General features: G+C 32.2%; 2 protein-coding genes across 3 annotated transcripts; one reads left to right on the top strand and one right to left on the bottom strand.

Annotated features, from left to right (window-relative positions):
- Window positions 1-98,175: 98,175 nt before the first annotated feature.
- Window positions 98,176-220,827, top strand: Fur2 (furin-like protease 2). Its single transcript, XM_085945763.1, has 16 exons — window positions 98,176-98,277; window positions 130,225-130,434; window positions 151,386-151,520; window positions 185,535-185,694; window positions 189,446-189,749; window positions 189,941-191,113; window positions 192,278-192,465; window positions 192,569-192,725; window positions 195,173-195,328; window positions 196,524-196,639; window positions 202,574-202,907; window positions 203,997-204,139; window positions 204,486-204,681; window positions 208,070-208,203; window positions 210,350-210,582; window positions 219,668-220,827. The coding sequence occupies exons 1-16, from the start codon at window positions 98,200-98,202 to the stop codon at window positions 219,869-219,871; spliced, it is 3,921 nt and encodes a 1,306-aa protein (XP_085801889.1). The 5' UTR covers window positions 98,176-98,199; the 3' UTR covers window positions 219,872-220,827.
- On the bottom strand, window positions 165,802-233,118 carry LOC147072847 (chymotrypsin-2-like). Of its 2 annotated transcripts, XM_085945764.1 has the most exons (9): window positions 232,911-233,118; window positions 180,022-180,202; window positions 178,727-178,967; window positions 176,993-177,139; window positions 176,052-176,187; window positions 170,815-171,043; window positions 169,262-169,508; window positions 166,954-167,100; window positions 165,802-166,024 (listed from the first exon to the last, which is right to left on the bottom strand). In XM_085945764.1, the coding sequence occupies exons 1-9, from the start codon at window positions 233,056-233,058 to the stop codon at window positions 165,878-165,880; spliced, it is 1,623 nt and encodes a 540-aa protein (XP_085801890.1). In that variant the 5' UTR covers window positions 233,059-233,118; the 3' UTR covers window positions 165,802-165,877. The 2 variants fall into 2 exon arrangements, with proteins under 2 accessions (XP_085801890.1, XP_085801891.1); XM_085945765.1 differs by lacking the exons at window positions 165,802-166,024; window positions 166,954-167,100; window positions 169,262-169,508; window positions 170,815-171,043 and adding an exon at window positions 175,486-175,570 and having other exon boundaries at window positions 175,627-176,187.
- Between the last annotated feature and the right edge of the window lie 55,240 nt (window positions 233,119-288,358).

The raw sequence follows: 288,358 nt of genomic DNA, 5'->3' as shown, positions 1-288,358 counted from the left end.
GAATTTACAATTTCAGAATTAGTATTTTAAACTCTGATTTCGGTCTCGGGACCCTGGTATAGACGAGGGCTTTTGCCGGGATAAAACGTTATACAGCCGAAGCATTGGACGTTTTTCCGTAATATTTTTCAAAACGTAATCGACGACGCTTGGGAGTAAAAGAGTTAGGCCATTCTAAAAAATAAATTCCGATAATATTAGGCAGTATGACCCGGCTTATTTAAGCTGATGGCGATTTTATGGACTAAAAAGTTTACTAGAAGGGTAAGCCGGATCCCACCCACATCTCTTATCTGTTCCAACTCTACCGATAGATTCTGATCGAAGTAACGAGCTTAGGGTTTATAGGGACGTATGAAAGGTTTCCACAAAGCCCTTCGTCTCACGGAAAGATTCCGGTAGATGTTTATCTCCATAAATTTTGTACATATTAAAAAATATTTTACCATTATGAAACATTAGATACATCACAGGTAGGGATTCCAATCCCGGGATCCAGAGCTATTTTAGATACCTATGAATCCCGGGATTGATAAACATAATCCCGGGATTTCGGGATTGAATTTTTTATCAATTTTTATGGAAAATAAAATAAAAGCGAAAATATAGAAATAATAAAATAGAGTTTGAATGAAGTTTGATTTATACCCATGTGTAGGTTGTCGATTCATTTTATTTTTTCACATAAATTATTAAAAATGAGAAAGATTGGAAAAAAACAATGCTTCACAGTTTTAACAAAGTAATTCCACCATGATATCATACGTTTTACGGCAGTTTCATATTTGGCTGACTAATTAGATTTATGAAGCAGAAAGGCCATAAGTACGCCATGATTATTTGCTTTACTATTTTAAATCTCGCTAATCCATGCATTATGTCTTTACTATCAGAAACAGCAATCTAATATTAAATTCACATTATTATTTATATTAGAATATTATTTACTCCATTAAACTTGTGTATTTCCAAGATTTAAGGTAAACGATATTAACAATAAATGTCTTAAATAGTATAAATTATACCAGATTTATTTTTCACCAATTTTATCAATGTTATTTGAAAATATAAAATTTTTATATTAACAATAGAAAAAAATGCCAATCCCGGGATTGTCAAAATGTAATCCCGAAAACCCGGGATCAGAATTTTGGCTCGGGATTGGATTCCCTAATCACAGGTATGCTATCTTAAAATATGTTAATTTTTATAATTATATATATGGTTGGACCAATTTATAGCAGCCCTAATACAATATAAATGTCTTACTCACCTCACATCACTATCCTTGCCAGGCCTACTATTAACAGGCAGTCATTTCTCAACCGTGTGTCTGTAAACACATAACCTGTAAAATATTAAGGCTATACCTCAATTGAGGCATGGTCTAAAAAGATCGTGACTAGGCGATGCGCGGATTGTGCAAATGACCCGAACCGAACGAAATATAATTTGTCATAAAAATTTAACGTGCGTCCTTTTAATGTTCTGTTAATTGTTCTATTAGTAACAATAATAATATATTCATTGACATGTTTTCTTTTTATAGTAAATGGGTAACGTTTTTTAGTCATCTTTACACGATATAAGAATTAATACCCCCGTCGCCAACACGAAACAAATTGATGTGTTCACAGCTCGACTTTCGATCTCCGATTGCCAGCGAGTCCAAAATTTCGTCGCACCTATAGTTGAAAATTATTTGCCGTTTCATTGAAGTATGCTCTTAAAGCGCCGGCTAGAAGGCAGCGACTTGCCTGCGCGGTATAGACTTTTACAGCGCTTTTCGGCTTGCGAGCGCTTCCGTTTTCCCGTTCATACACACGGGCTTCCCGATACAGACCAGTTTGCGCTATATAACTACTGAGGTAGCTGGTAGATAACTGTGAGGCGTGGAAGGTCTTGGTCGTGTAGAAGATGGCTTCATTTCGAAATGTCACAAATACTCAGTTATAAGAGAATGACTACAAAAACATATTTTATTTACATTTAAATTATTAAAATCGGTCAGTTAGATTACATTTAACGGTTTAGTCTACACGCATACGGAACCATTTATGGTTGCGGCAGGTCGTAATTACCTGCAGGTGAGCATGTTCACGTGTGATTGAGACTGTCAATTATTCACTGCTAGAATCTAAGTGCGGAATATCTGAACATAAGTGGTAGAAGCGACGAGGCGCTGTAAGTGTGCGTGGTAAGAGCGGGGGTCAATCGCATCGACTAGCTGGGGATTTTTGGACTTCCAATGTCGCATACGTTCGACTCGGACCACGTACTGTGTGCGAAAATTCTATAATCTATACTAACAGTAGGTATTTGAAATTAAGTTCGCAGCATCTGCCTATCAACAATAGCTATGGTTAGTGGCTATGTCTGCGCGTGGCCTTAATAATATTTTGATTTGAAAACAAAAGCTTTGGTTTATTACCGAGTTAGATGGATTAACATAGATGACAGGTAAAGAGAAACATTATGACACAGGAATTCTTGCATGCAACGATCTATACGCGTCGACTCCGCTCGATAAAATCTAAAGCACACTTTTTAAACGTGAAACGGCTGGCAGGCGAATTCTATGGCGTTTCGTTTTGAAGTGGAACAGCGTAATAGAATAAATTGATATTTTTTTAGTTATTGAACGAAATATCTAAATCGAATGCCCATATGGAAGTACCTGTGTCCCTTATGTATTCGTTCGCAATTTCACGTTTATGTATACAACCTTGTAGCGATATTCTTTGCAGCGTTTCACTTTCTATAAAATATCAATATGTATTATAATATTATTAACCTTACCTCTACTGTGATGTCAAGTAATATTACACACATTCTTCAATATTTTGTATTAATTTCATGTTATAATATACACTCCATCTTAGTAGTTTATATTTTAGTTATTCTTAGAATAATTAACAAAACATATAGACAAAAACGATGAAAAAATTTCAATAAGCGTAAGTATATATTAATTTATTTATATTTTTAAATTCTCTAATATTGTGAATATAATAGAAAACTAAATGTTACGGGACACGATTAGTAGTCAGAATTTGTGAGCGCAGTAAGAGAGAGGTTTTTTTAGGGGAATTTTATGTCGTAGCAAAAACGTATTTTATACCAACATTAATAAAACGAACGTTATATTAGTTTCTTTATTTATTAAATATCGTATTCATATAGGCTCAGTTTTAAAAATGCAATATTATTGTTTAAATATTTTATTTATCATATTTCATTCATTACATCCTCTTAAACGTATACTTTCTCTTAGATTTTAAAAGTTTTTATGGCTTAATGAAAGTTTGGACTAAATCTGAAAACACCTCTCTTATTGTTGGCCGCATATATTTTTTTAAATTTATTTACCTCAACCAACAGGATCCACCACAGAGAATAAGTATGTTTATAATATATAATAAATTAATATGTGATGGTCCCAATAACAGGCGGACACAAAAAGCATAACAAATCAAAATAAATTACATCAAATATAAGGTACAGCTGTAAATTATATAATGTAAAAAATGGTTATAAAAGAAAAATACATTAGTAGTCATCATAAGGAAAATAGAAAAAAAAACATAGAAAACATAAATAAATATACCTATATAGAGAAGATAGGCAATACAAGAAAAGAAAAATACAATAGAAAAAGCAATCGTCCAGATACAATTAGTCGTAGATTTTGAATAGTCACATATAGTAGGTACATATGAGTTGCATTAAAAAACTATAATTTCACTAGTACGGTGGCATTTATTTATTTCGACAGGATTTGAATACCATACGAGCCCGTGTGGAAGTTACCTGACTATTGTAGTATTTTAAAAAAATCTTTAAAAAAATATGGTGCTGTTAAATAATAAAAATAGTTTTTAAAAGTTTTTAATTGCATAATTTATTTGATATTAAAAATACATGAAAAGAAAAATCAGTCGAATTAATGCATCTAAATTAAATACTTAACACTAATAGGTACTTCACAACAATATTCCCATGCAAAATTGTCCAAAAGTTGATCTTATTTTGGCTTTGATATTATATTGTAGTAATTTTAGACTTATCTCTCTTTTCCTTTCATAATACCTGCAAGGGATATTAAGGTATCTCATAAACTCTAATAAATTAGACAATACTAAAATACACCATGATATTTATCAAAATTCATATATCCTAATATGTATCTATAGAATTCGTAGAAGGTTGTCACTGTTTGAAGTCAAAGACTATTTTGTGTCCTTAAGAAGTTCGCATTTTGAGAATATTCTAAGAAATAAACCATCATTAAAATGTTATATGCACAATACGATGAATATCAAACGAATATAACTTGTCTACAATTCGATAAAATGACGTCGTTCAAAGTAATATTTTGAGGATTCACCGGCGGGTCGCAGGTGACCCTGGTTTAACTTTGTGGACTCTTAAAAGAATCCCCCCGTAAGCAGTTACAGTTGTAACGTTTTTAATGCAGCTGTGCCGGTAAGGGTTCGCATTCCCGGTTTCGGTATTACCGGTTAAGCGTTTAGATTTATGTTTGTTTAGATAAATATTTTATTTTCATAATAAACATGTTTAACTACATAACTATTGACTTTGCTGATAGATCATGATGCAGTGTATCGTGCAATTAGCTTATTTGATGGCACCATAAAGGTTGATTTGTTTTTTTATTAACAGAACTATGTAATGTTTGTGGACGTATTAAATAGGCTAAATTTATAATTGTATAAATTATCATATCTCAATAATATTTACACATGCTGTCTTTTTATTGTTATTTGTAATTAAGATATTCTTATACATTTGTATTTATTATGTATTATGGCGCATTGGCCAATAGCTGTAATGCCGTAATACTCTTTTTATAAATAAATAAATAAAATAAATAAATAAAAATCAGTAAAGATACGTTATATATACATAGTGTAAATACATTTTTTTCTAATTTTGTTCTGATTTATGAGTTTTTAATAAAGATTAATATATTTTTAAATCATGCGTATTCTCCAATATACTTTTTGATTAAATTATTAATAACAATACTAATAAACTATGTCAAAGCAAATAATATTCTAATTGTTATCCTTAATATAACAGTAGTTTTTTTTATAATTATCTCGGAATAAAAAATATGGAGTAAACTTACTTTGTGACTGCTACCCTTTATAATTGTGAATTTACCGACAGTCGCATATTAAGTACCCATTAGGTAGTAATTAAAGATATTGACCGATAAAAATAACGACAAATTATATCTCTCGTGTTATCCCCTATCGGATGTCAGCTACACTTAGCGATAGTGCTCATAGAACGCGTCGAGCGGGCGAAGTCGGCGAATGCAGTGTTTATTCATAACCATAATCACACGTCTCTTCCCGCGCATTACCCTTCACCTATGTAATAAGCGGCCCAAGCAGCACAAAATAATTATTTTTACACCGTCTCTCATAACAAAGCAATAAAAATATTATATTATTTCGGGGCTTGTAATTAATATTTACGACGACATTGTTCAACCAGCGAAATATAGGATACGGAACAAAGAGATCCCTGTTTTTAAATAATTGCTTTTCGCTCGTCGATCGACGACGCCTCAAGCAGCGTAATTTTGGTAGCCGTGTTTAATGAATGGACTTCTTTGTATTTTCATTAAATCGTATCGCCGAGAAGCGAAAAACGGTGACTCATGCGGCAAGCGGGGCGCAAGGCATCGTCAAGTCCAGTGGGCGCTGGCGTATTTGATAACGTTGTATTTTTGATAATTTACGCGCCACTTGTAGAAATTTTGCGCGAGCGCCGCACTCGCTGCGTCAATGGGCTTTATGCCTTAGGGTCATCTTTATTTTATCGGCTGCCAACTGGAGTTAAACTCATATCATAAAAGAGGTTTTTAACCCATGAAATGCAGCGTCTTACTGCACTACATTTACCGTTGATATTTCCATGGATAAATACTATACTTTTTTTCTCTCATAATGACGCTGGGGTAATGTGTTTCTCTGGTTTGTATACTGCGCACCCTTTGCCGTTCGTTTGAGGACAGCAACATTTATAAATCTGTCAGTTTAAGGAATTTAAGACATTAGAAACACTGCTCTAACGCCATTACAATAAAGGTCATATTGCTATAAATTCCCGATGCGTGATATCGCATAATGGAAATTGCGTGACGACTACCTATACATGCGAATGCGCGAATTTACTTGCTAGCTACTGTATTGAGTGCGTCGTCCATTAATAATGTCATTGGTTAATTATAATATAGAGGATATTTCTTGGTTTAGCCTCCATACTTATATCCCATATAAATCGTTCAGGATGATATAATAGTGAACCATTGGAAAACAAAACCAATTATTTTTCTCTTAATCGAAGAAAGTAAGCCTGGGGTAGAGGATGTATTGAAACAGCTCATCACAGGAAAAATATTCGCAATTTGCTCAACCTATTGAAATTTTGGTCTAGCTAGATCAACCACACATTCCAGACACAGTTTTCTAATTCAAAATTGAAGCATTTTAATACTAATATAGGTAGAGTACACGTTTTATAACTTCGCACTTTTTTTGCACATTCTCTACACTAATACGCCTCTTTGTATGATTAACTCACATAAAACTAAATCAAATGACTTGTAATAATATATGTAGTAATAAATAAATAAATAGAAAAAAAAATATAAAAAAAAATATTTAGAATATATTACATCATTGTCACCATAGAGCCTGAGTGCAATACCGTGAGACAATACCTAAAGATATTTATAATTATTCTATTGACCACAAAAGATGTTTATAGATAGGACTTATATAACCCGTTTTGTATCTTTATCTCGTTAACCAATTCTACTTATCCACCATGTGATACACATCTTTGAGCCTTAATATATTGCGGAAAAGCTTTTATGTGATTTACTCGTATTGTTCTTTAATGGCTTCTATTACTTTACTAAACTTAAATAATATATCGCTCACCATTACTACTTTTTAACCGAATTCCCGGTAATGTAGTCCCTAGTTACCGCTGTGAGAGAACCAGAAGGCCGCGCCCCCCAGGCAACTGGCATCATTAAAGAAATCTCGTTTCTAGGGAATAGGTATGCCTTTTTTATTCACACAAAAAAGCGTGGAACGTTGCGGTTTTTAAATAGTAATTTGTCGTGGTTACTTTTTATGGGACCGTATTTTTAAAAGCTAAATTCAGAAATATATTCAAGTAAAACATGTCTTATTATTATTAATAAGTCTCCTGGGAACGTCTCCTCGAATATAAGATGCAGGTCTCGACGATTTGCTCAGTGATTTGCATTTCTCAGAACTCTCACAAAGAGATAAGCTCAATCTCTACATATACGTCATAATGTACTCATATCTAGTATGTTCGCAGATAATGCGGTCAAGGGTCACGATGAATTTGCATTATTTCTACTATATATTTAAGTATTTGTGATTCCATTATTACAGAAAGAAAATGGCATCATATTATGGCCAGACAATACCTTTCTCTTTAGTATTATTGCTCTGAGGTTGAAACTCTACGTGTGTTACTGCAGTGAGAACTCTGAATTAATCTAGTTTTGTGTATTTTGCTGGTTGTTTGATTTTGGTTACTATTTGAATTATAATTTTTTTTAATTCTTTATTGTACGCATTTTTAATTAACTATGATGTGATGCGAAAATCAAACCAAATTCATAGTTGTTAATAAAATCAACCTAAATGTTAATAAAATAATAAGAGATGTCGAAAGTTCTCTTTGTGTAAGGTGATGGAGTTTATCTAGGAGTAGGTCTCTGAGGTCTGTGCAGTTAACATAATTATGAAATTGCCCCCCAAAAACCTCAACTGTCTAAACCAGTGCTCCGCAACCGGTGTGCAGCGGCACACTGGTGTGCTGCGAGACGATGCTAGGTGTGCCGCGGAGCAATGGTTCCAAAAAAATCAAAAATAATTTTGTATATTATACAATATTTACTTAATCGCCAAATTTGCGTACATGGCTGGTAGTACATTTGAGCACCTGCATGAACTTAATAAAATAATGAAAGGTCAGAATGAAAATATATCGACGTGATCTGATAAATTAGAAGGAGTTAAGATCTCTACAAATGTACCAAAGGACCTACCAGACCACCAATGATGTTTAGATTCTAAACAACAAAATAATACAGACACACTACACAAAATATCTAATGCCGGGTCCACACTGGCAACATGTCGCGCGACAACCTCGTTAAATTTTACGATAAGTATGATAATTATCGTAAAATTTAACGAGGTTGTCGCGCGACACGCTGCCAGTGTGGACCTGGCGTAACACTTCCCATAAAAAAATTACACAGTACTTACTAAAAACTCTACCTGAAACTCTACTGTAGCAATCTGTAATATTTTCTACTTAATCAAATATTATAACAAATTTTCTCAATAAATAACCTCTCAATAATGCAAAATATGTAATTAAACGTATATGATATAATATAAAAAAACATACTCACAATATTTTTTTAAATACCTTGTAAAATACTATAGTAATCTTTTTTATTTTGTGGTTAGCGATTTTGTTTGTTTTATTCCATTAATTAACAAAACCCATAACGAGCCAATCTAAAAAAATAGCTTTAAACATCATACCTACTCATTTGTATTTCTATTATAATATTAGTATAACGTCAATTATTTTACGGAGCTTTTAATCCATAACAGTAAATACCTATATATATACGAATTAGAAAAACATTTTATACATAATAATATGAGTACCTAATAGTACCTACCTACATAATATCTTTATTGTTAACAGTGGCATCCAATGGTTATTTAAAGTCAGTCGGAATATTGTAAACGCCAGAAATGTCAAACATAACAAGTTGATACGTAATTTTTATTGAATTCTAGAGTAAATATATAAATATGATATCATTATTTTATTTAGATTCGCGTGGAGTATATCAACCACTCCCCGCTAACGTAGTACTATTGGTGCCTTTGAGGTCCATTCGACCACAGTCGCTTCCTGGCAGCCACTGTTTAATTGTCCGTGAACACAGTGGGATTTTTCGACCGGACTACATTTCACCCTTTCATCTCGCCGGCCCCTCTTTCGATTGAGCAATTTGTTTCCGCTGAAAGTTTAAAGTATTTTCTCTGGAGAAATAGCAAAAATGTATGAATAAAAGGTTTTTCCTTTTTTTTGTTGCGATGCTGCCAAGTTATTCTCCGTTAAGTCATGTCGCCATCAAATAATAATCGTTTCACATAAACATTACGACATGCATACCTACAAGCATTCGACTATACTCAGTTAAATATGTTTACTAGAGTAGCTATATTTAGTCATGATTTATACAAGGTAGTTTAAACACGCGATCGTGGCGTTTGGAAATGATTCAAATCATACTTTGTTTAATATATTATATTTTATAATTCTCAATATTTATGAACATTATGTATTGAACATACATAATTTGAAAACACTTCAGATTTATTTACATACACCTACTAGAAAAAATCTTTTGTGACCTTAGGTATTTTCAAATTATGTATATATTGTTTATAATATATTTCGTGTTATCAACCTTTAAGTACTTTTCGCATGTTGCTTACTCGTTAGAATGACCTACGTAAACGCCACAACTAAATGTAGCTACTCTACTCTCTGTCAAAACTTACGCTTTGAATAAATATCTTAATCTGTGACCATGGTACCAATAATAGGTACTTATATTGATTGCTACAGGGGGTCAGGATCTCTTCAAATTGTAGTCATAACCTAGTAGCACTTGCTAATATATTGTTAAATAAAGTCACGCCCCATTCCATGTATATTTATTATGTTTCAAATTGTGTATATTCAATAACAAATGCCATATTTGTTAATCTTGTGACTTATTTATTGAATACAAAAAATAGTCTATTCAAATGAATACACGAAATAAAATAAGCACTAAATGCCAAAAAGCTGAATCTGAGATGAATGAATACCTAATTGGTTTATTGTTCATAAAAACACTTTTTTATTAACTTCTCAATAGATTTAACATACAATCTTAATGTTATTAGAAAATATTAGCACTAATTTCTTAAAAAAGGACTAAGTCCCACGGTTTATATAAAAAACTAAGAACTAAGTCTCATTTTTAACAAACGGCACTTAGTGCCTATTTTTTAAATAATCACGCTACCTTTTACATTCAAAGCCATCTCTGAATGTCCATAGAAGCTCTATTATGTTTATCGGCACTTAGACATGTATTTAAGACATTGGAGATGGCACTTTTTTCAATTTTCGGGCACTTAGTACCTATTATATTTTATGTATTCAAAATGTTCTATATTCAAAATCCAAGAATACAATAATAAACTGGTGTTTCTCTGTTTTCAGGTATGTGGTCATAATAAGCAATCGCAAAAGGTAGAAATCGTTTTTGGTCATCGAAAGGGTAAGTACCTACTTATTGCTTTTTCAATAAAATAACTTTATTATCATCAACGGATTTTGCATTCATGCTAACTATGGCATTTCATTTATTTTTACCACATTGAACAATATGTTATTATTGCGTATATTTCATTAAATGTATTAATGTTGTTATTGTTAGATTCGTAATATTTCTATAAGAATTTATTCCAAAACCATTATACGGAAATCCTTCAAACCATATTATCTAACACAATGTATTGTTATTTTTCTATTGATAATCTTACATTATCAATATTTCACATAAAGATATTTGTAGTACGAATATTGTAAAATAATATGTGAAACAGTCGAACAAAGCATATACCTACTTGATAAAATATTATTTTGATATACTTATGCGTTACGTTAAACATAATATTATACTACATACGAAGTATATAGCTGATAAATAAGTCTAGTAAATTGTATAAAAGAAGTTAGGTACAGAATTTCCAATGTTTAATGTTACATTATTTTATGTTTAAACATTCTCAGCATTGTTAAACGTGCTTTCATGGCGAAAAAATATAAGTTTGAATTCTTTATACGATAAAATTCAGAATTGAATATAAATTTCCGCAATGTTATATTACATTTAATTTGAAAACATCTTGCATACAATATACGTACACTAGAAAAATAATTACAAGATAAAAAGTACTTTTTATATACAACGTTTTTAAATTTTCTGTTGAATCATATAAACTTGACTTGATTAGCTTAAACGATCAAAAAAATACGTACTTGATAGAAATAATACTGAAATGTCATATTGATTTCCATAGTAACGCATGTATATATTAATAATTTTGTTGCTAGGACCCCAGACCCCTAGCAACCAATAATGGTGTCGAAATAACTTTTCATACAAAACAGAATTAACTGGGAATGAATTCAATTCTACTTAAAGATGGCTAAAAGTATTAAAAAAATTAATTCGCATCGTGTTCTGATATATTCTAAAAGATTCAAATGTCTAGCTAAAATCGATTGCAAGATTTGTACCGGACAAATAAGAATACGAGCTAAGAAAAACGTTGTAATAATAATAAAATACGATACCCGACGGGACTTGAACCTGTATCTGCTGGATTCGCGCCAGTATGCTTTTCCAATAAAGCTACGGGCATCTTAATTAATAACGACGATTTTAACTAGTTGTCGTTATATTAAATTACGTTATTTGTATGTTTTCAAATTATGTAGATCTTCAATATATAGAATGTTACATTATGAAATCTTTTCTTATTCGTTGAATAAACAAAATAGTTTATTATTTACATTATATTACTTAGTCATGCTAATGCAATTCCCAAACAAAATCCTCGTCGATCACGATTATGCATTGATGTATCTATTATTGTTGTACGTGTTATTTTTATTTACGTAATACCCCGTTTACATGTGCATGGATTTACTGGTGGCAGTGCGCATTATCGTGGCATAACAATAAAATGCAAGTCGATTGTATGTATGGATCAAAAAAGTTTCTGAAATTTCACATGACAGTTGGAATTTGTGAGATATCTGCGCCTACGCAGTAGAACGATAGTAGCGAACCTGCCGGAAAAAAATGAACTACACCACTCAAAACATTTTTGACGTTTACCATTTTTCATAACCGGCTTAAAATACACATCATTAGTGCCAATAAATCCATGCACGTATACAGGCGCTATTATAATAAAATCGTTATTAATCGTATTGATTGGTCTAACTTTAAAAGCTTCATCATTTTTGGCGTTGTAGTGCCCTTCGGGGGCCTCATTCAAAAACTTCCTTCATCCTGGGCGATTCAGCGCCCTCTCTCTCCAGCTGTTTTAACCGAGTTTTTTTTTTGTTTCTTTGTTAAACACCACAACAAGCCGTGAAGCCCAATTACTGTGGCAAACTCCTAGGCTTGAGTGATTTAAGTTTTAGATTATGTACATATTCTTTGACCTCAACGGGAATCGAACCCGGAGCTCCCAAATGGAAGGCGAGCGACTTACGCACTATCCTAAATATCCTGTGGCACAGTCCAGCCATCTCAGTTTTGGCCCTCCAAATCTTCTCTTACCCCAGGTGATACGCACATAGCCCACATAGCATAAATACTTAACTAAAGTTGAATAAATAATGAAAGATTTTTTTAAATTGTAAGTTAAATAAAAATTTTGTTAGTCATTAAATTATTTTATTTCAAATAGTTTTTCTAGAGATTATTTAATAATTTCTTGTATTTGATAATTTACGTTGATAAAAATATAAAATGTTTTTTGACTTTCCTTTAAATAAGCAAACTCGTGCTTTCGGTACTTGTTAGCTTTTTCATTATAGGAGAATTTGTCGTCCCAATAAATAAATTCCAGATTTATTATTAGAGGATAGAGTGCATAACTGCGAGCGGTAAGTACTGCCCAAATATATTATATAGCCTTGTCAATCAGTCCGGAAGCTTTTTATTATTTTCGGTCCATTTGAACCGATGTGTTCAAAAAACAGATCGACCCTTCAACCTCGTTAGGCTTTAGTATTTTCGAGGACCTTTTTCCGGCGAGGACTTAGCGGACTCTTTTTTATTTACCTTTCAAAATTTCTGGTTATTTTATATTTAGTATTGCTAATGCATATTTTATATCAATGGATGCAATGTGCTCTGATAAAAATATTTCAGCAATTCAAAAGAATATTATATCTGTTTTATAGACAGTAAACATCTTCTATAAGTTAGATTGAGAATAGATTAGTACTATTTTCCAACTGATTTATTTATTAATTTGGTGGACACTTAATATGCCGAAGAAGAGACCATTTTTTCTTCGTCGCAAATCTAGTAGTACACAAGAGGTAAAAAATACTCCTGAATACATATAGGCAGCCATAAACCAGAAACGCAATACCACAGCTCCGAAAATAATGGTGCATTTACAAATTAGATTAATAAAATTACAGTTAATAAAGCATGCTATAACAAGTAGGCAACGTTTGAGCGGAAGCTGACTACCGCTATCTCAGTTTCAATGCGATGACATTTTTGTAGTGTTTACAGCTCTAATTAATAAAAAGTAAACGGGATTTTAGGTCAGAAAATTCGTTCATAATATCTCTGATAGATTTCTTATATCACCAATGCCAAGTTCAGAGTGGTTGCGCCAAATTATGGTGGCCGTAATCCTTACTTCCCACCTCCCTCAAATCCCAGTATTATTGTCACAAGACCAAGTGACCGGAAGTCACGGGTCATTATAGACCGATATGCATATAACATTGAGTTAGCTCAAGTGATATGCAGCAAGTGGACGTGGGAAAGATGTTAATATTTACCGACGCTTCGTACCTACAGCGTGATTCAAAAGTTAACTCAAAACATATCTGTTCGACCTTAAGTGAAAGTCGCGACCATCATTCATACAACCTACGATCATCATTCATCAACCTCACATATAATCCATAAGCAGTGTACCGTCAAGTGCCGCACACCGGGTAACCCAACCAACAATACCGCGCGAGTGATAGTGCAACCAGACCACGGAGCCATCATAAATCATCGTACAGGTGAGTGTCTGGTATTCTGTTGAATCGGAATACACACCATCCTTAAAATTCCAGTCCACGTAGGTACGTTCTGTATAGAACGATAACGTAATCTTTAGCATGCCATTAGAAAAGTTGTTGGACGGTTCAGGTTTTAAAAAAAAGTCGCACGAAGGGTTCAACTTTCTAGATTTCTAGAATTTGCTTATATTTTTGACAATTGTATCGTTATGTCGGTAATATTATAAATAAGATACATAGATAAATAACATTGCAAAAAATATCAGAAATACTCGTAATGGATAACCCGTTTGGAAGCTCTATTACATACTCAAAGATGTTTAATTCCTTATAAATAAATCTTCCTACGATAATTAATGATAATATCAATTATTACCATTAAAAATAAAATATATACATGGATGATTACTACGTCATGTTCTAAACGAGAAAGAAAGCAGATATTACTATAATACATCTTCTCCCTATAATATCATGATTATCTAAGCGTGAACGTTTGTTGTCTGTGTCTTAAGGATTATTCATCGTAAATTATTCCAAAGACGAGTTTAAAGCCCAAAATAGCCGTTGACATAATTAATAACTATTTTTTTTTGTAAATTTAACAAAAAAAATATATTGCTAAACCATTATAATAAAGTTCTATCATGTAAACATTAGTTTAATTAATAAAAAAAATCTATTGTGTGCATATTTATAGCCGTTAGCATGCTTAAATTATGTATGAACAAAGTTAAACTATTGTGTCTATGTATACAGTTTTTAAGAGACTTCACTTTCCGTTCGATGTAACTTGTCTTATGTAGCGGAAAAGCCCATTTAAAGCGCACCGGGGACATCCTTCGCGGTATTTGCAGAGTCATCGAAGACGCCCGTTTTAAGTATTCTTATTTATTGTGGCTGCCGCAGGCGACGTAAATAGACCCGCCGATGCATTCTTACTTTATATTCAATACCCTGTCTCGTAAGCTATGTACGAATTTATTTTATACCCCTTAGAAAACAATAGAGGAAAGTGTAAAGGGAATTTCATATATCTTTAAAGAATGACTTAAAATATACGATTTGCACTTTGGCTTGGTAGGGTTTTGTTTTACCATTTTATAACCGTAGAAATGCCATAAGGTCTAATGACAGTAGTATAGTTGTAGCAATGAAATAATCAACAGAAACATAAAAGCTTTAAAAAAAATATAGATATATTGTGACCTCACCAGGATTGAACTTGGAGCCCTCGGATGAGAAACTAAAAGAGAGAAAGATAATATTTATGGCCATCATTCATTGGTGGGTCGATGTCAGTTGATGATGACATCATTTATTATTTTTTCATGAATAGTTTTACGGTGAAGAATAATTACATTTTGTAGTTGATTGCAACACAGCATTTCACACCACACGTGCATACTCTATCTGCGCAATTAACACATTGAACGCATTAAGCGCATCGACCCAAAAGTTGACAGGTGGCGCTACCACCTAGAATTTTTCTAGTTTAAAATATAATTATACAGCGTGAAATAATATGACTATTTCTTTAACGCATTCTCTATCAGCCGTAATATTAAGTTTAGTCGAGTAATTAATTAAAATATTGTTATACAGTAAGGAACAAGGGAAAACGAAACATTTTAACATGACAGCTATTTTCTGAATTTAATAATAATTTATTATTATGAAATGATGTTTGACTGGATAAAAGTCAAAGTGATGTACATACCTAAATATGTACGTACTTGAAATGAAATTTGAAACATTTATTTTTCATTTCTATGCCATGCTGCATGCAAAAGTATGTCCCGTGTTCTACGTGATACAAATTTTATTTCGAAATATAAAGTTAATTAAAAAAAAAACGGACGCAAACTTTACAACATTTCCATCAGCCGGATATCATTGTGGAAGAGCGTCCAATTAATTTGAAAATAAATATTACAAATGTGGTTATACTGTAATTAAGACATATTAATTATATTTGTTAAATAGTTGAATTTATATTCCCATATTTTAATTTATATTTCGTTGCAAAAAAAGTTATGTTATGTATATAAATTGAGTCGTATTTGCGACCACAATATGTGCAATCGAGCGATGCAAGCAATGAGGGTTAATAGTTAGGTATTTGGAACTAACCTTGATATTGAATGGTGACAATAATTAGTGTTCACATGACGCGCACTAGAATGAACTTTTTAACGCACAATACATGATACAAGTGTTGGTGTCACTACTGTGGTGTTCGACGTGTGGGTTATGGTATTGAGGACGATGATGAAGAAGTCGAAGATGTATACAGGAGCGAGTTTTATTTGCAGCGGAACGATCGGTACAATAGTATAAATTTAATACAATGACAGTACATATTATTATCTACTGAGATAGTTACGAGCCAGGTACTTAGATTCGAGTGACATTTTGATAAATCATTATTCGTTATTTAAGCAGTTAAAAGTAATTCATAAACATTATATTCCCGTACATAATTATATTGAACGGGTCAGCGGCTTAAATACGAGTAGCTTGTGAATTTTATTTATTATTACAGTCATAATATAATATGATACTATGGGAAAGGATTATTCGACTAATTTTCCATTACGATACCGTATTTCATATCGCCAATCAATCTGCTGATCCAGCTTAATAGTAAACTTGTTTACCGTTATATGAGTCGCTGAGAAATTATTACCGCGATCGAATAATTTGATACATTAAAAAATAGATATTTGATCGCTAATATACTGACAGCTACACAAGAATACTAATTTATTATTGAAATATTGATACTTTGATTCTTGCGCAGGAATGCACGGTTTCACAGTTGTAATTATTTATTTTTGAATCTTTTGGCTACAACTCATCACATAGTTCGTGATTAAATGTTTCCCGGCGTACTCAATTCTCACAAAATTGTCGCAAGTAGAAAGATTTCTGAATACCATGTAAATAAAAAATCTCAGTTTCTGTCAATCAGACGAACATAAATGAGACAATGTGTCTTAATTTCATACGTCGGTGTCTATCTCACGATAATTTTGTACACTCGTATTTAAATTATTTGAATAAACGTTTTGATTTAATTTATTACATACTTAATGACTGAGCGGCGACGTGTTTGGAAAGTTTACATTTTCGATGTGTGTTTAGACTGAGGGTATAGACTTGATAGATTGAACAAGTGGCTAACATCCATTTCACGTGAAAACTAAAAGCTGTTAATACAAATTTCACCATATATTATCATTCTCTCAGTAAAAATGTAAATACTGTAAAAGTGCCTATGAGCTTAACGAGCGGGTGATTTCATCACACATAATTTATTATATATAATATCGTAAATGCATTATTTGTACTATTGGAGTAATTAACGATTAATGGTTATATTATTTAGTAGGTAACTTGATTCTTAATTTAAAAACTTAGTAGTTAATTATGTAGTTATTTACGTATATGTGAATACTTCAAAATTCTACGAAGTACACACGTGGTTTTGAATGTTTTTGGAATGGGTGATTTTTACTTAGAATAATAATTTTCATAGCGAGATTGTCGCTTCTGTGTAGGTATAATTTGTAATACCCGGTTTCCTTTAAAAACTAATTATCATTTCAAACACCTTTCTTACGGCGAAAGCTTAATCAACTGTGTTAATAATCTCAACACGTTGCGTTCATTTTGTTTAATTAATCAACAGTCTGGATTAATTAAACGTAACGCTTTATACCTAATACGAAAAAAATATTCGTTTTGACACTGTGTTTTTAATTATTTTTGAGGAAAATAATTAAACTATATTGCTGAATTTTTCATACCTTTCCAGTATGAAAATGTTAAAAAATATACTTATTACATAGTACCTAAATACTCTCCCATAAGTATTCTTTTATTAATTTAATTTAACTTAACTTTAATACATGTATTTAAAATTTTGTATTCATTTACATTGAAAATATTTTTGACGTGTCTCATTTGCATATCGGGTATTTATTTTCAGAAACCTATATTTCCACATATCATCATCATCATCAGCCTGAATCTATCCACTGCTGGATGAAGCTGCTCCCACTTCTCTCGGTCCTGTGTATTGCGTTGCTACCTTCCGCAGAACTTTATCATTTCATCGATCCAGCGGCCTCTAGATGACTACCACTGGATGACTAGATTTGTCCAATGATTGTCTCTTCTTCGAGCTATGTGTCCAGCCCATCTCCATTTAAGGCTTTTAATAAACTCTATTACATCGCAAACCCTTGTCTTTTTCCTTATCCACTCATGCCTCTTTTTGTCATTTCGCGTTATGCCCAGCATTCACCTCTCCATACCACGTTGTGCTACACTAAGTTTCTGGATCTCTCTTTTACTTAGGGTCCATGTTTCACACGCATATGTGATCACGGGAAGCACACACTGGTTGAAAACTTTGCGCTTCAGGCACAGTGGAAAGTCACTTTTGAAGACAATATTCCACATATAATAGTCTAAATATAACAAGAATACGTAGGTACTTATCAATAATATGTAATATTTACTCGATATATAGGGAATAATTCCTATAGATCCCGTCAATAGTATGCGAGAGAAAAAAATATACATGAACTCACAGAAATAGTTAAATTCAAAACGTAAAAACATAAAGCGATATGTACAATATTATTTTGCTTATATTTATTACAATAAACGGTAGTAAGCTAATAAAAATATGCCTATTATTCTAGTTTCAAAATACAATAAGATACTATAAAATAAATTAGCGTTAAAACCTTGCACAAAACCGTCCTTACATACTTCCACATAATATGTATATACTACATTGTGGACTTATCAGTATTTAAAAATAGACACTGTATTCAAATGTATGAGTACTGTGTGTGATCTGTGATATTAATCTTCTTCTTTGATGACGTCTTCAAGTATCCGCATTCACGATACTCGCTCCTTTGCTGGTCTTCTATAATCGTTCTTCAAAAGATTCTTACCATCCTTTACCACCATATCTTCCAATAAAATTTGTGAATGTTCAACATGTCTCCTACCAATAATTATCTGCGTTCAAAATAGCGTGTGATTTATTAATTTGATGTCCACTTAAATTAACTCAGTTTTACGTGTGTGTGTTTCTAGATATTCAGAACATATTGTTTGTATTATACCCGATTTTATTGCTCCTTCAACTTTCAAAATCTTCTTACGAACCCATCCAGTAGCTCTACAGTCATCAATGATATGGTCCAGGATTTATCTTCATATTTCACCACTATGAGGATAGTTTTTTTTTTTTTTTTAAATAGGTAGGTGGGTAAATTCTTCTTTTTGTTCTCTTGCTGCCATCATTTGTCAGATGATGGTGATTAAACCGCAGTACACCTCCCTATACTGGGCTAGGTTGTATAGCCAAGAGATTCTTCTTATGTAGTCCTCAATTTATTCTAACCGGTCACTACGTCCTTTGAATAGTGAATTTAGTGAACTTAGTGAATTAAAGAAAAATCAAACAATAATTTTGTTACTGTTTTTTTTAGTACGTAGTATTTCCACAGTTGTTATTATCAGTCATAATCAAAGACTGACTGATTCCTGTTACGACATCTTTACGGCAACTCCGTGGCCCAGTGCGTGAGGCTAGTTTTTCATCCGGTAGCTCCGGGTTTGATTCCCGATGAGTACACAATATATGTATTCGATTTTTTCAAAGCCTGGGTGTTTGTGATTGTTTCACTTCTATTACCAAATAATATACTACTGTTAAACTACACTACTGTCATTTGGGCCTTTAGGCCTGTTGTAGTGATAACAATAATAAGGTTACTGCCAAAAGTAGGCAAGTCTCTAAATCATGTTATGGAGTTATTACAATTTGAAGTTTGATAATGTGCCCTCTAAAATCAGGCATAATGCTAATATCTTTGTGCTTTATGTACATTTTCTATAATAAATTGTATAACCATGATTTTTTTTCATACATACATAATTATCGACCTTGTTTAGGAAAAAGGGCGTAACCCACACAGAATAAATTTTACAGGAGAGGCAAGAAACGTTTTTTTGAATGATTTTGGTTTAATAATTATAAAAAAATAGGCGCAGACATTGGGTGCATAATGATTGATGATTTGGTGTAATATATTTTCGATCTACTAATAATTAAAGAAGTTATTACAGGAAAATCATTAAAATTGAGGGTAAATGGTTTTTTCCTTGAATTAAAACTTAATGAAAACCTAAATTTAGATAATAAATCGGCATTTGCGGCTTACTTCCTTTTTACAGAACGTGTATTTAGTTGTATACATTGTTATCTAATAAAAGCACTTTTCGAAAAATCGAGGGTTACGTCTTTTTTTCTAAACACAGCCGTATATAGACAAAATCATGATACGCTGTTAACTCTATAATTAATACAGTTATAATATAGTTAATACTTTTATTTTGTTAACTGTCAATTCATGGTGGAACTGCATTGTATTGTTGTTTTTATTTAATAAAACTTTTAATTTTTTTTTGACCGGTTTCGTCCGCCTCAGTGGGACATTTTCAACCGAATACATTTTTTTAAAACAATATTTATCAAACAAAATCCAAAGCGATGGAAATAATATAACAATAGGTACATATATAATTATCCGTCCAATAATACCTTCCCAATAACAGATTAATTTAAAACTAATGAAGTTGGAAGTGGAATGGATGATGGATTAAAAGTGGAATAAGTACTACAAAAAAACTGCGTTTTATTTAATAATAACAACTACTCTAAATACATAACTTATTGACTTACAAACTTTTGGCAGCAACGCCACAATATATAATATTTTTTTCCACCGAGAAAGAACAAAACGGATTTTTTTTAAATATACCCACATAAAAAATTGTTGTTATTTTGTATATTTCTATCAATAATTGGTTGGCATTGAATAATATTTAAAATAAATCTCAATATACAATTTTAATGGCGTACGTACTACGTACAGAATTTTTTACGCTTGTTAAATTTTTAAAAAATCCCACGTCAAAATTGGCAAGATTTGAATTTCCCGATTCGAATGTCTCCCCTCTTTTGTGCAGAGAGTTTCTTTCGCCTCATTCTTTTTCCATCATTATTTTCGAGAGTTCCCCAAGTTACTCGATATCCCTGATGTCGCGTAGTTGTATCGTATGATCATTTATTTGTTCGCGGGAGTGGCTGAGATCTCTGTCTCCTCGGCAGTTCGCGTCGCTTTGTGATGATATCAAAGTGTACAACAAATGCTTCCAGTTTATGCGATATTCTTTTATCCGCCGTCTTCTAAATTATCTTTTTTTTTCTCAACATTTGAGTTCGCGCCTCAACAACTCGCTGATGAAAGTAATTTAAAATTGTAATATAGTCTTCCTGCATTGTTGTTCTTCCCCTTCTGTATTTTTTTGTTTGCTTTTAAAAACATGTTATATGTTTTTAAAGAATAACGCAATTCGAAAGGTTTTGTATAAAAAATCTAGCAAACAATATTTGCTCAATAAACTCAGTGTTATTATTTTGATATTTTTATAAAATAATTAATACTTAATTGATTTTTTAGAATTTTGGTTATAATAATACAGTATCGGTTTATTATATTACTAGAAAAAATTACCACGTGACAGTGTCACCTGTCAACACTCTTGTCGATAGTAAAATCGTGAAGGGTAGGAAGTATTTATCGTTTAAAATATTATTAATTAATTAATATAGCTGTTAATATAAATATTTATTTATTATAATAATTGTAATCTATTAATTTATAAACCGTTTTGTAGGATAGAGGTTTTTCAAATAACATACTGTTTTTAGTAAAATTTAATAAAAAAAGACAATATTTATAACATTAATTAAACACAAATGGATTTTTTATGCCTACTCATACTTGATAGAACTCACAATCTGAGAGAAATGCGTGTTGTAAAGCAAGTTATTATAATATGTGGTGAATAACAAGTGATATTAATACTTATATTACAAATAATTATGAATTACCACCAATAGACAAAATAACATATTATCAAAACCTGAATATTATGATTGTCTTCTGAAAACACGTTATTGGGCTTTATGGCGTTATGTGACGCAAAACCACACCGCCGCAACGAAAATGCTTTATTTTCATTCAAATTTGCGAGCGTGTTTTGCAAAAAGCTGCCAAAAATAATGGTGAACCTTTTTTATTTGGCTCCCTTTGATTGCCGTTATTACGTTTTGATATGTGAGCGTGTTGAATTTTTTACGGCTTGTCTTATTTATTATCTACTCGGTTTGCTATAGGTGTGGGCAAAACGATTGACAACAAATCATGTCAGTAAATCGATTTTGGCAAACGTTTTTTTGAGAATATGTCAAATTGTATTACAACATATGAAATAATAAAGGTTAAAAAGAAGACCAATGAGTCGTACATTAGTTTTATTATAGATATTTAGCGTTATATTACAAAACATACAATTAACTTGTAATTGATTTTTTTATTAGGTAATCAATACATATAAAAAATAGTCTTTACATTTTAACATAAACTTTGAATTTGAAGAAAACTGTAATAAAAAATCGTTCATTGAATACTTGTATCCTATATATTATTCATAATTTATGGTGTAAACGTATTTTTATATTATTCAAAAAATCATATATTTTTATAAAAAATAAAATTTATATCAAAAACCAGATTTTGTATTACGACCATATTTTTTTTTTAATAAATCGATACCTACCTTTTTAGTAAACATAAAAGAATAATAAAACTCTGAATTGTTCAGAAAACTCTATTATATAATAATATGTACATACATCCGAAAGAATTTATTAATCTGTATCTCATTATTAAGACTACTCTTTATTAATACGTATTTAATACCCAAATCAATATGTTCAACGAATGTTCACTATTTATATATATTTTTTTAAATAAAATTTTATAGACCTGTTAAATATTTTAATACTTTTAAATGTAAATCATCTGTCTATTGCATCGTTCGTATTCACTCGATATATACCGTTAGTACTCGTAGCTATATATCTCAGGAGAAAATCTTTGTGGCATAATAGCCCCTTGAATGGCACGAACCAAAAAGTAAAGAAAATCAATTTACGTTACAATATTCAGATCAAGCTTTACAAATATACAAGGCTTTATATACGTTTTTAATTATTTTTGTAAAACTTTATACAAAAATGTGATTGTCCAAAAAACTATGTGGTTGTAAATTGTAATAGATAAAATATTGCGTTTAAGAAGTAATGTGAGACCTTACCTATCTTAAATCATTTTAAAAATTGTTTCTTTTATTATTAAGTTTTGTATTATTTATTAATTTAATAAAACGCATTTTTTTGTACTTATTCCACATTTTTATTTGATAAATTGACAGTTAACACAATAAAAGAAATTAGGTTATGTGTTTATATTATAATAGGTAATTCATTAAAGTTTTATACGGATTCTGTGATCTGTAACTGGCTCAGAATAGGGTGATATAGTGAAATTCGTCAAAAAGACGTCACTAAGATATTAATAGATATTTAACTGTTAAAGAAATAGCTAAGAATATAGAGGATTTTGTGAGGCATCTTACCTGAGTAAAGCAAGCTATTTAATTATTATAATATTATGTGATTTTGAATGGGCTGGATATATTGTTCGGCGAGTAGACAGGGGCTGGACAAAATGCTGTCATACAGCGGTATAGAAGGGGTATTAAATGACAACAAGGGCTCTAATATCCGCTGGACTGACCATCTCATGAAGTTTGATAGATGTACGTGGAAGCGAAAGATCTGGGACTGATAATGGTGGAATTAGCAGCAGCAGTTGATCGACCCCAGCTGATGATGATGATGATATAAAAGTTTATATTGTTTTAATACATCGTTCCTAAGTATGACATAAAATTGATATATGGGAATTGATAATATGGGAACACTTCAAAAAATTGAAATTTTAATTTTCTTGGAACATGTTCAGAAACATAGATTATATTAAAAATATCATTGAAAAATATCTTAGAACTATTAAAATATAAACCCACATCTTTTGTGTATTTTGTATTATAATATTATTATTATGTAGTAGATTAATGATAATATTTTTGTAATCATGTGAGTATCTCTTTTATAATTTAGGAATTATATCATTAATTATATGTATCTACATAATATTTTCTTGTACTAATGAATAATGCTCATTTTTTTAACCATAAAATAATTACAACATAATGTTCTTTCAAAAAATATTATGAAACGTATATTAATTATTGTACACAGCAAAAAGACTCAACAAAGCATTTTCCTCTTTTTATTTTTCTAATATTTTCCCACGAATTTTATTATCGTTTACAAAAACATCGGTTATACGAGAATAAAATTAATAATTAGATTTTTTACTAGTTTTTTTCATGTTTTTCCGTTAATTGCTGTATTATTATTTTAATTGTGTTTCGTGACAAGTTCTTAATTCATTTATATAATATAATCAAAATGCCTTTCGGTTCCTGAGCGTAAATTAATGGTGGCTTACACTGTTTTTCCGACAATCGCGTTTCTTCCACCTGAGTTCACGCGGAAACCCTTCTTGTGGTGTAAACGCTTGTAAACTGTTTTTAATTGAATATGTTCAAACATTTTACATCGAAAAAACAATGAATTATAATTGCAAATTCTTCTTTGCGGTAAGAACTGTTTCAAAACGTACACACTGAGAGGGTATATAATTAAAGCTTGATTATACATATATACTCTTTAAGTTTAAGCTTTGATTAGAGATTTATAAAGTGAAGTATAAACAGATTTTTGCAAAAACTGATACAATAGAATAATAGTAATAATGGATAGATAAAATATAGAGATAAAATAAATAAAATAGAAACCGATAAATTAGAAAATAGAATAGATTTTCTACATTTCCTATAAGACAAGTTGTCAATAGGTGTTAATATTAAATAGGTACATAATTGTTATTTTTATTTCTGTTCAGGTATATATTCAATTACATTTTACTTAGCATAGTATGCATACGTAACATAACAATATTTATATATATAATATCGTATCTGCCTTAACATATAAAATAATACAGGTAATTCATATATTTTATAATATCTCCATATTTTTTAAAAATGTACTTACGTATTAATATATTATATAAAATACCAATTTGTCAGCTGAATGCAGAAATATTCTAACTTACATTTGAAATTTTTGACGAAAGAGGTTTTTTGAAACAACTTACTGAAATTATTTGTTATCTTTATGGATAAATGTACCCATCATATTTGAGTAGGATTATTAATGAAAAAAATTATGTATACACTTGTCTATATAAATAATAAATAACTGAAGTAGGCTGTTTCAAAAAACTCTTCTGCAAAATATTTCAAAAGTGAGTTAGAATAGTTCTGCATTCAGCTGACGAATTGGTTTGTACCTATATTCAATGATTTTTAAAACATGCAGTATGTACCTATGCCGGCAGATTATTAACTATAATATTATATATATATATGATTCAGGATAAAAACATTGTGAATATTACAAAATATATTAGTATTTGATGAAATAAAGTTAAAACAATATAATAGAATATTGCTAAGTGAAAGCAATATTGAGATATAGCGGGAAAATTCGTTTGTGAGAAACGTATCCCAATTGATTGCTGAACACTATATCTATCTACATAATGAATCACTGAAATTTAAAAAAAAATGAAATACCCTTAGACTGTAATGTAGTACCACATTTATAAGAAAAAAGACAATGTTGCATTTATTAAAAAATGACATGCCCCTTCAAAGTAACAGTTAGATTGAAATAATGTTATACAAAAAAATTATTATAATTCGCAGAAAAAAACGAAATACACATACAGGTAATGACTTGATCTGTATAAAACTAGCATTCAAGTTAAGTTATCTCGAAACTAGTACATATTTTTGATTTTGTAAGATTGAGTTTTAGAAGATTGGTAAATATCATTGATAATTTTTTGAAAATACGTGGCATAAACATAAAACCATTTGTATGGGATAGATTAATATTATAGTAATATTGCACGTCTTTCCAGTTGAGGTAAAGTATGCCAATTTTTTTTTTATAATATCGACTTTGGAAAGGAAAACGGCCGTAGTCCACACAAATCAAATTTAACAGGAAGCACAAAAACGTTTTTTTCTATGGTTTTCGGTCAAAGTTAAAATACAAAATAGATATAACCTCGTGGTGCAGTGGGTAAGGCGCTCGCCTTCCACCCGAGAGTTCCTGGGTTCGATTCCTGGTCATGACAATTTTCTCAAAGCCTGGGTGTTTGTGATTGTTCAAAATTACTAACAACCACCTTGTACGAAAAAGCAAGGACATGGTTATTAATAATTCTATAAAAAAAAAACCTTGAACATGATAACGTTGAACATGATAATTAATAATTTGGTTTTTATATCCCTAATCTGATATTAATTATTGAGTTAATTAAAAAAAAAAACAACAAAAATTATTATGGTTAGGTCGTTTTTCCACGCCATGTCCATTTAAAAAAAAATGCAATCTAAATTTAGATAACAAATTGGCACTTCCAGCTTACATCCTTTCGATACATCGTGTATTTAGTCGTTTACAATGTTATTATACAATAAAACCTATTTTGAAAAAACTGAAGGTTACGTCCTTTTTCTTTCTATATTCGATATTATATAGTGGATATAAACACGAATTAAATGCATTGTTGTAGTAAAATACTTCATTGATGATGTGAATTTGTTAAATAATGTTAAAAAATGTTATGTCTTTCAAATGAATGAATGTTATACATTCGTATTGTGTGGGTGCCCAAGATTCTCGATCGCTGGGCCATTCACGCCTACCATTGTGTATATATTTGGCTGGCTGTGACGGCGCGAATTAAAATTATAGTGTCAACTTCTGCTACGGAGTGGCACATAAATATGTGTCTTTTGTTGCAAGCGTCGGCGGCGTCGTATTTCGGCGTCGCCGGCGTCGTGAGGCAGGGTTAGGCGGCGGGAGGTAACGGCACTGTGTGAATTTGGGCGGAATTAAACTTAATGTATGCCTTACATTATCTTTCGCGAACGAATTGTTCGAGGAGCGGTGTGAAATTGTTTGATCACGTGGTACAAGTCACACTTGGGATAACTTTATTACACAAATCGAAATAAAGTAGCAGAATTATTTATTTTGGACTTACAGTGACAATATCATAACATATTTTTTTCTTACGTCGATTGGGGACTATATTTGCTCTACTCTTTGAGTTCAGGATATGGATCTAAACCAGTGGTTCTCATGTGCGGCCACCAGAGGATTTTGTTGCGGCCACCGGCGCTTTACAGAATAATATTTCAAAAATTTATTTATAAAATTATAAAATTGGTTGAATACACATCACTTGTCTTAAATTTCTTTCCACGCTCAAATGATCCATAATGTGCTTTTGTGATGATATCATGTGTGAAATAGTCCATTTCTGAGAATAAAATCTGAGAAAAAAAAGAATTGGCAACAATAATTGAGTCGCTTAGAATCATAACTCACATATTCCAAAAATCAAGTTTTGAGATAATCGCTAAAAACCAACAGAGCACTATTTTTTGTAATTAGAAGAACAGTATTGAACTCCCTAGAATATTAATGAGTGAGAGAGTCGAATAACTTTTTTTAAAAAAAATATATATACCTAATACTCCTAACGTTGCAGACATACAGCATACTATGAAAAATAGAGCTCCCCGATTGGTTAGGAAGGCGTTGGTGACAAAACTCTATTCTTTGAAATATACGACATATTACACCAACAATGAACTTTGTCAACGATTTTCACATGGTTTAAATTGACTTTTAATACTCAACTATTTTTTGGTATATAGATTAATTCATTTAGAATCACTTGGTATATTTAACTAAAAAACGACAAAATTGCAATATGTGAGTTATGATTCTAAGCGACTCAATTGTATTGTTGTATACTGTGAAAGATCATTCAGTGTAATGCAATTCATAAAAAAAAAACATATATCGAAGCCAGTTGAGAGAGCATTGGAAAAAAAGAGTTTTGAGGAATTTCCATTTGCATTATGTTTAAATAAATAGATATTATATACTAAAATGTTCATATGTCTTTTATAAATGGACTTGATTTGAGTTTCCCCATCTCCACCCGCCATGTATATGCAGCCGCAAATAAATTGATTCTTTTTTTAGTAAATAAAATTTAGCTTTAGTTTATTCAAGCACAACAAAAGTGAAATTTGGTGCTGCCACTAGACGTTTCCATAGAACTGTCAATGTCAATAATTGTGCGACCAGGGTTAAATTTCACGTGACAACCACTGCTAAACACACACATTGGTTGAAAAAACAAAAAACATTTTTATCTGCATTCGTGTGATTTTAGTGATTCTAGTGATTCTAAACCGCGATCTATGACATTAAAGAACGCCTTAGCTTTTATTTTACATGGATATATCTTAGTCATGTCATTTAGTGCGCCGGCGCGTCGCTCGGGGTTGTCATGGCATTTGTGTTATGAATTAAATATATTCCCGACTAGCTACAATTATACCATTAAGCTAGCATATTTTTTTATGACATAAGCAAAGTAAAATAGGATAACAATATTTATTGCTAAAGAACGCGTCGACTTGATTAACAATATATTATATTGATTGATATCTATTTCGATAAAGCCGGTATATTTTACTTGAGTTTCATTGATATTATCTGAAAAAAGTTCTAATACAATTAATACGGAGAATAGGTTAAGAAGCGTGTAATTGAAATGCACATTATGTGACTAGTCGATTAACTGCAGCAGGCATGAGAGGGACGTAACGTGGGTTTTCTATTTATGCGATCGCACAACAAAGACGTAGCTATGTTGTTAGATACATTTGGCAGAGAGAGAGAGAGAGTGTGTGTAATATGCAGTATTGTGGTGCGTTACAGGCACACATATAGGTTTAGTCAACACTATAATTGAATTACGCAGGTAGGTAAATACTCGAAAATTTAAATCAGATGATGCTACGGTATGATGCAAGGTCCGAATGTTATTCTTTCACGGCGCACGATCTTGTGACAGCCAGGAGCCAGTTCCGAACATTATACCTTATGGGGAGATACCTTTAGGAGGTCTCAGTACCTTTGCCAATCACAGAAATATAATTTGTATTAATTAATGAGAATTTTATCAAATGAAATCAAAGTAAACACATTCGTTATGTACTTTTCGTTACATTCGTTATTTTATCCCGCCATGTTGTTTTTCCATACATTTTATGATTCAAACAAGTATAATATAAATTCTCGGAAATTCCTTTTCTACTTCGATAAACAACCTGTGTTACACGTCAAAAAGTTTAAAAGTTGTATTCTTGGTATTACTGTAAATATTGACGTCGTTTTATTAATGTACATACCCGAATATACATACATGTGTCGCCGTAGGTACTCACTATTTTCTCAATTATTTTTACCTCCTAGTATATTACTACCTAATAGAAAATATTCAAATATTGATATATATCTAGATAGCGATCTTCAATCGTTAAAATTCAATGATTTTTTTCCGTATTTCTTTGATTACTTAATGGTTGATGCTATAAGGGGTGTTGTAGTCGTTAATTGCTTCGTTCAACTACACCCGTTATTATTATATATATGCTTGTGTATGTGACATGTTATGGGCAGTGTTGAATGATAACACGAGTTGGTATTTATATCGTTTATAATATGGCGCAAATAGATTTGTTGTTATGACATGGCAGACTCTTTTAACTTGATAATTCAGCAAATGACTGAGCGCCCCAGTAACCTCTACACAGAATCATGGTGTCTAGACAACTGTCATTTCATTTCCGCCTCGCCACTGTCTATGCCCCAAACATGAGCAAACCTCTATACCTAATGCATTGTTAAGGCTGTACCCCAGTTGAGGCACGGTCTAAAAAGATCGTGGCTAGGCGATGCGCGGATTGCGGGTGCAAATGAGGCATGCCAAACGAAATATAATTTGTCATATAAATCCAACATACGTCCATTTTATGTTCTGTTTATTGTACTATTAGTAACAATAATAGTATATTCATTGACATGTTTTCTTTTTAAAGTAAATGGGTACGTTTTTAGTCATCTTTACACGATTTAAGAATTAATACGCCCGTCGCCATCACGAAATAAAGTGACGTGTTTCCAACTCGACGTTCTCTCAGAATGCGAGCGAGTCCAAAATTTCGTCGCGCCTATAGTTGAAAATTATTTGCCGTTTCACTGATGTATCACCTTAAGAAATATACAAGGGAAAAATATATTGTTATAACAACTAACTTGGCTGTAATCCATAATTATTTACAGAATTACACACTATAAGTACCTATTCATAATTAATTTATTATTGTGAAAAATTATTTCCCTAACCATATATTATGAAATCCCCAACTATTTGTAAAATAATCAAATTTACGTGTCTGGAAAATTTTCACCGTCAGATATTGTATCGTACACCGAAGGCCGTATGGCATTGAGATCAGATTCGTGTCTAAATAAAACATTTTAAAAATAAGTTATAAAAAATATCTGAAAACAAGGGAAAAACAGAAGAATTCAAGTACCTAGCTAAATAAATTAGAAATAAAATCATATCGTTTATATTTATATAAATTGTTGAATGGTTCATAAATAGATTAGAAATTAGGTGCACGTAAGTATCAAGTCGTACCGTACTTATCACATATGTATCTTATAATAATGGCGGCATAATTATCACATATTTCATACCGATCAATATCAAATTAATGTTGTTATTGAATCTTATATAATTGGATCATTACTTTCTGCAATGCTCTGGAAACAACGCGCCATTTTTTGGTACGATAAGCTCACAGTAATTAATTGTGATACGGCAAAATGCAAAACGTACAATTAGCATGGTATACTAAATGTAATATACTCGTATTTATATAATATTGTATTACGCATTTATTTCAAAATGCTTTTCCAAAATGAACGAGAGACCTTTCAACTGTGAATATTGTATAAAAATATGTATTATTTATTCTTATTGAATATAGAAACTAACCTTATTTTTCTCTATTCATTATTGAGTTTCTTTTTACCCTTTGTACAAGCGATACGTCACGTTTTTATATATATATTTTACCCCCGATGTCACAACATAGGGTATAGGCTACCTTTCATTTTTACAGGAAATTACGCAACTGATACATTGCCCTTTTCGAACCGTATGCTTTCATTCACTTTATATTTGTCCCATTTGTAAATAAGTAGGGGTACATAACGAGAAAGGGTACAACATATTATTGTTGTTAGTATGTGTAGCGTACCTTTTTTAAAGATAGTGTCAAAATGTCAGTCATTGTGTTGGATATATCTAAAGTCTCCTAATACTTTACCCTTATACGACATATCAGCAACATAATATTACTAGGCATTATCTAATGAACATTCATACTTTGGAATAATCTCAGAAACATATTATCACGTATATAAAACTCACCGGCTGGATTACGATAGATATGGATTTGGGTAGGTACCTGAATACGTAATATTTTTTTTTTCTGAAAAACTGAGTAATTTAATTGATTTATTTTTAAACAGATAATATCTTAGAATTTTATATTATTATTGTCTATATCTTCAATAAATAATCTTGATTTTAAAATTAAGTTAGTTTAAATAGATTTATTAAGACGATACATCAGTGAAACGGCAAATAATTTTCAACTATAGGCGCGACGAACTTTTGGAAAAACTCGCTGGCATTCGGAGAGAGAACGTCGAGCTGGGAACTCGTCAATTTGTTTCGTGATGGCGATGGGGGTATTAATTCTTAAATCGTGTAAACGTTACTCATTTACTTGAAAAAGAAAACATTTCAATGAATATATTATTATTGTTACTAATAGAACAATAAACAGAACATTAAATGGACGCATGTTAATTTATATGACAAATTATATTTCGGTCGGCATGCGTCATTTGCACCCGCGACCCGCAATCCGCGCATCGCCTAGCCACGATCTTTTTAGACCGTGCCTCAATTGAGGTATAGCCTTAATGACGTATATTTTGTATCAACTGACAGTGTCTCATTGTAGCTTATGAAACCGGTCTTGATTATTATTTTAATTAATACAAGATTTGACATCTAACACTAAAGAAGTTATTTTTTAATATTTGGGTAAGTAATATATTTTTTTGGTTAAATTATTAATTATAATTATATTTTGACCCCACGGTGGATTGTAGTAGACCTACCGTTTCTGATGACGCGGATACGGATTCAAATCTAATACATGTAAAAAATACAATTCCAATGTGTGTTTTATTCAGAATATGTGCCTAACCGATTCAGTGTGTGAGGTACTGATTTGGGGGCTCCGGGTTGTGTTCAATGTATGTGTATTTATGTGATAGTTTTACTTATATTACTATACTACTGTCATTGGGTCTCATTTTCTATTGTAGTATCAAAAAGAATGTAAGAAAATATAAGAAAAATCATTATTACTAAAAGAATATTGCTCATCAAAAATGGTAATTACCGTGTTTTTAAATACTTGTACTGCTATAATTAATTTAAAATGGGTATTAATTGCTTGCACATACAAGAAAATTAAAATATATATCCTGTTTCCCAGCTTGAAAGTAGAAGTAACATGTTTTTAATATATTATAACTCAAGTTATTTTACATAGGTATTATTATCTATCAGTGGCGAAGGCTCCATACTAGGCGATTATTTAAAGCCTACCTTCTAAGAAATATATATCTTCAAGTATTTGATTTATATTAAAATATGTAAATAAAAAATATGTATGCAACATATAAAACAATTGAGAGTCATCTATCGTCAGAATTTAGAATACCGTTTAGTTAAGTTTATTTTTGAATAAAAAATAAGTGGTCACAAGCGCCATCTATTTTCAACTGAATTAGCTTTGGATTCCGATCGACAGAATCCAAACTACATTTTGTATCGCTATGACGTCACATAAGCATGTATGTAAATTTGAACCGAATATATAATCGCTACAGAATACGCTTACTGTAGGCCCTACACTCTTTAGGAATATGTTTATTGTCGATGTCTGAAGCAAATAATAAATACATAAAATGATTAAAAAAAATATTTCTATTGGATTCAATGAGATATAATTAAAAATTGATCTTAAAAATAAAAAAAATATTTTATCTTGTGATGTGTGTCATTGTGTTGTGTGCATATTCATCAGTAGTAATATCGGATTATCTCCTTATTTCCCGTAAGTATATCTGACAAGTATATTTTTTTTCTCAAATCTTCACAACCTACCTCTTTCCAAAAGTCACCCTTCGCCACTGTTATCTATACAGTTAGTTTAATATTCAATTATTATTTTATATTATAGATATGTAAATATAATGGTACGAAACAAGGTATGTGTTTTATCATATTATATTATATAATATAGATATATACCTATTTATATTGTACCAGTGTACAAAATACAGTAATTTTTAGATCATTAAAGCTTGTTTGTATCACAGTACAGACGGTAAGTAGACAACGTTAACTCATATAATGTTATTATATATTTTTTTACTGGATTGGTAGTGGTACATAATATAATAATTATTCAAAAAATATGGCTTCATTATTATTTGTACGCTGAATGTTTACTTGGCGTAAACAAAATACAAATATCAAATATTCTATTCGCGTGACTGATTCGTATGTCAACAAAAGTAGATAAATATTTTACACGGAGAGTATTTACTTAGCATATGAGCTAAAGTTTTGAAAGAGCATAAAGCTTTTTCCCATAATTAACTCATCATCATTACCACGGACGATATGGTAGTTTTGTTGCTGTGATATCATTTTCAAAAATCGCGGGTATTCTTATTTATCTGATGGGAATGTTGTCGGACATTTTTATTTTTGGTAGTTAATAATATATTGTACGCTCGTAAATGGTGTTGATCACTATGAAGTGTACACCATTTTAAATATCGGAACAGTTTAGACTACACCTAACTAAATATTTTTTAACAATATGCTGTGGAATAATGAATAATGTTCGATATAAAGCTATTAAAGATAGCTCAATATGGATTTCTTAAATTTATATTAGCATACCTATATCTCTCTATATTGAGATTACATGTTACGCAACCTTTCGACTTTGGAATGTATCCACTGTTGTATATGTACAGTGTACACGTACCTATGTCATCACAAGTATTCTATTTTGTCATGTTTATGGTAAAGTCAAAAACGGAGACTCCTTGAAAATTTAACAATAAAACATTGTGTCATCTGCAATAATTATAAATTTTATTATACATAATATCACATAGTTGAAGCTAACATGTAATATTATATACATACCTAACCATTATCAATAGTAATATGTATTCAATAATGTATGTAATAACAGTGTATAAATGTAAAACTAAGTAAGCCTCAGCTGAAACTTAATAAAAATATATATTAGTTAATATAAAATATCTGTGTCAGAATTAAAATGAAAGTATTTAATTTTGTTTAACTAATACAGCTACAACAGTAACGTTTTTGTGAATCAGATGTTATATTTGACTGAATTGTATAACAAATCAAACAACATATATATTAGGGCATACAATTCGCTGGTGTTACGCCCCTAATTTGACTCCGTACATAACTGTAAGTTTTCACTTTTACAGCGGTTACACAGTACATACCTACACTGTGACCCGACGCGGGAAATATTGACATTAGTTTCGGCGCGAATGGTTTTCATTGGACGCCGGCCGCGGGATACTCCGCCGGCAGTCAACTGGTCGCACGCGCGCGTAAAAAAGGGCGATTGTCAAAATCGCTCCGTCATTGTCGAGATTGTATCGCTCGGTTAGGGCGCTTGTAATACCTCTGCCAGTAGCGCTGGAGGGTGCAGCATTGTTGCTGTATCACCAACACAACACGGGTGTAGAAATAACTACATATTTGCATTGTATTATTATTACCTCGATGGAATTTGAAATAAAAGAATTACAATAGGTAATTAAAATTTTAATAATTTACCTAAGGCTACATTTTAATAATATCTTAATTACCTATTCGTAATCGCAGTGACGTCCCGAGGGGGTAGGAAGGACAAGGGTGGCACATCAATGGCAAAAAAAAATATTTCTCTCATCTAAGAAAGTAAGTATATCTATTTTTTGAAAAGCCATTATTTTTTTAAATAATAAAATACTTAAATAAATAATAAATCTCAAAAATTAATTATAATCTTCTAACTTTCACAATATTACAGGATCAAAAATAATGTGCATAATTATTATAAATCATTACTTTTAACATTAATGAAATGGCAATAGGCCAGACGTTATGTCGGCGAGTGGATAACTACTGACAGATGTAGTAATACGTTGGTAGAATACCCAAGGGGCAGCTGAATGACCACAAGGCCACCCTAAAAGCTTATGGATCGAATAACTCCGAATAAAAAGTACAACAAAAGTACTAACCAGGGGAAAAAAACTAGGGCCGACGTTCACATTCGTATAAGAGTAAATCGGTCCTAGTTGGCTATAACTATAGTATTATAATATAATGTAGCCTTTGAAATTCATGTAATTCATAAAATTACTATAATTATGTGTCAATACGTAAAAATAATATAACAAAATAGGAAGGTACCTGTCTATAATGTATAATATCTGTATATTTTTTTTTGTCAGAAATATAGTAAGTACTGGAAAGTTTTTCTTTTCACCTTCGATGATTATGTTAAAAATTGTTACATTTGAATTGCTCATAACTCTTATATATAGGTATATATTATTATTATATATATAATAAATCAAAAATTATACTGCTAATTAGACAAACAAATTATCTCTTTAACCTATACGCGAGACTCGATAACTGCGTTCCGGCAGTCGTTTTATGCACTTTATACTCAACGTTGATGTACTTGTAAATCATTCATTTACTATAATATCGTCACTGCTCTGGCAGAAGACACTAATTCGAAAAAATGACATGTTGAGTTAGTTATACCAAAATGTTCCTTATTTCAAACTTTACCGTCTGGAAACCTTCTTAATAAATAAACAGTCTTTATTTTAAAATCATCCTATTTACGATTACTTAATAAACTCACATGATAGACCATTTCAAACATTTTAACAACTTCAAAGTCAAATTACTCAAAACTAGTATTCTCCAGTTAGTGTGTTCTGCCAGAACAGAGATGAATACTAAACAAATTGAAAAACATTTCTATCGAAAATTTAGGTAGGTACATATTATTAAAACTTTTTCAGAGTTCGTTCTATAGAAAATATAAAGAATGCAACACTGGTTAACTTTGTGTTTACTGTATGTATTCTCGGAAACCTAGTGCATGGCACAATGCCCTGGCAGTCGCGTGACCTTATTCATTTCCCAGTTCTCCTAGGTGTGAGGTTAGTAACTCTCCCGCCAAATTACTGTAATTTTCTATTTCGTCTTCCTTTATGTACGGTTTGTATTTTTTTTCCGGCTCGACTCGCTCGTGATCGACGAAAAAGTAATTTGAAAACGTAACAGCCTGTCGATTTGTATCTGCTGGCGCGGATTTTAAAACAATACTGTCAGTCTTATGTTGTAACGGTAAGATAGAAGCGCTGCTAAATGAATATTAAATCTATAGCTATTTAGAAACCCATTAAATTAATTAATTAACTTCTTTTAAGTTGACGAAAATATCGTCACTGTTCCCGCAGAAGACACTAATTGGAAAAAAAATTACATATTATATTGAGTTAGTTATAACAAAATGTTCATTATTTCAAACTTTACCGTCTGGAAACCTTCTTAATAAATAAACAGTCTTTATTTTAAAGTCATCCTTTTTACGATTACTTAATAAACTCTCATGATAGACCATTTCAAACATTTTAACAACTTCAAAGTCAAATTACTCAAAACTAGTATTCTCCAGTTAGTGTGTTCTGCCAGAACAAAGACGATATAATATAATTTTGTTGGTACTAATATCTACCTAGTAAACATTAGACTCTTCTTCGTGGCCAGATTCTGACGATATTCAAGCAAGGAGTTAGCTGAATTTCATCTAAGATAAAAATAGCTTTACGAATTATAAATTATAACCAAATGCCTTCTCAATCGAATTTTAGTGAACCTAAAATTCTAAGAAAGACACACGGCAACTCAACAGATACAAAATAAAGCAGGATGGGGTGATATTTGAGTTGTCGTTACTTGCCACTCACATGAGATCACGCAGGCAAAAAGTCACTACATTCATATCGCTTAGCCAGCTGGCACCCCGTGCCATCTTTATTTATAAATAATATATAAGTATTTAACATATAACTTGAAACCACTTAAGATATATACCTATATACCCACTAGAAAAAATCATATTTGAAAAAAAATACGGAACTCGACGGGATTTAAACCCGTATAACCACAGAACAGATAATAAATAGAATACCGATTGGCTATATTCAATACGCCACATCTTGAAGCAGGCTTTTAAATGTGTGAGTGTCCTACGAAAATGAAGCACGCATTATGCACGTGCAATAGTGTGTGTAATACACCAACATTAAATGTGCGTAAATGCATAAACCGAGAGCAGTTTTTAGTATTCGACGTAAAACGTATTCTTAACACGTGTGTAAGTTTAACCCGGATTCTTCCTTACTCGAGTCGGTTACCTGCTATCGCCTTACCCGTTATGTATTTCAGTTCCCATTATTTCTGAGTTCCCTGCGTATAACCATTGGTGTCGCGCCAATCTGTGCATTAATAAATTATGCTACGAGCCTCCTATCTAATTACGACTTAAATAAAATACATCTACTTGATCTTGCTAATAATTATTAATAAACTGTCAATAATAAACCAATTTGATAAGCATTATTTTCATGTATGACCTAATTTATTGTCGTAATTGGTTAATGCACAGATTGGCGCGACACCAATGGCTATATGGTTCAAATCTCATCGAGTTTCATATTTTTTTTCAAATATGATTTTTTCTAGTGTGTATATATTTAAGGTGTACATGTTATGTATGTTCAATACCTATATGGAATGTTACATTCTCAAAATCTTGTGATTTATGTTTATTAAAAATATAAGAATTCATAATTATTATTGTAATAAAAAAACCTCTCCGTCATCTTGTTGATTATTGGATTCACTACCCTCTAGTAAAGCACTTAATTTCTGAACAAAATACTGTGTTTAAAATATGCTTATTCTATGCCGCCCAAGTGCGCGACACTTCGCATAGATTACTTCGCCGGCCGTGGCCGTTTTTCCCTCACCTAGCAGCGATGCTACAAAAGTAATCTACGCGATATTGGTCTCACACAGCAAGAGGCGTGGGGATCGGCAATGGACCTAGATAAGTTATGCGACATTGAATTTTACTTACATTCAAATGCTATATCGTAATTGGGCGAAGTAAGATATATGAACAATTATATTGTTAAAACAAGTTTAAAGAAATTGAGTATACATTTTCATTTTTTATGTAATTGCATTTCTAGAATTATTACTAGAGGTGGTTTTTCTTGGATATTTTTTTCCCGCCAGGGTAAAACTCTAATAAATATGATGGCTTTTTAAAAGGGACGTAAAATAATGTTTTCCGTATATTTTTCGCCATAAATTACACGACGTTTCCTATTTCAAAGTGTAACTGTGTACATTTGAAAACCTCGCAATTTTCGTCGAAAAAAGCATTAAAAATATGCCATTTTGTTGTCGCTTATATTTGTCAACATTTTAAATAATATAGCTCGCTCGTAAATCACGCTGATGAGATTTAAATGAATACAAGGTTTGATGCGTATTTTGATATATTAGGCACACTTTGCAATGCTGTGTTCGTTATGGTAAATGGATATATTTACACTATTTTTCATGCCTATACATATTAAAAAAAAACACATTCATTGTATAGTCATGAATAGGGAATCCAATCCTGAGCCAAAATTTTGATCCCGGGATTGGCGTTTTTTTAGAAAATTAATATCATTTTTTTTATTTATACAAATAGCATTGGTAAAATCGGTCATAAATGTCTCGTACAATTTATACTAATTAAGACATTTAATGTTAATATTGTAATATAAATAATAATGTGAGAGTAATTTTTTTTTTTATTTATTTTAGAAAAGATAACATTCATAAAATTCGGCGTAGAAACAAGTGCATGCCTGCATATCCATGGCACTGGCGATTAGACGCCGTTCGCGTGCCAGAACGTCAGTGACGTCTAGCCTAGCTGGTTAAATGAACGAATTTATTATTTTTTTGGTGTTCTTACGATTGCGATGACAACAAAAAATGGTTATTTATTATCCGTGAGCATCCGGCGATTCCCCATGTGCAGGTATATACATATCACTAACATAATTTTGTACACAACTAATTGATTGTGATTGATAAAAAAATCAATCCCGAATGTTTCAGATTATGTTTACTAATCCCGGGATTCATAGGTACCGAAAATTGTCCGGGATTGAACACAAAATCGCATTGTCTAAACAACATCACCGGTTAGGCACCAGTTGACTAGTAGAATCTCATTCCATGACAATCCATGAGTGTTTTCATCAGATTTGTAAATGGCAGATAGTCTTTCAACCTTCTAATATAGTATGAAAGATTTTATTGAACTTTAAGTTAGTATTGGAGCAATCATACCACTCAGCATTAAATGAGCGACACACTTTAATATGTATGTTTTGTTTTCAAAAAAAAAAAACAATAGAGTGATAATAATTGTCAGAATTCCCTCAATCATAACTAGATCAGTAGGTTTTGTTACATATATCTCTTGTAATATGTAGGTACTGCATACATTTGTATACATTGAAAAGAAAATGCATGAATCCTCGAATCCTCACTCACTCACTCACCGAGTCCGTCACGAGACGCATTACTATTTTCACGAGTCCTTCACTCGACATAGTCAACTAGCATTCTACTCAAATCAAGTCTCTCAGTTCATTAATATAATATAATCAAACTCTTGATTACATCGATCTCGCCAGTACATCATTATCTATACAATCTCACGCTGTCATCTTTACATCTTCGTTATTGTATTCTTGTATAGATAAATAGGCTTACCTTACAACATCCAAGCTCCAACCGCTTTATCTCTCCACCTCATCACCGCCAAAGTATTACATTAATTTATTAATATTTTTTTCTGTGTGCGAATTGTCTTACGTTGCTTCAATCAAGTCAATTCAAAGTCATTTGCTATATAAGCCCCCAAAATGAAAAGTAACTCCGAAGTCCAAAAGGGTTAGAGACACCCACAACCCTTTGAGTATTTTCTAGTTCCAAAGCGCAAACTTATCTACTGTTTACTATTACAAAACTTTTCTTTTAAAGATATTGCTGCGCGTAGACACATATCTAATAACTCAATGCTCACTCCGTAATATAGTTATTTGCGCCTAGCAAATTTAATGCGAGGAACATTATTAAATTAAATTTGTTTTGACATTTCACAGCATTATTGCCTGCTTAATAATTTGAATAAAACAACAGAAAGGCTGATTTTGAAATGATTTTAATTGAATAATACTATGTAAAATTTTGTTTTAAAGGCTAAATTATATTCGTTCACTGGATTATTGTATTGGATGTTGTTTATTTTTAAATATAAATTTGTATTTAATAACTACCTTTACGTCTCATGTATTTGACTGTGAAAATAATACAGCTGTTTAAAATTAATTAAAATTTTTAATAATGCAGTTGAAAATATTATTTTAGTAGGTATTACTGATAATTTTATTATTTTTGTAGTATCCCATAATACAATTATGAAAACAATATAGGTAGGTACGTATTTAAATAGTCATTTTCATAAAGTATTTTTAATAAAAATTTACGTTCCGCTCTAAAATGTAAAATCTATTTACGTATGGATTGACTATTCATCATTACTTTTGGATTTTTTTTTGAAAAAACAAACCCTGTCAATATCCTTTCGCAGGGATGCGAACTCATATGTCCAATATCGCTAGTATTTGCGCTAATGTAAGTAAGCATACAAGAAAGAAAATAAGTATTCTCAATACTGTGTTTTTATTGATTTTTAGATTGGTATCAATTTAAAAAACGCTGTTATATTTTTTTCAGTGTTGTTAATTATTCAACATAGATATTAATCTAAAAAAAAACACCTCCAGATATAGGTTATTTACATTCTAGAAAAAAACTTTGAAACAAATACGACGCCCGTCGCATCCATCGAATTCATGCCATTGTGCTTTACCAATTGAGCCATGTCCGTCCTTTTTAATTACGACGAAATTAACTAGTAGTATATAATCTGAAGTGTATAACAAATTGCGTTAATTTTGAGGTTTGAATCAAGGTAACAATATTGGGTAGGTACTTACCTTTATTCCTAGCCGGCGTCAGAATCTTGCACTAGCTAATAATAATCTTTTTTTTTGTATTCACAGAACAATATTCACAGTTTTTATATACATTTAAATAAATTGAAAACACCTCGATATACACATTAAAAAATAAATTATGAATGAAAATTATTGTATTAGAAATAACAAATATATTTATGTGATTTTCTCAAAGCCTGGGTATTTGTAATTTTTCAAAAATATTAGTAACCTTATACGAAAAAGTAAGGACATGGTTATTAATAATTTTAAAAATAGTAATTACACTAACATTTTTAATTAATTCTTAATTGAAAATTTCTGAAGTACGAAATCTGTTTTGTTACAAATAATATAATTGTTGATAAAAATAAGAAAACTATTATAAACGAAATTAACTGTTTGTTATTTCTAATAATATAATAATTCTAATTGGTTTATATTCAATATTTTTCTGTGGATTTTGGTCTGTGATTTATGATAAGAGACATTTTTCATTAAGAGTTATAAGCGTTAATATTTCCATGTAAACTTATAATATATTGCACTACAATGGTTAATTAAATCTTCTAATGAAATTGTATACTTAACTACTTCATTAATTTAGATTGATTGAATGAAAAATATTTATAATGAATACAAAATATACATAATTTGAATACATCTCATGCATTTTATACACACTAGAAAAAAATGTTTTGTAGAAAAAATACGACAATACAAAATTACCAATTTTATATTAGGTATATTATATTCCCATGTCTTGATTTTTTTTAAATAGCATGGTGCTTTATTTAACATTAATATTTTAATATTGTCGTGTTTTTCTGTTATCAAGATTTTGTAAGAACCTAAATAATGTATTATTTTAATAAATCATTATACCTAATATAATATTCACTACTCAGTTTAAATCTATTAGTGCCTGTTTTTTTTAAATGTGCTAAGACATTATGAAAATACACACCTCATTAAATAACACTTAGTGATTTCTTTGTTGTTCAACTATACAAAAAACCTGTACTCATTTTAAAATTTATTTTAATTTAAAGTCATTTCCTCGATTTAACTTGACTTAATAATATCGTACATTCGTAATATTTTTCAAAAATAGAATAACAATGGAAGTATATATTATATCAGGGGACCATATTGATTTCGAGTATAATAATTATGCTAAGGGAGGCTTTTCGGCATTGTGTTGGAACAAAAAGCTCCGAAAAAGAAAAGGCTTCTCTGGGAAAAGGAAACGGCGCACAGGAAGTGGTCACAGTCCGGCAGAAGTGTATTACGTTATGTAAATAGTGTTATTAAAATCAGTTTGGAGTGCTAATGAAACCGGCTACGGGGACACCGGAAAGGGTGATATGGCCATTGGCCATATTAGCAGGAAAGAGATTGGCAACTGCTCTAGTAAATACACTTTACACAACAATATTGTTTACAATAAAAGGTGGATACATTATTAAAAAAATTAGTTTATTTTTATTTAGTATGCTCATGAGCACCGCACGAAGTATATAACGTCTCCTCAGTGATACATTTAATTACAACTGATATGCATAAGCGTAGGAACAAAATCAAAATAAATATATTATTATAAATATGTACTCAAATAATAAATAAAAAAACAGCTACCAGTCGCTATACAATATTATAATATTAAGATATAGACAAAATTGCCATATTATCTAATCTAATTGACATGTGTTCAGGAAACTGTTATGTATTGTTGGTATTAGGGCGTGGGAGGTAAACCTTTTCACGTACACGTGGCCGATCCAGCGATATATTTGTAGGTATATTCACTTGCCTTGTGATTCTCCCAGTTAATATAGCACCTCATTATACACTGACCTCCAAATGTAATTTTCTGTAACGGATCCAAAGATTCTTCTCAGAAGTCTTCCTTCAAGATCATCGTCGAAATTAACCAGGACCCTACTAGCAGCGGCAAATCGAGGCTCACATAGAAAATATATATTATAAAAAATTTATTTATCTTTAATTGAGAGTGATACCAAAAACATAATTTCATAACTTTAATTACATTTTACACAACTTAGTAATATTATAAGTATTTTCTATTCTCTAATACCTACTAAAATTAATATTGTGTTGATTGGTGCAAAAATATATTGTTATTTCTCTAGTTGCAAAGTCCTCAGAAATATTGAATGTTTTGTTGCTACCTATTTTGTTTTTTGGTGATTATTTAATGAAAATTATCTTTTAACTCAATAGTGCATTTTTCTCAATAAGAACTCGAAATTATTATTTCGACAATAACTGTTTTGGGAGGTGATTATAATTTTGCAGTTATTTACAAGTACCTACTAATTTCTTGAATGCAGTGATAAAGTAATTTCTCAAGAAACGGTTCCATAATAATGTAATAGGATTTTTATAACTTTCAAACATTTTGCACAAGAATATCGCATGTTTTTTTTATATATTTTTGAAAAAAAAAATGAATTTGGGGACGGTTGTCATTTCTGTGCTCTGGTAAAGTACTGGTAAGTCCAATCCTGCTCTAGATTTATTCAATATTACTGGACGCAGGGGGTGTAATAAAGATTTTTGCTTCGTTTTTTTTTATTATTTAGAGTGTTTTATTCTTAAAAAGTTTTTCGATACCAAAATAGTAGACGATTATACATAACATGAGAAATGATTTATCATACTGTTAGTGTATAATTATTTTCAATCGATTGTTAGATACTTACATTAGTTTATATAAGAACCTTGAAAGGTTGCCAAACCCGCGGATATGACGAAAGGGAGCTTTCCACAACACAAGGGGAAGCAATTACAGTGTGGAGCGATCAGAATAATCAGAGTATTATTTGAATATTTGCCTAGTTCCTGTACTTAAGTGGCCTCTATATTTTGAGCGATGACGTACTATTTGAATAATTTTATTCCGCTATTCGATGCGAGATAATAACGTATTACGGGGCCGTATTTTTCTCTAATCTATTCCTATCAGACGTAATTTATCAATAGTATGCGTATATACCATAAAAGGTCAAGATAAAAATACACTGATATGTTCGCGAGGTGAATATTTTTTTAGCGGCAAGTCAAATATTATTATGTAGGTTCATTTATCTTCCACTCATATACCTACGATTGTAATTTAGTATTTTTTGTATTTGGCTTCAACCACGCACAACACTTTCATAAATATTTGACTTATTTTTAATACTATATAATATGCCCTGAGGGCTGATTACAATAGTGAAATAGTAGTGTAGAATTATTGTATTAATTAATTAAATAAAACGCAATTTTATAGTACTTACTAATCCACCTTTTTTAACAATCAATGGATGTGAGTCACTTGCTCAACCTATTAGGACCATACTTTTTATTTATCCATCCATATTATATTTTACATAGGTACTCGGGATTCAAACCCGGGACCCACGGCATATAAGCCAAACTCAGATAATCACGCAAACTTTTATAAAACCAAATGAATATATTGTGAGTCACGACAATACTATAATTGCCATAGATCGTAGTAGATTTTTGGGTTTCGAACGTGTGTCCTTCTTTCCTTGACGTTTCAGGCTCGTTGCAGAGGCCATTATCAATATATGATATGTTTTTATTATGAAATGTACTATAGGTATATAAATGTAAACGTTGCTCTAAGAATGTCAAAAAGAATCCGATTAGCTAAGAGCAAACGTTGCTCAGAGTAATGTGTCAATCGTTATGACCAGAGATACCGGTTCGAATATTGCATTTTGCTGATAGTCCCGGAAGCCATGACGTTATTAACCGTAATCCATGATCCAAATTAATATTTTCAGGGTTTCTATGGATTTGAACGCCTCTGCCTTGGCCTTGGCCTCTGCAGCGAGCCCGAAACGTCGAGGAAAGAAGGAATAAGGACACACGGTGGAAACCCAAAAATCCACTACGGTGAAAAACAACCGTGAAAGCCTCAAACATTATAATTGCTATAGAATTTTTTTTTATACAAACTAAACTACTTATTGTATTTTGTAATACCTACTGATTTTAATTGTTTTCGAATCGTTATTCCTGTCAAACATTGACAAAAATGGATTTGGGCCAACCCTAAAAATTACTATTAATTTAAAAGTGTGGTGACACCTTGTACAATGTACATGATACAAAAAACAGACAGAACATTTTATTACTTTTCAAAGAAAGTCAAATAAATTGTGCAGAATAGAGACCAGGAATTGGTATTAATTGTATATCCTTGCAAATATACATAAGTAGGTAAGTCAATACAATGGTTGGCTGTCTATGGCTAGGGAAATTGCGCAATAAACTGAAAGGTGACGTTTACATATTTTCAAATAAACACTGTCTTCACCGAGTACTGACGGAAAACTTTTTTTTAAGTTAGTCCGTTTCTTTACTGGCAAGCTGGTAGACGTCAATGGAAAAGGAGAGTTTTAATATCCGGCCGGCAGGGCTCACAAGTGGCAAGAACGTTTGTCGATTGTTTTTCAACACCCGGTATTATTCGCTACTACTGCCTTTGGGCTGTCGTCGCTTATTTTGATGCAGGTTGGCCTAAAAATAACTGCAGCTGAAGCATTCATTTTAAACAGATTAAAAGCCACACTTCAAATGTTTTAGAAAAGAGATCTAGATAGAATAAAGTCATAACACTATTTACTTTGAAAATAGTTTATTCTTCATATTCTCTTATTCCATATAAGTATTTAATTTACTTAAGTTCAAGTATTCTGTTAAGACGCGCGGAAAAAGCGTAATAAGTAGCGAGTCCAGGATACGTGACCTTAGGCTGCGAAAACGGCGATGGGAATGTAGCTCCGGAATCAGTCATAATATGCAGTGTTGCCAACCGTCATTGACAAAAACATACCAGACAGGGTACTAAAACAAGCTAGTTGGCAGAAAAAAAATGTTAGATTTTGTGAAAATAGAATTTCAATTCCCATTTTTGGCTATTAAAAAAAGTACAAAAAAATCACACCACATTTTCCCAGAAACTCATTTAAAAATTGAAAAAAAAAATTAATCTAACAACCTACGTTAAGACGTAATACTTATGTAATACCAGTGAGTAGAATCCTCGATACTCGTCAATGGCTAAGCACACATTAAATTATAATAACTTATACTATCATATATCACTACAACGCCAAGAATGCTCCTATTGTTTTATTGTGATGTTTAATTTCTCGAGTATCGACCTACCCTCATTAAATATCTATATAAATAAACTAAACATCTAGCTTACTTTCAGTACACTTACAGCTGTTAAAGTCATCAAAAAACGCTAATAAAAATGCCATAAGCCATATGCATTTTTGCAAGCTATGCTATGCCTATCATATGCTAAGAAAAACGCTTAGTTGGCAACGCTGGTCGTATGTGTATACTCGTATATTGAGGTATATTGTTGACGTGAAAATTAAATTATCCCGAATCACTACAGCTACAATAATAAATATCATTTATACAAGCTCAAAATCAGAATCAAGTACCAACATGGCATAATAGATTTGAGAAAAGATGAAATGGTTTTAAATTAATAAGTATTAGCCAAAACGCCATAGTGTATAGTAAATAGACGTAGGTATATAAATGGTAGGAGAATTTCTAAAGGAATTATCTCTTATCTGTGGTGGAGTTAATATATCATAAGAATGATTTTAGTATGCACATATAGCGGTAAATAATTATGGAATAAAATCCTAATAAATTCAGATAAACAAATGTACCTATTTTTACATATTTTTGCTCCAACTTGTAGTGTGGTAGGTGTTTGTGGCGTTGAGAACTGAGCTGCAAACAGGAGGTGAGAAGGTGAAGTGCTCTGAATATTCATGAACGGGCCATTGTTGTCGGGCTGTCGGTCAACCCGCCGGTTTGCTTTGCAGAATGATAGATTTATTTATTTCCACTGAATATAATAGAGACCACGATAAAAAATGCACCTCAGTAAATTAAATTTTACTCTAAATTACGCACATGTTTTTGAAAATTACAAAAAAAATATTTAAAAAAAATGCAATATGAGTTATGTGATAATCTTTCAACTAGCCCACTAATAAGCCAAACTTCTAACCTAACTGAACTTATATTGTCGCCGTAATGAAATGAAATTCGATAAAAATATAAAGGGTTTCAAGTTATACATACATAAGTATTTTTATTTTTTTTATAAAATTCGTGTTTTTTAAAATAAATATTTTAATAATATAGGATTTTTATGCGATTTTATAAACTATTACGTTTTTTAATATAAGTTTACTTTTAACAACAATTATAAATATATTAATACTTTCGACCGAAGGTACTTGATGGAATTTGAATTTAAATTCTAATGGATTCAAGCTCTGTACTATTCCATTTAAGTCGTTTTTTGCGACCCGGGTTTCGCCTTTCGGCATCTTCAGGCGTCGTGTACACTCACCAAAGGCAAACACACACTGACAACGAACACCCTTAACTTGGTCAATTATGTCTGTTATGTCAATTATGTTATGTATTGTCAATAATTATGGTCAATTGTATTGACACACAATTTATATATGTTTGTATGAGATTATATATATTTGTATGAGAGTCTAGGGATGAGGATTTAGGTATGCATAATTGTATAATATATATATATATTATATTAGGTGAGTTATATATTATATTATATTAAGCGAGTTTATATGTATAATTTTGTTTTTGTTAAAAAATAATGTTATAAAAATAAAAGTAGGTACCTTGTAAGTAGTATTATTATAGACATCTCATTAGTTAACTCGATTAATTATTTTTCTTAGAATTGACGATTTACACCTCTTGAGTGTAGTATTTTTTATTGTTATAAAGAATTTTGACCTATTATTAGGTTTGACGATTTATTATAATAATATGCTGTCCAGTGTATTGTTATTAATAAGATAGGGTTTTTACTAATTGGGGTTTTTTACTGACACTTCAGCTATTCATAATTTGTTTATTGTACTTTTTGTTGTAATTTCTGACTAAATAGGTAGGTAATGGAGTTTTTACCTACTTTATTGTATTGTTTTACTATATAAGGTAGAGTTAAGGGTGTTCGTTGTCAGTGTGTGTTTGCCTTTGGTGAGTGTACACGACGCCTGAAGATGCCGAAAGGCGAAACCCGGGTCGCAAAAAACGACTTAAATGGAATAGTACAGAGCTTGAATCCACTAGAATTATAAATATACCTGAGTATTTTTCTTTTTATGTTTTTAGATTGTTAAAATGTAAATTATTCAGAAACTATCTTAAATTGTAAGTTTCGTATTTTTCTAAAAGGTACCTCCGTTAGGACTGGTGTAGTTTTATTAGTAGTAGCAAAACCAAAATGCCGCCCCCAACTGCTTTAGTTTCAATTCGTATGTAAATTTGTTACCTACATACCTACTACATTTTATTATTCTTAACTGGATATATATAAAGAACGTCTTCAAAATGCAGATATTTATGCTCACAACAGGACGTTAAATATTTGAGTTACCCTATCTTTCTATAGGTACGCTATAAACGTGTCTGAATGAAAAGATAAGTGACATACTGCTATGTCCAGAAACAAAGCGGCACACGACTAATAACCATAAAAAGTGTTCATATATTTTTTTAAAGTATCATAACAAGATCCGCCATTATTTTTATCCTTAGTGACATTTTAAGTGTCCTTTATAATAGTGAACTAAACCTTTACCAAAGCAGAGGAGCCAGGACTTTAATGAATCTGAGGAAAAATCGGAATTATCCCATCCTCCGTGTAGCAAATTTTTTATATGCCTCAACGCTAATAATATCAAGTCAATCATACTAATAATTAGGCCCTTATGTAGATGGAACCCAAGGTAAAAAAGCTCCGTTCGGTCGAATTCTATCATCAGGCAGCCCCAGACAACGAGTTTTTAATCTACCTAACCGCATCTATTGTCTAAAAATAAATCACATCACTTACAATTTACATCCTAGTTGTGAATCACTGCTTTAAATACTAGTAACTACCTGTCCTAGAAGGTGTGAGATCACAGTTTATTTTTATGAACAACTATATATATTTTGACTTGATTTAGGTACTTAAGTACTTATTGAACGCCCTTTCTCCCCGTGAAGAAAAATATAAATCACTTAAGTAGGTACTCGTATAAAAAAACCATGTCATTGTTTGACAGCTATTTTCAGAAATATATTAAATGTATAGTCTTTTATTTTTAAGTAGAAAAACATGTTCGCAAAATGGAGTGTTTCCATTCTTTTTTTTTTTGTAATTCGTATTTCATGTCATAAGATACGATAAAGAATGACGATGACATTATTACAGACGTCGATTTCTTGTTTTTTCCGGCGGCGCATAGTGCTTTTCAATGACAACCTCAGTGAAACCGTAACATCTCAATCAATTTCCTGTCCAATTATCTTTTATGACTTTCCAGGAAATGTGTTTTTTTCTTTTCAAGCTATATTTTACGATGCGTATCTTTGCCGCACAACCATTAAACGCAGCTTAATTGACAGGGATTCAATACTTACGTTAAAGATAAGACTACTAGATTACCTACTACTTATATAAAATATTATTTCACTAGCTGTATATAACTGACATATAATGTGTTTTTTTTTTTTTTTTAAATAATACACGTTGACAGAAACTTAAAACATAAAATACATTTATTTAATAAGACTAACCAACTCACATAAGTACCTATATATATATATATTTTTTTAGAATTATTAATAACCATTTGTTAGTAATTTTGAACAATCACAAACACTCAGGCTTTGAGAAAAACACATAAATATTGTGTCCTCACCGGGTCGATCCTAGAACTCTCGGACGGAAGGCCACCGCCTTACGCACCGCACCACGAACGCAGCCAGTACCTATGTAATAAATAATAATTATAAGATAAAACAAAAATAAATAATCAATGCTTTACGTAGCAGGTATAATATACACGAGAGAAAGCACTATTAAATTAAAAATAGTGCAAAAATGAAACTTGAAAAAGAAAAACTGAACAAACGAAAATATAAATAATTAGAAAATGGCAGGATATAACGTAAGAAAAGAAAAATGTTTAAGTATCTCGTTATAATTAAGTTAAGTATTTTCAGAATAACTGATTTTGAAAAAGCATAATACAACAGTTCCACTTGATCATTATGTTGCACATTTTTCTATTATAACGTTATTATACTACTTATAACGTTTAATTTAATACTGTACTATACATATAAATAAATAACACAATTTCCTCGTTTAATTTTTAATATTCGCAATTCTGTGAACACCGGTATATTCCAAAATATTCGTCGATGTCCTACCTACTCGCTTGTTTTGTTTGGTCTACACTGTCCCGAGGGAGTGTTGCCTTGACGACCGATCATATTATTACAATGTAGTGTAGGTACCTATAACTACATGCAAGCTGATCATTTTAATTCATTCCGTCATATTTCCAGTCACCAAAATTAACTCCTTATGCACTCGTCAGTTTTCAAATGAGTTATAGTAAAAATTGTGAATGCTTTATTGTAAAAAAAATATATATTTATAGCAAGCGACTACGTGGAAACCTTTGTACATAACTTCTAATATCAAATTTTACATGATGGCTATCTGTCCAGTACAGGGTTACTAGAGAAGGTGTAGTTAAAGTACGTGTGTTACAGTTTAAATTGAACTTGCATTTGGGGAGCGCATTGACTAGTCTTACACCCCTCGCATTAGTGTCTGATAGGTTTGACTCGAGGAAACAGTTCTGACCCAGAATAGTTCATGCCTGCGACCACGTAGGTAATTTACAGGCAGAAATAAATTAAATTCTTCAGAACGCCAGGATTGGAAACCATTTCTCGTGATAGCAGGTAAAAATGTCTAAAGAACAGAAGTGACTTACGAGATTCAAGAGAGTGAAAAGTACGCATGTCTGAAAGGCTGTCTTTAGACGAATTATTGAAAGGAAAATGATTATATTCCTTAAAATAAAAACATCGAAGAAATTTCTTCTGGACGCGTTCTCAAATAAGTTTGTAGGAAACTTCATAAGGACTCCAGATAATGGTAGATATCGTTTGGCGTCGTTGAATATATGAAGATAGGAAATATCACTCCTTCAATATTCTATTTCTACTATCTAGTAGGTAATATTCTTAATTGGGATAATTTAAGACTTAAATAAAATGTTACACCATATATTGATTGCCCTGTGCAAGTTTCCACGGTGAAATCCTAAAGGTGAATCCTCCCATGTTTTACTACCCCCGCCCGCCGTCTATCGAGCTTGGTTGATGGCACAAAATGCCAATTTAATAGAGCCACTAAAGTTCCTGCACTCCTCCGCTTGGCTTTCCGGAGATCCGTGACAGCGATGCAAATTTCCGCCAAGCTTTTACTTTTAGACGAGACCGTGTGATACTGACTTTAAATACCTACCTTTGTATTTACCTTAAACTCTACAGTCTCTCTTGCGCCGTCATCTCTATAATGTTTAATATGTTGAATAGTAGTAGGTGAATCTAGTACCTATTTAGGTAGGTAATGTTCTAAACTTTTGAGCAATCAATCAAATTCAAACAAAACAAATGGCCTGGTATTCGGTATTTATTTCAGTTGGAATTTTAGAATCATTAGTAGGTATATCAATTCAGAAAATAATACTGACCTTCATACTGTTGTATACGTAGGTAGTATTGAGGCTAGAGGGTGGTATCCAATAAACAAAAACTTGACGGTGGGGAGGAATTAATTTAAAATTAACTATTACAGCGTGTACGATGCGTATTTATTACTGTTAATTTAGAATTGATGACGGCACACCTTGCCGGCTTACTAAAAGAACAAGGTCGTACTGATACCCTGCGACTAGAGTTGAGTTTCGGGAATTCTCGATAATTTTTCGAGATTTTCCATCCCGAATCTGGAGAATTGAAATTTTTAACATTTCGGGAAATCCCGGATCTCGAGAATCTTTTCTCGGGATTCGGGATTTCAGAAATTAATTGAAAAAACGATTTTTTTAATTGAAATAAATTAACAAAACTTCAGTTCAAGTATGTGCGAGTGTGCGATGGTGTGATTTTAGTTCAATACAATTAAGCCAACGTCGGCTCAAAATGAGCGCAATTTTTCAACATTAGGGAATTTCGTGTCTCAAAAGCGTACGCGATTGTCAGACGCAGCTATTGGTAGTCTGTGTTTTGTGAAATTCTATTTTAACAAGTGAAATTTTAAATTATTTTTGTTTTCCTACTTCTTTTTGTATGTCTTCTTACTTTTTTTTTGGGATTTGTCTGTTTTTACTCTGAGTTTAGGATTTTTTACAAGTTTGAATTTTCTCGGGAATTCTTTTCTGAATATCCCGAATCCCGAATCCCGAATTTCATCATTTCGGGAAATCCTGAATCTCAAGATTGAGATTTTCTCGGGAAATACCTAACTCTACCTGCGACTATAAGTGAGCGTCAAGTGACGACAATATAATATTATAACCACCCCCTCTCAATCATTAGCGGCCTTTTCTTTACCTGAATCAATCACCGGGTGACATTTTTATGTCATTATTGGAAATAGTTCAATGGATTATTAAAATAATATATACACATATGCACCAAAATCTTAATATTTATACTATCGACCGAAGGTACTTGATGGAATTGGAATTAAAATTTTAATGGATTTAAGTTTTGTACTATTCCATTTGAGTCGTTTTTTACGACCCGGGTTTCAATAGTAAAAAACTTAAATCCATTAGAATTTAAAATCTTAGTGATATTACATAATATTTATATTAAATTTAAGCCAACGTTATAAGGCCACTAAAACTGGATTTAGGACTTATTCCCTAAAGGGAGTTAATATAGTAGATTTCAGTAGGTATAACATGTACACTCAGGTATCCTAAGGATTAAATGATTATAATGTGGATGAATCATTATAGTATGTTGATTATTAATTGTCCTTTTCATTTTTATTTTACATTATTACTTGATAAATATGCTATGGTATTTACTTATTCTTCTTTTTTCATAACCTTAGTAAGTTAAGTAAATACAACAAATGTTGCCTACCTGTATATTTATAAGCAGTTACAAAAGTTTGTATATTAGGTATTCCGTTATTATGATGCTATCAGTATTGTATACAATATCGACTAACGATAGTATTGTTATCAAATGCCTTTTATACATAAGTTGTCTCCTCCCTCCCCCTTAGCGCAGCGTTTGCTTTTCCTATTATTCCAATTCAAGATTATCTTGAGATTTTCTTGTAACAGGTACCTTTGTATAATATGCGTGGGTATACATATCAATAGTATATTGAGTTAACTGTTTATATGTTTTTAAAGCATTATATATTATGTTTTTTTACTGCTAATTCTTAAATATTAAATTAAATACTTATAAGTAAATAGTATTAAGTATATTTCTTTTTCCACGAGCGAGGTAAGCTGTTTAGATTCGACATAAATAGTGCACACTATACTTTGTCAGTCAAACTTAATTCTTTTCATTGAACTGAGAATACAATTTGCAGATTGTGCTGATAAGTTTTTAAAATTTAATTAAACCCTGTCTAATCCAAACCATAATAGTTTAGATATACTATGGGCGATCCGACAAAACTGGTGCACACTTTTTCAGTCTTAGGTGAGTATCTGTTTGTGTTGAATTAAGAATACATATTACAGATGGTGTTTAGTTTTTTTTTTTAAATCATTAAGTGCTGCCTTACCATACTATAATCGATAAAAAAAATATTCTTCTGTCTATATATTATCCAAAATAATTTATGGTTTAATGGCATAATTTTACTTATTCGATGAACGAATATTCTTTGACTATTTTTTACTGTATTAGATTAGGTAGAGTCTAATTGAATTTTACAAACTAACAAAGACTAACTACTCATTGTAGCATTACTTCAATGAAAACAAATATGTTTGACTGAAAAAGATCAGTGTGAACCATTTATGTCGGATCTTAACAGCCCACCTCTACCCTTCGCTACTGATTGTTAATTTTACTGCGAATTTGGTAAATATTATTATTATAGAATTTAATGTAACTCTATCCATATAGTTGATACAATATATTGTAATATATAATAAAATGTTGTTACGTCATGGTATTTCAGTTTTATCCATTAGGTATATACAATTTTATCTACCTATAATTATTCTTCTGGCACAAAGTATGCAGTCAATATCCACAGAAAACTATAATCTGTACTATAAAGTATAGAGATAATCTATAATTTTATTGCTATATGTGGAAGAGGATTCCATACCTGGTGATAGCAACGGTGTATATATTTTAAATTAGGTAAATCCTTCACCTCAACAATGCTTTTATCCTTGATGTGGGGTCAGACCTCATAATACCGCCCTTATTCAAATATACCACCGGAAAATATAACCCCTTCAATATGGAAGTAGTGCCTTCACGTAGTTTATGATATCTTGCATGGAGGCATGTTTAGCACCTCGGCTATCCTGAAAGGTTATTTATGCGTGTGACGTATTACCGATATTCTTCACAAATTAAGTGGCATCTATTTTTATTCCTGCGAAGGTTAGGTATTATACAATATAGATTTTGATTTTTTAATTTAATTGTATAGAGATATTTTTTTTTCGACCATGTCCGATCCGAATAGGATCATATGGGCCTCCACAGAGTAGAGGTTTGTATTAACAGATTTCGTTTTTACGAGAAATGGATGTCAGCCACTTGCTCAACCTATTAGGTCCATACCCTGACTCACACACAAGTTGAAAAACAATATGTGTACTTGCCAGACCCAGGATTCGAACCTGGCACCCACGGCATGATAGTCCAACGCTTAAGCCGCGCGGCCACCGTGGGTATAGAGATATAGTATATGTATATTACAAATTAAATATCTATTTTCCGTAGTGTCAAATTATAGGAAACTTGGTAAGGAGCTGACCGCAATAATAAATTCCGCATTTCCGTTTTTCACTTAGTCAGTCATCCATTGACGCAAACGCCAGATAATAAATAACTGACTCAATTATTTCAATAAAAATAATATTATTTTGATTGTACAAATAGCAAAAATTCATCGGAAATGTCACTCGAATATACGTTTCCTGTCTGTTACTATCTCAATGTCCGTATCGTCCCGCACAACATCTCATTGTACCGAGATGCGGACCTCGAATCCGTATCATAAGTATAGTATATTTAGCCGAAATTATACGTCATGCAAGTGTACTTTAAAAATTCTTTGTATTAATGAGATTGTTGTAAATTATATTGATACACAGCGAGACATGGAGGGGTGCATGTTGGGCATCACGCGAAAGGACCGTAAGAGAAACGAATGGGTTAGAAAGCAGACAAGAGTACGCGATGTAATAGACGTTGCCAAACAGCTGAAATGGAGATGGGCTGCGCACATTGCTCGCCGAAAAGACGACCGCTGGACAAATGCCGTCATCCAATGGTACCCGAGTGGTACGAAACGGCCACAGGGTCGCCCTAAAAGCCGCTGGATTGACGAACTGGTAAAGTTCGGCGGAAATACGTGGCAGCGAACGACACAGGACCGAGAGAGTTGGAGAAAGCTTGGGGAGGCCTTCATCCAGCAGTGGATTGACCCCGGCTGATGATGATGATATCGTTATTATAATATTGTGAAACGATATTGCCCACTCTAATAAATGGGTAAATTACAAAAAATGGTTGTATTTATATTGTATAGATTTAGTTAAGAGTTTCCATGAAGGATTCTTCTTAGAAAAATATTTTAATATTGAATTTTATATTCTAAAATATTATTATAGATTCAGTATTTTCAACTGATATTTAAATAATAAAACGCCTAAATACTCGTATATTGATTCATGTGTTTTTTTACCGATGTAAAATATTTATTTTTCATTAGATGACTATCACAGTATTTCTTTCAGAGATTCCATCAGGCGTGATTTTAAGTTAGTATTTAAAAGTAGACTCTGATGATGTTTATTTGGATAAATAAATATAATAATTATGTAAATATTTACATACACTTATTAACCTATTGATAATTCTAGTTCTTCATGACTATACATACATACCAAATATTATATTATAATTTCGCCTTTTACTGATTTTAACTATGCGAGAATTTCAAATATTGACTCACATATACAAGAAAAAGCACTTATAATAATATACCTATACTTAATTATTATTAGTAGCTTCAAAAATAAACATTATATACTTTGCCTATATTTACTTATTCTGATAATATAACCGAAATGTCTGTCTGTGATTATTTACATAATACCTAAACAGTTTAATAATATTTACCTATATATTTATAAATTTTGTCTTTTTATTCCGTTATAATATCTCAAAAGCTACAGGTCCAGCTTATCTTGAAGTTTCCGAAGTTCTCACACTGACCGATGTCGATGGGATCCGGGCTTATATTCCGGGTCTGGCAAATGTTGTTTTTCAATGTGTGTTATGTGGTTAACATTTCTTTCTGGTCAAAAAATAAAACAAAATTATTACAGTATCCACTCTGTGGAGGTTCCTATATTATGATCTTATTAGAATCAAATATGGTTTAAAAAAAAAACAGTAGTCAGATTACAGCGGCGGAGTTCTGAGGTGAAGGGCCTCTGTCCTAGATCCAACCCTCGTCGATGTGATTGAAATAAATAATATGAAAATTCAGTATACATTTTTTTTATTCTGACATAAGTAAACAGTTTAGTTTTTATTTCTATATTTAATCCGGACGATGTCATGGGCTATAACTTACTAGTCTAGAATAAATCGTTGGAGAAGTCAAAGTAAAATTTACAACGAAATAAAAATAAATAAACAAATAATTGCTTGTATTTCTACAGCGTAGGTATGGGTAACATAACATAGGTACTTACCTACATTTATGTATTTACCATCATCGTTAATTTGACCTTTTAGAGTATTCATTGTAGGGTATGATGGTAAAATTATTATTTAATATAGTAGGCGGGTAGTGCAGATTATTTACTGACATCATTACCCCTACAACCCTTAATCGACCTCGGGCATACGCAGGAATCGTTTTTATTCATCTAACTCTGCTGCAAGCTTCCTTCACTGCCAAAGACCCATGGGTACTGGGTTTCTCTCTACACAAATTTTCCAACTCAGTATAAGTCTTCCGAGTCTCCTTGTCGTTCTTATTGAAGACGAGTCTATTGACTGGTTACGTGTCTATCAGTTTCATGTTTACTTATATACATTGGTGGCGCTTTTCGGAAGTGGACTGTAATTTTGAGGATGAGGTGGAGTCCGGATCCAGGGTGGGGGCGATTTAACAGAATTCCAGACACTGACGTAGTCTCATTTGTACTGTCACTTGCGTGGTATTGATTGTTTGTGTTACCTGTTACGCGTAACTTGACGGTGCACTGTTTATGGATGATATGAGGTTGATGAATTATGATGATTGGTGATATGAATAATGAGAGCAGGTATCACCGCTTGCCAGGTATTCAGAAGTTTCGCTTATGCGACGGTCACACTATATCAAGCTGACCTGGCCGTGGCCCACGAACAAGTTCTGAATCAGTTTAACAACTTGCGCACGTCCGCTTGCTGCCTATTTATTGAGCTAACTCAATGTTATTTGCATCACGACTCTATAATGACCCGTGACTGCCGGTCACTTGGTCTTGTGACAATAATACTGGGATTTAAAGGAGGTGGGAAGTAAGGATCACGGCCACCACAATTTGGCGCAACCATATATATTTTTTATTATTATTACCGGTATTGCGATTTCTAATCCATTAGTATGATCACGAGTAAAGTGTAATTATCATAATAATAAATATGTACTTTATTTTTAATTTTAATATGGATATAATTTAAAAAAAAAGTTTAATACGTATAATCCCTTACAACTTCTTTAGAGCTTACCGAGTCAATTTTTCCAACAAGTTTTCCCTCGGAGCGGATATAAACACCACCACCCGAAATGTTTTCACAGGCTTATTATTTTTTCAAGCGATTTTCACGAAGAAAACCGGATTCTCTCACGTTGATTGCCTGAGTTATTTGTGGCCGCGCATCCAAGCTAAGAGATTAAATTCTTTTATTCGCTGAACTTTCGCAGGAATGAGATTTTTCAAAATTAAACCTGAGGCATTTTAGTACTACAAACGGATCTTTTGACAGGTTATGCCTGCCTGATTTACGTCTCGTTTCCCAATTATTTCATCGCGTGGCTTATCCTATGATGCGTTTTATGTAATCTGATTTAATTTTAAGCCGTAGGCTACTTGTCAGCGATAATTCCTTGGTTTTAGCCAAGTCGTAGTGTAGTTGTTTATTCTTTTCACTAATTCATTAATTTAAGTGCCGTTGTTTATTCATTCAAGGGGTTACTGTTTGTAGTTGTTCTACTACTAATTTTATGTTTTTGGTATGTGGATGTATAATTGATTGATAGACAGAACTGTCTATAATTATTATTTATTATATACACTTGTATACCGTATTACATTTTAAGTATTTAGATAATATTAATTTGTTTATCTATGTCAATTTAGTATTTTTTAATAGTTTTATGTCATTATCGGACAGAGTATGCTTGAAACGATAATTGATTGAGAGATTATTTATTTTCAACTGCTTTATTTGAAAGTTTGATAATGACTTATTAATATTATGATTTTTGAGTGACGAGTAAGTGCTTAATTATCTTCTGGGATTTTTAGTTATACTTTCTGTCGATAGATGTTACTATGATCATCATGCATTATAATATTGTACCTATCTGTTGAAATTCACTTTTACAACAATACAAATTACACCTTTTCAACAGTATTATTCTGATATTTTTAATAATATATCAAACTACGAGGGTGGGTCAATAATTCCTTAGAAAAAAGCATTAAAACAGGTTTTATTTTTGTATTTTTTTTTTATTTCTCAACATAATTTCCTTGGAGCTCAATACACTTGGTTAGACGTTTCTCAATTTTTTTTAAACCGTCAGAAAAATAAGTTTTCGGAAGGTCCTCAAAATAAGCATTTGTCCGATCGATGACTTCTTCATTTGAAAAAAAACGTTGTCCACTTAGCCATTTTTTTAAGTTTGGGAAAAGGAAAAAGTCACTGGGTGCTAAATCTGGCGAATACGGTGGGTGGTCGACCAATTCGAACTTCAATTCTTCAATTTTAGCCATTGATCGTAAACATGTGTGAACACGGGCATTGTCCTGATGAAAGAGGATTTTTTCCCTGTTTAAATGAGGCCGTTTTTCTTCAATTTTGTTTTTTAGCTGGTCCAATAAAGATGCATAATAATCCCCTGTTATTGTTTTTCCTTTTTCCAAATAGTCAACGAAAATAATTTCATGTGCATCCTAAAATACAGTAGCCATAACCTTACCAGCTGATTTTACGGTTTTCGCCTTCTTTGGACATGGTTTGGCTTCGCAATCCACTGCTTTGACTGTTCTTTCGTCTCGGGAGTATAGTGGTGTATCCATGTTTCATCTACAGTCACAAAGCGACGAAAAAATTCATCCGGATTGCGTTGCATGAGCGACAACAGGGCTTTAGAGGCCACCACCCTACTGCGTTTATTGTCGACTGTGAGCAAACGCGGCACCCATCTTGCAGAAATATTTTTCATGCCCAATTTGTCATGTAAAATAGAAATGACGCTACCTTTTGAGATCCCTGTAACCTCAATTATCTCACTCAACTTTAATCTTCGGTCACTTAACACCATATCGTGGATTTTATTGATCATTTCTGGTGTAGTCACCTCTATAGGACGTCCTGAGCGTGGTTCATCCTTTGTTGATGTACGACCACGTTTAAATTCATTTAACCAGTTATAAATAGTTGCAAGTGAAGGAGCAGATATGCCGTGAACTAAATCCAACTCATTTTTTATTTCCTTTGCTGTTAACCTTTTTATATTAAAATGTTTAATAACAACTCTAAACTCAATTTTCTCCATTTTCCATTTTTCCATTTTCCACAAGCAATTTTTTTTTTTAAATGTACGAGAAACACACAACAACCCGACCAATCTGATTGAAACTTCGCAGCATACTGAATTGGTAGTGCCGCTGCATGAAAACAAACCGCTTGCAGTACTAGTCGCGCCACCTGTCGGCTTTTCTAAGGACTTATTGACCCACCCTCGTACTTAGTTATTATAATCTATACCAACAGTTCCATGTTCGACTGACTGTCTTTGTCTTGTCTGCCCCGTTTTTTTCCTCTCCAATCTGTTACACCACAATAAAATGGAGAGCTGTAAATTCTTTGCATTTGCTAAGGTTTACAGCGATTTTATGGTATCATTATATTTGTCATCACTCTTCGAACATAATTGTAATATGCTGCTTAAAAAAATATTTATGTTTTAACTTGCCAGTGATAATAAAAAAAATATAAGCATTAAAACAAATTGTCGCAATACATAAAAATAGTTAGAGAATCTCATTTAATTAACTCCGATAATTACAGAAATTCAGAACATCGTCAGAGACATACATTGTATTTCTTCAACATTTCGTCAACATTTTTTTCTATGATTCATATAATACCTATGTGTATTATTTCATGTAATGTTTAAAACTATGTCTGTTCTTTATAGGTCGTTCTTTCTTGAATCTTGTATTTATTCAGATTTAAATTAAAAAAATATTACATTTTTCTCATATTACACTTTACTCCACCAATAGTTGTAAGTTTTGCACAGAATTATTCAAAAATACTTCTAGTAGGTACCTAACATATATAGTCATAAAGTTGGTACCCTACGCAGTACGCCATGTAATGTGGATATGAATTAGTGCCGGATATGTGGTTGGCTAGCTATTAGATATGTGAAAGATTGATACATATAAAACCAAACAATGGTTATTATATACTTGACTACTTTTTCAGGAGATATTCATGGAACCAAATGACAAATTTAGTTTTTATAATACATATTTATTTACTACCTTTTACGCTTTGACATGGCATTTAATTTGTATTCATCAGTTGCTTGGAGTTTACAGACATAATATTTACAGCGACAGTGTTTAATTCAACTAAACTAGTAATGTCGTATACTATTTCAAGGGGTCTAAGTTTTTCAATGCAACTTTTCAATTGAGCGCCGTCGACTTCGCCGAGACGTCGCGGCAAAAGACAGACGCCGGTTTTAATATTCGCGACGCGGAAGACGCCCAACTGAAAAGTGGAGAACGCTTCATTGTTTTACGCTTCTGGCACCCCTTGTGCTGCTACCTTTTGAACCAGACATTTTCCCCACTAACGTTTTTCAACTACGTATAGGTATACATTCAATAAAAGTTTCTGAAAATTCTATGAACCAATGTCATTATAAGATAAAATTCTCATTTTCATTTTATTTCTTATAGATTCATGTTTATTTTAACATCTCTATGCTCGAAAAAAATATTAACCAAAAAATTTAAGAAATTTCGTTAAAAATTTAAAAAATGAGGATTTCGTTACTATTTTTTATGCCCCAAATTTTTAACCGACGATTTATTTTTAAATTCCGATTGGCCTCGGCAGTTTTCTTTTTCTGTTTCAACTTTTCCGATTTCTAGAGAATTTCATAGGTGATAGGTATCGAGAAATAAGAATTTTCTAATTTTTGGAAAATTATTTGCTCGAGATTCAATATTGTCCTTATCTGAAAAATTCTCGATCACAACCCCTAGACCAGAGTGACAGAATATATAACCACCGAGCTGAATCGTGTCTCAATCCAACTTCGTTCAATTGCACATTGGCTGGTAGGTACTTTATCCCTTGTGACAAAGAACGGTGCATACAATCTTGGAACTGAAGAATGGATAGATATACACCCACCTCGGCGGGGTATGATGCCTGCCTAAAATATCGTATTTTATTATAGGTACTCTAGTTAATATGACGTGCAAGAAATAATAAGAATGAAGGAATATTAATTAATATAGTAATATCTAAGTGTAATACGGTGGGCCAATGATTACAGTAATTTAAAGTGATTTTTATCAATTTTAATTTATTTAAATTAATTTTAAGTGATTCAGTAGTCCTAGTAACAATAGTTATTTATCAAATGTTTACCATAGTTATTAATTGTTAGGTTTTTATAAAATGCTTCTTACGTTTTTGTGTTTAATATATTCCTGCGCGGAAAATAATATATTAATTCTTGTATTTCCTTTTCAAATGAAAAATAACTGGGTGTGTGATATTAATGCACTCCCAATGCTTATATATTTTAGTAACTTGTGACATTGATGACAGTTAATGGTTTAGACGAATTTAAAAAAAAAACTAATCAACACCATCCGTAATATTATGTAGTTCTAATTCAACAAAAACAAATACATAAGCATGACTGAAGAAATGTGCACTGTTTTTGTCGGATCGCCCACAGCATATTTTAAACTATTACGATTTGGTTCATGCAGGGTTTAATTAAATCTCAATTTAACACAAGAATATCGTCTCTGTTCTGGCAGAATACACTAACTGGAGAATACTAGTTTTGAGTAATTTGACTTTGAAGTTGTTAAAATGTTTGAAATGGTCTATCATGTGAGTTTATCGTAAAAAGGATGACTTTAAAATAAAGACTGTTTATTTATTAAGAAGGTTTCCAGACGGTAAAGTTTGAAATAAGGAACATTTTGGTATAACTATCTCAATACTATCGTTGGATCAAGTTAATTTATTTTTAAGTTAATCTCCAAAATATGTATCCGATAGTTGGAGTGAATTGATTATAGACAATCGCCGCAATCTGAGAGATTATTTATTTCCTAATATTGTAAATATACGTATTCTGCATTGTACTGTATTTTAACGTACCTACTTCTGCTGCAAGCAATCAACTCAGAAGTTCATTAAAACGAGTTAACGAAGGCAGACGATGCTCAAAGCATATATCCACAGTGTCCATTTCAAAGCAAGCCTGTCTAACTATACATTATAATTATTATTATATCGTCAATAGTGTCTATGATATTGAGTCTTTAGAGAAATATTATTTTTTCTTATCTCCTAAGTCCTAATACTAATTATTAATAAACAATAACTGAATATCGCCATCGACCTGTTAAAACATTCGATATTTAAATTTAAGGGTGCTTTTATAGCACTGCTCTAAAACTAAAATCTTTTTATTGAGACTATTGGGATTAACTCCTAGTCTACCTAGTAAGTGCAAAGTTCTTGAGGTAGGTAGCGCAATGATCTTATAATTTTACTTTATCTTATGCCAGATCACGAACTTTGTGGTCGGGCTTATCTACGGGTTCCCCACTAGTCTTTTCTACGTGACACTTCCACCGACGACCAACTACTTGCACCTTTATGGGGATAGCTACAATTGTCTACTACGTAATAAACCAGGGATAGGCGGCTCTCGTGGTGAAGTTGGTAAGGCGCTCGCCTTCCACCCGAGAGTTCCTGGGTTCGATTCCCGGTCGTGACAAAAACATTTATGTGTTTTTCTCAAAGCCTGGGTGTTTGTGATTGTTCAAAATTACTAACAACCACCTTGTACGAAAAAGCAAGGAAATGGTTATTAATAATTCTAAAAAAAAAAAAAAAAAAAATAAACCAGGGATCGTAATCCGGGACCGAGTCTTGAATTTGAAAAAAATCGAATTAATTTTATCGTCACCTTACTATTATTAAGACCTCATAAGTCCGATATTATAGAAAAATTAAGTTTTTTCGACAAAATTTAAACAAAAAAACATTTTAAATCATATCAAAATCTCGGTTCTCTAGGTCTAGACTAGTATGCGGTCCATCTTTCGACAAATTTTAAAAACTCGTAGGTCTCATGGTTTCAAACATGGAATTATAACCTCGTATTTCACAACCAGTGTTCGCAGATTCACCGATTAGAGAGGTGTTTAAAATATTGTTTTTATTACTTTTTGAAAAAGAATTGTATTATATATCTGTCTTGATTTATGTATATGTCTGTAACGCATAAGCTGTGTCTCTATGCCGCACGTAAATTTGCATGCGAACGAGTTTGCGTCTTTGTTGCGCGATCGTATACATAGAACAGCCACGTTGCGTCAATCACTTAGTCACGTATATTTATTACACGCTTCTTAACACATTCGCCGTATTGCATTAAAGATTCGTTATTTTTATAAATAATAAATCTATTTTAGGATAATACCAATAAAACTCTATAATCTCGGTAAAATACACCATATTTATCGAAATATATTTTATACATAAGTATCCTACATTGCTTTGCTTATGATATAAATAAATATCTAAATAGTGTCAATGAGCGCATCAAAAAGAATGTTTACAGGTGGCACTGCCGCCTGGTATTTTTTAGTTATCTACAAAATATGTAAAGGTGATACATCAGTGAAACGGCAAATAATTTTCAACTATAGGCGCGACGAAATTTTGGACTCGCTCGCATTCTGATAAGAGAACGTCGAGCTGGAAACACGTCACTTTGTTTCGTGATGGCGACGGGCGTATTAATTCTTTAATCGTGTAAAGATGACTAAAAACGTTACCCATTTACTTTAAAAAGAAAACATGTGAATGAATATATTATTATTGTTACTAATAGAATATACGTTAAAGTGCCCACCACCAGCCGTCATATATGCACTACGAACATTAAACGGACGTATGTTGGATTTATATGACAAATTATATTTCGTTTGGCATGCGTAATTTGCACCCGCGACCCGCATTCCGCGCATCGCCTAGCCACGATCTTTTTAGACCGTGCCTCAACTGATGTACATACAGCCTTAAAAGCATACGAATTTTTGAGAGATTCACTATTGAAATTTGTTTTAGGTCACTAAATAGGGTTAGTGGTTTTAGAATAACACACCCGTTACTGTAAAGTAACCTTAGGTTACCCAGCCCTTTACAATGCAAATATTTCAGTTAATATGCACTTCGTTATCTTCATATTTTGGTTATTCCTAGAATTATAAATATAACTTACATTTATAGTATATAAAATTAGCTAGCATTACCCATTAAATACATATACCTAAGTGAATTGATATATATTTGTCATGCAGCAAATAATAATTATGGAACCTTATTAGTAGGGAGCGGATTTATATGCAACAAAAAACATGATTACATGCATGCACATATGCACTAAAAATGATTAAAATATGCACTAAAACTAAAACCGTAGAATTATGCAGTTCAAAATTTACATTTTTTATTGAAAAAAATTGTAAATATCCACTTCACCCAATATTACTGTTAAAAATCGAATAACAAATTTATAACAATAATCAATATATTACAATAACAAAAAAACACAAATAATTTAATAAGAAATGAAACGTAAACTAAACACAACTTTAAAAAACAAAAACGACACACTTAACCATTCCTAAATACTTTTTGATTTTTTTTTGTCCGAAAAATAGTTACAATATTTTTTTCAATATGCTATTGCATTAATTTTTTCCGTATATATATCAGTTTTTTTGTTTATATGCGGAAAACGACCTCAACGTCTACAGAGGTGATTTGGCAAAATTTAAATAAAGGTGCATGAATTAACTTCACTTTTTCTTATAAATCTACGGCTCGAGGATGCCATTAAAAGTGCATCGAAACTATCTACCTACCTAATTTAGGTAGTTATATTATTTTCGAAAAAATAATTAAAAAAAAACTAAAATTATAAATGCAAAAGCCCTAACATTTGCATTTATTCATGAGATATGCACTATTGTCTAAATATGCATTCATATGCACAATCAAATTTTATTTTTGTATTCTGCGTCTTTCAAAACGGATTTCTGTGCAACTCTCATAGCTGTGCATACACCCTAACAAAACATGCACTAGCGTATAAATCCGGTCCCTACTTGTTAGACTTATTTATGTTGCCTAAAATAGGCATTTTTCTTTTACCTACTGTGATAATATTGTCAATCTCGTAGGTATTTATTAGCATCGTAAAGTGATGATTAATATCGTTCAAATTCTTTGTTAATTTTCCGGGATTTTAGTAAGTATAACTTAAGTCTCGGTTTAACACAATTAAAATAATGAAATAGGATCCCGGGATCGCAACCCCTGGTGGGCGTTAAATTGTAGATAAACTTCTTAGTGGCTGCGCTTTTGAATAATTTGAAATGTTCCTCTCAGCTCGACTGTTGTATTAAAACTCGTTTCTTGAATGCATATTTGATACTGCATTTTAAACAATGCATAAGTAAAATTGTATTCTTTACTAGATACTTGATTTGCTTTGTACGTATACTATACGAAGCTTTAAGATCGCGTCTTCTCTGTGTATCGAAGCGATCATAATATTATTCGTTTCTACTACAGCACTTTTAAATATTTGTGTATAATATTTTTTAATTCATAAATTCATTAAGTATTTTAAAAAAAATCTATTATTGCATTAGAATTATATTATTTGTTATGTTGTTAATGGGATACACCTTAACCTGTATCTGAGATATCGTATTTTTCTTCTGTATGGAACATAAAACAGATTATTATATATAATTCCGATAGGCTTTATTCCAATACACGACATTTTGACGCAGGGTTTTGAATATGTGAGTGTCCTACTAAAATAAACCACGCATTATGAATGTGCAATAGTGTGTGTTACAACCGTCAATAATACACCTATATTAAATTAGCGTCAATGCATAAACCGAGAGCAGTTGTCAATGTTCGACCTATGACGTGTTCTTGACACGTGTTTAAGTTTATCCCGTATTCTTCCGAACTCGAGATCGGTTGCCTGCTTCTCCACACTCGTTAGGTATTTCAGTTTCCATTATTTCTGACTTCCCTGGTATGGAAATATGGACGCCATACCAAGAGATGTCACAGAGTTGAGGCTTTCGAGATGTGGGTGTATAAACGAATCCTCAAAATTCTTTAAGAAAGAACTGAAAAGTTCTTCGTCGTATCAAAACTAGAAAACTGTAGTACCGAGGCCACATTATTAGAGGACGAAAGTACAACTTGTCATCCCAGAATAGATCAATGGTACAAGTACAGCTCCACCAAATCGGCCCGGGTAGCAGATATTATAGCAAATATCACCCTGATGGTGGCTGACGTCCGGTAGGGGATGGCACGATAAACGGAAGAAGAATAAGATTGGTATATTTATTATATTTGACAGTGTTTAGGTCTTCACTGTGTTTTTTTCTTCTGCTAGGTACATTTGTCGATATTTTAGACATATTGAAAAGACTAATGCTCTTTGTTGAAAAAGTAAAGAAGAGAAAAGACAACCTTGTGAAAACCTAAGTACCATAAAAGATAACATTGATTATAATAAATTAGTATGACAAATGTTTTTATATGTTGAATAGTAGGTACTAGAAATCACTCTTACAAAATTAAACAGGTATATATTGAAATTTATTCAGGTATTGGAATCGTATAGTTCAGGCATGTCCAACGCGTGGATCACGGGTAAATTCACTTATTATAATATGATAATATCTTGAGATTTCAAAGATGGAGCATTAACCATTCCTATTTTATTTCCTTATAAAGCTTTCGTGAAAGTCGTTTTCAAATTAACTATGTGGAAGTCCAATTGACCATATCGTATATTCGTTTTCGTAAACTTATGGCCTGTCGCAGGAGTGAGAGAAAGAGAAGATGCGATTTTCCGTACATTAAACTGAAGCGAAGTGTCCCCTTACCGTCACAAGTAGACTATTTGCAAAGTATATAAGAGTAGTTTGACAATGAGTGCCCCAAGAAAAATCATAACTTATTATTTTCACGACGAAATGGAAATTGAGTATTTCTTTGATGTTTAATTTGTAACACCTCTGTGCCTTTAGTACGGTAGATCACTGAAAGTTGTGATAATGAATGGTAAAACAAAGCCTACTTAAGGTTGGAAATACCAGTCCATTGTAGCATCGGACAACTGATTCCTATTAACTCACCCCTTTCGATTTTCGTAAACGCATGTTATCCATCCATTCACTATAATATGTATTTTGCCCTAATGCACATCATTCCTGTATAATTTTAACAATTCCTAATTCATAATAACAATATAATATAATAAAATATTATTTGTTTATACTTATTATAAACAATAATGGGATTTCAAGTTAATATATCTGCGTTAGATAACTCTGAAGTCTATATGTCTACAGTATTTGCTGCAACACTCGAATGACTATATAATGAAAATGTACAGACCATCTCATGGGATGCATGGAAATCACTTAAGCTAATTGCCTCGAACTTCTACTGAAAGTTTTCCATTTGTACCACTATTCGGACACTCGTTTAACCGTTTCACTTATTCTAATCGTTTAATCTCGGCGGATCGTCGTTCAATTTGAGCAACTTTTTCATTTCGATTCTTGAAACTCTGATGTAGCTTGGGCTTTATTCGTATTTTTATCCAAAGCAAAGTGCTCTTTTAATTTTCAAGTCCTCTCCTCGCTGAAATGTTCTGTCTTAATTGAAAGCCATTGTACGCCTTAAGGATTTACAATAGAGACGTTTTCTCTATCCCAGGAGAGTTTCTTTTCATATACATCGAGTTGCAGGTTTCAATGCATGCCATCTAGAAACAACTATCGATGATTTAATTCATAATTTACATGTAAATACAACCACTGTTGTTCATTTTACTTTATAAAGTATATTTTGTGCCCCAAAATCGGTTCATACTCTTGCTACTCGAAGTCCGAAGCATGTATTTAAGGTAGTACAATAACTGCCATCTGTATCTATTGTTAGTTGTTACCTCACCCAGGGTTGGGTGGGGTGGATGAAGAAGGCCAAATTACAGTACGTCTTTGCCAAACATATGAATACTATTAGCTCCACAAACGTTTGTTTATTCGAACATTAGTTATAAAACGTAGTAAATTATAAAGATTAAACAGTTTATATGGCGAAAAATTGTTTTCTTATCTCGACCACGGTAAGAGATATGTCTGGATGTCGAAAAGAATGCGATTGTAAAAACTTTAAACTAAAGTAAGTTTATATATAGTTTTAAAATAATCGTCATTTTCATTATTAATTTTAATATACAAAAGTTGACAGCAAATCGTCTCTCATTATTTGCCTTTTTTGTCAAAAAAGTGAGGTTATTTATCACTCGGCAGTGTTGCCATATTTTAAATAATTCCAGTGTTGTAAAATGTCAAAATATTCGATTTTCATTGGATTTTAGGATGAAAATTTAATAATAAAAAAAACATCCGGAGCAGTGGAGCACTACAAATTTTTGGTGCTCCGGCTCCGCTCCAGATCCGGGCAAATTCCCATTGTTTCAGTGCTCCTAGGTCATGTGCACCGTATGAATGACAATGAACCGGCAAAGAGAGTGATGTCCAGCAATCCAATAGGACGTAGAAGAAGAGGGAGGCCAAAGATTCGCTGGTTAGATGGAGCTGTCAGTGACTGCCGTATTCTGGGGGTACCAAATTGGAAAGCGGCCACACTGGATAGGGACAGGTGGAGGGAGCTGTTGGAGGAGGCCAGGACCCACACCGGGCTGCCGCGCCCCTGATGATGATGATGATGATGGCAACATGGAGTCTCGGTTATCCTTTGTCAGCTTTAAACAGCTAACACTGTTGGTTATTTTTAACTGGATAACACACAAATTGCTCAATGACCGCACGCTAATATTTTCATCTGTTGACAATATAAGCTACGCCACATACATAAATATTATTTATAATAATTGTATTCAGTTAGTTCATTTATAATTCTAGATCTCGTTGCAGACGCGAATTCCCGAAATATATTTCCTAAAATTTTTAATGTTATAACTTGGTGAAGTTCGTATTTTAAATTTTCTGTGTTGTATAATGTGTAGGTAAATTTTATTTTGATTTTTTAATTATATACTAAGAATAAAAATGAGAAATAGGTTTATGCTGGGTAATCTAATGATTTTGATAAAATATTGCAATGTATGAAGACTTACTTATATTTTTTACCTGGAATATACTCTGATAATATTATGGTTATAGTTTAATCAGCCGCTGTCTACGGATAGTTAGTTTTACATGCAAAATACATCCGATCCTCTTTTTGCACGGTTTCGAAATAACACGGTTAAAAAAAGTACCGATTATTTTTTATTTACACTGATTTTTTTTTGCTTTAACACGGTTTAAAAAAAATAAAAAGAATAAAAATACGTATGTACCTATGTACATATTTATCAAAACATTGCGTTGCAATGGACCGCATGCCACTGGTGCATACATAATATTATGTTGTCACTGGATGCCTCCTAGACATACATATACGTACATACATGGCACTACTAGTCAGTCACTTCGGGATCGATACGAGAGACGCGTCGCGTGCTTCGGCGTCAGCGTCATTAAATATTTCCAGCGATGAGAGTGATTTTTCGCCAGCGAAAAACAGCAGTAAACGAGCACGTTTATTGTCAAGTAGCAACACTGAATGAATATGATATTTCTCTATGCTAAATTTAATTTAAATCGAAAACTGTCTATGTATAAATATTTGTATGTATAAATAATAAATAAATTCGATTTATTTTTGATTTCAAGAATTTAGTATTTTGAGTTGATTGTAATGGAACCTATCCACCATTTTTGTATGGGCACCGTATCTTTTTTTACACGGTTTTGTTTTTGCACTGTAGTCTTTGGAACGTATCCCTCGTGCAAAAAGAGGATTGGGTGTAATATTATGTATTTAAGATTATTCCATTTTAAAATTGCCAAAATGCCGCTATTTACTTAATTATGTATAGACAAATATGTTCTCAAAATTCATGTAAATAATGCATCTTTTTATTTTTATGTACATATATTAATTACATCATAGGTACTTTTTTATATATTTTACACTTAAATGCAGGATGGCAACCTTATTCCGTAATGTATATTTATTAATTTAATTATAAATTAACAGTGACACCACAATTTTTTCACTACATTTTGCAGAGAACTGCAAGGTTTTAAATAAAATTTCATTCACACAAAAATATAAAGAATAATACAGATTGTTGTTTGAAATGCAACATCATGTGAAAAGGGTTAAAAAAACTCTTATTTTGTATACTGTTTAGAATTTTTTTTAATTTGAGCTTATTATTAAAATTGCCAGGGGAAAACTCAGACATTTTGGTAATATTAATATTTAAATTGGTGACTGGTGAAGAAATTATTAAAAAAAACTTTTCTAGATTTACGATTTTGGTTAGGTGCGAAATAATAAAATTCATTATTTTATAAAATATACACTTTTGTATGTAGAACGCTGGTATTATTAAACAAAAATAGTAAAATTTGTTCAGAACAAGGTGTAAACTTTCGACTGTCGTAAGTTTGTTTACAAAATATATCTCACATTAAGTTTTCTTGTCTGATGAGAGTTAGCATTTGTTTTATGACTTTACTTAACACTAGCTTGTGTTGCATAGTTTTTTTTTTCTTAATGTTTACGGAATTTTTATTGCCTCAGAGAATTATGTTACCTATCCAGAAGCCATGAAAAAATGTTCTTAAAATGTGCTAACATTATTTTAAATTTTAAAGTAAGTAAATACATAAATATCAATTTCATTTTGAATTGTTTAATAATTTTAATATTTACGAATAATCAAATTAGAATTTGAAACTATAAAGTAACTCTGCTAAAATAATGGATTTCGCAGTATTTATATAAATTTCCTAGAAAAAATGAGCGTAACACGATACTGTCAAGATTAATAATCAAGGTGATTTCATACTGTTCTTCTGTCATTCAGTAAAGCGTCGATAACATTGAGCTACTTTACAAGCTACAAGCCGGCGAATTTACAACCTGCTTGTAAACTTGCCCAGTGTCATCATCGAACTAGCTAACAAGCAGATTTTAAACAATCTACTGAGAAAAGTTGAAAGCCGGGCTTCTTTACTCACTACTCGCTAGCGTGTGGGCCGATCTGCGTCTGCGCAGTAGAGCGATAGTGGCGAACCTGCCGGTAAAAAAACGAAATACTCAGCACGTCCTGTCGAATAGTACCAAAATGACGGTTTTAACTCGCTAGCTTGTTGGCTTTTGAGCGAGTGGAAAGTTTTGTGTGTCATCATCGTAATCGCACTAGCTTAATCGCTCGCTTTTAAACTCACCGAATAGCAGCTTGTAAAGAAGCTCAATGTTATCGACGCTTAATACTCAAGAAGTGAAAAACGTTCGAAATATATAGCTTCTAAGTACATGACAACACAATACATAGAATCGAAAGTAATTGAATACAGCAGTGGTGACTTTTTTTGAATAACCATGCCCTTGCTTTTTCGTAAAAGGGTTAAGGTATTAAGGTGCAGTAAGTTAATAATAATATATTCCTCCATTTAGGTACGTCTTAAATTTTCTTTATGGCCAGAATTAAATATTTTCTGTAGTGTTCCTTGTTGTTTTGTTGTTTAGTTTTTGGAGACCTATTTCATGATAATATTATGTACAAAGAGTTCTTAGAGTCCATCGCTCCTTTTCTAGTATTGGGCAATCGTTGATGACATGCCACACAGTTTGAGATGTGTAGTCGTTACATGGACAGCAGTCATAGTCTCTTAATTTAAAATTTAAATCTTTTAAGATAGGCTCGTAGTGCTTCGTGGCCCGTTAGTATGTCTTTGAGATTATGTTTGGAAGCAGTGGTGATGTTATTGATTATAATAATGTCATATTTTGCAAGTATATGTATTTTTTTCTTCCACTTCACTTTCCATTCTACCCGGTCATATCCTTTCCGTTTTCAGTCAATCCAACGAAGTCATGGTCTTCCGGACCATGGAGCTTTTACGTCATAATGTAGTAATTTCATGCTCAAAGATACTATCCGGCCCGTAAAAATTTCTGTCGCCAAATCAACGTCATGCCTATAAATTGGTTTATCAATAGTTGAATAATATTACTATAAGATAGGCATAAAAGACTAGACGATTATTGCTTTTAATTATTCGATATTTTGACATAAATTTATTATGCTTTGTTTGCGTTGGGTTATAAAATAACTTCTGAAAATTGGTTAAATATATTAAAATACTAATCTATCTTTCAATAGAATTATAATATAGCTATTGATGTATTTCTACTGTTTGTTATACAAAAAATCGGTGTGTGTACTTATGTATGCGCGTTATAAGTTATACTTCTTTGGCGTAACAAAACAAAAACAAAACGTGTGATAAACTAGATTCTTTGACTAGCTCTTAATTATCTTGTTAAATTACACACTCAAGACAAAGGACCGCTTATTGGAACGCCGTTTGGTTTATTTCTATACACTTTAACTTATATTACTAAATTATATAATGGTCTCTCGTTGTTTTTATTTTTAAAGTACCAACTGTCACTCTGACGTTTAATTGTTTGTTTACGTAAAGAATTGCAAATGGCCGACAATAATAAATTCGCTGCCTAGGCAATGGAACAATTCTAAACTCTAATATTGTACAGTATAATCTACACGATTGCAGTATCATACTGTAGTGCGTTCGGCTGATAACCGAACAATCGGTGGTTCGAATCCAATCGTGTGCGTTTTTTTTCGTGTGAAAAAATAAATTATGTTTTACATATCACACGCCAAAAATACACTCTGATCTGATTTCCCAAACGCGCCAAAAGAAGTATAACTTCAACAAATGTCTCAAAAACTTGCGATAGAGTACCTAACCTTTTCTGCTTACATTATTTTTTGTGTAGTATGAGGTGACCCTGTTTATTTTGTTAATGGTATAAATTTGTTTTTTTGCATGTATAATATATCACTATACTTATAATCATTTAATGAAAGCTACATGATACGAGTACCGTGTGAATGAATGTTCCCATATAGATAATCCCTTCTAACAACACATGTAAAAAATGCGACCAATCTTTTTTCAATATATTCGACAGTATTTCACACGGAATTAAATTATATTCCATCGCGGAAAGCCTGCCATCGTTTCGCTAACGCTCTGCTGTTACGGCTCTTTTATGAGGATTTTCTTTTTCATCTCGTCTTTTATTGCTATTCAAATCCTCGCTAATCGGCGTTGCAAACATCCGATGTAATTTTCCCTCGAATAATAATTGCCATAGGACATTTTTTTAATCTCTGTGTTACGGTACTTGCAAACTCATTTGTCGAGATTAGCTTAAAAGTTTTGGCGCTGAAAATTAATTAATATATTTTGCGATGATTTTCTTTTCATCATATATATATTATATTATTATATTACATAACTAACGCTTTGTAAAATGACCATACAAGCTTCTTATGGCAGTGAAACGTAGATTTTTTCACTGCTGACCAGTTAATTACCACAACTCGGTAAGTGCTCAAGACACGCCTGGCGTATATCAATTAGCATGATAATTAAATGTGGTAATTAACTAGTCAGCAATGAATGTATCTAATGGCCATACGCCAGGCGTGTTTTGAGCACTGACTGTGTTAAACGGATGGAAAATTTGATACCTTTAAAAGAAAAGCTCTAGAAAGATTTTTAGATCTAGAAACCTAGTGTGGCGGTTTTAGCAGTGGACTGTAATTTAAAGCTGATGCTGAATTAGTGGACTACGGATCTAGGTGGGTGGGAGGCTTACACAGGATGCCAGACACTTATTTTTATGCTGAGAGGGCTGGCGCGCGCTGGGGCCGGTTCAGTGTTCACGTACACTTTTAATGAATGATATATTATGAGGTTGATGAATGGTGATGATAAGTTCAGGATGGATGATATAGACGCGGCGTTCACTCAAACCGTAGCAGATTTAGTGCAATGAAGGTCGCACATATGCGTTTTGAGACACTCGGTAGTTAACGACGGCTAAGCTATCACAAGTCCGCAACGCGACCGCTTTCTTTGTTTCACTCGAGCTAACTGAATGTTATTCAATCGCTGTCGCCCGATGACTCCTAATTGCTCGTCGTCTGGTCTTTTGACAATAATAAATAAGGGGTTTGGAAGTAGGTGGGAAGAGAGGAATGAGGGCTGGAATATTTGGCCCAAGTATCTAGAAAGTTAGAATAATCAAAAATCAATTTAAAAAATATTGTTATATTTTCATAGAGAATATTTTACATAGTTTAATTTAAGTAATATGTTTGTGGGTACACAGCCAAGCGTTTTATAGCGCGCCAAAAAACAAACGAAAAACAACTAAATATTTTATAAATTAATTAGGATAATTAACCCACGATGCCCAAACGGTAACGTATCGGCTTATCGTGTTGTGGATCTTGCGTCTGGTAAATTATTGACATATTATTTTTTAATATCTGTTTGGGCTTATTAGGTTGAGCAATATTCATTTCAAATCTGTTAATATAAACTCCACTTTGTAGAGGACTAAACTATAATCGTCTCATTAATCAAACATGTAATGTGTAATGTCATATTGTCCTTGCGTTTGCTACAAGTCGTAATGTACATGTATATATTATATTAAGTATTTAACTACTGTACTGGAAACAAGACGGCAATCGCTCAGTTTGCTGGTGTCCAAATGGCAGCGCCAAATCTTCCCAATTCCTCTGTATAACATAATTCACCTAAACTCGAAATATATACATACATGTTGAATTATGATTGTTCTGGTTGGCAGAAAATATCAATCGTGTGCAGAACACAGTTTCGAAAATAATGTTATGTCCTTAGAACACAAGTGTCAGAGTATTGTGCAGAGCATATATGTCAGAGTGAAAATTTTCCTATAAATAAATATGAAATTTTAAATTTAATAATAATACTTTAAATATTGTGGCTTTTATTAGCTAAATATTTGTTTCATATTGAATCCAGAACATATAGACATTTTTTACATTTCATACGAACTATTGTAAAAGCTTTGTGAGGCAATTCCGGGCTTTGTTTGTTCAAAGCGTACTACATTGTTTTCTATTTTATCTGTCAAACAGTAATTAAAATATTGTTCAATTATTCACGCCATAGTTTATTCAGCATTTTTCCACGTGAATGTATTTGTAAAACGATATGTTTTGACTACCATAATTGAAACTGACAGTATATTGTATTTAGGAAGAAAATTTAATAACAAAAAAAACATTCGGAGCAGTAGAGCACTACACATTTTCGGTGCTCCTGGTAAAACCCCACTGCTCCACTGTTCCGTGCTCCTACTCCGAGCTTCGCTCCAACGCTTTGTTCTTAATAGATATTTTATTACATGTACCAGTATTTATTTACCACTATAAATTAAATGATTATTTCAATTTCACCCTAATATACCATCAATTAGCCACGACATTGGAATACGTACATATTACAAATGCCCGAATCAAGTAGGTATAAAACGAATTAAAAAATCACTTGATTTGATGAACAATAATAAAATAATATGCTGTTCTAAAAACTATGAAGTTACTTTAGTAATTGTGTTTCGTATTAGTTTTGAATGTAGTTGTCTAAAGAAAATATATTTGCGGAATTTAATAATAAATGTTTGTAAATTTTTCAGAATGCAAGTTTTTGGAGTTAACTCATTTTGCAATAGTGCCCACAATACTAATTATAGTATTTATCGTTCGGTAGCTTCCTTTTGAGTATCGACACTAAAACGTACAAAAACCAACAACACCAAATTTGGAGTCAAAGTCAATTAAAGTTACTTGTAATGCTTATGTAACCTTAACAATTAGTCCGTACAAGATTGATTTTATTTTGACTCAATAATTGGTATTATAATTGAGTGGTGTAAAGTTAATTATCATTTTTGCTTCTATGTTGATCAATTATTGATCATATGAAATTTCATAAGTGGATATTATATTAGCATACTTTTTGTGAGTAACTATTCGCCGAATCCCTTATTCTGGATTAAACATAATTACACAATATAATGTTAAGAGATGCAAAATTAAAACTCACTTCTACGACACAATTGATAGGCGCAGTACCCATACCTCCTGGAGATAATTATTATGTGAAAAAGATGCTGAAAATTGAATAGGTATTTAAAAATTATTTTCAAATTGTCATGTCTAATATTATAAATTATTACATAACTTGTATGGTCTCCTTTAAAGATGTAAGGGTCCGATGGACAGACAAGACAAGTCAAGTTTCGTGACCCGATTCTAATTGAATACAAAACAGGCTCTTCCTACTTTATCGTACGGTATCGACAAAGTTTTCAACTCATGACTTTGATACAGATTTGTTTTGAAATTTGACTCGACATGTTACTATACTAGTATCATAGTGTTAAAATTATTATTAGTAAAATTTTGGTTTAATGCGAAGAAGAAAAGGGGTCGCATCTAAAACGAGAGCCGATACATTATTTTAAACACGCATTCAGAATTGCACCACTGATGGTATTTCTGTAAATTTTTTAGTGCCGTTGAACTGGTAGTCAAAGACAAATTAGTATTTTGTATGTTGGCATATTAAAGGTTATATCGGTAATATTCGTATGGTATGCGTATTTTTTGCGTTTATTCATCTAAATATTATAAATAATTTAACGTCTATGTATTTGCCAGTTTATTAATCTCAAATAATTGACATAGCCTTTCAATTATAACAAGAACTAATATAACTTCATATGCCTTATAATATGAATGTGTTGATTCCGGTACAAGTCAAATATCTTATTTCGCGTTCTAAATGAGTATTTTTTTAGTATATACATACACACTTATATATTAAATAATATGAGCCGAACATTTTGACGTAATAAATAAACATGGAGATGGAACAGACATGTGTCCGTATTAAGCTTTACTTTCTTGACGTTTTTAAATTTCTTTGTGGCTGTGATTCTTTAGAGGGGTTGGATAATAACACGCCTTTGCGGGGATGGTGTGAATGTTCTTTTTTCAAATTGAAAACAAGAGTCTGATTCGACGAAATGCCGCATTTTGCGGCTACGCGATCCACCTATGGGACGAATAAATACATTTCCGAACAGTGTTGCTCCGCAGAATCTATCAGGCATTACAATGATGCCTCAAACGATTTATCTAATTGTACTAAAATCCTTCCTGTGAAAAATAGCTGCGAAAATTCTCCAAACAACGAAGCGTGTAAATTTCGTTTGCGGCACAGCCAACAAAAGGAATCCGATTAAAAGAAAATAAAACATTCGAAATTCGAAAACGTTTCGCGCGGTCGTTTCTCTATAGTCAGTACATACATATATGGGGTATATCATAGAATAGTAGAGATGTCGACAAAGTATACTCAATTCGTAATTGAATGATTTGAATTGCTAAATATTAAATTTAAATAAAGATAATATATGATATAAGTACCTGTTATCAAAATCTACTGATATAATATAGTAATCTTCATAATTTGGCATAAAATCATTACTCCTCAATATAAAAATAAGCCAATAATAATTGAGAAACCCTATATTATTCTTTTATATTACGAATTATAATAATATTATGTTGTAGCCAATGGATACTCAAGATTTGACGAAGAGAGTCGATTTTACCCGAAATTGTATCAGAAATTTATTTACAGTGTAATGGTACAAGGTATAAAATGGATTTTTTTACATAATTTCATTTGTATTAGGTATGTATGTATTATAAAAATATTTATTTAAACATCAATACAAATATTGATTGAAATGTTCTTTTCTAATAATAAATTCTACGCAGAAAATAGAGATCTCTATGTATTATAAATTGATTGTCGGCTTGGTCAAGCAATTGGACATTTGTCACTTATGCATAAACAGCTATAGCACTATTTCAATCAAATAATGGCTGCAACGAAATTGTTACATTGCACGCATACAACACTTACAAACAAAAAATAACACACGTATTATAAAAAAACATACCCACACAATGTCAAAACAGGTGTCATACTATTGCATTTCCTAAGACTGAAAATTTAATAACCTATCATTATATACAGAGATGATTTTTTGAAATATATATCCGTTAATTGGCACCCGCTGAATTCAATGACAAATGGAATTGGAATTTTCTAGCGTTTGGGCATTAATTTTAAAAATATCTATTTTAGTGTTGTTGTCTTTTTCATAAAATTATAAAAAGATTAAATAAGTATAATATTTTTTGTTCAGTAAAATACTGAAGATGAAAAAAATTCAAAAAAAAGAAATCCTGTAAATATGGTTGTTTTATAGACTTTTTCAGTTACACATATAGGTAAATCGTTTTACAGTGGCACCATGGGTACGACAAATGCGGTTTGCAGTTGTAGTGGTATTGTTTGCTAGCACTGAAACAGGCATTGTCGCAAGTAATTCAATACACGCGCGAATCGCCTATGGTGCCACTGTAGAATGATTTACCTATACATATCTTCAACAGGCAGACTTCACCATTGATCCATATACTAAAAATGTCTAATATTCTATCCTTATACCGCTGTTTTTTTTTATTCCGTGAACAGACTATTAATACTGTGATGACGTAGGTATTATACCCAAAAACCCAAATCATTTTGACAGGTGTTCATGTTATCATCGTTGTATTATTTGATCAAAAGTAAGGATATTGCATATTAACGTAAAACATTGTATGCGTTAAATTGTTCACAAACAACAAATTATTGTATCCAAAATACTATTAAGTTGTATGTACTTAGGTATTTTTATATTTATGTAAAGTCGAGAAAATATAGCCTATTTGAGAATATTAATATAACTGTATTTTAATAACATATCTTTTGCTTTATACGTATTATTTCAGCTGGCGGTAGAAGCGATTAGAGTCGTTGTGTTTTTACCTTTTGCGCGAGAAAAACACAGGATTTCTATTACTGTCAAAAATACGTACCGCCAAATAAATAAAAAAACAAAACCCAAGAATATACTACGATAAAAAAACATCCGTTCGAAATGAATGCCTTTGTAGAAAGAGCGAGCGAGTAGGTACGCAGTTTGAGAGCTTTTGCCAATTGCATCTGAATGTGAGCTTTGACAGCGACTGGTTTAATTTAAACTATCTGATGAAATTATGTTACAGTTTAAATAATATTTATAATTTGCGCATTAATTCAATGTGAAATATTATAGCTATGAACGTTATTACTGTTCACGTATATGCAAGAGTTTATCGTTTCAAAGTAAAAGTTTTTCATACAAATTATATTTATTATCGCAAAAATATTTTCATAATTATTATAAATGATGGTAGGTAGTTTCTCATTTTGTAATTAGGTGTGTTTAACAAAATGTTAATATTATCGAGTTTTCATCGTTGATCCATGGTAATATGATTTACCTGAATCGTATCTAATTAAATAAATAAATAATGATACTGAATAGTTTACATAAAGAATTTTATTGTTATTACTACGTAGTTTTTATTATTATGGAATTTTGTTTGAGGGTCAAAATTTATTCTATACATAACTAGCTGTGTCGAGCATTTATTATGTATACAATTCAATCTTAAGGCCATACCACAGTTGAGACACGGTCTAAAAAGATCGTCGCTAGGCGATGCGCAGATTGCGGGTCGCGGGTGCAAATGAGGCATGTCAAACCAAATATAATTTGTCTTATAAATCCAACATGTGTCCATTTAATGTTCTGTTTATTGTTTTATCAGTAATAATAATAATATATTCATTGACATGTTTTCTTTTTAAAGTAAATGGGTAACGTTTTAAGTCATCTTTACACGATTTAAAAATTATTACGGCCGTCGCCATCACGAAGCAAAATGACGTGTTTCCAGCTCTACATTCTCTCTCCGAATGGGAGCGAGTGCAAAGTTTCGTCGCGCCTATGGTTGAAAATTATTTGCCGTTTCACTGATGAATCCCATTAAGCGATCCGCGATCAGAAGTTTGTGTCTTTTTCATATTACAATTTTCCACAAATTCAAAAAATATTCAAATTACACAATTCACACTACTAGATGCATTCGTACAATAGGTGTCAAATAGGGTTTAACAAAATGTTTAATACTGCTAGTCTTTCTACACCCACGGTGGCCGCGCGGCTTAAGCGTTGGAATATCACGCCGTGGGTCCCAGGTTCGAATCCTGGGTCTGGAAAGTATACATATTTTTTTTCAATTTGTGTGTGAGTCAGGGTATGGACCTAATAGGTTGAGCAAGTGGCTGACACCCATTTCTCGTAAAAAACAAAATCTGTTAATACAAACCTCTATTCTGTGGAGGCCCATATGATCCTATTAGGATCGGACATGGTCGGGGAATCTTTCTTGTTTGTATAGTTAATCGATAATTAAAACAATCCGGTTTATCGGAAACGTAATATAAACAATATTATTCATTATTATATATTACTGTAATCACTTAATTTATATTTAGAATAGGAAATTATATGACAGTTAGGTATCTTGTTTTGATTTGGTTGCCATGAGCGCTACCTGATGCGTTAGTGCTCATTTAACTTAAAATTACCTAAAAAAACGCAAAATTGATTTATTTCAGCGATTATTACCATGAAATCTGCTATGGCCAGGAAGAGCTCCGTCTCGATGAAAAGAATACCGCAATGTAGCCAAACCGTGCAGACAGTTAAATCATCCGGGACATAATCTTCAGTCATGAGGTCCTGACTAGGGAATCCAATCCCGAGCCTAAATTCTGATCCCGGGATTTTGGGATTACAATTTGACAATCCCGGGATTGGCATTTTTTTCCATTGTTAATTAAAATTTTTATATTTACAAATAAAAGTAATAAAATCGGTCAAAAATAAATCTAGTATAATTTATACTATTTAAGACATTTATTGTTAATATTGTATACGTTCAATCTTGGAAATACATAAGTGGAGTAAATAAAATTGTAATATAAATAATAATGTGAATTTAATATGAGATTGCTGTTTCTGATAGAAAAGACTTAATGAATGGGTTAGCGAGATTTAAAATAGTAAAGCAAATCATGGTGTACTTATGGCCTTTCCGCTTCATAAATCTAATTAGTCAGCCAATTATGAAACTGCCGTAAAACGTATGAGATCATGGTGGAATTACTCTGTTAATAGTGCGAATCATTGTTTTTTTTCCAATCTTTCTCATTTTTATTAACTTATGTGAAAAAATAAAATGAATCGGCAACTTACACATGGGTATAAATCAAACTTCAAACATACTCAGTTTATTTCTTATGTAGTTATTTGTTATTAAAAGTATTTTTTCTGTGATATTTTCGTTTTTATTTTATTTTCCATAAAACTTAATAAAAAAATCAATCCTGAAAGTTTCGGGATTATGTTTATCAATCCCGGGATTCATAGGTATCGAAAATAGCTCGGGATCCCGGGATTGGAATCCCTAGTCCTGACGAAGAAATGGTATAAAACCATTCGTATATAATATATTTTGATAATATCGTGTTATATGGCTATTGTAACGCGTACAATAACTAGAGCAAATTTTTGGCTTTATTAGAACGCTCTTTGTTATTGTAACATAGGTGAGTTATTAATTAAAAAAGAGTTGCCTAATTCAGTGAAATCCTGTTTGGTGTCAAATTGCGTTACATTTTTTATTTGCCTTCGACTGCAAAAAACCAGCGTCACTTTTGTGTAGGTATATTGCATGTTGATCAATTCTGTGTCAAAGCTTTTACAGAATAATACATGAAAGCTACGTGTAGCATCCCTCATTGGAATTACAATCTAAAAAGCTCGCCTTTTAAGCTGATGCGATTATTTATTTTCATTTATCTAGCGGCTTATTTCGACTGTGGAATTAAAACCTTCCATATGTGTGATATATTTTACATTAATTAAAAATGTTATAATACGATTATGGATGAGATGTAATTTTTTGTACACATAACCACATAATAATATTATTTAAATAATTAAATTTTACTCATAAGTCTGGCGCCAGACGGGTGTTTTTAAACTTGCAAACCCGCGATTCGATTACATTACTATGAGTTTGTTTTTGTAGAATACAATATTGTAATATGATTTTGTCATCTAATAAAGTCAAACATCTAAATATACATTCTTAAACTAGTAATAAGCTGTAATGTAATATTCTAAAACCGCTAATTTATCATAAAATATACCTACGGGACGGGACCTATTTATAAATAATATGTAGAGATACTCGTATTAATTTCGTATGGAAGGTATACTCGTACCTTACAATCCTTATATTATACAAATTTTAATGAAAATTAAAAATGTTTTAATGAGAATATACTCTGATTTTCTCGAGTAACAAGATTATCGAGTAATTCAGTTTACCTCTTGGGTCTACATAATATTATGTATACCCACTGAAAATGATAAATGTATACTGCTATATTTCATAATAAATTATATTATTACATGCCTATTGTGTAAACTAAGGCGTCACGAGTCTAATAACCAAACTTAGAATGGTTTTTATTTTTACATGTCAAGACAGAGCGTACAGTTGACAATATGTGTTCTGTAAATTTTTAATGTTAATTTTAGAGAGTTAATATCAAATAATGACTCGCCCTGGTAAGCGTCGAGGTCCGAATGTCCTTATTTGCTATTCCAGGCGCATATACATCAACGCTGAATGAGACCAGGTAAAATTCCCTCTTAGAAAATTTTGAACATTATTTGTAACACTATTTAAATCAAACTTTATAATAATAGTTGCTTGATTTACAGCCATTTCCTATATAAATTTGTTACATAAAATAGTATTCTTTTAAACCTCTCGCTCTAATGTTTAAGAAAATAGTCATATTTCGGTACATGAATGTGCAGTGGTGTTAAGATTTTTTACATTTATTAATTTTTAGACGCATTTATAAAACCATTAGTATAATTTATGACGAGATAATTTTAGTAAAATATTCACGATAAAAATTATATTGATAATCTCTGTTATCCCAAATTTGACAAGAATTAGGCATTTATTATTCAAAAAATCAACAAGATTAACACATTTGAAGATGATTCTAAAGATACTAATTATAAGCTATGTCTTTGACCATGCAAGTTTGATAAACATCCTACGAATATTGATTGCTTATAATAATTATTGACCTAAGAATAAGGTAGTGTTTTTTTTAAATACGCCATTTCTTTTGGCATTCCCCAGTGGTAAAGCTACAACATACGGCCGTAGCCATAAATTGACAAACTATAATTAATCCGCTCAGTCATACGACGGGTACACCACCTATGGTTTTAGTTAGTCGGTTTCGGAGAATTTCGAATAGTCACGGTCACGTTTTTTCAATTTCAAATATAGATTATAATAAATATATTATTGTTAAATATATTATATAAATATATTATTATTATTAAATTATTATTAAATATATTATAATACCCAATTTTTATTGAGTGCTGCATTTAAACATGAAAATGCCAGTTTTATAAAATATATTATATTATAATATACCAGCGTAGCTTGTCTTTTTACGTTCATTGCGTTCACACTTTATTAATAATATTATGACATTAACTTTCCAACACTCTTCTAGTCTCCCGAGGCTTACGAGTCGCTGTATGGTACGACTGCCCTCTACGCGGCGTAGAAGCTGCTACGGGAATATGCTACGAAGCAAATTTAATTAAAGCTCGTAGCTTGCTCCCAGGGCTCTCTAGCACACTTTCTGGCTCTCCTTAGAGACTCAAAGTCGGTTTTTCCTGATACCAGTATAACTAAGATATCCAATAGAGTTATGAAACTCAGTGCCAGAGGCTATTCGGCTCGTATGACATACTAACGAAAATACTTACGAAGAAAAATATTTTATTAAAACATTTTCTTTGCGACACTCACTATAATAATTTAAAACCGTTGTTGTAAGTTATACATTACACAAGATAGTAATATAATATTTCACTCTGTATGACATTTCCTTTTAGTTTACTTGTCTGTGAATTATAATGTTTTATTATATCGACTGCTAAACCAAAAAGGCGTTAGTAAAAATTTGTAAGTTAACGTGAGAGCAATTTGAATTTTTTTATATGTTTTGTTTTATATTTTAACTAAATATTTTATCAAAAAATTATTATTACTTCGTTACTGTTTAACATAGCTTTATTTTATTCTTTGTGTCAATTTGGATGATCAGTAACTATTTCATCGCTTCAATGATTACAGGGCTTCTGTTCAACTTTCAAACACAATATAATTTTTGTCAGTTACCATGAAACAGGTTGAATGACTTGTCAAATAGTACAAACAAATGACAACATCACGTTCCGCTTACTCTTGAAAAATGGGATTGGCAAGGCAGTCAGCACTTTTACGTGTAAACAGTTATTATCGTGGTAGTTTTAAATACACACTATAATGCAGAATTTAAAATACAACTTTTGGCAAGGGAATTTAACTTTTCAGTCATCCATCATAAGATTTAAATTGAATATGAAATCTGAAAACGTTCCTATTTAACTCGTTTACTGCAACTACATGATTCTACTGAAAATACATTTTAGAGATTTTTTTCCATAAAAACAAGTGGTCCATGCTACGCTTTTCACCAAACTTTCAGGCTTGAAAATATCTTTATTTCGGCATAATATTATCTCGAGTTTTTCTTATCATACCATATATAATTACATTTATAGAATATTAATAATTACGTTAGATGAAATTATAAATTTAGTAATTTGAAAAATTCTACCTAAATAAAAATTTGGGACAATATCCCAAGACGTAATTATTTAATTAATATACATTTTTTATTTATAACTTTTCAAGTTTTGTTTGTGCCAAAGTAGTACTTAGGTCAGAATATAATATTTATAAACACATGCCAGTATTATAATAAGGGCCGTATTGTAACTTATAACTTTAGAGTAAGTTAACAATTTAAATAGCCGTAGGCACTCCCGCAATTGCTTGTGTTCCAAACATGAGTTGAGCAGGACCGGTACTTAATTAAGTCAGGCACGTGCAACATATACATCGTATATAATATTTTTTGTAAAAACCCGTTAGTCTGCACGTGCATTGTTTGTTTGCTGTTAATTAGTAAAAAAGTAATTTACCATTTTCATTAAAATAGTTAAGTATTATATTATTTATTTCATATCACCGTCCTAGAACCAGATTATATTATCTCGAAAAAAAATGCAGTTTTAAGTGAACTATACATATTTTATAATCATTTAATCCTTTGTCCAACAGTAAACAAACTATCGTATGTAAATTTAATTTTATCTTGGAGTCCCAAACATACACCCTTAGGTACTTCTAATGAAATTGTGCGTACGCACTGGAGTAGCCTAGTCAACTACTACAGTTCAGCAGTGGCTCGAAACTTAATTTCCTACTTCTCCACAACTGTCAGACGCCAGTTCCATAAATGTAGTTTTTGAGCTATTTATGTTTACTTTACCAAATTATATCTGCCTGTATCAAATACTGTACTATTCATTGTTTTATTGCTTGGTTTAGTGAACCAAAATTCTTTGGATTCAGTTATCTCAAAACTATGATTTTTTTTATACTACAGCCAGGTTACAGGGCTGCGATATATATTGATACCAAGTAATATTTATTATATTATCAAAATGCGTAAATCCCCCATCAAAAATCCTCCAATCGACAGAGTTGAGAATATAATGATATTATTGTAACTGTAAATGAGTCAAGGCTAGACCAGGATGCACGCACAGCTAAACAAAGAAAAATAAAGTTACCGTTATCTGTTTCTGGGCGGACGAAGGGTCGAGGTCAGGTACGGCCAGTCGGTTACCACCCTTGAGCCTCTTACGTCGCCTCTAAATACGATTTGCTACCTTTTTTCGCGCCAAAGCGTGCGTTTACAAATGTTGTTAGTAATTAATTGTTACTTGTCAAGCGAAATATACTTAAAGTCCCTGAATCAGTGTTTTTAATAAGTGGAAAAGTGTAAATCAACACCCTACGTAACCCCATACCCCTTAATATACACACAAGAGCACACACAAGCACATTTATTATTATGTATAAAATATACACATACATATATTTTTCCTGAATTTAAATATCATTGTATACTAAAACAGTTTTAGGAGCAGACTATTGATAAGGTTATCTCTTTTTAATGTATTCGTTTATCTTAACTTGCTTTATAAACGTGAGCCGATGACCCTTTACGTATATATATGAAGCTATACCTATTGACTAGGGATTCCAATCCTGGGATCCCGGGATCTCGAGCTTTTTTCGATACCTATGAATCCCGGGATTGATAAACATAATCCCGGGATTTCGGGATTGATTTTTTTATCAATTTTTATGGAAAATAAAATAAAAGCGAAAATATGAAAAATACTTTTAATAAAAAATAACTACATTAGAAATAAACTGAGTTTGAATGAAGTTTGATTTATTTGGTTGAGGTTGCCGATTCATTTTATTTTTTCACATGAATTATTAAAAATGGAATGATTGGAAAAAAACAATGCTTCGCACTTTTCACAAAGTAATTCTACCATGATATCATACGTTTTACGGCAGTTTAATATTTGTCTGACTTATTAGATTTATGAAGCGGAAAGGCCATAAGTACGCCATGATTATTTTGGTTTACTATTTTAAATCTCGCTAATCCATTCATTAAGTCTTTACTATCAGAAACAACAATCTCCTATTAAATTCATTATTATTATATAAATTACAATATTATTTACTCCGTTAAACTTGTGTATTTCCAAGATTGAACGTATACAATATTAACAATAAATGTCTTAAATAGTATAAATTATACTAGATTTATTTTTGACCGATTTTATCAATGTTATTTGTAAATATAAAAATTTTATATTAAAAATGGAAAAAAATGCCAATCCCGGGACCAGTCCCGGGATCCCGGGATTGTCAAATTGTAATCCCGAAATCCCGGGATCAGAATTTTGGCTCGGGATTGGATTCCCTACTATTGACTACTTAGTGAAGGATATATTATTACCATACATTATTACAGGGAACGGCCGGTATCCATTCGGTCGCTACTTTGGATGCGTATTCTGCTTCCATGCATATTGCACACACACAATTCAAATTTGATTCAGAATACCGTATGACACTACACGACCCGCAAATATATTCAGGTAGTTGCAAAGGTATGAAATAGTTTTCAATAATCAATTTTGTGAGTGATTCAGAATATTATATTTTTAGATTTTATTATCGTTGATAATTAATTCGATTTAACGAAATACCCTTTGATATTTTTTTTATTTACTTATTCGAAAAAATATATTAGTGTCATTGGATGTCCAGATCATCTGGAAACATTTCTGACGTTATTTTATTTTTAATGTTATCAAATACAACGGCAAAGTAAATTCTGAAGAACGGTTAATAAACATTCTTAATTTTAAAAAATGTTGCGTACATGTATATAAAATCGCTATGTTTTATCAATTTATGAATGAAATTATCCATTCATGATTGCTAAAATGTGATACGGAAGTCATCAATTGTAATTATTTATTATTAATGTTTTTAACTGGTGGGTTGCATTGCAGACGTTAGCCACTCCCTGGAGTGACTAATACTACAAGTATAGCAGATAGAGTACAGAGTATACGCTTCTTGTACCATAGTAAGCCTTTGGATTTGAATTTTCATTTCATTTCGATTTCTATCGAACAAACTTACACCCATGACTAAAGTAATTTTACAACAAATACTCTGGAACGTAAGTCGTTATCTGTGGAAAGTAATAGTAAAAATTAAATATTTATTTATTACTAATATAATATTCTGAAATCGCCGATGAATATATTACATATAATGTAATACGTTCCTTCGAGCAGCTGGTTGCAAATGGCTGTCTGAAACGATGCCTCAGGACTTTGGCAAACACAAAGACGTGGCGCAGAAGAGATTCCGTTGCCCAAGAGAGCCATCTGGAGACTCGAACGTCTGCAGGCTCTTCTCAAACAGTGGCCGCATATGTCACTCGTAATGTCATTATCGCTGGGAAGCTGACGTCTTTGCCAACATTGCCAATCTTATACTGATGAAAAAAATATAAAATAATCAGATGTGAAGGGAAAGTGTGCATGACACTTTTATGCTAACGTAACAGGATAATACAGTAGTTTTTCTTTATTAACAGTGAAGTTATGTCATGATATTAAATTTTATTATTTTATGTGGAAACTTTATTTAATATAATTTTAATTTTGTATTTAAATATTTTCGGAATATTTCCCTGAATTCGACATTCAAATTTATTAACATTATTAATAACTGGCCAACCCTAGTATTTTTATCACTTGCTATGAAAACAATATTCTCTTTAGATTATATTGTAAGATTATGTTACTTGTTATGCTGGTAAGGCAAATGATTTTAAAAATCCATAACAAAGCAAGTGGCGATAAATCTTATTCGATTGCATAATTACCTGTATGCATATATCGCAGTACTTTCGCTTTGTGCTCAATTCTTGGGATCTCAAAATATATTTTAATTGACACACAAAGGCAGCAGATTATATCGTCATAATAATATGTCATATAAAAAATAGTTTTGTGACTAATGAGGGTGTCGTGGATCCCGGGTTTGAATCTAGGATCTAGAGAATTCACGTGTTATTTTTATTTGGACCCTGAGTATGGACCTAATAGGTTGAACACGTGGCAAACATCTTATTTCTCAAAAAAACAAAAATCTGTTAATACCACTCTTAGGCATAAAGCCCACCAAAAAAGCGTTCGGTGCGCTCACTACTGAGTAGGCCCCCTCCCACTCGCGCATTACCCTTCACCTATGTAATAAGGGGCTCAAGGAGAACAACATAATTATTATTATCAGCGTCTCTCATAACAAAGCAATTATAATATTATTAAATTTCTCGGGGCTTGTAATTAATATCGGACACGCAATAACTAAACAAAGAGTTCACTGTTACTTAAATAATGGCTTCTCGCCCGTCTATCGACGACGCTTCGTGGAGCGTGATTTTGCTTGCCGTGTTCAATGAATGGACTACGTTGTATTTTCGTAAATTTGTATCGCTGAGAAGCCAAAAAACGGCGACTCATGGGGCAGGCGGGCACAATGCGTCGTCAAATCCAGTGTGCGCTGGCGTATTTGATTACGTTGTATTTTCGATGATTCACATAGAAAATGCGCGAGCGCCCCGAAAGCCTGCTTTAGTGGACTTTATGCCTAAGATTGTAGTCCTATAAGATCCTCTTAGGATCGAACATGGTGACGTATGTATGTCTAGTCGAGCTTCCCCCCCCCCTTGACTCATTTTCATATATTATTGAAGGTTTCAGATTGATAACGTCATTAACAAAAAGTTGTTTTTTTTTTATAACCCGGACTGTAAAAATGCAACGTTTAATTTTCACTATCTCGAAAAGTTCAGCAACACCTGTATATTTTAATATTATGTGAGAAATATATTTATGAAGGTTTCAGATCGATAGAATCACCAAAGAAAATGTTTTTTTTTAAATGTTGTGTTGCGACTCATATTTGCAGTATCGTCACCAAATTTTATTATCCGTTGTGTACCGAATTTCAAGTTACTGGATAATACACACTAATTCGATAATGATTAATAATATAATATAATCTTGACAGATAAGCATGACAGTTTTATACATTAGGTACCAAGTGAATTATCGTTTTATTTCTAAATATCAGTTATTGAACAGTTATATTGATATTGATATTCATCAACAATATTTAATTTAAAAAAAAAGAGTTTTATAAATGATTGGAATCGCAGTTATGAAATTTACAAATGTCAATAAATTATTTTGATTAAACGAATCGCCATATTGTTCAGTGGCCATATTATATATTTTATAGTTGCTGTGTCTATGTATTGCAGTCAAATTTGATTCAATGCACGTATTGATACAGCTTCGTGTTCGTAACATGACACCTCCGTATGAAATGCATCCAAATTGCATACCTATTGTCGCACCTGTGATAATGACGTATTTATACAATGGACGTGACTCAATCACAGTTTATTCGCGCTTTATTATCAAATCATCGCAATTAAATCTAGTTTGATTATCTATTGGCATTGTATTTTTGTCGCCATTTTTGACAATTATTTATGTTATTTGCTTTCATAACCGGCCTACACATATTAAAATGTGAACAGTACATGATAAATTGATAAGACAATTTATTAAATACTAAATCATGGTAAATAATCGTATATATATTACGCACCGTGAGTGTAATACCAAGGCATCTGCAAAAGACATATTTTGGATTTATTAGGGTTTGAAGTCTTCGTTTTGCTAGGAGAAATAGAGTTTCTAAAAAAAGCCATAATATTTGGTTTATATCTACATTATATTGCATGTTCTTTCAGTTACTTCTCTTTTATATTATCAAATTCACGACCTTTGCAGTTGTTTTACATTTAATCTCGAAATTGAAAAATTTGCAGATGCCTTGGTTTTACACTCACGGTGCGTAAAATATCGCAAGCTTTATATTATTTTGTAATGTACTCGTACCTAATAGGGGATGAACGCAGTGTTGTTAATCGCGAAGATTACTTGATGTATTTGTGACATGGTATGTTGGAGTAGATATTATGAATAATACACTGAGTTGGCATTTTCTTTGTTTTATATTGTAGTAATTGAGTTTTGATAAACACGGCACAAAGAAATGACCGTCACATTGATTTTAGTTGAGTTGAAAGGTTTACATTAATTTGGAGTTTAGATACGGTGCGAGACACAGAACAGTGGGGAGTGTCGACTACTTTGTACGAAGGCCGAAAGACAACTGTTTTACATTTCCGTTTTGCCTTATTGTCTATGGTCTATAAATGATATATTATAACTTACACTTACAACTATAGCATGTTGATTGTAGGGTTATACGAAACCTCTACACCTACAACCTTTTATCGAAGGTTAACGACCAAATTTTATTTCATCAGATCAAATATATCCTGGACATCGATCAGCTGACTGAAATTTCACTATCAAAAATGTGCTACATTCCAAAGCATCATATTGGGGGTAAAAAAACACTCTATAACTATAGATACATATGCAGATACTTTTTTACACTACAGCAGGCCATGAGGTCAACAGACAGTGGTTTAGTAAAGCAGTAGTATACATAGTAATATAAGTGAAACAATCATAAATACACACAAACTGAGAAAATCACATCAATATTATATTGGGTCCTCGCCGGATCGGATACAGAGCCCCCGGATGAAAGGCTAGCGCTTTACGCACTACAAATATCATGCTCCTCATTGGTAACGTTATCAGTAAGCCTATAGTATCTCGAAAGCCTTAAGTCTTCTGATAGTATGTTACTTTAACGTACAGGTTTAGACTCCACAGACCAATACGAATCAATATAACGCCTGATCACTTTTATGTCATATTATTTCATACCAGCAATTTTCATTATTGAAACGAGGTTCGTTGAAAAATCTAATATGAAATTCAACCAATATTAGAATTTAAACAAACATGAAACACAATCTAATTATTTTCAAATAACTAGTTATATACATTGTGCATAGAACATATTATTATTAAATACAAAATTTTAATAATATGATAGGTATATGAAATTTTCCATATTAAAAACATAAAATTTAGTCGACAGATATTTTACTAATACCATTATCAAGACTACAAAAATAAAAAAATAAATAATCAAGTATAAAACTCAGAATGAGACGAAATGATATCTCTCTCACCCTGTGACTACCCATTCGAAAATAATACATATGTACTTTGAAACCGTAGTAATTTAAAACAATTAATTTTACTTTCATGCAGGCCAATATATATTGTTTCTGCGAATCTATGATATTAGCATTATTAATAATGCAATTAACCCATGGTATGTTCCATCCTGTGGAATTAACATAATTTATTATCATTTTGTAAAATGGTATTAACTCTACCAAGTCAATGCTGACTCATTTAATGGCCCACATGCCCAACGTAGGTCAAAACATTTATTGTATTTTCAGAGCAGAGAAAAAAACGACTTTTTTTCGATTCGGTACATATTCAAACACGCGCGTTAACATGATCTTACTCCCTAGTTCATTTATCGTTTGTCAATTTATGGCTACGGCCGTATGTTGTAGCTTAACCACTGGGAAATGCCAATAGAAATAGCGTATTTCAAAAAAATACTACCTTATTCTTAGGTCAATAATTATTATAAAACAATCATTATTCATAGAATGTTTTATCACATTTTAATGCTCAAAAAAATCGCGTATAATTGGTATCTTTAGAATTATCTTCAAATGTGTTATTCGTGCCCATTTTTTGAATAATAAAATGCCTAATTCTTGTCAAATTTGGGATCACAGAAATTATAAAATATAATTTTGTATCGTAAATATTTAATTATATAATTTTAACATAAATTTTACTAATGGTTTTATAAATGCGTTTAAAAATTAATAAATCTAAAAAATCGTAATACCACTGCACATGGATGTACTGAAATATGACTATATTCTAAAACATTAGATTGAGAGGTTTAGAAGAATACTATTTTATGTAATAAAATTACTTTATGCAGGATTAAAGGATAATAAGGCTTCAAAATTATATAAATAGATTATCTACAACGTTTAAGGAATGTCCAGGCGTATGCTCTGAAAATACCATAAAATCTCCATTTTAACCTACGTTGGGCATGTGGGTCCTTAATAAATCAAATTTATTGTAAGTAGATTTTTTCGAATTTTATTTAACATCTTATCAATTTTAGATTCAGAGTTTACTTATCTGCGCTTGTGATAAAGGATTAATTGTTTGTTATATATTCTTCTTCTTCTTCTTCTGATAATGTTAAACAATACTCCTCGCCAAATATAATGTTAGGATATCTTCCCTCATTGTGGTGTTTCACTGAAAAGACATTTTCTCAAAGCTTTAAGCAAAATTTGTAAGAGTATTTCTGTGAATGTATTTTAAAAAATTGGAAATGCTCCAAGTGATTTGTTTCCATAAAGAAATCTACATAATAGCCGTACTGAGACGGTGGTTTAAATCTTATTGCCAGATCGATGTCAGCTGCCTGCAATAATTTATCGTCGCGTTTGGTTGAAAAAAATCCAGCGTTTTGTTTGAATTGAATCCCATTTACGATGATGAACTCGGAAAATTATGATCTCTTTCTGATCTCCTTGTTCATTTTTCATTATCAGTTTATTGAAAAGTATCCACAGAATTTATTTTATTTCAAATGAAAATACACCTGTCTAGTTCATTTATTTTTTGATAAAACGGCAAATATAATTCCGCAATGCATAAAATTTAATTTCGTTCGATCATTTTATTATATTATATACCTGTAGGCAATGGTTCATTAAATATGATGTTATTACTAAAATTGCGAATTATTCATTTAATGTTCATTGTAATAAATTATTACGATCAAAACTATATGTATTTCACCACAACATGGGTAATAAAATGATACCACTTTTCATATACATATTTGTAGAAAATTAACCCTTATAAATTATGTGACTTTATTACAACAGTTGGGACACGTTGACGTATTTATCATTACATGCGATTTGTAATATTATATAAACAAATAGGTACACGTGTATGTACCAAATCAACCCGCCCTGCAACATACTCGGTCTTAATCGAGCGTATCACGAAGCTGAGGTTGCGACGCACTTAAATATACTTTGACTGAGTTTACAAAGACTTTTTAATGAAAGGTACCCATGGGATAGTGAAGCGTGGCGAGCTAACAAAAATAAAAGATTCTTATTAATAAATATAATATATAATATTACAAAAAACAAAGCTAAAACAATTCGGGCATACAAAACTTTGTGAAGAGGTCTTCACGTCCGCAATAAGATTCAGAATTTTTTTTAAATGCAAAATAACCTAACAGCTGGTTGAATCGACTTGAGCATCTCTTCTCTCTCCGTACACATTCTCGGATATTCCCAGAGAATGTGGTTTGCATCCTGTAGTTCTCAGCCACATGGACATGTTAGTCGGGTGACAAATCCAAGCTTAAAGAGCTTAGCAGCGAATCCACCGTGGCGAGTCAATAATTGACAAAAAGACAGCTGATGACGATATTAAATGAGGGCTTTTTAAAAAAAGAATTTTATTAGATTTGTTATATAAATTATATAATCACTAACTACCGTTATACTACTATTACTACTAGTTGTCGATTTGCCTCAGAATAACTCCCTTTAGAGAAATTCTGGAAACAAAGCAATTCTATCAATCTAACATTATTAACAATTAATTTTTGCGACAATGTGCCTTACGCCTTTACAACTTCGATATTTAGATTTATCCGAACCAGTAGACTCAGTACAAATTTATAAAATGGTTTTGTATAGCCTAACCGATTTTTTTTTAAACGGTACATGTTCAAACACGCGCGTTAACATCATTTTACTCCCTACTTCAATTATAGTTTGTCAATTTATGGCTACGGCCGTATGTTGAAGCTTAACCACCGGGGAATGCCAAAAGAAATGGCGTATTTAAAAAAAAACACTACCTTATTCTTAGGTCAATAATTATTATAAAGCAATCATTATTCGTAGGATGTTTATCACACTTGAATGGTCAAAGACATAGCTTATAATAAATATCTTTAGAATCATCTTCAAATGTGTTAATCTTGCCGATTTTTTGAATAATAAAATGCCTAATTCTTGTCAAATTTGGGATCACAGAGATTATCAATATAATTTTTTATCGTGAATATTTTACAAAAATTATCTCGTAATAAATTATACTAATGGTTTTATAAATGCGTTTAAAAATTAATAAATGTAAAAAATCTTAACACCACTGCACAGTTATGTACCGAAATATGACTATATTCTAAAACATTAGAGCGAGAGGTTTAAAAGAATAATATTTTATGTAACAAAAATACTTTATGCAGTCATCAAATGTTAATAATATATATAAAGGATAATAAGGCTTCAAAATTATATAAATAGATTATCTACAACGTTTAAGGTATGTCCAGGATCATGCTTTGAAAATAGAACAAAAGCTCCATTTTGACCTACGCTGAGCATGTCCCCCCTTAACTATAATTTGTATTTATATTGTACGTAATTGATAATAATTATTTATTAAAATATCGATAGAAGGACATATCGCGGTGTAAAGTAGAAGCATTAATTAACGACTGAGCAAAAAATAAAACGTCAGTCAGTCGATAAAATGACTTAATCCAGCTCAATAATCAATAACTACTACATATTATTACCAGACAGTGTCCACCTATCGTTTGAAGTACATTATAGTGTACTATGTAATTTATTTATAAAAAATGTTTTCATACTAAATCTTGATGATTGTATGTAAACTTTCCGGACAATCTTTAAAAAATATATTTAATTAATACATCAGACATTAGCAAATGGAATGTATACATGAGTCCGTTTAGAACAACGGTTAATCCGTTGCAATATCAATGCTGGTAATTCCGATATCAGTTATTAGTTTCAGCATGAGAGAAATATCCGCAATTAGAATCGGTATTTCTTCAATTACCTGCCATTGGAATAAAAAACATAAATGATTTCTCCTGCTGCAAACCACTCAGCGGAATTCCTCGGTATGAAAGAAGAACTAGTTTATTTTGCTCCCTAATGCATGGGTGAATTTTTCAATCAGGCTTTTCACTCTACCTATTCCACTTTGTACCAGCCCGCAGCTTTGCAGGACCCCTGCCTGTGGCATGCCGGAATGCTTTTAGTTCAATACTCGTTGTATACAGAGCGGTAATTGGGAGAAGGTTTTGCGATCAAAATGCCAATTTTTGTGAATGCTGCCGTAAAATAGAATTATCTTTATTGGCAGTAATGCCAGCGTATATATTATTTTTGTTTTATAAATATATGCGTATATTAATGGCGTTTGTAGCGACGTCAAAAAGTATCAACACGTTTTGACCGATAGTTTTTCTTTTAATATGACGTCCCTAAGCGCTTGCATTCCTCGAATATTCAATATTAACTACTTACAAAATTAATACTATCGACTGATGATACATAATGGAATTTGAAATTAAATTCTAATTGAAGAAAAAAATATTTTATAGTTTATTTCTGTTGTAAGTTTTGGTGACTGAAATGTGTTTTAGTTAGGATGATTCAATATTATATTATGGACATACGTGTAATAAAAAAATGACAGGAATATGATTGATAAAAGCAACTATGCTATCCTGTAAGTGTTGCCAATCGTCAAGTGTCATAGACACAGAAAAATCCAATGTTTTTTTTACCAAAATATAATAATCCTATTCCACCTATTGACACATTATCAATATTTGAAGTACTTAATTAACACTTCAATATAATTATATTTCATTTACAACATTGTACAATAATTTCATTGCAAAAGCCCGTATTCAATTTAATTAAAATCTGAAATGAATTAAAACAACACGCTGCAGAAATTCTTTCATTAAAATCTAGCTATTTAAGTACCTATGAAACGATTTTTTCAACAGTGATAAAACAGTAACTCCAACACTAAACTTTTACGGCCATGTAATTAGAAAAGTTTTCTACTTTCCTTACAACCTGCGAATAACATTAGATTAGAAAGTAGGTACTTGCGGTTGTAATAAATTCCTTTTTTTGTGTTCTTTTACCGAACATTTTCATATAGCCACCTACCGCAATGCTTAAAGCATGGTAAATTTAAGGCCTCCCTATTGAATTTGTTTGAAGTTATTACATCAAATAATATCTATTAGTTAATACTATAGATAATTTTATAGAAAATAGTTTTATGTTATATATTATTATAATTGTGTGTTTATTTTGTTTCAGATTGGGTCATTAAAAGGATACTACTTGATGACACATCACCATGTTCACAAACGATCACTCAATGCCAGTGTAGAGCACCACCAAAGACTTCACAATGAACCAGAGGTGAGTTATTACATTGTTACAATATAATAAACGGCTCGGTACGCATTTTTCAAAAAAATCTTGAAATTCCTGAGGGGTTAATACTACGACTTCTAGATTTTCAAATCTAGTATAGTATTTATTCTTTGATTTAAAAATAGTTTAATTAATAATTATTAGAAATATGAAGTAGGTAAGTAATACTAAAAAATTAAGATATCTTGACACCGTGCAAGAATTAATGCAAATACCTATGGTTGAGCTTTTTAGGTGGACTGTAATTATTTTTAGGGAAGATGAGGAAGTCGGATCTAGGGGTGGGGGCGATGGAACAGAATGCCAGACACTGACCTTTGTGATGATGTTTGATGGCTCCGTGGTCTGGTTTCAACTTTTACTCGCGCGGTATTGTTGTTTTGGGTCACCCGGTTCCTACACTCACGCACTTTGTGACACAGTTTTATGGATTATATGTGAAAGTGTATGAATGATGATGATAGATTCTGAATGAGTCTGTATCTATTGAGTCAATCACTTAAGCGACGGAAAGCTATTAGAAGTCCGTTCACGCCCGCTATCGAGATGCAACTGCATGTTATTTTTAACACCGTCTCTCATGACCCGTAATTGCTTATTGATTGTCTGGTGACAATAACACTGGAGATTAGAAGGTGGATGAGGAGATAAGGAGTGGAATGGGAACATAAATGGCCCAACCACCTATATTTATTAAAAATAACCAAATATGATTGCCGAAATTTATAATAATATCTCAGACGCATAGGTGTTAGCCTATTTCGGCATGATTAGTAGATATGCTACAGATTGCTTAGTTATTAAAGGACAATGGCTGTGATCATTTAGATGGACGTTCGTGTCCTGTTTGGTCTAATGTCTCTGATGTGTTCCAAATTATGTATGTATAATTTGATACTTATTACCTATCCAAACAATATTATTATCCTTCTTCTAAACGAAAGTTGTTAAGCATTGTTTTGATATTAATTTATCTTATTTATCGCGATACCGTGCTCTGGTCCATTCCTAATGCTGGTTCTACTACTAACGTATTGTCATCCTAGTCTTATTATTATGTAACCGTTATATGATACTAGTGGAGTCGAATGGATATTTTTTAATCAAATGATCATAGGATTGTTTTTAACATATCCTTGAAACATTGCAACATGGTTCTATTTTTCATTCAAATATTTTTTTGTAGTAAACTTGCATGAGGTCTATTTGCAGGTTCAAATTATTATCGTAACCGTTTGTGTATTTTCGTTTATGTGTGCATCGCCCAGATGTCTGTAGTCTAGTTGTACCATCGTCCAGTTGTCCTGACTAGAGGTGAGTTGGAAATACTGCCACCAGTTTGTGTACTCAAGTTTCGGATGAAACTACCCATACTAAGTATTTGTGGCCCAATAAACTTATTCCAAAAAACTTGTGATGATATCATCGCGAGTCGCTGTTCTGTGCACCGCCAGTTGGTAGACTTTCAACACTATTGACATTAAATGCGCACGAGCGAAATAGCACTTGAATATAGGTATATTTTAATTTATTAGTCTATTGCGCTCGAATGTATGAATAATAATAGGTCATAAATTTTGTGTCGCAGCACAGTGGTGAGATGACGCACAGGCTTAGGCTTGTTATATACCTACCGCCCAAAACATGTTTAAAATTAAAAAAATCACTGTTATTCATTTTTGTTAACAATAATGTTGAAACCTAACAGAAAAACAACTCATCAATTTAAAATTTTATAATAAATGGGACTTTTCGACAAGCGAAGCTCAGCGTCTTTTTAGCGATTATATTGAAGCCGATACACAGTCTGAGTTCCCTGAGCCGATACGTATTTTAAAATATTAATAATATGGAGTTGGTTTTAGTTTCAGTTGAGTATGAAACTTTTGTCGTATACGCACGCCAAACGATCTACTTATATAGTTTTCCAAATACTAGTAAGTATTTTGGAACAAGTTTATATACTAAGTATTTTTTTATACTGGTAGTAAGTATACTTAGTCTTCAAAATCGACCAGTTTTCCCATCTCTAGTCCTGACGTCTAGTCGCTGGTACCAACTTGTCTCATTTCCCAGTTAATAAAATGAAGTTAATGTTATTGAAAAAAAAACATGATCATTCTTCAAGGTAAAGGTAATTATTATTTGTTTACTTTTGACTTTAGTATGGGCAAAGTTTTTAAGCTCGTTTCAAAGTTTTGCAAACAAGTCTATCTGTTCATGACGTATTTAATATTATATTGTAACCTTATTTTTAGCTTACAAGTCTTCATTTGAAATTTATGTAGTGTATTATTTGGTTTCGTATGTTTAATGATAGAATATTCACATGAATTATTATAATAATAACGTTTATAAAACATATTTTAATGTATAGTACCCAATAACGTCCATAGACAAAATTCCGCCCCTAAGCAGGGCCAAAATGCTGCCCCATTTTTTATACAGTATTTTTTATCGTCTCTTTTACCGCTTCATCTAGGACAGTTTTCAGTGTGTTTGAATTATATTTAGCTAGACATCTTGAATTCCTCTGTCTATAATCATATCTTACAAACTCCAGCAATATCCGAAAACTCCATTTGGGGGAAGATACTATCACTTCCGAAAGGAGGGGGGGGGGGGCGTAGGTTGCGCTAGAATATACTAGATATTCTAGGTACTAGGTACATTGTATGGCTGGGAACTTTGCTTCCAATATTTATATAAGTATACGAATTTTAATATTGGTCAAAAATGGATGAAGGCTAATGTAATAATATTAAAAAATGAAATTAATAATTATCATTTTAGGCATCTAAGGTGTTGTGCTGACGATTGTTTTAAGTTATATAGGTAACTACAAACCCGTTTGCTATTTATTGGCTTTAAAATTACAGCTTGCTTGTTCTTTTCTTTCGATCATGTCAGATCCTAATAAGATCATATGGGCCTCCACAGAGTGGAGGTTTTGTATCAACAGATTTTATTTTTTTACGAGAAATGGATGTCAGCCATTTGCTCAACCTATTAGGTCCATACTCTGACTCATACACAAATTGAAAAACAATATGTGTACTTGCCAGACCCAGGATTCGAACCTGGGACCCTCGACTCTATAGGCCAGCGTTTAAGCCACGCTTAAAATTGATTAAGTATAGAATTTATAATGACGCTAGGTTTTACTTGGCTTGCTTCTAGAATTAATGTAGGTATAAAAAATGCAGGATTTTATTTATATTAAGGGCTAAAATGATTCTATTAAATTTTGTTGAAGTTGCAAATGGGTGACTAGAAATTTCTGTCTCGCAGTCGATATGCTCATGTCTGCATGAATCCGCCCAATGATGATTCAGGCCTCATGACATTGGATCCTCTGAGGATGCCATGCTTTAGGCGGTAACAATACTGTAGTATTTTATTATAAATTGTATTCAAAATCTCCGCCACTCGATTGACTGCTGCATAAATGCCTCTCCTTGTTGTCATTATCGCTACCTATCCTAAGGTATGTGTTTTACCTACGCATTTTTGCTAAACATAATTTACCCATCGATCCGGCGTATTTTTTGTCAGCACGGGAAAATATTTTTTTTTTTTTACAATATATGGTTTTTCTGGGTCCAAACACGTTATGAAACCCCAACATGTTTATTTCCCAGCTGTTAAATTTTCCAATTTCCAACGAGCTTGTTTTTGTAATTTATTATTTTAATGCTATATTTAATATATCGTCACCTTACTATTAAAACCTCGTAAATATGTTTGAGAATAATGTTGGGGAAGGAAAAGGCCTAATAAAAACAATATTTTAAACACCTCTCTAATCGTTAAATTTGCCAACACTGGTTGTGAAATACGAGGTTTTATTCGATGTGCAGAACCACGAGACTAGTTTTTTTTTAATTATTTGCCGATAGATGGACAGCATAATAATCTAGAGAACAGAGGTTTTGATATGATTTAAAAATATTTTTTTGTTTAAATTTTGTCGAACAAACTTCATTTTTCCATAATATCGGACTTACGAGGTCTTACTTGTAAGGTGACGATTTATTATATACACATTTTTGAACGGTTTTTTTAACAATGAATTCATGATTGAAATCAGCGTAATTATTATTAACTGTAGGTACTTTAAATAAATACAAAATATTATAATAAATCTGCAACATTATTAGTTACAAAAAAGCAAGTTCGCCATTGTAATCAAATGCGTATTTCACTGGTTTCTCGTATGTTGGTTTCGGGTTCAATTCTGGTGAGGTAACAATATATTTGTGTAATTTTATTATATTCGTCACTGCTACTACGTACCTACTACTATAATGGGCGTCATAACCTGCTGTAATGGCTAAAAGAAAGGGTTGAAAAATAATTGTAACTCAATGTCACTCTTTGTGAAAAAGAAAAATAATATACCCTACATTATAAAATCTGTTTTCTCCATAAAGCTTCGGTTTCATTAGATTACTAAAAATAAATAAGGATTATATGAATGAAAGTTTGACGGATATTAGTACAGTGTATGCGAGTTTCCCGGCACGTCCCCGCCGCGTTTATTCATATGTTTGTTTTAATGAAGTCTAATAATACAGTGTAACCGTAAGCTATTGATTTACTAAATATACAAGAGGTACTTTCAAAATCTAAATAGAATATCGCGGCGATGGAAGTATCTACATATGTCTAGTTTTGATGTACCTACATGTACATACTTACAAACAAATAAGTTATGTGAAATCATAATCTTGCATAAGTGTTCGGCGCCAATGTTGCATTTTAATATTAGAGTGTAATTAAAGTTGAATCTTTGATCTGAGACCGCGCAAGAACTGTTTTGATCGATATGCCTAAGTTTAAAGCATAGATTCCATACGTAAGTATTATAGTGTTAGTACGGAGTAATGACAAATCTAATAATAAAAGACTCGGTGCAGAACTGTTTATATTTTAAATATCAGTACATACAGACTTCGACGAAATCCTGACTACCGATTATTATTTATTAATACTTACCTAGGTTTTCTGAATTTGATATCAGGTAAATTGTTCGTTAAACACAGTATATCCAGTTTTGAATACTTATGACACAACTTAAATAAAACAACATATCTATTTATCTACGCTGCAACTATCTTCTTGTTACAAGACCGTCACAAACTGATTTGAGCCTTATCTCCGAAGGTAATGTAAATTTTGTGGTTGTTGCTAAGTATCTAAATTTAATAAAATATTTTTTTTATAAATTTTACCTACTTGTAATGATTATTGAAAATTGGTTTTAAAAAAACTTACTAGACACCTAGGTATTTTAATATACTTTTAACTCTTTGACTACTAACGTAATTTTCTTAGCAGTTAAAATGATAATTAGACCATTATCCGCTCCCGAACCCTTTACACTTTACGACTGTTATCATTTTCCACGTGGTGGCGTTCCTTATTTTATTTTATTTTTATGAATTCAAGGATCTGTGAAAATGAGTAAGTTCTAATTTTAAAATTAAATACAATGAAGAAAAAAATAAACTTTATTTCAAATCAACCATTTACGTATTAAACACAGTGTCATTTTCCACAAATATTGAATTGTGCACTTATTGGTTTTTGAAAGATTTCGCTCGTTTATATTGTGACCTCACTAGGAATTGAAACCGGAAACCCCAGCCAAGTAACATTTTAATATACGTGTACTCAGTGTTTCCCAATCTTATTTGTGCCGTGCCCCACCTTAACGCTTCAAAAATCTCCATGAATGCATATAGACAATACTATTTAGATGTACATCTCGGAAGAAAATTAGTGCAATCCTTGTGCTTGCTGTGAGCTGCAAAGAGTTTTTATGTGAGGTACTAATTTGGTAAATTTAAATCTTAAATCTACACAGTTTGTGATATTAAAACGATTTCTTTTTTTCAGTAATACCGTTTACAGCGCTAAAGTGCCGCATCCCACTAAATATTATGATGAGATTGACAACTGAAATTGGTCCTGGTTATAATATCAAAAAAATATTTTCGAAAATGCGTCTTTTAACCAAAAAAAAATGCACCAAATATTAATAATTTGCACATTTCCCACCAAAACATTCAAATCCCCCCCCCCCGGTGGGGAGTACGCCCCATGTTGGGAAGTACTGGTGTAGATACTACATATATTTTTTTAAACTTTGTTGCGGTACCTATTTATATTATTTAGAGAATGAACTCCTAATTCTAAATTATTTTACTCTGTTTTTTTATCACGTGGCCTTTGTTCAATCTTATGCGTAATATAATATTCTCCTCCGTTAAAGCCAAATAATATAGTGTTTGAATGAAGATTTGCTGAAATACTGTCTGGAGTCTAGACCAAAACAGATATATCATAACTACAATTCATATTATTAGTATCATATTGTATTATCGTTTTTTCCTTTTAGTCTATGTTTATTTTATGGTATATTTTTTTAGTTTCATGACAAGGTAGCTATTTTGTTTATGCGTTTAAATACATAGCTAGTTTTTTCTGACGTTTTATTAGTATTATTATACAAACTCTTTGTAATGTCATATTTATATATACATTTTTTAAAACATGTTATTATTGAAAAAAGAGTTCACATAATTAAATGGAGGTATATATGCTGTATTGTAGTTAGAATTATATAGTTTTCATTCAAATAATATGTTTGTATAAAGAATATCATAATAACATGTTGTTTTTTGTTTAAAACAGTAAAATGAGACAGACATTTAAAATTTAAAAATAATAAGATTTATTTGTATTGCGAATGGCATTTAAATGTATATATATATATAAGTACATAGTATTTTATCGATGATTTCAGTATCTGTCTATTTCTATAATCTGAATATTATATAATATATAATTCACATTGTATTATAATATTGGCGATCTTGAAATATGAATGATTTTCACTATGAAGTTTATAGTCGGTATATTACTATATTTTGGTTTAAGTATAATATATATATACTGTCATAATATTATGTAAATGCTAATATAAACTAATATTTCCAAACCAAGATTTCTTCAGTGTATTTTAAAATTTCATTAAATGTTGGCCATGACGTATTGGTAGTATACGCGATTGGTAATCTTTAGGGCCAGTGTTCGAATTCGCATGCCGTATTTTTATTTCGATTGTAAAAAAATATATACAAAAATGACACCGCGTCGTTACGACGTTGACATATTTCCTGCCAATAAACGTAGTTAAAGTTATACCACCTTATTATTATTTCAATTAGTAAATATTGATTGTAACATAAGTATTCCATAAGTTGTATTTTCCAAATTATTTATTAACTAAATTATTTATTAACTAAATTATTTATTAACTAGCTCAAGTATCTGGCTTCGCGCGAAGTCTATAAGTTGATCAATATACCTAACTTACTTAAGACGGTACTTCAGTGAAACGGCAAATAATTTTCAACTATATGTGCGACGAAATTTCGGACTGGCTGGCAATCGGAGAGCGAAAGTCGAGCCGTGAACACGTCAATTTTTTTTGTGATGGCGACGGGGGAATTAATTCTTAAATTGTGTAAAGATGACTAAAAAACGTTACCCATTTACTTGAAAAAGAAAACATGTCAATGAATATATTATTATTATTAGTAACAGAACAATAAACATAACATTAAATGGACGCATGTTGACTTTTTATGACAAATTATGTTTTGTTCTGCACGCGTCATTTGCACAATCTTCGCGTCGCATAGTCACGATCGTTTTAGACCGTGCCCCAGTTGAAGTATAACCTTAACAAAGCAATAATAATTCTTTTTATAATGTTAAAATATTTCTATCTCTGCATTTAACATACAATGAAAGCAATTTTGACAGCAGTAATGTCGAACAAAAGATCACTAAATTAAAATCAAATCCAAAATAATATAGTTGCATAGTTTATCTTAATCTTTGGTAAAAAATCAAAATTGAAAGGAACAAACAGATAAACATACTTTGTATTTTATATTATATTATTGTAATTTCAATTGAACAAAGTTTAAAATAATTATGACGGTGCATGTATGTAAAATGCACGTAGCTATACGGTACTTAGGTAGGTTTCCACGAAGTTTTCTGCGCAAAGCGAGTGTAAAGTAGTTCCAGAACAAATTTCATGAAAATGGGTCATAATATTGCATTCTTAGTTCAAAAGCATACCTACTAATCTTTTGACAAAAAACTGAATTTTCAAAATCGCCGGCAGAGTTAGGAAAACTTTGCGAAGCTTACAATTTACATTTAGTTACGATTTCAACATAATATAATCACATAATTAAATTAAAGCGACTAATATATTATATAATAGTTATGTTCATAAAATATGTATTCTATATTATTCTATTCTTGGATGGTACGTGGAAGAGTAATGCAGAGTATTTGAAATGCGCAGTTGGAAGCAAATATTTGCAGTTGGACAGACAGCCAAGGGAACAATATTAATGGGTGAATAATTATTATTAACGGGTTAGACATTTACGTCTTTAGTTCTACATAGTATCAAAACCGGGAAACTACAGTATCTCGGCCACATTATAAGAGGACAAAAATACATCATTCCCCACTTGTTATTCAATGAAAGATCAATGGTAAGCTTAGCAGAGGACGGCGCTGCATTTCGTGGCTTAAGAACCTCCGTGGTTGGTACGAGTGCAGCTCCACTGAACTGTTCCGGGTAGCAGACGACAAAGATAAGATCGCCTTGATGGTAGACGACCTCTGCTAAGGGATGGCACAATAAGAAGAAGACATTTACGGCAGTCTTTTCGGTTTTCAGTAGACAATTCGACGTCTTAAAATTCTCTATTATAAATAATATCACGATAAACATCTGGGATCATGACAGGGATCTTTTTTTAGAATTTTAGTTATACCTACACCAAATTAGGACAACTGGAACGCGTATTCGACAAACAGTGGTGAAGTTGACCTATAGAGAAGGTTACCCCCGTTTCAGACGGGACACCGGTGTCGCACTCGTATATAATAAGGAGGCCTTTGTGTTATGTTTATGCACGCCCAGAGCTAATAATTCAACGCATAATTTCGCGATATAAATTAGAACAATATAAAACTGGCTGCGGTCATAAAAAACATGTGTATCGGCGGCTTGAGAATGTAGCAGCCGACGAAAAAGTGTACCGGACACGCTTTGACTCATTAGCTCGATGCGTTCATAAACATAATACAAATGACCTTTTATTTGAATACAAAGGCCTCTTTTTTATATATGAGCGCGACACCGCTGTCCCGACTGAAACGGGCCTTAGTCGACAGCCAGTCATCTAACTCGTGATCCCCAGTCACGAAATTCCCACAGAGGAAAGAACGAGGTAGTTTATAAAAAGTATAATTACATTTGGCGTTTCTATTTAGTGGTTAATTAATTCTATTAATTAGAATCTCCGATTTGTTGTGGCGAATTGCAGGATGCCGATCACATCCTCTGGGAGTATTCACATTTGCCGGTTGGGAGGGAAGAGCTTCTCAAGCCGGTCCGGTCTTCAGTTGAATCAGTTGAGAAGATCTTTTCTCATCGAGGATTGGCCGTTATATATTATATCAAATGACGCACACTCTAGTGCACGCTAAAAAAGGTCTTAGGAAGTTGCTCTTGGGAGACTCTCAGCAAAACATTGAAGGACACCTCACGTACGTTATGCTGCTATATATCTCCATATAGCGGGTGTAGACGTGGTAGATAGTGGAGGGAAAAGCATGTGGCCAATTTATCAATTTAGTACTTCCATGTTTTTTTTTAAATATTTAAATGTAAACATAAATTATATTTTACTACACATTTTCGCTTATTAAATTATTATTATACTAAGATTATTTACCTAGTTGGTGTTCATATAGCATATTTATTTACTATTACAATAGGAGACGATGCCTATTTACAGTAATAAAATGTAGATATTGAATCACCTACAATTGAGCAAATCACAAAGATTATGGACCTCAACGGGAATCAAATCTGAAACACCAGTATATAAAGCCAGTGCCTTATGAATTTGAATACGAATGCAGTACCTACTTCTTGATAAAGCTTACTATGCGAGAAAAATATGTGTCGTAAAATAAACGCAATGTGTTACATTAATAATGTAATGGACACTACGTGATAAATACATTTTTTTTAAAATATCAAATGCTACAACACGTTTTCTCAAAAGCTGTAAAATAAATAGTTGCACTTAAATATTTTTTTCAATCTGATGTTTTGTCAAATGGTTGTAGTCTTACACCTAAGGTAGCAATATGATAAAACCTTTCGTATTTTACACCCCTGAATAAATAAAATAAATCTTTTTAATTCAGTGGATTCCATGTTTCCTAGCAAGCATATTATTGTGGTGAGTGGAATTGTTTTGTTGGTTTGCGGTCTTAAGTTTAAACTCACGTTCCCTCATAAATAATATGCATCGTTCTCTTTGTGTTTCGCTTAGTACTAGTTGGTTTTATGTCTTATTCAGACATTTTAATTTCCTTGCAAACTTTACTTAGTGTTGCTCAACTCCATTGCTGGAAGTTTGCGAAAAACAAATAAACATTGGCGAATGAATTTAAATATTATATTGGCTGGTTGTATTGAAGACAAAATATTTAGCAATATTCTTTACATTCAAACAATAATTGATGTATGTGTATTAAAATAGCCTTTTCTAGTGATTGTTCTAGGGAAGATAATATCCAGCTACACTTCTAGACTCCCCTCCATTCGTTATTAATGCGTATTTGTTTAAAATTATACTTGTATTATTTATTTTTAAATGAAATATCTTTCCATTCTTGAAAAAGATATAGTAAATTCTGTTTTATTAATTACACCATATATAACCGGAAGTTGAAAGCCTATGCTCCTTACATCGCAATACTTACCTAATATACAACTATATAAAAAAAACACACACACACACTAAACTGCATTATAATAACTATTATCTTTCGTTTCTCTTCTTTTTATCTAGCTTTGAGTAATTACACTCACCCCATAACACCACGGCTTAATGTAGCTATCCTACCGGCACTAACTTTTATTCAATTCCATTGCAAGCTGTCGACAAGTTATCATTGGTTTTATAACATCTCCGATAGGTACTAAACAACTAAACCGTATTTCAAAATCTATACATCAATAATTTTCCTGTGTTCAAAAGGTAGTCCTTTGCAATGTATAAGCAGTGTAGTAAACTTTCAAAATGTGTGAATAAATAATTATTCCGTGTTAATTAAATCGATTTAATATTCTTGTCATAATTCTTATTTACTTTTCGTAATTGCAACTTTTTAAATAAAAATATTTAGGTTAGCGAAACCGATAAGCTATTAATGTATCTAAATTATATAACTATCTATATATTATATTGGGATAAGGTTTAAGTCTGCGTGGTAAAGGTACGTAATGCATCCATCAAAATGAAAAAGCTTTTATGTAATCGTATCCTGCCCATAAAGCTACGGATGCGTATGATACGATGTTACAGTTTTCCAATCATTTTGAACGGCATGGAAGGGATGGTATTAATCCAAAACTAGGCCAAAGATTAGAGGCATTCGAAATAATGTTGTACAGAAGAATACTGCGCGTCACATTCGCGGGCACAGTGAGGAAATCTTAATATATGCTACGGAATACTAATTCGCCAATACAATGAAGCGTATTTTAATATACCACAGTACAAATGAGAGACAGTATAGACACGTCATGAAGATAGTATTACAAGAAAAAATTTAGCCCAAGCCTAAATGCGTAAGATAAAGACACGTGACGTCTTCATGCCCTTAAATATGCGTGGTTGAGCTTTTTTAAGTGGACTGTAATTACTTTTAGGGAAGATAAGGAAGTCGGATCTAGGGGTGAGGGCGATGGAACAGAATGTCAGACACTGACCTTTGTGATGATGTTTGATGGCTCCGTGGTCTGGTTTCAACTGTCACTCGCGCAATATTGTCACCCGGTTTGTACACTCACGCACTTTGTGTCAGTTTTATGGATTATACGTGAGGGTGTATGAGTGATGATGATAGATTCTGAATGAGTCTGTATCTATTGAGTCAATCACTTAAGCGACAGAAAGCTATTAGAAGCCCGCTCACGCCCGCTATCGAGATGCAACTGAACTGTTCTTTGTAACACCGTCTCTCATGACCCGTAATTGCTTATTGATTGTCTGGTGACAATAACACTGGGGATTAGGAGGTGGGTGAGGAGATAAGGAGTGGAATGGGAATATAAATGGGCCAACCAATGCGTGAGTGCTTTATGTGCTAAGCTAGTGAGCCAATGACTAAATTCTGAAATCCGATTCAGTATTTGATCAAAAAATAATTTAATATTACAAAATATTTTATTTTCTAATTAATGTTACCTCTATTTAAATAATTATGTACCTAAGCCAAAGGTAATTTTCAAAAAAAAAATCAAGCTGGGTGAGTTCTTTATCTTTGAAGCCACCGAACCCATGGCTACAGTATTTATTATTCCGTATTTCATTAAACAATACTCGATTTTTTTTTAAAATATATCGTTTACAAACAATGTTTCCTATAATATGTACACCATTTTATTTATGATTGAATATACAGTTCAAATTTAAATATTTTACCACATAAATAAAAACAAATACTTCTTATTTGTCACTAAATGTACATTTTAGTAAAAAAAAATTGAAGAATGTATAAAAAATAAACTATTTTCGATTTGAGTCTAAATTAAACTGTATATTTCGTAGTAGTTTCCATGTAATTAATAATATTTGTCATGTAAAAACTGCTAGTTAAATTCGTCGCAATTAAGTATGATGGTAATTTACATTGGGCTGAATCCAGTGATCATGCTAGGTTTTAAGTCCCGTCGGGCGTCATATAACAAAAAAAAATCTTTCTAAAGACTATATACGAGTACTAACACTGTGTAGTGTTATGTGTATTCACTCTAAAACCTTGTGAATTATTCGTTGAATAAAAAAAAAGGTTTATTAAAAAAATAAATGCAAGTGCATTTACGTTATCACTAAAATTTGGAGTGATCCGGGCGACGGTTAGTAATTAAGAAATTTAATTGATACTTACATTGATTTAAAACAGTGATAACCAACATTAACGCAATTTGATAAGCATTTCGTGTAAGAACTACTAGTTACATTAGTCGTAATTAAGTAGGATGCCCGTAGCTTAATTAGTAAAGTATATTGGCTTGAATCCATCCATCCAGAGTTGGATGTCGTATTTTGAAAAAAAATATTGATATTTTGAGGTATTTTGAAATTATGTATATTCGTTTCTTTTTTGCGATATTATGTCAAACCTTTCATAAAAATTTTGAAAGATGTTTTTGTGATTATTAAATTTATTGTATTAGAATTATTATGCTCAGGGAATTTTGTGTAGTGCGCGACAATATTTCATGAGCCACAATGCCGCGCTACTTAGAAGGAGCTTATCATAAAATATAATTGTAATACATGGCGTAGTGTAATCGTGTTTAAATTCATTGTATGAGTTATTTTATTTTTGCATCGCGAAGACACAATACGGTGAACAAAATTCCAGAAGATACCTTATTCAAAACAATGAAAAACAATTGAATGAGCGTTTATAATTTTCAAAATTTATAAAGTTATTTGTATTTTTAATCTGCTATACGTTCCTATACACAGTTCATATCGAAATTCTGAGTTTATTTGCATAATAGAGATGCTGTTTTATGAATGGTTTTGAATGACGACCTCTGTGGTCGGATTTCATGCGCCATATTTATTACAGTTAGTCCGACCCTTATCAAAATGTCGGCCGCCCGTTAAATTAGGAGAGGCTTTAGCTTATTCAAATAATGAAGTTCTATGTAGCAATGATACGCAGGGTCGTGCAAAGATGATTCTGTTAGCCCCCTTAAGTATTTTGTACCGCACTGTCTTATAAATACTTTACTAATATCGTGACTATAGCGAACGGTACAAAATCCGGCGGTCCAAAATGTATAACAACTATTCAATTATTGATCTGTAAGTTTTTATTATAATATTGGAGTTTACACTTATCTTTATTGCTCCCGTTCATTATAAAAAATACAGATATAGGTATACGTCAGTGGCGAAGGCTGGAGGTAGGCTGTTAAGATTCGACATAAATAATGCACACTAAACTTTGTCAGTCACACTTATTCGTTTTCATTGAACTAAGAATACAATTTTCAGATCATGTTAGTAGGTTTTAAATTTTAATTAAATCCTGCCTAATCCAAACCATAATAGTTTAGGTATGCTATGGGCGAACCGACAAAAATAGTGCACATTTTTTCAGTGATACTTACGTGACGATTCAATCCATACCGCGTGCCGTAAGACCATGGGCAAGCAAATAGTTACTATCGGTTTTCGGCTAAGGAATATATTAAATGACGTTAGATTAAACAAGAAATCCATAGCGTATTTTCAAACCAAAATTACATTATTAATAATTTGCAACAGTACAGAACAGAAATAGTTATAACTTCGTCACAGAAAAACTCATTCTAACGCACTATTAGCATACAGGAGATAACACTCAACACAATTCAACACACCCACAAATATGAAATAACCCATGTTCGTCAAACTGTTTCTTACATCTATTTATTTAACTCAGTAACCTCGATAATTTACAGGTTAATCAACCATTTTATGACAATGAGAGCTGAACCGATTTTGTTAAAACTATATTAACAAAACATTTCTTTCGCTAATTTTCCAAACCCTTCCTTGCTGACAAACGTAGTAGGTATATCCATAAACTGTTGACCTCTCTTTTAGAATCTTTTCAGTTAAACTGAACGACCCTAAACGAATCATTGGTCGTTACCATGTATGGTTGTATGAATGCAGTGTTTCCTACTATATATTATGTAGTTGTTAAATATTACTTGTCTTATATAAATTTCATGTGATATATTGGTACATAGATAGGTACTATTGTCAAACAATTTACTAAACCTACGTAGGTGAAACTATATATTTTTCGAAAGACAAACTTAGACCATAAAATTTATTACTGCCAGTGTCTGCAGACTTCATTTGCATTGGTCAGTTTTAAAGCGCTCCAAGGAATTATATGAATCATTAATAACGCTTATCACAGTGAAGTGGTGTTTGTTTGCAATGGGGTTTATGATATATTAATATAATATAAATAAAACAAAATACAGTTACACATTTATATAAATATACATAGGTATTTATACTGTTTAGTATTATGCTATACGATTTGTTTAAACGTAGGCACCTTTGTTCCAAGTTTTCATTAGGCCAATATGTATCTACTACAGAATAAATAATTTTAATTTGGTGGTATAGTCCTCTCACGTGAGAGCAAGTGCACATGGGCGTTGATGTATTAAACACAAAAGAAGTTACATAAAAGACTTCTTTGTGTTATACACATGCTAAAAATATATAATTTAAAATGTCCTACAGTGGCTCAAAAATAAATAATTATTGGTATTTTTAACTACCTTGTTAATGTAATAAATTCATTTTAATCGTGAACTTTATCGTCTCTCCCGAAAACGACATAAAAAGAAAAGAAAAGAAAATATTGGTGTATATTATATTAAAGAAAAACTATAATTTGTCATTGACCTATTTTATATGGATCATAGATGGTGCTAGGTGTGCTAGGTGCTGATTTTAAATTTGCGATAATTATTTAATTTCCTTTTGACAACATAAATTGAAATAAATCGTGATTATTTACAAACAATCTTCTTTTCTTCTTCTTTTGACCACGTTAGATTCTAATAGAATCATAATATTTTCATCCACAGAATGGAGGTTTATATTAGTAGATGTTTATTTTTATGAGAAATGGATGTTAGCCACTTGCTCACCTGATTGGGCCCATTTCTTTTATTTTCTTCTTTCGACCATGTCCGATCCTAATAGGATCATATGGGCCTCCAGAGAGTGGAGGTTTGTATTAACAGATTTTATTTTTACGAGAAATGGATGTTAGCCACTTGCTCAACCTATTAGGTCTATACTCTGACTCAAACACAAATTGAAAAACAATATGTGTACTTGCCAGACCCAGGATTCTAACCTGGGACCCTCAACTCTATAGGCCGGCGTTTAAGCCACGCGGCCATCGTGAGAACTTCATAAATTCATTGGTTTGATAATTTGTTTCCAGTAGACGGCACTGTCAATTTTTGACAATATGGAATACTGGCATATGGATTGAAGTGTGTATACCTACCTACATTCAACGGAGAATTGTATATTCTTATTTAATATTATTAAAATACAGTCGGATAAATGCATATATGTATCATAATGTATATATATTTAACTAAATAAATACTTTCCTTATCACACCACTGACTACTCAGTTAATCTGCGTTCAACTGAAGTTATAAGTAGATAGTTTGTAACATAATTGCGGTAGGTATGTATGATTAATGTGTACTTAAAGCTAAAATATTAATCAAATGGCCTACAAATTTGAGGCTTTGGATGTTTTGAATAATGTTCTGGGTATCAAGTAAAGTTATTCTGACATATTATATTCAAATAGATACACATTTTTTATTCAATTTTATACATGGACATAATATATATATACCAACATAACCTTTTGTCTAACTACTCACAGCATTTTAAATCAAAATAATTCTTTAAATGGAAATAATTCTGCCATATGAGGGTATACTGTAAAGTAAACCCAGTAAACATATAAAAAAAATCTTTTATTTTGTTAACTGTCAATTCATGGTGGAACTGCATTGTATTGTTGTTTTTATTTAATAAATAAGTGTCCCACTGAGGCGGACGAAACCGGTTTTAATATATTAATTAAAGTGGAATAAGTACTATAAAAAAATTGCGTTTTATTAAATAAAAACAACAATATTAAAAAATATTGACTCGTACATTTATTATTATGGCACGGCCGTCATCCTAGAAAATGGCAGCCAATTTTTGGCTATTCAGCTACATCTTATTAATGGCTGAATACATTATCTAAAAATAAAATATTTATCTTAAATAAAAATATTCTTTATCATATTTGCATGGTTACCGAGATGTAGTGTATGAATTAATGAAAAACAAATTAGAAATTTGAATTTATTTAAGCGATAACGTTAAGACACTTTTTAAGCCATGTGCATCTCATATACTATTTAAAAAAATGACTACAAATTAAAAACCAGCCGTTTTTTTCCAAGATAAAATTGTAAAAATTACGTTCATAAATAATTAGATACCTACCTACGATAAAAAAAATCTTGTTAAAGATGAGAATTTTTTAATTTATTTTATCTGCTATTTGAAATATGTTTCGAATTTTCAGCTATTAATGAGATCGTTAGCCATTTTACAAAATGGCGGACGTCATACGACATATGACGACTTATGTTATTACTAAGCATTAGCACTTTACATAATATGCAAAGTCTTCCTTTTAGATGAATTATTTCCTGGTATATTTTTACTGTTATAGATAATTACGTGCTACGTGTAAATTGAGATTTTCTGATCTTTAGAAATTATATTTTAACGAATTTAACTCTGGTAATTTAATGTTGAATAATTCATTTTTTTAGAACAGATATATTAAGTTTTAATATAGATAATAGTTAGCTTTAAAAATTTTATTTCATTTAGGTACCTTGTTTTTTTAAATATCTGCATTGATTTTTAACCGGTGTTACACATAACAAATTATTGGTAAATTACATTAATTAATTTACAATTAAACGAATCTAATAATTGAAGTAATTAGGCAGTATCTCTTGGACACAGTTTTCGCCAGAGTGTAACGTGTACAGATTACGTAGATCCCGCTATGCCGTAGCACAACAGTGGCACCGTAGATCCGGCCTGGGTCCCAGGTAAGCCGCTTGAATAATGAGGTAATAACCATTTTGCCTTTGCATTTGCGCCAGGTAGTTTCAGCTACTTTGCCAACGTCATCGGATATGCAAACACGTGATAAATATTTATTACTTATGCGGGAGTCATTAGGCGAAGTCTCTCTTTCATAATCGTAATGCTGTATTATATTTCAATATGGTTTTAACTGTGGTTGTTTTGAAATTTGTACACAGCAGTGACGAAGGGTGACTTTTGGAATGAGGTACGCTGTGGAGATCAAAGAAAAAGAGCACACTTGTCAGGTATACTAACGGGAAATAAGACGATAATACGATATTACTAGTGATGAATAGGTGCACACTAATGTCAATGTCACACTAGATCGATGAAATTTCAATAGCTCACTGACGATAATAATATAGAATTGAGCAATGAATATAAATTATGTGTTTTCCTATACATACACGTAACATACGCCTAAAAATATATCATTGGTAAATATAGCGGTATCAACAGCTCAAAATGACAAAAAATAACTAAACAAATAAATAATATAAATATATATGTTAGTCTATGACTGAATTAACTGATAAATACAATCAACTCGCGACGCTGACGATAGATGGCTCTCATTTATATATATATATATATATATTTTTTTTTAAATATTAATTAATTATTCTGATGATATATTCAATTGGTTCCCGCACCTATTTTTCTTAGAAGATAAGCTTCAAATAATCGCCTACTATAAAGCATTCGCCACTGGTACACAGTATAGTAAATATAATATAATTTACTATATGGTTGACCAGTATCTCCCGGATACAGAATTATCACGATTATCGCAGCCTTTTACACTCATATAAAATTTAAAAAATTACACCGATGACGTCAGAAATAGTGATTCAAATTGTATGCCCAAAAAATGCATTCTTTAGAAGCCGGTATCATACTACAAATTTAAAACAGTAACTACGTTATAAAAGATATGTGATATGATACCGATAATAGTTTTATTTTTTATATACTTGATCTGTCTGCTATGAATGTATTTGTATTCGCCGCTGTAATAATGTATGTATTTTTCTTTTGTGGCAGTCTAGTAGGACTTTATCCCTTTCACGCAAACTCTATTCGTACACATTTTCCAGTAAATTATTGACTTCCAACCCTAGAACATCGTTCTGGATATGAATCAGCAAGTTACAGATGATGTCGTCTTCCTACAGCACTTTTTCTTTCTGTTAACTAATCTTTAGGCGTTTTGTTGATCTACTTTAGTATTACATCAGTTGACCTGCAATTTCTTACACTTAATGTTCCATCTCTCGACCTTAACGTGAGACTAGATTCTGGAAAATTTGTCACATATATTGCATAGTCCAATTAATCCACAGTCGGCATCCGAATACTTAGGTACTTACTAAAATTAATTTACTTAGTTTGCCAACCTGCGAAATACTTTTCATTCATACATTGTGTACTGAACGATTAACGTTCTAATTTCTACTCTATGGTGGATGTATTATTCTTTCAGTATTATTAAAATTTCAAAACACATAATACTAATGATAAGTGTACCTATGACAGTCTCGGGAGGTGGAGATAGGCTGTTAAAATCTGAAATAAGTACAGTAACGCAAAACCTTATCAGTCATACTTATTTGTTTTCATTGAACAATACAAATTGCAGATGGTAATGATTATAGTCAATTTTAATGATTAAGTCAATTTAACCCTGCCTAACAAAACCATAATCATTAAGGTATGCTATGGGCGATCCGACAAAAATAGTGCAAATTTTTTCAGTAATAATGGTTTATTTTCGTTGAATTAACAATTTAGTACATACGGTGAGTTAGTTTTTTTTAATTCAGTGACCCATGCCTAAACTAAACCATAATCGTCAAAACACGTTCTTAAAATATCTAAAATTATGTATGACTTAATAGCATAATTTTAGATATTTTATAACATATGAACGAATATTTTTTGACTATTATCTATAATGGCTTGGTTTACGCAGTGTTTAATTAAATTTTAAAACTAACCAACACTATCTGCAATTTGTAGTATTAGGTCAATGAAAACAAATACGTATGACTGACTATAAATAGTATGCAATTTTGATGTCAGATATTAACAGCCGACCTCCACCCTTCGCCACTGACCTATAATATAAATAGTGAATACATAGTACATAAAGCAATACTGTTCTCATAACGTTTACTCTAGTATTTATGGGTAAAATAAAAATGACGCTGAAGTTCTTCACATGAAATATTTAAAACATCGCTTATTTTTGTAATAATTTAATAATTAAAATATACAATTAGTGACTACTAGCGTTATTAAATTATTTAATAATGATCAATATCGAGTTAATTAATTTAAAATTACGTTGCCAAATCATCATCAACCTGATCTATTCATTGCTTGATGAAGTCGATTATACTTGTCTTGTGAGTTGCATTACTTTATTAATATATCCTCCAATTTTATCTTTCTTTTAGATCTCAACCTAGCTTACTTAAATGAGATCAAAATAATATATTTAGTCGGAATCAATCTTTATCTATTTTTTTTGGATTTAACAGACATGGTGTGCTCACGTCTTCGTCGGTGTTAGTTGTATAAATATAAAATAAATATTTTATTAACATATCCCTAAAACCAAACAAAATAAAAAACAAAACTTTCATCGTAAAACAAACGGTTTTTACGTTTCACCCAAGACTATAAAACGTTCCAACATGTTAGAAGAAAATCTTTAATATTTAGAGAAACATGAAGAAAAACTGTTCTCGTTACTTATTCAATTTAAACGTACGAGATATTGTTACATAAATTTGTTTATATATTTTTTTATTAAAACTTTTGAGAGTTACCGCCTTATGCAATATGTTTTTATTTACTCCATTTATGATTGCTCGCCCCCAGCTCCTGCCATGCTGCCAGTATAAATCCCGAAACGCGCTCGCGACTTTCGGGTTATATTAAAACTAAACTTGTTTTATTCCATACGCAGTTAATACCACGTAAGTTATGCAGAGCGCGTTTAAATCCCCATGAATTTTACATGCCACGCGTACGTTTTTTTCCCGGCGTAAGGTTTTTTTCTCTTTTACGCTAGAGACTTGCAAGTTTCAGATGTTTGTTTAGGGTTCAAGTTGAGCGAATGCCTTATTCATTATTAATCGAAAATGAGTTTTTGTGATTTCACTAGGTAGTACCTACCCGGAATGAACCGAATATTCATTGTGAGGAGCAAAATACACTCACTATATTAAAATCTTACCGCACCGTGTTACGCATTTATGAAATTTATAATGCCTACAGCCGGAACACAGAACTGTCAACTTCGATGGTAGTACTAGTTATTGCTCATACTACAATTAAGGCAATACGGTAATAATTTCAACGAAATATGCAATCAAAAATTTTAATTTATTGGGATCAACATAAATCCTTCAAACCAACCCGCTTCGCACCACACTTGGTCTTAATCGAGCTATCACGGGGCTTTATGTTTGATGTGAAGCATCAGCAATTTTTTACGCCTGTTAATGTCTCAAGATCAGATACCCAAGATGGAGGTTGCCACGCATTCAAGTGTGCACAAACTGAGTTTACAAAGACTAATAAAAAATACCAGTGAGAAAGAGAAGCACGGTGAGCTAAACTTAAGCGAAGATTATCTATAATAAATATATCGTAGAAAAAAAAACAAAGCTAAAACATTACGGACAACTGTGTAAAGAGAACTTAACGTCCGCAATAAGACGCCGACATTTTTTTAAACACAACAAACTTGGCCTTTGTGGCAACCAGGTCGGATGAGCCCAACAGCTGGTTAGACCGATTTGAGCATCTTTTCCCTTTCAGAACAACTGGTTACCGTATTGCATTCGATAACTAGCACTACCATCGTTATTTGCAATTCAATACCACAGTCTAAATATAGTCGGCCTTGGGACAAGCACAATGTTGCACTATTTCTGTAGGTATATTGGCATATCTTGCGTCTTCTGCCATAGCAGATCTGCAGCGTGTATATCGCGTTTGTGCAAAGTTGTTAACGGACGCCTTCTGGTATAGAGATGAAGTCTACAAGTTTCATTGTTTTTGCAGCTTCGCTACACCATAAGAGAGGATGAGCCATTGCGTCAGAATCCTTAAAGCTGTACCCAAAAATTGCAGAATGTCATACTCTCTGGTGGCATCGTGAACACTCGTCCAAGCTATGTGAAGGGCCTCTGCGTGATTACGTCAGTTATTGAAAACTACGTATCAGATCACGAACATGAGGATTTGTAGCGCGATGTACTGGTATATCCAAAAATTCGTTAGAGATGTCAATTTTCCAAACTTATAAGTCAAGATTTTTTGGGAACTGGTAAGATGACGTAACTTACAGTCATACAGAAGGACATGTAGTACGCACCATTTGAACAAGGGCATTTGATCCTCTCATAATATAGTGTCGACCTCCACGCGAATACATACTCGTAGCATCTAAAAACTTTGTATGTACTTAGATTGATTGTTAGCGTTTCGCCTGACTAATATTTATGTATGAGAAAATTTACCTATTTTTTTACACACCTACCCTTAGAATTCATGAAAAAAATATTGAAAAAACTTATAGAACGCTTTGAATGAATTTCAGTTTCATAAAATAAGTATATAATAGTAATAAGTTTTCATAATCATAGATTACACCCGCGGTGGTCGCGCGGCTTAAGCGTTGGACTATCACGCCGTGGGTCTCAGGTTCGAATCCTGGGTCTGGCAAGTAGGTACACATATTGTTTTTCAATTTGTGTGTGAGTCAGAGTATGGACCTAATAGGTTGAGCAAGTGGCTGACATCCATTTCTCGTAAAAAACAAAATCTGTTAATACACAAACCTCTACTCTGTGGAGGCCCATATGATCCTATTAAGATCGGACATGGTCGGAAAAAAAAAGATTTTATATAAATAAATAAATAACGTTGTATTTTTTTTATACATATATAGAATTATTAATAACCATGTTCTTGCTTTTTCGTACAATGTGGTTGTGAGTAATTTTGAATAATGACAAAGAATAATGGATAATGACCCACAGGCTTTGAGAAAAACACATAAATATTGTGTCTTCACCGGGATCGAACCCAGAACTCTCGGGTGGAAGGCCAGCGCCTTACGCACTGCACCACGAGAGCCGCTATGTTTTATTATTATATTACAAGTTAAATAATAAAATTCCATTGTTCCAAATGTTGAAAAATTATTTTTATAATACGTACAATAATTAATACAAACAAGACTACAAATACCAAAAAACACACATTTTGATCTTTATCGGAATGGATCTCATGACTGCGGATTGTAACTCATATAATTTGACAGATGCCTTCTTCAAGGTTTCTCTTCAACCCTTCGGTGTACTTGTGTGAGTGTAAAACCTCTGGCACTCTTGAATTTATCCGCGCTTATGAGCAGGTATTCAAAAGGCCGATTGTTAAAATGTGTCGCAATTAAGCATGGCAGTCGTAGCATAGTGGTGATGCACAGGGCGCGATACCCAAGAGACACAGGTTCGATCCTGCCGGGTGTCTTACTTTTTTCAAAAAAGATTTTTTCCATTGGCTATATATTTTTCTCATGAGTGTTTTCAGAATTATGTAGATATGTTCAATAATTAGAATGGTACATTCTTAAAATCCCGTGAATTATTCGTTGAATAAAAAAAATAATTAATTTAAATGATTTATAGTATTATAGGAAACATCCATAAATTTAAGTATAAATCATTTTATGCGTTTAACAAACTTATTAATCGACGTTTTCTAATTCTATTATTCATTGTTTTTCGTATTATCGTGGTCAGTAAATCGTAACTTTTATCGCACTGTAATAAATTAAACCAACAAACAAACGAATTAAACGTCTAGTAATGATAAGTCCGCCATCAACTATTTTTATAGCTTTGTAGTTTCTCTTTTTACGTAATTTACGAGAGCATTAGCCAGATCGATGTTTTCTCAATAATTTAGCTCGTGTCATAAGTCATCCACTTTTTTCCGAATTGAGCAATTTGAAATCGCAGTCTGTCGACATAAATTTGGTCTTACCAAATGCATGCTGTTATGCAGGAAGAGAGCGTCCCACAAAAACAAACATGTTTCACATTTGATTGCAGTACGACATAAAGATTAAGACCAAATTGAATTGTTTATTAAATTGTTTTTTAGTTAAATTCATATATACCATTGTCTGGGCGCAGGAGGTTTGTTTTAAATAATTTATATTGCAATTAAATTCAAGCAATACTAAAAAATATCTTTTTATTGTGTCAGAGTTCGTAAAATATTGATGTAGTCACATTTTTACAGTATGTGTAATATTATAGCTCGTGGTTACGTTCTAATCTACTTTTTTGGATATAAGTAGTAACAACTACTTTTTGACAACTCTAACAACAAATAGAATGTTACATTCTTAAATCTTGTGAATTATTCATTGAATAAAATAATAGTTAATTAAATTATTAGCAAGTTCAAGTAAGTTACAACAAAAAATCGTGTAGTGATCCATGCCGTCGGTTAGTAATTAATGTAATATAATACCTACTTTGATTTAAAAAATACAAAAGCCGATTGCCATAGTAACTAAATTTAGAAAGCGCTTCGGAGAGTATTGCAAGAACCATTTGTTAAAATTCGTCGCAATTAGATAAGATGCATATAATATGGTAGTCAATGCGCGTGGGCGCGAATCCCAAGAGACGCAGATTCGACTCCTGCTGTGTGTCGTATTTTTTTTCAAAAAGATTTTTTTATTGTTTATAATATTATAGTATTTTCAAATTACCTATGTATTACTTGAATAATTCAATCTGAGCCATTTTCACAAAATCTAAAACCAGTATCATCAAATATAATAATAATATAAACATAACTGCTAAATAAAAGCATTCGGAACTGACTTTTTTCAGTTAATTTCTCTACGAATTGTGAGATAGTTCTTTTCATAATGCCTTCGTTTGATTTCGCTTCGGGAATTCGTTCGCGGAGCTCCTCGTTTGTGTGTTCGTGTTTTTTTAGTTTTGCAGTCATCTCGGCAGCATAGTGCAACCGGCAGTTTATCACCGGGTCAAATGGCAGTCGATTCATTGAACAAAATAATTATGATTAAGTGCAAATCCCAGCTGATTTACAGCTCGGTTTGCCTCTGAAATGTTCACCCAACGTTTCAGTCCGCAGTAAATCACTTATACTTCAGCCATCTACGGATTCACGCCTAGAATACATTTTCATATTACTGGGAATGCGTTATCTAAGCTATTTTCTATGCTGAATGATGATTTGATCCAAATGGTAGACATTATTTTGATGCATTGTTATATTTATATCGAATGCTGTAGATAAGTACCCTACCTTAGACGATCTAGCGTCTTTCAAGATATACTGAACGTTACTAGGTATCCAATGTAGATAGTAGAATTATAAAAATTATTACATATAATAAACAATTAATAATATTAATTTAATACTATCGACTGAAGGTACTTGATGGAATTTGAATTTAAATTCTAATGAATTTAAGTTTTGTACTATTCCATTTGAGTCGTTTTTTGCAACACAGGTTTCGCCTTTCGGCATCTTCAGGCACTTTGTACACTCGCCAAAAGGCAAATACACACAACAAACAACGAATACAATAATTAACTCTAACTTATATAACAAATCAATATTTACATTAAAGTAGGTAGGTAAAAACTTCATCACCTACCTGTTAGGTCAAGTCAACTTTTAAAGACTTGATAGCATAGATTTTTAACTCCATTAATTCCGAATACCTTACAATTGTTCCCAGAATCGACGATTTACACCTCTTGAATGTAGTATTTTTATTGTTTATAATTATTAATGATCTATTATTAGGTTTTGACGATTTATATACCCTTATCAAGTGTATTATTATTGATAAGGTAGGGGTTTTTTTAATAAACACTTCAACTATTCATAATTTGTATATTATATTTTTATTGTGATCCTAGACCTAATATGTAGGTGATAAAGTCGTCACATACTTTATTGTATTAATTTATTATATACGTTATAATTAATTGTATTCGTTTGATGTGTGTATTTACCTTTTAATGAGTGCCCATAGTGCCTGAAGATGCCGAAAGGCGATACCTGGGTCGCAAAAAACGACTCAAATAGAATTTAAATTCAAATTCCATCAAGTACATTCGGTCGATAGTATTAATAAACAATTAATATTTAATAATGTATGGCAAACGCATGTGACATAAGTGAAAGTTTCGTTTTGCTCCATTTTCGGACCATTATAAATTGCACCTATTTTAAAAATTGAATTATTAAAGATTTTTTTAGTTATTTGCCGCCATCTATATTATCAAAAAAAATAATAATAATACCACCTGTTAATTACTAATATAAAATATAATACTAAAATAATAAAAATCGATAATTTATTGTGTCGCTACATTATGAAATTGTTATATTAATAATTGGTGTATGAGATGTTATTATAATGAAATTTGAAAGAACATCATATTATATTTAAAAATTGTCAGTAACTCAGCACGCTCTATGAATTGATTCCGCCTTCTGTACTTTTATTTTAACTTAGCCAGTCGAGTAAATCATGGCGAAATAAATCAATGAGATATTAAAAAATGTAATACCACATTTAATATAAAAATGCCAATGTTGCATTTATGAAAGATGTTCTAAGTACCTAAAGCAACAGTAGGATAACTGATATAACCCACTGTTAATAATCTTACAAAAAATTTTACCCTTATTACCTATTATAGTCCGCAGACAACAATTACCTACTACTATTACTATTTACCATAGGCGAAGGGTGACTTTTGGAAAGAGATAGGCTGCGGAGAAAGCACACTTGTTAGATATATTTACGGGAAATAAGAAGATAATCCTACATTACTACATACTAATGAATAGGTTCACAAAAATCCATGAAATTCCAAAAGCTCACTGATGGTATAAAATTAGGCAATAAATTTGAATTCTGTATTTTCCTAAACATTTATAAACGCAAGATACCAATTTATAATTTAACCCGTAAAACTAGACACTTTAAAATACTTCTATATTTTAAAGCACATACTTTTGTACAATATCAGACTGATACAACTGACTGAATAAAAATCGTCTTAGTCTATGAATGAATGAACTGATAAACAAAAATCACGAGATAAATTATTTTATATTTTTAACAACAATCAATATTTATATGTGATTGAATCCCATAAAAATTATTTTTTTTAAATTATCTTATTAATTAATTTGAATAAATGTGCACTTACGTAATATGTAAGCGCTCCTTAAATAGCTTACCGATTTCTATGGGCCGTCGCAGACATCTTGAAATTATGAGAAACAAACTTCATATAAAAAAAAAACTTTCGATTCACGCGAACATAATCCATACAATATGTGAAGCGAAACGAGATGTCGCCTATTTTTTTTAAACTTTCAAGACTTGGCATAAATTGTACTTATTGAAATAGGGTAAAATATCGTAAAATTATTATGATAATTATACAATAGATGTCGTTGGGCATATTTAAATATATTATTAGGTATGTGATTATAGTATTATTTAACATGTCAATATAAAATTAAAAATACATTTTTCTTAAGAAGGTAGGCTTTAAATAATCGCCTAGTATGGAGTCTTCGCCACTGCTATTTACTATTACGTATACTTAGTTAACTATTTAATTTGTATCAATTTAAAGTTCGATTATCTTGATATTAGTATTTTTTACTTATTTCAATGTTGCTTTCAGGTATACCTATAGTAGCTAAAACAGAAATTAAATTATATTCACTAGATAAGTAGTGCACATAATTAATTACCACGCAACCCTCGAAAAGAAAAAGTAAAATAACTAATTGATTTCATAATAAAGGTACTTAATACTTTTTAATATAAATAATTAACACATACCAACGTATTTATTAGATAGACATTTTCCTATTAATATCATAGGAAAATGTCATTAGCAATCGATACATGGATTGTGTTCGTCACGATTCCCTACTTAGCATTCGGCATAAATTCACGACTAAAAAACTCCCACCCAGGCGCTACTTTTTTACGTTTTCGCACCCCTACCCCCTAAAAAAACTTTGTGCGCCGAGATTTACGATTTTTATTGGTCGATCGATTTTCACGCTGTTTACGACCATTTGGCGGTTCATCGCAGCTTTTGACTTTATGTTACTTTTTTTTGAGCTTTTTATTGCGACAGCGAGATGACGAGGAAGGCTCGGTGAAAAATTTTCACAGTTTTATCGCGCTAAAAGTTTTTTTCGCGACGTCGCGCTGTGGCGTCTTTTATATTAACATCACGAAAAATATTAATTTAAAAATATTTTAGCAAATCATCTATGCGTCGAGGCAGTGAAAATATTTTTTTAGTAATTTCAGGTTATTTATGATGCGTATAACTTTTAACCTGCTGATTCATACATTTATATTTAGGCCTACAGTTCTTAAGCAATTAAGTGACAGTTGAGCTAAATTTTAAATAAAAATTTAAAAGCTCTCGTTCTTTTAAAAAAAGTTGTAGTAATAATAACGGCGCTACAACCTGTTAAATAATTTTTAATTTATTATGAACCATACTCTTCCGTTTTCGTATAAAGTGGTTCTGTTACTCCATTGAGATTTTGAAAGAAGTCTGTATTGAGTACATACCATTTTCCTTCATTTATCTGTTGATTTTTTTCGCCAACATTAATTATTTTATGTAGTGTTCTTGTGTTATTTTGTTATTTATTGTTTCGTGAGGATTTCGGAGGTCAATTTCGTGCTCTGAGAGCCCTTCGCTATTTTTGTTGGGCAGTCGTTAATGATACGCAACACTGTTTGAGATTCATTGACGTCATATGGATAGCAATTATCGTCCTTTCGTATGAATTTGGTTTGATAGATGCTCAGAGCTCCCTGTCCTGTTACTTTCTTGTGATGTTTTATGTTCCTGTGTTATGTTTAGAATAATAATAATAATAATAATAATAATAATAATATATGTTGACGCACTTTGTTCTCGAACTTGTTGTGACGTTTCGACTTATTGTGTCATACAAAGTATGCTTTTAAAATCCACTTCCTAAAAAAGAATTATAATATTTTTTTTATTTATTAAAAATTATTAATAAAAGGTTTTTACGACATTTCATTAGGTACTTATAAATATAGGTTGTTTTTAAAATAAAAATGAATTTTCATCTCTGATTATTATGTTTTCTTATCTCAACCTTAAATGAAAAATGTGATTCATGTAGATACCTAATAAATTTGTCGGGTTGAAAGAGTAAGTTGTGTCCATTCTAATTTCTAGGATTTATTTTAAGGCACTATGACTATCATTTCCTACAATATTTATATACTACCAAAAAATACTCTTCACCACTTTTGTAGGTATATGATAGATACATAGGACCAACTCGCGATTTAAAAAAATCTAAATATAATGTTGCAATACCTACTTGTATTTTATTTAATTTTGACTACATTATCAAAGAAATACCACAGTGAAACACACCTGGCGGTGAAGTGAAACTTTGAAAAGTCGCCATAAAAAATGTGACTGTTATATTATTGTCTGTTCCATTTATCTTTTTTAGACATCTCACTGTTATCAGGTACTTTCGCGCTGTGTATTTTGTAGGTACCTCCGATTTAAAGCTTTACTGACAAAAATAAAGCCTCTGATGTGATTGGTTACTGAGAGGTTTGTTTCGAACTTTATAGTATTTCGAACTATAAAATAATCATCACCAGTGTTGGCTATATAACCCTTAGCAGGCCTTGGCGTTCTTCAGAACTATACATTGGTGATACTTGGCCTATAATCATCAACTTACCTATATTCTAGCCACCTTAGTTTCGGCTATTTATATATATATATATATATATAGCTCGCCTTACTGATAACTCCTTCGGCATTCAATATGAGTGTTCTATGCATGGTAGTCTTTGCAATCATAAATGCTACGTGACCATTACAGATTCATATAAGTTATACAACCCCAATTAGTTATATCGCATATCCAAAAAATCTTGTCGGTAATAAAAATACTAGTTACATATTTAAAATTAACATACTTTGTGCAATACTTTTTTGTCAACTATGTTGTAGCTATCATTATATTAGCGATAAAACATCTGTTTTTTTAATGTATCAAATTATTCGACCGCAATAATAATTTCTCAGCGACTCATATAACGGTTTAGCTGGATCAGCAGATTGATTGGCGATATGAAATACGGTATCGCAATGGAAAATTAGTCGAATAATCCTTTCCCATTGTATCATATTATATTATGACTGTAATAATAAAAAAAATCACAAGTTACTCGTATTTAAACCGCTGACTCGTTCAATATAATTATGTACGCTTATTACGCTGCAAATAAAACCCGCTCCTGCATACATCTTCGACTTCTTTATCATCATCCTTCACACCCAAAATGTCATCTTATAAACTGAATTTCATTAAGCTCCACGAGAAAAGTATTTGTTATAGGTATACCGTATTTTACGGGCGTTTTTTATCAAAGGATGTTTCAAGAAGTTTTATTTAATACTGTTCAGGCTGTTTGGTATACCCAAGGCAATATGAAAATAATGTTACATACACCTAAATATACTAGTCGTTTATGGAAAATATTAAATTCGACAAAAGCCTTATTTTATATTAATACGAAGTTGTACTTTTTCTTTTATTTTTAATATCATATCGTAAAATCTCTTATTTTAATAAGTTAAAACAAACAAAACTTTACCTTTTGCGTTTCATTGTTACGTACCAACATAGCAAAACGGGATCATAAAATGTTGACCCTTTTCTGTTATCTAACGTAATGACCTTTTATTATGGGGTTATTCCCACTTGCGCAACGAATTTCAAAGCTCGTTAGGTAGTATAATGAGCTCAAAATAATTATGCTTCATGCAGTTTAAATAATACTTTAATTTAAAGGTCACACCGAAAACTATCGACTAATAAATTTGATTTTTGTTACATACCAACAATAAATTCATTACAATTGTAATTGGTAAAATTTTTGTAGTAAAATAATTATTACCTTAGAATCGTTTTTAGTGGTCCTGGTTTCACCTTTTCGCATCGTAAGACATTATGTGAGCATACAGTCTTATGCTTAAGGTGATACATCAATGAAACGGCAAATAATTTTCAACTATAGGCGCGACGAAATTTTTGACTCGCTCGCATTCTGAGAAAGAACGTCGAGCTGGAAACACGTCACTTTTTTTCGTGATAGCGACGGGCGTATTAATTCTTAAATCGTATAAAGATGACTAAAAACGTTGCCCATTTACTTTAAAAAGAAAACATGTCAATGAATATATTATTATTGTTACTAATAGAACAATAAACAGAACATTAAATGGAAGCATGTTGGATGTATATGACAAATTATAATATTTCGTTTGGCATGCGTCATTTGCACCCGCGACCCGCAATCCGCGCATCGCCTAGCCACGATCTTTTTAGACCGTGCCTCAACTGAGGTACAGCTTTAATGCAGAACTAACCCAAAGATGCGGAAAGGTGGAACATAAGTTTTCAAAAATGATTCATAATATGAAATAGTAAAATTACTCGAAGTCGATGGCATTCGTTAATACTTCATTGCCTACTTGTATTATGTAGGTATTTCTTAAATAATAATGTATTGAGGATGATTGAAAAACCATGGCTACTGACTTTCAAGAAGTCTCATTTTTCTGTATTTCATAATTGTCAGTTTTTCATTAGTATTTCGACACAATTCTCCATTCAATATTAGACTCAGACTATGATAATATGTTTTATTCAATACAATAAAAAGTATGTGATAAACATTTAGTGGATTGCCGAGAAAATACGTTGATTACAATTGGAAAATATTTTATTATTTTAATAGAGATGTTTTGACAGGTTTTTTAAATAACTTACCTACCATGTTCAAGAAGCTAGAAATTAATATATTGTTCCATTTTATCCTCAGGTCCATTGGGTTCAACAACAACACGAAAGGCGAAGACTTAAGCGAGACTATGTCCAGCCTCTTCCACCGCGAGGCTTCAATTCCTGGCAACCATCTCCAGCTGCGGGACTGGCTAGAGAACCAATTCCACTTCACAGGCCAAGATATCGTGCCCTGTCAACGCCCAATAGGATATTTCCTGATCCACTCTTCAGGGAGCAGTGGTATATGGTGAGCAACATATGAAATTTTGTTTATTCATTAAAGAAGATATTGATAAAAACATCATAGTTACTTAATTTTAATTAAGTTTTTTTTGTGACTTAAGGGGGGACATGCTCGTCGAAGGTCAAAATTGAGTTTTTATTGTATTTTCAAACCATGATCCTGGACACTCTTTAAACGTTGTAGATAATCTATTTATATAATTTTGAAGCCTTATTATCCTTTATAGTTATTTTAAACATTTAATGACTGCATGAAGTATTTTTGTTACATAAAATAGTATTCTTTTAAACCTCTCGCTCTAATGTTTTAGAATATAGTCATATTTCGGTACAGAACTGTGCAGTGGTGTTAAGATTTTTTACATTTATTAATTTTTAAACGCATTTATAAAACCATTATTATAATTTATTACGAGATAATTTTTGTAAAATATTCACGATAAAAAATTATTTTGATAATCTCTGTGATCCCAAATTTGACAAGAATTAGGCATTTTATTATTCAAAAAATCGGCAAGATTAACACATTTGAAGATGAATCTAAAGATATTTATTATAAGCTATGTCTTTGACCATTCAAGTGTGATAAAAATCTTATGAATAATGATTGCTTTATAATAATTATTGACCTAAGAATAAGGTAGTGTTTTTTTGAAATACGCCATTTCTTTTGTCATTCCCTAGTGGTTAAGCTACAACATACGGCCGTAGTCATAAAATGGCAAACTATAATTAAAGTAGGGAGTAAAATTATGTTAACGCGCGTGTTTGAACATGTACTTAACCGAATTTTTTTTTATTTTTTTTTAAACGGTACATGTTCAAACACGCGCGTTAATATCATTTTACTCCCTGCTTTAATTATAGTTTGTCAATTTATGGCTACGGCCGTATGTTGTAGCTTAACCACTGGGGAATGACAAAAGAAATGGCGTATTTCAAAAAAACACTACCTTATTCTTAGGTCAATAATTATTATAAAGCAATCATTATTCATAAGATGTTTATCACACTTGAATGGTCAAAGACATAGCTTATAATAAATATCTTTAGAATTATCTTGAAATGTGTTAATCTTGCCGATTTTTTGAATATTAAAATGCCTAATTCTTGTCAAATTTGGGATCACAGAGATTATCAATATAATTTTTTATCGTGAATATTTTACAAAAATTATCTCGTAATAAATTATGCTAATGGTTTTATAAATGCGTTTAAAAATTAATAAATGTAAAAAATCTTAACACCACTGCACAGTTATGTACCGAAATATGACTATATTCTAAAACATTAGAGCGAGAGGTTTAAAAGAATACTATTTTATGTAACAAAAATACTTCATGCAGTCATCAAATGTTTAAAATAACTATAAAGGATAATAAGGCTTCAAAATTATATAAATAGATTATCTACAACGTTTAAGGAGTGTCCAGGATCATGGTTTGAATATACAATAAAAACTCAATTTTGATCTTCGACGAGCATGTCCCCCCATAAGCCGACGTAGATACTCGTATATTAAATTTGCAATTGTTATTTAATACAATTTACTGATGGCAACTGCAAATTCTTGATGGAAATACATGATATTAATTAAAGTAAAACACATTAATATATGTATAACTTATAACACATAATTCTCAGGACCAGTGGACGAAAACGATCCAGAAATCTTCTAGCACAAGTGTTTAATACATTATAATATTCTGTTTTATTTTAATTGATATAATACATGTCAAATGTAATCTACATGCTATATTTTTATTTAATAAAATGTGTTATTTCACGTTCCACAATCCATATTAAACTGTTTCAACTATATATTTAGAAATATAAAAATAAATATTATGTTTTCCACTCACATAGTATTCGAAACATCAACATAAAATGGCATTGTTTGTCGGTACACATAGAGAATTTACTAGCTTCACAAAACTCAACTTATTAACTACCTACCTAGTAGCTAGTTCATATTAACATAACATGTGGTACAAATATAAATAATTAATATAATGTTTAAATAATATGAAAGTTATCGTGCATTGTTTCTGCCTTGCATTCTTGGTTTTCTTCTTCCTCCTTTTTTTTTTTATTAAAACTAAAGCAAGCCATATGTCCCAATTACGGTATTATAATAGTTACAGTATCTAGTAAAGCAGTAATGAAGCAGTAGCAGTGAAACTGAAAAACATGCAGAATAATAAATGTATTGTGACCTCACAGAGCATTGAACTGTAATTCTCTGGTTGAGAAGCTAATGCTTTGTAATCATTCTACATGAGTAGGTAAAACGCCATGGATTATCGGCTACCAATTATCTCTCAATTAATTTCGCAATTAACTACTAATCTGACCACGCAGCACACAAATATTGTGACCCAATAAGATGGTGTAACTGGTCCAGCAGGATAATTGCTCGTTATCGCCTCACGAGGCGTTTTGACCGCCGCCCGCTTTCCAAACGCCTCTTCCCGCGACCGATAATACTTTCGTGTAGATAGAATGACCCTTATAATATATTTATTAACTACATTTTTATGTGATATTTGTTCAACTATGTTATATTATATCTCATACATATTATAATATAATCTAACTTAAATTTTTTTCTCCAACTGTGGGTAGGTAACTCATTGTTTAAATAATTTAGAATGTAGCATTTCTTATTGGAATTTAACGATTTAACTAATGTATGTATGTAAAAATGAATGACGTAACAATTGTATTGTCTCGATTTTAAAATAAGATAAAATAACATTCTTCGATATGAGATTGAGCTTTGAAAAGTACCTTCTACGAACGATATTAGCATCGTTATTTTGTTCAAACTAAATTAGATGTTATCAAAGCACAGTAACTCAACTCTAACAATAATACGGGTATATGCATAGTCATTTCATACAACTACATAACTGTATCTAATATAAGGTAATGTCGTGATATTTACAAACTATGTAAGATTATTTATATTCAGTATTGCCCTCGTATGTAAGTGATATGATATTGAATTGAACGTTTCGTCATTGAAACTTTTACACTAGTGTACCGTCACTTCGTTTCATAAGTACATTATGATTAGTACAAAATTTTACACGAAACAAAAATGTACAATAATACTTCTTCTCAATTTGAATATCATGCCAATTTCAAAAATAATAAGTAGGTACCTACTTATTTGCGTAAATATTTCGTTATGTATTTACTATTCTGGTTGTATTTTTTTTATATGAACATATCGTATTAATGATTAAAAAAAACTGCGAAATGTTTGAAAATATTTTTAATTAAACTAATTTTGTGCAGAACATAAATAATATATATATATATTTTAAATAGTACGTAAAAATAGAGACATCAATCAAATTTGCGTTGTTTACATAGGTATATTAGTATTTAAACATATTCTGACATGTTTTGCTCATTACATTATGAGACGGGCAGATTGTGACATACTGGAGAATTGTAGATATATATGTTCAAAATGTATAGAGTGGCACCATGTCTACGGTAAAAGCGCTCTGCTTGTCTGCTAGCATTAAAATAGGCATTGCAGGAAACAAGACGTTCCGTACACTTTCGAATTGCCTACTCTAAGCTGAGTTACCTAAACCAATAGGGTGGTGTCAGTGGCGAATGGTGACATTTGGAAAGATATAGGATATGGAGAAAGCACACTTATTACGTATACTTACAGGAAATAAGAAGATAATCCGATATTACTACTGATAAATAGTCACACACTAACTTTTGACAACGACACACTAAATCGATGAAATTTAAACAGCTCACTGAAGATATAAAATTGAGCAATGAGTTCGAATGATTTCTTTTTCCTAAAAAAAATATAATTTATAATATGACTGAACTACCTGATAAATAAAAATCAGGAGATAATTTTTATTTTTTATTTTTAACAACAATCAATATTTATGTGATTAAATCCCATAGATTTTTTTTTTAAATTGTCGTATTATTAATTATTTTGAACAAACGTAGAACTATAGATAATGTGTTACGTGTAGCTTCAATAGCCAATCGATTTGTATGGGCTAGTACAGACATCCTGAGGTCACGTGACATAAACTAATATAAAAACGCCCGGATTCACTAGCAAACAATCCATAGAATACAATGTTGAAGAGAGACGCGATGTGGCGTATTTTTTTAAACTTTCGACAGATGTGCTTATTATATACTACATTCCTTCATAATTATACGATTATGTCGTTGGCGAATTGAATAAATTATTTTTATATACTATTTATTCGTCTAGTATGGAGTCTTCGCCACTGAGTGGTACCAATATTGTACTTTAATTATTCAAACAGATGCCAAGTAGGAAAAGGAAATCAAACAAATATATTTTTACTTTTATTTACACACACATATCTATATATAATATATTATAGATTACTTGTTATTGTTTTTATAATATTATGTGCGTCACATAATATATAGTTTCAATAATAAACAAAGGTGAATATTTTTGTTTAGGTATGCGTTTACAGTTTTTTCTGTGGTAATTTTGTTTTCACTGCAGTATGTTTATTCGCTCTGTCAATGACAATCTACAATTAACACCATTGATAATGTTGGGCAGTTTAATATATTTATTGTTCAATATCATTGTATAAATAGTGTGCATATAACCGATTTTTCAGTTCAACGACATGTAATTCCAACTTACACGATAACAATGCAGAATGTAGCAAACCTATCTCAAAGCAGTAAGCTAGCATTGATCCGCTGCATTCATGCATGTCTGGTAGTGCGTATCAGTACCTACACTTTCCTTGATAATATTGCCTCAACTTTCTGCAGTTGGTGCAGATATGAGAGAATCCACAAAAGTGAGTGATTACAAATGTGGAATATATTTCCATTTATATTAATTCAGTTATATTCATTGGCTTGATAATCATGTGTGGATCTTAGTCGCTTCCTAAAAATGTTTTTTACGAAAAATTACTATTTGTTCAATTACTGCGTATACCTACAATAAAAATCCAAACATGTCCTTCATAGGTACTGACAAATCAGATTTTTCAGATGCGAGGCTGGAACCCGCTATGCACGATTTCAGAAGCGGATGTTTTTTCACTCATACACATCGCATAATATGTACAAATTAAAATGTTTGCATTAATAAAAATGTACGTACATGTACAGACTATGTGAAGTTTTCATCTTTCCATAATGTACTAAGTTCACAGATATTAAACAAAAAAACGTTAAAAAAGCGTTATCCGTTGGCTAATGAGACAATATCTAGTAAGTAAATACTATTAGGCAGTAGTAGTGAGTAAAATTGTAGAATATTTAATTTATCCACTCTGATAACAGAATAAATATTAAATACATACATCTATATATATTCTACCTACATAATCTGTCAAGTATTACTATCCTATATATATTATATAAATGTCGTACAAAGAGCAAGAAATATTCTTTATATTTGACAAAGGCTAAGTCATCGGTATTAAAATTATGTATTATTTAACGTATTGTAGTGTTCGATGTGTGGGTTATGGTGTTGAGGATGATGATGAAGAAGTCGAAGATGTATTCATTGGGTCTATTCTATGCTTATCGACCGCTAAAGTGATAAAATGATAAATATTGTCAAACTTAGGGTAGGTTTGTATCAAAATATTAGCACATATTGTAACAATTACACGAAGCTGGTTTTTATTGTTGCAATAAGTGCTATATTTTAACAGCACCTATCTTGCTGCTGTTAAAATATCACACTTATTGCAACAATAAAAACCAGCTTCGTGTAATTGTTACAATATGTGCTAATATTTTGATACAAACCTACCCTAAGTTTGATACTATTTATCAATTTAGTGTTCGATAAGTATAGAATAGACCCACAGGAGCGAGTTTTATTTGCAGCGTAATGGTCGGTACGATAGTATAAATACAATGACAGTACAAATTAAGTACTGAGATAGTACGAGCCAGGTACTTAGATTCGAGTGAATTTTGATAAATCAGTATTCGTAATTTATACAATCAAAAATAATACCTAAACATTATATTCCAGTACATAATTATATTGAACGAGTCAGCGGTTTAAATACGAGTAGCTGTGAATTTTATTTATTAGTACAGTCATAATATAATATGATATTATGGGAATGGATATTAAACTAATTTTCCATTGCGATACCGTATTTAATATCGCCAATCAATCTGCTGACGCAGGTAAACAGTCGTTTACCGGTATATGAGTTCCTTGGGAATTTATTATTGCGGTCGAATAATTTGATACATTAAAAATAGATATAATGATCAATAATATACTGACAGCTACAGGATATTAAAACTCTGATTATGTTGTAACTGTACATATTGATAGGTACATAATTTTTTTTTAGCATATAACCTTTTTATAATAGAACGCATTGTCTCAAAGTAGTATATTATTTAAAAGAAAATTTCCCTATCAGGGTTAAGTTCAATTAAGTTTATTTAGCAGTGGTTATGTTCGTTAGGCAAGATTAAATTCCCACTATAAACTGTTATTAAAATAATTAATTGGTCAATTACTCACCTTATATAGACTATGTCATATTTACGTTGTATTGCATAGGGAATCATTTCATGGAACAGTATTGACTCGGAAACTTCGAAGTAAGAGCACATCACAATGACATGCCTTGATATTATGACAGGCGAGTCTAGTTTTCCATACAAACTCATAGCACTACAAGGTGTTTTTGGTTTATTAACATGTATGCTCAACTTTTAAAAATCACTAATTTCCTGAAATTTAAATATGCAAATATACGCCCACTATGGCCGAGTGGTTTACTCGTCGGCTTATAATGTCGTAGGTCTCAGGTTCGGATCCCGGATCTGACAAATATACATATTATTTTTTCAATGTATGTTTTGAGTCAAGAGGAAGGACCTCATAGGTTGAGCAAATGGCAACCATACAAACAAAAAAACCTAAGTATTATTTTAATGATTACGCAGACCATCCGCTTCGTGGAGGTGTCTTAATAGATTTTTTTTTAAATATGTATGTAGGTATTATATTTAGTTTACTATTATAGTATGCCTCCTCAATGAGTAAAGAAAGAAGAACAATGCACGGTGACAGTTCAAAAGTCATATCCTATTGTACAATAACAACCAAGTCTCAAGCAATGTATTGAGCTGTATGCTTATTAGCCATTTTCTCAACGCATTAACCTTGAATACAAACTCAACTAATAAATCCGAATTTGTGACTTTGACTCTAAAAGGCGAACGTTTTAATCTAACGATTTGTATCAAAATTCAATACTGGATTGAAAAGTTAAAAAAACATATTATTATCTATTTCATAATCGTCGATTGATTGTTGACTTTATTTTAAACAGTATTCTAAGTTGCCTTAAAATGATAAACCTGATTAAATGTTATTTTAGGTTTACTAATTTATGATATGATTGCAGGTTTATTATTTAATCACTTTTCGTTCATTTGTGCTGAGTAGTGGTTTTTCAATTATGCATCAGCCTATATAAATACACTGTTGGATGAAGTCCACTCCGAGCTGATATAATTTTTTTGTGCGTTCCATTGCCAATTTCCAGGTACTTCCGCAGGTCTACTTATTTGGTACAACTGTACAACTGGATTTATCCAAAGATTGTCTATTCACATTGATCGAGATCGACTATAATATTCTGCTCATTTTCATTTGAGATTTATAGAAGACACTATTTTAACTATCAATAAAAACAACAAGAAGTAAAATTAATGAACAGATAATCATATTCATTTCTTTTTACTTTTTCGTGGGTTCATTTACAATCCGTATATACTGGCAAATATTAATTTTCATCTTCCCACCAATATCACTTGTAACTCTACGGTCTTCAAGATACCTCATCGCAGGACAGATGTTATGTTTCATAATATGTTTAATTTTGTATTTATTATGTATTATGGCGCATTGGCAAATCGTTGTAATGCCGTAATACTCTTTTGCTAAATAAATAAATCGTAATCTTTAGCAATGATTTAAATAATCTCAAGTAGGCACCTAAATTTGATTTTTTTCCCTAGGTCTGATTTTTTTTAAAGTGTAAAATATTTTCTCATTTCATTTGGTGTGTTGGCTTTCCATCAATATCAGTGAATAATTGACACTGAACGAAATCTGATTTATTTAAAATTAAATTATAATTAATAATAAAATGGGTAAGTATCTTTGTAACCACCGTGTTAATTGAAGTGCATAATATTACTAGGTACTAAACGTCTCAAATATATAATGGCGTGATGGTTCACTAGCTACACGGGAATTTGATATTATGATAGCAAAGGAATACCAATCCATTATTATATTAAACTTTATACATATTGGCTTACATCTGTAACCAATTATCTTCAACTAGTATTATCGATCACTTCATCCTAAGATATATATATATCAGTGTGAGGGGTCGAGGTAGGCTGTTAAGATTCGACATAAATAGTACACACTAAACTTTGTCAGTCACATTTATTTATTTTCATTGAATGATGAGTACAATTTTTACATGGTGATGGTTAGTTTTTAAAATTCAATTAAACCCTGCTCAATCAAACTCGTGGCCCGCATATTCAGAGACCGGCATGCTAAACAATTCACCTATACCACCGTGGTTCCGGAAGAAATGTATCTTAATATACACTCCAATCTGTGGCTAGATATTGGTATTTCAATTGGTTTATAATAAAGCAGCAATATTGAACTATTTACAACAATAAATATCTTACAAATTATATTTTTTTGTTTAATACTCAATACGTCTTATGATGGGGCTTAAGAATGTGAGATTTTTAAAATAGAAATAAACATCATTTTGAGAACCCCTAAGGAGTTCTAAGGGTAGGTAAATACTAAAAAAAAGTTGGTATAAATGGGACCTGAACTCACATCTTTCACTTTCCGGGTAAGTACTTTCGCCTCTTAGGTATTGTTCCATCTATGATGCATTCAACATATTTCTTATACCTGCATTTAATCTGAGGTTCTTAAAATTATATTATTATCCCATATATTTATTTTTACGATATATATGTTAGCCACTTGCTCAACCTACTAGGTCTTACTATGATCCAAATACACATTGAAAAACAACATGTAAATTTGCCAAACCGGGACCCAAGACATTGTAAGCCGACGTGATAACCACTCGGCCATCGTGAACGGAACATGAAAAATATGTAGATTGTAAAATAATGTTTTGTTCTAAATTTAGCTTTCTTTATTGAGAATACATAAATTGGAGGTACCTGATAAACTAAATTTTGTGTATAGATGTTAGACAAAAATCGAAAATGAAATATTCCACAAAAAAAACTATTTCGTACCTACATTCAGTTATTTGATGTTATAATTTAACAGATCCGGCATGACATATATGTATGTAGCCCTACGCCATAGTTGTGACCTAACTAATAACGTGACTCTATAGCATACCATAGTAACGTTAAACATATGCTTTGTTTTCTTTTCACGTATAACTAATAAAGAAAACTGCGAGTTATCGCGAAACTTTACACTTGTAAAAGCTAATCCAATATATTTGTGGGTTGGCGATGTTGGAAGCAACGTGTGCTTTATTTTTTTTCTTCGTCTTCTCTCTGTCACGTCTTTTGTTGTGCTGGCATTATAATTTCGTTCCGTGGCGTGTTTTATCTCGACTACTTTTTAATATTTAATACCTCTGCAACTAGATTTTTCACCCCAGCACGGAGCTGATTTATGAATATGATTAAAAATCCTTTTATATTGCAACAGTTAAATATTTATGTATAATCTTCGTCGAGCATTTTTTATTTAGCAAAAGAATAAATGTTTCGTTTAAATATATACTACATATATTTTATATTTCTGTACATATATGAAATCCATTATTTTTTTTATTTCATACTGTTAAATAGTATATTCGGGTAACGGTTTTTAGTATTTACCGTACAAAATAAATGGAATTAATGAAACAAATTAATTTGCGTTCACGATGTTAACTTTCAAATCTCCTGCAAATTTAACATGTTCAAACATTATTACCTAATCGTTGCATTAGTGTTGATCAGTGGTGAAGGGTGACTTTTGGAAAGAGGTAGGCTGTGGAGATATGAAAAAAAAATTTACTTGTCAGATATACTTACGGGTAATAAGGAGATAATCCGATATTACTACTGATGAATATGTAGGTACACAACACAATGGCACACATCACAATGACACACATCACAGGATACAATTATTTTTTTATTTTTAAAATCAATTTTTATCCCTCATTGAATCCAATAGAAATTATTTTTTTAAATCATTTTATGTAGTTATTATATGCTTAAAGCGACAGACATCGACAATAAACATATTCCTAAAGAGTGTAGGGCCTACAGTAATCGTATTCCGTAGCGCTTATAGATTCGGTTCAAATTTACAGACATATTTGATGTTATGTGACGTCATAGCGACACAAAATGTAGTTTGGATTCTGTCGATCGGAATCCGAAGCTAATTCAGTTGAAAATAGATGGCGCTTGTGGCCACTTATTTTTTATTCGAAACTCAACTAAATTAAACGGTATTCTAAATTCTGACGATAGATGTCTCAATTGTTTTATATTTTGCATACATATTTTTCATTTACCTATTTTAATATAAATCAAATACTTGAAGATATATTTTTCTTAGAAGGTAGGCTTTAAATAATCGCCTAGTATGGAGCCTTCGCCACTGGTGTTGATTAAATAAGATATTGAGTTGTGGTATAATATGAATTTGATAAATTCGGTATTAAATATAGATGCCAAAATGCTGTATCATTTTTTAGTATTTACGGTACAAAATAAATGGAATTAATGAAACAAATTAATTCATGTTCACGATGTCAACTTTCAAACCTCCTGCAAATTTAACATATTCAAACATTATAACCTAATCGTTGCATTTGTGTCGATTGAATGAGATATTGAGGTAGTGAGATGTCATATATTATAATATTATACAGTAAAATAGAGTAGACAGAACACTCATAATAACATATTACAGTGGGGTAAAATATAATGTATAAAAAAATACAAGAAAATCAGCATATAATATTATGAAAAACAACTTTGAGTTAGTATACAACATAAAAAAGTTCATTTACTGCAGTGATTGGGTGCCTGAATATGAACATGATAATATAAGAACTATTCGAAAGAATTAATACTTGGTATTGAAGAGTGACTGGAGTTGTTGGTTTAAAAATTATCTAAGTGAGAAGAGTCTGTAATATTTATTATCATTTTGGGGCAGTCAATGAATGAATTTATTGTTTTAAATAATATTATTATGTAAACCAAAAGATCAGCTGTTTATGGCTATCTATTAGTATTTATTAGTGTTTGTAATTGTTTTAGAGTAAAAAGGAACCTTAATCTATACTTATTTTGTAATCGCTGTCTTACTTATGGATTCCATAATATTCCATATAATACACTTCTTTGTTTTAAAAATAGGTCCCTTGAAACCTTTATTACAAAAAACTGCTTTTCACAGAGCCATAGGGTTTCGTGTACCCAGTTGAGAATCACTGCTTTAGACTGTGTACTCATAAGTGTATTAGTGAAAAACAAAGCGTATAATTACGACAATAGTCCCACATATCCTTTTATATCGGCTTGGAAACATTATCCAACAATATATTAAATTTATCGGTCCGGAACAAATTTTCTACGCGCATTATCTAACTATGTCTTAATCATATTAATTTTATGTAACCAGACTATATTTTTTCAATCTTTATTTTCAGTTAAGGACTACTTGATTATAACTGACGTGTTCACTGAACTCAAAATAAAAATATTGACATCAAAGTGAGTCAGTTACCTACCTACCTGCGTCATTGTAAGAATTTTAGCGTTCGAAATATTTTCTGGCTTATTATTTTTGTAATGAAAGAAATAAACACTCCAATAGTTTATAAACTATCGGTAGGTAGTGCTAAATCACATTAATGAACTCGTAAATTCTGCATTATTCTATTTTTATATCCACGAATCAATTAGTATTGTTTATTGAAATCAAATTTGATTATTTTTCTTTAGATTTTTATACAAAACATTTTTTTTGATTACCCTCAGATTATTTTATATATCCGACAAAAACAATTATTTATTCTTTTTAAATACATATTTTTTAGTTCAATCAATTATTAACATTAGCGTCCGTTATTGAACGTACATAATTTGGGATACCTCAGAAACATACTTTTTCTACATACTTCTGTGGACTTAATGGTTATTTAAATCGACTATAATAATAAACATCTTTAAATAATAATAATCAGTCATGTCTGGAAAAGAATATAATACTAATACTATCGAACTATTGGTAGTTATTAAATAAATACAATATTGTTTATTTACTTAATACGAATACAAAAAATGTTTTAACTATTTACCTACAACTTTACTTCAAAAAATATGCTGCTCTATCGTAATTACGATTTATAGTTTAGTCTTAATTACCCCCATGTTTCGTCCTATCTGCTGGTACACAAGCAGCTTTTCTCGGTCCAATGTAAGCGTCGCGACGTTTTGCGACAGGTGGTATCGACGCCGATGCTGCTACGACAGTTTAAGTGACAGCTTCACTAGTTATTTACGCTTTACCAATATTTCACAATCTGAGGAAAATAAATATTGGTACTAGTAGTAGCTTTTATTAAACGAGCGGCAACGTACCTAAATTATAATTAGTTTTTTGTATACCTACTCCACTGAAATACTTATGCGGGATAAACTAAGGGTTAGTACACATATGTTGTATATCTAGTATTTAGCAAAATTCTATATAATACTTAAACAAAACGCCATGCTGTATATAAACTAAAAACTAAACAAATCCGCCTTATCTCCGGGAATAAATGCTGGCATGCCTGCAAGTGACTGGTGGGGTCGAAAATTCTAGGCCGAAGAAGTAAACTTCTAATATATAAAACAATTATAAGGCGAATGGTCACTTATGGCTGTGAGACTTGGTGCTTAACTCAAAACGAGGAAAACAAATTAGCTGTCTTCGAGCGCAAAATACTCCGTAAAATCTTTGGACCCACGTTGAAAAATGGGAACTACAGAATAAAAATGAACCACGAGTTGGAAGAGCTGATTGAACAGCAAACAATCATAAGATACTGTAAGTCCCAAAGACTACGATGGGCGGGACATGTGGAGAGAATGCCTGAAGTTAGAGCGCCAATGATCATGACGAAGTGGCTACCCCAACGGAAGAGACCCAGAGGCCGTTCAAGAAGGAGATGGGCTGACGCCGTAGAAGTGGACTGGCTTCATATAGGAAAACCCGGTAACTGGAGAAGTTTGGCGAGAGACCGGAGTGAGTGGAGAGCGGTTGTGGAGGAGATCAAATCCCACCCCGGGATGTAGCGCCGTGGAAGAAGAAGAAGAAGTTACACTCATATGAATATTAAATTACAAAATTAGATAGTTTCACCCGGCAGGCGAATTTGTGTGTTATAAATTTTTTCTAATACGTATGTTTCCTAGGATATAAGAAGGTAAGTAGGTAGGTATGTATTTTAAATAAAAAAAATAATTAAAGGCGCCTGCAAAGTTTTCTAGATTTGTTATAGACATTATTAAATGTGCATTAAATTTTAATAGTTTATGTCTATATACACACTTTAATTACACATCATTAATCTTTAAATAATGTATTCCTAGAGTAGTAATATAGCATTAGCACTAAAATAACTTTACTTCTCGATAACTACACATACTTGTAATGCTATAAGCACTCTGGACAGGTTTTATGAGTCGCGAAGTTGCTCCGTAAGCCACTATTTAGCGTCTCCGGCATATAAGTGTGGTGCCTCGTGCACCCAACTCAGTGTATTATCCCTTAATGTGTGGGCATCAAACCTTTTTGGTTGAAGGGTCGGTTACAGGTGACACCCACGAAGATTTAATAACAAACTTTCAGATACTGGACATTAGGGTAGGTGGAATATTTACCGAAAGTTTAAATGGTTGTTTGAAGTTCGCGGCTGGACTAATCGCTTCTGAATACATTATAATATTATCTAGTTACAACAGACTGTAAGTACCTTTTAGTTTTTCGTATTTTCTGTTGTAATTTATTACCTATACCAATTGATATAATAATATCTGCTGTGTTTTTAAAAATTGAGTTATTAATAATTAGTGTACGTCTGAATAGGGTATCCTCATTTAAATATATATTTTTGTATATCTGTCCCATGTAAACAGGATGGACGAGTTACACATGGCAAAGAAACTAACATTTGAAAAGCCGGACGAGCTACAAGATCGAGTGATCATTGCAAAGTCAATAATAAATGATAGATAATATAATAATATGTCTAGTTACTTATCCCGGGAAGTTAACTGTCAAGCGTGATGTTTTTAACACAGTCTGTCATGACCGACTGTCTAAATGTCGTTGAATATTAGGTACTGCCAAATATTTTAGACATATTATTATCATACTTGATTTTAATCATATGCATTTGTAATCAAGTAAAACACAGTGATGTGTGTTAATATTTATTATTATAGATAACCGGATTGTTTATGGAATTGCTCTGAGTGTTATCCGTGTCACTTTAGAGCAGGTCTGGGCAAACTTTTTGGCTTAAGGGCTACATTAGGAATATCAAATGAACGGTGGGCCGCATGTAAAATGTCTACTATTTTTGGGCATACATTATTAACTAATTATTATCACGGAAAAGGAATTGCCCCATAAAAAATAAACGATTCTCTAATAGCCAAAAATTTAATGGGAAGAATGAAACTGTTTTACATTTTTCTAATTTCAGCTTGTGTTAATTTTGTAGTCGAGATTCTTAAAACTGCTTGTATTATTAAAAATGTTCATAGGTGATGTTTGATCTCAAAGAGTTTTTATTGATATTTATAATTGAAAAGTTTGTTCAATTAATATTTAGGTTGATCCAAAAATAACCTTTAGCATAATCTTTAAGTTGTTCGAATTTGTCCAAATTAAGAGTGTTGTAAAATTTGCAGATTTCTTCTCGACAGTGCAATTCATATAATACATTTAAATTATATTTAAAAAAAAATGCGTTATCATGTAGAAAAAGGTAAACTTTTTTTCAGAAATACGATTAAAGCTCGCGGGCCTCACAGAAGTATTTATCGACTCGTAGTTTTCCGAGACCTGTTTCAGAGCAATAAAAATAATGGAAACATTTAGAAAAGCAATGCTGGGGAAGGTCAAAACCTACATAGGGTTGTAACACCAAGAAGAATAAGAAGATATTTTAATAATATAAAATGTGAATTCAATTTTTAAAAAATATTTTTTTTAAATTACCGACAAAGGCACGTTAAAAATACAAAATTATTTTTCGTTCGTTACTATTATTGAATATGGTTGAATTGTTTTTCTCTTTTTTTTTCCGACGCTGAGATTTATTCGAAAAATAAAATAATACAAGCTTCCGGATACAATGAAAATATTCTCTTGATTAAAACAATAAACATTATTGTTTCTGATTTTTTAAGCCTCGTTTACAAAATTCGGTTTTCGTTCCAAGTTGAATACTGTCGAGGTATTTTATACAGCCTTGTGTTTTCATCTGTATTGTTTTGTTGACTCTATCCACATAGAAACATCCTGCATTCCATTTTGTTTCACTGTGCAATGCGGTCTACCACTCCGGGATCCCGGGATTTCATTCAAGTGACCGGTCCTTAAATACCGGGTTGTTCTGAGTCACGAGCCCGGGATTTTTGGAGAAATATATTACATTATTTTTTATAAATATGTTAATTATCAAAATTATAAAATTTTAGTTTTTGACATTGTTTTTTTTGTAATATTATTATTAACATCAATTCTTAAGTCTGCAATGACTTTTTCTAATAAAATAATATCAGTTAGGCTTATATATTATATTTTATAATATTATATATATAATATTATATTTTATCCATCAAAAAATTGAGTTGAATTCTGTTGACTGGGAATGGAACTTAAAACACTGTATTCGCTATTTCAATGTTGTTTTAAATATGACACTAGTAAAATAACAATGACTGCGGTACTGCAAATAAAACGAGAGATAATATCGATTTTTATTAATTGAGTTAGTTGTTTACTTGCATTTACTGCGTTTACTTGCATTACTTACATTTTATATTTGGAAATTTGAGAATTTATTCAATTATTTTCAACTTATCTTTGGTTACTAACCCTATCTTAGCCGATGCGATGTACTTTGGCACGCAAACTACTCTACTTGATGCTAAGTCAAAGAAAATTTATACCATCTGAGAAAAATGCCTTACTGAAAAAAAATTCGTCTACCTGCATTCGTCTACCATAATTTGAATTCGGCCAGGGTCTATGCAAAAAAAAAAAATCTTTATGTATTTTACAGTATTCGCCATAGTGTATACCATATTTTAATTTACACATTTTTGTGTGTTGATTACACAACATAATATATCAAGAAGGTAACTTGCATACAATTTAATAAAAATATAATAATTAACTTTCATTCACTGTTCAATATTTTAACATTTTTATGTGATGAATATTTCATGGAGTAAGGTAATAAGGAATAAGGTACTTATTACAAAAAATAAACACGTTAGCTGTACCCATGTGAGTTTTTTTTTCAAAAAAAGATATGTGAAAATAATAACATATTCAGACGTTCGTTTTTATAATAGATAAACGTGATGTTTAGTTTTAAGATGGTTCGGTTTTGTTCTCTGATTTATATAATAATGTGTAGGTGTTTAGTGTTTGTCAAGTTGAATGAAACAATGACCATGATGCACACGTCATACTACACTCGTCCAACTGCGACTATAAAATACATACTGAGCTTAACATTCAAGTGTCAAACGTCTTCTTAACTCGATTCATCACATGAAGTGTTTCTTTTTTACAAATTTAGAAATCAATAATTATTATAATCATGCAGTTATATATAAAAAAAACTAATTATATACATTATTTATTTGATTTTGTGAGAGATTATTCAGTACTCAGTAATAGGTTGCAGCCCATTAATAATTAGAGATCACTTCTAGTACAAATTAATTAATTCGTTTTTATATGATGATATTAGTTTCTGCGTGATGAAACTTTGTAAAATATTCATACTGATTTCATAGAAGAATCTTTTCTACAAATACCCTACTTATTTAAATTGTTCATTGTAATCCCGAGAAACTAGGATTATTTTCTGTTGATCCCATTATCCCGGGTTTGAACTCCCTACTGCGTGCGAATGTGCCAGCTTTTGTCTATGTGTTTGTGCGGTTTGTTTAGCCGTACATTCATTCATGTGCAAGGGTTTTCAATGCTGCGCTGAAAACTGAAAGATATGGAAAAGCTATTTTTCTTTTTAACCCCTACCGACATTTTCTATTATTGCAGGATTCAAAAGCTTGTTAGTAATTCAGTTTCAATATTTTTCTACAGCACAATTATTATTATTTATCTCCTACGGTTTGTTATTTTTGTAATGTGTATCTAGTTACTTATGTCTTTTTATTTATATTGTGTATTTTTTTACAATTATATCGTTTTTATATTATGAATTTTGTATATATATATATACTCAATTATATATTGTTTATATATATACAATAATGTGGCTGGACAGTAATTATGGTGTATAGATTCATCAAAATATATCACTTTAAAAATTGTATCAAATGAAATAAAATATTCTATCGAATTAAATAATGGTTGGTACTTCATTCGCTTCTATGGCACTTCAATAGAATTGAATCAGATGAGAACACCACATTGAAGCGACGGAAACCGGTCTCAATTTTATTATATTACGTACGTAGATTAAGTATTTTTTATTGTATTTTATTGTAATTAATCAAGTACCCACAATTTAATTTTAAAAAATCAACAAAACATAAACACAATGAGAAAAGTAATTCAAACGTAATATCATCTACAAAATTTTCAGACATTTTTTAATTTTTGCAAATACATTAGTCATTTCCGTTGATATATATGCATTACAATAGTGTTACCTGTAATAACTATATTAAATATATATAATAATAAAATATTGGCAAAACACAATAAGAATAATTATAATACAAATTGGGTTGTTTTATGTTAAGTATCATTTTTTTTTCAAACATTCAGTTAAGTATTGCAATGATTATATTATTTACACTAAGATTAACTTCAAAGTTCTCCATCGTTTAATTCATAACTTCACCTGAAATCTTTAAAAATAATGAATGAATATATTAAATAACTGTATAGTTGTAACGAATGAATATATTTAATTACATCGTGATGGGTACTTGGTATATTATGTTAACGTTCGGGATTTAAAAAAATATATATTACTATGTTTCCTAAACTCTCTAAATAATTTCGTCATAAAATTTACATAAATTATCATTATTTTCTAAGATTAGATGTCAATTATATAACCGATATCTCTTGATTAAATAATTGAACCGGGGGATGGACGGTTTGGTCTCAATCCTTAATTAGAAATAGTCTAATGGACCCTTCCCGGAGTTGTAAATACTACATGTCCCATTAAAACTAATCCACTTTATTGATATATCAATAGATTTTACGTTAAGCGAGAGATTATGCCGGACCCTCCAACGAATTAAAGGTTTACCATTACAAAACTAGACATAAGTATCTCAATTTGGAACAAGGGTCCACTTCGAGTTAACCCTTTGTTACATTGAAATGCTCTCGTACGGTTTATTCAAGAAGTTATTATTATCATAACAATTTAATTGCAATGCCCATTTTTAATCACTCGGTTTTACTTTTTTAAATTTAATAATACTTTGATTCATACAATTTATAATAATTATAAATCACAATTATTGTAATAAATTCATTTTTATATACTTTTAATAATCATATTAATACTATTGACCGAACGTACTTGATGGAATTTGAATTTAAATTCTAATGGATTTAAGTTTTGTACTATTGACACAAATAGAATAGTACAAAACTTAAATCTATTAGACTTATTAATCACATCTCTGCCGTTAAAAATTACCAGAGATTACGAAATCTTATAAAAATAATATCTAGGTAGTTTTTTTTAAGAATTGTTACTTTAAAGTGTAATAATATTATATTTATATTTATAAAGTGGATAAAATATGTTCACTAATAAAATTTAGAGAGCGTCTAAGAACTTTACTTTAAGTATACATAATTTGGAACTGCCTCAGTAACATAACTATTAGAATAAATCTTGGACCGAATTGGGTTCGAACCCACATTATATCGCTTTCCGTACTTGGGTATAGACCTTAATTGGAAAATCTCTCGATGGCCCTGATAGTTATTATTCTACAAGTATACAATATGTAATGTAGGTTGTATTTATGTTTTTGACTTTAACAAAAAAAAAATCTTTGAATATCTAATAATATAAAAAAGTTAAAATAAAAAACGGTAGGTGGGTGATCATCTGCAAATCATTGATGGATTGTGTGGTAGTATATAAATGTATTATACTTACTATTTTTTATTAATACTATAATAAGCAAGCTTTAAGAATGAAACCTTCTTCATTTAATATGTATAATTTGGGCCAGCCTTAAGTGTTTTATGAGTTTTTAAATCATTATTTGGTTATATCCGAATGTTATTAAATGCAATAACTAGAGATATAGCGAAAAATTATAACGTATAATATATTTTTAATTTATCATTGAGTTGTTAAACGTTCAATGTGATAAATTGAAATCTTACACTAGGAACAAAAATTATGGTAGACTATCAAATATCTGTGATAACTTGACGTATCTAAATAACATGTAGTTGAGGGCTCATCCTGGAGGGCTTATCATGGAACACGAAAATAAGGGAAGTCGATTACGTTTTTGGTGTGGTTGTAAAAAGTTACAATTCTCAAATAAGAAGGAATACGTGATATACTTAAAGACATGTTAAAGGATAATATGTTACTTTCAATAGTTACGTCTGTAACATATTATATAATAAAATTTGTCTCGTACACAAAACGCACATTCTATATTGATGATACTCGATGAAATTTCAGAGGCTTTGTATTTCTTGCGTTTATGCCATTAAATCATATAACCAAAATTGGCTTCGAAGTATTGGCCTTTGGTGACAGGATTTCTCGAATGTTCTCTTATTAATCTGGTCGGTGGGCTTTTATTAAAATGAGACATTATATCGAAGGTTTAATTAATTACTTATTAAGTAATTAAGTCGTACGTAGAACATAAACGGTTTTATTAAGGCTATACTTGAGCTGGGGTAAGGTCTAAAATGATCGTGACTACGCGACGTGAAGATTGTGCAAACGACGCGTGCAGAACAAAACATAATAAAAATTCAACATGCGTCCATTTAATGTTATGTTTATTGTTCTATTAGTAATAATAATAATTCATTCATTGACATGTTTTCTTTTTCAAGTAAATGGGTAACATTTTTTAGTCATCTTTACACGATTTAAGAAATAATTCCCGCGACGCCATTACAAATCAAATTGACGTGTTCACAGCTCCTCGACTTTTGCTCTCCGATTGGCAGCGAGTTCAAAATTTCGTCGCACCTATAGTTGCAAATTATTTGCCGTTTCACTGAAGTATGCTTTTAATATAATTTAACAAACGATAAAAACAAATATTTTTACAATATTGTTACATCTAGAGGTTTTACCAAAGCCTCTACAATTATAACCTAATTTCAATCAGTAATAATAATTATTTTTTGTCAAGCCCCTTCAATCGATAGTGTTTTTTTTGTTAAAATTATTATGAAAATCATTTAAGTACTAAATCTTCTTTGCCTCACTTGTGTGATGAAATGATTTACCCTTTTCTCTCTATAAATATTTTCTTCTGTGATGAGTACGTTGTTTTTAAATAAATTATTGTTTATGTTTGTTTCAGAATGGCGGAGCTAAAGATGGATTAGACATGAACGTGGGTCCAGCATGGCAAAAAGGTTACACTGGAAAGGGTGTCGTGGTTTCTATTTTGGATGATGGCATCCAGACCAACCATCCAGATTTAGCTCAAAATTATGTAAGTCATTTTGTAATATCTACCGTAAAAGTTTTCAGACATTGTATTGTTTACCCTTTTAGCTTTTTATGTATTTTTATTAAGTTATATTCAAATTTAATAATCTGAACCAGTTAAAATCTTTTAAAAGCGTCGGTTGCTTTTCTTTATTTTCGGATAATTTACTCCGACCTTCACTTTGAACGCAGTGGCTGGCAGACACCTGCGGGTGACTTCTGAAACGCTATCCGCCGAAAAGCCTTAATAATTACCTGCGAAAATTCGTAATGACCTTTTTAATGAAGGGATGCCGTGTTGGAATATTCCGCAGACCGAGACGCCGCGTCGCCGACGCCCGTGAAAATGATGTAGAGAAAACTTAAAATAAGCAAGTAGGTAGTTATTACAAACGCCTTGGTAGTATACTATATTCAGTGAGATAAATACAACTTTGAGACGATGCCCTTTTTAAAACGGTTGTTATTAATTCTAACCATTTTTTTCAAAATAGGTAACGATAGTATTATTTTGAAATAATATCTATAGAAAAGGCAAGAAATAGTGGAATTCGATCTCATACCTTTGACAATTCTGCCAATGAATATGCAACCAGCTTTGTATTAATCAAGATATTTTGTGAGGTTTTTTAATACTCTATAACTTCAATAATCGGCGGCTCTCGTGGTGCAGTGGGTAAGGCGCTGGCCTTCCACCCGAGAGTTCTGGGTTCGATTCCCGGTCACGACAAAAACATTTATGTGTTTTTCTCAAAGCCTGGGTGTTTGTGATTGTTCAAAATTACTAACAAACCACCTTGTACGAAAAAGCAAGGACATGGTTATTAATAATTCTTAAAAAAAAAAAAAAACTTCAATAATCAGAATCTAACATTCTTAAATCCCGTGAAAAGCTAGTATTAAAAAAATCGATGCGTGTACTTATGTACGCGCTTTAGAAGTTACACTTCTTTAGCGTAACAAAACAAAAACAAAACTTATGATAACCTAAATAATTCATGATCTAGCTCTAAATTATCTTGTTATTTCTCGTTGTTTTTATTTTTGAAGTAACAACTGTCACTCTGAAATTTAATCGTTTGTTTATGTAAGGAATTGTAAATGGCTGACAATAATAAATTCGTTGCCTAGGCAACGGAACAATTCAACTATCAAACTTGCGTTTGTATACAGCTGACGGATTCGCAGCTATTTTCATACTGTCGTAACGGTGTGCGCGCGCAGCTCTCAATTTCACTCACATCCCAAAAGAAGTATAACTTCAAAAATATCGTATTACGATATTAATATTAAATTGAATACGTTACGTTTTTAGGTGGTAGTCATTTTGGTTGTAACGAAAACTAAAATTATTTAATTCAATATTATATAATTATGTTAAACGTACGTAGAATGTAATTTTCTCAATAAAATGTTTTCTCATGTAATACGTCATGTATTTATGTTGAATTTACAAGAGGCTACAGGAGAGCAACAAAATGTTAGAAGAATATATGTATCTCATGACTGACTGGGTAGTCTTTGTGTGTAGTTTAATTTTTACTGAGGAACCGTCTTTAGGATAGATATAGAGAGAGATAAAGGAAATGTATCCATTTCGATACTTGGAAACAATGAGGAATACGTGTAAAACTATGGGTGGTACACTTCTTATATAAAAATGTAATGTACATATTTAATTATGTAATTCTACTTCAATATAAAATTGTACATAAGACTTTACTATAAAAATCTCTTAGACAGGTTAACAGATTTTTGAATATAAATTAATTTGATTTTGAATAATAATAATACCTATGTAGGTACTTAATCACAATGTACAATATATATTATATAAGTAGGGTGTGTCTGACTATCGTATTCCCGATATTTTTTAGTTACTATATCAGGTAAAAATGATACTGCTTAATTATACTCTAAATTTAATATTATGCTAATTGAAATAACATATAAATTGCAAAGAAATTTAGAAGTACCTATTTTAGCAGGCTTTACCGAAATAAGACATAATATAAAAGTATAAAATGGACTTAATTGAATGAAAAAATATTCTTCTTGTAATGAAATTTGTTGAATTCTTTATAAAATAAACATATTTCTTTTCGGGTATACTACCAGCGATTCTCATTTTATTTTTCTTGACCAAAATTATTTATATATTACTGAATCATATATAGATCATAATGCCGTTACGTATTTTATAAAGTATATACTTTCCTATCAAGTACCTAATACCAATAATGTTTTAATATTCTTTTTTGTCCAACGAATAATTCACAAGATATAAAATGTTACCTTCATTCTTTATTAAACATTCTACTTAACCATACCTATTAATTTTTTTTTATGAAAGTATGGTGCCGGGAAGGCCACGAATCTGCATCCATCGGATTCCGGCCAATGTAGTTTACCAATTTAGCCACCAGAACCCTATCATTTTTTTTAATTCTTTTGATTTGAATTAACGTATCAATGATAGGTACGTATCTTGATTCCTAGCCAGCGTCGGGATATTAAAAAAAATGTCTTAACGTACTTACGCTACTTACTTGCGCTTGCCAATAGTTTTTTTTTCGTCTGGCACAATATTCGTTTTAAGACCTTTTCGAATTAGAATATTTCTGAGGCGTTCTCGAATTATGTATGAAAAATTAATTATGTTAATAATATTATTAAATAGGTATTTAATTATCAAATTAAATTATATTACAAAAAAATAATACGAATGATAATATTTAAATTTTCATTATTAATACCAAAATGTGGTATTCTCTATACCAGTGATGGCGAACCTATGGCATGCATACCATTAGTGGCACGCGAAATGATTTTGCATGACACGCGAATGTTTTATTTTGAAGAAAATAACAATTGCTATGTACAATAATTTAAAAAAAATACAAATATTTTTTAAAAATAAATGTATATAATTTAATATTGAAAAATAATGACGGCATAGCCATGTGTATTTTCTTCGGTGCTTCATTTTATTTTTATTGAAACGTCAAAACTCATCCATAATTGACAGATCACATTGTATAAAATAGCAGGCAAATACACTTCAAGAATAAGCATTACGTTTAATGTAAATATAATATAATTGCATAAGTCTGTCCGGTTCTTAGGCTTTATGCGTGATATAATATTCATATGCTTTCTTTGCTTTCTTAAAAACCATTTTTTTCCATAAAAACTGATCGGCACGTCAGACAGTCGAAAAAAAATATTTGGGAAATATTGGCACGCGTACCCAAAAAGGTTCGCCAACCCTGCTTTATACCGTAGAGCAAAGATCTGCAACCTTTCATATTGGGGTGCAATATAATTATTCACAGGATTTGTAAAAATTCTTTATTGAAAATACACCATTTTAAAACACTTCTAGTAAAACTTGCCAAAAAACGTTAAATATGAAGACAAAATTACCGAAATTAGTTGAGTGCATCCATAAATTAATACTACTTTTTAATTTCGTTATTTACTAATTAGATATAATGCACATGGCGTAGTTGGTAAACCACATTGGTGCGAATTCAGTGGATGCGAGTTCGAGTCCCGCTTTCTAGTTTTAAATTATGTACTGATTATTGCCAAAAATGTAAATGTATATTTTTTAGGTATTAAAGTCTTTGAAGCACGTATTACCTATCACAGCACCATGTATAAATTTAAACATATTGTTATATCTGATAAATAAAAATTTTCCGCAGGCAATTTTTTAAATACATATATTGTCACAATTTATAATAAAATGTTATTTTTTATTAGAGTTTGCAAAATATAATGTTACTTATTTATAGGAAATCTAGCATTTTTTTCGTGTCAAATAGTTTATTTTCTTACCTTGTCTAACATATTATGTTTGTTGACTATATAGTTGGCAACTCTGGTGAAGGCGTATCAATTAAAATCCTCAACATGCGACGTGTTGTCCATCCTTGCCGTAGACGTAGAGAGATTCAATACAATTATAGTTCTAAAGTTTAATATAATACGTAGGTAGTTATTGATTTTATTGAAAATATAAATTTAAGACAAATAACTTAAATACTTGTCAAAATAATATAGTACCTACTAGCAACGTGAATATCTTACAATGATGGGTATGTAATTATGCCAGTTATTATGTAACATCGTAACACAATAATATAGGTGGGTGGGCGTATCCGATTATACTTGAGAAACAGTGGGCCACTCCAATTACCTTAATTTCCCCCAACAGATGGTGCCGACTAGCTCGCTCGTTTATAATTAGCATTTTGTGGCTCGGAATAAATCGTCTCATTAATTGAGAGAAAGCGAGCTAAAATTGAGTGCCTTATGAGAAAATGTACTCCGTCTTTAAGGTAATAGGTATTTTTTTTACCTTGCATCATAGTGCTATTTTAATTAAAAATTAATTTGATTCGCTGGGCGAGGTTTTTTTTGTATTTTTTGTGAAAAATGCCTGGCAAAAATTTATTGTTGATTAAACTATTATTTTACGTGAAATTATTAATATTATAATTATTATAATTTTCACTCTACTCATGGAAAATGAGTTAGCTACTTATATGTCTCATTCCCGTTGATTAGGTCATATGAGTCGTTGAGAACAAAATTCCTCCTCACCGTTCATCTTACATTACAACTTACTTTCTTCTATCACATCTATAGATAAGTTGTTTTTATCTTACTGGCTAACTCGAGCTCATTGATACTAACGTACGTATCTACACTGATTCCATATTCATAGAAACGAAATAATTGGCTAGAGGATCGCGTGCCTAGATCCAACCGTTGTCTATCTCACTTATTAGTATTAATATTTCTGTATATCTGTCGGATTTTATGTCTTCGTTTCACGCTGACGAATTCACGGAATATCGTTAGTTAATAATAAATCTAAATTCTCATTAATATAACTATACACATGAGTATGTATGCGTGTGTGTGTGTGTGTGTGTGTGTGTGTGTGTGTGTGTGTGTGTGTGTGTGTGTGTGTGTGTGTGAAGGTGGTGAGCTACTATATTAATTCGCTTCTTCATCACAATAGGCCGCTTACCAACATATTAAAACACCCAACCCTTGGATCCCTGTTTATGAAAGAAAGACCGATGAGGTGACCCAAGGGAACCCGGCAAGAAAAGCGAAAACCACCCACCCCTCTTTTGCCGAAAGGTTGAGCTTTTCACGCTCGCTTCTGCATACAAAAGAAAATGAATTACGCCTGTCTTAGGTGTCACGGGCAGGTGTGACCCGCGGGCCATTATTGCTGGTCCTTATTTGTCGTTACTCGTCTGTCCGGTTTTGTTCGGCGCTTAGCTCCAGGGCTTATTGCGTTGAACGGGGCTTTTGTATCGGGCGATACTGATATAGGCATTGCTACAATAATTAGACTTGTCAATATAACATAAGAATAAGGTTAATATACTAGTAATGAATCTTCGTTTTACGGAATAGTTTGGGAAGACCGTCTTTCTACGATTCTTAACGTAAATATTATACGTTCTAAAAAGTGTATTATGGAGGTGTAATTATGATATAAGCTATTACTATAATATTATAGCACCTTTACACGTGCATGGAATTACTGTCGGCAATAGTGCTTATTTTAAACTATCGTGACAATAACTGTTTACACGTAAAAGTGCTGACTGTCTCTCCAATCTCATTATTCAAGAGTAAGCGAGACGCGATGTTGTCATTTTATACTACTATTTGACAAGACGTATTTAAAATCGGTTAACCTCAAAATGAGAAGTTCGTTTTTTTGCCGGCAGGTTCGACATTATCGTTCTACTGCGCAAGCACAGATCTTACTTGCGCATAAAAAATCATCACAATTCAGAAGTTTCCAAACTTGAATTTTAAATCATTAGATACTTTTGAAGCAATATAATTATTATGCATAAAATATAATATAACGAACATCAGTGTCAAACGGTGACTTTTGGAAAGCTGTGGAGATCAGTGAAAAATATCACAGAAGATAATACGATATTACTACTGATGAATATGTAGGTACACCTTAATGACGACACACTAATTAGATGAATTTGTATAGCTCACTGACGACATAAAATTGATGGATTAGTTAAAATTATGTATTTTTCTCAATATTTATACACATCAAAAATCATCAGATAATTTTATTTAATTAATGAGATTTTGAAGTTTCATTGAATTATTGTGTCGATGTTATCAGTGTATGTATATACCTATTCATTTGTAGTAATATCGTATTTTCTTATTTTTTCTCGTAAGTATACCCGACAAGTGTGCTCTTCTCAGATCTCCACAGCCTACCTCTTTCCAAGAGTCACCCTTCGGCACTAGAATCTCGAGTATTTGACAATACTAGAAACATAAAAAAACTTATATAAATATCCATAGTCATCTATTCTGCATATTAGTTTCAAAGGAATAATATCTCTTTGAATCGGTTCATATAAATTTTCATACAAATAATATTTGTATTAATATAACATTTATTATGTATTAACTAGAATAATATGTTGGTGCATTCATTTTCCAAGAACATAATATATATTACGAGAACTTTATTTAATGGTAAATCATAAACATGGTTATTATATTCTAGGAACTCTGTTTTCCGCATATCTCTCTGACAGTCTTTTTTATTACCATTGTCTTTGTTTCATAAGACATCTTCTTATTTGAATATTGAAATGAAATCCTGTCGGTGGCATTAACGCCTTGAAAATAATACCTCTCTAGCACCCCCCCTGTAATGACATACCCGGAGATTTGATGGCTTAAACCCGGATTAAGAAACGATTTGAGGACAGTAATCTATGGGAATTTATGGTGATCGCGTTTTGTGGGGTCATTCTGCACAAAAATCGATATCTTGCAAATGTTGGCTATGTATTCACACTCGACGATTTTGTATTTTAAATTAAGCATGGTTAGATTTACTTGATCTTTTTATGCAGTGTATATAGTTTTCATTGAGCCTAGAGTATATTATTTTGTTAGATAGAGATACACGGTAGGCAACCAAAGAGAATAATGCGCACATAGACAGTCAAACTTGTGGACTTGTGTAGGTCATAATAATGACATTATTATTGAAGAATACGTATACACCAACGTAACAACTAAACATGAAATCGACCATATTTCAAAGACTTACCGATAACATTAAATTGAATGATGAATAATAGAAGTTGTCTATGTATTTTTTTTTAAATAATTTATAAATTAATCGAGTACTTTGATTTGACAGAATTTGATGTAGTAAAACATAACGTAACTTTAAACTCATTTTAAATTGTGTTAAAATTAACCGTTGTCTATCGAAAAAACAAAATTTTATTATGGAGATTATGCTTTTAATAATAAATGACAGTTTCGTAGAGTGTTAGATATTTTTATATCAGTAGAAAAATCGTTAAGAGAGAGGAGCAATTGGGTATAAAATGTCGTTAATTTGATGTTATTTGAAATATAAATAAAAAAACATCGTTGCTTGTTAGAATATCAATTTCATACAAAACAAATAATTCTGAACGCGATGCGCTATTCGTTTCAAATGAAATGAAGGATAAAGCCAAGGGTGAGCGCTGTCTCTGTAGGGTCTGTGTTTTTATTTGGGCCATACCAACCGCACGGCTCGGGTTAATAAAGCCCGCTCAGCTAGCTGTGGCATCGTAGCTCAACTACCGTTCCTTGAGCTATAACTGATCAAAAATATCTCTATCTTTTCTCTTGGATGACGTAGGTACATACATGGTTAGAGACTAGAGAGAGATTCGCTGTGCTATCAGGACGTTGAACTGAAACTTGTTCACATATCACAATTCACATATTATTATGATTTTATTAAAATTTTACTGCTGTTTCTAGTTCTACACTATTTTACTAGTAATACTACTGTCACTGGGACGCATGATCTGTTAATGTTAAAAAAAAGTATTAATTCTTGTCTTACTAATTTATCATCCTTATTTTCTTATTCTCTTAAAAGGGTAAGTAACTGAACAAATTGACGAGTTTATTAAAAAAAAAAAACCTCAGTGCGGTAATCAATAAAATTAATTATCACTCTCTTGTTGTGCATTGACATCTTTGTGTCACCACAAAATTATGTTTTATAATACGAAATAAAGATCTTTTAAAATTTTGCCTTAAGGCTATACTTCGGCTGAGGCATGGTCTAAAAAGATCGTGACTACGCGACGCGCAGATTGTGCAAACGACGCGCGCCGAACAAAACATAATTTGTCATAAAAATTCAACATGCGTCCATTTCATGTTATATTTATTGTTATATTAGTGATAATAATAATATATTCATTGACATGTTTTCTTTTTCGATATGTTTTTTGTCATCTTTACACGATTTAAGAATATATTCCTCCGACGCCATCAAAAAACAAACAAAACATAATTTGTCATAAAAATTCAACATGCGTCCATTTCATGTTATATTTATTGTTATATTAGTAATAATAATAATATATTCATTGACATGTTTTCTTTTTCGATACGTTTTTTGTCATCTTTACACGATTTAAGAATATATTCCTCCGACGCCATCAAAAAACAAACAAAACATAATTTGTCATAAAAATTCAACATGCGTCCATTTCATGTTATATTTATTGTTATATTAGTAATAATAATAATATATTCATTGACATGTTTTCTTTTTCGATATGTTTTTTGTCATCTTTACACGATTTAAGAATATATTCCTCCGACGCCATCACAAAACAAATTGACGTGCTCGCATCTCGACTACCTCTCTCCGATTGGCGTCGAGTGCGAAATTTCGTCCCACCTATTGTTCAAATTTATTTTCCGTTTCATTTATGTATGCTTTTAGTGAATGTTACAGACAATTCAATGAGTTACAGCAGAATACTTTCATTTGATTCAAAATAACGCAGCAAACATAAACTAAAGAAATAAACGGTTAATTAATATGAGTGGTAAGTTTTTTGTGAAATAGTTGCAGAGAAAACTTTTTAAAACACCCCTCTAATTGAGGTCCGTTTTAACCGCCGTGGAGTGAATGGTAAATTATTAGCCCTTATCAGGTTTATTTGATATTAAATGGTAACTACGAACTGGTGATAAAAACAGTTCATCTTCTATGAATAAAACAATATCCCTCCTTGACGTCTCATAGTAATGAGGCTCGCTAAGGGCTGACATCCCCTCGGTTATCTCACGAATGGCATCCCTCACCACACGGTATTTATTAAAAAAATACCTATATTATTTTTGGTATTTATGTAAGTGGTGTCGTATGTGATATTTACTTATTTTATATATTTAATTACTATATTATGATCTATAAATGAACTTCACACGATGTCGCATTTATATGATATATAATCAATTGTAAAAACATATATTTAAGCTTGAAGCACGTCGTTATGTTAAACGATTTAGGTATATGTAGAGTTGGGTATTTCCCGAGAAAATTTCAATCTCGAGATCCGGGATTTTCTGAAAATAATTCTCGAGAATTCTTGAGATATCGGTTTATTTAATACTTTGGACGCGGAAGACGCACACGGTGCGTAATGACCAGGCGGCCAATTGATGTAATTAACGTGCATTTTAAAGGGGGAAATTAAAATCTCATTATCTATTCAGCAGCGAAAGCGTTGAAAAAAAGCTTGTAAAAATCCTAAAATCAGTGTAAAAGCAGACAAATTGCAAAAATATGATTTTTTTTTATGTAAAAAGACAAACAAAATAGAAGTAGAAAACAAAAATAATTCAAAACATTACTCATTAAAATAGAATTTCAAAAAACACAGACTGTCAATCCTTGCGTCTGACAATCGCGTACGCTTTTTGGACACAAACTTCCCTGATGTTGCAAAAATTGCGCTCATTTTGAGTCGACGTTGGCTTAATTGTGTTAAATGCCCCGATCAGTCTTTGGACGTTTTGTGTTTTCTGACCACTTTTTTCATATAGAAAATCGTTTTTTTTTAATTAATATTTGATAATAAAGAAATGCCGAACCCCGAGAAAAGATTTTCGAGTTTCGGGATGGAAAATCTCAAAAATTTCTTTTTGAAAGAAACCCAACTTTAGGTAAGTATATGGAAATAGATAATATGTGAAATGCCAGATAAGGTACTATTCGGTTATCAGGAATACAGCGGAAAACACATTTTGAAAATACCCGATATACTGGATTATTTGTTAGTTTGGGTTAGTTTAGGTTGGGTTAGGTTGGGTTAGGTTATGTTTGGTTAGGTTAACCTAACAAATAATCCAGTTTATCGGCTATTTTCAAAATGTGTTTTCCGCTATATTCCTGATAACCCAACAGTACCCCAGATAATTCAAAATATTGATTGTATATTATAAATGTATAATGTTTGATCAAATAATTATATAAACAAAATTGTACTCTAATTCTGTTATCACTACAGTCTAAAACGAGTCCGCGATTTGAGCTCAAATTGGAAAGATAAACACGAAGAGAATGACAGAGAAAACCCACTTGATTCCGAAGATATGTCGTGTAATCGTATATATAACCAAGAAACTAAGATCGCGGAAGGCGATTATTCGACTCACGTAGGAAAGATTTCGCCGACCGACAGCCCTCAAAGTGGATAGCAATTGACAAGGTCCTTATATCACTGCTCGGAGACAATTCCTTTATTTATATACGGAAATGTTCAAACACGGCAGAATAAAATAAATACAATCAGAACGCGTGTATTGGTAGGTACTTTTTCCGATCTATATCGGAATTATAACAATCTTACAACCATATTGTAACATTGCTGCCTCACGTTTAACAGAGTCATAACTAAAATTTTAATTGATCCAGGCATCGGTTAGTAATTAATTAGAACACTTAATTGACACCTTGACATATAAACACATATACCGCTAGCCAAAAATTAACACAACTTATTTTAATAAATATCTCAGACCAGACAGTAGTTTATTAAAATAAATGTTTGGTTTTTACATTTTTTTATGTAGAAATAAATAAAATAATAATTATTAACCATTGATATATTAGTTATCCTCAAGTAAGTATATTATAAAATACCTCCTTCAGTACCTTGAATATTTAAATAGTAGGTACCTTAAACAACGACTGCATTACCTCTATATTTATTATCTGTTTTAAGTACTCAGTTGAACGGCACTCATTTGGTTTATTAGCGACAACCGATCTCAGCTATCGTCTTCAAAGTAGAGACAGTCCCCAGGGTCCAAATGTGTCGAAACCCAGGGGACAGACAATGTAATTTTTAACATTTGTTAGACTAAAAGTAGTGCTGCTAAACCTGATTTTGACAGTTGTATCCATGGCCCCCACAAGGATAGGGACTGATAGGGCTCCAGCCTGGGGGCCCGGGCTCAAGGGTAAGGCCGGGCATGGCGGATCGACCAGATAAGTGAGATAAATACACTTCACAAATTTGCTATAATAGTGTCAACTTCAAGTGGATTTATTAAAAATACAAAAAATCGTTGAAAATACACTGAAAACCCTTAATTTTCTGGAGCATCATTTGGAAATTTAAGCCATCACACTACCTTTAATCCTAGCAATATGTAGGGGGCGCCAAAGACCCGGCCTGGGGGCCCACTTCAGGGTGTGGGGGGCATGGTTGTATCCACCATAGTGGCATCCCAAACCATACATTTTTCTTCTCATATAAATATATTTTTTTTCTATTAAATTGTTACAATAAATATAATTAAAATACAAAATGAAGATTAGGTATATATGGGATTTTGTTTTATAATTTTAATTTACTTATTTCAGTAATAGCTTCTTTTTTTTCTAACTTCTAATAAGTCATTGATGTCGCTGGCATAGTTAAGCGTTATATAACTATGCATAGAACCCTCAGAACATGGTTGAACATCGCAAAATAACTATCATTAATATATATACTCCTCTTTGAATTCACGGGGATCACCTTAATGTGTTAATAAATATAGATACATACTTTGTGTGCATCGTTAATGTAAACCGGGACGAAAACACGGAAGTAAAATGCCAAATTGAACTACTCGTAGTAAGAAATGTGTTTACCAATTTGAACAAAATCCTGTGCATCCGTGATTTAAATCCACACTTTACACTTGACATGGTTGGCTAAGTGCTGCTTGTACCCTTCAAGAAATTCCATCAACCAGAAAATTATGTAAATATTCTTGTATCATTTTTTATAAATTCAATACTGAATTACCACATGATTTAAGATTGTAAAAATTCTTCTAATTGAATTTTGTATTTTCAATTATACTGTTATTAAAATGTAAAATTAATTTTGTGACAATATTTCAATGAGTCAAATACATAATAAATATACATACTAAAAGAAATGATAAAAGTTCCTTTATATATTGTATAGAAATACTTGAGCTTGTGTAGCGCATATCCGGTCAAAAAAGTGTCAATACTGATACAAGTGGGTCTATATCATACACAAGGCAGCAATTGGCGGCTTTCAACAGTTAAGTAGTTTATCACTTTTATATATTGAGGTATTATAGGTAATTGTAGTCTAAACTGTCTATCTCGCTCTAAAAGTGAGTACAGCCAAGAGAGAATGGCTGTTAAACATAGCACTTTTTGACAACAACAATCGCCTCAATACATAAATATGGGAAACTACGGTCGATAGCCGTCCATAGCCGCCTTGTGTATAGAATAGACCCACAGGTATCGATATGACGGCCTAATTGAGTACCTAACATTCCATAATAAGTTCCATTCCAAGTAACGTATAATGCATAATTTCACTTGTTTACATAAGTATGACTATGCATATGGCTCTTAGTTATCTTTCCATTTATATTCTAACAGTATTTTGTATAAAAAATGGAAACAAAATATACTCAATGAATGTTGAGATGTATTAATAAAGCACTGCGCTTAATTATTAAGCTAAGAAGTAGTTTTGTAATGGAAAAAATATAATTATTAAAGTATTAAACATTCATATTTTTTTAATTACATAATAGATGACTACCTCTTTTATTCCGCGTTGCCAGCTTAGGGCCGGTCGCATTTTCTCGGGGTCATTGTCAACTTAAAGTGATTATTCTTGTAGGCAAATATGCCGCATTGTGTGCCGAAATAAAACGAGATCCGCCATCTTGAATCAACTTTTTTCCCGCCAAAAGATTCCAGGGAATATTATCCGGAAAGTTTCGTATTACCTACACTGTGAAAGCCTTTTTAATTAAGTAAAGTAATCTTAAAAATGTAAAAAGTATTCCTCTCCCATCTTTGTTTAAGCTAATAAAACACTCAAAAGAAAACTCATTTTATTACGATTCGAGTGTGGTATTCAAATTTCAATTCCAAGGGAATGTCAGTTAATAATAATGCTTATGTTTTTATTGTATTCATTTTCTTCATTTTTCACATTTTATGAGTGGTACCTATGTCTTTCTTCTAATGAAAAATGCGCGTGCTAAACCATGAATTTTTCAATAAAATTCTGTAGAAATACGTGTAATATAATATTATTATAAAATGATAGGTTTATTTTTATATTACAATACATTCCAGTGGGTCTATTATATACTTATCGACCGCTAAAGTGATAAAGTGATAAATATTATCAAACTTAGGGTAGGTTTGTATCAAAATATTAGCACTCATTGTAACAATTACACGAAGTTGGTTTTTATTGTTGCAATAAGTGCTATATTTTAACAGCACCTATCTTGCTGCTGTTAAAATATCGCACTTATTGCAACAATAAAAACCAACTTCGTGTAATTGTTACAATAAGTGCTAATATTTTGATACAAACCTACCCTAAGTTTGATACTATTTATCACTTTAGTGTTCGATAAGTATAGAATAGACCCACAGATCTTACAAAGTCTTAGAAACACGTTTTAGAAGTGTTAAAAAGTTAAAAAACTGATACCATCCATGACTTAAGTTAGTCATGTTATTACATCTTTGAGTTGCATTATAAATATGATAACTATCTATTAACGAAATATGCGACACGCTAGCGGCTAGATAATATTGTTATAAGGATATCTTAGTGGTTTAAGTCCTCTCCCGGCAACCGAAAGAGTTTTATTATTCGTTATAAGTATAAGTATAAGTATATATTATAAGTTTTATTATTCTTGTGAGAATATTTCAAATAAATTCTCAACAATTAACATAATCAAATAAAAACAGTTTCGTTATGTACCTTATATGTACCTTGTTTTAAATTAATAATACCTATCTAAAAATATATTGCTACATTTTATTTGCCAGTATATATTTTATTTGACATGGATTGTAAAAACTATTTTTCGTTCAATGTTTAAAACAACGTTTTTATTTTTTATGTTTTGAATGTGTGAAATTACATTTTTTCGATCAATCCAGATGCTTTATTCACTGCTAGTCGCGTTTGCTATCCATTCTTTAAATGAATGAACCCTTGTATAGACGTCAGGTAGACCAACTGCACACGGTTGTCCCCATGAAACGATTCCAACAACACTGTTATCGCTTACCAATGGACCTCCTGAGTCACCCTGTAATTGTAATTGAATCATAAAAAATACCCATACCTTGTTACATTGATAAACATTAATTAAAAAAATACTACATAATTGTACTTTTATGAGTATTTTTTTACGCCCTGTTAACAAACTGGAATACATTTCATTGATATAAGGCAAGTACAATGAAAAATGAATTTAATTTTCATTGATGAGTAGGTAATATATTTTTACATGGATAAGTGTAGAAATGGATAACATTCAAATTATAATATCTTATGGAAGAAGAATTAATTGTGTTTTTTTTTATTGGTTTGGTCTTTTGTTTTATTGCATACATTGTTGTTATTATCAAAACCTCCAATTGAAAGCCTCGATTGAGTATTGGTTAGTTGAAAGTATTAGTGATTGTCATTCTGATGAGTATTCAAAACAGTAGATTAGTATTAAAATTCAAAATTCTAATGCATCCGCAATACTGGATAAATTTAATACCACAAGGGGATTGAAGGAGATACTTTAATTATTTTAAACTTTGTTAGTCACCAACTTCTGTTCAATTTACTTATGTTGTACTTCGTGTGGATTTTAAAAGTTGGGTTGTTTGTCCCTTTTTTGTTATTATTAAAGTTATATTGTCATATTTTTTGTCCCGCCAATTAAAATATATTATTTCTACTGCATGATACTCGATGACATATTTTCAAAAAAAAATGTATTGTAAATTCGCATTACGAACAGAGTAAAAAGTATCCAATTATACATGCACATAGGTGGATATAGCATGTCCATCACTACATTTGCGCAGTAAAGCGCGGTTATCTGTCAATTTTCTGTTTTCACATCTTATATAAATTACATTGTATTAACCGTATCATTTATATTAATTACAAACTCTTATTATAATATGATTATATTTTAGATGTAATACTTATGTATCAAGAATATAGTAATTTACTTACATGGCACGCTCCTTCCCCTATTTTTGTTAGAGAACAGATTTGCGAATCGAATACTACATTAATAAATTTCATTCTTTCTTGGCAATCTTTCACCGATATCGACTTTAGAGTTATGATTTGTAAATTCATTGCTGCAGTTCCAGGAAACTTAAAAAAAACGGATATATCATGGTTAAAATCGTCTAATTTGAGTACAAGCAATTATTACTCTAAACTAAAAAAGCATAATTAAATTGCATAAATTGTGCTATATGTATTGTATTTGTTTGATAATTAACAAATTGTTTATTTATAAAAACCACTCATCTACATTTAATATAAAATTACGTAATCAGCAAGATTTTAAATTGTATGGTATAAGTGGGTACGTATAATAAATAGGTACACAAATATATCATTATGGATTATAACGTAAAAGTACACCAATATGAGAACGTATGTTAGATTTGTATACTGGAATTAGTTACTATTAATTAATTGGTTCAAGGGTTATAATTATTATATATTATCTATTAATTGGTAGGGTATAGAGAAGAAACACGTTTACAATTTAAATTTATTAAGAGTTTTGTTTATATGAGAAATATGTGTAGTCCACTGGGTCCAAACACATAGACTTGGGATTCGAACCCGGGACCTACGACATTATAATTTCGACACGTTTTCGTTCGACCATCGTATACCCCACCGTATAACCCAACATTTGAATACATATATCTGATATCATATTATGGACATGTTATATAAAATGTAGATATTGTTTTCATAGTATCCGTATATAATTTGAATGTTTTGACTTGAATTGACTTTCTTTAAACACTTAATATTATACATTTTTCATTAAATATCAATATTTTTACCAGTTTTATACCAGTACCTACACTTTTATTAGTTCAGTCTTCAGCACCTCAATTTCATATTTTCCATTTATAATGGAAAAAGCAATTAAATTGTATTATCATATTTTTACTGTTTACATTCAATTATATTTTATAACCATGTTTTTATATTATTATAATATTGTTTGTGTTGTAAACATTTGTATATATTTAAGGTAAAATAAGGAGGAAAGGAAATTGTATGTGAAGCATCTCATAATGCAGAGTATAAATAAATTCAAAAATAGAATACGTAGGTATAAAAAATAACTACGAGCCTCCCTAAATACTTTATAAAATTCTACGAATTCCTGAAAATACAGATCAGTCAGCGTGTATTTGGCCTTTTTTCCTGTCTGCCAATCTCAATTTTGATGTCAAGAGCTCCCAGCCCCCTTGCTAAATCCTTCAAACCATTTGCAGTGCCTGAATAACATTATGAATTTATCTAAATTTTTTTTTTATATTTTATTTAGTGAGGTTTATTGTTCGAAAAAATTTTAATTTAGGATCATATTGGTTTTATAATATTACGTCGTAATATAAAATGTAGGTTTACACTAACCTAAAAACAGAATTTCAGTATCGTCGAACATTTTGATAACTTGTCTGTGCCTCTTGTGAGTCTATTCCATACAAAAGCGGCTATCGACGGCTAAAGTGATGAATATTATCACTTTATCATATTTATGTATTAAAGTGGTTAATTGTTACAATAAGTTAACCATCAAAACTGTTTATCTCACTCTAAAAGTGAACACAGCCAAGAGAATGGCTGTTAAAACATAGCACATATTATGACAGTTTCAACGATTACCTTATTGTAACAATTAACTGCCTCAATACATAAATATGATAAACTACCACCTTCGTTGAAGTTAATAATTACCGTGATGAAAGCTTCTAGTCTGTTTTAATTAGAATATATTTTAGGCAACTATCTGTTTTAAATTATGCGACGTTCTTTTCATGAGGTATTCTTGCCATCGCTATATCCAATTGATTTCGAGAGAATTAAATTATTTTTAAATGTTTCATCAAAGAAGAAAAACTATACAAGGTCTGAATCATAGCACACTTACCATGCGTTGAGAGGGTGACAAAAATAAAAAAATGAAATGTTATTTATGTGAGAAAATAGTGAGGATGAGGATGTGGTCAGGATAAGGGAGACGAATTTTATCGACTAGCAGACCTCCCAAAAAGCTTGAAAGATATCTGCGACTAAACCAAACAAGAAATAAAATATTATTGAAGATAGAAGAATAGGTCAATGGACAAAATTGTTCTTTAGAAAAACGTTTTTTTTTAATGTATTCAGTTCGTCCTGACATAAAACTGGTTGGCCATGTATAACAACTTGATTTCAAGTAATAAAATATATTTGACCGAAAGCTTTTATAATATATGATTATGTTTTTTTTACTCACGTGAGTCCTTCCCCAGCCGGTTAAAGTGAGCGTCACGCCACTCTCGGTATTATGATCAGGCAGATTGATTGGCTGAACGCGTTCGTTGAATTTAATCTCCCCCTTCACGCGCGCCACTGCGATGTCATTTTCAATACGCGAAGAGTCGAATTGAGAATGTACAATCAGTGTTTCCGCTTCGTATTGCTCCCCTGATCCTTTTAGTTTGTGAGTGCCTACGACTATGATCACATTTTCGGGCTTGTTCCTGTATAAATAAAAAATGAATATAATAAGTCACGTGTACCTACCCATCTTTCCACTCAATATGCTACAGCAGGGATCGCCAATATTTTCAGGCTTGCGGAGTACATTCAACTCAAAGGCCGCATGTATGCAAGAAAGCGTGTTAATTTTACAACGTTTTTATTAGCTCGTATTCTTGTTTGTCCGGTGGTTGTTTGTCCAGTACAAATTTTGCAATCGATTTTCAACTAACTTCCCGACTACCTAGACATTTGAAACTTTTAGAATATATCAAAACCTGATGCCAATGCATTCTTTTAATAATTTTACCCATTGAATTGAATTGAATTCATTTTCAGTTAATTCTTTTTTGTATGAAAAGTTATTTCAGAAAAAAACCGTAAAAAGTAAAAGGCTATTATTGGTTGCTAAGGGAGTGGTCCTAGCAACTAAATTATTAATATATACGTGCGTTCCTAAGGAAATCAAAATGAAATGTCAAAATGACATTTCAGTATTCTATATTTGTTTGTTTGTTTTTTTATTTACTTCATATCAAGTGCAAGTTTGAGCATATTGAGCATAATAATTCAACATAAAATTTAAAAACGTATGTAAAAAGTTCGTTTTATCTTGTAATTATTTATTATTTTTTCAAAAATAAAAAAGCAATTAATAAAGTGCCTACAAATATAAAAAAAATACAAAGTGCATTTCGACTGCTTAATCTACAAACCGGCTAACCACTTGGCAAATTTGTCCAGGAAGGAGAAAAAACTTAATAATTTAACTATCGAGTGAAATTTAACAATTATTCTAAGAATACACTTGGATTTTTTTACAAATAAAATGCGCTATGAAAATACACTATTTTAGCTTCCCTTTCATATATAAAGACAATTTATATAAACAGCGGAGTTGTTCCATTTATGATACATATTTTTTTATTTGAATTTAACACCTGCAGTTGACTGCTTTATATGAAGAACGATAACGCATTTATTTAAAGGTTAAGGAATTTGAAATTTTGTGTCAGCACAGAATTTTTAATTTAGTTGATATATGTAACAATAATGTAGGTAGTATGTACTCATCTTGATTCCATGCCGACGTCCGAATCTCTTCAAAATTTAGTCATAACTTACTTGCGTCTTCTAATAATTTAATAGACCATTTTTTGTGATTCGAAATTATGTATTTTCAATAAAAAATGTTACATTCCTGTCTTGTGAATCATTCGTTGAACGAAAAAAAAATAGTTCACTATGTATTAATGAATTGTTGTTAGGTATATTATGTTATAGAAAGAAAATATATATTATATTTACCCGTGCAAGCAGTGAGCGGCTGTTAGGATCCATTTCGTATTCAATACGCTTCCTCCACAAAAGTGGAAGTCTTCTTTGTTCCTCAGTGACGCTTGATAAAGAGCGGTTCCTTCTGGTGCGTCATTTCCTCCTACGATCCTTGCATCCGGCGAGAGACCGAATATGTTTTCATTTAACTCAATATTATCATAACTTTCAGGGTATTGATCGAACAGCGCCTTTGATGTAACTGAAATAAAAGCGATATCACAATACTTTCCGATAAACTCTGGTACGCTTAACATGACAATTATTTACACTGTGGGTACCAGTGGCGTGCGGTTCATAAATGCTGTGAGTACAGTGCATCTCTAAAGAATGCCATGATAAAAAAATACTCATTTAAAAAAAATGTATAAATAAATAGAATATTATCATTACCCAAACTATGTTTCGTGAATATATCAGAAGAGTACTACACTATGTCAAAAAGGTTATTATTGTTTTACTTCCTTTAACTATGACATATTTATGCGAAGCAGGATTTTATAATGTTTTATTATATAGTTGTGCTGCAACGAAGTCAAACTCCATGAACAGGTTCAACGCCACATCAGATATTCTTAAGATTTTAACTCTCTAATATTGTGCCTGATATCAAGAAGTTTCGCAATTAAAGGACCCAAAATCATCGAAGTCATTAGGAACTTCATTAATTTTTTTTTTAAATAATTACTAAATACTTACAAAATGAACAAATGTTACGTAAAATTTTCAGGATTTCCATTACAAGAAAAGTTGTAGAAACCCTGCTTTGAGAAATGTTTTTTTCTACAGATATTATACATATTATTTTGATATAGTTAGTACGCTGCTTACATTTTTGTTATAAATGATACATGCATATAGAGATAGCGCGACGTTCGTAAAGAATATTATTTTCCAAAATATAACTACACTTTCCACATAAATTAAGCATATTATTTAGATATCCAGTACAAATTAGGAATATTATTTGAATAGTTAGGTGATTAAAAAATAAATAAAACCACTTCTGAAAAAGAGCATCCCCGATCTCAAAAGTCACCGCACGCTTCTGGTAGGTCCATTAATCTTATGTTTAGCATATAACTCGTTGTCTATTATATAGGTATATGAAATATATTTTAAACGAGGTAGACAATTGTGTTTCTTATAATAATTACTAAGTACGAGTATTTTACTCTATAACCTTTACTTGTGGATGTATAATAATATTGATATAAATCGGTTTTATGTGCCTTTTATTCGAGATGGCGGCGCCAGCGAAAAGTGTACCAAGTTCGAAAACTTGGATTTTTTATTACGACCCCAAACTATAAAACATATCTAAAAACCAGACCTCACGCGGGAAAAACTACCCATCTACTGAATTAGTAGACAAAAGAGCGCTCGTGTCTAAAGCCATACTGGGTTGATCCAACGTCTCGCAAAAATTACAAGCTGATTTTTTAATTGTATGTATGTTTAACTCAGAGCACCCAATTGGTAGTAAGAGATGTCTTAGAATAACCATTCCTCGTAAATCAAACGTATAGTGAAATTAAATTCATTCTACGTGGAACTATATTAATACTTGGTATGAATTATTGAATTTTCCGAATCTGATAAAAGTTAATTGTATGTACAAGTTTTTTCTTACCACTAGAACACCCAACAAGTATACAGCTAGCAATGAAATGCACAAGTAGCTTCATGATCGTCGAGAGAATCCTGTACGAGTATGCTTAATCAATGGACATGTGCTATGGTTTTATAGTAATTTTGTTTTCAATAAGTAATCAATAGATTAACTTTACATTTTGCAATGTCTTAATATCTACAAGTGCTTATCGATTGAGGAAGAAAAATGTATTATCTAATATTTTTTAATTATTATTAAAACAAATACTATTATATATAAAACAATTATTATTATGTACACCGATTGATATTTATTATGAGTTTTTGTAATCTCCTCTCTTACTTCATCCATTTCTGAAATGCCACTTTAGGTGACGTAACCTGTTTGATTTCAAATATTTCAGTTAATTTTCACTTTATAATCTTCATAATTTAACTATTCCTACAATCACGTAGAATGTAGATCGTGCGGTGTTACATAGTGAAATGTTTTTTTTAAATTACTTTAAAATTTTAACGGTTTTTGCTAGTGATTCACAAACGATTCAAAACCTGAAAGACAACATTCTGTCAGTTATAGCAGAAATACCTAACTCAACCAAAGTAGCATTTGAGGCTGTTAATTTCAAAGACGGTAACCTCCATTTTTACTTTTCTCATCATTTCTCTCTTCTCTCTTCTTGGTCGTGCACTCATGGCTGAGGATCGTGGCCATATTTAAATTTTGCCATCCTTTGAGCGACCAAGACTTTCCAACCTTCTCGATCTTCCGCTTCTCGCTCTCGCATCGCGCAGACGCTCTTCTTCTGCTTCGCCTTCCCTGAAGGCTACCCAAAACTACCAGTCTCTCCAGGTTGTCCGGTCCGCGCCTGGCAATATGTCCAAAAAACTGCAGAATTCTTCTCAGACATATTGTCGAGAGCCGTTCCTTTATCTTCAGTCTCTGGATGATTGACTGGTTCGTCCTGTGCTCCGTCCAAAAAATGCGAAGCATTCGGCGCCAACACCACGTCTCAAAGGCATCAATTGCCTTCCGTTCTCTTGCCTTCAGGGTCCACGACTCGACTCTCAAGTTTTGACCATGTGTACTTCTTTCTTCTTTCCTCGACGTTTCGGGCACGTTAAAGAGGCCATTCTTAAGAGAACTGCACTGTATTTTCATATGTCGTAGTATCACATTTAAACACATTCAGAATAATGTTTAGTATCTATTTACTTACTTAGTTTACTATTAAAATATTTGTATCCTGTGTGTTAAATCCTGGTCATTCATATGAATGATATATATCATAGATAAAAACTTTGGTAAAATTGAATTGCTTTCATGTATTTTCGATGTATTGTTTATAGCAGTGGCGAAGGGTTGAGGTAAGCTGTTAAGATCCGACACAAATAGTCCGTACTAAGCTTTGTCAGTCAAACGTATTTGTTTTCATTGAACTAATAGCGTCTGAATACACGTGCATGGATTTATTTGTACCAATAGCGTGTATTTTAAACTATCGCGATAATAACTGTGTACACGTTAAAGTGCTGACTGTCTCACCAATCTCATTCTTCAAGCGTAAGCAAGACGCGATGTTGTCATGGTATTGGTGCTATTTGACAGATTCATACAGGTTCGGATAAGTTCGTAGATAATCGGTAGACGTCAAAATATTCTCTGCGGTGTAGTTTGTATTTCTTCCGGCAGATTAGCCACTATCGTTCTACGCGCATGCGCACCGCCATGAAAGTACCAATTATTACGTGAAAATTCAAAAGATTCTGAACATTTTTGATACATGCATGCAATCTTGCAGCTTGCATGGTAATACGTGTTTGCACGTGCATTTTCTTGTTATGACCGCAACAATACGTACTTATTGTAAGCAGTAAATCCATTTACGCATAAACGGGGTATTAGAAATAATGTGCATATAGTGTTTGTTGGTTTTTAAAATTCAATTAAACCCTTCCTAATTCAAGCCATAGTAGATAATAGTAAAAAATATTCGTTTATCTATAAAAGATCTAAAATTATTATATTAAACCATATATCATTTTAGATATTGTTTCATAGATACAACAATATTTTTACTGATAATAGTTTGGTATATGCAGGGCTTAACGAATTAAAGTTTAGTGTGCACTATTTATGTCGTAAACGATCATGGTTCTAACCAACACTATTAGCTATAAATATCATTCTTAGTTCAATGACAATAAATAAGTAAGAATGACAAAGTTTAGTGTGCACTATTTATGTCGAATCTAAACAGCCTCCATCCAACCCTCGCCACTAGTTTATAGCCATATATTTATAAGCATTTGCTAGATTATTTACAGTAGAAATTAGATAGGTATTGAGAGTTCTAAAAACAAAGGTTTATATTCTATTCACAAACAGTTCCACGTACATAGAACCAAAGATTAGGCACCGACCGTGAAATCGTTCGAATTTTGAAAACGCTTCGCTATCAGGTAATAAATTTTCATAGTTATGGGACTTTTCTGCTGCGCTATGATAAACTGAAGCCTTACTCGCATTTATTATTATTTTACTATATTTTGTCGTATATATTATATTATAGCATATAATATATTTTTCTCGCCCTGATAATAGTAATGCAAAATTCGAAAATATAGCTACGGTGCATCTCTTATGCAATTTTATTTTTATTATTATTATGCGTACATACTTAATGTGAATTTGCACTGAAATAACAATTATATTATTTCATTGTTTCTTTCTATAATTCCATGTGGATTTCTGCAACAGATTTTTTTGACGAGAAATGGATGTTAGCTACTTGCTTAACTTACCAGGATTAGGCCCATGATATGGCTCCATACTCAAAACACACATTGAAAAACATCGCTTGAATTTGTGAATAATGAGAATCAAACCGGGCACTAGTATGTGGACGTTATACCACCCATTCATTTCAAGCTAATAATCGTTCAACAACAATTAATGTTTTTATGTCACAATAGATAAATGGAATTATTAAAATAAAATACATTACATAGATTAATATTTTTATTGGAAACAATACAATCTATTTTCTATATATGTAAATAATTGTCATACTCATCATTTTTACCTACACTACAACCTTTGACGTGTAGTGGTCTACTTTAAAAACTTTTTCTAGTCCAGAGAAGCTAGTACCGCCGCTTTCGAATTGCATTGGCCGAGCAACCTTAAATCCATTTTCAGGCACTTTTGGCAGTCGGTTGTTATTTTATTCTTGTATTTAAGTGGCCGATCCAGCGCAGTCTCTCAATTCGTATATTCTACATTATCTTTTCCCTACTATAAATTGAGTAGGTAGGTACCTATATTTCTTTGATCTCTAAATTGTTTCTGTTAACGTTCTCAAAAATTCATGTTACCACTCAAACATCGTTGTGACATCCAATTTTCTGAATACCTACATAGCAGTCTGATCGGTCCATTTATATTGGGTGTGCAAAAGAGTTTCATAGAGATTGTTTTTTTTTACTTATTTAGAGAAAATTTTGGAGACCAAAACAGTACTTAAGTGATATTACATACATATAGAAAATGATTATATAGTTTTGTACATTTTTTTGCTATAAAGTGTTTATACCACTCGTCGTTCGTATCCATGGCAAATATGAAAAGACTCTGGTGAACACATCGGGATAACCTTTTGCGCAAGGGTAACCCCATGAAACCACCCCAACCAGAACGCCATTGGAGACTAGAGGCCCACCTGAGTCACCCTGGAAACAGAGTTAAAAATACATGTAAATAAGCCGTGTTATTATTTAAACCAAAATTCCTAATTCATACGTCTTTATCCAGACAGTAACCCGTCCACATAAAATGAAAAGTAATTTTAATTGAAAATATTGATAATATAATAATATTATGTTATGTCGATTCGGTATATTTTATCATCATTCGTAGAAAAACCGTACTGTGGGTTTATTCTATACTTATCGACCGCTGAAGTTATAAAATGATAACCTCTCTTGCTGCTGTTAAAAGATAGCACTTATTGCAACTATTAAAACAAACTTATTGTAATTGTTACAATAAGTGTTAATACTTTGATACAAACCTACCCTAAGTTTGATAATATCAATCAATTTATCGGTCGATAATTATAGAATAGATCCGCTGGTCAGATTCTGCGGATATACATAATAGTACAATGTTAATATATTAAATAGTATGCAAGTAGGAAAAAAATGTTCAATATATAAGTGTAAAATAATGACTAGTAAATTCAATGGTTAATTTTTAAAATGCAGATTATGAATAAATATGTATTGATAAACCATTTTAAGCAATGTTATGGGGTTGTTACTTTCTAGATAGATAGTTATAATTCAAAACAACAAAAAATATCGCATGAATACACGAATTTAATTTATACACTAATAAATTTAAATTATTGTGTAAATATTATACTTGTAATTACCTAAAATGTATTATTATATGTGGTAAAAATGGTATTTGCTGTAGAATTTAAAAATAATAATAAACTTAAATGTACCCATATCTGAATAAAATAACACTTACATGGCATGCGCCTTCTCCCATTTTTGTAAAGGTGCAAATTTGTGAATCGAATATTTTGTTAAAAATTGATAATCTTGTTCGGCAATCTGATATCGAAAGCGATCTCAAAGCGATTGTCTGCAAAGTATTCGATGGTTCTCCTGGGAACTAGAATATTTAACAAAAAGAAATATGATTAAAATTTCATTCAACTTTAGATGGAAGTTCAAACCTTTCATACGCTTATAAGTATTAGGCTTCGTCTCTGCAGTAATAATAAACCTGGAAATAGTATTATTATTGAATTTATCGGTTTAAGTGGATGGAAGCTTCCGACAGCGTCTTTTATTAAACTTGGTCTTCAGCTCTTCGCTACTGCGTGAGTGCGCCAAACTTAATTATCTTACCGATTCACCGAGTAGCAATTTTATTGTTTTATGACAATTTATTTAGCTATTATATAAGTGCCGAACAAAATGCCGGCATATTGTTATTCCTGACGTTTGGTTATATTTATCATGTATTACTTTCTTCGCTCTTCCGCGCTATGTATGTACACCATGTTGCACTACTCTTAGTGAGGAAGCACAAAGGAAGCGGCGTGGCGAACTACATAATTTGCGAGGGGTTTACGTGGCATTGTTTAGCGCACACAAAAATCGGACGCTACGTTCTGCCCGTGTTAGTAGCCAAGTAGAGTATTTTTTTTCACTATATCGGAAAGTAAATTGACAACACATAAAAATACTGTTTTACTAAGATAATTGACTCCCAATAATGGATCGATGAAAGTTTCAAATTAAATGTAATTATTCATAACAACAAACACACTTTCCGCCTGGTTACAGTTACATGTTAACACGCGCGTTACCATGATCTTATTCCCTACTTCATTTATCGTTTATCAATTTATGGCTACGGCCGCATGTTGTGGCTTAGCCACTGGGAAATGCCAATAGAAATGGCGTATTTCAAAAAAATACTTCCTTATTCTTAGGTCAATAATTATTATATAGCAAACATTATTCGTAGAATGTTTATCACATTTGTATGATCAAAGACATAGCTTATAATCAGTATCTTTAGAATTATCTTAAAATGTGTAAATCTTGCCCATTTTTTGAATAATAAAATGCCTAATTCTTGTCAAATTTGGGATCACAGAGATTATCAATATAATTTTTTATCGTAAACATTTCACTATAATTCTGTCGACATAATTTTTACTAATGGTTTAATAAATGCTTTTAAAAATTAATAAATATAAAAAATCTTAACACCACTTCACATGGACGTACTGAAATATTACTATATTCTAAAACATTAGAGCGAGAGGTTTAAAAGAATACTATGTTATGTAATAAAAATACTTTATGCAGTCATCAAATGTTTAAAATAAATATAAAGGATAATAAGGATTCAAAATTATACAAATAGATTATCTACAACGTTTAAGGAATGTCCAGGGTTATGCTCTGAAAATAGCAGAAAATCTTCATTTTGACGTACGCCGAGCATGTCCCCCCTTAATCGCCTCAATACATAAATATGATAAAGTGATCGATCATATTTATCAATTTAGCCATCGACAGCCACCTTGTGTATAGAATAGCTACACAGTAGGCTATGCGTTATAGTTTTCGGATGATATTGTATATATTGGTTAACTCTCAATTCCAGTCAAAGTTAGTAGGATCTGACTACGACGCATTAAAGAAACAAATAAATATAATTTAGAATTTAGATTCTACTTACTTCAGTTCTTCCCCATCCAGTCAAAATAAGTGAAGTACCATTGCCAACCACGGTCTTCGATAAAGAAAGCGGCTGAACTCGGTTGTTGAATCCAATTGGTGAACTAACTTGCAGAAGAGCTATGTCATTCACGTGAGAGATGTTACTGTACAGTGAATGAGGTAGCATTTTGGACACAGCGTATCGAATTCCGTTTGGATTGAGTGTGTTACTTCCGACTATGACATAGGCAGGCCTAGAACTAAAAAAAGGAAATACCTATATATATATATATTTATGTTGTAACAAAAACTTATTTTTTATACATAGACAAGTTGATGACAACATCGCGTATGTATATGTTAATAATGATCAGTAAGCTTAGGATTTTTAGGTGCTAAAAATGAATAATAGGTACCTAAAATATGTAGATATAATTGGAAAATATGTTATTAAATTTTTATAATTATTTGCTAAAAAACACATTATTTATTCACCAAACAGAAAACGCTTTATTACAATAAATAATAAAGTAATGCTTTAAATTTTCGAAAGTGAATCTTTGACGATTTGATCTTAGCAAATTTGTATACATGGAAAAACTTCTTTCCACTTCTACAGATGTTATTATTGCGTATGTAAATGAAACTATTTCTGAAGTAGAAAAAATGTAAACATCTGAGGCATCTGATGGATTTTACACAACAACTTTAATATTCTGCAGAGTTTTAAGTGTAGTATTTTTATTTAAAACACTATGCATGTATTTAATTTTATACTTATTTTTATTCCAATTGGTCCAGAAACATTCTCGTATTATAGCAGCAGTATTGTTTAAAATATTAATTTGCTTCACTAGTGGCTTTGTAGACGATTCTAACATTTCAATTTTGTTTACCAGATGACCATAATTTCAAGTGATGAATGCCAATTCATTTTTTTATGGGACGGTTTCCCATTATTTCTTTTCCTATTGAAATAGAGTTGGAATCTTCCTCATCAAGCATCTCCATAATTTCTTGTAATTTTTCCAAATTCGCATTATAGTAATTTACTGCACTAAGCTAACTTCCCCGCCTAGTTATCATGGGTTGAGGGGTAGTGATTGAAGTTGAAATTTTGTGTTTATGTAAAAATATGTGCTTAAACCTAGAAAATGTAAAAATATGTAATTATCCAAAAATATTTAAAAATAGGTGCTAACAAATAGGGCTTAAATGTTTCAAAATTTTCTGAAACTGACAGATATTTTGTTGTGGGGCCGCCCAAAAAAAATATTTAAATACCTAAGAATCCTAAGCCTAATGATCACTTACGTAACTACGCAATGCGCGGCCGTGATAATCCATCGCTGATCGATGATGGCGCCCCCGCAAAAGTGGTTGAATTGCCGATCGCGAATCGATACTTGATAGGGTGCTGCGCCCTCCGGTGCAGTCGCGCCCCCTACTACCCGAGTGTCTTTCAAATCGAAGGTGTCTGTGATTATTTCTGCACCTGAAAAATAGAACACACAGAAATATGTTATTTTGAATAATTTAAATAATATTTCATCTCAATTTACCGGCTATTACTTTGAATAAATAAATAAATAAAATATTCTGTGTTACATTTATGAACGTTCGTACATTTAAAATGCTTCACAATCTCTATTCGATATAATGTTCTATAATTTTCATCATCATCATTAGCCGGGATCGAGATGGATGGAGGCCTCCCCAAACCGCCCAATACTACTCTCGGTCCATAGCTTTTAGCTGCCACGTTTATCCGCCGAATTCTATTAGTGTGTTGATTCGGTCGGGTTTAGTGCGTCTTTGTGATCGTTTAGTGTCCTTTGGGTACTCACTGTCTGACAGCATTTATCCAGCGGTCAACTCGCTAAGCAAACAATACCATTGTATTGTATTATATCCCTTACTCTTGTCTTTCCGCGTTATGCTCAATATGCACCTTGCTATGCCACGTTGGTCTACTCGTAATTTTGGATTTCTTGCACATTAAGTGTGCATGTTTCACATTGGTTGCAGTGGAAGGTTATTTTTAAATTACTATTGTGGAGCCCAAATATGCTCCACACCAGTTCGGTTCTGCGTGCAATCACGTTATACCTACATATCCGTGTCAATTGACATTTGGTGTCCGAGATGGACGCAGTTGTTCACCCACTCAATTGAAGTGCCATTGATGAGGTCGTTTTTAGATATGCAAACCATTATTGTATAACATTGATTATTTCTCTTCATCAATGAACCCAATGTTCTGATAGTTCGGTCCGTTTACGTGTTTACGCATATTGTCCATATCTGCCCTTCTAATATTTATTACATATCTTGGAAACAATAATACATAATACGTACCAGTGGTGAAGGGTGGAGGTAGGCTGTTAAGATCCGACATAAATAGTGCACATTAAACTTTGTCAATCAAGCGTATTTGTTTTCATTGAACTAGACTACAACGTGTAAATAGTGTTTGATAGTTTTTAAAATTCAATTAAACCCTACCTAATCCTAGCTATGAGTATAGTAGATACTAGTAAAAAATAATCGTTTATTTATAAAATATCTAAAATAATGCGATTATGGTTTAGTTTAGGTTTGAAAAACTAACCAACATATTATTATGTATTCTTATTTCAACAAAAACTAATTTGTATGGCTGAAAAGATGTGAACTATTTTAGTCAGATCGCCTATAGCTTACCTAAACTATTATGGTTCGGTTTAGGCAGGGTTTAATGGAATTTTAAAAACTGACCAGCACTATCTGCGAATTGTATTCTTAGTTCAATGAAAACAAATAAATATAACTGACAAAGTTTAGTGTACACCGTGTATATCGAGTCAATAGCCTATCTCCACCCCTCGGCACTGGTACCTACGTATAGTGGTAGACCAGTCTAAAATTAATTATTCATAATACTTCCTCTAAACAAATAAATTCCACCACAAAAAAAAAAGATGTAAACTAATTTCTAATACGGAAGTACATATTTTTAATAGTTTCTCTATTTAGTATTTGTAACTATTAAAGCCACTAGTATTGTATTCTAAAAATATACGTAATTATATTAATAAACTAAATTAACACAAAATTGGGGCATCGGTCAACACGTATTTTTGTCTGCCTATATTTTGATCACATTTAATAAAATATATATTTTTAAATATGACATAAATAATTATTATGTCATTGATATTAAATATTTATATGTATGTAATAGTAATAATAGTAACACACGGATTATTTTCTATTTATTTACTTTCAGTATGTTTTTATAACGTAATAGTATTTTGAAGCTAAACACAACAGCTGTAGACAAACTTGGCACAAATTTGTATGGTAATTGGTTAGTTACTATTTAAAAATAATTAATGTTTGTAATCTATTCTTGGATGTTTGTTGATAGTCGGTACATATGCTTAAAATAGTTTGTTTTCCCATTATATTCACAGTAATATTATTTTATCAATTTTAGCTGATACAGTTATATACCTATAATATATTATTTAATGTAGAGAATTTAGCACTGTACAGTCCCACGATGGCTGCGTGGCTTAAACGTCGGCATATAGCGTCGTGGATCCCAGGTTCGAATCCTGGGTCTGGCAAGTACCTACATATTATATTGTTTTTCATAATTAAGTTAATAGGTTGAGCAAGTGGCTAACATCCATTTCTCGTAAAAACTAAATCTGTTTATACAAACCTCCACTCTGTGGATCATTTGATCTTATTAGGATCGGACATGGTCGGAAGAATTTAGCAGTATTATAATTCGTCAATAACTCTTTGCTTAATAAAATTTCCTGAATTGTTTGTTTTTATTATATGTATTATTTTAATAATTATTGTTGAAAATACATCATTTTGAAAAACTTCAAAAATATAATATTATGTACTTACATAGGTATTAGAAAAAAGTTGTACCCAGTGGGATTCGAACTCAAATATTCCACTGTCCAAGTTATATTTCGTTTGAGCAATGATCATTTAAAACTTTAAGTGCAACCACCCACCAGAACATTGACACAATATGTCAGTTCGAATCCAAATTTTTGTTTTCACAAAGGTTTTTTTTTCAAAATAATTGTTGCTTTCTTTTTCTTACTTGACCACAACTGACATCTATAATATAATATAAGAAATACATTTTTTGCTCAAATTTCTATTCCTGCCAATTCGAATTTTGAATTTCCACGGTTTTTATATTTTAGATTCGATTTTAATTTCTTTTGTTTAACGTGGCTGTCAAAATTAGTTTAATTTTTACATTTAACGTTTAGATACAGTTATTTTAATATTGAAAAATGTAATTATTATTGTTTTGTGAAGTAAAATAAATGGATATCAATCAATGAAGCGAGATAATACGAACCAGGTATTCAGCTAATATTTAATAATGTTGATGACTTATTGCGGTAGAGGAGACAAAAAAATACATAATTAAAAACATATTTTAGAAGAATAATTTAATGTAGTTCGGCTAATTTTTAATGATTTAACTTAGACAGAGAAATTGGAGAAATTATTACACGTAGCACGCGCACTATACTGAATAAGCTGTTATTTAAAATTACCATATTCATATCGTTTTGTATGAAATACGTAGCCAAATAATTCACTAAGAGAGATGAATGTTTTCGTGTATATTAATTACCTCGCGTTATCCCGGGCACACTTATTATACAGAACGATAGAACACAATACAGAGATGTAGTAGTCTTCATATTGTAAGGCGGTTATACAGACTTTGTGCTAAATTCAGGACCTTACTGTTGTTTTATAGTATAATTCATTCCGGAAGGCTTGCAATAATAATTTATTCCTTTGCCGGAGATAAGATAATTTACTCATAAACAATTGCAAATGCTCAGTGATGTTGTTTTATTGTTCGCCAAACTGGCTTTTTTATATTGCATTAAATTAATCATATGTGTATCTGAACAAGTACGTTACCATTTTAATATCAATTAAAGTTTTGGTGATAAAAATAATTGCTCATTTTCCTTTAAATGAAAGTATAAAGTACCTTTAATATGGTAATATATACATTCAGCGTGCATAATGTACTCGAACATTGTAAGAAAAACGATAACCTTTCTGAATGATACCTACTTAAATATTATGAGAGTATGGTTACATGTTATCTTTAATTGCGTTTCCTCAATTATATGCCCATTACAACACAACTTACGGAATTATTTAAAAAAAAATGTATACTTAATATTCTTTTTATTCAGTGAATAATAATTAGATGTTATAAATGAGGATCTCGAAAAATTATAAGAAAAATCGATTCTCTTTTCTCGATATTTGTATTTTATTCATATCGAGAAATCGTAAACGAGATTCCGAGAAAGTGAGAAGTTGTCACTACACACATATTGATTCAATATTCAAACCGATTACAATTAATACCTCAGATAGTCCGGTTTCATACTTCGGACAGTCATGACCTCGAATTACTAGACTGCTACATAGTTCTGTTGAAATTTAGTGGTGATCAGATAAGGTGTTCTAAACTGGAAGTCATTCCAAAAACATCTTATGAACAATGGTTACATTTGTTCAAAACATTTATGTTTTCCTAAGTGTTAATAACTCAAAAATAAATTAAATAATTATTTTCTCCGACTGAGTATACCTAAAATATCAGCTGTGTTAAACACTTCTAAGAAAGATATGGCTCTCGGTACATTACAGGTATTTATAATCAAATAGGTATGTCTTTCTGCATACAAATATATTGCTAAAATAAATATGTCTTTACGTTATCTCCATGTCGTTCATATATCCACAAAACCGCTGTATGGATAGTGTTGTTTATCATTAGTTAGTGATAGGATTATTTGATCAGTTAATTATCTGCTAGGTAAATATTATTAAAAATGCTACCGGTTTGCTAACAAAATAATGCGTCTATTTCTCATTAAATGTGTGCAATCATTCGGATAATTTACGCTGGAAAATTTATACCTCGAGTGCATTTGATTAATTGATATTTGTTTGCACATGTTTGTTTTCCGACAATTAGTTAAATGGTGACATTTATTGATTAGGTAAGGGCATTGTTTTCTGGTTATTTTAACAAAGTCGCTAAATAAACATTGTATTTATTTCAATTTGTTTCATCAAATGACAGGCGGCTCTCGTGGTGCAGTGCATAAGGCGCTTGCCTTCCACCCGAAAGTTCCTGGGTTCGATTCCCGGTCAGGACACACACAATATTTATGTGTTTTTCTCTAAGCCTGGGTGTTTGTGATTGTTCAAAATTACTAACAACCACCTTGTACGAAAAAACAAGGACATGGTTATTAATAATTCTAAAATAAAAAAAATGACACGCTAATGGCTTGCGGGGCAATAAAGCCAATACTGGGTATTTTTATTGAAATAATTATTATATCATGTTTATCTTCCATTTTATATGATAATGCATTCTACTAAGTTTCAAACTTTGAAAATTATTTTGGCTATTCTAAATATTTAGTTATGATTATTGTAGATAATTGAAATAATTATCTTTATGTTTATAATTATATTAGTTATAGATGTGGATCCGACATAATTATGCGCATATGATCAGAGAATATTATTATATTCAAGAGAAAAATAATTTGATATAAAATCTCCGTTTGATTTTTATTAGTCATTGTTCTGTTAATACCACAGTAGCCCAAAATCCTCGTTATCTATGTATACATTTTTGGACATCCCTGATCGTTTTACATCCAATCAACTCTGTAAAAATCTATTTTTTTATGTAAATTCTCACCATTTTGGTATGATTGTAAAATATATATTTTTTCTTATTTGTATTACAGGATGCCGCTGCTTCGACTGATATCAATGGCAACGATGATGATCCAATGCCTGTGGACGACGGAGACAACAAGCATGGTACGAGATGTGCTGGTGAAGTGGCTGCCGTCGCCTTCAACACCTATTGCGGCATCGGTGTTGCTTACAACGCTAGCATTGGAGGTACAATCACAGCTAAATTCATACCAATTATTTTACTCTTTATGCCGATAATAAGTATTGGTTAATCATATCTATCAACATCTCTTCGATCATGAAGAAAGTAATATAGGAGAATAGTTTGTGCTCCGAAAGTAACGATCAACCACTGACTAGCTGTGTTAGTATACGACAGATCCTAGAATAATGCCATGTATTAGAGCCACTTGCATTAGTCGTCGAGCCAAGCCGCGAATAGGGCTGCTCCTCGACGGAAAAATCATCCTGGTCATAACTCTCAGCCATGAGATCTCGAAGAAGAAGTATTATGTTATAGAAGTGTGCTCCAGGCGATATGACAGCGAGTCGCAGTCAAAGCCTCGGTAAAATCACAAAAAAAGTGTGCTCCACATCAATTTCGGGGGCTGGTACTCGTACCATGACTTGTCGTGTTTTTTATCGTCTCAAGTAGACGAACTACGAAAGATAATGCGTATTTCATTATTATTATCCATACGAAAACGGCACCCCTGATTTGCCAAGTTTTTATTTGTAATTATTAATAACCATGTCCTTGCTTTTTCGTACACGGTTGTTGTTAGTAATTTTTGAACAATCACAATCACCCAGGCTTTGGATAAAAATACATAAATACTCACCGGGATCGAACCCAAAACTCTCGGGTGGAAGGCCAGCGCCTTACGCACTGCACCACGAGAGCCGCCGAGGCGAGGGGTGAGAGTCGCGACCACTTCCGGCGCTGACATCATTAGTTTTCGTTTAATATACTATTATCTCAGACAGACGGATCAATTCGTGAAACTTCTTCTCTTTTATTATAGCGTCTTCGTTACAGCCATAGTTTAGATTTGGATCCATTACGGGAATGATTTTGAAATGATACACCAGTAACAGTATGTTACCAAAGTTTATATGAAATTATAATTAATCAACTTACTGCGATTGCACAGACTGTAGGTTTATGTTTATACTAACCTGCTAATTAGATGCCATACATAATGCACTCATTGATTGAAGTCACACGGTGGAATATGTCGGCCGCATACCTTGCAGTGAATAGGTACACTCGGTGATCTAATTTTCTGTTCGTTTTCAATAGCGTAGCTCTATCCACTAATATTTGTTTGCGGCATAAAATAAAATAACAGAACAGAGTTTAGGTCATAATTTCAAGCCCCGATATGTAATAACTAATAATATATTTAAAATAAAATGAGTCTATTTATTAGTGGTTAACGTGTTAATATATAAAGAGTGAATCTTTACGCATAGAAATATACACGGGAGTTTTTTGTGAGTATGTTTTTGGTGTTGTGTCAAGGTTAAAGAAAAATAGATTTTCCAAGTTTTTTTGAACCGACTGACGTACTTATACAATATAAATTGATAATATTATTCGCTAGTGCAAGGACGTCATAGCAAAATTTTGAATTGCAATCGCTATATATAATCACGTTAGTACCTAATATCATTACCTTGATTTAATTACAAATTTAGTTGCCTGTTACTGGTGGAATTTAACGGTTATTAGAATTAATTAGCATTCACCATATATGGATTGATAGCTTAAGAGCATACTTCAGTGAAACGGCAAATATTTTTCAGCTATAGGTGAGACGTAATTTTGCATGCATTGCCAGTCGGAGAGCGATAGTCGACCTGTTCGCACGTTAATTTGTTTTGTGATGGCGTCGACGGAGTTAATTCTTAAATCGTGTAAAGATGACTAAAATGTTATGTATTTATTCGAAAAACAAAACATGTCAATGAATATATTATTATTATTACTTGAATAACAATAAACATATCATTAAATGGACGCATGTTGAATTTCTCACGCGTCACGCGTCGTTTGCACAATCTGTGCGTTGCGTAGTCATGATCGTTTTAGACCGTGCCTCAGCTGAAGTATAGCCTTACTCATTCACTGCGAACCTGTTAATTACTAATTAATTACCACATTTAAATAACACGCTAATTATTACTAATGGACAATGTAATAGTTGCGTTGGACTCACGGAATAGAATAAATTCACCCACAAGTCGAATTTTTCTTTTTAGATTATTTTTCAATTCGAATGTTCCCGAGGTTTTTCAAAATGATTTATTTACAATAAATTCTACATTCTTAAATCTTGTTTATGTTCAGTATTGAATAAAAAATATACGCATAATGCATCTATATTATCAACACATGTGTTTGGATCCACAATTATTTGTGTTAACTATGTACCTACTCTTAATTTTGACAGTTTAGCACAATGATACTCAACCTTTTTTTTCTTCGGGCCAAATACATATTATATTTGTAAAGTAACGCGGGCCGCATCACTACTGGTGTAACGAAAAAAATCATGAAACCCCCCCCTTTTTTTCAAAACATTTTTGAGATTTTAAAAATTATAAACTAAAACAGAATAATAATATACATATCTGTTCTTCAAAAATTACAATAGTTAAATGAAAAGTCATGTTCCTGATAATAAATATGTTTCGGGCCGCACATAAAAGCTTAAAGGGCCGCAGGTTGAGTATCACTGGCTTAGCGAATGGCCATTAAGATTCCACCACATTATAGAACTCCACACTTGACAAGCGAACACTGTAATAATTACTGTTTTCTTATAAATAATACTGTTTGTGTATTTATTAATAATTTTATTCTATAGCCGATAGTGTATGTCCGAGTACAATGTTACAATCTGTATCAGTTGAATATTTGCATTCTGTGTTTGAAATGTATAATTTACTCCCAAAATTATCAACGCCCGCTCCAGCTGTCGAATAAATTTCCCCCAATGTGGCCCTGTCGCAGTGTGTGTTAAATAAACGCTGGACAAGGCATACTATCTTGCGTAGCAGATGATTATTCTATTATTTATTTCATGCATTGTAAACCAAATAAATTAGTGTATTATTATTTCTCAATTAATTTCTACATACCTATCACTGTTTTATTGGATGTTTTTAGTGATTGTAAAATTGATGGGCTGAGGTTTAAGGGATGCTAGTGACATTTAATTAAAATAATAAGTTTAGTAGTTTTCACATTACCATATTATGTATGAAAAACTATTCAACTATAATATAACTGCTTTGTATTAAAATTTATATTTTTGACATCGGAATACATTACACAAACTCATTGTGTGTAAAATGTAACCTTTCAATTACTAAAAATAACGATAAATGTAAAGATCTGTCATTTTTTTTAAAGTATGAATAATGTCTCATTTAAGAACAAGACTTCATTTTTATAAAAAGTTAAAAATGCACTTACCTATATAGATTTTAAATGGCAAATTTATTTATCTTTGTAGTTAGTTTTCTTGCCTCAGATTCGTTTGATTGAGAGCTTCTAAATTAATATTATTACGTATTAAGATTGATGTAGGTACCGTGTTATTGTATGCCTACTTTAGATTAAGATACATATGTCAGAAAATGCACATTAAGATGGTTTTGTACTCAAACCCGATTAAAAAAATGTTAAAAATATATATCTACTATAAAATATTCAAGTGCAGCCATGTCTGGGAGAATATTTTTAGTGTCTTGTGAAAATTTCTTTTCATTAAAGCACACAAATTTGTAGATGTAGACATGTGACAGCATTATTTGTTTACTGACTGATGTACGAGTATATTGGTCTGTACTTAGCATTGGAAAGCTTTTCAAATCACTACGTCGTCTAATGATAATACAGATTTGAATATATAAGTAAAGTCTTATTGTATTTTTTCTATTTGAATAGGAGTAAGAATGTTGGATGGCGTCGTAAACGATGCAGTCGAAGCCAGAGCCCTCGGCCTAAATCCTGATCACATCGATATATACAGTGCGTCCTGGGGTCCGGAGGACGATGGAAAGACTGTGGATGGGCCAGGTCCATTGGCCCGCCGTGCTTTCATCTATGGAGTGACCAGTGGTCGAGGTGGCAAGGGATCTATCTTTGTATGGGCCTCAGGAAATGGAGGAAGGCATACTGACAGTTGCAACTGTGATGGATATACAAACAGTATTTTCACCCTATCCATATCTAGTGCTACGCAAGGAGGGTAAGCAGATTGACATATAACTTTTTAATGTATAATACTTACACATCTATATTATGATGTGAACTAACAACTATGGACATTTATATTATAACAAATAAGTTTTTTGATAAAAATATAATTAAGGTATTTCTATTTTATATTATTCTTTGTTGGTGCTGGTATTTGAATTAATTTTCTTGTCATTATTGTAGGTATAAGCCTTGGTACTTGGAAGAATGCTCATCGACGTTAGCTTCAACATACAGTTCTGGAACTCCAGGTCATGATAAAAGTGTTGCGACTGTGGACATGGATGGAAGATTACGACCCGATCATATCTGCACAGTTGAACACACTGGAACCTCAGCTTCGGCTCCGTTAGCCGCTGGAATTTGCGCATTAGCTCTGGAAGCTAATCCAGCATTAACATGGAGAGACATGCAATATTTAGTTGTCATGACATCACGAGCAGCGCCACTAGAAAAAGAGGCAGGATGGATTATTAATGGAGTCAAGAGGAAAGTCAGTCATAAGTTTGGGTATGGATTAATGGACGCTGGAGGTATGGTTGCTCTTGCCGAACAGTGGAACGTTGTACCCCCACAGCATATTTGCAAGTCAAAAGAAATCAACGAAGACCAGTTGATAGATTCTACTTACGGGTTTACTATGACTATGCATATGGATGTAAACGGGTGCAGTGGAACAGTTAACGAAGTACGATTCCTAGAGCACGTTCAATGCAAAATCTCGTTACGGTTCTTCCCCAGGGGAAATCTTAGAATATTGTTGACGTCACCGATGGGAACTACTTCAACGTTACTTTTCGAGAGGCCGCGAGACGTCGTCAGTTCCAACTTTGATGAATGGCCCTTCTTGAGTGTTCACTTTTGGGGGGAAAAGGCAGAGGGGCGATGGACTTTGCAAGTTGTCAACGCGGGAAATCGACACGTGAATCAACACGGCGTGTTAAAAAAATGGCAGCTTATTTTCTACGGAACTTCAACGAACCCTATCAGGGTAAATAGTCATGGATCTAATATTGACGGTATACAATCGGCTATACCGTTTGCATTCCCCACAACTTCTGATGGAACTCTCCACAATCCTTCCGGAGGGGATGGACAATACTATAATACGGATTTGTTGAATTCAAATTTCCAGAACTACCCTAATATTTATACTGCGGCTGGATCTGAGCAAGATAAAGTTGTGACGTCACTGGATGGCAGCCACAATATCCCTACGGCTCAGAGGGAAAATGTCATGGCCGATTCGAATAATAAAAGAGTTCTACATAGTTGTGATCCAGAATGCGACCAGCAGGGATGTTATGGAAAAGGTCCTACTCAATGCGTGGCCTGCAAGTTCTACCGGCTGGACAAGTGAGTATCCACTTTAAATGTAATGTTACTAAACTTGGCAGGTATTATAGTTATCTCAAAGAACTTTATTATGACCGCAGTATGTCTCAAGATGTTTGTTGTAATTGACGTTTTCATGTTCTGGATATTACAGTAGATTTTTTTTTTTAATTGAAGAAGTAACTGTCATCCACTGTCATGTTGTGTCTTCTAATCTTAGGTTAGTTGTTTTCGTCTCCTTCGGCGTTATCAAGGACATAATTGATTGATTCAATTCTGCAATTCGCTGTTCTACGTATATTGCGTTGCTCGAATTTGGAGTAGGTATTGTACAGCTATGTATCATTGATATACCTCATAACTGCGATTCGCTCATTCCTATAACGTTTTGTTCTACCATAGTGTGACCCAATCTTAGTACTAATATAAACCTATTTCTAATCGATGCAATACAACAAACCGGGGTTGGACATGGGGAAGAAGAAGAAGTGGTAACAATTTCTATGAATATTTTGGTACACTATCGAATGACGGTCTTCGATCGTTTTTATCGATCAGACTTTCGCTTTTCAATATCTTCAGGCAATGCGTTCACATTGTAGTTTTCATTGCCAAAAATGGTTGTTCGCCATTTACCCAATTCACTAGCCCTTAGAGCAGTTTTTCCCAACCTATTTTTAAAAAAAGGGGTCAATTTATCAATTTTATAATGTTTCGCGGGCCGCAGTGGGTAAAAATATTGATATATACCTACTTGTATTAGACGTTAAATTTAATCGTTACATATTGGTGATGAAGTACTTGTTATTTTGGGCTGTTATTTATGCATGACTGCTCTAGAGTCTAGTTAGAAAAAATCAACATATTAATTTTATTTAATACTAGATTTTCACCTATGATTTGAGCCATGGTGGTATGGCTTCAGAGACGGATTACCGATACTGCTGTACTCTGAAACTAATTTTAATATGGATAATAATGTTGCTTATTAAATTGTTACTATATTGATGTGGAAAAATCTGTTGGGTATTTTCAAATATTAAAAAAAATATATACTTAGGTAAGGTTTAATGAAGACTCTCACTTACAAAACTCTCATTGCTAGAACTATAAGATTTGGACTTGAAAAGTATGTTATGATTGTATCGAATATGCAATATAATTCGGGATCATTTTCTTTTTTAGTACTTGTGTAAGCCGCTGCCCGCCCCGTAGTTTCCCTAACCAAGGAGGCGTTTGCTGGCCTTGCCATGAGTCTTGCGAAACGTGCGCTGGAGCAGGACAGGACTCTTGCCTGGCATGCGCTCCCGCACACTTGAGAGTCACTGATCTTGCAGTATGTTTACAGCAGTGTCCTGACGGATACTACGAAAGTAAGTTTTTTTTTCTATTTTTACATTATTTTTTGAAGACTCATTGAAATCTGATGGATATTCGTAATGACATGATGAATTACATGTTTTCTTTTTTGTCCAGATTTCGACCAAAACACGTGCGTCCCGTGCTCCGCAAACTGTGGCTCATGCCAAGACAGGCCAGACATGTGCTTATCTTGCGATCATCATCTCGTTATGCACGAAAGCAAATGCTTTGCTGCATGCCCACAGTTTACGTACGAGACTGAAGATTATAAGTAAGTTTAATATGCATCCTTTTTTACTAATTTACCTGTACATTGACTCTAAAACAAGTATAAATAAAACAATTTCAATTATCATCTTTGTTACAAGATATGTACAATTAATTTTTCAATTATGTATAAAATGCATTGTAAGGCCATGTCCATATGGCGCGTTTCGACTCGCGTGCATTCCAGGTACATGTGACCTCATTGAGCTGTCCACATACACTCGCGCTGTGACGACTGTCGCGCGCGATCGATGTATATGTGACCTCATTGAGGTGTCCACATGCACTCGCAGCGAGACACGTACCATGTGAGCAAGGCTTACGTTTCAGTATGCGGCCACGTTAACAAAGTTACTTTTTTTTTTTTTAAAAAATCGCGATATTGTCGACATACAAATTTTTCCCGAACACCGAATAATAATATGTGAATATATTATACAACATATGAGTCAGTCAGGAGGTATACCTCTAACTAACAAATTGTAGCCCCCATAGTACAACACAGATTAAAAAATAGCGTTTTTGCTTAATGTGTATCAGGTTTGAATCCCGCTGCAGCGAATATTAAAATGTTGTCGTTTTACTGCCGTATTCATACACCTTTGAACCGCATTCAACGCAGTAAGCGGTTTATCGGCCAAATAAGAAAACTATAAAAAATGCATACGTCACGAAGATGCGTACAAGAATGCGCACCAAACTTAAAATGGCGGCGATCTGCGCGAGCTGTCAGTGTCACTTTAATATACGTCTAAAATGAGTTCATCACAACAAGCATTTAGTAGGAGACTTGAAACGTGCCGTTGTGCTATCATCGGATTCATGATGATGCTAAATGCTTGTAAAAATGTATACAGATCGTGGATCGATGGAGATGTATGTAATATTGTCAATGACTCCGCGAAGCTGTATTGCCATATTATGGAAATATTTACTGGGTGTACTTTATCATTTTGTGCATTAAGAAGTATAAAATAAATATGATTTTATAACAAATAAATTATTTAAAGTTTATGATAATTATTAAATTTATATGGTACCGTTTACACAATTTTACACCTATTCACAATTTCAAAATTTTAAATTAATTATCGGGAAATTTAAATTTAAAAGTTGGTAACATTAGCCACGACATGACGCGTATTATGTCAGCGACGTGACGTCACTATTCGACAGATTCAAATTACGTTTATGCATGCAAATTTGCAGTAAATAGCTTGAATGTAGTTTGCTGTTATATGCATACGTCAGTTAGTAAAATAAATATGAGGTGAAATAAATTTAAAGCGATGGCATCGAGCCAAATACTGAATGGCTGACAACTTATCATCTAATGACACCACACTAATATTTAATTCAGCATATTATTATTTTCCAACACATACCTTTTTAATTTAAAGCACCTTTATTGTGTTCGGTAGTCTTTATATACATAATGTAGAAACAATATTTTACCAAGAATAGAATTAATATAATATTAGGTATATAATATATATTTTCCTCTTATAATTCCCCTTTTTTATCACTGTGCTAACAATATCTACACTCATACTTATACAATACAAAGAATTAAATAAGTATATATTTGTATTATTTATCACACTTCACATATCACTATGTTAACTCTTTGATAAAACTAATAAAAAATCTATTAGCAACAAAACTACAGATAAAAATGACCTGAGTCTGTAGCGCTTATCTCTGCACCCGTGAATGCGGGTTCGAACCTCGTGTCTTTTAAAATATAGGTACATGTTGTTTTTTCGACGTGTGTTTGATCCAGAGCAATGACCCTCTTCATTGCAAAATAAAACTTCACAATATAGTTAGGAGCTCACATGTATTATCCTGCACTTCAAAAAAGTTCGGAAACTTCTGAATTACTCACTGTCAACGGGTTATTACAGACCTATTATTATTATATATATATATTTAAAAAATACTTTTTTTGTACCTACTTTATAGAAATACTGAATAAATATAGAATACTGAAATGTCATTTTGACATTTTATATTGATTTCGATAGTAACGCATGAATATATTAATAATTTAGTTTCTAGGACCCACTTAGCAACCAATAATAGTGAGTAGTAAATATTAATTTTAACGATTTTTTTCCGAAACATACAAAACAGAATTAACTGAAAATGAATTCAATTCTGCTTAAAGATGGCCAAAAGTATTAAAAGAATGCATTGTCGTCATGTTCTGATATATTCTAAAAGTTCCAAATGTCTAGCTAGTCGGGAAGTTAGATAAAAATCTTGGACAAACAAGAAAAAAAATTTACTGCACACGAAAATATCTGTGCCGGACAAACAAGAATACGAGCTAATAAAAACGTGGTAAAATAGAACGCCCGACCTGAAAATTGCCTTTTTAACAAAAATTCAAAACAAGAATGACGCAATAATTCTAATGCAATGTACATTTTCTTAATTAATTCTTAGCTGCGCGTCGTGTCACTCAACCTGCGAGACCTGCAACGGGTCATCCGAGACGCAGTGCATCTCCTGCCGCTCGGGAAAATACTCTCTTGATGGAAAATGTCTCTCCAGCTGTCCTGACGCTTACTACGCAGACAAGAAGAGGCGGGAGTGTCTAACGTGAGTGTTTTGGAAAATAATGTATTGTTGTTTGCGCCTTGCAAAATGCAAAGTAAAAACCAAGTAAGTATTATAATTATATTCTAGAATGACGTCATAGCTTTTAACCAATTTGTTTTCAATACATAATAATGTTATAAACAGTATTTACTGTGTTAGGTATTACAACGATTAATATTAGAAATAGTTAATGGATATTTAAAGATATTTTTTTGTTTGCTTCTTTATTGAAATATAAAATAAAAATATTTGTGTCGTGGATTATGTTAAAGCTTAGAGATTCTTTCTATTGAATAAGGGTAGTTATCGATCGTGAAAAAGGATTATTATTCTCTTTGTTCTGGTCCTAGTTGGAAAGTTCAGATCATACCGACGTTGTTTAGAAAAAAGGGCGTAACCCTCACAGAACAAATTTTACAGGAGGGGAAAAAAACGTTTTTTGAATGATTTTAGTATAATATTTTTTTTTAAAATAGGCACATACATTGGGTGCATGATGATTGATGATTTGGTGTAATATATTATCTAATAATAATTAAAGAAGTTATTACAGAAAAATCATTAAAATTGAGGGTAAGTGCTTTTTTCCTTAAATTTTAACTTAATTAATCTCAATTAACCTGAATTTTGATAATAATTCGGCATTTGCGGCTTACTTCCTTTTTATAGAACGTGTATTTAGTTGTATACATTGTTAATATCTGATAAAAGCACTTTTCGAAAAATCGACGGTTACGCCCCTTTTCCTAAACACACTTTGACCACTTTGTTATTATTAGATTACCTTCTTATGTTTTTTTACATTGATCTTTAAGTCAAGCAAATAAATAAAATTGTTGAGTGGGTTATTAATTGAGTCAGCATTTACTTGATAGAGTTCCTTTTTACAGATGATAATGAGTTATATTATTATCTAGACTAGTCTTTTTTGATAATGGTATTATAACTGAAATAGCTATCGACTTGAAAAAAAATCTGTAGAATTTAATATAAGTACTTAATTTATATTATTTGTTGATGAGTGAGGCTAATAGCTTTGTTTGAAGTACAATTTGACGATGGTTTGGTATAAACCGATCAGTTTTAATATAACATTATTAAGCTATGTCACGTATAATATATATAGTGTTTATATATCTGGTGAAAAATTATAAAAAAGTATATTACTGAGTATTACTAATGAAATTAATTACAGGTGTCCCCTGGGGTGCGCGACATGCAACAGCGCACTCTGCCTTACGTGCGACCCGCAATGGACACTCAACAAGAAAGGGAAGTGCGTCCCTGAAGGAAGCAACCACTGCGACCAATGTAATTATTATTTTTTGTTATAACATAACTAATTACTATTCAAAAATTGCCTTTAAAATACATCTGTACTTATTACAGGACTACACGTCATACTTTTAGAGTATATAGGGAACACAAAAATAATGGGAATTGTGTTACCTTTTAGTATGGTACTCGTAGTAACAAAGTTTAATACTCGATCGTGGAAAAATAAAGGATACAATTGAACACGTCGTCTTTAATAGCCTAATTTCAATAGTTGTAGGTATATGTACTCAATAAAGTATATCACGTGACCGAAACGCTCATTTAATATGAGTAATATTGTCATTAAATCATAATCTTGGCTTTAAAATATTGTTATACGGCGACTGGTTTGGCATTTCTATCATATCAATCTGTTATGTGAGAGTATCTATATAGGTTATAAAAAAATAAATATTTAAAATGCTAGTTTGGTTACTGACAAACAAATCGTGTCTCAATAATACATAACCCAAAACATGCTGGTGAAAAACCATGTAAATATATGCTTTGTGCTTGTTCAGATATAAGCAGAAAGTTAAATACTTATAAATACATAAAATGACACATTTCTACTTACATTACTCACGATTTCATAACAGATAAAAATGTTGATTTATCAGTTTGGTATTGTTTGGTCATTTTTTCTTGTCTTCCAAGCGCCCTTAATTTGGAAAACACTAGTTTATATCAAATAATGCGTTACAGGAAACGGAAATGAATTATTTCTCTTCACAATTTCGTGTAGCGTAACCAGAGCCACGAAACTTTGTTTTTAAATTTTCGTGAGGAGACTGATTTAAAAATAAGAACAACATACTCGTAACACACTAGACTTAAAATCTCTTCATTTGCTAGTACCACTTACTTTGTTTTTAACGAGTTTATACAGCAATGTACTTATTTTGCAGTACTCGGTTTCCCGCCAAGGCACTCTGTGTACGTACATTATGCTACTTGGGTGTATTATTTTACTCGTTTCAATCTAAAGGAGCACAACGAGTTTACAAGATGTGCACTTTAATTACCCTTCAAAGCAAAACGCTGCCAAGGGAAATAATGAGTGACCGTTTTTAAATTATATTGTGAGTGGTTGATACACGGTATTATTTTCTTACCAGTGGCGCAAATGCAAACATTCTATGATGCTGACGATCTATCTGAAAAGAATACGTTATATTTTAAGTAATTTTACCTGACATTATGATTCTTTGAAAATGAAAGTAACACTATCTACATACCTACACCTGTCTATCTATTCTCTAAAAAAGATTTTCTTTTGATTACCTACATTTTCCGTATAGGTAAATATATACATGAGATAATTCGGTGAAAATACATTATATTATATTTGAGGGCTTCAAACATGAGGTTTCCATATAATGATGCTATCGATCTGAAAACTTCCTCGTGGACAATTAATACAAAAAATTTAAAACACGGATGTCATCGATTTACTTTTTAAGATATTGGAAATTAAACATTGTATTACTTCGCTGTATTGGTGGGCGATGAGAACCAACAAGCGTAGCACCTTGATCAAGGGCGGACCTCTGCTAGTAATTTTATAATACTAAATATTTATTTTATCATATCTGACGTTCCAGAAATAATTTTTTACCACTAAGATAAATATTACTCAAGTGTTTTTCTTACCCAATAACTACAAACACCCAAGTATTATGGGTGGCTGTATTAACATTTTTTTGTCATTTATATTACTTTTAATTTATCATTCATATTCTTAATAACTATGATATTCTGAATTTACGAATTCCGTCAAGATGTGTATTCTAATTCCATACTTAGGGTGGACGATTTTATCAAGCATTTTCTAATATGCATATTTCGAAGGCTTCTCTAAATTAAGTATCATAAACATAATGATTCGTAAAGAGGGAACAGAAAATTAATAAGAACTGGCTTACCCTATTGAGTGTGGTATAACAGGCTAGAGATCTCGAGTGTGGAAAAATACGGGATAAACTTAAACACGTGTTAAAGAATAGGCTATTTTCAATAGTTACGTCTGTATAATAATAATATGCATTTTAGCATTTTTGCTTTCAATCTTTGGGAACAGTCGATGCGGTTTTTTTACTTGGGTCTTATGGTGGTCAGCCCATAAACTACCCTGCTTCAAAACTTTCGTCAATGGCAAGTACACATATTGTTTTTCAAATTGTGTATGAGTCAGAGTATGGACCTAATAGGTTGCGCAAGTGGCTGATATCCATTTCTCGTAAAAATAAAATCTGTTAATACAAACCTCCACTCTGTGGAGGCCCATATGATCCTATTAGGATCGGACATGGTCGAAAATAAATTCAATTAGCAATAATGTAATAATATTACTCTTCGCTGTGAACTATTCTTTTGAGAAGTTTATTATGTGAAAGAATTGTTTAGATTATTTTATTGTAGGTATGTCACACGATTTCTCAAAAACAACACCATCGATGAAATAGAAAATTGAGTTACTATTCTTCAAATAACTAGAACAAATTGGCATTTAATAATATTAATTGGTTTTTCTTAACGCCACTGTCGTAAGTATACATGGATGTCTACAATACATCAAACGATCTTACCGTTGTTTGCAATTTTATGGTTGTTGTTAAATCACAGACGGGAGTGGAGTGGGATAACGCTATCTCTACTTAAATTTTCGTACTTTTTATTTTTCTCTACAAACCATTTATTTATGGGTGCATAGTGAATATGTACCTTTTATATGTTTTAGCATAAGGGCTTGAGTGCCTATAAAGTTAAAAAAAAAAAAAAAGAAATTGCGATGTCAAAACTTGAACTTTTTACTGATTCGCATACTTGCATAGGAGATGTAAATCCCATTTTTTTTAAATTTAAACGAAATATTTATTTTTTACCATGTTCGATCCTAACAATATTAATGGGCCTCCACGCAGTGGAGGTTCTATGGACAGATTTTTGTTTGAAAAAAACAACACGTAATTAACATTAATCTTAATCATCTATTGAAATATTATCGACTCCAAATCAATACATATTGTTTACTTCATTACAATTATTGATATAGTGTAATTTAAAATATGAATAATGATATTATTTTGTGTTAAATTTGTCCTTGAAAATTCATTCATCAGAGCTAAAAGTGCAATGAAAATGTTTCGGTTTTAATATGCCATGCGTGGTGTTAACTGTCAATTTTTGGTCGATAGATTATGTAAAATATAATTTAACAATTTAACATAAGCATCTCAGATGACAATGTTTGTCCAGGCTATTGATACATTTTCTGGGGCAATGCAATCTAAATCACAGTGGCTAAATTCAATATGGAAACAAAAACTTATGGTTACATCTATCTAGCTAGACTAGTGTTTTTGTGAAATATTATTGAAAGCTTTCATACAATTAGAGAAAACATGATGGTGTCTTTACTCGTGAAATATTTACTTCTTATTAAATATTCTTATATTTTCTTATAAATATTTGCTAAAGCTCAAGTCGAGCCCTGGCCTCCTCCACCGCCGTCCTTCAGCCGGTACGGTCCTCAGCACGTCTTTTCCAGTTCCTGATTTTTAGCAATATTTACTTAGACTTCATAATATGTATTGTATGGGTCATCACATTATTTTCTCTTCACTAATAAAATTTGGTTGGGAAAAATCTGCATCTGACCTCTCATTTTTACATGATATTAATTTACTTCCAACGTAATTTGGCCAAAAGCTCTCGCCTGTTGATGTGGGTTCAAGGAAGACTCATTCAATTCTATGTATTTCTTATGTTATTCTAAATCATTTACGTACATATTATGTTCAATAAAGAAAGTGGCATTTTTAAATAACATGTATTATTCTTCATAATATATTTCACCGTTTATACATTATGGAAAGACATGCTACAATGTTATGAGAAATAACAAATAGGTACTTCAATATATTATTTGGTGGCCAGAATTATTATATTATGTATTGGTTTGTGAAACTGTCTATTTTATTAATTGAAAATATCCATTAATATGAAACCAGTTTTCTTTATAATAGAATGATTGTGGAAAATAGTACAAATGGAAATAAACAAAGTGCAAATATATTTTTAATATTCAAGCACAGTTATTTTATATACATAAGTCCACGTGAAACAGACCAAAAATGTGTCAAAAAGTTTAAATTCAACATGGAGTTATGCCCTTGTTGGTCATTTTTAAGTGGGGAATGGTTCAACCAATATCGCTTTTGAGCCTTCGCTTTTTTCAACTATGTGTCGCTGAGTGAAAAATAAAACGACGACCAACTTTTATAACAAGAGAGAGACATTTTTTATCGCTCACTGTATGGAGCGGGGTATTTTTTTTAACACGATGCTTTTAATTTCTCGGCGCTACGGGAGCATTTTGTTTTATTTGTTCGTCTAATTGGGACTTTCATTTATTTTATCGGTCGGTTTTTTATTATCATTTTTTATCTGTCAACGTGACACGCCAGTAACGCGAATAAACGCTTTATAAAATTGCGGAAAAAATGTTCAGCATCACGTATTATTATTATCCCTGCACTAATTTTAAACATCCACTAAAAGTGACTAAATTATAACGGACTTCACTTTAATATATCAATTAAAACAGTAAAAAACATAATATGGGAAGTGTTCATATTATTTTTACTCGTAATACATAAATTAATTAAGTAGAATATAACATAAAATAATTACAAGATAAAAAGAACTTTTTATATACAACGTTTTTAAATTTTCTGTTGAATCATATAAAGTTAACTTGACTAGCACGATCAAAAAAAAATGTATTTGATAGAAATAATACTAAAATGTCATTTTGACACTGATATTGATTTCCACAGTAACGCACGTATAGGTATATTAATAATTTAGCTGTTAGGACCCTAGCAACCAATAATAGTGGATTGGATTACGGATTTCTTCCGAAATAACTTTTCATACAAAACAGAATTAACTGAAAATGAATTTAATTCTACTTAAAAATGGCTAAAAGTATTTTAAAAATGCATTGGCATCGTGTTCTGATATATTCTAAAAGTTTCAAATATGCTAGTCGGGAAGTTAGTAAAAAATCGATTGCAAGATTTGTACCGGACAAACAACCACCCAACAAATAAGAATACGACCTAATAAAAACGTTGTAAAATAGAGTAAAATCTTTAGATTATTATATTAGTCCATAGCCATTTTGTTGTTCTTTCCTTACATGTTTATAATAAAAATTCATTGGCCATATTAATTTCAGAACGAAATTTCCAATCACTAGATATTTATTAGCTGGGTCGCACGTCTAAACTTGTCTCGATTGTTCGTCTGTTTATATTCACAAAACACATGTAACCTAATGTACCTCGCACATAACTCCAATGCGGATATTTTGGTTTTAAAGAAACAAGCAACAAATATGTATAGTCGCCACGGGTCGGCCATTTTTAATCCAACATCTCCAATCGATTTTTTTGACGTTTAGAGAGGCTGCGCGTGCGCTTTGTTTTGTGTTTTTTTTATTTATGACTGTAGCAGACGAGCCACCGCTTCGCTTTAAATATATTGTCAAACGGCTATTTTAATAATTTTATATCTAACTTATGCTATGTTCAATTGTCTAATTTAATAATGTGAGAAAACGTCTTGAGGGCATGGAAACTCATTATTTCTATCAAACAAAAATTTTTCGTGACGTAATCATTCAACACAGTTATTTACATTAATTCAGAAATGTCATCTCCACAGAATACACAGATATATTATTTGTATTCCATAAATTATTTTCTGTCATTTAGGAAATACCGCCCCTAAGAAAAATATGACGTGCCTACCCACACGGGATGTTACTGGTCCCTTGTATTACAACTCTCAAGCTTCTTAGTAATACAACTACAAATTTATTATTTTAGTTCGTTAATGTATATTTTCCTTTATTTCTAGCCGAATACTACTCAGACAACCACTGTCGCGGGTGCCACTCGACGTGCGAGACGTGCAACGGCGGCGCCGACACGTCGTGCTTATCGTGCCCACCCCCACTCCTGTTGGAAGGCGGCTCTTGTGTCGCAGCGTGCTCGGGCCCGCACTACCAAGAGGCCGGCGTGTGCGCGCGCTGCCTGCACACGTGTTCGGCGTGCGTATCACGGCTAAACTGCACGTCATGCGAGCCCGGACTGAAATTGCAGAGTGGAGAATGCCGCGCGTCGTGTGCGCCAGGATACTACAGTGACAGAGGAGTGTGCTCCAAGTGCTATCTTAGCTGTCAAACGTGCAGGTAACAATATTATCATATAATTCTCTATTCTAATTAAGCGATTCTTAATTTGAATTTATTTGTTTCTCTTGATTTATATTTGCATGATGGTCATTATTGTACAAGATAACGATAATCAGTGTACTTTTAGGTACACAATGCTTATTTGTAATCAGTACTTACTACCTCAATCTGTCACTCCAGTATCGGAGCATTATGAGCATAGCACCATAGAGCCATACCATTTTCTTCGGTCCAGTATTACGTCATGCATATATTGGTACAGTGAACTATAGCGCATAGTTTTATCTTTCAGCTACTATCGCTGTAGAACGAGAGAAGGTCTATTGTTATATGTTCTCAGTTTTAAGCATACTTTAGTGCAGAGGGGGGCAAACTGCGGCCCGCGGGCCGCATGTGGCCCGCCGGGTATTTTGTTGCGGCCCGCCATTATAAATTGTACTTCTGATTACGAATAACTTTTTTATAATTAAAAAAATAAATATTGACAGAGATTAAAATTTGTTTAGCAATAGTACGCGATCCATTTTCAATAGATATTGATAGTGTACCGACAGAGCTACAACTTGAGATTATTGACCTGAAGTGTGACACTGATTTAAGAGAATTGCATCGTTGTGAAGTAATCTCCAAATTTTACAATGCCCTTAATTCAGACAAATTCGTACAACTTATGCAAGAAAAATGTTTGTTATTTTTTGATCAACCTATATTATGTGAACAAACATTTTCGATCATGAACCTCAATAAAAATTTTTTACGGTCAAATATCCCCGATGCCCATTTACAAGCAGTTTTGAGAATATCAACTACAAAATTAACACCTGAATTTAAAAAAAAGGTTAAAAAATATACAACAGTTTCATTCTTCTCATTATTTTTTGTAGTGTTTATTTTTCGTGATAATAAATAGTGTTTATCTAAAAATGGTATTTTACTTGCGGCCCGCCGCTCATTTTGAATTTTTGAATTTGGCCCTCCATCCAAAAAGTTTGCCCACCCCTGCAGTGGAAACATTATTTTAAAAAAAAAAACTTGTATATATCTGTGGAAAACTTTAGTTTCACGTGTTTTATTTTTGTCCTATAGTGGTCCCCGACGCGACCAGTGCGTCAACTGTCCATCCGGATGGCAACTTGCTGCCGGAGAGTGTCATCCAGAATGCCCCGAAGGCTTCTTCAAATCTGACTTTGGATGCCAAAAGTGTCACCACTATTGCAGAAATTGCCATGGTAGCTATAAAAATTGAAAATATATTTTAAATTACGTTTATATTATTTTATTCGAGATAATTTTATCGGTTGATATTATTTTCATCTCTCTGAAAGGATAATATGTTTTATGAACCGTCTCTTTTTTATATATTTTATGAGTACCCAACCCTCCCTGTAAAATCAGTAAAAAAATAATACATACAAAACATATCACCACTTTAAAATGCATGAAATGTCACACTGTTAAAAATCATATTTAAATGCGGCGGTTGTCCTTTCAAAACACATACAATTATTAATGATACACACGTGTAAACGTGAATTTATTATGAAAACAATAAGTTTATACATCTTAATTTCACAGGTGAAGGTCCACTTAAATGTACGTCATGTCCACCACACTTCATGCTGGACGGTGGACTATGCATGGAGTGTCTAGGATCACAGTACTACGATACGCCTACGCAGCTATGTCGTACGTGTCACGATTCGTGCAGGTCCTGCTCCGGCCCTGGAGCTTTCAGCTGCGTAGCTTGCACTTACCCACTAAGGCTTGATAGGTCAGTATACTTTTTATTAACCTTTCTCTTACTCTACCCACTAATTAATTCCGTTCAGTTCTGTGCCGTCATATTGCGTTACTCTCCTAGTTCTACGATGAGAAGGTATTTGGGCATTTTCGCCAAAGTTTGTACATTGCGTTTTTGGCATGTCCCATGACTTTGATTGATTTTTTCATAGTTATTATATTATAAAATGTTGGAAAGTTATGTACTTTTAACATGCAAATTTATTAATTTACTCTATTCAATCAGTTAAATACAACTATCTGACCTGTATATATTTTTAATTGATTATTTAGATCGAAAGGTAGTGCGTTTTTACCATGTCCCACCCATAAATTCAAATAAACAAAGTCTGATTTCGTCATTAATTTTGAGTGTGTAAAATTAAATTCGTAGTGTTTTCAACAGCTTACATTATATATTTTTGGAAAATATATAGTTTTTTCGTAAATTTGTACCAATATTGAAAAAAAATCACGTTTAAAGTGTGTCCCAGGATATTTGAAAAAGTGGAACTCCACATTCCGTTACCACGATTTTAGCATGAAGGCGAAAAATTTTCACTATAAATATGTTTTTTTTTAATGTAGCAACATTTTTGTATAACACTGATCGCCATGTACACTTTAAATTGTTGGTGTGTGTCGGTATCGCTATCGGAACAGGTTGCTTTCTGGGTTGGTCATTTAAGAAGTTCCACTACTGTTACCACGATTTATAAGGTAAGAAAACACATATTTCTATTTCACATACTACACATATGGAGCATATCTTTCATACTACAGATATAATAAAACATATCGCAGGTTTAACAATAAAACTAAGCTAAATTTTGGCTTCAAACACTTCTGAAACAGAATCCGTTACTTCCACTCCGAAACTATATTGGTGGTAACGTATATGTGGAATGTAAAAGTAACGAAATGGCATGCATAAAGTTGGGTTTACAGTGTGTGTTTAGTTCTTCATAGATTATAAAAAAAATTATTTTGTCTGTTCGTATGAAAAACAAAAATATTTTCATTAAAAAATATAAAAAATAACCTGACTATAATATAATAATATAATAAAGATTAAAAAAGTATGTGATATGTCTGAATACGCAAAAATAGCGCACATAAAAGTATGGAGATAAAAAAAAACAACAGAAGGAAAAGAAAAAACACCAGACTGAAATAATTGCGAGACAGGCACTGGCTCTGTCATACTCTTTCTGTTATACGCCACCAAAATTTTAAAACTTCTCCATACATTTTAGGCATAGAAATTTATAAAAATGTATGAAAAAGTATTTTTTTGTCACGTTTAACAGAAATGTGTACTCGATTAGATTTAATACCTAGAACTGTAGGTATTCACGAAATGTCAGAAAAGTACGTCTTGATTACAATCAACCTGTATAGCTACATTTTATGTTGATGAATACAATTAAATTTCAAGACAACATAAAGTCGAACTTGGTTATTACGAGGAAGATGGGACCGACTGAATTTGCTTGTTATAAGCGTTACTCGTTATATCAGAGAATAGGTATTTTTAAATGAGCATGTCACATTACACAAAAAGCCGAAAATAAAAAATTTGGAAACCATCGTAAAAATCCCCGAAACGAGCATGGCATTCATAAACTACAAAAGAAGTTGTTTATTGTAATTAACGCTGGTAGGTACCTACGGACTTCACAAACCTTGGATTTTTCAACCATATGCGTGGATACTTTTTTATTATTGTCGGTGAAACACCAATAAGGTAGGTACTTAGACACTTTACTAGTGTCATAAACGTAATCCGACCCCGGCGGCATCCTGTCCAATCGGATTTTATTGCTTAGGGTCGAAATGTTTTAAAACGGTCGACACATTAACAGTATTTTAGCTCGGTATATCCGATAAGTTGCTCGTTATAACAGTGAAAGAATTAAATGTATGGCGAAAATCATAAACCAATTGTCAACAAATGTTTCGTTATTACATCCGAGATCTCGCTATGTCAGAGATCGTAATAACCGAGTTTGACTATAATTATTTTCGTAAAAGTTATATACTCCGTGCCGCGCTAGGAACTCGCGTCTGAATCCCTTGCTGATTTTTTTTTTCATATATTGTTAATTTGCTTAAAAATATTTTTTATCTGAGTTACAAATAATATAAATGCCAAATAAAGTTATGGTAATGTATAGTGTGTCAAAATTATTACCTACCTTATTTTACAAGTATTGTGAAATTTATTATAAAATATGTCTATTTTAGTGATTAAGTTTGATTTGTTTTGTTATTTTGACGCACGTTGAATATTTATCTGTCTATCAAAAAATTCAAATAAATTTCATAAAACAAAAATTTGTTTTTATGGTAACATGTAACTTAAGCTTTACAAATTACACTCCGTTACCATTTCGTTCCATTCCGAAAATGTCCCCAAAAAAGTTGAACGTTAACTATTTTTCATTTGATTATTAAATAACGAAACTTATTTATTTTTCCAATAAAATTTAGTAAAAGTGATTATTGTCTTTAAAAAAATAGCAGAACGAACATTGATTGGTTTTTTCAAATACTAAAGGAAAAATGCTCTGCCATTATAGACATAGGGTAACGGAGGGGAACGAAATGTGCCCAAGAATTAAAATTCAATAATATTTTTTGACTATTTGTAGTTTTATTTTGAAGTGTATGGTTTTTTTAATCTAATAGAGCTCTTTTAAGTGATAAAAAGTGTTTCATTCATGTTTTAAAAGCTAAGTTTCGTAGTCACGGAACGGAAACTTATTATGCCCAATTTCATAATAAAAATGATATAAATATTGTATTAATCAATATTTTGCTGAAAAATTGCTATCACCAATTCAGCAATAGAACAAGGAATCTGCTAGCTATATAAAAATGGTTAATTTGAGTGAAAAAATAATATTACCCAAATTTCAAACATGTACAAACTTTGGCGAAAATGCCCATTTTACAAATAAGCTGCCGGTTTTGTTAGCATACATTAGATCCATGAATATTCTTCCTCATTATTTACTATCTTTGCAGTCGATGATTATGAATAATTTAAATATGAAATGGATAAAGTATAAGTAGATACGTTTAGAGAAATGTTAAATAATACGTATTTAAGAAAAAAATGTAACATTACTTGACATCACAGAATGTGAAAGGTTAATTTAACTTATATTTTTAATACCTTTCATAGTAACTATAATATTATGTAAGATAATCAGATTAATTCTGTATTGAAATAGTTCACCAGTGGTAGCCGTGATATTTTTGATAGATTGCACAATATGAATTACTTAAAGTGAACGACTTATTTGGAAAATAATTTGAATTTTAACAGATTTAAAAAAATAATATTGTTATAAATGCCCTTTTTTGTTAACTAGGTTAAACAATCAATGTGTGCCATGCTGCGCGGAAAATGCTGTCCCTACGAGTGACAACACAACGACCACCACTGGGGTGGGTGGGGTTCCTATCGCCGCCCCTGGAGACTGTTGTAAATGTGATAAAGATACAGGTACGACATCTTGCATATTTACATAATTATGATTACTTAGTAATTTTTTTCACCTTCCCTTATCTCTATATATATAAAAATCTCGTGTCACGATGTTTGTGGTCGAACTCCTCCGAAATGGCTCGACCGATTTTTATGAATTTTTTTATGTATATTTGTTAGGTATGAGAATAGGTCAACAAGTATATTTTATACCGCTAGGTGATTAGGGTATCTCTATCCAGAAAAATTTTCTTTTATTTTTTTGACAATTTTTTTTTTGTATTTTTTTTATTATTTGTCATAAAAAATTACCTATAACTCCAAATTTTCACCCTCCTACCTCCACCCTCCCATTTTTAATCGCGATTATATTATTTTTGTATGAACAAATTTAACCGTCGTTCGTATTTCAAACAGAACGAAATTATTTATGTTGTTGAATGACAGATGGCGCTACGTCCGAGAAGAATTCAAGAGAAGCGCCGCGTCATTTTGACATTTCGTTCGGCATACCACAACGCAGTGCGTGCAAAATTTTGTACGATTTATTTTATTTATCTATTTTTATGTGCGTGTATTACAGTGCACAATGCCAGCAAGACGCAAGGGGGGCCATTTGGGCCGTAGAGCGAATAAAGCAACAAACATACGAAATAGTAGAGCAGAAAGAACAGACGAACAAATCCAACAAGATAACAAAAATGTGCGTGTAAGCATGTCGCAATTGCGTGCATCTCAATCACAAGAGGCACGAGCTGAACGAAATCAACAACGACAATTGGAACGGAGCCAAGCGCGCCGGTTTGTAGTTAACACACGCAGAGCAAATGACCGACAACGCCAACAAGTACATCTAACATTTATATCCGCTTCGTTCCTTCGTCTCGCATTCGAGTACGAGCCAGATATTGAATATTCCGCTCATCCGAAAGTGCTGATTGGTGCTATGGACAAAGAATGTCCCCATTGTCATGCGCTCAAATTCAAACATGGGTCAGCCGGGATGTGTTGCGCATCAGGAAAAGAGCAACTACCATAAATTGAGATACCACCAGAACCATTGAACGGCTTGCTCATCGGCACGGTTCCAGATTCAAACCTGTTCCTGAAGTCCATTCGCACATTCAATTCATGCTTCCAAATGACTTCGTCCGGAGCAACAGAAATAGTTCACAATACTGCGGCAAATGGTCAACAATTCCATTCTACGTTCGAAATCAAAGGCCAAGTATAACACAAAGTAGGCTCATTGCTGCCAATACCAAAGGAACCACATACATTTTTACAAATCTACTTCATGGGCGGTGAGGACATCAATCATGTGGATGCACGTTGCGGCTACAATAGCCTCAATTCGCCTAATGCCAGGCGCATCGTCGGCGAACTGGACACCCTGTTTAATGAGCACAATGAATTATTGAAATTCTTCAAAGCACACATGCACGAATTGCAAAGTGACAATCACGCTATTGTCATCAATCCTGATAAAACACCAGCTGGAGAGCACGTGCGTCGATTCAATGTGCCTGTTGTTGACGACATTGCTGGAATCATGGTTGACGACCGCACATCGACGCGAGAAATCGTGATTCGAAGAAGAAACAATAATCTGGAGTTCATCGCTGACACACACCGTTCATACGACGCTCTCCAATATCTGCTAATTTTCTGGAAGGGACAAGACGGATATTACATAAACATTAAATAACGAGATCCTGTCACAGGTAATTCATTCATTATGAACATCATTACTCATTTTGAATTGAGAAAATGAATGGTTGATGTTTTTTTGTTTTTATCGGCAGTCATCGTTTACAGCGCTCTATTCCTCTTTCTGTCATAGATCCCATCCCCACACACTTACGATACATTCGTTATTTTTTATTTAACAACCAAAATATTCACTAGAAATAATTTATATGGCAGAACAACGTTTGCCGGGTCAGCTAGTTATATTATAATATATAAGCGATCATCTTGGTGTCATTAATCCATCATGCTTTATGGCTTTTGCTACGTTTTGTGCCTTCAATATTTCTCTGACGATTTATATTTTACTTACCTATCATCAGTAGTTCTTACGACTTTACGAATATTTTAAACTAAACATCAATTGATATTATATTATTATGTACTAATTGTTAATTGTTTCTTCTTCCATCAGGCGGTTGTCATAACTCCTCGCCCGCCGGCAAAAGGCGGATAGCCGTGTCGGCAGAGAGGGCTGAAGCCTTTCACCAGCTCGGCGCACGAGGAGGCGTCGCTCCACCGCGGATGGCCATAGCTGGTCCGACCAACTCGGCTGGCTCAGCGCCGCTGTTTGCCTTCACAGCTCTTGCCATTGCGGCCTGCCTCTGCGTCACGCTGGCGTTTGCTGTCGTGTTTCTGGTGCTACAGGTTGGTTATTTGATTTTTGTGTAATACATTTATAAACTGGTTTTCTTCACACATTTCAAATCATTCTAGACATTGGCACAGGTACCCACGCTTTTATACAATACAATATACTCGCATTAAAAAAAATTAGACTTTCATGGTTGTTTGTTATTGTATCTAATACCGTTTTGGGGATCATCATAATCAGCAGGGGTCGATTCACTGCTGGATTGATGCACTGAAGGCCTTCCCTAGCTCTCCACTCTTCTCGGTCCGTAGTCATTTGCTACCACGTATATCCACCGAACTTTATGAGCTCATCTATCTAGTGGTTGTCTAGTCGCCGAGCAACATGTATGCCAGCCCATTACCATTTCGTCTTTTTAGCAACCTGTGTCACATTGTGTACCTACTCTTGTCTGATTCCTTATCCATTGGTTTATTTTGTGATCTTTACGCGTTATGTCCAACATGCACCTTTCCATGCCACGTTGCGCTTTTCGTTTTTTTTTTATTTCTCTTACAGTCCATATTCCACATACATACGTTTGCGTTAGTAACACACATTGGTTAAACATTTTGCGCTTAAGACACAATGGGATGTCACTTTTGAAGATACTATTCGGGCGCCCAAACGCACTCCGCGCCAGTTTGGTTATGCGAGCAATCTCGTCGTACATACCACTGTCAATTGACATTTGGCATCCAAGATAGACGTAGTTATTGTCTATCTGAGTGTCATTGATGAGAATTGATTTTTGGGTTTTATATAGATAGAAATAATGATGTATTTTAGTATTATTACATAATGAAGAAATTGACTGGTTCGTTTTTTCTTTCAAATCAATAAAATATACAATGGTTAGGTGTAAGCGCGTGAGTCTGTACCCATAATTCACCTCAACACTTCACCACTACTATATGACCACTTTAATTACTCTTCGTGAAATATTGCAACAGCGTTATTTTCGAACTGTCACATGTTAACGTCGTGCAGATGTCAAAATGATTCTCTATTTAATTGTTACTAATGATGTAGTCTATAAACTGTGCAATTTTCATTAATATTGGTCCAGTAGTTATTGAGTTATAATGGAACAGAAAAATATATTTTAAAAAAAAATCCAAAACTGTGCTGCATATCAAGTTAATATGGAAAATGCGTGGGAGCCATGCCTGCTGGTGTATAATGCAATGATAACTGATAAAAGTGGTTACTGTTGCCTCATTTTTACATAAAGTAATAAACCCAATATGATTCCCAACCATAGCAGGAACTCCATCAGTCGTTACCGATACTAGTTTATGAATAAGAAATCGAGTACGATTAATATTCGAGTTAAATGCATAAAATATAATATCTTCTCTTTTGGACCGTCCCTCCATTCGTAAAACTGTTAATAATTCTTCTGAAGCAAATATCATATCTTTAACAACCAATCGAATAAAAACGCATAGTCCGTGTAATCTACCGACTCGTCAAATTGCAAGGATAGGAATTTACATTATTTATTTTATTAATGTTTTCTTGTAGAATTTCTTCCAAGTTCTCATCACTTGTGTTCTTCGCATGAGTGTATTTATTGATAATAATATGAAAGAAAAGAGATAAGAAGCTGGAAGATAAGAGCTGGAACATCGAGTACTTTTGACTCGTTTGAACAAGAAAATAGTACAATATTATTATTATGTCCGCGATCGACGCACTGGCCATCCCTGCATAGACAAACACTTGAATTTTAGTATTAGTATATAATATTATGGAAAATTAAGATGTATTACCACATATTTGTACACAGTAAAATTTAACTCATCCATTAAATATAACTTTGCGTGAGGTATAACATTTTACGTAATGTGGCACATTTTATTTATTATTATATGATTTAAACCACATACCTATTGCGATGACAAATGCTATTTTACAATGTTTTTCTTAGCTCATATTCTTAGTCCGGTGGTTCTTTGTCCGGTACAAATCCTGCAATCGATTTTTAACTGACTTCCCGACTAGCTAGACATTTGAAACTTTTAGAATACATCAGAACATGATGCCAATGCATTTTTTTAATACTTTTAGCCATCTTTAGTTAGAATTGAATTCATTTTCAGTTAATTCTGTTTTTTATGAAAAGTTATTTCGACACCATTATTGGTTGCTAGGGGTCTGGGGTCCTAGCAACTAAATTATTAATATATACGTGCATTACTCTGGAAATCAATATGACATGTCAAGTACAATTTTTTTTGATCGTTTAAGCTAGTCAAGTCAAGTTTATATGGTTCAACAGTATTTAAAAACGTTGTATATAAAAAGTTCTTTTTATCTTGTAATTATTTCATTTTTTATTCAAGGATTATTGTACTGAAAATCAGCTTTTTATACCTTAGAATAATTTCAATAACGTGTTATTCATTGACTGTAGGCTGCCTATTCCAAAACATGTATATTATATTATTAATTGAATTCATACGATTCTACCATTCGTACAAATATTTTAAATTAGTTTCAATAGAAATGCCGTCAATGTGAAGTATGTACCTACGTATATATCACTTTGTAATTTTTAACTCATTGCTCGTTTGTCGTTTTCTCTCTCTATTCACTCTAATTTCCTATCACCATTCCCTTTCATCGTTTAATTAAAAAGTCCGTCAACCGGAAATAGTAAGTTATTAACGTAGCATTTTTATTTTTCCCTCGGTGCACTTGCGCGAGTGGAAAAGTCGGAAAAGCGCATGGAAAAACTGTGATAGAATCATTCTTTTCAAATGTACTGTTTATTCAAGCGAGTTTCGAAGGCACTAATAACTTTGTCCGTTTTAAAAGCTCGTGTCTATTATACCATTTCTCCCTCTCTATGTGAAGTCAATTTTTAATAAAAAGTTTCCGCTCTCCACGTCCATACTTTTTGATTTTAATATTCATGATTTTTATTTTTAACTATGCAAACTTTTGCATAACTAATTTATTGAAATAATATGCTGTAAATTTACGCCATCTTGTATAATATGAGATTTTTATTTATCTTTCATACTAAACATAGTCGTAGACGTCACGAAATGACGGCTCCTAATTATTAATAATATATATACACTAAAAGTAGTTAGCCACACGTCATTATAATATATTCAAAATATTCACTCATCTACATACAAATTATCAATGTAGAAGAAGAAGAGAAAAACTATACTTTATATTGTAGGTTATTAAATCAAAATAACAGTTTCGGCGCAGAGACGATTTTACTCAATGATTCGATAGATACGATTTGAATCACAGATTACGTTAAATCAAGATTAATATTAAATGTAAAACAACGGTCAACACATCGTTATAGATGAGGCAGTGTATTTATGTATGTATCTATGTTTGTATCAGGGAACACGAAAATAAGGAAAGTCGGTTGCCTTTTGAGTGTTGCTGTAAGAAGGTACTTAAAATTATTCTCAACTGCGGAGAAATATGGAATAAACTGTGTTAAAATTTCTGTTAAAAAATACGTTATTTTACGTATGTCTATAACCATATCATAATAATGCATTAAAGCTCGACACATACATGAAATGCGCATTCAATATGGGTAATATCTGAGAACATTCTGTGACGTTGTTGTGTTTTATGGCCTGACCGTCATTAAGTCATAAACCAATACTGACTTTAATATCTAAAGTCTTTGACAATGGCGACTGGTTTATTTATCTATTCTGTGTTCTGTGCCCACTTATAGGTATATGCAAATTTGTATCCATGAGTATGTATGTATGTATGAAAATGTCAATCTTGAATCTCGAGAAATTGTTTTTACAAAATTTCGAGAGTTCTCATTTCTCAATAAAACATCAATAAGATTCTCGAGAATCGGGAATTTAGACAAAAATAACAAAGTAGCAATGAAAGCTGCCAACCGCAATCGGTTTTTTTAAATTCGTTGGCTTCAAAAATTGACGTACTTATAAAAAGTCCCAAATCTTGAGACTCAAATCAGTAAACATATCTTCAATTTTCGAGAATCTCGCATAAATGAAAAAAAGTATAAAAATCATAAGCTCTATTCCAATTCCTTGCGTGTACCTACTTTGGCTTCGCGAGAGTTAATTCTACCGAGCCACAAGATTTGAACTCGGGACTCATGTGAGAATACGGAACTTATATTTTATATAAATATATAATATATAAACTTATAATGGTTCTGTAGTCCCGAGGGCATATTATCATTCATCTACATCAGATGAAATCGTATGCAGTTTAATAATAATGTGTAGGGAATCTCCATACGTGGATATGCGAACGTCTGCGGTAGACATAGTCATGCTTTGCATCGTCGCACTTCTGTACGAACCGTTTGAACTGCATACATTATTATTACGCGAGTCTCCGCCAACCTTCGCCAAGCTAATCACTCATTTACTGGGAAACCTCTGTTTGAACAATGTCCACTATAATGCCTCAGTATGAATAACTTATAGAATTGGACATGTGAAACTGCACTGTTGTTTCCTATGAGAAATGTAACTTTTAAATTACTAATTTATTTTAGAATTTAATGTCATCTATAATTTAATTTTATTATACTGTGAGCTAAAGTTAGTATTAATAACTTTTTCTTTTTGTGCACGGCTTGCAGTACACCTAGGTACTTATCATGGACCAGTTAGGTAAATCAGTTTACCAACGCCTTGGATATTCAGCCACTTACGGAGATTGCATAGTTAAAAGTCTTTCCTTCTGACTAAGTTTCTGTTGACCTCTAACTTCTCCTGCATTAGAGCAAGTCATAGTTTTCATTGCGGAACATATAGCCGAAGTATGCAAAATTCCTGCGCTGCTGTGTGGTGTGCAGTTGTGATATGGAGAGTTTATTTTGAGACATCAATAATATTGAAATATTTAAAGTTTATTATCTCGAAAAGTAAATCGATGTCGTCCATCTTTTTTACTCTTTTCTCTGGAAACCGAACATGTGAAATCTATTGGTGAAGAGATTAGAATGATAGTGTCAAACAAGGGAGTTTTATTTTTAATATAATGTTGTAATGTGTGGAGCACCAGATAAAAATAAACTTATACTTACCTAATAATAAAATTATACTAACAATGTAGTCATAAAGATTTGCAAGTTTAATCAATATTGGTCTAGTAGTTATTAAGTAAAGTTATGAACAAACGAAAATTAACAAATTTAATATTGCATTAAGGGTGGACATGCTCAGCGTAGGTCAAAATTGAGTTTTTATTGTATTTTCAAAGCATGATCCTGGACATTCCTTAAACGTTGTAGATAATCTATTTATATAATTTTGAAGCCATATTACCCTTTATATTTATTTTAAACATTTAATGACTGCATAAAGTATTTTTATTACATAAAATAGTATTATTTTAAATCTCTCGCTCTAATGTTTTAGAATATAGTCATATTTCAGTACATAAATGTGCAGTGGTGTTAAGATTTTTTACCTAACCGAATAAAAATCTTTTTTTTTAAACGGTACATGTTCAAACACGCGCGTTATCATGATCGTACTCCCTACTTCAGTTTTAGTTTGTCAATTTATGGCTATGGCCGTATGTTGTAGCTTAACCACTGGGGAATGCCAAAAGAAATGGCGTATTTCAAAAAAAACACTACCTTATTCTTAGGTCAATAATTATTATAAAGCAATCATTATTCGTGGGATGTTTATCACACTTGAATGGTCAAAAACATAGCTTATAATTAGTATTTTTAGAATTATCTTCAAATGTTTTAATTTTGCCCATTTTTTGAATAATAAAATGCCTAATTCTTGTCAAATTTGGGATCACAGAGATTATCAATATAATTTTTTATCGTAAATATTTCACTATAATAATATCGACATAAATTATACTGATAGTTTTATAAATGCGTTTAAAAATTTATAAATATAAAAAATCTTAACACCACTGCACATTTATGTACTGAAATATGACTATATTCTAAAACATTAGAGCGAGAGCTTTAAAAGAATACTATTTTATGTAATAAAAATACTGTATGGAGTCATCAAATGTTTTAAAAAAATATAAAGGATAATAAGGCTTCAAAATTATATAAATAGATTATGTACAACGTTTAAGGAATGTTCAGGATCATGCTTTGGAAATGCAATAAAAGCTCCATTTTGACCTACGCTGAGCATGTTCCCCTTTAAGTAATACAGATAAACGTTGCATATGGACGTCAGAAGGAAGTTGATAATAGTTACTTCTGACTACTTTACTTAATCGCTATTTAGATATTATTCCGAATCTATATGTAATATTTAAGAATACGGACCACACTACAGAAACTGTCTAGAAAGTTTACAAAAAGATTATGTGTCCCGTGTTGAATAAGTTACATGGTGTTATGTGGGGTCTCAGCAACAAAAATAAATAAGGATATTTGAACCAATAATTATTATCATTCATAATTTATATCTTTCTTTTTTAGACTATCAACCCCTCTAGCATTAAAATTCGAATGGTCAAGTCAAATAAATGATAAGCTGAATATAAATACTTATAATACACTAAAAATACTTATATTGGATATTTTATTAGATTAAAGAACTTATCACCTCTTAACATTGTATAAAATTACGCATGCTAGAGAAAAACGTTTTATAATACGATGTTTGATATTGTACATGCGTTAAACTCCAAAGCTTCAAAACACATTAAATGATTCATACAGACGAAAAACCTCGTATTGTGAGATATCATTTTATATTAATCACCTCTTTGAGAAGCCTTGCCGCTCCTTGTCTTCCAAATGCCCTTTATCACCGCGTTTATTTTCAGCCTCTCAGTTTGAAAATAAATACGGCCTTCATTCTCTTATAAGATTTCTAAAAGCAGATACTTGAAAATCAAAATTACTTTTACTAGTACATTTTTTATTAGAATATGTAAAATTAATTATTAAGAGTATAAAAAAACGTCCAATTAAAAATATCCTTGAGGATACCCGAGTAAAAGCTACCGTATAGTTTTCAGTGCATATCAATTGCATCCCGATCAGGTTTCAAAGCTCAGAGATGAGCTTTCGACTGTTGCCTGATCAAACACGGCTTACTTGGAACTGATACGTATTTAATTATTAATCCATCGTAGCGTTTATGGTAGACATCAAAGATCTAAATTTATATGACGTCATCAAATGTAGCCAGTGTGTGATAGGTTTTAGTATGCTCATTACATTTCGATTAGTATTCACAGTTAAATTGGATTACGAATAGGTACCTACTGCAGTGCACGGCGCAGTTTATTTTACACGACTAACGTAAAAGAATTTAATACTGTTTGTAGTTCAATTTGTGGCAACTGTAAATGAGAAATATAAATACGATCAAAATATCATTTTCGGGCCAATATTTACATGGTATTTACATGGTATTTTTAATTATAGAATATTTTTATTTTGTAAATGTATTTAGTCGTCATTTACATGGGTGACATACAAAAAAAAAATTAAAACTTTTTTAATAATATTAATACTATCGACTTCAGTGGCGAATGGTGGAGGTAGGATGTTACAATCCGACATAAGTAGTTCACACTAAACTTTGTTAGTCTAGTATATTTGTTTTTACTGAACGAAGACTACAATGTATAGATAGTGTTTGTTAGTTTTTAAAATTGAAAGCCTAATCCGAGCCATGTAGATACGACTTAAGACTAAGAAAATAATACTCAAAATATATTCGTTTATCTATAACATATCTAAACTTGTGCCATCATGCCATACATTATTTTAGATATTTATAAATAGAGGAATATTTTTATCGATTATGGTTTGATATAGGTAGAGGTTAATAAATTTAAAAAAAGCTATCGAACACCATTTGTAATATGTACTTTTAAGTTAACAAAAATAAATAAGTATGACTGAAAAGTGTGCACTATTTTCGTCGGATCTTAACAGCATTCCTTCACCCTTCGCCACTTACCGACTTGATGGTATTTGAACTTAAATTATTATTTATTTAGTTTTGTACTATTCCATTTAGGTCGTTTTTAGAAACCCGGGTTTTGCCTTTGGGCGTCTTCAGGCAATAATATGCAGTATGCGTACTCAGTAATGGTGAATACACACTTATACTTAAAATATTTTAATAATGTCCATCATATAATTTTATAGTAAGTTGATACTTCATCCAGGATTGTTAACAACAATCAGTTTGGTTTTGGTTCAATTAAATATGTTAAAATTATTGACTATCCGTTTAAATTATAGCATATATATATTTTTAATACGTTTAATGTTAAGCCACTTGTTCAACCTATTAGGTCCATACTCTGCCTCATACACAAATTCAATCATACAATTAGGCAGTATTAATTATGTATCTTCTCTATACATGTATTGATTACATTGTTATCGATACCGTGTTTAAAATTTTGGGTAATTAATACACTTCATGATTTGTTTTCAGTTACATTTCTTTATATATTGTAACAATTAATTACACGTTTTTAGTAGAGATATAAATCTAACATTTTTTTTATATTAAGGGAATAATATAATATGTAAAAAGTAACGATAAAATTAAATAAACACAATAGGTATGTATGTAAGCCATATACTTTTATTAAAATCAGGATCGAATTTGTCCGCCCAGAAGTCCTTTCACAGGTTGTTAAAAAATAAAGTCAATAAAACTACGCCACTTGTGTGTTGCGAGAGAAAGCATATAATTATGACAATACACTCTCTTTCGGTAGTAAATAAGGAGTTCCCGACGTTCAGTTTTAGGTTTTGAAAATAAATTTATGTTCTAGTCATTCTGAAGGTAGTTTTATAGCACGAAAAAGCTGTCATAATAAGTAAATTAACTCAAATATCATAGAATTAATAAAATTTTGTTTTTAAACTACTATTAAAGTCAAATTAGAGAATATAAAAATATCATAATATGCCCTCCCTTGTGGGGGCCATGAACCAGTTATATCACCCGTAGATACTTTCAGTTTATCTGTTGAACGCTATATTATATTGTTATATTAGTTTCTGATACTTTATATTATATCATCATAGTTTTCTATGTGTACGTAAGCACACAGTATCTAAACTAATATTGTTTTACTTTTTTTCTACAGAGGCGTTCAAGACCAACGAAGGTGAGTAGCGGGGGGCGAGGGGTGAACTATGCCCCCTTAGCCTCCCAAGAAGATGGCCAGGGATTACCTGGCATCCAGCTGAAGAGTAGCAGACTCTCGGTGTCGGTGGACGACTCCCAAGACCACGACGCAGATAACTTCAGTGATGATGGAGAGGAAACTAAACTGGTCGCCAGGACATAGCCCACAGTGTAAAGTGTAGTAGTTAGCTAAATAATTATTGAACCAATGTAATTGTTTTGTTTTATACAATTCGTATGTATAATGTAATGTTATTATTACTTAGAAAAAATATCCTGAAAGTCAACACTTATTTATGTATTAACCCTTCTCGTTCTATGGTGTCGAGTTGTGTTACACGGGTTCTTAAATAATATGTCATTTTGCAATCAATATCGAGTCTGCTTACCCTTAAAGACGTATGTGACAATTTGTAACTTTATAAGCGAGAAGTTTTAAATAATGATCTATTTAGTTACATATATTTTTCACTAACTACGCTGCCAAAAAATGTAATTGCTTCAATCACAGAATTACTTTTACTAACATAATTTTGGAATGATGAAGAGAAGATTCTAAAGTAAATAAGTCGGTAAGATGTTTTTGGATTAATTAATGTCCTTGATATGAAATGCATTATTTTCATATTTTGGCTTTTCCTGAGACCAGTGGTAGTACAGAAATGGGACGGCACATATGGAATGTAATTTATTAGCCACAGTAAGAGAAAGGTTTACATAGTCTAACATTGCCTGCATACTATAATATATTTTTGAGTGCTTTCCGTGCCCTATCTACTTTTGAATCTCATTAGTCTGTACTTAAGAGCCAGTGTGTCGTATGTACGATGCAAAAAATGAGTAAAATACTGATTTTGTAAAAGGATATTGGTAATCTCTATTGTGTGTATTCATAACAAAACTCTGAAATTCATAAAACCAAAAAGCCAATAGTCTCTTAACATGAAGAGGCGAACAATTCTGCAAGACTGGCTTCAGGAACAGATGTTATTAGTGTAATATATTTAAAATCTTGATAATTTGGTTTTTTCGGGGACGTTATGTCATTACTTATTTTTAATTAAGTGGACTTTCAGGATACTGAACACCTGCAAAATGTCCGGAATGTCACTGCTTTTTAAATAAAAAAAATATTTTTAAATAATAAATTAATTATTTTAAACAATAAATAAATTATTTTGAAATAATTAATTAATTATTATTATGGATAAAACGTATTCTACTATTACGCTGTTGTTTTTATGGTAGCGATTTAATGAAATTTGTACTCTCGTTAAGAATAAAAAATTAGAATAACTAGTTGAGTTGTATATATTACCGGCTAAGAAATATCTAAAATTAAAAATATTATTTATGAAACTCTTAGGCTCTGGTAAATGTCGAAAATTATGTCACCTGACAGGATAACAAGAGACTTTCATTATATAAGATATTAATTCGAACTTTTTTTGATCTGTTTACTTTCTGGCAGTGGCATTTTACAGACTTGGCTGTATATTATTATCAAAGGGGAGAGTTGTAGAAAATGTGCTGGTTTTTATACTTATTATGGAAAGAAAAAGTCGAGTGACTTATTATTAATAATAAATAAACTAATATAATCTGAATGTGATTTTTTAGTTGAAAAAATAAATTATATATTTTCTTGTGTAAATTTCAAATCAATTTTAACAAGGCCATTATTTTAGTTAATTTATAGTTTTTTTTCTAACTGAAAGTTTATTTAAAAATTCACATAAAAATATTACTTTAGTGCTTAGCTTTTTTATTTCACTATTGGCAGCTTTTTAATTATATTATTATTGTAAATATATTAATATTTTATTTTTTTATATAAATTTTCCATTAAAAATCAGTGTCCATTCTATTTAAAATATTCTGAAAATACGACTACTATTTAACGCGATTATTAAAACCGTAGTATATAAATTATTAAACAGATTCTACTATAACGACTATATTATTTGATGTTTTCTTTCAGTGGTAGATATTATTAAATATTTAAACCTTATTTTTAAACGCGTAAACTAAAATATATGTATTAGTAGCTGGGTATGAGAGGGGCGTAAGTGTAAAAAAAACTCATCTAGCTTAATTAACAAAATCAGGGCATACGACTGTTTAACATATAGCAGACGAGCATAGTCATCAGATCGATATATATTTGGTAATATGTTAAAGAACTAAAAACTATATAGGTAATCGATAGTCAAATAAATCATAGCAGAACGACCTAATTTTACTTATGCCCTTTTTCTGTCCAGCTCCTCATTTATATTTTTGTTAATATGTATGAACAAACAGAATAATCTTTGTCAAAGCTTATTCCGAATAATGATATTACTAATTTAAAATGATTTTTGTGATAAACACTATCTTTCAAAATAAGTTAAGTCATTTTTAAATAATATAATAAAAAATTTGTACATAGTACAGACCACGACAAAACAACACTTTCCCGAAATTTGTCTTCGTACCGTTGTTAGTAAAATCTTGAAAAAAAAATAGTTTAATTATATTTATTTAATTTTTTGATTTTATAATATTATAATAAAAAAGACTAGTGATGGAAGTCACAAATTAAATAAGTTATAACTGTTTGTAAAAAAAATATTGAAATAAATATCACAAAAAATTCAAAGTAACGATATGTTAATACTAAAGTATGTATGACTTTCGATTACTTACGGTTTCATTTTAGCTTTATATTAAATAGATCAAATATTTCCACATTCCTTGTGGAATTAAATTTATTTAAACAATTAAATGGTCATATTTTTATTTTAATAATTTTATTAAGAACAAAAAACCTTTGAATGTATGACCAATAGATTGTTTTTCTTTGTTAAGCGGAGAAAACAGGGGGAGTTGGGTTGTAAATTGTATAAAAAACACGTGAAAGAAATTGATGGATGTGTATAATTTTATTATGTAAAGTTGTAATGTAATAATACGGAAAATAAATAAGAATTACTTTTTCATGTTTTCATGATTTTAATTTTTCCGAACCTAAGAAAAAATCATTGACTATTTTTAAACGTAATTTATGTAAGATGTCAACATTAATATTATTTTATGGTCAATTTCTTAAAGAGGTGACCGATTTGTGTTCGTCGACTCACTAGTAAATGTCGATAATAAAGTTAACTAGTAAATCCAGAATTGTCATTGCTAATAGGTGCTTCTACTGCCATGTTAAAATAAATTAAATCAAAATGACTATTCAGAAAAAAAATCATTATTATACAATTTTATTGAAACTTATACTGTAACACGGGGCTGAGATATGGGGCTTCAGTTATTGTCACAAACTGATAGTGTTTGAGCACAGGGTGTTCGTGCTAGTTTACTCGCAAATTTATATTTTGTCTGCGATGAGCTAGATAGAATTAAATTTATGTAGGTCACAATTAGTGTATTCATACATGAACGTCGAAGCACTTTGAAGCCTATGTCCACTACGATGGCCAGCCGCTGCAACATGACTTAACTGCTGGTGGGTGTGCACAACTACGCGAAGTCCACGTAGATTGTGTAGGTATGAAGAGAGAGAAAGTAAGGTAATGTAGCTGTGCCGCTGTGGAAGTAATGAGATGAGGTAAGGTACGCATCAGCAGGTCTATTCTTAACGATTATCACATTGCATTGGTCCAAATTAACACGGAAGGTATTCTAAACACTAAACGGTTATCGGCAGCTATCGTAATACGGCGAAAATTTAGGTTGGTAGACATGTAGGTCAAATTCGGATATTTTCATGCTGCCGAACCTAAGCGGATAAGACCAAACATAAACGGATAAAACCGAACTAGCGCCATCTAGTCGGTAATGAGCCAAAGCAAGAATTTTGTATTTGCTCGTCAGACATATCAACATAATCTACAATTTTATTAGTCATGTCATTGTGATTTCAGTAAAACAAATAATTATAATGTCACTAATAGCTGCTAATAAATAGCCCTTCGATATTTGACAGGTTGCGGGGAACTAATTAAGACGGCGACCGTGACGTAATCATTTTTCAAAACGGTCGGATCTTGCATCTCAATATGTATATTATGTAAAATTAAGTTAGCACGGCGAAGAGAGAGGCTGTTAAAATATATCACCTTTTATAAGTTCAGACTGTTCACTTTTTTAACTTATTAAATCAATTCTTGAGCTGACTGAATGCTCTTCGCAATTACGGTCAATTCATGACCCTTAACTTTCGGTCACTTGGTCTTGTGACAATAATAAATAAGGGGATTTGAGTAGGTGGGGAATAAGGATGACGGCCACCATAATCGGTCCAACCAATGTTTTAAAATGTAAATTATCAATAGTATCTATTAAACCAAATTTCTCGAATTTACTCGCAGAGGCATTACAAAATAAAAAGCAATAATTATTTGCAATGAGCTTTCCGGTTTCAAATCACAGTAAGAAAAACATTAGTAGATTCCTACAAACAAATGTTTTTAATTTAGGCATTAGATATCTTAATAAAATGTAAGAAGTATGTCCGATGTCTCAAGAATCTCGTCAAATTTAGAGAAACCCAAATAATATTGTCGTAGTAACTTGTATCTTGTTAACCCATCGTCTGCCGCCAGTCAAACACTCCGGATTACGCACGCATGTTGAATATCCTACTACAAGCAACTGGAGCGAATTTACTTACTCCGCGCATAAATTTGCATTCCGACGCGCTAAACCTATTTTCCCACAACAAGTACGTGAGCGACGGATCTAATATCGTGGCCACAAATTGGGGCGCATTGTTCGCCGTTTTGATCACAAAAGCCGACCCTTAAAGCCGGCGCGCCCCACCCTCCGCACGCAGTCATTCATCTAGTTTGCCCCTTAACGTCTAACTCTTTGACGCCGAAGTTTAGTTGCAAAGAAAGAAGAACAGTCCGGAAACAGTGTCGGAAAACTTGAGACAGGAAAAAGTGTAAGAAGATACGAATTACGTAACTAGAAATCAAACACATATTTTTAAGTAGGTAGGCACCTAAAATAATATATTTTTTTCCATTTAAGTGCCATGATTATTACACGATTTTTACAGGTAATCATCATATTACAGGTACCACGGACAACTCGGGCATCTATTCACAAAAACTGTTAAATTAACATATAGTCAAAATAAACTAACCCTCAAAATAACACGACAACAATGTTTAAAAAGATATATCGATTAATTGAAATATTACAAACAAATGTCGATATTGAACATGCATAACTTTGAAAGCATAAAATATAATATTGTAACCAATAGAAAAAATCTTTTTGAAAAAAGTAAGACACCACTCAGTAATCGAATCTGCAACTCTCGGGTATCGCACCCATGCACATAGTCAACTATGCTATACTTAAGTATGACAAATTTTAACTATTGGCCTTTTTTTCGTTGAATAAAAAAATAGTTACCATAAATGTCGAAATGTGCGTCTAATTTTATTTCGCTTATATTATAATAATACACCTTTTATTTACATAAGTATACAAATAACCATTTGTGAGGGCCAATATTATGGTAGCGCTAATCCCAAACATATTCCCTATCTCTACGTCTCATAATTATTGTCGTTATCCAGGCACTGTAGTACCAGGCACATTAATAAATAAATGACAGGAAATTATCTTCATACTATCAAAGCGTCAAGACTTTCACTAGTTTGACTGTCCTAGTGTCATCAAATAAGTAATTCGATTACGAGTTACGGTTTGATCAATGTGGCGGCAATCACCTTAATTCATTAACAATTATAAACTCATTACCTACATATCCGTCACAAGTACAGTGTAACCGTGATCGTGATCGTACTAGATTGCAGGAACACGGAACCAGCCCAGCGCGCACGCCATATCAATATCAAAGATTAGTGCCTGGATTGAATCACTGTGTAACCGACCCCTTTTCCACCATCCAGAGACTATCCTTTTCCTACAGTCCACTAAAAAGCGCCGCAACCATTTATGATTTCTTATTTTACACATAAAATGCAATGGAAAAAACTGTTTAATTAAACTTTAAAAACAAAAGCGTCGTTTAAAACAAATCTGAATAGTAGTAAACGACGGTTTTGTAAGTGTACTTATTATCTGTTATTGTGGACATGTCAATTTATACTGAACGTCTTTGTTCATCGATTGAACCTATCCTGATCTTTATGAAATAGGCAAATAACGTAAACAGTAAGCAATTTCCATAAAGGTCAATACCAAATCTAAAGCTTTGGCTTTATCGTCCGGTGCAGCGGCCACATTTTTCATAATTTTAGTTAGGTAACCGCTTAGGTAAAGCATATGAACAATATAATATGGCGCCTCCAAAAAAACATGCCTTTTTTCAATTACACCTTCGCAGCAGAATCCCATAGCTCAGTTGTATTCATGTGTGAATAGGGTTTAACAGCCTTTCAGATAACTCTAGTTATCTTTACGAAAATACAAGCCAGCAAGTGAGGTTTTTGGTTGATGAAGGTAGAATAGATAGAAGATCGTTGTTGCTTGGTTGTTAAGATGAGAGTTTATTGGTTGATACAAGAATACACTGAAGAGGTACTACAATAATAAGGATGACAACGTGAGATTATAATCGCAGATAATGGTGTATTGGTGAGCTTGATATGATCAAGAGATTAAGTCCATTGATGAGCTGAGAGACTTGATTCGAGTGGAATGACGATGACTACGTCGAGTGAAGAACTCGATAAGTTAGTGAGGAGTTATAGATTGTCATTTATATTAATGCAGTACGTATATTATAATAGATTGATGTACCAATCAAAACAAACATTACTGATCTAGTTAAGATTGAGGAAACGCAGACAATTATTATTGGTCTAATGTTTTTGAGTTATTCATTTAATGGTGGGTAACTTGATTGCTACAGGTTGAACATCATAAATGTGATTATGAGTCACTGAAGGTTCGATTCTGCACCTGACAAAAACAACAAATATATTGTTTTCGAATGTCTGTTTGACCCTGTGCATCAGGTTAGGCGGTTGGTTAACGACACCATCACTCTCAACAAAATCCCCTCCACTCTAAGGATTCCCATATGAACTGCTACAAAGCGAAGGTGATAATAATTGTCTTAATTAACGAATAAATTAAATATCGGACGATCTTATACTTCTTTACATTAAACGACAATATTCTTATTTTTATACAGATGTTTACGAAGTTGAATTCGAGTTCTTCATACATAGTTGAGTAGGTCTACCTTATGGCAGTGGGAGAGTGGTTTGTCATTGGTTCTTTCGTATGTGTATATAATATGAGATCTCGGTTCCTTATCTATGTGTGCATTAGCAAATTGTCTTATTTTTTGTCTATATCATTAATATTATATAATTTATATTGGAGTGAAACCATGAATTATGATCTATGAGAACGACGTGTTTTTTTTATATATTTATTCTCCTTCCGATAAACGTATATATTTTATAAAGTTCGATTAATTTGAAGCTTTTCTAAATGTTACTCTTCGAATAAGTTCACAGTAATATAAATATAAATAAATGTTTCTTCTTGAATAGCTAATTTCTGTAATGCTTTTCAATTTGAATACCCCGCCGGGGGTGGCTAAGGGGTGATTATTCAAGATAAATTTTCTAAGACGTTCCGGAGACAGGGGTTTTTAAAAACGTTCCCGCCAATTATGCTTTAATGCGACCATGGGGAATAAAAGGAGATCATCTCTTTGTCTTTGTCATTCTGGAAATGTTTCCCTCGCCAAATTGGCTTGCATCACTTCTCCTCGCTACGATGAAATTGAACGAAAACACAAGATGTTTCGATCTGTTGTTTTATAATATGCCATCGCCATTTTGTGTCAATTTATCTCTTTATTTTAAAATGGAAATCCGTTTTAAAAAATGTTTATTTAATCTTTCAGTTGAATGAACAAACAGCAGTATAGGTACAGTTCATATAATAAAAAGTAAATTGAGGTGTTTTATTTATATATTCATTATTAAATAGTGTTGGCGCCGATTATCGTGGCAAATCCCAGCAAATATTTCCACCCTATCTGCTACTCATTCTTGTCATCCAGGCATTTTAATCAATTAACGAACGACTTTACAAGCATGTTTGAAAAAGTCAATTATCTTCAGACCATCAAAGCGTCAATACTTGCACTAGTTAAAACACTAGTTAGTTAGAAGTGCTTCAATTATAAGTTCCGTTTCATCTCATGCCGTGTCAATCACCGTAATTCATAAATAATTCTATAATCATTACCCACGTCCATCGCAAGTATAGTGTAACCGTGAGAGGGATCGTATTAGTTGTAAGTGTGTGAACACGGATCCCGGCCAGCGCGCCTTCCAGATCAACATCAAAGGTTAGTGCCTGGATTGAATCCTTGTATAATCCTCCTACCCCAGCTTCCAAATCACCTTTTTTCTACAGTACACTGAAAAGTGTCGCCAAATATTATTAAGGCTCCCAGTCCTTGGAATTATTAATTTTCCTGTATTGGGCTTATACAATTACGAGCCTAGGAAAGGAAAATTTTCCACGGTTTAGAGATGAAATTCTAGCGACGACTGCTGATTGTGTCATAGACAAAGCATAGAACTAACGCCTCGATACTCTTAGAACTGTACAACAGCGAGGCGTTATCCTTTGTATGTACGTGTCGCGTTTTGCGTTTGTTGGTCATACTGTCAAGACTGCTGCCAAAAAACCTCGAAAGGTTAATTGTTCTGGGTAATGTGCCTGGCAAAAGAAACAGATGGTGAATACTGGTGAGGTGACAAATTGAAGGGATTTGCAAAACAACCGACAGCATCCACCATAAAGCTTGCAGAGGATAGGGAAAACTGGAGAAGGCTGATACAGATTGTCACTACCAGTGACGACCCGTGGGGGTAGGCAGATTGAGCGTCGCTTGGGGGTGGCAGTTACTTGAAGGGCGGCAAATCGAGGAAAATCATTTGGAATATATAATATAAATAGCTATAATTATTATTTAAAAAAGTCAGCTCCCTGGTTTTTTCGGGTTCGCAATGTCTAGTTTACTTCCGTTACCCTTCGACGTCCTTGGTGACCAGAAACGACACGTGCAAATTTGCGAATAATTACAGTCTGAGTTATTAAATACCAGTACGCACGGAAGTTGCTTTGATCGTAGATATTAAAGATGCGCCCTCCTCTTACAGAGCGTCCCACCTACAATTTTAGTCTGTATCGAAGCGTCATTCCGTCATTGATTATCGATTTAATAATGCCTAAACCTTTGTGATCTTAAACTAAACTTATCATTACAGAATATGTTAGAATATATTTCTTAGATATTGGAGTCATGAAAGGATGATAAAAAATACTGTTTGAAAAATGGGGCGGCATTTTGGCGCTGCCTAGGGCGGGACTTTGTCTAGGGACGTCACTGGTCACTACTATCGATTCCGATGTGATCATGATCATCGGTTACGATGAAGAAGAGAATGAACGCTATATGACGTATGTTTAGTATGATTTGCGGTATGGGGGGATCTAGGAATCATGCAAGAATCTGAGGAAGGTTAACAAGCAGTTTTTCAGGAGGTAATTGAATTTGTTTCGTGTATATTGCTTTAAATTGAAGTGTTACGAATTTTATTGATTAAATATACTATTAAAGTTATAGTTTGGGTTGTTCTAAAGTGGTTTCATAATCATAATTTGTAATATGATTTATATATGTAATGGGATTTCTGAATTATTTAAACAAAATTAGTAGCCCATTTATTATATTATCATATAAGTATTTGTGTAATAGTATTTATGACCTATTTCAGACTAAAATAGTATTGATTAAGTTTAGAAACGATAGCAATAATGGTTACTCAATGTTCGGGGTCAATGCTTTGTTGTTGTCTTTCATAGCCTGTAATTTATTTCCGATCATTTTGCTCCCACAAGCTTCCACTGAAATTAATATTTCCATAGATTGAGCTTTCTGTGATGATAGCTTTGTGGTTTTGACTTTTTATCTTATACCAACATAAAAGATGTTTTAAAACTATATGTTGTTTTTTCTCAATTCGTTTAATTGTGAACAAAATAATATTCATGGATATTTATACTCTTATAATAATATATCTGTGCATCTAAATTAAAATAAAACAATGGTAGATGTTTATTATGAAAAGAAATAAATAAAGAAAACCAACCCTTTATTTTCCCGTAACAAAAAACGTCACAAATGTGTCCTAAGCATAAAGCCCATTTTGCCTTGCAGCTAGAGTTTTATTCTAATTTAATTTCATTTCCCACTTCTCCCGAGGGATTACGACAGACGCACATATACACAAACACATTTAAAAATTACTTGTTTTTTATATGTGTTAAGGCTGACTTACACGCATCTAATATTTAGTATTTACTAAAGGCACATTCAACACAAAATATTAATTTTGAGCTTTATCTCGTTTAATTAAATAATTCTCAGTATACTGGATTGCAGTTAGGAATTTCCACTCTAAAAAGTAAGACACCCGGCAGGAATCCAACCTGTATCTCTTGGGTTTACGCCCGGTCCACGCATTGTCCACTATGCCACTAGAACTAGGTGAGAACTAATTTCGACAAATTTTAACTATTTGCCTTTTTATAATACCTGCTCATCAGCGCTCTTCAAAATCAAGCTACTATTGGCAATCGGTTTTTGTTTATTAAATCAAAGTATGTGCCTACTACTTTAATTACTAACCGACGTCACGGATCTCTCCAATATTTTATGTTGTAACTTACTCGAACTTGCTAATATTTTTTTTTATTAACTATTTCTTTTATTCAAAGAATAATTCACAAGATTTAAGAATGTACCATTCTAATTATTTGTTATATTATTGAATTATTCGTTAAATAAATATTTTGTTTATTGATGTGTTTACGAAAATGTAGGTGTAAACAAGTCTTTCAGAATGACAAGAAGCTTCGCGGCTAAAATTTGCGACTGACTCTTCCAGAGATAATCTCTCCGGATAAAAAGCAGACTCTGAGCAAATAAAAAGTATATATTTCTAATAACGTAGTCTGCATTATGTAATCATACATTATGTTTTTCATTAAATTTGTAACTTACCAACACCGCGATAAGTTATGTTTAATACATTCTTTTGGCAACACTATAATAATTCAAGCGTTATCAAAATTATATCGCGATTGTAAAATATAATATGTAATGCCACGTTTATATTCTTCTCAATGGTAACAAAAACCGCAATGAAAATGTAATCCAACATTATGCAATTTCTAATAATTAAATTCTTTTGTAGAATTTACATAATTTAAGATAAACTTTAGTGTGTTTTATCACCTCCGAAGGTGGAGAGAGAGAGAGAGCTTAAGGTAATTTTTTTGCTTGGTTTGAAAAAAGAACACGGTTGGTGGAGAGAACGACGTGATTTAATAATTACTGGACAGATTACTGTGGTTACATTATGATTTTTTACAATGTTATAAAGATATAAAAGGAATGAGTGGATGTGTGTACCACGTCGTGAATCGATCATACAGATTGTTTTTACAAGCGTCGATGACGCTACTTATATCTGCAATTAGTGCAAATGCACTCATCTAAAAACAGACACGGAGCGTCTTGTTTCAGCCAATCAACAACAGATCGAATTATGTGACATATCCGCGACGTCTTAACACATTGCGAATACGAAACAAAATTTTAAAATTATTATTAACAACGAATAATTGCATTTTGTACTTGAAAATTTCTGTCTCGTAGTCAACGATGCTTATATTTCTATAAGTCCGCCCGATAATGATTCCGGCCCGATATATAGTACCATGAAATTAGATTCATAGGGATAACACCTTTTGGCGGTGTTATTTAACTGGAAGCAATGTTATGGAGTAAATGTTTAATATATCATATAATATTATGTTTATTTATTTTATTTTGTTTCATGCGTATTGAAAATATATACAAATGGTTTCTAAATACAGTCTAGTAGGTATTACAAATAAACTTAATAAATATGTATGATTCAACTCTCAGTATCCCACTTAATCAATTCATTAATTTTAGAATTTGGTAATGCACAACATATTTATTAATATTACCAATATATTATTTTATAATTATTATTCTTTGACAGCTCAGAGTAAAAATATTCCTTATAATGTGGCTATAATTTATTTATTTTTAATTAATTATGTACATAATTAGGTTTGTCAAAATTACGCTGCAACAAACAACCAGAAATCGAGAAGGGTGAAAAGAAGTTGAGTAAGCCATCCTCTAACAGTAGATTGAAACAGGCTTGTGATGTGATGATGAAATACGTTCTAGATACTCGAGTCACGTTGCATATTGCTATTGGTATATTTTATATTTAGAAGATGGAACCAAGTGTCAGCACTTATGAGATTACTGCTAGTGCATACTGGCAGAAGGTTGATTGAATTAGAGGATTTTTCCGTTGTTTACAATAATAACTCTAATTAATAATAGTATATCTATAATAAATTTGTATACCCTATACGCAGTTAAAGGACAGATAGCTTAATTAGATATGTTGTTCCTGTCTTTTGACGTAATATGTAATATTGTATATACGTATTAATAAATCCATTGTAACAAAAAATGAGACTACATGTCTTAATGATAATATATGATAAATTAATGTCAGACACTCATGTGTATAGTATGAGGCTAAAAGGTGGATACCACATGTACTTACTCCGGACTTATAGCATAGATGGTGCTCCTGCCGACCACGCTCTCACCTCCACCTGCCTTTGCCACCTTTCGGTGTAGAGCATGAGGTTCTTTTTCTCAAAGGGAGTGGACTCTGCCGCTATTCAAAGCAGCTAAACCCACGCCGGGAAGTGTCTCCCATGGCGTGGATCCCCAGACTCTTATGGAGTCCGGAATGAGGATTGCATGTTTCACTGAACCTTAAACGACCTCCATCCACCAGGATGGACGCCAGCAAGCTTTTCTTTGGGAGGGAAACAGCTACAAAAGACCATGTGTTTAGTGGGATTTTAGGTTAATAATTAAAAGATGATTTAAGTTAGATCGCTGTGAGTTACAACATTTAATAGGTAAATACTAATTCAGCGACAGTTTACAAATAATTACAAAGAAATTAAATGGTACGGAGATCGTCACACGAGTATCTCCGTCGCCAGGAATAAACCTTAACCTTAATAAAACATGATGAGAACAAAGATAAGTAATTACACATATTTACATAGATCCGTATGCGGTGGCATAACGGAGCTGATACAGTTCTCCTCGGTTTGTCCTTTCAACTTCAACGTCTTGGGGTTCACACCATCGGTAACTGTACCGTAAACACTTATCACAAATGGGCGCGTGCCTGGAAATACGGACGCCATTGCCCGCCTCGGCAGGCAGCCATGCCCGGCACGTGCGCTCAGCACGACGGTAGAAAGCAGAAGAGGGCAGAAACATGGGAAAGGCTAAGCTCCCCGCCGCTGCTCCGCATCTCCCCCACCTATCCGACCCGGCCGTCATACATCGCGGCCAGTTATGCTTGTCTGTCACGTGGAGTGTTGCCAGTAGAGAAACTCCTTTATTAGATTCTCTATGTGACGGGTTTACTCGTTACACAATAAATCAGTTACTTGATCTAACTCTCTTCTTGGTCGTGCACTCATGGCTAAGGATCGTGACCACATTTGAATTTCGCCATCCTTTGAGCGACCAAGACTTTCCATCCTTCTCGATTTTCCGCTTCTCTCAGGGCAGAATGGATGGTGCCCCCAGTTAGCGCGCAGACGCTCTTCCTCTGCTTCGTCTAGAAATATCGAGAACACTAATGTTTGCACAAGCATCATTTTTGTGGCAATCGAAATTTTCCGATACTTCTATAGTAGTAAGGCGTGTTATCGCATTTTTGCAATCTGTGTGCGCCTTCTTATTTCCGCTTCGCATCCGTCTTTTCCACTGATGGTCGATCCTCGACAATTGTTTCGAGGTTTTGGAGTGTATTTGCTGTTGGTAGAAGGATAGCCCGATCAACAACCATTAACTTGGTCTTATTCCAATTAATAAGGAGGTATTTGCGACTCTCTTCCTCTACCCGGTGTAGCAGCTCTGACAGTTCTCTTTCATCGGCAGCGATTAGTGCGGTATCGTCTGCGAATCTTAAGTTGCTTATTTTCTGGCCACCAATTGAATTGATCTAACTCAATCCGTCCGTTAGTAATAGTTTTTGTTTTACTGATGTAATTTTCAGAACATAGCTATAGAATAATAAAAATTGTTACAATTCCTCCGATTTTTGTAAGATGTTACACCGTATTGCTAAAATCAGATATTAAATACCACGTGATACTGCGCTCTATTATATTGGTCAATGCAGGGAACTCAGAAATAATGGGAACTGAAAAACCTAATGGGTAAGGAGAAGCTGACAACCGATCTCGAATAAGGAAGAATACGCGATAAATTTAAACACGTGTCAAGAAGACGTCATACTTCTAATACTGACAACAGCTCTCGGTTTATACATTGACGCTCATTGAATACTGGTGTATTACAAACACTATTGCACGTATATAATGCGTGATTTATTTTCATAGTACACTCACACATTTAAAACCCTGCGTCAAAATTAAGGTACTAATTTTTATTAATTATCTGTTCTGTGAGCTAATGCGTAAGATGATTATCAAAGCAAGACAGCATGTATATTTCAGGTATATGTCGTCCTAATTCAGACCGAGAATATTATTACATAGCGTTGGAGCGGAGCTCGGAGCAGGAGCACAGAGCTGTGGAGCAATAGGATTTTACCCGGAGCACCGAAAATGTGTAGTGCTCCACTGCTCTAGATGTTTTTTTTATTATAAAATTTTCGTCCTAAAATACAATGAAAAGATTATATTTAACACTGTGTAACGCTTGAATTATTTAGAATACGGCAACACTGCCGAGTGATAAATAACCACACTTTTTTTGACAGAAAGGGCAGATAATGATAGATGATTTGCTGTCGGTTTTGTTAAATATGAATGTTAACGAAAAGGACGAATACCTACCTTTTTTGAAATTTATTTTTTAACATTTGTATACAGATAATAACTATTAAACCTGAAGCGGAGCAAACGAGAGCAGGAGCTAGACCAATAATTTGGTCCCGGAGCGGATCTGAAGCGGAGCAACTCAAAAAAGGGTTTGCTCCAACCCTCTGTAATAATAAGCGTGTGGTGAATATAGTATACAAAATCCCAATAAATTATGCAAAAGACTCTCAAGAAAGACAATAAACATCACTTATCCATCATTATCTCGTGGTAACCTCATCTGAGGATCGTCACCGAACTTAAATTCAGTCATCTTCACAGCGACTAAGACAGTTCACATCTTACAGTCATCTGCTTCTCTCAGGGCTTAGTAAAAGATGCGCCAATAATTTTCTTCACTTGATCGTTTCAGCTCTGGAGGCTATGCATAACTACCAGTTTGTTCAGGTTATATGATCCGTGCCGAACAATATGTTCAAAAAACATCAGAATGTGTTTTAGACATATTTTTGAGAGCCGTTCTTTTATCTGGAGTCTGGATGATTGACTGGTTCGTCGCCAACACTATATTTCAAAGCCATATATTACCCTCACAATATATAGGTGTAATTTATCATTAATTCAACGAAAATATAACCAAGCTGTACATGCGTTGCTAAGTTAGTAAATGCTCAAATTCAAATTCATTTATCTAAAAAAATAGTGACCTTCACAACCATAGAGGACAACACTGGTTTATGTAACAGTACTAAAAATATTAAAGTGATTAGAAGAGTAAACAGAAACATCATAAAAAGCACCTATATAGAAGTACACTCACGAATCCTCACGTAAGTGGAATATATTAATATCTGAAGTGATTTTGTTGAACATAGATACTGTCCTCCCAATTTGTAGTACACGTTGCAGGATAGTTCTGCACTTTGGGAGAGCAGACAACTAATGCTAGTAATGCTACCAATTTCGAAATACGATTTATTAAAAAATGACCAATATTAGACATAGATTACCAGATTAATATTTAATATAATAGTTGTAACGTATTAAAAGATTCTTTAGACGTATATTATTAGTATTTATATTACACTACTTTATTTGTAAGCCATTTGTATAAAAACTCTGTCGTCTTTCACAATTGCACTTTCTGCGCGACACACTTTCCTAAGTAAGTCCAAATAAACGCTCATATAAGTACTTAGCTGTGGATGCGTTATTACGAGGGATTGCAATAACGGAAAAAAATAAAATACCGGTTCATTACAGTTTTTTATGACTATCGAAAACCGGTTATCGTGATATAATTACATATTTTTTTAAACTAATACGGTATAAATCGTTAAAGAACGTACTATCTTTTACATATGTTACTTCAGCCGCGTTTGTTTACTTTTTGTTTTTTAACCTTATGTTAATTGAATTTTTATGGTTGTAGAATACGTAACTACCATTTACCTACTCATATAAAAAAATACCTAACTGCCGAACCATAAAGTGATATTATATTATGTACATACATAAATAATATAATCGCTAATATTTATATACGAATTCAAAGTCAGCATATTAAAATGACAACGATACATTATTATAGAAACGTCGATGCCCAAAAAAATAGTGTTATCTTCAAATCTCAGTTTTTAGATAATTACATCACCTTGTTCGATCATAAGAGGATCACATGAATCTGCACAAGGTGGATCAATTCAGTTATATATAGGTATAATATGAGGCACCAAGGCCAAACGGCCTTTTATTTTTGTCATCTGTAGTGGAGTATACGCTTCATAACTTTGCACTCCGGCTCTACAATGAAAATAAATTCATTTTTTATACATATAGTAGGTATCTATTTATTTACTACATTGTATTATATAATGTTTGAGGCTTTCACGGTTGTTTTTTATCGTAGTATATTCTTGGGTTTCCACCGTGTCTCCTTCTTCCTTCTTTACTCGACGTTTCGGGCTCGTTGCAGAGGACACTATCAAGAGATGATATGTTTTATGATGAAAATGTATTTGAAAATGTATATGAAAAATATATTTTCATCATAAAACATATCATCTCTTGATAATGGCCTCTGCAACGAGCCCGAAACGTCGAGTAAAGAAGGAAGAAGAAGACACGGTGGAAACCCAAGAATATACTACGATACATTGTATTAATACAAGTGAATAGCATTTGATCTAATTTTATGTGAGGTGATCAGGCAAAGAGGCGTATCTCTGTAGTAAAAAGTGCAAAGTCATAAAACGTATCTATACTCTACTTGCGTTTGTATACCTATTAACGAATAACGCATGGCCCTTCGTCATGGGTCCGAAGGAAGAAAAGAAAAAGTAAAGGAAAAATAGGGATAGTACAATGGTTTCTCCTTCGATCTGACGGAGTCAATATTTTCTCAAATAGCAATATTGCTCGTGGTCTCGAAAATTCGGTGGGGATGGCTGGATCGTAATTGTTTAGATCTTAGATCGACTGGTTTGGGAAGTCTGCTATCATGGAGCTGTAGAATTTTTTAGAAAGTTTCAAGACGTGGTCGTTAATGGTTTCTACGTTCAAGTCTCTATAAAAAGGTGGAGGTTGTGTTAATAGATCTATGTTTTATAAGAAATGAATATCAGCCACTTCACACACATTTACCGAAAACTAGTGTTATTTCGATAGAGCCGTTTTTACAAAGAAGGGCTCAATTAGATTTCGCCTTAAAAAATATATACATATATACCGATACTAATCCCGTCAAGTTAAAAAGAAGTTACATAAAAAATGTCACTAATGCAGTATCGACCGTAGACAGATCAATCATAATAATATTATAATGAAGTTGTCACGAGTCGCAACAGTAACGTATTTTATAATCTAGTTTATTACAACTCTGCTTTATCGAAGTATGTATATAACCGGCTTTATATTATTACTGAAAAATAGGTACGTAAATAAAAAAACGGTCTTCCGGTTAACCGAATTGTGTACCTATTTGAATTTCTAGCTATTATAACTTCCTAGTGGAACGTGGAAATCTCGGAAGCACCATTCATTTAGCCAGTCCTTACGGAAAACCGCGGAGCAGGCACTTACCGGGTGAGGTAAGACTTGATGTTTTACCTGCAACGCCATTCAGCGCCACCGCAAACAGTTGGAGAACCACTTCGCAGTTGACAGAGAGGAAGCGGAGACAATTTTTATACGCTCCTACAAATTGTCTTGGACATATTTTACAACTAGTAACGAGCGAAAAAGCTTTGATGTTTATATATTTGCGAATGTGTATGTGTGATTCATATATATAAATCTTTATAATAGAATAACATTATTAGAGGTCACTTCTACATGAGTAGGTATATTATATTATAATACCATAGAAGAAAAAAAGAATGATTTATTAACAGATTTTTTACGAGGAACGGTCGTCAGTCAAACACCAAGTTCATACATGAAAATTGTACGTATATAGTTAGCTGAATTAAAGTTCACCGTGAGCTGTCATATCGAAAATAGATGGCCGTATAGCATTGAGATATACAAATAACTTTTTGTTCGTAGAGCACTTCATGTTTCAAATTTGAATGTATTTCTACTTTACTTTCTAACTTATTTTCTTCTGTTTTTCCTTGAATGCATTTGATCTTAATGCAATACGTTTATCGGTTTCGTATACAACAGCTCACGGTGAAAAGTGAACACGCAAATTTATTAGGTAAAAATACTTTGAAAAACACATACTAAGGTACTTCCTCACTTAAAATAATTACAAGATAAAAATAACTTTTTATTTACAACGTTTTTAAATTTTCTGTTCAACCATATAAACTTGACTTGACTAGCTTAAACGATCAAAAAAAATTGTACTTGACATGTCATATTGATTTCCATAGTAACGCATGTATATATTAATAATTTAGTTGCTAGGACCCCAGAGCCCTAGCAACCGATAATGGTGTCGAAATAACTTTTCATACAAAACAGAATTAACTGAAAATGAATTCAATTCTACTTAAAGACTGCTAAAAATATTAAAGAATGCATTGGCATCGTGTTTTGATATATTCTAAAAGTTTCAAATGTCTAGCTAGTCGGGAAGTTAGTTAAAAATCGATTGCAAGATTTGTACCGGACAAACAACCACCGGACAAATAAGAATACGAGCTAAGAAAAACGTTGTAAATAAAAATAAATAAAAATGTCGTTTGCTACGCGGCTTCAGAGGCGGGCGCTTTATCTCTATACTACTTTGCCGTGAGGGTTTGGGTATTCATAAAATCTTCATTCTATTAGATATCATACTTACAACGAAACAATTATTTTGCCTATAGACGAAATTTAAAGACATGACAGTAAGGCAAAAATTATTAATTAATTATATCGCGCACAAAAATGGCACTAAACTCAAACTGGAACTTGCTTCACTGGTTTTATAGGAAAACTTGAAAACTTTCAGTCTAGAAGAAGATTTAATGTATGTTCAATTTCTTCTTATGCTTCATAACACGTCATACTTCCCTTGGCAGTCAGCGGCACGCTGAGCATGCATCGTGTAAAATTTGCAGTGTTCGTAATTTGGTTCATCTATCTGGAGAGAGCTCTTCCATATCCTTGCCGACCTTCAACCAGAAGTTTTTATAGACTGCGAACTATATAACCGATGCAGGCTAACTGAGGAGAGGTCATTTCAAATATGGAGTTCGTTAATGATTGACACGTTCATCAGTCTGGTCATCCACAAGAATCACAGCATTCACCTGTCCTACCTGTCCTGCCCTGCCATCAATAATTATCACGAGACGGTCAACAATTCAAGGCTACCCGGCTCTCGTAGTCCAGAGAGTAAGGTGCTGACCTTTCATCGGAGGGCCCAAGTTAGATTTTCGGTGAGATTACAATATATGAAGCGCCTAGTTTCAAAAGCCCCTAAAACGATTTTAGGTAGTTCTGAGAAAAATGACAAAAACGATTTTAGGTAGTTTCGAGAAAAATGAGAAAACGTCATATCTATTAAATCTGTGAACTTTATGTATTTATTTTTTAATTCGTTACATTCTAAAGAGTATTTTGGCTTTCCATTTTAGGAGTATTTGAAAAGCACACCTAACTATTTTAGCGGGTTTTGAAATTTACCCTAATTTTTGATCATACATATTTTCATACACGGTTTTTGGCATTTTTTAAAGTTCAATCTTTGGCCATCATATAGGTAACAAAAATATCCATCTTAATACATATCTAACTTCAAAATTTTCAAAAACCGTTTTAGGGGCTTTTGAAACTAGGCGCTTCATATTTATGTGATTTTATCAAAGTCTGTGTGTTTGTGATTTCCTCATGGTGTTAAAAAAATATACATGTATGTAGGTACATACAACTAATTCAAACGATAAGCATCAAAATACAGGGTATGTATAAATAACAAAGTTGCACTCAGGTGAATCGTCATATTATGTTTACAAATTAAAGAGTGTGTGAATCATGAGGTCAAAGTGAAGGTTTTATTTCGCATACTAAACACAATTGGTGAGTGCCCGGGTTATCCATCAACAAAATTATCACGAAACACACTCAAAGAGTAAGTTTGGAAGGTAAGAGATCTTCAGCCCTATGTTGTAACTTGTGACATGAAGTCACCCGGCGACATGACGTCATATGACATCATTGTGACGTACTACCGGAGTGAGTCAATAGTCTTCGAGAAATTAACGCTACTCTAATACTGGCGTTATTCATTGTCCCCATACACAAATAGGTGTTTCAGCATAATAATATCTATGGTGAGCCGTGTGCATTGGGCGGCTCGCCTCGATGCGTGTATTATTGAGCATACGTCACAATTACGTCATGTCGTCGGGTGACTTCATGTCACAAGTTACAACATAGGGCTGGGCTGCTTACTACATACATTATTGTCGCGTTAATAATATTTCTGCTCTTCCAAATTGGTTGTAGTTTCAACATAGCATTTTTAACACTGCTGATATCAGCTTCGTATCCACATTTTTAAAATTCTCTCGACCCGAAATAAACATGTTCCTGACTACGTCTAGATCTTTCAGTGGCATACTGTGTTACTGGTTATGACTTACTTATTATGAGCAGTTTTAAATAAATATAAAATCCGTAAAAAATATCTAAAAGGAAAGTTTCTTAGGTGATGTTCACTGTCAAATCTTGATGGAAATCCATTAGTCGGCCAAACTAACTACTTTATAGTTTGACAATAATCCGACCTACACAATGATTACAGTGATGATCGCAGAATATAAATCACATATCTTAACAGTACTTTTTTGAAGAATAGGTAGTCACGCTTTCCCAAACTTTTATTTGATATAAAAATAAAATAATAATATAATGAAGATCAATGAATGCAGCTAATGGAGTTTTTATGTATCTCATTCTTATACGTCGCTCATAATTTACTTCCTGGACAATAAAACTCACGGTGAAGTCAACCCGTATGTGACAAATGTCTATCTCGCCATATATTTTTTTGGTAGTAAATTGCTCATTCTGCCATCAGACTTTTGTAAATGCTTTAGGCGTATTATAAAATATATCCCGGCTGTAATGCGCTGTTATCTTTGTTTCGTTTTTTATTTTGTTATTTTTTTTGTTGGGAGCATAAACTAAAACAAATGCTATAATAGTAGAATATTATACTGTCACAGTTTTATCTTTTTAAGTAAGTCAAATATTTAAATTTAATTACATATATTTTTAGGTATTATTATTAAATTTGATCAAGATAATATTGTAGGTAGATACCTAATATATTATATAGAATAAAAAATATTGCTAACCAGAGCAAAATTAAATTATACTGAAGATTTAATCAACTATTTCTTTTATTCAACGAATAATTCACATGATTTAAGAATGTACCATTCTAATTAGTACGCAATTAGTACTTCGCCTTGTAGCATGTATTATAGAGGATAACCCAAGAGATGCTGTTTCGATTCGAGCCGGGTGGCTTACTTTTTTCAAAAAGATTGTTTCTATTGGTTATAATATATTTTCTCAGAAGTGTTTTTCAAAATTATATACTGAAGTTATTAAACATATAACTATATTAGGGGCTTTATAGTAAACGGAAGCTATGAGTTTTTTTTTAATATTGTCTATATTCTTTAACACGTCTTTACGTTATGCTACATTTCTATATATCCGATAATTAAACCTCTTCACAGTCGCTCCCAGAAGACAACCCACTTTCTATTAGTTTTGTGTTCCTTTGGTCTACCTTTTCAGCAAACATCTAACTATTATCAGTCACCCTCTTCATACAGAAGTAATTTTAGTTTACATGTTATTGCTTATTTATCAATGTATCTATTTATGATTATACTTCTTTATTTATAAGTATTTTAAAAATATATTAATTTAGGTACCTACCTATTCGTTTTTTCCCTTCATTTTTTCATTTATTCATGTATTCGTGTATTCATATATTCATTTACTCATGTATTCATGTATTCATGTACTCATATATTCATATTACATATTTATTTATTCAATTATTCACTTATCTACTAATTCACTTATTCATTCATGTATTTATTTCTTTTTACTTTCTTTATTTCTATTTGTTACTTATGTACTTACTTTATTCATTCGTATTGAAGATTTGACTGGCAGTATTTATCATTTTTTTATCCCGCACGATGACAATAAACGCGGTGAAATTTATAATGCTCGATTACAATTTTTGATATTAATTGTGAATTCTAAACCAATACCAATTTTCAATAGTTTTTACCTTTCCGGTGAACTACTTATGACCACATTACTAAAACAGATAATAATATTATCATCATTAAGTTTACGAAATCATTACTCATTTAAAACTTACTAAGAGATTAATGAAACATTTCAAACTCCTAAGTTGACCGAGCTACCTTGTAATTTGTTAAGATTTTCTTGTCAAAGGGTTTCGAATCTAAAAAATAATCTCCCAATGAATCGTCCTTTTTGTTTACTCCAGTGATAAGAAACCATAAATGAATAAATAAATGATTGACATTCAATAATTGATAAATTTCGACAATATGGTATTGATGTAATTAATATGGCTCTACCATACGAAAGGGCAGAATCATTAAAATTAGATTTTTTTCTAAAAATTTACAACGTGGTAAACAGGTAACCCTCGTAAGTACGAATTTGTTATAATTATCGATTTTTAATAATATTTTTTGAACGTGCTTAGTCATTATCACGTATGTCGTATATCTACTGTTCATTTTCTTAAATTTTGTTTAGTTTATAAATAAAGTGGTCTTAAATTGTATTGTTTTTCAAATCCCCCGTTGATCCCCAAATTTTGTTTATCGCGACCATTAACATGCGAGGATAGGATTTATTCAAGTGCTCATGAATTTGGCAGCGACAATGTTTTTATTGATACGGATGCTATTAATTGTTAACGGTACTTATATAAAGCATACTGCATTGATTTATCCTGCTCACAGTCCAGTAAATATCTCATTAGTGAGGTATGTTTATATAATCTCTTTAGAAACGTTGATTTAACCTACTTATCTTCGACAATGAATAGTTATGAGTTACCACGAGAATCACTGGTAATACAAACAGTGCTTTTATCGATTAACTCTATTACCTGATGTGGATCTTGACCGCTTCACGGGGAAGTTTCTTGACAGTATGTACTTGTAGTATGAGATAGATAGTCTGAGTACAAGAACATTTTGAAAAAAGATTTGAATTTGTCGAGACCCGCGATTTGAATCAGAGACTGACTAAGTCATTCGAAGATTATCAGTAACTAGTATTGTTATTATCAATTCGGTGCCACAGTTTGAATATAGTCAGCCTTGGTTTGCAAACCTTACGTAATGTGTGACAACCGCTCATACCATACCTATTACCTTACTGCACCATGTCAATTTCACGATAAAACATCTCACGCATCTCCCGCAGTTCAAGTAAGTATCGCGTGCTTATGTCTTTTGGTCTGATGCTGCAACGTTACACAGTAATTTGATACTAACAAAATCATTTTTCATACCTAGTTAAAGTTCCGTTTACTTGGTTCACTTTTGTAGAGCATCGCTGAGGAATCACCCGCAGTGACCCCTGTAAATGCAAATTCATCAACAAATCATCGAAAGTGATCATCCGGAATCAAAAGCGAATGAAGTTGAACTTGTTCTACTTTGGATCATTCTTTGATCACTGCGGGTGATTACGCGCATGCGCACTGCGCCCCTGAGTACTGTCATCATATTTACAGGTACATTCATAGGTACGTAAACTGTCATTTTGAATAATTGCAAACAAAACAGTTAGATAGATGTTCCTGCAGTTCACATCATATTATTTAATAGTACCTACATAACGATTGTAATAAACAAAATATTGTTTTGTAGTTCTTGGTTGCTGTTTCTGTGTTTGCTATTTCACTTGACGCCATTTTGGAATGAATCGAGTATTTCACTTTCGGTGACACGTGTAAACAAAAAGTGAATGCCTGAATCCAATTCCCTGCAGATAATCATCCGCAGTAACTCGTGTAAATGAGCCTTAAGCTTCAATGAGAAAGCTTACTTAAGGTATGGAATTCGCGGGGTGGTTTGAGGGGTGGGGGGTAGTCAGCCTTGTGGAGAACACAATGATTGGACGATTGGCGAAAAACCATTCCTCGTAATATTACTTTCTCTTTGTTCATATCAATGTGCTTCGATTGGCACAAAATGAGCAAAAAATGGAAATTTAACTCAAATTTTCATTGGTTCCAGTGCCGTATGATTGACATTTCTGCAATATTTATTTCCACTTAAAGTTTCTTAATATTTATGGCCTGCTTCATTAATCACGGCAAATGAAGATAGGGCAAGACGGCTTTTTGAAACAATGATAAATGCTTTGACCCGAAATTTAAATTCGCCCAGATAAGAAGTGTTTTAAACAAAATGATAACTAACACGTATTTGATTATGATGAATGACGTAACTTTTACGCGGCTTTCCAAATAATATTATTATTTAAATGCTCTATCAAAAAACCGCACGAGTATCTAAAACCGGAGCCTCATTGGAAAATCTTCCAGTTTGATTATGATTTAAATATTACAAAAACGATTATTTACATTGAACATTCATTACAATGTCTTCAGCCCACAATTGGTTTGTGACACAGACCACTTTTGGAGAAAAAAAAAACAGATTTTACAATCCACAGTAATCAACCATGTTGCCATTTTTTAAACCATGTTCGGTCCTAAAAATATCATAATATAGGCCTCCACAGAGTGGAAGTTGTATTAATAGATTTTTGCTTTTCGCCAAAATAGTGTTTTTTAGCTACTCGCTCAACATATTAGGTGCAAATATAAATTTAAAAACAACATGTAATTTTTTTCTAGATCCGGTATACGAACCCGGGCCCACGACATTATAAGTTAACGCACTACCGCTTGCTCGTTTTACAACGTTTTTATTAGCTCGTATTCTTGTTTGTCCGGTGAATGTTTGTCCAGTACAAATCTTGCAATCAATTTTTAACTAACTTCCCGACTAGCTAGACATTTGAAACCTTTAGAATATATCAGAAAACGATGCCAATGCATTCTTTTAATACTTTTAGCCATATTTAAGCAGAATTGAATTCATTTTCGGTTAATTCTATTTTGTATAGAAGTTATTTCAGAAAAATCCGTAAAAAGTAAAAGACTATTATTGGTTGCTAAGGAGGTGGTCCTAGCAACTTAATTATTAATATATACGTACGTTACTATGGAAATCAAAATGAAATGTCAAAATGACATTTCAGTATTCTATATTTGTTTGTTTGTTTGTTTTTTATTTGCTTCATATCAAGTACAAGTTTTGGCATATTGAGCATAATAAATTATTTAACAGAAAAATTTAAAAAGTTGTATATAAAAAGTTCTTTTTATCTTGTAATTAATATTATTACATCGTTAGAAAAATTATAAAAACATATTATAATATATTGTATATTTATAAATTTTCAACTGTATACAGTCTCTATAAACTCAAGCATATATGTATTTCGATAATATGATTAGTAGGTAACTAAAACTCATTGGCGATATTTTTGTGGATAGTGTTTAGTTGCATCACGATTCACTCGCGCATGGCTTTAAAGCTCATCGTCTTTACACAGATCATCTGTAATGTTGGTGTTTATTGGTTTTAATTATTATTCAATGTTGTGGCTGTCAATGGCTTCTGGTTAGATATGCCCAGGAGATGTATAATTTTAAAATGGTTTGGGTGTCAGGTATGACAAAATGCATTTTATTGCTTACAAAAATACACCCATATTCAAATAATATAATTATTAATATATTTTTTATTCAGTATTATGTCATAATTTTTTTGTATTAATACTAGAATACTTACTTGTGTCACACACTTAAACTGACGCTACAGACCATTCAGGTCGATAAACTTTTTTTTCTTTATGAATCTCTATCTTGAGCTGTCTCTCTATCTTCAGCAAGTACAGCACATTATTAGAATTCATATAGAAAACTCTATATTCTTCGCATGTAACAATATAACTGGTCCATCTGAGTATTCGAGCCTCGGGGCCTATATGGGGACTGAATTTGAAGGCGTCCCCCAAAAAGGGGTCTATATTATAATACATCATGTCAAAAAGTGATTATATTGACTAAAACGGGTCTATATAGGATTGCTCACGTTATTGGAAAGTTTTATTATTTTATCTGCTACAGTTTTTAAGATATTAGCAATACTAAAATGCTTACCGTAGAAGAGGGGTATATTTATGATTTATTTTATTATCCAAAATAAAAAAATTGTCCATGATAAAGAATGCTTTCATGAACATAATTATTATTATCACAGATATACTCCAAAAGCCCGCACGATCCAATAAAACGTTTTTTTCCTCTCCTGAACAATTTTGTTTTTGCATATAGACCCCTTTTCGAGGGACGCCTTCATTTCTTGAAGTGCTCAATAGGTATTAGTAAGTATAAATGCATCACCTCTGTTTTTCTTTAACCCATACCAAGCATTTTTTAGATCATTTTATTTTCAAATGTGTACAAGTAAAAATAAAACAATGATTCGGTTCGTGGATTGTATGCGTACGAATACGTACGAATACACACACATCGGCTGCCAGATAATTAATACGGCTTCGACCTTCTTTACTCAAAAGTACACCGTGATCATAAATCAGTGGCGCACCCAGGGGGGGGGGGGCAGAGGGCCTTGCCCCCCCCAAAATATGAAAATCATCAGAATGATTTTACACATTGAAATCGAAAGCCAATAAACTATACCTTGGGCTTAGACAAACAACACGGCAAAAAATGATTTGTAATTCTCCAGCACCCTTTTTAGTAAAATTTCTTAGATTTTAATTTCTAACACAAAAATTTCGAAACACTGATGTCAGGTTTTTTTAGAAACCCGTTCGCTAATGAAATTCTCGGTGTCCACCCAAATTCTGGAGTGGTATAGGCGATGGCTTGACGGAGCTTGGCTGGAGGGTTGACAGGGCTCTAGCCTGGGGGCCCGGGCTGTGGGGGGCCGCGCGTGTTTGGTTGACCAGATAAGTGAGATAAACAAACATCATAAATTATCTTTAATAGTAAAAAAAGTAGCCTGCGGCGCTATTACATTTCATGAATATGACCATTTTAAATTATATAATTGTCCAATATATTTTCAGATTATTATGTGTCGATACTCGATAGCTCCATTATTAAAGTAGATGTATTCAAAATCGCCAATAATTCACTGTATAAGTACCCTCAATTTGAACTAAAACACAATTTGAAAAACGTTAATGTAGTGTTTCACACTGTCTTTACTCTAAGCGGTGGATAGGGGACCCGTCAAATACCTACCAAACTCATTAGTCAATAGAGCTAAATATCAACAGTACAACGATTGAGATTTCTTTTGAGAGCCAAATTTCTTAAACTGAAATTATATGCGTAGGTAGTAAGTAGGTACACTGCTAATTTACTTAATAAATTTTAGTTAAAGTTTTAAGTCCTAATTAAATTATAGGTAGGTACACTGAATAAAACTGAATATTATACGTAATAATGATCTTATTTATTAATACAAATTAAATTGTAAGTCAGGTATCCATAAAATTGAATCATGACAATGACTGACAAACTCAATGTGAATAATGGCCTTGCATCTCCTTGTAAAGTTTGGGTAAGTCAGGTTCGTATGTTTGTTGATTTAATTTTAAGCACGATTCCAGTTTCTCATCAATAAATCGATTTCTCAATTTAATCTTGATTTCCTCTCTTGGAAATCTTTTTACTAACCACAAAACTTGTAATATTAACATTGTTGAAAGATTTTATTCAGTACCTAATTAAATACAGAACTTTATTTTTCTTGACTCTTCTCCTCACCTGCTTTCTTCCTTGCATCATCAACAGAATATTTAGCGCGAAATTACGAGTTTTAGTTATAGTATCTCTCTAAATTTGAATGCGCCAATTTTTCCCGACACGTAAATAAAGGTCGGTAAGCCATTTAAGTTTTGAATAAACGCGAAGTCTCGGTCTATTCAACATTACATTCACGGTTATCCTCTTCCATTTTCTTTGCTTCTTCTTTGTAGCCATGTCAAATATGGCAGAGAGCATCTGTGGCAGAGCCGCACTCAAGGGGCCAAAGAGCCGCAGTTTTCCGACCACTGCTCTAGCCTGAGGGGCCGTTTCAGGATGTGGGGGCCATGGTGTAGGTACACCGAGTGCAATAGACAAAAGACCGATAAACGAGATATTAGGCTGTGTTGTATTGAGTAGGTTGTGTATAATTTAAATGCAATAATACTTTTTTGTCCATTTTCAATTAATATGTTGAAACCTTAATAATAAAAAACCAAAAATCTGCGATAAAAATTCGGCGAAAAGAACGACTATACCCACTAAGGTGGTGGTGTAAATCAAAAGAACATTTTTTTCGGTGGAATTCGGCATAAATATTGTAGCTCTCTAGACCAGTGTTCCCCAAACTTTCGACATCTGTGTACCCCTTCTATAATTTTCGTAACACTGAGCACTCCTCGTCAAAGAAAAATGCATATAAGTACTTTAATAACAATCAAAATATATTCCTTTTGTAGTACATAAACAAAATAATAATAAACGAAAAATAAAATTCATTCATAATAAAATATAAATAAAAGTTATATTATAAAAAATAACAGTCATTATAAACCATGAGAAGAAGGAAATTATTTATGTTAAAACGACAAATCATCATAATTTGGTTCCCTGGTTATTAATTTTAATCTGAGATGCGGTTCCACACCCAAACGCTGTTCCTTTTTTTGACTTAATGTCTACAAATGCTGAAAAAGCAACTTCACATAGATATGAAGTTGAAAAAGGCAAATGTATTTCAGGAATTTCTCTGTTTAAACTGGATACACATGTTGCATTTGCAACGTAATTTATGTTTAAGTACACTCCTTATATTTATTTTGCAAGAATCCGCCTGAAGCTAATAATTCCAACAATTGCTCTTCTTCCGCATGCGATAAACCTTCTAGCATGGATGTTGCAGTAATGCTTGTTGCACCAGGCGTAGCCATAACCCGGTGCAGCGCGTACCCCCACCAAACTCTTCCTGTACCCCAGGGGGTACGCGTACCACACTTTGGGGAACACTGCTCTAGACCAAGCGGTCAGCACAGCCGATATTATTTAAGTAATGTTTAAGCATACTAGGTACACATGTCCAGCATGGTCGCTGTTCACTTCCAATCCGCCAGTTGCTGATGACACGCTCAACGGTTACCGCCACTATGCCTCCAATTTAATAAAAACTAGGAGAAACTGTACAAATATATCGCCGTGTATTGTGAAATTATGTAAAAATATTTATATGAAGAAGAAAAAGAGCCTATGGGACTAATTTACATTCTCCTACTTCGGCCCCCCCCCAATAATAATTCCTGGGTGCGCCACTGTCATAAATACAAAAAGTAATTATTTTTTTAAGCTTATTTGTTGGTACCGTATTTGTTTAAATTTAATTACCGATGTCGAAAAAAACAAAATTAGGGCGTGGCATACTGCTTTCTGGCCAATTTAAAGAACTCATACTCATAAAGATGCAGACATTAATAATTAGATAAATGTGGCAAAAAATGTTAAAACTTCCTTCCCGCACTGTTGAAAAAAATTCGGAGAATTTAAAAAAAATGGAGGGAGAGTCCGCTTTCTTTTCGCCCAAAAGAAAGTGAAAAGCGATTAATACCAAAATCAACATCTATGATTTCTAAAAAGGTATTATTAGAAGAAATGTCCACAATTTCCATATAGATAAAAAAACATTTACCTATACTGTCAATATTGAATAAACAATTAAAAATTGATATAAATTTCAACAGGGGAGTCTCATCGTTAGGTGTGATTATAAAATCGCAGGGTTTCCGGTGAATAAAGGCGGAAACAAACAAACGACAAACATCGTCACAAAGCGTTATTTTTTTTTATTATTTTTTTATTTAATATTTTGAATCATTGAGTTTTAATTAATTTAATCTTTAATTAATACAAAAATAAATATTAAAACAATTAGTAACGTTTTGGAACTTTCTGTACCCCATCCGCAACGCACACCATCAACCAATCGAATCATTGTTTTGTTTTTATTGTACTTTATTGTATTTTATTGTATTTTATTGTATGTTATAGCCTTTTCCCTCAAGTTCCAATGTCTTCTTCTTAGTCACGATCTCGTGACTGAGGAGGATCACGACATGTAAGATGTGGCAATCGGTTACAGCCTTCTCCGTAGCTCGTCTACATACAGAGCTTTCATCAGTGTTATATCATTAGAATATATTATTGGCGTCGTCCCACGAGTTTTTATATGTTGACGTTCTCCCTGCTAGCTAAGTATCAAACAGTGAGGCGAGTGAGGCAAAGGAACATCGAACAGAGTTAGTTACGAAAGTTACACTCACTGAAGATGAACTCAATTTTTTATTTATACATCCATGAGACTATTAAACATTCTCCACTAATAACACACTTCAAATACATCTAGTTCTTTTTGCGTTATATTGCCGTTACAGTCTTGAAGGTATTTTTTACGAATTATATAAAAATTGGTAAGACAAGAGATTTTACTAGATTATTTCCGTAGATTTCGAAATGTTTTTTTTCTTCAAATTGATTGTAGGTTTCATATAACGTTTTTTATGTAATTTATCAAAGATGCTGAATCATATTATTAAACAAAAAAATGTAGATTTAACAATTTAACCTTTACTTACACCTTGGGGATTAATCGAATTTTAAAAAAGATATTAATAATAGACATTAATAATAAACATTAATAATATACATAGATAGTATTATGCTAGTGTATTTAAGAACACATACCTAACTGAAAAGAATAGAATAAGGCGTTAAGTATATCAGCTGACCCGTTCACTGCGCCAGTACATAATCTTGTAAAATCCAACATCATTTGACGTGATAAAGCCCCAGTAAATGGGCTGAACAATTCTCCAGGATATGGACTTGAAAAGCGTTGCATTGTTCGACAAACATCTGGTCTTACAAAGCCGCAAACACACGACAAACCCCGAGAAAGCCCGAAGTAGCTTCGCCAATATAACTGCCATCCCATTAGGGAAAACAATACGAATCTAGAGCAGTGGAGTGCTTATCTCAGATAAATTAAACCTTCATAATAAGTTGGCAAACAAAACTTTTCAAAAGCTTTTCTTCAAATTAGTTGTCACAACCACGTCGCTGTATTTTAATGCAGGTGTCCACTGATTACATCTATATTGTACGAGACTTATATTTAAATAATATATTCCATTCGCTTTATTATAAATACATATTAATTATTCTGCGTTGTATAGGTTTTAAAGTTATGTACTTACGTATAAAAACTAGTCAAAATTTATCTTACACAATATCTTTTAGTGATTTTTTTCTTAGACTGTTTACAGACAATGGGTCGTCACTTCGATAGTCTTCTATAGATACTTTGTTTCGATGGCGATAGTGATTTTGCGATTGTTTTTCAGAAATAAATTCCTCGGAATAATTATCATTTAACAACGAACTTTTTGATACGATATCAACACTAGGTTACATTTTATTTGAATTTGATGGACATAGAGTCCACTGGGTCTACTTTCAGGGTAAAAAACAATGTCTATGAAAATAATACCCCGTTTACGCGTGCATGAATTTGCAGCTGACAGTACGTATAATCGCCGCCATAACAAGAAAATGCACATGTGAATATATTGTATTATCGTGCAAGTTGCAAGATTGCATGCATGAACCAAAAAAGGCTTGAACCTTCTGAATTTTCACGTGACAATTGGATTTGTTCGATATCTGCGCCTGAGCAGTAGGACGATAGTGGCGAATCTACAGGGAAAAAAAACTACACCGCGCAGAGACTTATTTTAAATTTAACCGATTTTCACGAGCTGTCAAATGGTATTCTCTTGAAGAATGAGATTGGCGAGACAGTCAGTACTTTTACATGTATAAATTTAGTATCGCGACAGTTCAAAATACACACTATTGCTGCAAGTAAATCCATGCACGTGTACAGGCGCTATAACAATTAAGCAACATAATATATTCACTGGTTGTTGTTTTATAGTCTATCTGAATAGATGTCCACTTAAATATTACTATTCATTTATTCATTTGTTCGTTTATTAATTTATTCGTTAATTGATTTATTCACTTATTCATTCATTAATTTTTTTATTTATGTATGGCACATGCACAAAATATCAAACTATTCAAGTTTATACGAGTAGTGTTGTGTATTGTGTCAAGACATCTTTTAAAAAATCAAAATATCCACTACACCTTACGATCCACAGTCTAGCTGGTTTTTAACAATAGTACCTACTTATGGGCACATTTTGTCCATGTTTTGGATTTCTTCACAATATATAGATTGCATCCATACAACCATCCAATTTGAAGCCATGACATACACGTCAGGTACCTATCGCGGATATCACATAATATAATATAATAGAATATTTTGATGATAAGTGAAATATTTGACCATTTTGTCTATCGATATGTTGAAAGAAAGATTCTTATATCTGTAATAGATCGGAAAGGAAACATTGTGGGCTGATAATCCCTATAATATTATGGCTTTTAATATTATTATATTTAACCTTTAGAATATAATAATATCAAACTTAGTATAATGTTACTTTATGTTATCTTTCATATTTTCATAATATTATCACGTATTTAGGTATTATATTTTCATTATATTATGTATTATTTGCAGAGATAAATTAAAGCAAAATTATTTATACATACTTCAACTATTACGTGATTTGGTTAATCACCAATTAACTTTCTTATTTTGTTAAATTTGCACGTCACTGGCGTACAATTGTATGAAAATCGCATTAGCCCAGACTAACTTTTATTGTGATTTAAAGTTAAGGGTATGGATAAGGGTGCGCACTTTAATTTTGACCTAGAACGAGTATCTTGCCTAAATCCTTATTATTTGGTTAGACAATAACGCCGAATTGCACAATTAGACCAACAGTTTATTTATTTTCATTTATTAAATACCCTTTTATACTTAACGTTATGTGAGCTTACTCTGTTTGTATTTTCATGAGATCATTGGGAAACAATTATCATTTATACGGATACTGCAATACGTTCTTTAATTCCTTATACATCGAAACCTTATTGCCTGTCGATATAAAATCAACTGAATAGAAATCTGATAGTTTACATAAATTATAACATTATATTGATTATCAACCAGTGGCGAAGGGTTGAGGTAGACTGTTAAGATCCGACATAAATTGTGAACACAAAACTATGTCAATCATATATTACGTATTATTTTGTTTTTATTGAGCCACGACTACAATTTACAGGTGGTGTTGGTTAGTTTTTAAAAATCAATTAAGCCCTGCCTAAGTCAAACCATAATAGTTTTGGTATTTTATAAGCGATCAGACTAAATAATAATGCACATTTTTTCAGTCATACTTATTTGTTTTCGTTGGATTAAGAATACATATTACAGATGATGTTAGTTAGTTTTTTTAAGTCTTGCCAAATACCAAACCAAAATTAATAAAAAATGTTCTTATATCTATAAAATAAATAAAATATGTGACATAGTTTTAGATATTTTATAGATAGACGAATATTTTTTTGATTATTATCTAGTATGGCTTGATCTTCGCAGGGTTAGATTGAATCTTAAAAACTAATCAACGCCATCAAAAAATTGTCGTCTTAGTTCAATGAAAACAAATACGTATGACTGACAAAGTTTAGTGCGCACTATTTATGGCGGATCTTAACAGCCTACCTCTACCCTTCGCCAATGTTATCAACAGATGACTGACTTGTATGAACTAAATTTAAATATTGATTACACTTACTAATTACTAACCATTCCAATTAAACAAGGAGAAGAAAAATACTGTAATTCAAAGGATAAGTTAAAAGTTAAAATCAAATTCTTTATTCTTTCGTAAGAATTATTCTTTACAGTAGAACAGAGCAAGGTTGGACATATCTTGCGTGCATAATAGGACATACTAAAGAGGAAATTGGTGAGACACGGATGACCTAGTAGTAGGCAGACATCCTGTCTGAGGAACATTCGAGTCGGTACAGGAAATAATACTTGAAGATTTTTTTTCACGTAGTGCAGGACAAAGACCCGTTTGCCAAAGAGGTTGCCAACATCGAGGTGATATCGGTACATAAACTCATGTTGGTAAATTTATGTACGGTAATATAATGTATTGGTTTTACTTATCTTATGGGATAACAAACAAAAATTATCTTTATAATTATTAAACCAATAATTTTAATTTAACACAATTATTACATTTGTGCTAGAAACACATTACCATCACGTCACGTGAGCTCATAAAAATATATTGATAACCTGTGATTTGTAACTCCATTACACACCACCAAAATCAAAGATACTTACGTAAGATCACGTGACTCAAAAATGTGTAGGTAAATTTGCATAAAAATTTAAAAAAAGTTCCATCACGCGTAAGGTTGGTGGTGTGATGTGATACGCGTGATTCGCTTTCGAATCAAAATATGCTACAGAATGGAAACATCACTGTTTATACACTATTTTTTTAATAATCAAATGTAATATGAAACGGTTAGATCTAGTCCCTCAATCCAGCAGCTTCGTTTCAATGACTATCTAGTCAGTGCCTTCAGGTAAGTAGGACAGAATCACTATCTATCTCACCTCACTACTCCACCGCTACCATTTGGATATAGTAGTGTATCATGATTCTCTATGAATACGTTATTTTTAAAATATATCATCTGGTCACTTTGGAATCTTAAGATGTGGATGAAACTCTACGAAAGGGTACTAAAAATATAAACCGTAATGTATAATAAAAAGATAGACGTCTTATTTAAGATGTCAAAATCGGCAACCTAGTATGAGTGAGAAAAAATATATTATTCTTATTTGAATATGTTAATGTAAGTGAGAAATATGATTTTGCATTACGCTCATAGTCTTTAAGCTGTGGCGGTTTTATTATTATTAATCCTAGTAGTTTTTGAGTGATATACAGATAAGTATTAAAAACATATAATATATTATTTTGTGCTTAGGTATGTAACATGAAAATAGTCAAAACGTTTCGATAGGCAAATACTTCGAAATCAAAGACATACCTACACATATTTTTTTCTATAAATATATATAAATCAAATATAGCAATTTAACTTTATTATTATGCATTTGAATGTGGTGTTATTATGTGGAGAAAAGAATAAATTAGAAAGCTTATTCAAATAATTACCTAAATAGCATCGTATTTTTTATGTGAAGTCATTCATACTGAAGCTTTTGTTAATATATAAAAGCATTTGAGTAAGTATATAGTTCAAAGCATATAAGTTTAAGTATAACAAAAACCTCTAACTCACTTTGAAAGTGATACAACTACAGGTGAAATAAAATAATGCTCGCGGCTATTACGTATGTAAAAAATGAACCTTTTCATTGGGGCACTTTGAAACATAACATTCCCATTAAAATCAAGGTGAATTGAAGCGGGACTACTGCAATGGACATTAAATCCCCCGGGGGGCTATGAATTTGGTCTGCTTTCGCATAGTTTATTTGTCGGTGGCGGCGTGTGGGGGGCTACGGCCACTATTTTAGTGGCGTAAGTCATTTGAAACTTCGCTGACCGGTCCGACCGAATGGTCTGCTCATTTCGCCTGAACTTGGAATCGTAAAAGTTTTGACTCTCTGATCTTTCTGGTAGCTACGGTTTACGGGAATTCGCATTGAATTAAATTATCTTACGTGTTCATTATGATAATATATAATTTTAATTGTTTCATGCAAAACATGTACTTACCTTAACTTACTGCATTTCTATTATTATTTAACAACATGTTTAAAACGGAAGCATAGTTGAATAAAAATGAAATCATAACTCATCTAATAAATAATAAAATAATTAATTTCTGTAAATTCAGTTGGAGAATATCATTAAGGATGTATTTTTTAATATGTTAACATAACGTAAATATATTATTACGGTAACATGTTGGAAACTATTAAGTCAATATAAATATTTAAAAAATGCAAAAATACCAATATGAATAAAATAATATAATTACATCAAATAAAAAAGCATTAAAAGTTATAAATATAATAATATTACTATTGCTAATGTAAATCATGAATCCAAATCAATAAAAAAACATTTTTTTTTACTTATTCCTGAGAGAGATTAGAGAAATAATTCTTAGACTGTGTGGGAAGTTTTAGATGTCGACTGTAGATATACGTATTACGCTTCGTTGTATCATAGTTCACCGTGAGATGTCTTGTAGGAAAACTGCCGTGTAGCATTGAGATCAGAAAATAACGAGTCGATCGTAAAACATTTGCAGACAGTAACGTTCCAATTTCATAAGATTCAATAAGACCACTTTGGTATTGATTGGTATCAAATATCTGATAATAATGCTGTCATTATTATCAAATATTACGTACGACTTGATACTTACGATCACGTACCAGGATTTTATATTACTACATACGAATACGCCCACGGTGGCCGAGCGGCTTAAGCGTTGGCCTATCATGGCGTGGGCCCAGGTTCTGCTGGCAAGTACCTACATACACATTTTTTTTTTAAATTTGTGTTTGAGTTAGAGTATGGACCAAGTAGGTTGAGCAAGTGGCTAACGGGAATGGGACGACTGGCCTCCGGACAATTGGACGCCGCACTGTCGTAGACACGTATACAGAACGTAGATGAGGTATTTTAATCAGTTTCTATCTACTAATTAGTAGTTTGAATTCATTTTACTGTTAACATAATGTATTCTTTATCGAGGATTGAGAATTACCATGCCTAGGGCTTTATATAAAATAAAAAAACTCTTTTTTCGTTGGAACTTAAACATATGCACGATTAACGGCCCACATGCTCGTCGTAGGTCAAAATTGAGTTTTTATTGTATTTTCAAACCATGATCCTGGACACTCTTTAAACGTTGTAGATAATCTATTTATATAATTTTGAAGCCTTATTATCTTTTATAGTTATTTTAAACATTTGATGACTGCATAAAGTATTTTTGTTACATAAAATAGTATTCTTTTGAACCTCTCGCTTTAATGTTTTAGAATATAGTCATATTTCGGTACATAACTGTGGAGTGGTGTTAGGATTTTTTACATTTATTAATTTTTAAACGCATTTATAAAACCATTAGTATAATTTATGATGAGATAATTTTTGTAAAATATTCACGATAAAAAATTATATTGATAATCTCTGTGATCCCAAATTTGACAAGAATTAGGCATTTTATTATTCAAAAAATCGGCAAGATTAACACATTTGAAGATGATTCTAAAGATACTTATTATAAGCTATGTCTTTTACCATTCAAGTGTGATAAACATAAATTATATAAATAGATTATCTACAACGTTTAAGGAGTGTCCAGGATCATGGCTTGAAAATACAATAAAAACTCAATTTTGACCTACGACGAGCATGTCTCCCCTTAAATCATTGTTTACGTCTGCATATTTACATTCTCACCAACTTTTACATCATAATATATTCATTTAAATATAAATAATAATATTGAATATTTTTTTAAAGTACCTATAAGTACCTAACGTCTATTTATTTTCGAATTCCGTGGCGTCCAGTTGTCCGGTGCCAAATCGTCCTAGACCCGTGGCTAACATCCATTTCCCGTACAAACAAAACTCTGTTAATAGATTTGAACTTATGAGGATCAGAGATGGAAAAAAAATATACATTATTGTTTTTTTTTAAATTTACTTACATAACCATTTTCTTCTGTTTTTTTCCTTGTATTCCGTTAGTTTTTATTACGTATTTTTAAGTGTTTTATCTCGACATGGATTTGATCACAAAACTTTACGTCCATACCGGTGCAAATTATTTTGTTTATTATTATTTTTTCATTTGTTTTGTGTTTTCAATAAAAAATGTTAGCTATATTCTAAAATGTTGAGTACCTATATTCAAAAAAACTTATAGGTACTGTTAAGTCATAAATTTTACTTAATTTTTGTAACGCATAAGCCGGCTCGCACATCACAACTCGCCTTGTGTGCCTGACGGCCATAAATCAAAACTTCCGAGACCCCCGGCGAATGTTGCATGTTACAACCTCGCACATCTGCCTAGCGACATCGACATTCGCGCGTAATCTCCCGAAACGTCAAAATATACTCTAGCTAGACGACGCCATTGCGAAAATATGTCGTCAGACGCGGAAACAGCGATTATTATGTATTGGTACCGGAGACATTTAAGGAGAAGTCTCTTGTCTGCCATTTTTATTGTGTTGATTGTATGAAAAAACGCCAAACGCGGTGCCAGCAATGAGCGAGCAATGACAGTGTAGACAGAGACAGAAATGGCCGATTGTGCGTCTGTGCGCATGCGCGGAATCGACATTTTTTGATATCGACATGCAGGCTCTAGCAAACGCAATTCGTCGCATGCAGGAGTGTTGCAGCGTCGCAGTTGCATCGGCCAATCTGCGAAGCTCCATTTGATAACGTTTGTTTCTTGGTTTACGATGACGTCACATCGACGAATTTTGTATATAAAAAGTTCTTTTTATCTTGTAATTATTTTATTTGTATTTTTGTCGCATTGTTTTGTCTCTTTATATTATAGTATAGTATACAAGCACTAGGAAGATAAATGAATTTTACTGTTCAAATCATTCTGAGTTAATACTGAGTAATACTGAGTCGGTACTTATTAATAACTCCGAATATCAGAGTTACGCCTCGAATATCTTTTTGTTAGGTTCTATCCATTGATTAAAAACATTGCTCAATGTCAGACCTCTCTCCCGGGCTCTGAAATTCTTTGGGAAGAATTCCAATTATTGAATCTAATCGCTGAAAGTTTTCAGCTAAGAATAGTACGTCAAGTTGACGCCGGCATAATATTTTTTGTGAGAATTTTCTGATTTCGATTGAGATTTTTTTTTAAATTATTTGAATAATGACTACTTACTTAATATATAATTAATATACCTACTCAGTTCATTTTCGATTTGTTGTCATTATGATTTTTTTGTCCAATCCTAATAGGATCATATGGGCCTCCACAGAGTAGAGGTTTGTATTAACAGATTTTGTTTTTACGAGAAATGGATGTCAACCTCTTGCTCAACCTATTAGGTCCATACCCTGACTCACACACAAATTGAAAAACAATATGTGTACTTGCCAGACTCAGGATTCGAACCTGGGACCCACGGCGTTATAGTCCAACGCTTAAGCCACCAGGGGGGATGACTTGGTGACAATTATCTTCTTTTTTTTATTCATGTATACCTACAGGTATTTATTTATAAATGTGATATAAAATATAGCTATCAGAACTAAAGTAATATGTACTACTGATACCTCTGTCTCGGACGCTTTTTAAAAAAGAACGAACGACAATAATAAAGAGACATTTATTATAATTATTTTATTATGTTAACTGTAAATTTCATCGTGGAAATGCAATATATTATTATTTTTTTCAATTAAAAAAAACGCATAATTTAAAATGCCGAAACCAGTCCACATATTAAGTAAAAGTGGAATAAGTACGATAAAAAAATGCGTTTTATTAAATTTAAAAAAATAATAATATTATAATTCAATTTAAAATAGAAATAGATGATATAAAGCAGGGGTGTCAATAAGGTCGATCACGAAATGATTTTTGGTCGATGGTTAAAAATATTTTATTTATTTATTCATAATTTGATAGCAAATTTAATATGTATTCAAATCTATTAAAATGCGCTGAAAATTTCTACGTCTGTTTTGGTTTGACATACTTGCGAATCAGCGTTTTCGCAAATGAAAATTATAAAATCGAAGTGCAGAACAAGGTTAACGGACGAACATTTGGAATCATGTTTGAGAAATGGTTTGAGTAAGTATACTCCCATTGGCCCTAATTATCCTACATTGTAGACACCTTACAATGTAGGATAAGCAATTCAAGCTCTGTATCATCCGGAAGCTCAAAATAAAATTTATGTACTTATTCAAAATAAAATAACTACAGTTATGTAAATATTTTTTCCATGTACAACGCTTTGCTTAATTTTCTTATTAAAATTCTATTTTGGTTAAAAAATATATCTTTTATATACTATGGTAGTCATAATATGACAGAAGGGACCATCTGTCATTTTCGAGAATGTTCTGGAGAGCAAAAATAAGATTTCAATTTACTCTAGTAAACAAAATAATTAATTTAATTAATTAATTAATTAATTAATACATCAAATTTTAGTATTGTTTAACCTGTTAGAGTGTTATTTGTTTAGTTTAAGCAAAAAAATAATCATATTCGGTTTAAACGAGATATTTGACAATATAATACAAATGGCCCGTATTGCAATTTTGTCAGATGTCTGATTTTGTCTTGTTCAGATTAGTAAAAAAAATTTTTTTTTTCTATTATTGTGAGATTGTGTATTTAAATCGATATTTTTTAGGTTGTAGAATATATCTATACCAGTGGTTCTCATATGCGGCCACAGTAGCTGCACAAGCCCACCAGAGGACACGCTATTTTCAGTTCCTAGCTATCTAGTATAGCTAGGAATTGAACATAAGGTGCATATTTGATGGTCCGCATGTGATGTGTAACGTGCCATCAATTCTGTAAAAATCCTCAGAAGTTTCTATACCAGAAGTGCCAACTGGCATCTATTACGTTATTTTTTTACATTTTCAGATGGCTCTTTCGGCATTTTTAGTGTTTGTAGTGCGCTTGAAGATGTGTCCTTTTGCCACATCAAAGATTAATGCATTTCAAAGCTTTTGTAGAACAAAACTTAATAACAGAAAAATTTGCAGATGGTCCCTTCTGCCATCTGACTACCGAATATATATATATATATACGTCTTTAATTTCATAAAAAGTAGATCGCTGAGGATTTTTCTTCTACAAAGTAGATCTTATGTAAAAATTAGTTGACAGTATTGTCACCCCTGGTATAAAGTGACTGCTAAGCATCGAAATATCAAATCCTAAAGCATTCATGATTTAAACCTCTTTCTCCAAAATAATAATAAATAAATTTAATAAAAACCTACTTAATTTATTTTACAAACGGTTTTTTTTAAACAAAATCAAATTCTATCATAATTTTAGCGATGAAATAGGTACATACCTAAAACTAATTTTATTTTATGTTTTATTAAAAATACGCACACGATTTTATACGTTTAACATTATATCATTCAAATTATGTATAAAGTGGTACCTAAAATATTAATGAAAATAATAATATCTCGCGATAAAATTTTGCCCCCTTTTCAAATACAATATTATAATATCAATAATATATTTCCATTGTATGAACCTGAAATTTTACTCACTGTGTAGTTTTTGGACCAACGTGGTTGATGTGAATTGTATTGGAATGACGTGTCTGTCGTATTATTATTATTATTATCGTCTGAAGCTTATTTAGACTAGAATAATTTTATACCGATATGTTGCGGATGGGTGTTTTTGTGAATGAAATCAATTTCGGTCGTCATTAAACATACAGTAATTTATATACAAAAATACATTAGGTAATCAATATATTAATATGCTCGGCATTAAATTTAATGATGTAAAAAAAAGGTCAATATTTTATACGACAGTTATCCCATGCGTAATAGTAACCCTTTAATTTACATTTATTACTTTTCCAATCGATCACATTTGAGTCGCTTAGTGCTCGGCCGTAGTGGTTTGGCGGGCGCGGCGCGGCGGCGTCTTGCGAAACTCAAACGTATAACCGTGTGTAATATTCCCCAAAAAAGACACTGTCTACGAACATTTCACACACGGTTATACGTTTGAGTGTCACAAGACGCCGCCGCGCCGCGCCCGCCAAACCACTACGGCGTAGCACTTAGTCACCAAACCCGCCCTGGCCAATTTTTCAATAAAAGAAGTTTCGAATGTACGTATAATATTTAATGTATAATAATATTATAAATTAACAGGGGCACCTATGAATAAAAGCTATACCTATTTTGTCAACTGCAGAGAACTGCAAGTTTTTAAATAAAACTACATTTACACAAAAAAATATAAGGAATAATACAGTTTTTTGCTGAATGACTTATGAGTACCTGAATGAGTACCTATACATATAAGAACCTTCAATATGACGTATATAATAATAATAAATATAAAATATTTTTCAATGAATCGTATCAAATGCAATAATAAAACACGGTAATATAAAGCTGGAGCCCCCACGAATTTCATGAAAACTGACAAATTACGTTTTATTTTTCTCGCCTGCGGGAAATTGCGATATTTGTTATTATTAAATTCAATTGAAAATTTCTATAACGCATCGCAGTTAAGTTTCGTTGGTGGTGTGACGAGAAAAAAATGTATTGCACGATGATTGAAACTCTTTAGGGTAGTAAATTGAATAAACGGCGTATGGCTTCCCATATAGAATTCACACACCCAACAGTAACCATATCAATATGTGGTTCACACTGCACCACCCATAAACACCCATAGAGTACAATAATATTACAATCAATATTATTATGAAAACGAAATCATTTGGTATTAAATATTACGTAGTGATTATTGATCCATGACGACGATAGTATTGATATTATCTACTCCAAGCCTATTCTAACATTTAACATCCAGAAAGAGCTTATTGTGATAAAATAAAACACTTATCACTTTACGTATTCAGGCGTATTCATTACGTAAATAAGTTAACCGTTTGCACTGTCAAAAAGTGCTATCTTTTAACAGCCCCTCCATTGACTGTGTTAACTTGTACAGCGAGACAGAGTACGTCAATTTTACATATTGAGTATTGAGATGCCAGGTTCGACTGTTTTTAAATATGATTACGCCACGGCTGCCGTCTTTATAGTTCCCCGCGAGCTGTCAAATATCGAGTGGCTAGTATTAAGTAGTAACTTAATATTTTGTTTTATTGCAATTACGTGTTGTGCTGCAATCGCAATGTCATGACTAATAAAATTGTAGGTTATGTTGATATGTCTGACGTGTCAATACAAAAGTCTTGTGTTCGTGCGTACCCGCTTTGATTCGGTTGTTTCCACTTGGGTTTGGCCGTAACGGCAAGCACGAACCTACCCGAATTAGACCGACATGTCTAATAACCTAATTTTTCACCGTAATACAAATTTACCAGTTTAGATAGCTGTAGATAACCGTCTTACATACGGAATGCCTTCCGTGTTAATTTTCGACCAATAAAAATAAAGGAAACGTGCTAAAGTGATAACTGTTAAAAATAGTCCCGCTGATCCTCAGAAGCACACAAAGCTGCATTTATTTCAACATGGAACTGCATACAAAGGAATGCTAATATTTATACGTGGAAGATCTCCACAGTGCATCTTCATAATAATGTGATAATATCAACCGTTTCGTAACCGTTGATACTTTTGAAAGTGTGGTGTCATTTTTGTTTTTGAGTCATTTGTCATAACATAAGCGATGAAATAAATCGCTGAATTAAGCTCGCCAACACGAAAAAAGCTTCTATAAAATATATTCCTCTCAAATAAAACGAAAACAAAAAAGACGCTAAACACGTCCTCTGGAACTGTCCGCTGATGGGAACCGACCGAGTGGAGCAGTTTGCCTGGGTCCGTCCACATACTGGACGAATTGGCCACGCTGGTTTGATATCAACCAATGCCAATTATTGAGGCATTTGAAAACTTTGCTGCGCCGTAGGAAGGACAGAATAATTCCGACCCTTCCTTAGATTCACCACTTCCAACTCCTGACTTTTATGTTTCAGGAGAGTTTCAGTACACAGGAACAAAATAAATGACACTTCATATTACTAAAGATAAATGACGGTAGTAGAAGCCAAGATTCTTTTTTAATGTCTTAACTCTTTCATTAAGCACCAAGGTGCATGGTTGCTACATCAGTCTCATGCAGTTTCGTTTCGGGACAAGGAAGTGTGGCACTGAAACCTTTTCATTTTTCATTCTGGCACGTCTATAGCATCCGTTGCCGGGTGGAAATGGGGGAACTCAAATCATGTTCTCTTATGTACATTTCTCTCCATATATACTTAAATGTTATAAAAAAAACAGTATGCAGTACCTACCCCAATAAACTAAACGTCGGATAAAACTTTATTATAACTACTTTCGCGGTATCGTTATTTGACGAGTTCATTTATCTATGCAAAAATAGTAAGTATTTACGCACATTGTTTTCTGCTCAGATAAGTTTATTATCCACGCGTATAATAGTAGAAAATTTAGAAACTATAGAGGCAGAAATAATGATGGCATTTTATGTTTACGATGAAATTATTAATAATTAAATTACAGGATCATTTTTCTAAATCATTATATCAACAGTCGTTTAAAGGCAATAATATTCAGAAAATTGTTAGAAATAACGTCTTGTACTTCCTTCTTACATAAATATAAACCGGTACTATATAATATTATCACTAAATGAGTGGTAATAAAAATAATCTATTTTTAAAAATTTATTTTACCTGCATTTTCCCACTTATTTTATGTACGCGAAATTTTGAAAATACGTCCATGCTATTGATGTAGGACAGTGAGTATATCCTGGCCTCAATCTTCAGCCGTAACGAATACATAATATACATATTATTCTTTTCAACGATTGACATAATTTGTACGTACTTACAAAGGATAGTTACTTACATAGTTATTCTTTGAAAATTATTGAAATAACGGTTTCATATGAATAGTTGTAAAATAAATAGAGTACGACAACTATAACTTGAGGTGTAGCTATTAAATTATGAACATTCTGGGTGTACTGCGGCCTATTACTTTTCAAAGTCACCGCTCCCCAAGTTATAGTTATCTGTTTTTGAGTACATAATTTATAAAACTAGCCAATCAAACGATCTCAATCAAATTAATACGTAGGTAATATTGTTGTATCTCATTGTAATAAGCTATTGCACTTGAAGAGTTTTATTCTTGAGACTCGTGGGCTCTATATTGTGCCCCTCAGAAAAAAAACAACTTATTATAATGGCATTTTACAAAATGATTACGGAAGGACATGCTCAGCGTAGGTCAAAATGGAGCTTTTCTTCTATTTTCAAAGCATGATCCTGGACATTCCTTAAACGTTGTAGATACGTTTAAAAAAATCGGTTAGGTACATGTTCAAACACGCGCGTTAACATCATTTTACTCCCTACTTCAATTATAGTTTGTCAATTTATGGCTACGGCCGTATGTTGTAGCTTAACCACTGGGGAATGCCAAAAGAAATGGCGTATTTCAAAAAAACACTACCTTATTCTTAGGTCAATAATTATTATAAAGCAATCATTATTCGTAGGATGTTTATCATACTTGAATGGTCAAAAACATAGCTTATAATGAGTATCTTTAGAATTATCTTCAAATATGTTAATCTTGCCCATTTTTTGAATAATAAAATGCCTAATTCTTGTCAAATTTGGGATCACAGAGATTATCAATATAATTTTTTATCGTAAATATTTCACTACAATAATGTCAACATAAATTATACTGATAGTTTTATAAATGCGTTTGAAAATTAATAAATGTAAAAAATCTTAACACCACTGCACATTAATGTACTGAATTATGACTATATTCTAAAACAGTAGAGCGAGAGGTTTAAAAGAATACTATTTTATGTAGTAAAAATACTTAATGCAGTCATCAAATGTTTAAAATTAATATAAAGGATAATAAGGCTTCAAAATTATATAAATAGATTATCTACAACGTTTAAGGGATGTCCAGTATCATGCTTTGAAAATAGAAAAAAAGCTCCATTTTGACCTACGCTGAGCACGTCCGCCCTTAAATATTTTTAATAATCTCCTTGATTTTTACTTTTGCACGTCCTTCAAGCATATATACATTTTGGATGATGCGTAAAAAATTAATAATATTTGCTTGTTATAACGATTGAACTTCCGGTGGCTTTTTTGTATTTTTTATTGACTACAGTTATCTACTTTTGTCATATTTTTGGACCCTGTAAATTTATTCGCGCTGGGGGGACAGGTGCTTCGTTCACCTCAAAGTTTTTTACATAAATGTTTTAATTTTTTACTCACACTCTGGGTCACATACCAATGTGGCCCTGCCGTGGGCTTTAGTCTCTTTAACCCTATGTAAATTCGGTTCTGGTTTAATCTCTAATATTCTTTTAATTACCTCACAACAATTACCAGAAAACAAACCTGGTAGTAATATTGACTGTAATTATTATTATGACGTGTAATTTCGCCAATATCTTCCACATTTCATAAAATATAATATCACTTTCACATTAAGCTTTAAAATACTCAAAGTAACAATTAACGTTCCAAGTCTCAATTTTTAAATAAAATGTAGATATAATAAATATCATTATATATTACGAATACAATGACGAAAAAGCGAAAATTATTTTCAGAATACGTGCAGCAGATGATGTCAAAATGTTTTCCATATATATGAAAAACGAATTATTTTCCATTTATGAGTACCATTATAAAATCCATACAATGGAAAAGCAAACGATTGAATTTCAAACTCATTCACAATATTAAAGGGGAAAGCTTCTTGCTCTCGAGCATAGATGGTATTATTCTCTCTCAGTATTTTATAATATTATTTCTGGTCTGCACAAAATAATAATCACCAAAATAATACCTACTAGTCAACTAGTGGAAGGTATCTACACATACATTACAATATCGGCTGCAGTTAGTATACTGCCTCATTATTTCAGCCTCACACCACCAAATATTCAAACCGCATTAATGAAGATAGGGTATTATAGTATAGAATCAAAAACAGCAAATTATTACTAACCCCATAGTAGATTTAGTTTCATTGATAATACAAGAATATCCCATACAGCTTTTTTGGCTTGTGAATGTGAATTCTAAATAATCTGAAAGTTTTTTTATAAGTACAGCGGATTTTTAGATGTTCACTACACAATAATAAAATTAAAATTACTTTAAAAGATATAGGTAAAAATATTTTATGCCACCCATAGAAGATGAAAAGTTATCGTCATATTATAATAGATCCAATGATAATTGAGTCGTTGAGCCGCAAAATATTCTCTGGACATTTTTAAAACCTTTTTTTTATAACCCACATTGAATTTCCATGCGAATTTGAATATTTTTAATCACCGTTTTATGTCAGAAAATAGGAAAATAAACGAGAAAATAAAACTATATATAGGTAGTATAACTAGGTAACTAATTTTTGTTATTTTTCATAAGTAGAAAAGTAGCCAGAGCAGGTTTTGTGACAAAATCAGCGGCGGCTTTCTTTAACGCATATGACGCAACCGACTCGTTGGAATATTCAAAAGGGGATCTCTAAAGAGTGCAAACTAGTAGAACAATTAAGTATTAAATTATACCGAAATTTTAAAAAGAAGCATATTTCTCACACATAATTATATTATATAACCCAACGTAGAAAATCCTTGCAACTAATATCACAAGGAAAAAGGCCTAAAACATAACCATTTAAACCGATTTTCTTTGTATACAAAAAGATAAACCACTAATAAATATCATCATATATCGTCACTGTCATCTTCAATAGGAAAAAGAAACTTCATTATTGTTTTTTTATCAAATACATTAGGATTTTGAGTTTACGGTTTTAATTTACTGTCTATCGTAGGGAGACTTAAAACAAGTCAGTGCCTCGGGTCTCCATGTCTCTAAATCCGCCATTGGATTTGACAACTCAATTATTGTGTTGTGAAATAAAAAGGTGCACGTTTTATAATAACACCGTCAGCTATATTTTATTAATAATACTTAAATAAATCAAAACTAAAAGAATAATTTGCATTTGTCAACATAGGTATATAATAATTTTTATAGCAAATAGAGTTGAAATAATACTATTAAAGTTGGAAACAATGAAGGACATCTTGGTGACAAACAATTTTAATTTTAACCATTTATTCAGGCTTCGATAACATATTACACCGTATTGTTCATTTTCAACCTGTATATGGCAATTATAATATAATGGAAAAAATTGGAGTAAATAGGGAGTAAAGCGCATTTATTTCCTCAAAAAAATCACCGGTTCAACTACAGAGTGAGTTACTTTTCAGACGTGCAATGATATATATTATTATGAAATTGAAATTAAAATTAAAATAATTAAAAAAAATCTTCGTGTAAGAGGGATGCTTTGACCTACCACTGGCACCTAGCGGAAAAATATGAAGCTTGCAATTTGAGACATTTTTTTGATAATTTACAATTTCAACTTTATAATTAATTAATAAATATGTACCTAACTGAAAACATTAAAAAGAAAAATATTTTTTATTTTAAGTCAAAGATAAACATACAATTGTAAAAAAATATGAATTTGTTACGTCATATTAACGTACACAGTTACGTTATTATTAGGTACATTATATTTTATGGTCATAATTATTATTAAAATTTAGTTTATTAAGTTTTTAACTTTTCCTCGTAAATATATTTTTTGACTACCTAATTCATATTGCACATCAGGTGGCCATTAGATATAATTCCCCGACCATGTCCGATCCTAATAGGATCATATGGGCCTCCACAGAGTAGAGGTTTGTATTAACAGATTTTGTTTTTTACGAGAAATAGATGTCAGCAACTTGCTCAACCTATTAGGTCCATACCCTGACTCACACACAAATTGAAAAACAATATGTGTACTTGCCAGACCCAGGATTCGAACCTGAGACCCACGGCGTGATAGTCCAACGCTTAAATATTAATTAAAAGGTCCGCAGCGAATGGGATCAGTTACATATTTATTAATTAATACAGTTGAAATTGTAAATTATCAAAAAAATGTCTCAAATTGCAAGCTTCGTATTTTTCCGCTAGGTGCCTCTGGTAGGTAGAAGCATCCCCCTTAAGTCAGCAAATATAACAGGGGACTAAAAGATTTTTCGTCCTTCTAATGAAGTATTACGTTTTGTAGTTTACATTTTTCACAGAGAATATTTTTATAGTTTCAACAACGAGCTAGATCCGACATTATTTTACAGTCAAGAATTTATTATAATGTTGATTTTAGCGATATCTTTTTCATCTTACTATATTGACATTTGGCAAAATCCACACAGTATTGTCTGTAGACATAGAAGTAATAGAGACTCCGTACTAACCAATTATTTAACGTTTACCTTAACTGGTAAAAGTTATATTATAATTTTCTAAACTTAATGGCCTAAAAGACAATAACACGAATTGATTTATTATTCTATCCATATTAAATGAAGGTATAACGTGAATAATTTTGTTAATGACAGCTTTAATTTCAATACGCCAAATACAAAGATACTTTGTATTAAACAATTAAACTGTCTAATACATAATTATAAACTCAACGTATTGTTAAGGCTATACTACAGCTGAGGTACGGTCTAAAACGATCGTGACTACGCGACGCGAAGATTGTGCAAGTGACGCGTGCGGAACAAAAAATAATTTATCATAAAAATTTTACATGCGTCCATTTAATGTTATGTTTATTGTTCTATTAGTAATAATTATAATATATTCATTGAATTTTCAAGTAAACGGGTAACGTTTTTTAGTCATCTTTACACGATTTAAGAATTAATTCCCCGGACGCCATCACAAAACAAATTGACGTGTTCACAGCTCGACTATCACTCTCCGATTGGTAGGCATCGTCCGAAATTTCGTCGCACCTATAGTTGAAAATTATTTACCGTTTCACTGAAGTATGCTGTTAATATTGCCAATATCACTGTCAATGAAAAAAGTGAATCGATTATGTAAGTTTAGGTTTACCATCGAATTTTTTTTTAAATTTACGTGCAACGATAACTATAATAACCGTACAATATAAATTGAAAATATAATAATAATTTAAAGTTTAATTTAATAAACTATTAATTAATAAATTTAATGCTTCATTTATCTCGTCGGTAAATTTAATAAGTGGACTTATTAGTTCAAATCAGGACGTACGTGTATATGTCCAGTTGGCGTGGACAGAACTTTTGGACAACTGGATGACGAAACAACTAGATTATGGACAACTGTTTGTTCTTTACGATTGGTAGATTTGATCATCGACTTATTAGTTAAAATCGGGACGTACGTGTATATTATGTCCAGTTGGCGTGGACAGAACTGTTGAACAACTGGATGACGAAACAACTAGATCATGGGTGGCAAACCCGCCGGCCCGCGGGCCGCGTGCGGCTCACTGGGTGTCAACTTGTGGCCCGTGGAGCAGTGAGAAAATAAAAATAATATCAAATGCAGATATTATTGCTATATTATGCTTATTGCTAGATGTGCTAATTTCGTAAATTGAGATTCGATATTGGCTCAAGATTATAAAGAGCACCGTGTGCTTTTTGCTGCATTTGCAACGCCATTATCAGACGTGAATTTATTACCGGGAAATTTGCAAATGGAATATTGTGAAATATGTATATGAACCAATGACATTAATATGGACGAATCATCTGGGAAAAAAAATGACACTCACTTTATTGTCGGGTCTGCCGAATGGCATAATCTGTTCTAACGCCATTACAATAAAGGTGATATTGCTATAAATTCCTGATGTTTTTTGTTGGGTCTGCCAAATGGTTCGGTTCGAACGGGTTCGCTCAAATGAACATTGACATTAGAAACACTGCTCTAACGCCATTACAATAAAGTTCATATTGCTATAAATTCCCGATGCGTGATATCGCATAATGGAAATTGCGTGACGTCTACCTATACATGCGAATGCGCGAATTTACTTGCTAGCTACTGTATTGAGTGCGTCGTTCATTAATAATGTCATTGATATGAACAGTTGAAGGAGAAATTCCATCATGTTAGTATGGAAGAGTTTTACAAAACATATTTGGACAAGGAGAAATAACCTGCATTTTACAAACATGCTCTTATGATGACTTCGCTATTTGGAAAACCTACACGTGTGTGAACAGCTTTTTAGTCGGATGAAGCATATCAAATAGCGAGTGAGAACACAAATCACTGATGTACATTTGGAAAACTGTTTGCGTGTAGGAACAACCTCGATATTGATGCACTTAGTTCTGCCACACAAAATCAAACTTCTCACTAAAATTTATTGTTTTTATATTATTTTGTTTATTTTTTATTATTTAAAAAATTTCTGATCTAATTAATATGTTGGATTCTCATTTTTGTTTTATTTTATTAATATATAATATAATATTTCTTTTTTGTTTTGTATAATTAAAAAAAATCGGTTTTGCGGCCTGGTAGGAAGTCTCATTTTTAGAATCTGGCCCGGCTGCTGAAAAGGTTGGCTACCCATGAACTAAATGATAGACAACTGCTCGTTCTTTACGATTGGTAGATTTGATCATCGACTTATTTGTTCAAATTGGGGCGTACGTGTATATGTCCAGTTGGCGGCGCCTAATCGTCCCATTCCGTCTGATGTTTGTAATGAGATTACGCGTATCAAGCTGTTTAAACTTTCTATTGTCAAACAACACGACAGTGTGATCGTAAAATAATGTCAAGCAATATTCAAACATCACAGGTAGTCTTCGTATTAAAGACATTATAACGGCTGAAACAGCTTGCTCCGGGATAATATATTGACCGTGCGTGTACTATTAGATTGATAATTAGCCGGTTCGGGTAGGACCCAAGGATCATGTAATGACCCTACTGAATTATCCCTGGCATCTTCTTAAACCACTGTATAAGCAGTCTATTCAATATACTAACGCAACTAATTTGTACTGCAAACAAAATATTTCGTAGATACCTACCGTTAATTTCATGGTTCGTTCAATATTATTAATAACTATACTCGTTTTTAGTACCTAACTTAATAGATTTCTTAGAAAGATGAAATTTACATATTCTATAGCAGGGTTTGCGAACCTTTTTATGTACGCGTGCCAAAATTTCCCAAATTTTATTTTTCAACTTTGACGTGCCGAGCATTTTTTCACGAGGAAAAAATAGTTTTTAAAAATTCCATTAAAAATGATGATGTTCTAGATACCACTCACAGAACATAGCAGACATAAATATAGCTATATCACTATTTTCAATTACGCCATACATTTCCGTCCAACAATTTTGAAACTGTCTGCCAGAATAAATTACTACTACTAGCTTCACCCAAGTTTTTGTTTCTTATTTGGTGCAGTTATTTTTGTGGGTTGAAATGAAATTGTTTGTTAATGTATTAATTAGTTTGGTTCTTTCGCACAAATTGACATGAGATTTGCTCCGATCAGATGAGGCATTCTCTCGCTACAGTGGTCTCAAGCACTGTAAATCGATCAAAATTAGAGGTTCACGACGCGGCACCCCCCGCCGCCTAATGAGGTTAGTGCGATAATATTATATGTGACGCATAAAGTTTAAGGACCGACCTATCCAATTATAAATTTAAGGTAAACGTAATGCTTATTCTTGAAGAGTATTTGCCTGCTATTTTTATACAATGCGATCTGTCATTTATTATTATTATAGGTATTATTTTCTCTTCAAACGCGTGCCATGCAAAATCATCTCGCGTGCCATAGGTTTGCCACCCCTGTTCTATAGAGATGAATCCTTGAATCTTCCATTCTAACTCCTAGTCCTACGCTTTAGGTATTAAATTATCAGAGCGTTTTTATCATTTTTAAAGTGCTGGAGTGCTATTAGGGATTGCAATGCCGGTATTTCAAAACCGGTAACCCAGTATTTTTCCATACCGAAATACCGGTTTTAAAAATCAGAAAATACCGATATATTCAGTAGGTATTGAAAGTGGAAACAAATGTTTTAATTAACGTAGAACGTTTAACATCACTGTATTTTTGACGGGCTACGCGATGTCTGGTTTACTTCCGTTGCCCTTCAACGCCGTTGAAAACCAGCAATGGCACGTGCTATAAAATGTTAATATTTTAAAGAGATCTAGATAAACACCTTTACTGCTATATACTTATATATTTCACGAATACCGGTATTCAATGGGAAATACCGAAATACCAGTATTAGTATTTTCATTCGGTATTGCAATCCTTAAGTGCGATGTTAATGTCTAAAATCAATACTTTGGGGTATCTTTGCAAACTTAGTCTGGACAATCTGTAGAGTTTGTAGGAAAACGTTTATTATATAATTATATCTTGTAGTATCTCATTTGAGAAATTAACATTTAATGAATATATAAAATATATTAGGTAATAACATAAAAGAGTATTCTTGTAATAGTCGTCGTGTTAAAATTGAGAATAAAGCTATATTTGGAAGGTACATCTGTAGTTATAGCACTTTTTCAAATTATTATTTTGTCAACACACGCATTACATCTTCAGTTTCCATCAAATAATGTAAAAGATTATAGTCAAATATATTCGGTAAATTATACAATGGAATTTGTAGAAATTGTAGACTCGTAATTCTGGAGAAATTTTTGCAACATTTATATTATGATAGTTTTATATTATAATTATCTAAAGGTCCCATGTAAATGGCAGAAGTAAAGCTTAATAATGATAATTAAAATTCAACGGCTATACCTCAGTTGAGGCATGGTCTAAAAAGATCGTGGCTAGGCGACGCGCGGATTGCGGGTCGCGGGTGCAAATGACGCATGCCGAACGAAATATAATTCGTCATATAAATCCAACATTCGTCCATGTAATGTTCTGTTTATTGTTCTATTAGTAACAATAATAATATAATCATTGACATGTTTTCTTTTTCAAGTAAATGGGTAACATTTTTAGTCATTTTTACACGATTTAAGAATTAATACCCCCGTCGCCATCACGAAACAAATTGACGTATTCACACCTCGACTTTCGCTCTCAGAATTCCAGCGAGTCCAAAATTTCGTCGCGCCTATAGTTGAAAATTAATTAATTAAAATGTATCGTCTTAACCATTTAAAAACTGATAAATGTGATAAATTTACAGATTTAAAGAATTTACACATATGTAAAGCGTGACAGTACGCGACGTGCATCTCAATAAAGTTACAACTTTATAGACTTTGAAACTAACAGATTCACATAATTGATTGATTTTCCTGTATCTTTTACTAAAATTATCTGGTGCTGCACAGTCATTTTTACAGTGTTAGCCGGAAATAGAGGAAGTATTTTTCATGAAACGATTCTCAATAAATTGCAATGCACCGCGGCAAACTTTTAAATGTATTCGTTGGAAGTATGCCACGTGAAAGAGCAACAATAGTCAGTGTAAATGGATTCAGATAAATTGTTTCGCAGGGGAAATCAGCCTGGCAATATTGTTCTGCACTATCAAATATTCCCGTCGAATACTGAACTATGTGAGAGTCAACTTATATTTTAAAACAAGCGATACTATCGCCAGGGTATATTCTGTTATCATCATCAGCCGGCGTCGATCCAATACTGGATGAGTACCTGACTTAGCTTCTTCCACTTTTCTCGTTGATTTAGCGAGTTTTAGGGTACAAAATGGCAGAGCAAGTTTAATGACAGCAGAACAAGACGTCAAGATTCTTTGTTTATTTTCTAAAACTCTTTCTTTACGCACTAAGGTGCATGGTTGCTACATCAGTCCCGCTGCAAATCTAAAATAAACTCATTGCAGGGTATCTATTATTATAAATACATCAAACATACTGTTTACTAATAAATTTGTAGTCATGAGATTTTTCTTTCAGCCCGTTTATTTTAGATTCGCATTTTAGTGAAAAATGTCAAATAAGCTGTTCTCCAAAAAGTGTTCCTAATTTGAGATAGTCGCTGTTCCTAATATGAGACTATCTCATATTGGGAACATTATGAAAAAACAACAGCTGTAATTGATATGAATAATTATATATTTGTTTACATATTTTCACGTGATCTCATTTAATCCAAATACACTTTTTATTCAAATATTATCATAACAAAAAACACAAATAAAAACATCTCCTCCTGCTAAATTACTACAATCTTCATGACTCAATTTGAAACACCTGCGCCCATTTTTATACTCTTGTATCTTCCGTAAAATTCCAACTACAGTAAATAATTACGCATGGCATCATTTTCTTCATCGTCGTCATCAGCACTATCATCGTTAAATATCATCTCTTCTCCACCTTCGCTTGACGACGACTCAAATTCCTCTTTCTTCCTCTTAATTTCTTTCTAATTTTTCTTTCCCATCGCTTTTTCCATTCTAGTTTTCTTTTTTTCCTCAGCCGTCTTTTCTTTTTGTAATTTGTGGGTTTCGACCATCTTTGACATAACGCTCCAGCGTGGCTTTTGGTACTCCGAACTGTTTGGCAGCTTTCGGATATCCCATTTCTTTCTTTCAAACGACGTTCAGAGCTTGAAACATAGACTCGGGGTCCCTTCTTTTCCTTTTTGACGGAGGCATCTATGGAAAATATAATATAAAACATACACACACATTATAAACGTTGATATGGTTTCAAAGTAAAATGTGTACCCAATATGAGATATCTCATATTGGGCACACCTAAGTATCTCATTTTAGGCTCATTCAAAATTTGACATAAAAAATTAACTATTCTTTTTCTAGAGTCGATAATGATACAGAAGATACTCAAATATAAAGTAAACTACCAAACCACGTGTTTAATTAAGAAATAAACATTGTACGATACCTTAGAGATGTTCTATGATCATCAAAAGTAGCACGTGGAAAAATTTCTTGGACGAGTGATCGACGAAAACACACATCCACCACCAAAGACAAGCGCTGCATGCTGCACACTGACAGTCGTTTGGAGCTATTACTCCTCGCTACCGCGTGACACCAACACCATATTTTATTATCGTCCGGTTGCTGAGTTATTGCTATATCTCATATTAGGCACCTATCTCATAATAGGCACCCTTCCTCAATACTATCGTTTTACGTCAAATATATTAAAACACTATCATTTAGGCATAAGATAAAAAATGTTTCTGGACTATAGTGTTTTTTAAATACTATAATTGTACACCTTTTTATTATTATAATATAATCAATATACAAAAAATGGCAAGACTGACCCGAATACACTCGATGTCAATCAATAATAATATAGGATGTTTACTTCTAAAGTGAACCAAGTCCATTTAGAGTAGTTTCGTGTAAGTCTAAACCTATTTAACTCTTCGTTTCTATTTTTTTATATTAAACCAATATACATACCACTTTTATATGAATTGTTGAATTGGTAAAAAAGTAGGTACCTGCCTAATAAATACTTATATAAGATCATCATCATAAGTGGCCCGATAACCCAGGTTGGGTCCGAACCACTTCCAAGAACCTCCCCTAGCAGTTCTAGTATCTTTGTTAAAACCGTCCAAGTCTGGGCCTGCCTGTCGACCTCCGACCATCCCGGTCTGGTACCCAGGCATATTTATATATGACATTATCTTTTATCATCACCGTACCATCATTAGGTTAATACAACGTTTACACGTGCATAGATTTACTGCTGACAGTACGTATTATCGCGGCCATAACAAAAAAATGCACGTGTCAACACGTTTTATCGTGCAAGTTGCAAGATTGCATGGATGAATCAAAAAAGTTCAGAAAGCTTCTGAATTTTCACGCGACAATTGGATCGTGCAATATCTGCAACTGCGCAGTAGAATGAGCCTGCCGGTAAAAAAAAAACTAACTACACCACGTAGAGACTCATTTTCACAACCTGTCAAAGGGTACCAAACAATGATACTATCGCGTCTCGATTACTATTGAAGAATGAGATGGGCGAGATAGTTGTTATGATTTGTAAACAGTTTAGTATCACGATAGTTTAAAATACACACTATTGGTGCAAATAAATCCATGCACGTGTACAGGCGCTATGACAATTTAAGCAACAAAATATTATATTAACTGGTTGTTGTTCTATCATCTATCTGGATAGATGTCCACTTAAATTTTTTTATTTTTGTAAAACTTCTAATTATTACCATTTCTACTAATTCTTGATACATTATCTCTTAATCATGGTATACATTAAATTCAATAAAACGTCGTTCACATAATATGTACAGGCGTTATTACATTACGGTGCTTGCATATCAAAGATACTTAATAATAAAAAAAAAATAGTTGATGGTAGTTCACTCAGTTTATAAGTAAAGGATAAAGAATATACGTTTATACGTGTGCTTGTTGAAGATACTTAACCCTCTATATTACAAATTACGACTATAGTAACAACTTGTAAGAGCTAGTTTCTACGCGAAGCAGAATATAATAGCATAGTGAGCCACTGCTGATTGGAATTAAGGCATTGGTGGACTCAACAATTCAATTAAATATCGTACACCAAGTTGCATCTATGTTTTCATTGAGTTCAACTTATAACGCGGTGGTGTACAAAGGAAAATAAATTATATTTTCTCAGCTGGAAATATACTCACGAAAAGATTAGAGCTTTTCAAGTATTATTGTAAAGATATTTTCATATTTAATCAAGAGTTGTTTTGCATTCACAAATGGAGATTAAATATATTTACCTTGTGTGAGTGTGGATACATATAAATTAAAATAAGATAAGATAAAAAATAGAAAAATAAAAAAAATATATATATATTTAAAAACAAACGCAATTGTAGAATCTATCAATATTTTGATAATAATATATTGATGCACGTAGAAATTTTATTTAAAGTATTTCAGTAAACCCATTTCTTTTTACTCTACTTACCACAGCCCATGATATGCAAAAATCACTAGTTGAATACTGGAATGAATTTAAAAGGATTTTATATCAGTGTCAAATAAAACACCAATAAAGCAACACCTGTTAAAATGTAAAAGTTTTTGCAATGAAATAGCTTCAAACGCACATCCTTTGCTTATGATTGCTGTAATACTGTTCAATCGATCAGTGTCTGACAAAAGCTTTTACGTTTCATATGGACGAAGTTTACCTCTCTGTCAATACAGTCCACTACTTCTTTTCTAATTTCTGCAAATGATGACAATTATCATATTTATTTTCTCAATAAATAATTAAAAGTGCCTATAGCTTGAAAGACTCTGCTCTGTGGCCTGAAGGAGCTTGGAAAGCGTCGCGGCGTCGACTGATTGCCGCTAACGTCGTCAGCGCTCCACCAAAACAGTGACGTCACACCTTACGTGACGGTCAAACGTACTACGTGGCACGGAGTCTGGAATTTTTCATTGAATCCCAAACAAGCCTTAACCTGATTATGGTACTTAATGTAATGAAATCTTAGGTTATCCAATAAATGCGTAATGCTGATTAGGTTATTGTGGACTTAGTATCTAAGCCGTGCGAAGGATTTATTCGAGCTTAGTTAATTATTTCACCCAATACACTTACAGAAAAATTTAGTATGCACACTTAGCAAGTATTATAATCCTTTTAAGTTAGGACTTTAGGTACGACGAATTGAATTTATTGAAGTTATACTTATTTTGGCGCGTTTGGGAAATCAGATCAGAGTGTATTTTTGGCGTGTGACATGTGACACATAATTTATTTTTTTCACACGAAAAAAACGCACTAGATTGGATTCGAACCACCGATTGTTCGGTTATCAGCCGAACGCACTACCTTTACGCCACAGTATGATACTGCAATCGTGACGATTATAGTTTAGAATTGTTCCGTGCCTAGGCAGCAAATTTATTATTGTCGGACATTTGCAATTCCTTACGTAAACAAACGACTAAACGTCAGTTAGTAATATAAATTAAAGTGTATAGAAATAAACCAATGGCGTTCCAATAAGCGGTCCTTTTTCTTGAGTATGTAATTTAACAAGATAATTAGGAGCTAGTCAAAGAATCAAAGAAATATCACAAGTTTTGTTTTTGTTTTGTTACGCCAAAGAAGTATAACTTCTAACGCGCGTACATAAGTACACAAAACGATTTTTTTTAACTTAATTATCTTAAGTATAATCTTAAAAAATATAATGTGGGTGGTATCCAATATGGACACCACGTAGCACTTTCAAGAAACCATGTTGTTTCTTAGTCCTTCCAAAATATAGAAACCTGGTTGATTTTAAGAAAAAGCTAAGCAGGTTAAGACTCTCTTGCAGCATTCTGCACCATGTGGCCGAGCCTGGTTAACGCGTTAAGCGTAACTTCGCTTTCATTAACTGTGACGAGAGGCTACATAGGCTATATCTTATAAGAAATCTGGATTCTGGTTTTTTCTTAGTCATCTTCTATATGCGACCAAGAATCTCGACTGCCTCCAATAATTTTCTTCGCTTAATCACTCTAGCGCACCGTTGATCTTTCTTTGCTTCTACTCAAAACCACCAGTTTCTCCCGGTTATCTGGTTTGCACAAAAAATATTTCCAAATAACTGCAGAATGCGTCTTAGACATATTGTTGAGATTCGTTTCTTTTTCTGGGGTCTTTGAATGATTGACAGGTTCGTTATGTACTTTGTCAAAGAAATACGAAGCATTCGGCGCCGACAACACATTAAGAAGGCATCAATTGCCCTCCGCTTCCTTCTCCTGAGGGTTCATGAAAAATATGTTACACTAATTCTTAAGAGCGTACATAAGTGAAACGGCAAATGATTTCCAACTGTATGTGGAACAAAATTTCGGCCGCGTTGCCATTCGGAGAGCGATAGTAGATGTGTCCGCACGTCGATTTGTTTTGTCACGGCGTCGGATGAAAATATTCTTAAATCGTGTAAGGATGACTAAAAAACTTTAGGTATGTGCTTAAAAAAGCAAACATGTCAATGAATATACTATTATTATTACGAGTATAATAATAAACATAAAAAGGACGCATGTTGAATTTTTATGACAACTTATATTTCGTTCGGCTCGCGTTATTTGCACAATCCGCGCATCGTCCAGTCACGATATTTTTAGACCATGCCTCAGCTGAGGTATAGCCTTAAGGCTATACTTCAGCGGAGACATGGTCTAAAAATATCGTGACTACGTAACCCGCAGATTGTGCAAACGACGCGTGACGAACAAAACATAATTTGTCATAAAAATTCAACGTGAATCTATTTAATGTTATATTTATTGTTATATTAGTAATATTAATAATATATTCATTGACATGTTTTCTTTTTCGAGTAAATGCGTAACGTTTTTTAGTCATCTTTACAAGATTTAAGAATATATTCCTCCGACGCCATCACAAAACTAATTGACGTGCTTACAGCTCGACTATCGCTCTCCAATTGGTAACGAGTGCGAAATTACGTCCCACCTATTGTTGAAAATTATCTGCTGTTTCACTGATTTATGCTCTTACACAATAATTTCTTCTCGACTTTGATTTTGGATGAATTTAAAAAAGAAAATCCTATCCTTGCACTCGAGAAACATTTCTCAAAAACTCAAGTACTCCAAAACTCACTAGCTCTATTTTTAACTATTTTTTAACGCATAAAATGTTAGTTTGTGTAATAAATTAACATAGTATAATCGTTTTACGTATAATTTATGTAATAAAGGGACGAAAACAAGCTATAAAGCCCGTTGTAACAATGTATCTCTCCTTTAACGTGTATGATAATTTTGTTTTGTACTTGTTAGGTGAGAGACAAGTGTGGCACACGTTTTCTTGTCTCCGGAGAAACAAAAACGAGGTGTTTACGTGTTTATGCAAACTTATAGCGCGATGATTTATGCTCAAAGTTGCAAAGAAAGTTTCACCCTTCTGAATTGAAAGGCGCGCTTTTTTCCAACAGGGATTTTTTCCCCTCTCTGTTTTCCCTTCAGCGCTAGCGAAAAATTTATCATAAATATGAGTTTCACGGTACAACATTTCTCAAGGACTTAAGTGATTTTGATATAATGCTTCAATGTAAAAACAAAACAATACATTTCTATAGAACAATGAATTCGCTCCGCGAGTTTCAATCGAGACCATTTTATTTTATGGTTTTATGACTTAATTCGTTTGATTTAAATAGCAAGTTTTCATTTATTCACCATAGCACTGCGTAAAAACAAAACGTAATAGGTACTTATATTTTTCGAAATACCAATTTTATTTATTACGAAGTTCAGAAATAATAATTATTCGGCCCTTAATTGATGATAAAACTGTGTTATGAAACATTAACGTATCATAAAAACGATTATGTGAAAACGCTTATAGGATATCGCTTCGTGAAATATTTAAAAAGTTATCTAGGCAGTCAAATTATCAACTAGAGAGTAATCAGAGAGTATCAATTAGAGACTAAAAACTACCGATTGGAACTTGAACCTTCTGGCAAAAAAATAATCATACATATACAATTGAGATGTTTTTAAGCCGATAGCTATTTTCGGTTGTACCGTTATCAAGACTGTCTTAGAAAGATAGTCTTGAAGAAAATGAGCTCGAAGAATTTAACATAATTTATATTATCATTTTGTAAAAGTATATTCTGACTCAATTAATATGCATACATTTGGTTATAGTGAAGATACTTAAAAACATTTCTTCTACCAGATTGTCTTCTATGTTCTCCCTATCAAACTTATTATAGAGTTAGAGTTTGTTACAATATTATGTAAGTACCATTTTTCTTTTCAATAAAAATAATGAAACCTTTATGATACGTTTCGAGGTTTAATCAAAAATAGTAGACCAGGCATCTTTATTGCAGCTTCATTTTCATTCATTTGGGTTGCATACTAAATATAAATTTTTAATAAGCTATAAATTGTAAGCATGTACAAGTACGTATATTATAACCAAAATTGAGAAAAGCCCTGACGTGGGTTAGTTATGCATGTAATTGATACGTGGTTAATAAAGACGATTGCCAAATATTAATGCAATTTATTGATCACTTCAAGATGTCAAAACTACTAGTTATTTTTTCCGTAATTAGGTAGGATATACATTGTTCAATTGATAAAGCACATTGACGTGAATCCAGTGTAATATTGTTTTAAAGAATATTTAGTAGGTATAATAAATATATCAGCGCAGCTACTCTTAACAATTAGCACTTTAGCACGTTTTTGTTATTTTCATTGGTCCAAATTAACACGGAAGGCATTCCATACACAAGGTGGTTATCTATAATAATTGGTAAATTCGCAATACGTCGAAAATTTAGGTTGGTTGACATGTCAGTCAAATTCGCGTATGTTCATGCTGGCGGATACGCCCTAAACCAAGATTTTTTTTATTGAAACGTCAAAAATAACAATTTTATTGGTTATGTCATATCTTTGCGATTGCAACACAAAATGTAATTGCCGTAAAACAAATTTATGTTACTACTAGCTGCTACTAGCCGCTTGATATTTGACAGCTCGTGGATAATTATAAACTAGGACGGCGGCCGTGACGTAATTATATTTCAAAACAGTCGAATCTCAATTCTTAATATGTAAAATTGACGTACTCTATCTCGCTCTGAAAGTTAACATAGCTAAGAAAGGGGCTGTTAGAAGATAGCACTTTTTGACAATTCAGACGGTTAACTTATTGTAATAATTAACTGCCTGAATATCTATATAAAGTGATAAAAATGTGATATATTTATCACACGTAGCTCTTTTTGGATGATAAGTGATATGTAAGAATAACCTCACTAAGGTGTTCTTAAAGTATATAAAGTCAATATCGTTACGTAGGTATGTATTTTGTACATATTTATATCTATTCTATTGAGATTTTTAACCTTTTGTAATGTATAAAAAACTCAAAACATAAAACCATAATTCGTTTTTTTTTAGTTTTAGATTTTCACTAGTAATGTTTGTCACTATATTTTATATTATTATGTTGATCATTATATCATGACATTAATATTGACGAAGCATCTGGGAATAAAAATGACACTCACTTTTTTGTCGGGTCTGCCGAATGGCATAATCTGTTCTAACGCCATTAAAATAAAGGTGATATTGCTATAAATTCCCGATGCGTGATATCGCATAATGGAAATTGCGTGACGTCTACATATACATGTGCGAATGTCACTGTGCGTGAATTTACTTACTAGCTACTGTATTGAATGCGTTGTCCATTAATAGTGTCATTGGTTCTTTATATCTTGTGTTTTGATAATTTTAATTATTAAAGTGCTTGATAAAAATATTTATATATTTAATACGTACGATATTTTCAAAGATGTATTAAGATGCTTTCGGTATTATGTAGTACCCGTATACCATATCAATTTTTGTGAGGTGAAAAAATTTATTATTGTTGTAGACAATATAAATAATATTCTTTTACACTTGTTGAAACTTTCATATCATCTCCAGACTCAATAAAACTAATCCATACCTCCTACAAACTTGAAGTTAGAAGTCTGAAAACAATGACAATTGAATAAATAACCAGAGTTAAAATTTCTAAGCAATTTTCGCTTTAAAACCTCCAAAGTGCCAGACTTTAAGATCTCTGAAAGTAAATAAACCAAGCCGTTCATATTGAATGAGCCAAGAAACGACACAGAAAATATTTCTCGAATAATTCGTTCCCGATTGAAATATTATAATATAATCGTCATCCAATATAATAATTCATAAATACATAATTGAATAATAATTGATACAGGTAAGCCTTTTAAAATTAGTTTTGTGTAGGTATCTGTATATTTTTATTATAAATGCCATGTAATTAGTCAGTATTATATTAAATTTATACATAATAATATATACAGATTAAATGTTTGATTTTATATGTTATTATTATTTTCAGCAGGGCTCGATCCACTGCTGGATGAAGGCCTCCCCCAGCTCTCTCCACTTTTCTCGGTTCCTTGTTTTTCTCTGCCACGTACTTCCACCAAACCTGACAAGTTCGTCAATCCAGAAGCTTTTGGGGCGCCACTGTGGCCGCTTAGTGCCCCTCGGGTACCACTGAATGACTGCATTCGTCCAGCGGCCGTCCATTCGCCGTGCAATGTATCCGGCCTACCGCCATTTCATCAATTTGGTGACCTCTATCACATCTCTCACTCTTGTTTGCTTTATTATCCATTGGTTTTATATGTATACATAAATATCCAATTGCCGACATACTGCCGATGAAAAACATGACGTACTTTATATAATCATATTTTAGAATAAAAAATATAAATTTTTATATTGATTTTAGTATTTTATGAAAGAAAGAATGGACCTAAATATATTAGGAGTATCGAAGCAAATACGGAACGCAAAATATTATAATTTCTTAAAAATCACGGGTCGATTACAAACACTATTAAATAATTTACCGAATATTTTGGACTATGATCTGTCAAATTTTATAAAAATTAAAGATATAATATAGGTTAAGAATGTTTTGACAAAATAATAATTTGAAAAAGTGCTGTAACCAATGGACTTCTAAAGTACCAAATATGGCTTTATTCTCAATTTTAACACGATGAAGTTTACAAAAATACTCTTTCAAAGTATTAATATATTTTATGTGGTCATTAAAAATGTTAATTTTCACATTCTCGATTTTCGACCTTTACACAGCACTCAGACTCTTAAGCCTTGTGCAGATGGCGCGTTTCTCACCGCGCTTTACGCGCGAGTACCAAATGTGTGCTGTGTCCATATAACGCGTTTCATAAGCGTGAGTTTACTATACTAGATAGTGTTCAACGTGAGACGTAACAATAATTAAATAATTATCGGCAATTATTGTCGCCTATAGTACCTCGACTAACCCGTCATACGCGCATACTCGAGAGTCCGGCGATCGTTTGCGCTTGTCGCGCGACAGACGTCATACCGTGAGTGCATGTGAATAGCTCAATGAGATTACACGTATCTGGAATACGCGCGAGTCGAATCTCACTATCTGAACAAGTCCTTAAGAGTAAAAGTATATTGAATGAAGTTATATAAGTTTAAATTTATATTCTTTTTCTTGTTAGCAGCTGTGAATTGTTTGTAAATATAGTGAATTATATTCCCCACAAAACCACCACCGGGCTATGAACAAATAACAAATTGCTAAGTTTACTCGAAAGTTTTTAACAGATAAAACGACGTTGGTCTGCAAATTTTGAATGTAAGTTCCGGTATTATAAACGGAAAACTAGATACCCCCTGACAATTTACAGACGACTATTATCATGAAATATCAAAGCACTTACTCATTTTTAGTCAAACTTTTAAGTTTTATGATACAAATTTGTAAAAACACAATAGATTTCAATTATAGTTTTATTGCTTTTGAAATGTATGTAATAATTATTTACAAAAATAATAAGTGCTTACAAATAGAGATAGGTAGGTATATAGTCACTAGGAAATTTTTAATTTTGTATAAAATGTACATTAAAACTAAACTATAATATACAATATAATACCCTGCCAATACCTTACTAATCAGTAGATCGTATCAACTTTGAGTTTTTTTTTCATAGCATAACAGGGCTAGTCACAGTCTCTTCAAATAACTTCCACCATCTCTCCTTATCCTGGGCCAGTGTTTTCCGGTGTCATGAGGCCTAACCGCGCTAAAGGCCTTAGATCTTTGTTTGATAATGAAATTCCTATTTTATAACATTACCATTCTCCAAAAGAAAATATAGATTAAAAATAAATTGCGAGCATCTCCGTTGATACCGTCCAATTACCTGTTAATCGACCTCTGATCGTCCGATCCGGTATCCAGGATTCTACTTGTTGGTTTAGCACTGTCAATTTTTGCTACATAGCCCGCCCATTTAAGCCTACCGAGTTTAACGAATGCCGACAAACATTCTTCGTAGACGAATCTGTATAGCTCCAGGTTATGTCGAATACGTTATTATTCTCCTTTTATTATGACCCCATATGGCTTACGTAGTACCTTCCTATCGAATATATGGAGCGCATGCTCATCGGTCTTGGTGAGCATTAGTAAAGAGTTTAGTACAATAAAATTAGCACCTATAACAATAATGTAATTTTAATGTGATGACAGTAGTAGTGTGATGACAGTAGTGTAGTGAAACAGTAGTTTATTTAATAATATAAACAATCACACTAAGGCTTTGATAAAATCACATCAAAATATTGTGACCTCACCGAAATTGCAACTATATAAATAAAAAATATATTTTAAGACAACATTAATGAAACAAATATCTAATACACCGGCTTTATCGAAATAGATATCTACCAATCCATATTTATACCTATTCAAATCAACGCGTCATTTGGCTATGAAGTGTTACCCTACATTGCTTTGCTTAGTGCTTGGCCAGAGTAAACGCTCGGGCAGCGAGGCGGCAGCGAGGCGGCAGCGGCGTGTGAAACTCAAACGTATAACTGTGTGTGAAATGCCCAAAAAAGACATTGTCAACGAACATTTCACATACGGTTATATGTTTGAGTTGCACACGACGCTGTCGCCCCACCGCTCGCTCAACCACTGTGTTCGAGCACTTATGATATAAAAATAGTGTTATGGAGCGCATCGCCAATAATGTTGACAAGTGATAATTTTTCTATTTTATAAATTATATTTTAACACACTGCAAACCCAACTAAATTATTTTTTAAACTATCATATTATATTATATTATATTTTATTTTTGATAAGCGATGTCATGATTATTATAAATCCTAGTTTTTTATTATTCAGGTGGGTATCGAGCTTAAGAAATGTTATAAATTTATTTTTGGACAAAAATATAGTCTAAGCTTGATGTGAAAGTTTATTTTGAATGTGCTAGAAAGAAAGCTTTCGCGATGACAGTGGCCAAGCGAAAGAAGCGCAAACTTTCAGGTGCAGCTGCAAACTTTGCCATGAGTGGCCAGTAAAAGTTGTTATAATATGTGGCCCTCGAAACAAAAAGGATATTTTATCATAGTACCTATAAATGGCCGATTACATTTTTTTCGGAGGCACATATTTTTACAAACTACATTAATTCACTCATACCTTCGAATTGATTTTAATTTTATAAATTGAAAAATTAAATGAAAAGTTACGAATTACGAATGTATAGTTTTTTTTAATGAGACGCCTCCTTAGCAATCAAGACCTTAACCTAGGTCTGAGACTGCGTATGGTACGTTGTTATGTTCTCTCAATTCTTTTCTATGGTATGGAAGTATGGACGCTAAACCAAGAGATGTCACGGAGACTTGAAGCTTTCGAGATGTGGCTGTATAGACGCATCCTCAAAATTCCTTGGACTGACCGGGTGACAAATGTTGAAGTTCTCAATCGAATGGGGAAGGACCGAGAACTTCTACATAGTATCAAAACCAGGAAACGACAGTACCTTGGCCACATTATGAGAGGACAAAAGTACAGCGTTCCCCAACTTGTCATTCAAGGAAAGATCAACGGTAAGCGTAGCAGAGGACGGTGCCGTATTTCGTGGCTTAAGAACCTCTGTGATTAAAACGAGAGCAGCTCCACTGAACTGTTCCGGGTAGCAGACGACAAAGATAAGATCGCCTTGATTGTGGCCGATCTCCGCTAGGGGATGGCACAATAAAAAGAAGAAGTTTTTTTAAACAATTATTGTAATGTAATCTTTTAATTAAAATAAACCTGTATCATTCTTTTTAATGTTTTTAGATATGTATTGATTAGTAACTTACTATTCTGACTATAGATGCCCCTAGTCGACAGAACATGCACCTTAAACAATGTAACAAAAAAACAATCATTTTAACTTAGTAAGTTGTTAAGGTTTCCCTATTCATACAAATCTTTTTTTCGGGTTATATACTGTTATATTATTAATATTATACAGATGTGTTGTCCAGACATTGAGATTGTAACCACTGACAAAAAAATATGTATCCGAAGAGACCTGGATAAGTAAGTATAAAATTATGATAAATTAAAAATAATAATTAAAAGATTAATTAATTAAAAGATAATAATTAAAAGAAAAAAATTAGCAAATTTATGACCACCTTTTTAAGTATTTGACATAAATATAAATCCACAGAAAAAAGCAAACAATTTCAATATGATTTAGCATGGAAACAGTTTAAATAAGTAATCCTGTAATCTCAAGATAATTTTTCAAATAGTAGCCAGACATTTCATTATTAATTATTAATGTTCAATGTATTGTATCGTAACCGTTCAGGCAAAGATCACTAACCGTCAAAAAG

This window comes from Rhyacophila brunnea, unplaced genomic scaffold (assembly GCF_057557595.1).
Source record: "Rhyacophila brunnea isolate RB1 unplaced genomic scaffold, BYU_Rbru_1.0 scaffold_19, whole genome shotgun sequence".
Classification (NCBI taxonomy): domain Eukaryota; kingdom Metazoa; phylum Arthropoda; class Insecta; order Trichoptera; family Rhyacophilidae; genus Rhyacophila; species Rhyacophila brunnea.
Note: the sequence above shows the minus strand (reverse complement) of the source record. Positions and strands in the feature narration are given on the sequence as shown.

Bases quoted from the DNA above. Each gene is read 5' to 3' on its own strand.
- Fur2 (XM_085945763.1), top strand. From the start codon at position 98,200: ATGACACATCACCATGTTCACAAACGATCACTCAATGCCAGTGTAGAG. The intron at 185,695-189,445 runs GTACAATCACAG...CTATTTGAATAG, and splicing joins TTACAACGCTAGCATTGGAG to GAGTAAGAATGTTGGATGGC. The intron at 189,750-189,940 runs GTAAGCAGATTG...TCATTATTGTAG, and splicing joins TCTAGTGCTACGCAAGGAGG to GTATAAGCCTTGGTACTTGG.
- LOC147072847 (XM_085945764.1), bottom strand. From the start codon at position 233,058: ATGGCGTCCGTATTTCCAGGCACGCGCCCATTTGTGATAAGTGTTTAC. The intron at 180,203-232,910 runs GTAAATATGTGT...TCTATTTTTCAG, and splicing joins GCCACCGCATACGGATCTAT to GTGCAGAAATAATCACAGAC. The intron at 176,188-176,992 runs GTAAGTGTTATT...CTCTGTTTCCAG, and splicing joins TGGGAGAAGGCGCATGCCAT to GGTGACTCAGGTGGGCCTCT.